The 288,358-nt window shown below is 43.4% G+C and overlaps 1 protein-coding gene and 1 long non-coding RNA gene across 2 annotated transcripts; one reads left to right on the top strand and one right to left on the bottom strand.

Annotated features, from left to right (window-relative positions):
* Positions 1–234,487: 234,487 nt before the first annotated feature.
* On the bottom strand, positions 234,488–236,247 carry LOC104097549 (condensin-2 complex subunit H2-like). The gene is made up of 5 exons (XM_009604131.2): positions 236,224–236,247; positions 236,003–236,145; positions 235,484–235,928; positions 235,238–235,402; positions 234,488–234,663 (listed from the first exon to the last, which is right to left on the bottom strand). The coding sequence occupies exons 2-5, from the start codon at positions 236,129–236,131 to the stop codon at positions 234,488–234,490; spliced, it is 915 nt and encodes a 304-aa protein (XP_009602426.2). The 5' UTR covers positions 236,132–236,145; positions 236,224–236,247.
* Positions 236,248–257,513: 21,266 nt separating this feature from the next.
* On the top strand, positions 257,514–261,099 carry LOC138906637 (uncharacterized). The gene is made up of 3 exons (XR_011414146.1): positions 257,514–258,000; positions 260,561–260,689; positions 260,761–261,099. It is a non-coding gene; the product is annotated as an uncharacterized lncRNA (long non-coding RNA).
* The last annotated feature ends 27,259 nt before the right edge of the window (positions 261,100–288,358 follow it).

The following is a 288,358-nucleotide window of genomic DNA, read 5'->3' on the forward strand; positions in this document are numbered from 1 at the left end:
AGGGGCCCCTTGAGCCAGATCGTTTAAAATTTTTCCGCGCCATCAAATACGACCTAAGGAACCATAGTCACCGCCCCGCCATGATCGTTCCTAATTTTTTTCATTTTTTGGCCAAATAGCTAGAATTCTGTCCGATTCCCATATTTTCGTGTGCTATAGCCCATGCCTTTCGAGTGGGTCCGGGGCCCCGGACTTGGATCGCATAAAATTTTTACGGGCCATTAAATACGACCTAAAGAACCATAGTCACCGTCCCGCCATGATCATTCCTCATGTTTTGCGTTTTTCGGCCAATAAACTTGAATTCCGCCCGATTCCCATATTTTTAATGGGCTATAGCCCAATCCTTCCAAGTGGTCCCGGGAACTCGATAGCCTAAAATTTTTCCGCACCATCAAATTCTACCTAAGGAACCATTGTCATCACCCCGCCATGATCGTTCCTCATTTTTTGCATTTTTCGGCAAAAGAACTAGAATTCCGCCCGATTCCCATATTTTCGTGTGCATAGCCCACGCCTTCCCAGTGGGTAGGGGCCCCTGGAGCCGGATCACCTAAAATTATTCCGGGCCATCAAATACGACCTAAGGAACCATAGTCACTGCCCCTCCATGATCGTTCCTCATGTTTTGCGTTTTTCGGCCAAAAAACTATAATTTTCCCCGATTCCCATATTTTCGTGTGCTATAGCCCACGCCTTCCAAGTGGTCCCGGGACCCCGATCACCTAAAAGTTTTTGGGCCATCAAATACGACTTAAGGAACCATAGTCATCACCCCGCCATGATCGTTCCTCATTTTTTGCATTTTTCGGCAAAAAAACTAGAATTCCGCCCGATTCCCATACTTTCCTGTGTTATAGTCCACGCCTTACGAATGGGCCGGCCCCCACGGACTCGGATCGCCTAAAATTTTTTCGGGCCTTCAAATACGACCTAAGAAACCATAGTCACCGCCCTGCCATGATCGTTCCTCATTTTTTGCATTTTTCGGCCAAAACATTAGAATTCCGCCCGCTTCACATATTTTCGTGTGCTATATAGCCCACGCCTTCCAAGTCTTCCCGGGCCCCCCGGACTCGGATCACCTAAAATTTTTCCGGGCCATCAAATACGACCTAAGGAACAATAATCACCACCCCGCCATGATCGTTCCTCATTCTTTCATTTTTCGGCCAAAGAACTAGAATTTCGCCCGATTCCCATATTTTCATGTGCTATAGACCACGCCTTCCGAATGGGCCGGGTACCCCGGACCCTGATCGCCTAAAATTTTTCCAGGCCATCAAATATGACCTAAGGAACCATAGTCACCGCCCCACCATGATCATTCCTCATGTTTTGCATTTTTTGACCAAAAAACTAGAATTCCGCCCGATTCATATATTTTCGTGTGCTATAGCCCACGCTTTCTGAGTCGGCTGGCCCCTCCCCCACTCGGAACGCCTAAAAATTTTTTGGGCCATTAAATATGACCTAAGGAACAATAATCATCGTCCCGCCATGATCGTTCCTCATTTTTTGCGATTTGCAGCCAAAACACTAGAATTCCGCCCGAATCCCATATTTTCGTGTGCTATAGCCCACGCCTTCTAAGTGGTCCCGAGACCTCCGGACCCCGATCGTCTAAAATTTTTCTAGGCCATCAAATACGACCTAAGGAACATAGTCACCACCACGCCATGAACATTCCTCATTTTTTGAATTTTTCGACCAAAAAATGAGAATTCCGCCAGATTCCCATATTTTTGTGTGCCCCCACGCCTTCCGTGTGGGCCGGGCCCCCGGACTCGAATTGCCTAAAATTCTTTTGGGCCATCAAATACGACCTAAGGAACCATAGTCACCGCCCCTCCATGATCGTTCCTCATGTTTTGCATTTTTCAGCCAAAAAACAAGAGTTCCGCCCGATTTCCATATTTTCGTGTGCTATAGCCCACGCCTTCCAAGTGGTCCCGGGACCCCGATCGCCTAAAAAATTTTCGGGCCATCAAATACGACCTAAGGAGCCATAGCCACTGCTCCGCCATGATCGTTCCTCATTGTTTACGTTTTTCTGTCAAAAAACTAGAATTCCGCCTGATTCTCATATTTTCGTGTGCTGTAGACCACGCCATCCGAATGGGCCAGGCCCACGGACTCGGATCGCCTAAAACATTTCCGGGCCATCAAATACGACCTAAGGAACCATAGTCACTGCCCCTCCATGATCGTTCCTCATGTTTTGCGTTTTTCGGCCAAAAAACTATAATTTTCCCCGATTCCCATATTTTCGTGTGCTATAGCCCACACCTTCCAAGTGGTCCCGGGACCTCGATCGCCTAAAAAATTTTTGGGCCATCAAATACGACCTAAGGATCCATAGTCACTGCCCCGCCATGACCGTTCCTCGTTATTTTGCGTTTTACAGCCAAAAAACTAGATTTCTGCCCGATTCCCATATTTTCGTGTGCTATAGCCCACACCTTCCGAGTAGGCCCGGGCCGCCAAGACCCGGATCGCCTAAAATTTTTTTGGGCCATCAAATACAACCTAAGGAACAATATACACTGCCCCGCCATGACCCCTCCTCATTGTTTTGTGTTTTACGGCCAAAAAACTAGAATTCCGCCCAATTCCCATATTTTCGTATGCTATTGCCCACGCCTTCCGAGTGGACCGGGCCCCCCGGACTCGGATCGCCTAAAATTTTTCCGTGCCATCAAATACGACCTAAGGATCAATATTCACTGCCCCGCCATGACCGTTCCTCGTTATTTTGCATTTTACGGCCAAACAATTAAATTTCCGCCCGATTCCCATATTTTCGTGTGCTATAGCCCACGCCTTCCGAGTGGGCCCGGGCCCCCCGACCCGTATAGCCTAAAAGGTTTCTTGGGCCATCAAATATGACCTAAGGAACCATATTCACCACCCCTCCTTGACCTTTCCTCGTTTGTTTGCGTTATACGGCCAAAAAACTAGAATTCTGCCTAATTCCCATATTTTCATGTGCAATAGACTACGCCTTGCGAGTGGCCCGGCCCCCCGGACCCGGATCGCATAAAAATTTTTCAAGCCATCAAATACGACCAAAGGATCCATAGTCACCGCCCCGCCATGACCGTTCCTCATTTTTTTGCATTTTAGGCCAGAAAGCTAGATTCCCATATTATCGTGTGCTATAGCCCACGCCTTTCGAGTGGTTCGGGGGCCCCGGACTCGGATCGCCTAAAATTTTTTCGAGCCATTAAATACGACCTAAGGAACCATAGTCACCGCCCCACCATGATAGTTCCTCATATTCTGCTTTTTTCGGCCAATAAACAAGAATTCCGTCTGATTCTCATATTTTCGTGTGCTATAGCCCACGCCTTCCAAGTGGTCCCAAGACCTCGATCGTCTAATATTTTTCCGGGCCATCAAATACTACCTAAGGAACCATAGTCATCACCCCGCCATGATCGTTCCTCATGTTTTACGTTTTTCGGCCAAAGAACTAGAATTTCGCCCAATTCTCATGTTTACGTGTGCTATAGCCCATGCCTTCCCAGTAGGTAGGGGCCCCCGGAGCCGGATCACCTAAAATTCTTTCGGGCCATAAAATAGGACCTAAGGAACCATAGTCACCACCCCGCCATGATCGTTCCTCATGTTTTGCATTTTTTGGCAAAAAAACTAGAATTCTGCCTGATTCCCATATTTTTGTGTGCTATAGCCCATGCTTTCCAAGTGGTCCCGGGACCCCGATCGCCTAAAAAATTTTGGGCCATCAAATACGACTTAAGGAACCATAGTCTCTGCCCCGGCATGATCGTTCCTCATTTTTTGTATTTTTCGGCCAAAAAACTTGAATTCCGCTGGATTGCCATATTTTTGTGTGCTATAATCCACGTCTTCCGAGTGGGCCGGGCCCCCGGACTTGGATCCCCTAATATTTTTCCAAGCCATCAAATACGACCTAAAGAACCATAGTCACCGCCCTGCCATGATTGTTCCTCGTTTTTTTGCGTTTTATAGCCAAAAAACTAGAATTCCAATTCCCATATTTTCGTGTGCTATAACCCACGCCTTCCAAGTGGTCCCGGGACCCCCGGACCCTGATCGCCTAAAATTTTTGAGGGCCATCAAATACTACCTAAGGAACCATAGTCAACTCCCCGCCATGATCAATACTCATTTTTTTTGCATTTTTCGGCCAAAAAACTAGAATTCCGCGCGATTCCCATATTTTCGTGTGCTATACGCCTTCCAAGTGGTCCCGGGACCGCCGGACCCCGATTGCCTAAAATTTTTCGGGCCATAAAATACGACCTAAAGAACCATAGTCACCGCCCCGCCATTAACGTTCCTCACGTTTTGCATTTTACGGCAAAAAACCTAGAATTTCGCCCGATTGCCATATTTTCGTGTGCTATGGCCCACGCCTTCCAAGTGGTCCCGGGACCCCCGAACCCCGATCTCCTAAATTTTTTTCGGGCCATCAAATAAGACCTAAGGAACCATAGTCACCGCTCCGCCATGATCGTTCCTTAGTTTTTACGTTTTTCGGCCAGAAAACTTGAATTCTTCGTGATTCCCATATTTTCGTGTGCTATATCCCACGCCTTCCGAGTGGTCCCGCTCCCCCGGACTGTGATCGCCTAAAATATTTTCCGGGCCATCAAATACGACCTAAGGAACCATAGTCACCGCCCCGTCATGATCGTTCCTCATTTTTTGCATTTTTCGGCCAAAAACCTAAAATTTTGCCTGATTTCCATATTTTCATATGCTATAGCCCACGCCTTCCAAGAGGTCCCAGGACCCCCGAACCCTGATCGCCTAAATTTTTTCGGGCCCTCAAATACGACCTAAGGAACCATAGTCACTGCCCCGCCATGATCATTCCCCATATTTTGCGTTTTTCGGCCAAAATACTAGAATTTCGCCCGATTCCAATATTTTCGTGTGATATAGCCCACGCCTTCCCAGTGGGTAGGGCCCCCTAGAGCCGGATCGCCTAAAATTTTTCCGGGCCATCAAATAAGACCTAAGGAACCATAGTCATCGCCCTGTCATGATCGTTCCTGATTCTTTGCATTTTTCGGCCAAAAAACTTGAATTCCGCCTGATTCCCATATTTTCGTGTGCTATAGCCCACGCCTTCCGAGTGGGCCTGGACCCCCGGACTGGGATTGCCTAAAAAAATTTTGGGCCATCAAATACGACCTAAGGAACCATAGTCACCGCCCCGTTATGACCGTTCCTCATATTTTATGTTTTTCGGCCAAAAACCTAGAATTCCGCCCGATTCCCATATTTTCGCGTGCAATAGCCCACACCTTCCGAGTGAACAGGCCCCCTGACTTGGATCACCTAAATTTTTTTTGGGCCATCAAATACGATCTAGGGAACCATAGTCACCGCCCCTCCATGATCGTTCCTCATTTTTTGCATTTTTCGGCCAAAAAACTAGAATTTTGCTCGATTTTTATATTTTTGTGTGCTATAGCCCACGCCTTCCAAGAGGTCCCGGGACCCCCGAACCCTGATCGCCTAAATTTTTCCGGGCCCTCAAATACGACCTAAGGAACCATATTCACCGCCCCGCCATGATCGTTCCTCATTTTTTTGTGTTTTTCGGCCAAAAAACTAGAATTCTGCCTGATTCCCATATTTTCGTGTGCGCCTACGCCTTCCGAGTGGACCGGGCCCCCCGCACTGTGATCGCCTAAAAATTTTTCGGGCCATCAAATATGACCTAAGGAACCATAGTCACCACCCCTCCATGATCGTTCCTCATTTTTTACGTTTTTTGGCCAAAAAACTAGAATTGCGCCTGATTCCCATATTTTCGTGTGCTAAGCCCACGCCTTCCGAGTGGCCTCGGGCCCCCCAGACCCCAATCACCAAAAATTTTTCTGGTCCATCAAATACGACCTAAGTAACCATAGTCACCGCCCCGCCATGATCATTCCTCATTTTTTCCGTTTTTCGGCCAAAAACCTAGAATTTCGCCTGATTCCAATATTTTCGTGTGCTATAGCCCACGCCTGCCCAATGGGTAGGGGCCCCCAGAGCTGGATCGCCTAAAATTTTTCCGGGCCATCAAATACGACCTAAGGAACCATAGTCATCGCCCCGTCATGATCGTTCCTCATTTTTTGCATTTTTCGGCCAAAAAACTAGAATTCCGCCCGATTCCCAAATTTTCGTGTGCTATAGTCCACACCTTCCGAGTGGGCCTGGCCCCGCAGACTAGGATCGCCTAAATTTTTTTTGGGCCATCAAATGCGACCTAAGGAACCATAGTCACTGCCCCGTCATGATCGTTCCTCATTTTATCCATTTTTCGGCCATAAAACTAGAATTCCTCCTGATTCCCATATTTTGGTGTGCTATAGCCCACGCCTTCCCAGTGGGTAGCGCCCCCCGGAGCCGGATCGCCTAAGATTTTTTCGGGCCATCAAATACGATCTAAGGAACCATAGTCACCGCCCCGTCATGATCGTTCCTCATTTTTTGCATTTGTCGGCCAAAACACTAGAATTTCGCCCGATTCCCATTTTTTCGTGTGCTATAGCCCATGCCTTCCGAGTGGGCCGGGCCCCCGGGATCGGATTGCCTAAAAGTTTTTTGGGCAATCAAATATGACCTAAGGAACCGTAGTCACTGCCCCGCCGTGATCGCTCCTCATTTTTTGAAATTTTCAGCCAAAAAACTAGAATTCCGCCCGATTCCCATATTTTCGTGTGCTATAGCCCAAGCCTTCCAAGTGGTCCCGGGACCCCCAAACTCGGATCGCCTAAAGTATTTCTGAGACATTTAACACGACCTAAGGAACCATAGTCACCACCCCGCCATAACGTTCCTCACGTTTTGCATTTTACGGCCAAAAACTAGAATCCCGCCTGATTCCCATATTTTCATGTGCTATACCCACGCCTTCCAAGTGGTCCCGCGACCCTCGAACCCCGATCTCCTAAAAGTTTTTCGGGCCATGAAATACAACCTAAGGAACCATAGTCACCGCCCCGCCGTGAGCGTTCCTCATTCTTTGCATTTTTCGGCCAAAAAACTTGAATCCCACGCGATTCCCATATTTTCGTGTGCTATGCCCACGCCTTCCAAGTGGTCCCGGGACCTCGGACCCCGATCGCCTAAAATTTTTCCGGTCCATCAAATACCACCTAAGGAACTATAGTCACCGCCCCGCCATGATCGTTCCTCATTTTATGCGTTTTTCGGCCAAAATACTCGAATTCTGCCCGATACCCATATTTTCGCACGCGTTCCGAGTAGGCCGGGCCACCCGTAATAGGATCGCCTAAAAATTTTTCGGGCCATAAAATACGACCTAAGGAACCATAGTCACCGCCCCACCATGATCATTTCTCATTCTTTATGATTTTCGGCCATAAAACTAGAATTCCGCCTGATTCCCATATTTTCGTGTGCAATAGCCCACGCCTTCCTAGTGGGCTGGGGCCCCTGACTCGAATCGCCTAAAAATTTCTCGGGCCATCAAATATGACCTAGGGAACCATAGTCACCACCCCTCCATAATCGTTCCTCATTTTTTGCATTTTTCAAAAAAAAACAACTAGAATTTTCCTGATTCCCATATTTTCTTGTGCTATAGCCCACGCCTTCTAAGTAGTCCCGGGACCCTCAGACCCCGATCGTCTAAAATGATTTTGGTCCATCGAATACAAGCTAAGGAACCATAGTCACCGCCCCGTCATGATCGTTCCTCATATTTTACGTTTTTTGGCCAAAAACCTAGAATTCCGCCCGATTCCCATATTTTCGCGTTCAATAGCCCACGCCTTCCGAGTGGGCCAGGCCCCCTGACTTGGATCACCTAATTTTTTTTTGGGCCATCAAATACGACCTAGGGAACCATAGTCACCGCCCCTCCATGATCGTTCCTCATTTTTTGCATTTTTCGGCCAAAAAACTAGAATTCTGCCTGATTCCCATATTTTCGTGTGCGCCTACGCCTTCCGAGTGGACCGGGCCCCCCGCACTGTGATCGCCTAAAAAATTTTCGGGCCATCAAATATGACCTAAGGAACCATAGTCACCGCCCCTCCATGATCGTTCCTCATTTTTTACGTTTTTTGGCCAAAAAACTAGAATTGCGCCTGATTCCTTTATTTTCGTGTGCTATAGCCCAGACCCCAATCACCTAAAAATTTTCCGGTCCATCAAATACGACCTAAGTAACCGTAGTCACCGCCCCGCCATGATCGTTCCTCATTTTTTTCCGTTTTTCGGCCAAAAACCTAGAATTTCGCATGATTCCAATATTTTCGTGTGCTATAGCCCACGCCTGCCCAATGGGTAGGGGCCCCAGGAGCCGGATCGCCTAAAATTTTTCTGGACCATCAAATACGACCTAAGGAACCATAGTCATTGCCCCGTCATGATCGTTCCTCATTTTTTGCATTTTTCGGCCAAAAAACTAGAATTCCGTCCGATTCCCAAATTTTCCTGTGCTATAGTCCACACCTTCCGAGTGGGCCTGGCCCCGCAGACTAGGATCGCCTAAATTTTTTTTGGGCCATCAAATACGACCTAAGGAACCATAGTCACTGCCCCGTCATGATCGTTCCTCATTTTATCCGTTTTTCGGCCATAAAACTAGAATTCCTCCCGATTCCCATATTTTGGTGTGCTATAGCCCACGCCTTCCTAGTGGGTAGCGCCCCCCGGAGCCGGATCGCCTAAGATTTTTTCGGGCCATCAAATACGACCTAAGGAACCATAGTCACCACCCCGTCATGATCGTTCCTCATTTTTTGCATTTGTCGGCCAAAACACTAGAATTTCTCCCGATTCCCATTTTTTCGTGCGCTATAGCCCATGCCTTCCGAGTGGGCCGAGCCCCCGGGATCGGATTGCCTAAAAGTTTTTTGGGCCATCAAATATGACCTAAGGAACCATAGTCACTGCCCCGCCGTGATCGCTCCTCATTTTTTGAAAATTTCAGCCAAAAAACTAGAATTCCGCCCGATTCCCATATTTTCGTGTGCTATAGCCCAAGCCTTCCAAGTGGTCCCGGGACCCCCTGACTCGGATCGCCTAAAGTATTTTCGAGACATTTAATACGACCTAAGGAACCATAGTCACCACCCCGCCATGATCGTTCCTCACATTTTGCATTTTACGGCCAAAAAACTAGAATTTCGCCTGATTCCCATATTTTCATGTGCTATACCCACGCCTTCCAAGTGGTCCCGCGACCCTCGAACCCCGATCTCCAAAAAGTTTTTCGGGCCATCAAATACAACCTAAGAAACCATAGTCACCGCCCCGCCGTGAGCGTTCCTCATTCTTTGCGTTTTTCAGCCAAAAAACTTGAATCTCGCGCGATTCCCATATTTTCGTGTGATTATGCCCACGCCTTCCAAGTGGTCCCGGGACCTCGGACCCCGATCGCCTAAAATTTTTTCGGTCCATCAAATACCACCTAAGGAACCATAGTCACCGCCCCGCCATGATCGTTCCTCATTTTATGCGTTTTTTGGCCAAAATACTAGAATTCTGCCCGATACCCATATTTTTGCGTGCGCCCACGCGTTCCGAGTAGGCCGGGCCACCCGTAATAGGATCGCCTAAAATTTTTTCGGGCCATAAAATACGACCTAAGGAACCATAGTCACCGCCCCACCATGATCATTTCTCATTCTTTATGATTTTCGGCCATAAAACTAGAATTTCGCCTGATTCCCATATTTTCGTGTGCAATAGCCCACGCCTTCCTAGTGGGCTGGGGCCCCCTGACTCGAATCGCCTAAAATTTTTTCGGGCCATCAAATACGACCTAGAGAACCATAGTCACAGCCCCGCCTTGATCGTTCCTCATTTTTTGCATTTTTCAAAAAATAAACAACTAGAATTCGCCTGATTCCCATATTTTCTTGTGCTATAGCCCACGCCTTCTAAGTTGTCCCGGGACCCTCAGACCCCGATCATCTAAAATGTTTCTGCTCCATCGAATACAAGCTAAGGAACCATAGTCACCGCCCCGCCATGATTATTCCTCATTGTTTTGCATTTTTCGGCCAAACAATTAGAATTCCGCCTGATTCCCATATTTTCGTGTACTATAGCCCACGCCTTCCCAATGGGTAGGGCCCCACGGAGCCGGATTGCCTAAAAATTTTTCGGGCCATCAAATACGACCTAAGGAACCATAGTCACCGCCCCGACATCACCTTTCCTCATTTTTTGCATTTTACGGCCAAAAAACTAGAATTCTGCCTGATTCCTATATTTTCGTGTGCTATAGCCCACGCCTTCCAAGTGGTCCCGGGTCCCCCGAACCCCGATCTCCTAAATTTTTTTCTGGCCATCAAATACGACCTAAGGAACCATAGTCACCGCCCCGCCATGATTGTTCCCCATGTTTTGTGTTTTTCGGCTTAAAAACTTGAATTCCGCGCGATTCCTATATTTTCGTGTGCTATAGCCCACGTCTTCCGAGTGGTCACGGGCCCCCCAGACCCCGATTGCCTACAATTTTTCCGGGACCTCAAATACGACCTAAGGAACCATAGTCACAGCCCCGCCATGATCATTCCTCATTTTTTGCATTTTTCGGCCAAAAAACTAGAATTCCGCTTGATTCCCATATTTTCGTGTGCGCCTACGCCTTCCGAGTGGATCGGTCCCCCCGCACTGTGATCGCCTAAAAATTTTTCGGGCCATCAAATATGACCTAAGGAACCATAGTCATCACCCCGCCACGATCGTTCCTCATTTTTTTACGTTTTTTGGCCAAAAAACTAGAATTGTGCCCGATTCCCATATTTTCGTGTGCTATAGCCCACGCCTTCCGAGTGGTCCTGGGCCCCCTGGACCCTAATCACCTAAAATACCACCTAAGGAACCATAGTCACCTCCATTCCATGATCGTTCCTCATTGTTTGCATTTTTCGGCCAAAAAACTAGAATTTCGCCCCATTCCCTTATTTTCGTGTGCTACAGCCCACGCCTTCCAAGTGGTCCCGGGACCCCCGGACTCGGATCGCCTAAAGTTTTCCGGGCCATCAAATACGATCTAAGGAACCATAGTCACCGCCCCGCCATGATCGTTCCTCATTTTTTGCATTTTTCGGCCAAAAAACTAGAATTTCGCTTGATTCCAATATTTTCGTGTGATACAGCCCACGCCTTCCCAGTGGGTAGGGCCCCCCAGAGCCGGATCACCTAAAATTTTTCCGAGCCATCAAATAAGACCTAAGGAACCATAGTCATCGCCCTGTCATGATCGTTCCTCATTCTTTGCGTTTTTCGGCCAAAAAACTAGAATTCCGCCTGATTCCCATATTTTCGTGTGCTATAGCCCACGCCTTTCGAGTGGGCCTGGACCCCCGGACTGGGATCGCCTAAAAAAATTTTGGGCAATCAAATGCGACCTAAGGAACCATAGTCACCGCCCCTTCATGATCGTTCCTCATTTTTTCCATTTTTCGGCCATAAAATTAGAATTCCGCCCGATTCCCATATTTTCGTGTGCTATAGCCCACACCTTTCGAGTGGGCTGGGCCCCCTGGACTTGGATAGCCTAAAAGTTTTTTGGGCCATCAAATAAGACCTAAGGAACCATAGTCACCGCCCCGCTATGATCGTTCCTCATTTTTTATGTTTTTTGGCCAAAAAACTAGAATTCCGCCCGATAACCATATTTTCGCGTGCAATAGCCCACGCCTTCCGAGTGGGCCAGGCCCCCTGACTCGGATCACCTAAAAAAAATTTGGGCCATCAAATATGACCTAGGGAACCATAGTCACCGCCCATCCGTGATCGCTCTTCATTTTTTGAAGTTTTCAGCCAAAAAACTAGAATTCCGCCCGATTCCCATATTTTCGTGTGCCATAGCCCAAACCTTCGAAGTGGTCCCGGGACCCCCGGACTCAGATCGCCTAAAGTATTTCCAAGACATTTAATACGACCTAAGGAACCCTAGTCACCGCCCCGCCATGATCGTTCCTCACGTTTTGCATTTTACGGCCAAAGAACTAGAATTCCGCCCGATTCTCATATTTTCATGTGCTATACCCACGCCTTCCAAGTGGTCCCGGGATCCTCGAACCCCGATCTTCTAAAAAAATTTCGGGCCATCAAATACAACCTAAGGAACCATAGTCACCGCCCCGCCGTGAGCGTTTCTCATTTTTTGCGTTTTTCGGCCAAAAAACTTGAATCCCGAGCGATTCCCATATTTTCGTGTGCTATAGCCCACGCCTTACAAGTGGTCCCGGGACCTCGGACCCCGATCGCCTAAAATTTTTCCGGTCCATCAAATACCACCTAAGGAACCATAGTCACCACCCCGTCATGATCGTTACTCATTTTATGCATTTTTCGGCCAAAATACTAGAATTTCGCCCGATACCGATATTTTCGCGTGCGCCCACGCCTTCCGAGTGGGCCGGGCCAACCAAACTGGGATCGCCTAAAAAATTTTCAGGCCATCAAATACGACCTAAGGAACCATAGTCACCGCCCCACCATGATCATTTCTCATTCTTTACGATTTTTGGCCATAAAACTAGAATTCCGCCTGATTTCCATATTTTCGTGTGCAATAGCCCACGCTTTCCTAGTGGGCCGGGCCCCCTGACTCGAATCGCCTAAAATTTTTTCGGACCATCAAATATGACCTAGGGAACCATAGTCACTGCCACGCCATGATCGTTCCTCATTTTTTGTATTTTTTGAAAAAAAAAATAGAATTCCGCCTGATTCCCATATTTTCGTGTGCTATAGCCCACGCGTTCTAAGTAGTCCCGGGACCCTCAGACCCTGATCGCCTAAAATGTTTCTGGGCCATCGAATACAAGCTAAGGAACCATAGTCACCGCCCCGCCATGATTATTCCTCATTTTTTTGCGTTTTTCGGCCAAACAATTAGAATTCCGCCTGATTCCCATATTTTTGTGTGCTATAGCCCACGCCTTCCCTATAGGTTGGGCCCCACGGAGACGGATTGCCTAAAATTTTTCCGGGCCATCAAATATGATCTAAGGAACCATAGTCACCGCCCCGACATGACCTTTCATCATTTTTTGCATTTTACGGCCAAAAAACTAGAATTCTGCCCGATTCCTATATTTTCGTGTGCTATAGCCCACGCCTTCGAAGTGCTCCTGGGACACCCGAACCCCGATCTCCTAAAAATTTTCTGGCCATCAAATATGACCTAAGGAACCATAGTCACCGCCCCGCCATGAATGTTCCCCATGTTTTGTATTTTTCGGCTTAAAAACTTGAATTCCGCGCGATTCCCATATTTTCGTGTGCTATTCCCCACGTCTTCCGAGTGGTCATGGGCCCCCCAGACCCCGATCGCCTACAATTTTTCCGGGCCCTCAAATACAACCTAAGGAACCATAGTCACTGCCCCGCCATGATCTTTCCTCATTTTTTGCATTTTTCGGCCAAAAAACTAGAATTCCGCCTAATTCCCATATTTTCGTGTGCGCCTACGGCTTCCGAGTGGACTGGTCCCCCCCCCCCCCCGATCGCCTAAAAATTTTCGGGCCATCAAATATGACCTAAGGAACCATAGTCACTGCCCCGCCATGATCGTTCCTCATTTTTTTCGTTTTTTGGCCAAAAAACTAGAATTGCGCCCGATTCCTATATTTTCGTGTGCTATAGCCCACGCCTTCCGAGTGATCCCGGGCCCCCTGGACCCCAATCACCTAAAATTTTTCCGATCCATCAAATACCACCTAAGGAACCATAGTCACCGCCATGCCATGATCGTTCCTCATTGTTTGCATTTTTCGGCCAAAAAACTAGAATTATGCCTGTTTCCCATATTTTCGTGTACGCCCACGCCTTGCGAGTGGGCCGAGCACCCTAGACTGGGATCGCCTAAAATTTTTCCGGGCCATCAAATACGACCTAGGGAATCATAGTCACCGCCCCGCCATGATCGTTCTTCATTTTTTGCGTTTTTCGTCACAAAAACAAGAATTTCACCTGATTCCTATATTTTCGTGTGCTATAGCCCACGCCTTCAAAGTGCTCCCGGGACCCTCGGACCCCGATAGCCTTAAATTTTTTCTGGCCATCAAATACGACCTAAGGAACCATAGTCACCGCCCCACCATGATCATTTCTCATTCTTTACGATTTTCGGCCATAAAACTAGAATTCCGCCTGATTCCCATATTTTCGTGTGCAATAGCCCACGCCTTCCTAGTGGGCCGGGCCCCCTGACTCGAATCGCCTAAAATATTTTCGGACCATCAAATACGACCTAGGGAACCATAGTCACCGCCCCGCCATGATCGTTCCTCATTTTTTGCATTTTTTGAAAAAAAAAATAGAATTCCGCCTGATTCCCATATTTTCGTGTGCTATAGCCCACGCCTTCTAAGTAGTCCCGGGACCCTCAGACCCCGATCGCCTAAAATGTTTCTGGGCCATCGAATACAAGCTAAGGAACCATAGTCACCGCCCCGCCATGATTATTCCTCATTTTTTTGCATTTTTCGGCCAAACAATTAGAATTCCGCCTGATTCCCATATTTTCGTGTGCTATAGCCCACGCCTTCCCAATAGGTAGGGCCCCACGGTGACGGATTGCCTAAAATTTTTTCGGGCCATCCAATATGATCTAAGGAACCATAGTCACCGCCCCGACATGACCTTTCATCATTTTTTGCATTTTACGGCCAAAAAACTAGAATTCTGCCCGATTCCTATATTTTCGTGTGCTATAGCCCACGCCTTCCAAGTGGTCCTGGGACCCCCGAACCCCGATCTCCTAAAAATTTTCTGGCCATCAAATATGACCTAAGGAACCATAGTCACCGCCCCACCATGAATGTTCCCCATGTTTTGTGTTTTTCGGCTTAAAAACTTGAATTCCGCGCAATTCCCATATTTTCGTGTGCTATTCCCCACGTCTTCCGAGTGGTCATGGGCCCCCCAGACCCCGATCGCCTACAATTTTTTCGGGCCCTCAAATATGACCTAAGGAACCATAGTCACTGCCCCGCCATGATCTTTCCTCATTTTTTGCGTTTTTCGGCCAAAAAATTAGAATTCCGCCTAATTCTCAATTTTTCGTGTGCGCCTATGCCTTCAGAGTGGACCGGTCCCACCCCCCCTACTGTGATCGCGTAAAAAATTTTCGGGCCATCAAATATGACCTAAGGAACCATAGTCACTGCCCCGCCATGATCGTTCCTCATTTTTTTTGTTTTTTGGCCAAAAAACTAGAATTGCGCCCGATTCCCATATTTTCGTGTGCTATAGCCCACGCCTTCCGAGTGATCCCGGGCCTCCTGGACCCCAATCACCTAAAAATTTTCCGATCTATCAAATACCACCTAAGGAACCATAGTCACCGCCATGCCATGATCGTTCCTCATTGTTTGTATTTTTCGCCAAAAAACTAGAATTCTGCCTGTTTCCCATATTTTTGTGTACGCCCACGCCTTCCGAGTGGGCCGAGCACCCTAGACTGGGATCGCCTAAAAATTTTTCGGGCCATCAAATACGACCTAGGGAATCATAGTCACCGCCCCGCCATGATCGTTCTTCATTTTTTGCGTTTTTCGGCCAAAAAACTAGAATTTCACCTGATTCCCATATTTTCGTGTGCTACAGCCCACGCCTTCCGAGTGGTCCCGGGCTCCCCGGACCCCGATCACCTAAAATATTTTTGGTCCATCAAATATGACCTAAGGAACCATAGTCACCGCCCCTCCATGATCATTCCTCATTTTTTGCATTTTTCGGCCAAGAAACTAGAATTCCGCCTGATTCCCTTATTTTCATGTGCGCCCAAGCCTTCCGAGTGGGCCGCCCCCCCCAGACTGGGATCGCCTAAAAAAATTTCGAGCCATCAAATACAACCTAAGGAACCATAGTCACCGCCCCGTCATGATCGTTCCTCTTTTTTTCCATTTTTCGGCCATAAAACTAGAATTCCGCGCGATTCCCATATTTTCATGTGCTATAGCCCACGTCTTCCGAGTGGGCTAGGGCCCCTGGACTCAGATCGCCTAAAATTATTCCGGGCCATTAAATACGACCTAATGAACTATAGTCACCGCCCGCCATGACCTTTCCTCATTTTTAGCATTTTATGGCAAACAAACTAGAATTCCGCCCGATTCCCATATTTTCGTGTGCACCCACGCCTTCCGAGTGGGCCGGGACCCCAGGACTGGGATCGCCTAAAATTTTTTCGGGCCATCAAATACGACCTAAGGAACCATAGTCACCGCCCTGCCATGATCGTTCCTCTTTTTTTACGTTTTTCGGCCAAAAAACTAGAATTCTGCCAGATTCCCATATTTTCGTGTGCTACAACCCACGCCTTCCGAGTGGTCCCGGGCCCCCGGATCCCGATCGCCTAGAAATTTTCCGGTCCATCAAATACGACCTAAGGAACCATAGTCACCGCACCTCCATGATCATTCCTAATTTTTTGCGTTTTTTGGCCAAAAAACTAGAATTCCACCTGAATTTCGTATTTTCGTGTGCGCCCAAGCCTTCCGAGTGGGCCGCCCCCCTAGACTGGGATAGCCTAAAAAATTTTTGGGCCGTCTAATACGACCTAAGGAACCATAGTCACCGCCCCGTCATGATCGTTCCTCATATTTTCCATTTTTCGGCCATAAAACTAGAATTCCGCGTGATTCCCATATTTTCATGTGCTATAGCCCACGTCTTCCGAGTGGGCTAGGGCCCCTGGACTCAGATCGCCTAAAATTATTCCGGGCCATCAAATACGACCTATATAACCATAGTCACTGCCCCTCCATGACCATTCCTCGGTTTTTCTGCGTTTTACGGCCAAAAACTAGATTTCCGCTTGATTCCCATATTTTTGTATGCTATAGTCCACGCCTTCTGAGTGGTCCCTGGCTCCCCGGACCCCGATCTCCTAAAATTCTTCGGGGCCATCAAATACGACTTAAGGAACCATAGTCACCGCCCTACCATGATCGTTCCTCATTTTTTGCGTTTTTGGGCCAAAAAACTAGAATTTCTCCCGATTCCCATATTTTCGTGTGCTATACCCCACGCCTTCCAAGTAGTCCCGGGAGCCCCAGATTCGGATTGGCTAAAATTTTACCGGGCCATTAAATACGACCTAAGGAACCATAGTCACCGCCCCGCCATGATAAATCCTCACTTTTTGCATTTTACGGCCAAAAAATTAGAATTCCGTCCGATTCCCATATTTTCGTGTGCTATAGCCCACGCCTTCCGAGTGGGCCGGACCCCCTGATTCGGATCGCCAAATTTTTTTTTGAGCCATCAAATAGGACCTAGGGAACCATAGTCACCGCCCCGCCATGATCGTTCCTCATTTTTTGCATTTTTCGGTCACAAAACTAGAATTCTGCCTGATTCTCATATTTTTGTGTGTTATAGCCCACGCCTTCCAAGTGGTCCCGGGACCCCCGGACCCCGATCGCCTAAAATTTTTTGGGCCATAAAATACGACATAAAGATCCATAGTCACCGCCCCGCCATGATCATTCCACATTTTTTTCATTTTTCGGCCAAAAAACTAGACTTTCGCCTAATTCTAATATTTTTGTGTGCTATAGCCCACGCCTTCCGAGTGGGCTGGGACCCCGGAGCCGGATTGCCTAAAATTTTCTAGGTCATAAAATACGACCTAAAGAACCATAGTCACCTCCATGCCATGATCGTTCCTCATTCTTTTGCATTTTTCGGCCAAAGAACTAGAATTTCGCCTGATTCCCATATTTTCGTGTGGTATAGCCCGCGCCTTCCAAGTGGTCCCGGGACCCCCGAACCCCGATGGCCTAAAATTTTTCTAGACCATCCAATACGACCTAAGGAATTATAGTCACCGCCCCGCCATGACCTTTAATCATTTTTTGCATTATATGGCCAAAAAACTAGAATTTCGCCCGATTTCTATATTTTCGTGTGCGCCCACGGTTTCCGAGTGGGCCGGGCCCCCGGACTAGGATCGCCTAAAATTTATTCGGGACATCAAATACGACCTAAGGAACCATAGTCACCGCCCCACCATGATCATTTCTCATTCTTTACGATTTTCAGCCAAAAACCAGAATTCCACCTGATTCATATATTTTCGTGTGCAATAGCCCACACCTTCTTAGTGGGCCGGGCCCCCTGACTCGAATCGCCTAAAAAAATTTTGGGCCATCAAATACGACCTAGGGAACCATAGTCACCGCTCCGCCATGATCGTTCCTCATTGTTTGCATTTTTCGAAAAAAAAACTAGAATTTCGCCTGATTCCCATATTTTCGTGTGCTATAGCCCACGCCTTCTAAGTAGTCCCGGGACCCTCAGACCCCGATCGCCTAAAATGTTTCTGGGCCATCGAATACAAGCTAATGAACCATCGAATACAAGCTAAGGAACCATAGTCACCGCCCCGCCATGATTATTCCTCATTTTTGTGCGTTTTTCGGCCAAACAATTAGAATTCCGCCTGATTCCCATATTTTCGTGTGCTATAGCCCACGCCTTCCCAATGGGTAGGGCCCCACGGAGCCGGATTGCCTAAAATTTTTCCGGGCCATCAAATACGACCTAAGGAACCGTAGTCACCGCCCCGACATGACCTTTCCTCATTTTTTGCATTTTACGTCCAAAAAACTATAATTCTGCCCGATTCCTATATTTTCGTGTGCTATTGCCCACACCATCCAAGTGGTCCCGGGATCCCCGAACCCCGATCTCCTAAAATTTTTTCAGGCCATCAAATATGACCTAAGGAACCATAGTCACCACCACGCCATGATTGTTCCCCATGTTTTGAGTTTTTCGGCTTGAAAACTTGAATTCCGCGGGTTTCCCATATTTTCGTGTGCTATAGCCCACGTCTTCCGAGTGGTCATGGGCCCCATAGACCCCGATTTCCTACAATTTTTCCGCGCCCTCAAATACAATCTAAGGAACCATAGTCACTGCCCCGCCATCATCGTTCCTCAGTTTTTGCATTTTTCGGCCAAAAAACTAGAATTCCGCCTGATTCCCATATTTTCGTGTGCGCCTACGCCTTCCGATTGGACCGGTCCCCCCGCACTGTGATCGCCTAAAAATTTTTTGGGCAATCAAATATGATCTAAGGAACCATAGTCACCGCCCCGCCATGATCGTTCTTCATTTTTTATGTTTTTTGGCCAAAGAACTAGAATTGCGCCCGATTCCCATATTTTCGTGTGCTATAGCCCACGCCTTCCGAGTGTCCCGGGCCCCCTGGACCCCAATCACCTAAAATTTTTCCGATCCATCAAATACCACCTAAGGAACCATAGTCATCGCCATGCCATGATCGTTCCTCATTGTTTGCATTTTTCGGCCAAAAAACTAGAATTCCGCCTGTTTCCCATATTTTTGTGTGCGCCCACGCCTTCCGAGTGGGCCATCAAATACGACCTAGGGAACCATAGTCACCACCCCGCCATGATCGTTCTTCATTTTTGCATTTTTCGATCAAAAACTAGAATTTCGCCTGATTCCCATATTTTCGTGTGCTACCACGCCTTCCAAGTGGTCCTGGGACCCCCGGACCCCGATAGCCTAATATTTTTCTAGGCTATCAAATACGACTTAAGAAACCTTAGTCACCGCCCCGCCATGACCTTTCCTCATTGTTTTGCATTTTTCGGCCAAAAAACTAGAATTCCGCCCGATTCCCATATTTTCGTGTGCATAGCCCACGCCTTCCAAGTGGTCCCGGGACCCTAGGACCTCGATAGCCTAAAATTTATCTAGGCCATCAAATACGACCTAATGAACTATAGTCACCGCCCGCCATGACCTTTCCTCATTTTTAGCATTTTATGGCAAAAAAACTAGAATTTCGCCCGATTCCCATATTTTCGTGTGCGCCCACGCCCTCCGAGTGAGCCTGGCCCCCCGGACTGGGATCGCCTAAAATTTATTCGGGCCATCAAATAAGACCTAAGGAACCATAGTCACTGCCCCGCCATGATCGTTCCTCTTTTTTTACATTTTTCGGCCAAAAAACTAGAATTCTGCCAGATTCCCATATTTTCGTGTGCTACAGCCCACGCCTTCCGAGTGGTCCCAGGCCCCTCGGACCCCGATCGCCTAAAAATTTTCCGGTCCATCAAATACGACCTAAGGAACCATAGTCAACGCCCCTCCATGATCATTCCTCATTTTTTGCATTTTTCGGCCAAAAAACTAGAATTTCGCCTGATTCCCGTATTTTCGTGTGCGCCCAAGCCTTCCGAGTGGGCCGGCCCCCCCAGACTGGGATCACCTAAACTTTTTTCGGGCCATCAAATATGACCTAAGGAACCAGTCACTGCCCCGTCATGATCGTTCCTCATTTTTTCCCTTTTTTCGGCCATAAAACTAGAATTCCGCGCGATTCCCATATTTTCATGTGCTATAACCCACGTCTTCCGAGTGGGCTGGGGCCCCCGGACTCAGATCGTCTAAAATTATTTCGGGCCATCAAATACGACCTATATAACCATAGTCACCACCTCGCCATGACCATTCCTCGGTTTTTCTGCGTTTTACGGCCAAAAAACTAGATTTCCACTTGATCCCCATATTTTTGTGTGCTATAGTCCACGCCTTCCGAGTGGTCCCTGGCTCCCCGGACCCTGATCGCCTAAAAATTTTTCGGGCCATCAAATACGACTTAAGGAACCATAGTCACCGCCCCGCCATGATCGTTCCTCATTTTTTGTGTTTTTCGGCCAAAAAACTAGAATTCCTCCCGATTCCCATATTTTCGTGTGCTATAGCCCACGACTTCCAAGTAGTCCCGGGACCCCCGGATTCGGATCGGCTAAAATTTTACTGGGCCATTAAATACGACCTAAGGAACCATAGTCACCGCCCCGCCATGATAAATCCTCACTTTTTGCATTTTACGGCCAACAAACTAGAATTCCGCCCGATTCCCATATTTGCATGTGCTATAGCCCACGCCTTCCGAGTGGGCCAGGCCCCCTGACTCGTATCGCCAAATTTTTTTTTGAGCCACCAAATACGACCTAGGGAATCATAGTCACCTCCCCGCCATGATCGTTCCTCATTTTTTACATTTTTCGGCCAAAAAACTAGAATTCCGCCTGATTCCCATATTTTCGTATGCTATAGCCCGCGCCTTCCAAGTGGTCCCGGGACCCCTGGACCCCGATGACCTAAAATTTTTCTAGACCATCAAATACGACCTAAGGAACTATAGTCACCGCCCTGCCATGACCTTTAATCATTTTTTGCATTATATGGCCAAAAAACTAGAATTCCGCCCGATTTCCATATTTTCGTGTGCTCCCACGATTTTCGAGTGGGCTAGGCCCCCCGGACTGGGATCGCCTAAAATTTATTCGGGCCATCAAATACAACCTAAGGAACTATAGTCACCGCCGCGCCATGATCGTTCCTTATTTTTTTACGTTTTTCGGCTAAAAAACTAAAATTCCGCCAGGTTCCCATATTTTTGTGTGCTACAGCCCACGCCTTCCGAGTGATCCCGGGCCCCTCGGACCCTGATCGCCTAAAAATTTTCCGGTCCACCAAATATGACCTAAGGAACCATAGTCACCGCCCCTCCATGATCGTTCTTCATTTTTTGCATTTTTCGGCCAAAATACTAGAATTCCACCCGATTCCCATATTTTGGTGTGCGCCCAAGCCTTCCGAGTGGGCCGGGGCCCCCGGACTCGGATCGCGTAAAAATTTTTGGGCCATCAAATACGACCTAAGGAACCATAGTCACCGCCCCGTCATGATCGTTCCTCATTTTTTCCATTTTTCGGCCATAAAACTAGAATTCCGCCCGATTCCCATATTTTTGTGTGCTATAGCCCACGTCTTCCGAGTGGACTGAGCCCCCTCCACTCAGGTAGCCTAAATATTTTTTGGGCCATCAAATACAACCTATATAACCACAGTCACTGCCCCGCCATGACCATTCCGAGTGGTCCCTGGCCCCCCATCCCCCGATCGCCTAAAATTTTTCCGGTCGATCAAATACGACCTAAGGAACCATAGTCACCGCCCCGCCATGAATGTTCCTAATTTTATGCGTTTTTCGGCCAAAAAACTAGAATTCCTCCCGATTCCCATATTTTCGTGTGCTATAGCCCATGCCTTCCAAGTAGTCTCGGGACCCTCAGATCGCCTAAAATTTTGCCGGGCCATTAAATATGACCTAAGGAACATATTCACCGCCCCGCAATGATCGTTCCTCACCTTTTGCATTTTACGGCCAAAAAACTAGAATTCTGCCTGATTCCCATATTTTTGTGTGCTATAGCCCACGCCTTCCGAGTGGGCCGGGCCCCCTAACTCGGATTGCCTAAATTTATTTTGGGCCATCAAATACGACCTAGGGAACCATAGTCACCGCCCCGCCATGATCGTTCCTCATTTTTTGCATTTTTCGGCCAAAAAACTAGAATTCCGCTTGATTCCCATATTTTCGTGTGCTATAGCCCACGCCTTCCAAGTTGTCCCGGGACCCCCGGATCCCAATCGCCTAAAATTTTCGGGCCATAAAATACAACCTAAAGAACCATAGTCACCGCCGCGCCATGATCGTTCCTCATTTTTTGCGTTTTCTGGGCCAAAAAACTAGAATTTCGCCTGATTCCAATATTTTCGTGTGCTATAGGCTATAACCCTCGCCTTCCGAGTGGGCCAAGACCCCGGAGCCGGATCGCCTTAAATTTTTTCGGTCCATCAATTACGACCTAAGTAACCATACTCACCTCCCCGCCATGACCTTTCATCATTTTTTGCATTTTACGGCCAAAAAGCTAGAATTTTGCCCGATTCCCATATTTTCGTGTGCTATAGTCCACGCCTTCCGAGTGGGACCGGGCCCCCCGGATCCTGATCGCCTAAACTTTTTCCGAGCCATCAAATACAACCTAAGGAACCATAGTCACCGCCCCGCCATGATCGTTCCTCATTTTTTACATTTTTCGGCCAAAAAGCTAGAATTCCGCTAGATTCCCATATTTTCGTGTGCTACAGCCCACGTCTTTCGAGTGGTCCCGGGCCCCCGGACCCTGATCGCCTAAAAATTTTCCGATCCATCAAATACGACCTAAGGAACCATAGTCACCGTCCCTCAATGATCATTCCTCATTTTTTGCATTTTTCGGCCAAAAAACTAGAATTCCGCCCGATTCCCACATTTTCGTGTGCATAGCCCACGGCTTCAGAGTGGGCCGGGTCCCCGGACTCAGATCGCCTAAAAATTTTTCGGGCCATCAAATATGACCTATAGAAACATAGTCACTGCCCCGCCATGACCTTTCCTCATTTTTTGCATTTTATGGACAAAAAACTAGAATTCCGCCCGATTCCCATATTTTTGTGTGCCATAGCCCACGCCTTCCAAGTGGTCTCAGAACCCCCGGACCCCGATAGCCTAAAATTTTTCTAGGCCATCAAATACGACCTAAGGAACCATAGTCACCGCTCCGCCATGATCGTTCCTCACTTTTTGCATTTTACGGCCAAAAAACTAGAATTCCGCCCGATTCCCATATTTTCGTGTGCTATAGCCCACGCCTTCCAAGTGGTCCCGGGACTCCCGAACCCCGATCTCCTAAAAATTATATGGGCCATAAGATACGACCTAAGGAAACATAGTCACATTCCCACCATGATCGTTCCTCATTTTTTGCGTTTTTCAACCAAAAAAACTTGAATTTCGCGCGATTTCCATATTTTTGTGTGCTACACAGCCCATGCCTTCCGAGTTGTCCCGAGCCCGCCCAATTTTTTTTTTCGGTCCATCAAATACGACCTAAAGAACCATAGTCACCACCCCGCCATGATCGTTCCTCATTTTTTGCGTTTTTTGGCCAAAAAACTAGAATTTTGCCTGATTCTAATATTTTCATGTGCTATAGCACACACCTTCCAGTGGGTAGGGCCCCCCGAAACCGGATCGCCTAAAATTTTTCCGGGCCATCAAATATGACTAAGGAACCATAGTCACTGCCCCGTCATGATCGTTCCTCATTTTTGCATTTTTCGGCCAAAAAACTAGAATTCCGCCCGATTCCCATATTTTCGTGTGCGCCCAAGTCTTCCAAGTGGGCCGGGCCCCCCGGACTCGGATCGCCTAAAAATTTTTCGGGCCATCAAATACGACCTAAGCAATCATAGTCACCGCCCCGTCGTGATCGTTCCTCATTTTTTCCGTTTTTTGGCCATAAAACTAGAATTCCGCACGATTCCCATATTTTTGTTTGCTATAGCCCACGTCTTCCGAGTGGGCTGAGCCCCCTGGACTCGGATAGCCTAAAATTTTTTTGGGCCATCAAATACAACCTATATAACCACAGTCACTGCCCTGCCATGACCATTCCTCGAGTTTTCTGCATTTTACGGCCTAAAAACTAGATTTCCGCGTGATTCCCATATTTTCGTGTGCTATAGACCACGCCTTCCGAGTGGTCCCTGGCCCCCGTACCCCGATCGCCTAAAATTTTTCCGTTCCATCAAATACGACCTAAGGAACCATAGTTACCGCCCCGCCATGATCGTTCCTCATTTTTTGCGTTTTTCTGCCAAAAAACTAAAATTCCTCCCGATTCCCATATTTTCTTGTGCTATAGCCCATGCCTTCCAAGTAGTCTCGGGACCCCCGGACTCGGATCGCCTAAAATATTGCCGGGCCATTAAATATGACCTAAGGAACATATTCACCGCCCCGCCATGATCGTTCCTCACCTTTTTGCATTTTACGGCTAAAAAACTAGAATTCTGCCCGATTTCCATATTTTCGTGAGCTATAGCCCATGCCTTCCGAGTGGACCGGGCCCCCTTACTCAGATCGCCTAAAAAAAATTTGGGCCATAAATTACGACCTAAGTAACCATACTCACCTCCCCGCCATGACCTTTCATCATTTTTTGCATTTTACGGCCAAAAAGCTAGAATTTTGCCTGATTCCCATATTTTCGTGTGCTATAGCCCACGCCTTCCGAGTGGGACCGGGCCCCCCGGATCCCGATCGCCTAAACTTTTTCCGATCCATCAAATACGACTTATAGAACCATAGTCACCGCCCAGCCATGATCGTTCCTCATTTTTTACATTTTTCGGCCAAAAAACTAGAATTCTGCCAGATTCCCATATTTTCGTGTGCTACAGCCCACGCCTTTCGAGTGGTCCCGGGCCCCCCGGACCCTGATCGCCTAAAAATTTTCCAGTCCATCAAATACGACCTAAGTAACCATAGTCACCGCCCCTCCATGATCATTCCTCATTTTTTGCGTTTTTCGGCAAAAAACCTAGAATTCCGCCCGATTCTCATATTTTCGTGTGCTATAGCCCACGGCTTCAGAGTGGGCCGGGCCCCCCGGACTCGGATCGCCCAAAATTTTTTCGGGCCATCAAATACGACCTAGAGAAACATAGTCACTGCCCCGCCATGACCTTTCCTCATTTTTTGCATTTTATGGACAAAAAACTAGAATTCCGCCCGATTCCCATATTTTCATGTGCCATAGCCTACGCCTTCTAAGTGGTCCCGGAACCCCCGGACCCCGATAGCCTAAAATTTTTCTAGGCCATCAAATACAACCTAAGGAACCATAGTCACCGCTCCGCCATGATCGTTCCTCACTTTTTGCATTTTACGGTCAAAAAACTAGAATTCCGTCCGATTCTCATATTTTCGTGTGCTATAATAGCCCACGCCTTCCAAGTGGTCACGGGACTCCCGAACCCCAATCTCCTAAAAATTATATGGGCCATCAGATACAACCTAAGGAAACATAGTCACATTCCCACCATGATCGTTCCTCATATTTGCGTTTTTCGACCAAAAAACTTGAATTTCGCGCGATTTCCATATTTTTGTGTGCTACAGCCCATGCCATCCGAGTGGTCCCGGGCCCGCCCAAAAAAAATTTTCGGTCCATCAAATATGACCTAAAGAACCATAGTCACTGCCCCGCCATGATCGTTCCTCATTTTTTGCATTTTTTGGCCAAAAACTAGAATTTTGCCTCATTCTAATATTTTCGTGTGCTATAGCACACACCTTCCCAGTGGGTAGGGCCCCCCGGAGCCGGATCGCCAAAATTTTTTCCCGGCCGTCAAATATGACTAAGGAACATAGTCACCGCCCCGTCATGATCGTTCCTCATTTTTGGATTTTTCGGCCAAAAAACTAGAATTCCGCCCGATTCGCATATTTTCGTGTGCTATAGCCCACGCCTTCCGAGTGGGCCGGATCCCCGGACTCGGATTGCCAAAAAGTTTTTCGGGCCATCAAATATGACCTATGGAACGATAATCACCGCCTCGCCGTGATCGCTCCTCATTTTTTGCATTTTTCGGCCAAAAAACTAGAATTTCGCTATATTCCCATATTTTCGTGTGCTATAGCCCACGCCTTCCAAGTGGTCCCGGGACACCCGGACTCGGATCGCCTAAAGGTTTTACGGGCCATTAAATACGACCTAAGGAACAATAGTCACCGCCCCGCCATGATCGTTCCTCACTTTTTGCATTTTTCGGCCAAAAAACTAGAATTGCGCCCGATTCCAATATTTTCGTATGCTATAGCCCACGCCTTCCGAGTGGTCCCGGGCCCCCCAGACCCCAACCGCCTAAAATTTTTCCGGTCCATCAAATACGACCTAAGGAACCATAGTCACCGCCCTCCATGATCGTTCCTCATTTTTTTGCGTTTTTCGGCCAAAACACTAGAATTCTGCCCGATTCCCATATTTTTGTGTGCTCCCACGCCTTCCGAGTGGGCCGGGCAACCCGGATTGGGATCGCCTAAAAATTTTTTGGGCTGTCAAATACGACCTAAGGAACCATAGTCACCGCCCCGCCATGATCGTTCCTCATTTTTTACATTTTTCGGCCAAAAAACTAGAATTCCGCCCGATTCCCATATTTTCGTGTGCTATAGCTCACGCCTTCCGAGTGGGCCGGGCCCCCTGACTCGGATCGCCTAAAATTTTTTCGGGCCATCAAATACGACCTAGGAAACCATAGTCACCGCCCCGCCATGATCGTTCCTCATTTTTTGCTTTTTTTGGCCAAAAAACTAGAATTCCGCCCGATTCCCATATTTTCGTGTGCTATACCATGCCTTCTAAGTGGTCCCTAGACCCCGGCCCCCGATAGCCTAAAATTTTACCTGGCCATCGAATACGACCTAAGGAACCATAGTCACTGCCCCGCCTTGACCTTTCCTCATTTTTTGCATTTTATGGCCAAAAAAACTAGAATTCCGCTTGATTCCCATATTTTCTTGTGCTATAGCCCACTCCTTCCAAGTGGTCCCGGGGCCCCCGAACCCCGATCAACTAAAAATTTTTGGGCCATAAAATAAGACCTAAAGAACCATAGTCACCACCCCGCCATGATCGTTCCTCATTGTTTTGCATTTTTCGGCCAAAAAACTAGAATTTCGTATGATTCCAATATTTTCGTGTGTTATAGCCCACGCCTTCCCAGTGGGTAGGGCCGCCCGGAGCCGGATCGCCTAAAATTTTTCCGCGCCATCAAATACGACCTAAGTAACCATACTCACCTCCCTGCCATGACCTTTCCTCATGTTTTGCATTTTATGGCAAAAAAACTAAAATTTCGCCCGATTCCCATATTTTCGTGTGCTATAGCCCACGTCTTTCGAGTGGACCGGGCCCCCTGGACTCGGATCACCTAAAATTCTTCCAGACCATCAAATACGACCTAGAGAACCATAGTCACCGCCCTGCCATGATTATTCCATGTTTTTTTTGCGTTTTACGGCCAAAAAACTAGAATTCCGCCAAATTCCCATAATTTCGTGAGCTATGGCCCACGCCTTCCAAGTGGTCCCGGGACCCCCGGACTCGGATTGCCTAAAATTTTTCTGGTCATTAAATACGACCTAAGGAACCATAGTCACCGCCCGCCATGATCGTTCCTCACTTTTTGGATTTTACGGCCAAAAAACTAGAATTCTTCCTGATTCCCATATTTTCGTGTGCTATAGCTCACGCCTTCCAAGTGGTCGCGGGACCCCCGAACCTCGATCTCCTAAAAAAAATTTGGGCCATCAAATACGACCTAAGGAACCATAGTCTCCGCCCCTCCATGAATGTTCCTCATGTTTTGCGTTTTTCGGCCAAAAAACTAGAATTCCACCCGATTCTCATATTTTCGTGTGCGCCCACGCCTTCCGAGTGGGCTGGGCCCCCCGGACTGAGATCCCTTAATATTTTTTCGGGGCATCAAATATGACCAAAGGAATGATAGTCACTGCCCCGCCATGATCGTTCCTCATTTTCTGCATTTTTCAGCCAAAAAACTAGAATTCCGCACGATTCCCATATTTTCGTGTACTAGCCCTTGCCTTCCAAGTGGTCCCGGGACCCCCGGACCCTGATCGCCTAAAATTTTTCTGGGCCATCAAATACGACCTAAGGAACAATAGTCACCACCCCTCCATGATCGTTCCTCAATGTTTACGTTTTTCGGACAAAAAACTAGAATTACGCCCGATTCCCATATTTTCGTGTGCTATACGCCTTCCGAGTGGTCGCGGGCCTCCCGGACCCCGATCGCTTAAAAATTTTTCGGTCCATCCAATACGACCTAAGGAACCATAGTTACCGCCCCACCATGATCGTTCCTCTTTTTTTGCATTTTTCGACCAAAAAACTAGAATTACGCCCGATTCCCATATTTTCGTGTGCCCCCGCCGGGCCCCCCTGGAGATGGATTGCCTAAAATTTTTCCGGGCCATCAAATACGACCTAAGAAACCATAGTCACTGCTCGTCATGATCGTTCATCATTTTTTCCATTTTTCGTCCATAAAACTAGAATTCCGCCCGATTCCCAAATTTTCGTGCGCTATAGCCCACGCCTTGCGAGTGGGCTGGGCCCCCTAGACTCGGATCGCCTAAATGTTTTTAGGGCCATCAAATATGTACTAAGGAACCATAGTCACCGCCCCGCCATGATCGTTCCTCATTTTTTGCATTTTTCGGCCAAAAGACTAGAATTCCCCCTGATTCCCATATTTTTGTGTGGTATAGCCCACGCCTTCCAAGTGGTCTCGGGACCCCGATTGCCTAAATTTTTTCGGGCGATAAAATATGACCTAAAGAACCATAGTCACCGCCCCGCCATGAGCATTCCTCATTTTTTTGCATTTATCGGCCAAAAAACTAGAATTTCGCCTCATTCCAATATTTTCGTGTGCTATAGGCCACGCCTTCCCAGTGGGTAGGGCCCCCGGAGCCGGATCGCCTCAAAATTTTCCGGGCCATCAAGTACGACCTAAGGAACCATAGTCACCGCCCCGTCATAATGGTTCCTCCTTTTTTGCGTTTTTCGGCCAAAAAACTAGAATTCCGCCCGATTCCCATATTTTCGTGTACTATAACCCACGCCTTCCTAGTGGGCCGGGCCCCTCGGACTCGGCTCGCCTAAAAGTTATTTGGGCCATCAAATACGACCTAAGGAACCATAGTCCCCGCCCCACCGTGATCGTTCCTCTTTTTTTGCATTTTCGGCCAAAAAACTAGAATTCCGCCCGATTCCCATATTTTCGTGTGCGCCTACGCCTTCCAAGTGGACCCGGGACCCCCGGACTCGTATCGCCTAATAATATTCCGGGCCATTAAATACGACCTAAGTAACCATTGTCACCGCCCTGCCATGATTGTTCCTCACTTTTTGTATTTTACGGCCAAAAAATAAGAATTCCACGTGATTCCCATATTTTCGTGTGCTATAGCCCACGCCTTCCAAGTGGTCCCGAGACCACCGAACCCCGATCTCCTAAAAAGTTTTCGTGCAATCAAATATGACCTAAGTATCCATCATCACCGCCCCGCCATGATCGTTCCTCCTTTTTTGCATTTTTCGGCCAAAAAAATAGAATTTCGCCCGATTCCCATATTTTCGTGTGCTATAGCCCACGCCTTCCAAGTAGTCCCGGGACCCTCGAACCCCGATCTCCTTAATTTTTCCGGGCCATAAAATATGACCTAAATGACCATAGTCACCGCCCCGCCATGACCGTTCCTCATTTTTCGCGTTTTTCGGCTAAAAAACTAGAATTTCGCCTGATTCCAATATTTTCGTGTGCTATAGCCCACGCCTTCCTAGTGGGTTGGGCCCCCGAAGCCGGATAGCCTAAAAATTTTCCGGGCCATCAAATACAACCTAAGGAACCATAGTCATCGCCCCGTCATGATCGTTCCTCATTTTTTGTGTTTTTCGGCCAAAAAATTAGAATTTCGCCCGATTCCCATATTTTCGTGTTCTATAGCCCACGCCTTCCGAGTGGGACTGGCCGCCCGGACTGGGATCGCCTAAAAAAATTTCTGGCCATCAAATATGACCTAAGGAACCATAGTCACTGTCCCGTCATGATCGTTTTTCATTTTTTCCGTTTTTCGGCCATAATACTAGAATTCCGCCCGATTCCCATATTTTCGTGTGGGCCGGGCCCCCTGGAATCGGATAGCCTAAAATTTTATCGGGCCATCAAATAAGCCCTAAGGAACCATAGTCACTGCCCCTCTATGATCGTTCCTCGTTGTTCACGTTTTTCGGCCAAAAAACTAGAATTACGCCCGATTTGCATATTTTCGTGTGCAATATCCCACGCCTTCCGAGTGGGTCGGGCTCCCTGACTCGGATTGCCTAAAAAAATTTCGGGCCATCAAATACGACCTAGGGAACCATAGTCACCGTCCCGCCATGATCCTTCCTCATTTTTTGCATTTTTCGGCCAAAAGACTAGAATTCCGCCTGATTCCCAAATTTGCGTGTGCTATAGCCCACGCCTTCCAAGTGGACCTGGGACCCCCGAACCCCGATCGCCTAAATTTTTTCGGGCCATAAAATACGACCTAAAGAACCATAGTCACCGCCCCGCCATGAGCGTTCCTCATATGTTTGCATTTTTCTGCCAAAAAACTAGAATTTCGCCTGATTCTAATATTTTCGTGTGCTATAGCCCACGCCTTCCCAGTGGGTAGGGCCCCCGGAGCCGGATCACCTAAAATTTTTCCGGGCCATCAAATACGACTTAAGAAACCATAGTCACCGCCCCGTCATGATCGTTCCTCATTTTTTGCATTTTTCGACCAAAAACCCAGAATTCCGCCTGATTCCCATATTATCGTGTGCTATAGCCTACGCCTTCCTAGTGGGCCGGGCCCCCCGGACTCGGATCGCCTAAAAGTTTTTTGGGCCATCAAATACAACCTTAGGAACCATAGTCACCGCTCCGCCATGCTCGTTCCTCATTTTTTGCATTTTTCGGCCAAAAAACCAGAATTCCGCCCGATTCCCATATTTTCGTGTGCGCCCACGCCTTCCAAGTGGTCCCGGGACCCCTGGACTCGTATTGTCTAAAATTTTTTCGGGCCATTAAATACGACCTATGGAACCATTATCATCGCTCCGCCATGATTGTTCCTCACTTTTTGTATTTTACGGCCAAAAAACTAGAATTCCACCTGATTCCCATATTTTCGTGTGCTATAGCCCACGCCTTCCATGTGGTCCCGGGACCACCGAACCCCCGATCTCCTAAAAAGTTTTCGTGCAATCAAATATGACCTAAGTATCCATCATCACCGCCCCGCCATGATCGTTCCTCCTTTTTTGCAATTTTCGGCCAAAAAACAAGAATTTCGCCCGATTCCCATATTTTCGTGTGCTATAGCCCACGCCTTCCAACTAGTCCCGGGACCCTCGAACCCCGATCTCCTTAATTTTTCCGGGCCATAAAATACGAACTAAATGACCATAGTCACCGCCCCGCCATGATCGTTCCTCATTTTTTGCGTTTTTCGGCCAAAAAACTAGAATTTCGCCTGATTCCAATATTTTCATGTGCTATAGCCCACGCCTTCCTAGTGGGTTGGGCCCCCGAAGCCGGATAGCCTAAAAATTTTTCGGGCCATCAAATACGACCTGAGGAACCATAGTCATCGCCCCGTCATGATCGTTCCTCATTTTTTGTGTTTTTCGGCCAAAAAACTAGAATTCCGCCCGATTCCCATATTTTCGTGTTCTATAGCCCACGCCGTCCGAGTGGGACTGGCCGCCCGGACTGGGATCGCCTAAAATTTTTTCTGGCCATCAAATACGACCTAAGGAACCATAGTCACCGTCCCGTCATGATCGTTCCTCATTTTTTCCGTTTTTCGGCCATAAAACTAGAATTCCGCCCGATTCCCATATTTTCATGTGCTATAGCCCACGCCTTCCGAGTGGGCCGGGCCCCCTGGAATCGGATAGCCTAAAAGTTTATCGGGCCATCAAATAAGCCCTAAGGAACCATAGTCACCGCCCCGCCAGGATCGTTCCTCGTTGTTTACGTTTTTCGGCCATAAAACTAGAATTCCGCCCGATTCCCATATTTTCGTGTGCAATATCCCATGCCTTCCGAGTTGGTCGGGCCCCCTGACTCGGATCGCCTAAAAATTTTTTGGGCCATCAAATACGACCTAGGGAACCATAGTCACCATCCCGCCATGATCTTTCCTCATTTTTTGCATTTTTCGGCCAAAAGACTAGAATTCCGCCTAATTCTCATATTTTCGTGTGCTACAGACCACGCCTTCCAAGTGGTACCGGGACCCCCTGACCCCGATCGCCTAAATTTTTCCGGGTCATAAAATACGACCTAAAGAACCATAGTCACTGCCCCGTCATGATCGTTCCTCATTTTTTGCATTTTTCGGCCAAAACACTAGAATTCCGCCCGATTCCCATATTTTCGTGTGCTATAGCCTACGCCTTCCTAGTGGGCCGGGCCTCCCGGACTCGGATGGCCTAAAAGTTTTTTGGGCCATCAAATACGATATTAGGAACCATAGTCATCGCCCCGCCCTGATCGTTCCTCATTTTTTGCATTTTTCGGCCAAAAAACTAGAATTCCGCCCGATTCCCATATTTTCGTGTGCACCCACGTCTTCCAAGTGGTCCCGGGACCCCCGGACTCGTATCGCCTAAAATTTTTCTAGGCCATTAAATACGACCTAAGGAACCATTGTCACCGCCCGACCATGATTGTTCCTCACTTTTTGTATTTTTCGGCCAAAAAACTAGAATTCCACCCGATTCCCATATTTTCGTGTGCTATAGCCCACGCCTTCCAAGTTGTCCCAGGACCCCCGAACCCCGATCTCCTCAAAAAAATTTGGCAATCAAATACAACCTAAGTAACCATAGTCACTGCCCCGCCATGATCATTCCTCATTTTTTGCGTTTTTCGGCCAAAAACACTAGAATTCCGCCCGATTCCCATATTTTCGTGTGCGCCCACGCCTTCCGAGTGGGCCAGGCCCCCAGACTGGGATCGCCAAAAAAGATTTCGGGCCATCAAATACGACCTAAGGAACCATAGTCACCGCCCCTCCATGATCGTTCCTCATTCTTTCTACGTTTTTCGGCCAAAAAACAAGAATTCTGCCCGTTTCCCATATTTTCGTGTGCTATAGCCCACGCCTTCCAAGTGGTCCCAGGACCCTCGAACCCCGATCTCCTAAATTTTTTCGGGCCATATAATATGACCTAAATGACCATAGTCACTGCCCCGCCATGATCGTTCCTCATTTTTTGCATTTTTCGGCAAAAAAACTAGAATTTTGCCTGATTCCAATATATTCATGTGCTATAGCCCACGCTTTCCCAGTGGGTTGGGCCCCCCAGAGCCGGATCACCTAAAACTTTTCCGGGCCATCAAATACGACCTAAGGAACCATAGTCATCGCCCCGTCATGATCGTTCCTCATTTTTTGTGTTTTTCGGCCAAAAAACTAGAATTCCACCCGATTCCCATATTTTTGTGTTCTATAGCCCACGCCTTCCGAGTAGGCCTGGCCGCCAAGACTGGGATTGCCTAAAAACTTTCCTGGCCATCAAATACGACCTAAGGAATCATAGTCACCGCCCCGTCAAGATCGTTCCCCATTTTTTCCGTTTTTCGGCTATATAACTAGAATTCCGCCCGGTTCTAATATTTTCGTGTGCTATAGCCCACGCCTTCCGAGTGGGCCGTACCCCCTGGACTCGGATAGCCTAAAAGTTTATCGGGCCATCAAATAAGCCCTAAGGAACCATAGTCACCGCCCCGCCGTGATCGTTCCTCATTGTTTATGTTTTTCGGCCAAAAAAACTAGAATGCCGCCCGATTCCCATATTTTCACGTGCAATAGCCCATGCCTTAGGAGTAGGCCGGGCCCCCTGACTCGGATAGCCTAAAATTTTTTCAGGCCATACAATACGACCTAGGGAACCATAGTCATTGCCCCGCCATGATCGTTCCTCATTTTTTGCATTTTTCGGCCAAAAAACTAGAATTTCGCCCGATTCTCATATTTTTGTGTGCTATAGCTCACGCTTTCCAAGTGGTCCCGGGAACCCCGAACCCCGATCGCCTAAATTTTTTCGGGCCCTAAAATACAACCTAAAGAACCATAGTCACCGCCCTGCCATGATCATTCCTCATTTTTTGCATTTTTCGCCCAAAAAACTAAAATTCCGCCCAATTCCCATATTTTCGTGTGCTATAGCCCACGCCTTCCGAGTGGGCCGGGCCCCCCAGAGCCGGATTGTCGAAAAGTTTTTTGGGCAATCAAATATGACCTAATGAACCATAGTCACCACCCTGCTGTGATCGCTCCTCATATTTTGCATTTTTCGGCCAAAAAACTAGAATTCCGCCCGATTCCCATATTTTCGTGTGCTACAGCCCACGCCTTCCAAGTGGTCCCGGGACCCCCGTACACGGATCGCCTAAAGTTTTTCCGGGCAATCAAATACGACCTAAGGAACCATAGTAACCACCCCATCATGATCGTTCCTCATTTTTTGCATTTTTCGGCCAAAAAACTAGAATTCCGCCCGATTCCCATATTTTCGTGTGCTATAGCCTACGCCTTCCTAGTGGGTCGGGCCCCCCGGACTCGGATCGCCTAAAACTTTTTTGGGCCTTCAAATACGACCTTAGGAACCATAGTCATCGCCCCGCCGTGATCGTTCCTCATATTTTGCATTTTTCGGCCAAAAAACTAGAATTCCGCCCGATTCCCATATTTTCGTGTGCACCCACGCCTTCCAAGTGGTCCTGGGACCCCCAGACTCGTATCGCCTAAAATTTTTCCGGGCCATTAAATACGACCTAAGGAACCATTTTCACCGCCCCACCATGATTGTTCCTCACTTTTTGTATTTTACGGCCAAAAAACTAGAATTCCACTCGATTCCCATATTTTCGTGTGCTATAGCCCATGCCTTCCAAGTGGTCCCAGGACCCCCGAACCCCGATCTCTTAAAAAAATTTTGGGCAATCAAATACGACCTAAGTAACCATAGTCACCGCCCCGCCATGATCATTCCTCATTTTTTGCGTTTTTCGGCCAAAAACACTAGAATTTCGCCCGATTCCCATATTTTCGTGTGCGCCCACGCCTTCCGAGTTGGCCGGGCCCTCGGACTGGGATCGCCAAAAAATATTTCGGGCCATCAAATACGACCTAAGGAACCATAGTCACCGCCCCTCCATGATCGTTCCTCATTCTTTATACGTTTTTCGGCCAAAAAACAAGAATTCTGCCCGATTCCCATATTTTCGTGTGCTATAGCCCACGCCTTCCAAGTGGTCCCGGGACCCTCGAACCCCGATCTCCTAAATTTTTCCGGGCCATATAATATGACCTAAATGACCAAAGTCACCGTCCCACCATGATCGTTCCTCATTTTTTGCGTTTTTCGCCAAAAAAACTAGAATTTCGCCTGATTCCAATATATTCGTATGCTATAGCCCACGCTTTCCCAGTGGGTTGGGCCCCCCGGAGCCGGATCGCCTAAAACTTTTTCGGGCCATCAAATACGACCTAAGGAACTATAGTCATCGCCCAGTCACGATCGTTCCTCTTTTTTTGTGTTTTTCGACCAAAAAACTAGAATTCCACCCGATTCCCATATTTTCGTGTTCTATAGCCCACGCCTTCCGAGTGGGCCTGGCCGCCCGGACTGGGATCGCCTAAAAACTTTTCTAGCCATCAAACACGACCTAAGGAATCATAGTCACCGCCCCGTCAAGATCGTTCCCCATTTTTTCCGTTTTTCGGCCATATAACTAGAATTCCGCCCGGTTCCCAAATTTTCGTGTTCTATAGCCCACGCCTTCCGAGTGGGCCGTGCCCCCTGGACTCGGATAGCCTAAAAGTTTATCGGGCCATCAAATAAGCCCTAAGGAACCATAGTCACCGCCCTGCCGTGATCGTTCCTCATTGTTTACGTTTTTCAGCCAAAAAACTAGAATTCCGCCCAATTCCCATATTTTCACGTGCAATAGCACATGCCTTCCGAGTAGGCCGGGCCCCCTGACTCGGATCGCCTAAAATTTTTTCGGGCCATCCAATATGACCTAGGGAACCATAGTCACTGCCCCGCTAAGATCGTTCCTCATTTTTTGCATTTTTCGGCCAAAAAACTAGAATTTCGCCCGATTCCCATATTTTTGTGTGCTATAGCCCACGCCTTCCAAGTGGTCCCGGGAACCCCGGACCTCGATCGCCTAAATTTTTCCGGGCCATAAAATACAACCTAAAGAACCATAGTCACCGCCCCGCCATGATCATTCCTCATTTTTTTGCATTTTTCGCCCAAAAAACTAGAATTTCGCCCGATTCCCATATTTTCGTGTGCTATAGCCCACGCCTTCCGAGTGGGCCGGGCCCCCCGGAGCCGGATTGTCTAAAAGTTTTTTGGGCAATCAAATATGACCTAATGAACCATAGTCTCCACCCTTCTGTGATCACTCCTCATTTTTTGCATTATTCGGCCAAAAAACTAGAATTCCGCCCGATTCCCATATTTTCGTGTGCTATAGCCCACGCCTTCCAAGTGGTCCCGGGACCCCCGGACTCGGATCGCCTAAAGTTTTTCTGGGCCATCAAATACGACCTAAGGAACCATAGTCACCGCCCCGCCATGATCGTTCTTCATGTTTTGCATTTTTCGGCAAAAAAACTTGAATTCCGCGCGATTCCCATATTTTCATGTGCTATAGCCCACGCTTTCCACGTGGTCCCGGGACCCCGGACCCCGATCGCCTAAATATATTTCGGTCCATCAAATACGACCTAAGGAACCAAAGTCCCCGCCCCGCCATGATCGTTCCTCATTTTATGCATTTTTCGGCCAAAATACTAGAATTCCGCCCGATTCCCATATTTTCGCGTGCGCCCACGCCTTTTGAGTGGGCCGGGCCACCCGTACTGGGATAGCCTAAAAAAATTTCGGGCCATCAAATACAACCTAAGGAACCATAGTCACCGCCCGCTATGATAATTCCTCATTTTTTACGATTTTCGGTCATAAAAATAGAAATTCGCCCGATTCACTTATTTCACGTGCAATAGCCCACGCCTTCCGAGTGGGCCGGGCCCCCTGACTCGGATCGCCTAAAAACTTTTCAGGCCATCAAATACGACATAGGGAACCATAGTCACCTCCCCGCCATGATCGTTCCTCAGTTTTTGCATTTTTCGAGAAAAAAAACTAGAATTCCGCCTGATTCCCATATTTTCATGTGCTATAGCCCATGCCTTCCCAATGGGTACGGCCCCACGGAGCCGGATTACCTAAGATTTTTCCAGGCCATCAAATACGACCTATAGAACCATAGTCACCGCCCCGCCATGACCATTCCTTGGTTTTTCTGCGTTTTACGGCCAAAAAACTAGATTTCCGCCTGATTCCCATATTTTCGTGTGCTATAGACCACACCTTCCGAGTTGTCCCTGGCCCCCCGGACCCCGATTGCCTAAAATTTTTTCGGGCCATCAAATACGACCTAAGGAACCATAGTCACTGCCCTGCCATGATCGTTCCTCATTCTTTCTACGTTTTTTGGCCAAAAAACAAGAATTCCGCCCGATTTCCATATTTTCGTGTGCGCCCACGCCTTCCAAGTATTCCCGGTACCCCCGGACTCGGATCGCCTAAAATTTTACCGGGCCATTAAATACGACCTAAGGAACCATAGTCACCACCCCGCCATGATCGTTCCTCACTTTTTGCATTTTACGGCTAAAAAACTAGAATTCCGCCCGATTCTCATATTTTTGTGAGCTATAGCCCATGCCTTCCGAGTGGACCGGGCCCCCTTACTCAGATCGCCTAAAAAAATTTTGGGCCATCAAATACGACCTAGGGAACCATAGTCACCGCCCCGCCATGATCATTCCTCAGTTTTTGCATTTTTCGGCCAAAAGACTAGAATTCCGCCTGATTCCCATATTTTCGTGTGTTATAGCCCAAGCCTTCCAAGTTGTCCCAGGACCCCCGGACCCCGATCGCCTAAAATTTTCCAGGCCATAAAAAACGACCTAAAGAACCATTGTCACCGCCCCGCCATGATCGTTCCTCATATTTTGCATTTTTCGGCCAAAAAACAAGAATTTCGCTAGATTCCAATATTTTTGTGTGCTGTAGCCCACGCCTTCCGAATGGGCCGGGAACCCGGAGCCGGATCACCTAAAATTTTCCGGGCCATAAAATACGACCTAAAGAACCATAGTCACCGCCCCGCCATGATCGTTCCTCATTCTTTGCATTTTTCGGCAAAAAAACTAGAATTTCGCCCCATTCCCATATTTTCGTGTGCTATAGCCCACGCCTTCCAAGTGGTCCCGGAACCCCCGGACCCCGATAGCCTACCATTTTTCTAGGCCATCAAATATGACTTAAGGAACTATAGTCACCATCCCGCCATGACCTTTCCTCATTTTTTGCATTTTATGGCCAAAAAACTAGAATTTCGCCCGATTCCCATATTTTCGTGTGCGCACACGCCTTCCGAGTGGGCCGGGCCCCCGGACTCGGATCGCCTAAAATTTATTCGGGCCATCAAATACGACATAAGGAACCATAGTCACTGCCCCTTAATGATCGTTCCTTATTTTTTACGTTTTTCGGCAAAAAAACTAGAATACCGCCAGATTCCCATATTTTCGTGTGCTACAGCCCACGCCTTCAGAGTGGTCCCGGGCCCCCCATACCCCGATCGCCTAAAATTTTTTCGGTACATCAAATACGACCTAAGGAACTATAGTAACCGCCCCTCCGTGATCGTTCCTCATTTTTTGCGTTTTTCGGCCAAAAAACTAGAATTCCGCCCGATTCCCATATTTTCGTGTGCACCCAAGCCTTCCGAGTGGCCCGGGCCCCCTGGACTCGGATCGCCTAAAAAAATTTCGGGCCATCAAATAAGACCTATAGAACCATAGTCACCGCCCCGCCATGTCCATTCCTCGGTATTTTTGCTTTTTACGGCCAAAAAACTAGATTTCCGCCTAATTCCCATATTTTCGTATGCTATAGACCACGCCTCTGAGTGGTCCCTGGCTCCCCAGACCTCGATCGCCAAAATTTTTTTCGGGCCATCAAATACGACCTAATGAACCATAGTCACTGCCCCACCATGATCGTTCCTCCTTTTTGCATTTTATGGCTAAAAATCTAAAATTCCGCCCGATTTCCATATTTTCGTGAGCTATAGCCCATGCCTTCCGAGTGGACCAGGCCCCCTGACTCGGATTGCCTAAAAACTTTTCGGGCCATCAAATACGACCTAGGGAACCATAGTCACCGCCCCGCCATGATCGTTTCTCAGTTTTTGCATTTTTCGGCCAAAAGACTACAATTCCGCGTGATTCCCATATTTTCGTGTGCTATAGCCCAAGCCTTCCAAGTGGTCCCGGGACCCCCGGACCCCGATCGCCTAAAATTTTCCGGGCCATAAAATACTACCTAAAGAACCATAGTCACTGCCCCTCCATGTTCGTTCCTCATTTTTTGCATTTTTCGGCCAAAAAACTAGAATTTCGCCAGATTCCAATATTTTTGTGTGCTATAGCCCACGCCTTCCGAGTGGGCCGGGAACCCGGAGCCGGATCGCCTAAAATTTTTTGGGGCATAAAATACGACCTAAAGAACCATAGTCACCGCCCCGCCATGATCGTTCCTCATTCTTTGCATTTTTCGGCCAAAAATCTAGAATTTCGCCCCATTCCCATATTTTCGTGTGCTATAGCCCACGCCTTCCAAGGGGTCCCGGAACCCCCGGACCCCGATAGCCTACAATTTTTCTAGGCCATCAAATATGACTTAAGGAACTATAGTCACCGTCCCGCCATGACCTTTCCTCATTTTTTGCATTTTATGGCCAAAAAACTAGAATTTCGCCCGATTCCCATATTTTCGTGTCCGCCCACGCCTTCCGAGTGGGCCGGCCCCCCTGGACTCGGATCGCCTAAAATTTATTCGGGCCATCAAATACGACCTAAGGAACCATAGTCACTGCCCCTTAATGATCGTTCCTTATTTGTTACGTTTTTTGGGCAAAAAACTATAATACCGCCAGATTCCCATATTTTCGTGTGCACCCAAGCCTTCCGAGTGGGCTGGGCCCCCTGGACTCGGATCGCCTAAAAAATTGTCGGGCCATCAAATACGACCTATATAACCATAGTCACCGCCCCGCCAGGTCCATTCCTCGGTATTTTTGCTTTTTACGGCCAAAAAACTAGATTTCCGCCTAATTCCCATATTTTCGTGTGCTATAGACCACGCCTCCGAGTGGTCCCTGGCGCCCCAGACCCCGATCGCCGAAATTTTTTTCGGGCCATCAAATACGACCTAATGAACCATAGTCACCGCCCGCCATGATCGTTCCTCCGTTTTTGCATTTTTCGGCCAAAAACCTAAAATTCCGCTTGATTCCCATATTTTTGTGTGCTATATAGCCCACGCCTTCAGAGTGGGCCGAGCCCCTCGGACTCGGATCGCCTAAAAATTTTTCGGGCCATCAAATACGACCTAGGGAACCATAGCCACTGCCCTGCCATTGCCATTCCTCATTTTTACTGTGTTGTTTGGCCAAAAAACTAGAATTCCGCCCCATTCCCATATTTTCGTGTGCTATAGCCCACGCATTCCAAGTAGTCCCGGAACCCGCGGACTCGGATTGCCTAAAATTTACCGGGCCATTAAATACGACCTAAGGAACCATAGTCACCGCCCCTCCATGATCGTTCCTCATATTTTTCCGTTTTTGGGCCAAAAAACTAGAATTCCGCGCGATTCCCATTTTTTCGTATGCTATAGCCCACGCCTTCCAAGTGGTCCCGGGAACCCCGGACCCCGATAGCCTAAAATTTTTCTTGGCCATCAAATACGACCTAAGGAACTATTGTCACCGCCCCGCCATGACCTTTCCTCATTTTTTGCATTTTCGGCCAAAAAACTAGAATTCCGCCTGATTCCATATTTTCGTGCGCTATACCCCACGCCTTCCAAATGGTCCCGGGACCCCCTGACCCAGATAGCCTAAAATTTTTCTAGGCCATCAAATACGACCTAAGTAACCATACTCACCTCCCCGCCATGACCTTTCATCATTTTTTGCATTTTATGGCCAAAAAACTAATATTCCTCCTGATTCCCATATTTTCGTGTGCTATAGCCCATGTCTTCCAAGTGGGCTGGGGCCCCTGGACTCGAATCGCCTAAAAAAATTTTGGGCCATCAAATACGACCTATAGAACCATAGTCACCTCCCCACCATGACCATTCCTCGAGTTTTCTGCTTTTTACGGCCAAAAAACTAGATTTCCTTCTAATTCCCATATTTTCGTGTGCTATAGACCATGCCTTCCGAGTGGTCCCTGGCCCCCCGGACCCCGATCGCCTAAAATTTTTTCGGACCATCGAATACGACCTAAAGAACCATAGTCACCGCCCCGTCATGATCGTTCCTCATATTTTGCGTTTTTCGGCCAACAAACTAAAATTTTGCCTAATTCCCATATTTTTGTGTGCTATATCTAACGTCTTCCTAGTGGGCTGGGCCCCCTAGACTCGGATCGCCTAAAATTTTTCCGGGCCATCAAATACGACCTACAGAACCATAGTCACCGCCCTGCCATGACCATTCCTCATTTTTACTGCGTTGTTTGGCCAAAAAACTAGAATTCTGCCCGATTTCCATATTTTCGTGTGCTATAGCCCACGCCTTCCAAGTAATCCCTGGACCCCCGGACAAATTTTTTCAGTCCATCAAATACGACCTAAGGAACCATAGTCACCGCCCCTCCATGATCGTTCCTCATTTTTTGCGTTTTTCGGCCAAAAAACTAGAATTTCGCCCGATTCCCATATTTTTGTGTGCACCCACGCCTTCCGAGTGGGCCGAGCCCCCCGGACTGGGATCGCCTAAAATTTTTTCGGGCCATCAAATACGACCTAAGGAACCATAGTCACCGCCCCGCCATGATCGTTCCTCATTTTTACATTTTTTCGGCCCAAAACTAGAATTTCGCCCGATTTCCATATTTTCGTGTGCTATAGCCCACACCTTTCGAGTGGGCCGGCCCCCTGACTAAGATTGCCTAAAAAATTTTCGGGCCATCAAATATGAACTAGGGAACCATAGTCACCACCCCGCCATGATCGTTCCTTATTTTTTATATTTTTCGGCCAAAAAACTAGAATTTCGCCTGATTCCCATATATTCGTGTGCTATAGCCCATGCCTTCCAAGTGGTCCCGGGACCCCCGGACCCCGATCATAGTAACCGCCCCACCATGTTCATTCCTCATTTTTTGCATTTTTCGGCCAAAAATTTAGAATTCCGCATGATTATCATATTTTCGTGTGCTATAGCCCACGCCTTCCCAATGGGTAGGGCCCCACGGAGCCGATTGCCTAAAATTTTTCCGGGCCATCAAATACGACCTAAGGAACCATAGTCACCGTCCCGACATGACCTTTCCTCATTTTTTGTGTTTCACGGCAAAAAAATGAGAATTCTACCCGATTCCCATATTTTCGTGTGCTATAGCCCACACTTTCGAAGTGGTCCCGAGACCCTCGAACCCTGATCTCCTAAAACAATTTTGGGCCATCAAATACGACCTAAGGAAACATAGTCACCGCCCCGCCATGATCGTTTCTCATTTTTTGCGTTTTTCGGCCCAAAAACTAGAATCCGCCTGATTCCCATAATTTCGTGTGCTCCCACGCCTACCGAGTGGACCGGGCCACCCGGACTTTGATCGCCTAAAAAATTTTCGAGCCATCAAATATGACCTAAGGAAGCATAGTCACCGCCCCGCCATGATCGTTCCTCATTTTTTATATTTTTTGGCCCAAAAAACTAGAATTCCGCCTGATTCCAATATTTTCGTGTGCTATAGCCCATGCCTTCCGAGTGGTCCCTGGCCCCCCGGACCCCGATCGCCTAAAATTTTTTCGGGCCATCAAATAAGACCTAAGGAACGATAGTCACTGCCCCGTCATGATCGTTCCTCATATTTTGCGTTTTTCGGCCAACAAACTAAAATTTCGCCTAATTCCCATATTTTCGTGTGCGCCCACGCTTTCCCAGTGGGCCGGGCCCCCCGGACTGGGATTGCCTAAAAAAATTTCGGGCCATCAAATACGACCTAAGAAACCATAGTCACCACCCCGCCATGATCATTCGTGTCCTATAGCCCAAGCCTTTCGAGTGGGACGGGCACCCAGACTCGGATCACCTAATATTTTTTTGGGCCATTAAATATGACCTAGGGAACCATAGTCACCGCCCACCATGATCGTTCCTCATTTTTTGTATTTTTCGGCCAAAAAACTAGAATTCCGCCCGATTCCCATATTTTCATGTGTTATAACCCACGCCTTCTAAGTGGTCCCGAGAAACCCCCGGACCCCGATCGCCTAAAATTTTTCTAGGCCATCAAATACAACCTAAGGAACATTATTCACCGCCCCACCATGATCGTTTCTAATTTTTTACATTTTGCGGCCCAAAAAACTAGAATTCCGCCTGATTCCAATGTTTTCGTGTGCTATAGCCCATGCCTTCCGAGTGGTCCCTGGCCCCCCGGACCCCGATCGCCTAAAATTTTTTCGGGCCATCAAATAAGACCTAAGGAACGATAGTCACTGCCCCGTCATGATCGTTCCTCATATTTTGCGTTTTTCGGCCAACAAACTAAAATTTCGCCTAATTCCCATATTTTCGTGTGCGCCCACGCTTTCCCAGTGGGCTGGGCCCCCCGGACTGGGATTGCCTAAAAACTTTTCGGGCCATCAAATATGACCTAAGGAACCATAGTCACCACCCCGCCATGATCATTCGTGTCCTATAGCCCAAGCCTTCCGAGTGGGACGGGCACCCAGACTCGGATCACCTAATATTTTTTTGGGCCATTAAATATGACCTAGGGAACCATAGTCACTGCCCACCATGATCGTTCCTCATTTTTTGTATTTTTCGGCCAAAAAACTAGAATTCCGCCCGATTCCCATATTTTCATGTGTTATAACCCACGCCTTCCAAGTGGTCCCGAGAAACCCCCGGACCCCGATCGCCTAAAATATTTTTAGGCCATCGAATACAACCTAAGGAACATTATTCACCGCCCCACCATGATCGTTTCTAATTTTTTATGTTTTTCGGCAAAAAAATTAGAATTCTGCCCGATTCCCATATTTTCGTGTGCTATAGCCCACGCCTTCCGAATGGGCTGGTCCTCCCAGACTGTGATCGCCTAAAAAATTTTCGAGCCATAAAATACAACCTAAGCAACCATAGTCACAGCCCCTCCATGATCGTTCCTCATTTTTTACATATTTCGGCCAAAAAACCAGAATTCCGCCCGATTTCCATGTTTTTGTGTGCTATAACTTACACCTTCAGAGTGGTCACGGGCCCCCCGGACCCCGATCGTCTAAAATTTTTCCGGGCCATCAAATACGACCTAAGGAACCATAGTCACCACCCCGCCATGATCGTTCCTTATTTTTTTGCGTTTGTTAGCCAACAAACTAAAATATCGCCCGATTCCCATATTTTCGTGTGCGCCCACGCCTTCTGAGTGGGCCGGGCCTCCATGGACTGTGATCGCCTAAAAAATTTTTAGGCCATCAAATACAACCTGAGGAACCATAGTCACCGCCCTGCCATGATCGTTCCTCATGTTTTATGTTTTTCGGCCAAAAAACTAGAATTGCGCCCGATTCCCTTATTTTCGTGTGCTATAGCCTACGCCTTCCGTGTGGGCTGGGCCCCCCTGACTCGGATCGCCTAAAATTTTTTCGGGAAATCAAATACGAACTAAGGAACCATAGTCACTGCCCCGCCATGATCGTTCCTCATTTTTTGTGTTTTCGGCCAAAAAACAAGAATTCCGCGTGATTCCCATATTTTCGTATGCTATAGCCCACGCCTTCCCAATGGGTAGGGCCCCACGGAGCCGGATCGCCTAAAATTTTTCCGGGCCATCAAATACGATCTAAAGAACCATAGTCACCGCACTGCTATGATTGTTCCTCATTTTTTGCATTTTTTGGCCAAAAAGCTAGAATTCTGCCCGATTTCCATATTTTCGTGTGCTATAGCCCATGCCTTCCAAGTGGTTCCGGGACCCTCGCACCCTGATCGCCTAAAAATTTTCCGGGCCATCAAATACGACCTAAGGAACCATAGTCATCGCCCCGCCATGATCGTTCCTCATTTTTTGCATTTTTCGGCTAAAAAACTAGAATTCTGCTTAGATTCCCATATTTTCGTGTGCGCCCACGCCTTCCGAGTGGGCTGGGACCCCCGGACTGTGATCGCCTAAAATTTTTTTGGGCCATCAAATACAACCTAAGGAACCATAGTCACTGCCCTGCCATGATCGTTCCTCATTTTGTTTGTTTTTTTGCCAAAAACCTAGAATTGCGCCGGATTCTCTTATGTTTCGTGTGTTGTAAACCACGCCTTCCGAGTGGGCCGGGCCCCCTGACTCGGATGGCCTAAAATTTTTTCGAGCCATCCAATACAACCTAAGGAACCATAGTCACCACCCTGCCATGACCGTTCCTCGTTCTTTTGCATTTTACGGCCAAAAACCTAGAATTCCGCCCGATTCCCATATTTTCGTGTGCTATAGCCCATGCCTTCCAAGTTGCCCAGGGACCCCCGGACTCCGATCTCCTAAAATATTTCCGGACCATTAAATACGACCTAAGGAACCATAGTCACCACCCTGCCATGATCGTTCCTCATTTTTTGCATTTTTCGGCTAAAAAACTAGAATTCCGGACAGATTCCCATATTTTCGTGTGCGCCCACGCCTTCCGAGTGGGCTGGGCTCCCCGGACTGTGATCACCTAAAAAATTTTCAGGCCATCAAATACAACCTAAGGAACCATAGTCACCGCCCTGCCATGATCGTTCCTCATTTTGTATTTGTTTTTGCGAAAAAACATAGAATTGCGCCCGATTCTCTTATGTTTCGTGTGCTGTAACCCACGCCTTCCGAGTGGGCCGGGCCCCCTAACTCGGATGGCCTAAAATTTATTCGGGCCATCCAATACAACCTAAGGAACCATAGTCACCACCCTGCTATGACCGTTCCTCGTTCTTTTGCATTTTTCGGCCAAAAACCTAGAATTCCGCCCGATTCCCATATTTTCGTGTGCTATAGCCCATGCCTTCCAAGTTGTCCAGGGACCCCCGGACTCCGATCTCCTAAAAAATTTCCGGACCATTAAATACGACCTAAGGAACCATAGTCACTACCACGCCATGATCTTTCCTCATTTTTTGGGTTTTTCGGCCAAAAACCTAGAATTGCGCTCGATTCCCATAATTTCGTGTGCAATAGCCCACGCCTTCCGAGTGGGCCGCTCCCCAGTGAATCGGATCGCCAAATAAGTTTTCTGGGCCATCCAATATGACCTAAGGAACCATAGTCACCGCCCCGCCATGATCATTCCTCAGGTTTTGCGTTTTTCGGCCAAAAAACTAGAATTTCGCGCGATTCCCATATTTTTGTGTTTTATAGCCTACGCCTTCCAAGTGGTCCCAGGCCCCCGGACCCCGATCGCCTAAAATTTTTACGGGCCCTCAAATACGACCTAAGGAACCATAGTCACCACACCGCCATGATTGTTCCTCATTCTTTTGCGTTTTTTGGCAAAAAAACTAGAATTCCGCTCGATTCCCATATTTTCGTGTGCAATAGCCCACCCCTTCCGAGTGGGCCGGGCCCCCGGACTCGGATCGCCTAAAATTTTTCCGGGCCATTAAATACTACCTTAGGGACCATAGTTACCGCCCCGCCATGACCTTTCCTCATTTTTTGCATTTTACGGCCAAAAGACTAGAATTCCGCTCGATTCCAGTATTTTCGTGTGCTATATCCCACGCCTTCCAAGTGGGCCGTGCCCCAGGGACTCGGATCGCCTAAACTTTTTCCGGGCCATAAAATACGACCTAAAGAACCATAGTCACCGCCCTTCCATGACTGTTCCTCGATGTTTTGCACTTTAAGGCCAGAAACCTAGAATTCCGTCCTATTCCCATATTTTCGTGTGCTATAGCCCACACCTTCCAAGTGGTCCCCGGACCCCAGGACCCCGATCACCTAAAATTTTTTCGGGCCATCAAATACGATCTAAGGAACCATAGTCACCGCCCTGCCATGACCGTTCCTCAATTTTTTTGTGTTTTACGGCCAAAAACCTAGAATTCCGCCCGATTCCCATATTTTCGTGTGCTATTGCTCACGCCTTCCGAGTGGTACCGGCCCCCCGGACCCCGATCGCCTAAAATTTTTACGGGACATCAAATATGACCGAAGGAACCATAGTCACCGCCCCACCATGATTGCTCCTCATTTTTTGCGTTTTCGGCCAAAAAACTAGAATTCTGCGCGATTCCCATATTTTCGTGTGTTATAGCCCACGCTTTCCGAGTGGTCCCAGGCCCCCCGGACCCCGATTGCCTAAAATTTTTATAGGCCATCAATTATGACCTAAGGAACCATAGTCACCGTCCCTCCATGATCGTTCCTCATTTTTTGCGTTTTTCGGCCAAAAAACTAGAACTCCGCGCGATTCCTATATTTTCGTGTGCTATAGCCCACTCCTTCCGAGTGGGCCTGACCCCCCGAACTCGGGTCGCCTAAAATATTTTCGGGCCATCATATACGACCTAAGGAACCATAGTCACCGCCCCTCCATGATTGTTCCTCATTTTTTGAATTTTTCGGCCAAAAACTAGAATTTTGCCCGATTCCCATATTTTCATGTTCTATAGTCCACGCCTTCCAACTGGTCCCGGGACCCCCAGACCCAGATCGCCTAAAAATTTTCTGTTAAATCAAATACGACCTAAGGAACCATAGTCACCGCCCCCATGATTTTTCCTCATTTTTTGCATTTTTCGGCCAAAAAACTAAAATTCCGCCCGATTCCCATATTTTCGTATGCTATAGCCCATGCATTCCAACTGGTCCCGGAACCCACAGACCCCGATCGCCTAAAAATTTTCCGGGGCATTAAATACGACCTAAGGAACCATAGTCACCGCCCTGCCATGATCGTTCCTCGTTTTTGGCGTTTTACGGCGAAAAAACTAGAATTCTGCCCGATTTCCATATTTTCATGTGCTATAGCCCACGCCTTCCAAGTGATCCCGGAACCCCCGGACTCGGATCGCCTAAAATTTTACGCACCATTAAATACGACCTAAGGAACCATAGTCACCGCCCCGCCATGATTGTTCCTCATTTTTTTGGTTTTTTCGGCCAAAATTCTAGAATTCCGCCAGATTCCCATATTTTCGTGTGCAATAGCCCACGCCTTCCGAGTGGGTGGGGCCTCCCAGACTCGGATTGCCTAAAATTTTTCTGAGCCATCAAATATGACCTAAATAACCATAGTCACCGCCATGCCATGACTGTTCCTCGTTTTTTTGCGTTTTACGGCCTAAAACCTAGAATTCCGCCCAATTCCCATATTTTCGTGTGCTATAGCCCAAGCCTTTCAAGTGGTCCCGGGACCCCCAGACCCAGAGCGCCTAAAATATTTCCGGGCCATCAAATACAACCTAAGGAACCATAGTCACTGCCCTACCATTATCGTTCCTCCTTTTTTGCGTTTTTCGGCCAAAAAACTAGTATTCCGCGTGATTCCCATATTTTTGTGTGTTATAGCCCACGCCTTCCGAGTGGTGCCAGGCTTCCCGGACCCCGATCGCCTAAAATTTTTACGAGCCATCAAATATGACCTAAGGAACCATAGTCACCGACCCACCACGATTGTTCCTCATTTTTTGCGTTTTCGGCCAAAAAACTAGAATTTCGCGCGATTCCCATATTTTTGTGTGTTATAGCCCACGCCTTCCGAGTGGTGCTGGGCCCCCCGGACCCCGATCGCCTAAAATTTTTACGGGCCATCAAATATGACCCAAGGAACCATAGTCACCGCCCCACCATGATTGTTCCTCATTTTTTGCGTTTTCGGCCAAAAAACTAGAATTCCGCGCGATTCCCATATTTTCGTGTGTTATAGCCCACGCTTTTCGAGTGGTCCCAGGCCCCCCAGAACCCGATTGCCTAAAATTTTTACGGGCCATCAAATATGACCTAAGGAACCATAGTCACCGCCCCTCCATGATAGTTCCTCATTTTTTGCGTTTTTCGGCCAAAAAACTAGAACTTCGCGCGATTCCTATATTTTCGTGTGCTATAGCCCACTCCTTCTGAGTGGGCCTGGCCCCCCGAACTCGGATCGCCTAAAATATTTTCGGGCCATCAGATACGACCTAAGAAACCATAGTCACCACCCCCCCATGATCGTTCCTCATTTTTTGAATTTTTCTGCCAAAAAACTAGAATTTTGCCCGATTCCCATATTTTCATGTTCTATAGCCCACGCCTTCCAACTGGTCCCGGGACCCCCAGACCCAGATCGCCTAAAAATTTTCCGTTAAATCAAATATGACCTAAGGAACCATAGTCACCGCCCCCCCATGATTGTTCCTCATTTTTTGCTTTTTTTCGGCCAAAAAACTAAAATTCCGCCCGATTCCTCCCATATTTTCGTGTGCTATAGCCCATGCATTCCAACTAGTCCCGGAACCCACGGACCCTGATCGCCTAAAAATTTTCTGAGCCATCAAATACGACCTAAGGAACCATAGTCACCCTCCCGCCATGATCGTTCCTCATTTTTGGCGTTTTACGGCCAAAAAAATAGAATTCCGCCTGATTCCCATATTTTCGTGTGCTATAGCCCACGTCTTCCCAATGGGTATTGCCCCACGCACCAGGATCACCTAATATTTTTGTGGGCCATCAAATACGACCTAAGGAACTTTAGTCACTGCCCCGCCATGACCTATCCTCATGTTTTGCATTTTACGGCCAAAAACTAGAATTCCGCCCGATTCCCATATTTTCATGTGCTATAGCCGACGCCTTCCAAATGATCCCGAGACTCCCGGACTCTGATCGCGTAAAAAATTTTCGGGCCACCAAATACGACCTGAGGAACCAAAGTCACCGCCCCGCCATGATCGTTCCTCATTTTTAGCATTTTACGGCCAAAAAACTAGAATTCCGCCCGATTCCCATATTTTCGTGTGCTATAGCCTACGCCTTCCTAGTGGGCCGGGCCCCTCGAACTCGGATGGCCTAAAAGTTTTTTGGTCCATCAAATACGACCTTAGGAACCATAGTCATCGCCCCGCCGTGATCGTTCCTCATTTTTTGCATTTTTCGGCCAAAAAACTAGAATTCCGCCCGATTCTCATATTTTCGTATGCACCCACGCCTTCTAAGTGGTCCCGGGACCCCCGGACTCATATCGCCTAAAATTTTTCTGGGCCATTAAATACGACCTAAGGAACCATAGTCACCGCCCCCCATGATTGTTCCTCATTTTTTGCGTTTTTCAGCCAAAAAACTAAAATTCCGCACGATTCCCATATTTTCGTGTGCTATAGCCCATGCATTCCAACTGGTCCCGGAACCCACAGACCCCGATCGCCTAAAAATTTTCCGGGCCATCAAATACGACCTAAGGAACCATAGTCACCGCCCCGCCATGATCGTTCCTCATTTTTGGCATTTTACGTCCAAAAAAACTAGAATTCTGCCCGATTCCCATATTTTCATGTGCTATAGCCCACGCCTTCCAAGTGGTCCCGGAACCCCCGGACTCGGATCGCCTAAAATTTTACGCGCCATTAAATACGACCTAAGGAACCATAGTCACCGCCCCGCCATGATCGTTCCTCATTGTTTGCATTTTTCGGCCAAAAAACTAGTATTCCCGATTCCCATATTTTTGTGTGCTAGCCCACTCCTTCCCAATGGGTAGGGCCCCACGGAGCCGGATCTCCTAAAAGTTTTTCGGGCCATCAAATACGACTTAAGGAACCATAGTCACCGCTCCGTTATGATTGTTCCTCATATTTTTATGTTTTTCGGCCAAAAATCTAGAATTTCGCCGATTCCCATATTTTCGTGTGCAATAGCCCACGCCTTCTGAGTTGGCGGGGCCTCCCAGACTCGGATTGCCTAAATTTTTTCCGGCCCATCAAATACGACCTAAAGAACCATAGTCACCGCCATGCCATGACCGTTCCTCGTTTTTTTTGCGTTTTACGGCCAAAAACCTAGAATTTCGCCCAATTCCCATATTTTCATGTGCTATAGCCCACGCCTTTCAAGTGGTCCCGGGACCCCCAAACCCCGATCGCCTAAAATATTTCCGGACAATCAAATACGACCTAAGGATCCATAGTCACCGCCCTACCATTATCGTTCCTCCTTTTTGCGTTTTTCGGCCAAAAAACTAGAATTCCGCGCGATTCCCATATTTTTGTGTGTTATAGCCCACGCCTTCCGAGTGGTGCCGGGCCCCCGGACCCCAATCGCCTAAAAGTTTTACGGGCCATCAAATATGACCTAAGGAACCATAGTCACCGCCCCACCATGATTGTTCCTCATTTTTTGCGTTTTCGGCCAAAAAATTAGAATTCCGCGCGATTCCCATATTTTTGTGTGTTATAGCCCACGCCTTCCGAGTGGTGCCGGGGCTCCCGGACCCCAATCGCCTAAAATTTTTACGGGCCATCAAATATGACCCAAGGAACCATAGTCACCACCCCACCACGATTGTTCCTCACTTTTTGCATTTTCGGCCAAAAAACTAGAATTTCGTGCGATTCCCATATTTTCGTGTGTTGTAGCCCACGCTTTCCGAGTGGTCCTAGGCCCCCCGGAACTCGATTGCCTAAAATTTTTACGGGCCATCAAATATGATCTAAGGAACCATAGTCACCACCCCGCCATGATCGTTAATCATTTTTTGCGTTTTTCGGCCAAAAAACTAGAACTTCGCGCGATTCCTATATTTTCGTGTGCTTTAGCCCACTCCTTCCGAGTGGTCCCGGGACCCCCAGACCCAGATCGCCTAAAAAATTTCCGTTAAATCAAATACGAACTAAGGAACCATAGTCACCGCCCCCCATGATTGTTCCTCATTTTTTGCGTTTTTCGGCAAAAAAACTAAAATTCCGCCCGATTCCTATATTTTCGTGTGCTATAGCCCATGCCTTCCAACTGGTCCCGGAACCCACGGACCCCGTTCGCCTAAAAATTTTTCGGGCCATCAAATACGACCTAGGGAACCATAGTCACCGCCCCTCCTTGATCCTTCCTCATTTTTGGCATTTTACGGGGAAAAAACTAGAATTCTGCCCGATTCCCATATTTTCGTGTGCCAAAGCCCACGCCTTCCAAGTGGTCCCGGAACCCCCGGACTTGGATCGCCTAAAATTTTATGTGCCATTAAATACGACCTAAGGAACCATAGTCACCGCCCCGCCATGATCGTTCCTCATTGTTTGCATTTTTCGGCCAAAAAACTAGTATTCCCGATTCCCATATTTTTGTGTGCTAGCCCACTCCTTCCCAATGGGTAGGGCCCCACGGAGCCGGATCTCCTAAAAGTTTTCCGGGCCATCAAATACGACTTAAGGAACCATAGTCACCGCCCCGCCATGATCGTTCCTCATTGTTTGCATTTTTCGGCGTAAAAACTAGAATTCTGCCCGATTCCCATATTTTTGTGTGTAATAGCCCACGCCTTCCGAGTGGTCCCGGACCCCCCGGACCCCGATCGCCTAAAATTTTTCCGGGGCATCAAATATGACCTAAGGAACCATAATCACCACCCCGCCATGATCGTTCCTCATTTTTTGCATTTTACAGCAAAAAAACAAGAATTCCGCCCGATTCCCATATTTTCGCGTGCTATAGCCCACGCCTTCCACGTGATCCCGAGACCACCGAACCCCGACCGCCTCAAATTTTTTCTGGCCATCAAATACGACCTAAGGAACCATAATAACTGCCCCGTCATGATCATTTCTCATTTTTTGCATTTTACGGTAAAAATACTAGAATTCCACCCGATTCTCATATTTTCGTGTGCTATAGCCCACGCCTTCCAAGTGGTCCCGAGACCCCCGGACCCCGATAGCCTAATATTTTTTCGGACCATCAAATACGACCTAAGGAATCATAGTCACCGCCCTGCCATGAACGTTCCTCATTATTTGCCTTTTTCGGCCAAAATAATAGAATTCTGCCCTATTCCCGTATTTTCATTTGCAATAGCCCATGCCTTCCGAGTGGGCCGGGCCCCCGGACTCGGATTGCCTAAAATTATTTTGGGCCATCAAATACGACCTAAGGAACCATAGTCACCACCTCGTTATGATCGTTCCTCATTCTTTTGAATTTTTCGGTTTAAAAACTAGAACTCCGCCCGATTCCCATATTTTCGTGTGCTATAACCCATGCCTTCCGAGTGGGCCGGGGCCCCGTACTCGGATCGCCTAAAATTATATCGGGCCATCAAATACGACCTAAGGAACCATAGTCACCGCCCCGCCATAATCGTTCCTCATTTTTTGCATTTTTCGGCCTAAAAACTAGAATTCCGCTCGATTTCCATATTTTCGTGTGCTAGAGCCCTCGCCTTCCAAGTGGTCCCGGGACCCCCGAACCCCGATCTACAAAAAATTTTCCGGGACATAAAATACAACATAAGGAACCATAGTCACCGCCCTGCCATGATCGTTCCTCATTTTTTGTGTTTTTCGGGAAAAAAACTAGAATTTCGCCCGATTCCCATATTTTCATGCGCTATAGCCCACGCCTTCCAAGTAGTCCCGGAACCCGCAGACTCGGATTGCCTAAAATTTACCGGGCCATTAAATACGACCTAAGGAACCATAGTCACCGCCCCGCCATGATCGTTACTCATTTTTTTGCATTTTTCGGCCAAAATACTAGAATTTCGCGCGATTCCCATATTTTCGTGTGTTATAGCCCACGCCTTCCGAGTGGTCCCGGGCCCCTCGGACCCCGATCGCCTAAATTTTTTACGGGCCATCAAATACGACCTAAGAAACCATAATCACCGCCCCTCCATGATCGTTCCTCATTTTTTGCGTTTTTCGGCCAAAAAACTAGAATTTCGCCCGATTCCCATATTTCGTGTGCTAATAGCCTACGCCTTCCAAGTGGTCCACGGACCCCGATCGCCTAAACAATTTTCCAGGCCATCAAATATGACCTAAGGATCCATAGTCACTGCCCCGCCATGATAGTTCCTCAGTTTTTGCATTTTTCAGCCAAAAATTTAGAAATCCGCCCGATTACCATATTTTCGTATACTATAGAGTGTGTCGGGCCCCTCGGACTGGGAACGCCTAAAAATTTTTCCGAGCCATCAAATATGACCTAAGGAACAATAGTCACCGCCCCGCCATGATCTTTTCTCATTTTTTGCATTTTAGGTCAAAAAAACTAGAATTCTCCCCGATTCCCATATTTTCGTGTGCAATAGCCCACGCCTTCCGAGTGGGCTAGGGCCCCTAGACTCGGATCGCCTAAAATTATTTCGGGCCACCAAATACGACCTAAGGAATCATAGTCACCGCACCGCCATGATCATTCCTCATTCTTTTGCATTTTTCGGTGTAAAAACTAGAATTCTGCCCGATGCCCATATTTTCGTGTGCTTTATAGCCCATGCCTTCCGAGTGGGCCCGGACCCCCGGACCCCGATCGCCTAAAATTTTTCCAGGGCATCAAATATGGCCTAAGGAACCATAGTCACCACCCCGCCATGATCGTTCCTCATTTTTTGCATTTTAAAGCCAAAAAACTAGAATTCCGCCCGATTCCCATATTTTCGTGTGCTATAGCCCACGCCTTCCACGTGATCCCGAGACCCCCGAAACCCGATCGCCTAAAATTTTTCCGGGCCATCAAATACGACATAAGGAACCATAATCACTGCCCCTCCATGATCATTTCTCATTTTTTGCATTTTACGGCAAAAATACTAGAATTCCACCCGATTCTCATATTTTCGTGTGCTATAGCCCACGCCTTCCAAGTGGTCCCGAGACCCCCGGACCACGAGAGCCTAATATTTTTCCGGACCATCAAATACGACCTAAGGAATCATAGTCATCGCCCCGCCATGAACGTTCCTCATTATTTGCCTTTTTCGGCCAAAATACTAGAATTCTGCCCTATTCCCGTATTTTCGTTTGCAATAGCCCACGCCTTCCGAGTGGGCCGGGCCCCCGGACTCGGATCGCCTAAAATTATTTTGGGCCATCAAATACGACCTAAGGAACCATAGTCACCACCTCGCTATGATCGTTCCTCATTCTTTTGAATTTTTCGGTTTAAAAACTAGAACTCCGACGATTCCCATATTTTCATGTGCTATAGCCCATGCCTTCCGAGTGGGCCGGGGCCCCGGACTCTGATCGCCTAAAATTATTTTGGGCCATCAAATACGATCTAAGGAACCATAGTCACCGCCCCGCCATAATCGTTCCTCATTTTTTGCATTTTTCGGCCTAAAAACTAGAATTCCGCCCGATTCCCATATTTTCGTGTGCTAGAGCCCTCGCCTTCCAAGTGGTCCCGGGACCCCCGAACCCCGATCTACAAAAAATTTTCCGGGACATAAAATACAACCTAAGGAACCATAGTCACCGCCCTGCCATGATCGTTCCTCATTTTTTGTGTTTTTCGGGAAAAAAACTAGAATTTTGCCCGATTCCCATATTTTCATGCGCTATAGCCCACGCCTTCCAAGTAGTCCCGGAACCCGCGGACTCGGATTGCCTAAAATTTACCGGGCCATTAAATACGACCTAAGGAACCATAGTCACCACCGCGCCATGATCGTTCCTCATTTTTTTGCTTTTTGCGGCCAAAAAACTAGAATTCCGCGCGATTCCCATATTTTCGTGTGTTATAGCCCACGCCTTCCGAGTTGTCCCGGGCCCCTCGGACCCCGATTGCCTAAATTTTTTACGGGCCATCAAATACGACCTAAGGAACCATAATCACCGCCCCTCCATGATCGTTCCTTATTTTTTGTGTTTTTCGGCCAAAAAACTAGAATTTCGCCCGATTCCCATATTTCGTATGTTAATAGCCCACGCCTTCCAAGTGGTCCCCGAACCCCGATCGCCTAAAATTTTTCCGGGGCATCAAATATGACCTAAGGAACCATAGTCACCACCCCGCTATGATCGTTCCTCATTTTTTGCATTTTACAGCAAAAAAACTAGAATTCCGCCCGATTCCCATATTTTCGTGTGCTATAGAGTGGGTCGGGCCCCTCGAACTGGGAATGCCTAAAAAATTTTCGGGCCATCAAATATGTCCTAAGGAACAATAGTCACTGCCCCGCCATGATCCTTTCTCATTTTTTGCATTTTACGGCAAAAAAACTAGAATTCTACCCGATTCCCATATTTTCGTGTGCAATAGCCCACGCCTTCCGAGTGGGCCAGTGCCCCCAGACTCGGATCACCTAAAATTATTTCGGGCCATCAAATACGACCTAAGGAACCATAGTCACCGCACCGCCATGATCGTTCTTCATTCTTTTGCATTTTTCGGCGTAAAAACTAGAATTCTGCCCGATTCCCATATTTTCGTGTGCTTTATAGCCCACGCCTTCCGAGTGGTCCCGGACCCCGATCGCCTAAAATTTTTCCAGGGCATCAAATATGACCTAAGGATCCATAGTCACCACCCCGCCATGATCGTTCCTCATGTTTTGCAGTTTACAGCCAAAAAACTAGAATTCCGCCCGATTCCCATATTTTCGTGTGCTATAGCCCACGCCTTCCACGTGATCCCGAGACCCCCGAACCCTGATCGCCTAAAATTTTTCTGGGCCATCAAATACGACCTAAGGAACCATAATCACTGCCCGCCATGATCTTTTCTCTTTTTTTGCATTTTACTGCAAAAATACTAGAATTCCACCCGATTCTCATATTTTCGTGTGCTATAGCCCACGCCTTCCAAGTGGTCCCAAGACCCCCGAACCCCGATAGCCTAATATTTTTCCGGACCATCAAATACGACCTAAGGAATCATAGTCACTGTCCCGCCATGAACGTTCCTCATTATTTGCCTTTTTCGGCAAAAATACTAGAATTCTGCCCTATTCCCGTATTTTCGTTTGCAATAGCCCACGCCTTCCGAGTCGGCCGGGCCCCCAGACTCGTATCGCCTAAAATTATTTCGGGCCATCAAATACGACCTAAGGAACCATAGTCACCACCTCGCTATGATCGTTCCTCATTCTTTTGAATTTTTCGGTTTAAAAACTAGAACTCCGCCCGATTCCCATATTTTCGTGTGCTATAGCCCATGCCTTCCGAGTGGGTCGGGGCCCCGGACTCGGATCGCCTAAACATTTTACGGTCCATCAAATGCTACCTAAGGAACCATAGTCACTGCCCCGCCATAATCGTTCCTCATTTTTTGCATTTTTCGGCCTAAAAACTAGAATTCCGCCCGATTCCCATATTTTCGTGTGCTAGAGCCCTCGCCTTCCAAGTGGTCCCGGGACCCCCGAACCCCGATCTACAACAATTTTTCCGGGACATAAAATACAACCTATGGAACCATAGTCACCGCCCTGCCATGATCGTTCCTCATTTTTTGTGTTTTTCGAGAAAAAAACTAGAATTTCGCCTGATTCCCATATTGACATGCGCTATAGCCCACGCCTTCCAAGTAGTCCCGGAACCCGCGGACTCGGATTGCCTAAAATTTACCGGGCCATTAAATACGACCTAAGGAACTATAGTCACCACCCCGCCAGGATCGTTCCTCATTTGTTTTGCATTTTTCGGCCAAATAACTAGAATTCCGCGCGATTCCCATATTTTCGTGTGTTATAGCCAACGCATTCCGAGTGGTCCCGGGCCCCTCGGACCCCGATCGCCTAAATTTTTTACGGGCCATCAAATATGACCTAAGGAACCATAATCACCACCCCTCCATGATCGTTCCTTATTTTTTGCGTTTTTCGGCCAAAAAACTAGAATTTCGCCCGATTCCCATATTTCGTGTGCTAATAGCCCACGCCTTCCAAGTGGTCCCCGAACCCCGATCGCCTAAAATTTTTTCCAGGCCATCAAATATGACCTAAGGATCCATAGTCACTGCCCCGCCATGACAGTTCCTCAGTTTTTGCGTTTTTCGGCCAAAAATCTAAAATTCCGCCCGATTACCATATTTTCGTGTGCTATAGAGTGGGTCGTGCCCCTCGGTCTGGGAATGCCTAAAAATTTTTTCGGGCCATCAAATATTACCTAAGGAACAATAGTCACCGCCCCGTCATGATCTTTTCTCATTTTTTGCATTTTACGGCAAAAAATAGAATTCTACCCGATTCCCATATTTTCATGTGCAATAGCCCACGCCTTCCGAGTGGGCCGGGGCCCCCAGACTCGGATCGCCTAAAATTATTTCGGGCCATCAAATATGACCTAAGGAACCATAGTCACCGCACCGCCATGATCGTTCCTCATTCTTTTGCATTTTTCGGCGTAAAAACTAGAATTATGCCCGATTCCCATATTTTCGTGTGCTTTATAGCCCACGCCTTCCGAGTGGTCCCGGACCCCTGGACCCCGATCACCTAAAATTTTTCCGGGGCATCAAATATGGCCTAAGGAACCATAGTCACCACCCCGCCATGATCGTTCCTCATTTTTTGCATTTTACAGCCAAAAAACTAGAATTCCGCCCAATTCCCATATTTTCGTGTGCTATAGCCCACGCCTTCCACGTGATCCCGAGACCCCCGAACCCCGATCGCCTAAAATTTTTCCGGGCCATCAAATACGACCTAAGGAACCATAATCACTGCCCCGCCATGGTCATTTCTCATTTTTTGCATTTTACGGCAAAAATACTAGAATTCCACCCGATTCCCATATTTTCGTGTGCTAGATCCCTCGCCTTCCAAGTAGTCCCGGGACCCCCGGACCCCGATAGCATAATATTTTTCCGGACCATCAAATACGACCTAAGGAATCATAGTCACCGCCCCACCATGAACGTTCCTTATTATTTGCCTTTTTCGGCCAAAATACTAGAATTCTACCCTATTCCCGTATTTTCGTTTGCAATAGCCCACGCCTTCCGAGTGGGCCGGGCCCCCGAACTCGGATCGCCTAAAATTATTTCGGGCCATCAAATACGACCTAAGGAACCATAGTCACCACCTCGCTATGATCGTTCCTCATTCTTTTGAATTTTTCGGTTTAAAAACTAGAACTCCGCCCGATTCCCATATTTTCGTTTGCTATAGCCCATGCCTTCCGAGTGGGTCTGGCCTCCAGACTCGGATCGCCTAAAATTATTTCGGGCCATCAAATACGACCTAAGGAACCATAGTCACCGCCCCGCCATAATCGTTCCTCATTTTTTGCATTTTTCGGCCTAAAAACTAGAATTCCGCCCGATTCCCATATTTTCGTGTGCTAGAGCCCTCGCCTTCGAAGTGGTCCCGGGACCCCCGAACCCCGATAGCATAATATTTTTCCGGACCATCAAATACGACCTAAGGAACCATAGTCACCACCCCGCCATGATCGTTCCTCATTTTTTGCAGTATACAGCCAAAAAACTAGAATTCCGCCCGATTCCCATATTTTCGTGTGCTATAGCCCACGCCTTCCACGTGATCCCGAGACCCCCGAACCCCGATCGCCTAAAATTTTTCCGGGCCATCAAATACGACCTAAGGAACCATAATCACTGCCCGCCATGATCATTTCTCATTTTTTGCATTTTACGGCAAAAATACTAGAATTCCACCTGATTCTCATATTTTCGTGTGCTATAGCCCACGCCTTCCATGTGGTCCCGAGACCCCCGGACCTCGATAGCCTAATATTTTTACGGACCATCAAATACGACCTAAGGAATCATAGTCACTGCCCCTCCACGAACGTTTCTCATTATTTGCCTTTTTCGGCCAAACTACTAGAATTCTGCCCTATTCCCGTATTTTCGTTTGCAATAGCCCACGCCTTCCGAGTCGGCCAGGCCCCCAGACTCGTATCACCTAAAATTATTTCGGGCCATCAAATACGACCTAAGGAACCATAGTCACCACCTCGCTATGAACCTTCCTCATTCTTTTGAATTTTTCGGTTTAAAAACTAGAACTCCGCCCGATTCCCATATTTTCGTGTGCAATAGCCCATGCCTTCCGAGTGGGTCGGGGCCCCGGACTCGGATCGCCTAAACATTTTACGGGCCATCAAATGCGACCTAAGGAACCATAGTCACTGCCCCGCCATAATCGTTCCTCATTTTATGCATTTTTCGGCCTAAAAACTAGAATTCCGCTCGATTCCCATATTTTCGTGTGCTAGAGCCCTCGCCTTCCAAGTGGTTCCGGGACCCACGAACCCCGATCTACAAAAAATTTTCCGGGACATAAAATACAACCTAAGGAACCATAGTCACCACCCTGCCATGATCGTTCCTCATTTTTTGTGTTTTACGGGAAAAAAAAAAGAATTTCGCCCGATTCCCATATTGACATGCGCTATAGCCCACGCCTTCCAAGTAGTCCCGGAACCCGCGGACTCGGATTGCCTAAAATTTACCGGGCCATTAAATACGACCTAAGGAACCATAGTCACCGCCCTGCCATGATCGTTCCTGAAGTTTCGCATTTTTCGGACAAAAAACTAGAATTTCGCGCGATTCCCATATTTTCGTGTGTTATAGCCCACGCCTTGCGAGTGGTCCCGGGCCCCTCGGACCCCGATCGCCTAAATTTTTTACGGGCCATCAAATACGACCTAAGGAACCATAATCACCGCCCCTCCATGATCGTTCCTTATTTTTTGCGTTTTTCGGCCAAAAAACTAGAATTTCGCCCGATTCCCATATTTCGTGTGCTAATAGCCCACGCCTTCCAAGTGGTCCCAAAACCCCGATCGCCTAAAAATTTTTCCAGGCCATCAAATATGACCTAAGGATCCATAGTCACTTCCCCGCCATGACAGTTCCTCAGTTTTTGCGTTTTTCGGCCAAAAATCTAGAATTCCGCCCGATTACCATATTTTCGTGTGCTATAGAGTGGGTCGTGCCCCTCGGACTGGGAACGCCTAAAACTTTTTCCGGGCCATCAAATATTACCTAAGGAACAATAATCATCGCCCCGTCATGATCTTTTCTCATTTTTTGCATTTAACGGCAAAAAAACTAGAATTCTACCCGATTCCCATATTTTCGTATGCAATAGCCCACGCCTTCCGAGTGGGCCGGGGCCCCCAGACTCGGATCGCCTAAAATTATTTCGGGCCATCAAATACGACCTAAGGAACCATAGTCACCGCACCGCCATGATCGTTCCTCATTCTTTTGCATTTTTCGGCGTAAAAACTAGAATTCTGCCCGATTCCCATATTTTCGTGTGCTTTATAGCCCACGCCTTCCGAGTGGTCCCGGACCCCGATCGCCTAAAAATTTTCCGGGGCATCAAATAAGACCTAAGGAACCATAGTCACCACCCCACCATGATCGTTCCTCATTTTTTGCATTTTACAACCAAAAAACTAGTATTCCGCCCGATTCCCATATTTTCGTGTGCTATAGCCCACGCCTTCCACGTGATCCCGAGACCCCCGAACCCCGATCGCCTAAAAATTTTCCGGGGAATCAAATACGACCTAAGAAACCATAATCACTGCCCGCCATGATCATTTCTCATTTTTTGCATTTACGGCAAAAATACTAGAATTCCACCCGATTCTCATATTTCCGTGTGCTATAGCCCATGCCTTCCAAGTGGTCCCGAGACCCCCGGACCCCGATAGCCTAATATTTTTCCGGACCATCAAATACGACCTAAGGAATCATAGTCACTGCCTCGCCATGAACGTTCCTCATTATTTGCCTTTTTCGGCCAAAATACTAGAATTCTGCCCTATTCCCGTATTTTCGTTTGCAATAGCCCACGCCTTCCGAGTGGGCCGGGCCCCCAGACTCGGATCACCTAAAATTATTTCGGGCCATCAAATACGACCTAAGGAACCATAGTCACCACCCCGCTATGATCATTCCTCATTCTTTTCAATTTTTGGGCTTAAAAACTAGAACTCCGTCCGATTCCCATATTTTCGTGTGCTATAGCCCATGCCTTCCTAGTGGGCCGAGCCCTCGGAATTGGATAGCCTAAACATTTTACGGGCCATCAAATACGACCTAAGGAACCATAGTCACTGCCCCGCCATGATCGTTCCTCCGTTTTTGCATTTTTTGGCCAAAAAACTAGAATACCGCCTGATTCCCATATTTTCGTGTGCCATAGAGTGGGCCGGGCCCCCCGGAGTGGGAATGCCTAAAATTTTTCTGGGCAATCAAATACGACCTAAAGAACCATAGTCACCACCCCACAATAATTGTTCCTTATTTTTTGCATTTTTCGGCCAATAAACTAGAATTCCTCCTCATTCCCATATTTTCGTGTGCTAGAGCTCACGCCTTCCAAGTGGTCCAGGGACCCCCGAACCCCGATCTCCAAAAAATTTTCTGGGACATCAAATACGACTTAAGGAACCATAGTCACCGTCCCACCATGATCGTTCCTCATTTTTTGTGTTTTTCGTTAAAAAATCTTGAATTCCGTGCGATTCCCATAGTTTCGTGTGCTATAGCCCACGCCTTCCGAGTGGGCCTGGCCCCCGAACTCGGATCGCCTAAAATTTGTTCAGGCCATCAGATACGACCTAAGAAACCATAGTCACCGCCCCGCCAATATCGTTGCTCATTTATTGCTTTTTTCGGCCAAAAAATCAGAATTCTGCTCGATTCCCCTATTTTCATATGCTATAGCCCACGACTTCCGAGTGGGCTGAGCCCCCAGGACTTGGATCGCCTAAAAAATTTTTGGGACATCAAATATGACCTAAGGAACCATAGTCACTGCCCCGCCATGATCGTTCCTCAATTTTTGCAATTATCGGCCAAAAAACTAAAACTCCGCCCGATTACCATATTTTCGTATGCTATAGAGTGGGTCGGGCCCCCAGGGCTGGGAACACCTAAAAATTTTCCGGGCCATCAAATACGACCTAAAGAACCATAGTCACCACCCCTCCATAAACGTTCCTCATGTTTTGCATTTTTCGTCCTAAAAACTAGAATTCCGCCCGATTCCCATATTTTCGTGTGCTAGTGCCCACGCCTTCCAAGTGGCCTCGGGACCCCAGAACCCTGATCTCCTAAAATTTTTCCGGGACATCAAATACGACCTAAGCAACCATAGTCATCGCCCCGCCATGATCGTTCCTCATTTTTTATGTTTTTTGGCCACAAAACTAGAATTCTGCGCGATTCCCATATTTTCGTGTGCTATAGCCCACGCCTTCCCAATGGGTAGGGCCCCACGGAGCCGGATCGCCTAAAATTTTTCCGAGCCATCAAATACGACCTAAGGAACCTTAGTCACCACCCAGTCATGACCATTCCTAATGTTTTGCACTTTACGGCCAAAAATCTAGAATTCCGCCCGATTACCATATTTTCGTGTGCTATAGAGTAGGCCGGGCCCCCCGGACTAGGAACGCCTAAAATTTTACCGGGCCAACAAATACGACCTAAAGAACCATAGTCACCGCTCCTCCATAATCGTTCCTCATTTTTTGCATTTTTAGGCCGAAAAACTAGAATTGCGTCTGATTCCCATATTTTCGTGTGCTAGAGCCCACGCCTTCCAAGTGGTCTCGGGACCCCCGAACCCCGATCTCCTAAAAATTTTCCGGGACATCAAATACGACCTAAGGAACCATAGTCACCACCCCGCCTTGATCGTTCCTCTTTTTTTTTTGTTCGGCCAAAAAACAGGAATTCCGCCCGATTCCCATATTTTCGAGTGCAATAGCCCACGCCTTCCCAATGGGTAGGGCCCCACGGAGCCGGATCGCCTAAAATTTTTCTGGGCCATCAAATATGACCTAAGGAACCGCAGTCACCGCCCCGCTATGATCGGTCTCACTTATTTCATTTTTCGGCCAAAAAACTAGAATTCCGCCCGATTCCCATATTTTCGTGTGCTATAGCCCACGCCTTCCAAGTGGTCCCGGGACCCCGAACCCCGATCTACTAAAATTTTTCCGGGACATCAAATAAGACCTAAGGAACCACAGTCACCGCCCCGCCATGATCGTTCCTCATTTTTTGTGTTTTTCGGCCAAAAAATGAGAATTTCGTGCGATTCCAATATTTTCGTGTGCTATAGCCCACGCCTTCCGATTGGTCCCAGGACCCCCGGACCCCAATCGCCTAAAATTTTTCTGTGTCATCAAATACGACCTAAGGAACCATAGTCACCACCCTGCCAAGACCGTTCCTCGTTGTTTTGCGTTTTACGGCTAAAAACCTAGAATTCCACCCGATTCCCATATTTTCTTGTGCTATAGCCTACGCCTTCCGAGTGGTCCCGGGACCAACGTACCCCGATCGCCCAAAATTTTCCCGGACCATCAAATACGACCTAAGGAACCATAGCCAATGCCCCACCATGATAGTTCCTCATTTTTTGCATTTTTTAGCCAAAAAACTAGAATTTCGCCCGATTACCATATTTTTGTGTGCTATAGAGTAGGCCGGGCCCCCCGGACTAGGAACGCCTAAAATTTTTCTGGGACAACAAATACAACCTAAAGAACCATAGTCACTGCCCCGCCATAATCGTTCCTCAGTGTTTGCATTTTTCGGACTAAAAACTAAAATTTCGCCCGATTCCCATATTTTCGTGTGCTAGAGCCCACGCCTTCCAAGTGGTCCCGGGACCACCGAACCCCGATCTCCTAAAATTTTTCCGGGACATCAAATACGACCTAAACAACCATAGTCATCGCCCCGCCATGATCGTTCCTCATTTTTTGTGTTTTTCGGCCAAAAAACTAGAATTCCGCGCGATTCCCATATTTTCGTGTGCTATAGCCCACGCCTTCCCAATGGGTAGGGCCCCACGGAGCCGGATCGCCTAAAATTTTTCCGGGCCATTAAATACGACTTAAGGAACCATAGTCACCGCCCCTCCATGATCATTCTCACTTATTGCATTTTTCGGCCAAAAAACTAGAATTCCGTTCGATTCCCATATTTTCGTGTGCTATAGCCCACGCCTTCCAAGTGGTCCCGGGACCCCCGAACCCCGATCTCCTAAAATTTTTTCGGGACATAAAATAAGACCTAAGGAACCATAGTCACCGCCCTGCCATGATCGTTCCTCATGTTTTGTGTTTTTCGGCCAAAAAATGAGAATTTCGCGCGATTCCCATATTTTCATGTGCTATAGCCCATGCCTTCCGATTGGTCCCGGGAGCCCCGGACCCCAATCGCCTAAAAATTTTCCGGGTCATCAAATACGACCTAAGGAACCATAGTCACCGCCCTGCCATGACCGTTCCTCGTTGTTTTGCATTTTACAGCTAAAAACCTAGAATTTCGCCCGATTCCCATACTTTCGTGTGCTATAGCCCACGCCTTCCGAGTGGTCCCGGGACCCCCGTACCCCGATTGCCTAAAATTTTCCCGGACCATCAAATACGACCTAAGGAACCATAGTCACTGCCCCACCATGATAGTTCCTCATTTTTTGTGTTTTTTAGCCAAAAAACTAGAATTCCGCCCGATTACCATATTTTCGTGTGCTAGGCCGGGCCCCCCGGACTAGGAAGGCCTAAAATTTTTCCGGGACAACAAATACAACCTAAAGAACCATAGTCACCGCCCCTCCATAATCGTTCCACAGATTTTGCATTTTTTGGCCTAAAAAATAGAATTCCACCCGATTCTCATATTTTCGTGTGCTAGAGCCCACGCCTTCCAAGTGGTCCAGGGACCCCCGAACTCCGATCTCCTAAAAATTTTCCGTGACATCAAATACGACCTAAGGAACCATAATCACCGCCCCGCCATGATCGTTCCTCACTTATTGTGTTTTTCGGCCAAAAAACTAGAATTCCGCCCGATTCCCATATGTTCGTGTGCTATAGCCCAAGCCTTCCAAGTGGTCCCGGGACCCCCGATCTCCTAGATTTTTTCGGGACATCAAATAAGACCTGAGGAACCATAGTCACCGCACTACCATGATCGTTCCTCATTGTTTGTGTTTTTCGGCCAGAAAATGAGAATTCCGTGCGATTCCCATATTTTCGTGTGCTATAGCCCACGCCTTCCGATTGGTCCCGGAACCCCTGGACCCCAATCGCCTAAAAATTTTCCGGGTCATCAAATACGACCTAAGGAAACATAGTCACCGCCCTGCCATGACCGTTCCTCATTGTTTTGCGTTTTACGGCTAAAAACCTAGAATTTCGCCGGATTCCCATATTTTCGTGTGCTATAGCCCACGCCTTCCAAGTGGTCCCGGGACCCTCGGACCCCGATCGCCTAAAATATTTCCTGGCCATCAAATATGACCTAAGGAACCATAGTCACCGCCCCGCCATGATCGTTCCTTATTTATTGCTTTTTTCGGCCAAAAATTTAGAATTCTGCCCGATTCCCATATTTTTGTATGCTATAGCACACGCCTTCCGAGTGGGATGAGTCCCCCAGACTTAGATCGTCTAAAAAATTTTCGAGCATTAAAATACGACCTAAGGAATCATAGTCACCGCCCCGCCATGATCGTTCCTCACTTATTGCATTTTTCGGCCAAAAAACTAGAATTCCGCCCGATTCCCATATTTTCGTGTGCTATAGCCCACGCCTTCCAAGTGGTCTCGGGACCCTCGAACCCCGATCTCCTAAAAATTTTCCGGGACATCAAATAAGACCTAAGGAACCATAGTCACCGCCCCGCCATGATCGTTCCTCATTGTTTGTGTTTTTCGACAAAAAAATGAGAATTCCGCACGATTCCCATATTTTCGTGTGCTATAGCCTACGCCTTCCGATTGGTCCCGGGACACCCGGACCCCAATCGCCTAAAAAATTTTCGGGTTATCAAATACGACCTGAGGAACCATAGTTACCGCCCTGCGATGATCGTTCCTCGTTGTTTTGCGTTTTAAGGCCAAAAACCTAGAATTCCACTCGATTCTCATATTTTCGTGTGCTATAGCCCACGCCTTCCGAGTGGTCCCGGGACCAACGTACCCCGATCGCCTAAAATTTTTCCTGGCCATCAAATACGACCTAAGGAACCATAGTCACCGCCCCGCCATGAACGTTCCTAGTTTTTTGCATTTCTCGACCAAAAAACTAGAATTCCACGTGATTCCCATATTTTCGTGTGCTATTGCCCAAGCCTTCCGAGTGGTCCCGGGACCCCCGGACCCCGATCGCCTAAAAATTTCCCGGACCATCAAATACGACCTAAGGAACCATAGTCACTGCCCCACCATGATAGTTCCTCATTTTTTGCGTTTTTAGCCAAAAAAATAGAATTCCGCCCGATTACCATATTTTCGTGTGCTAGGCCGGGCCCCCCGGACTAGGAAGGCCTAAAATTTTTCTGGGCCAACAAATACAACCTAAAGAACCATAGTCACCGCCCCGCCATAATAGTTCCACAGATTTTGCATTTTTAGGCCTAAAAAATAGAATTCCACCCGATTCTCATATTTTCGTGTGCTAGAGCCCACGCCTTCCAAGTGGTCCAGGGACCCCCGAACCCCGATCTCCTAAAAATTTTCCATGACATCAAATACGACCTAAGGAACCATAGTCACCGCCCCGCCATGATCGTTCCTCACTTATTGTGTTTTTCGGCCAAAAAACTAGAATTCCGCCCGATTCCCATATGTTCGTGTGCTATAGCCCAAGCCTTCCAAGTGGTCCCGGGACCCCCGATCTCCTAGATTTTTCCGGGACATCAAATAAGACCTGAGGAACCATAGTCACCGCCCTACCATGATCGTTCCTCATTGTTTGTGTTTTTCGGCCAGAAAATGAGAATTCCGCGCGATTCCCATATTTTCGTGTGCTATAGCCCACGCCTTCCGATTGGTCCCGGGGCCCCCGGACCCCAATCGCCTAAAAAATTTCGGGTCATCAAATATGACCTAAGGAAACATAGTCACCGCCCTGCCATGACCGTTCCTCATTGTTTTGCGTTTTACGGCTAAAAACCTAGAATTCCGCCCGATTCCCATTTTTTCATGTGCTATAGCCCACGCCTTCCAAGTGGTCCCGGGACCCTCGGACCCCGATCGCCTAAAATATTTCCTGGCCATCAAATACGACCTAAGGATCCACAGTCACCGCCCCGCCATGATCGTTCCTTATTTATTGCTTTTTTCGGCCAAAAATTTAGAATTCTGCCCGATTCCCATATTTTTGTATGCTATAGCACACGCCTTCCGAGTGGGATGAGTCCCCCAGACTTAGATCGTCTAAAATATTTTCGAGCATTAAAATACGACCTAAGGAATCATAGTCACCGCCCCGCCATGATCGTTCCTCACTTATTGCGTTTTTCGGCCAAAAAACTAGAATTCCGCCCGATTCCCATATTTTCGTGTGCTATAGCCCACGCCTTCCAAGTGGTCTCGGGACCCTCGAACCCCGATCTCCTAAAAATTTTCCGGGACATCAAATAAGACCTAAGGAACCATAGTCACCGCCCCGCCATGATCGTTCCTCATTGTTTGTGTTTTTCGACAAAAAAATGAGAATTCCGCACGATTCCCATATTTTCGTGTGCTATAGCCTACGCCTTCCGATTGGTCCCGGGACACCCGGACCCCAATCGCCTAAAAAATTTTCGGGTTATCAAATACGACCTGAGGAACCATAGTTACCGCCCTGCGATGACCGTTCCTCGTTGTTTTGCGTTTTAAGGCCAAAAACCTAGAATTCCACTCGATTCTCATATTTTCGTGTGCTATAGCCCACGCCTTCCGAGTGGTCCCGGGACCAACATACCCCGATCGCCTAAAATTTTTCCTGGCCATCAAATACGACCTAAGGAACCATAGTCACCGCCCCGCCATGAACGTTCCTAGTTTTTTGCATTTCTCGACCAAAAAACTAGAATTCCACGTGATTCCCATATTTTCGTGTGCTATTGCCCAAGCCTTCCGAGTGGTCCCGGGACCCCCGGACCCCGATCGCCTAAAAATTTCCCGGACCATCAAATACGACCTAAGGAACCATAGTCACTGCCCCACCATGATAGTTCCTCATTTTTTGCGTTTTTTAGCCAAAAAAATAGAATTCCGCCCGATTACCATATTTTCGTGTGCTAGGCCGGGCCCCCCGGACTAGGAAGGCCTAAAATTTTTCTGGGCCAACAAATACAACCTAAAGAACCATAGTCACCGCCCCGCCATAATAGTTCCACAGATTTTACATTTTTAGGCCTAAAAAATAGAATTCCACCCGATTCTCATATTTTCGTGTGCTAGAGCCCACGCCTTCCAAGTGGTCCAGGGACCCCCGAACCCCGATCTCCTAAAAATTTTCCATGACATCAAATACGACCTAAGGAACCATAGTCACCGCCCCACCATGATCGTTCCTCACTTATTGTGTTTTTCGGCCAAAAAACTAGAATTCCGCCCGATTCCCATATGTTCGTGTGCTATAGCCCAAGCCTTCCAAGTGGTCCCGGGACCCCCGATCTCCTAGATTTTTCCGGGACATCAAATAAGATCTGAGGAACCATAGTCACCGCCCTACCATGATCGTTCCTCATTGTTTGTGTTTTTCGGCCAGAAAATGAGAATTCCGCGCGATTCCCATATTTTCGTGTGCTATAGCCCACGCCTTCCGATTGGTCCCGGGGCCCCCGGACCCCAATCGCCTAAAAAATTTTCGGGTCATCAAATATGACCTAAGGAAACATAGTCACCGCCCTGCCATGACCGTTCCTCATTGTTTTGCGTTTTACGGCTAAAAACCTAGAATTCCGCCTGATTCCCATTTTTTCATGTGCTATAGCCCACGCCTTCCAAGTGGTCCCGGGACCCTCGGACCCCGATCGCCTAAAATATTTCCTGGCCGTCAAATACGACCTAAGGATCCACAGTCACCGCCCCGCCATGATCGTTCCTTATTTATTGCTTTTTTCGGCCAAAAATTTAGAATTCTGCCCGATTCCCATATTTTTGTATGCTATAGCACACGCCTTCCGAGTGGGATGAGTCCCCCAGACTTAGATCGTCTAAAATATTTTCGAGCATTAAAATACGACCTAAGGAATCATAGTCACCGCCCCGCCATGATCGTTCCTCACTTATTGCGTTTTTCGGCCAAAAAACTAGAATTCCGCCCGATTCCCATATTTTCGTGTGCTATAGCCCACGCCTTCCAAGTGGTCTCGGGACCCTCGAACCCCAATCTCCTAAAATTTTTCCGGGACATCAAATAAGACCTAAGGAACCATAGTCACCACCCCGCCATGATCGTTCCTCATTGTTTGTGTTTTTCGACCAAAAAATGAGAATTTCGCGCGATTCTCATATTTTCGTATGCTATAGCCCACGCCTTCCGATTGGTCCGGGGACACCCGGACCCCAATCGCCTAAAAATTTTTCGGGTTATCAAATACGACCTGAGGAACCATAGTTACCGCCCTGCAATGACCGTTCCTCGTTGTTTTGCGTTTTAAGGCTAAAACCCTAGAATTCCGCCCTATTCTCATATTTTCATGTGCTATAGCCCACGCCTTCCGAGTGGTCCCCGGGACCAACGTACCCCGATCGCCTAAAATTTTTCCTGGCCATCAAATACGACCTAAGGAACCATAGTCACTGCCCCGCCATGAACGTTCCTAGTTTTTTGCATTTCTCGGCCAAAAAACTAGAATTCAACGTGATTCCCATATTTTCGTGTGCTATAGCCCAAGCCTTCCGAGTGGTCCCAGGAACCCCGGACCCCGATCGCCTAAAATATTTCCGGACCATATAATATGACCTAAGGAACCATAGTCACCGCCCCGCCATGACCTTTCCTCATTTTTTGCATTTTACGGCCAAAAACCTAGAATTCCGCCCGATTACCATCTTTTCATGTGCTATAGCCCATGCCTTCCAAGTGTACGCGGGACTCCCGAACCCCGATTGCCTAAAATTTTTTCGGCCCATCTAATACGACCTAAGGAACCAGAGTCACCGTCCCGCCATGATAGTTCCTCATGTTTTGCATTTTACTACAAAAAAACTAGAATTCCGCGTGATTCCCATATTTTCGTGTGCTATAGCCCACGCCTTCCAAGTGGGCCGGGGCCCCCGGACTCGGATTGCCTAAAATTTTTCCGGGCCATAAAATACGACCTACAGAACAATAGTCACCGCCTTGACATGACCGTTCTGTGTTTGTTTGCGTTTTACGGCAAAAAACCTAGAATTCCGCCCGATTCCCATATTTTTGTGTGCTATAGTCCACGCCTTCCAAGTGGTCTTGGGACCCCCAGACCTCGATTTCCTAAAAGGTTTCGGGGCCATCAAATAAGACCTATGGAACCATAGTCACCTCCCCACCATGATCGTTCCTCATTTTTTACATTTTTCGGCAAAAACTAGAATTCCGCCCGATTCCCATATTTTCGTGTGCTATACCCACGCCTTCCAAGTGGTCCGGGGAGCCCCGGACCCCGATCGCCTAAAATTTTTCCGGGCCATCAAATATGACCTAAGGAACCATAGTCACTGCCTCGCCATGATCGTTCCTCATTTTTGGCATTTTTCGGCAAAAAAACTAGAATTCCGCGCGATTCCCATATTTTCGTGTGCTATAGACCACGCCTTCCGATTGGGCCAAGCCCCCCGGACACCGATCGCCTAAAATTTTTCCGGGCCATCAAATACGACCTAAGGAACCATAGTCACCACCCCGCCCTGATCGGTCCTCATTTTTTGCATTTTACAGCCAAAAAATAAGAATTTTGCATTTTACAGCCAAAAAACAAGAATTCCGCCTGATTGCCATATTTTCATGTGCTATTGCCCAAGCCTTACGAGTGGGCCGGGACTCCTAGACCTCGATCGCCTAAAATTATTTTGGGTCATCAAATACGATCTAAGGAACCATAGTCACCTCCCCGCCATGATCGTTCCTCATTTTTAGCATTTTTCGGCAAAAAAACTAGAATTCCGCGCGATTCCCATATTTTCGTGTGCTATAGCCCATGCCTTCCGAGTGGTCCCAGGCCCCCCGGACCCCGATCGCCTAAAATTTTTCCGGGCCATCAAATAGGACCTAAGGAACAATAGTCACCGCCCCACCATGATCGTTCCTCACTTTTTGGGTTTTTTGGCCAAAAACCTAGAATTTCGCCCGATTCCCATAGTTTCGTGTGCTATCCACGATTTCCGAGTGGGCCGGGCCCCCCGAACTCGGATCACCTAAAATTGTTCCGGACCATCAAATACGACCTAAGGAACCATAGTTACCGCCTCGCCATGAACGTTCCTAGGTTTTTGCGTTTTTCTTCCAAAAAACTAGAATTCCGCCCGATTCCCATATTTTTGTGTGCTATTGCCCACGCCTTCCGAGTGGGCCGGGCCTCCCAGACCCCGATCACCTAAAATTATTTCGGGCCATCAAATGCGATCTAAGGAACCATAGTCACCTCCCCGCCATGATCGTTCCTCATTTTTATCGTTTTTCGGCAAAAAAACTAGAATTTCGCGTGATTCCCATATTTTCATGTGCTATAGCCCACGCCTTCCGAGTGGTCCCAGGCCACCCGGACCCCGATCGCCTAAATTTTTTTCCGGGCCATCAAATATGACCTAAGGAACCATAGTCACCTCCCTGCCATGATCGTTCCTCAGTTTTTGAATTTTTCGGCCAAAAAACTAGAATTCCGCCTGATTCCCATATTTTCTTGTGCTATATCCACGCCTTCCAAGTGGTCCCGGGAACCCGGACCCCAATCGCTTAAAATTTTTCCGGGCCATCAAATACGACCTAAAGAATCATAGTCACTGCCCCGCCATGATTGTTCCTCATTTTTTGCATTTTTCGGCCAAAAAACTAGAATTCCGCGCGATTCCCATATTTTCATTTGCTATAGCCCACGCCTTCCGAGTGGTCCCAGCCCCCCGGACCCCGATCGCCTGAAATTTTTTTGGGCCGTCAAATACGACCTAAGGAACCATAGTCACCGCCCTGCCATGATCGTTCCTAATTTTTTGCATTTTTCGGACAAAAACCTAGAATTTCGCCCGATTCCCATATTTTCGTGTGCTAGCCCACGCCTTTCGAGTGGGCCGGGCTCCCCGGACTCGGATCACCTAAACAAATTTCGGGCCATCAAATAATACCTAAGGAATCATAGTCACCTCCCCGCCATGATCGTTCCTCATTTTTTGCATTTTTCGGCCAAAAAAATAAAATTCCGCCCGATTCCCATATTTTCGTGTGCTATAGCCCACGCCTTTCGAGTGGTCCCAGGCCCCCCGGACCCCGATCGTTTAAAATTTTTCCGGGCCATCAAATACGACCTAAGGAATCATCGTCACCGCCCCACCATGATGGTTCCTCCTTTTTTGCATTTTTCGGCCAAAAACCTAGAATTCCGCCCGATTTCCATATTTTCGTGTGCTATAGCCCACGCCTTCCGAGTGGGCCGAGCCCCCCGAACTCGGATCACCTAAAAATTTTCCGGGCCATCAAATAAGACCTAAGGAACCATAATCACCTTCCTTCCATGATCGTTCCTTAGTTTTTGCATTTTTTGTCCAAAAAACTAGAATTCCGCCCGATTCCCATATTTTCGTGTGCTATACCCACGCCTTCCAAGTGGTCCCGGGAACCCCGGACCCCGATCGCCTAAAAATTTTCCAGGCCATCAAATACGACCTAAGGAACCATAGTCACCGCCTCGCCATGATCGTTCCTCATTTTTTGCATTTTTTGGCCAAAAGACTAGATTTCCTCCCGATTTTCATATTTTTGTGTGCTATAGCCCACGCCTTCCGAGTGGGTCGGGCCCCCCGGACTCGGATCACCTAAAATTTTTTTGGGCCATCAAATAAGACCTAAGGAACCATAGTCACCTTCCCGCCATGATCGTTCCTCATTGTTTCTATTTTTTGACCAAAACACTAGAATTCCACCCGATTCCCATATTTTCGTGTGCTATATCAACGCCTTCCAAGTGGTCCCGGTATCCCCGGACCCTGATCGCCTAACATTTTTCTGGGCCATCAAATATGACCTAAAGAACCATAGTCACTGCCCCGCCATGATTGTTCCTCATGTTTTGCATTTTTCGGCCAAAAAACTACTATTCCGCGCGATTCCCATATTTTCATGTGCTATAGCCCACGCCTTCTGAATGGTCCCAGGCTCCCCGGACCCCGATCGCCTAAAATTTATTCGGGCCATCAAATACGACCTAAGGAACCATAGTCACCGCCCTGCCATGATCGTTGCTCATTTTTTGCATTTTTCGGCCAAAACCTAGAATTTCGCCCGATTCCCATATTTTCGTGTGCTAGCCCACGCCTTTCGAGTGGGCCGGGCTCCCCGGACTCGGATCACCTAAACAAATTTCGGGTCATCAAATAATACCTAAGGAATCATAGTCACCTCCCCGCCATGATCGTTCCTCATTTTTTGCATTTTTTGGCCAAAAAAATAAAATTCCGCCCGATTCCCATATTTTCGTGTGCTATAGCCCACGCCTTTCGAGTGGTCCCAGGCCCACCGGACCCTGATCGTTTAAAATTTTTCCGGGCCATCAAATACGACCTGAGGAATCATCATCACCGCCCCACCATGATGGTTCCTCCTTTTTTGCGTTTTTCGGCCAAAAACCTAGAATTCTGCCCGATTTCCATATTTTCGTGTGCTATAGCCCACGCCTTCCGAGTGGGCCGAGCCCCCCGAACTCGGATCACCTAAAAATTTTCCGGGCCATCAAATAAGACCTAAGGAACCATAATCACCTTCCTTCCATGATCGTGTGCTATACCCACGCCTTCCAAGTGGTCCCGGGAACCCCGGACCCCGATCGCCTAAAATTTTTCCAGGCCATCAAATACGACCTAAGGAACCATAGTCACCGCCTCGCCATGATCGTTCCTCATTTTTTGCATTCTTTGGCCAAAAGACTAGAATTCCGCCCGATTTCCATATTTTCATTTGCTATAGCCCACGCCTTCCGAGTGGTCCCAGCCCCCCCGGACCCCGATCGCCTGAAATTTTTTTGGGCCGTCAAATACGACCTAAGGAACCATAGTCACCGCCCTGCCATGATCGTTCCTAATTTTTTGCATTTTTCGGACAAAAACCTAGAATTTCGCCCGATTCCCATATTTTCGTGTGCTAGCCCACGCCTTTCGAGTGGGCCGGGCTCCCCGGACTCGGATCACCTAAACAAATTTCGGGTCATCAAATAATACCTAAGGAATCATAGTCACCTCCCCGCCATGATCATTCCTCATTTTTTGCATTTTTCGGCCAAAAAAATAAAATTCCGCCCGATTCCCATATTTTCTTGTGCTATATCCACGCCTTCCAAGTGGTCCCGGGAACCCGAACCCCAATCGCTTAAAATTTTTCCGGGCCATCAAATACGACCTAAAGAATCATAGTCACTGCCCCGCCATGATTGTTCCTCATTTTTTGCATTTTTCGGCCAAAAAACTAGAATTCCGCGCGATTCCCATATTTTCATTTGCTATAGCCCACGCCTTCCGAGTAGTCCCAGCCCCCCCGGACCCCGATCGCCTGAAATTTTTTTGGGCCGTCAAATACGACCTAAGGAACCATAGTCACCGCCCTGCCATGATCGTTCCTAATTTTTTGCATTTTTCGGACAAAAACATAGAATTTCGCCCGATTCCCATATTTTCGTGTGCTAGCCCACGCCTTTCGAGTGGGCCGGGCTCCCCGGACTCGGATCACCTAAACAAATTTCGGGTCATCAAATAATACCTAAGGAATCATAGTCACCTCCCCGCCATGATCGTTCCTCATTTTTTGCATTTTTCGGCCAAAAAAATAAAATTCCGCCCGATTCCCATATTTTCGTGTGCTATAACCCACGCCTTTCGAGTGGTCCCAGGCCCCCCGGACCCCGATTGTTTAAAATTTTTCCGGGCCATCAAATACGACCTAAGGAATCATCGTCACCGCCCCACCATGATGGTTCCTCCTTTTTTGCGTTTTTCGGCCAAAAACCTAGAATTCCGCCCGATTTCCATATTTTCGTGTGCTATAGCCCACGCCTTCCGAGTGGGCCGAGCCCCCCGAACTCGGATCACCTAAAAATTTTCCGGGCCATCAAATAAGACCTAAGGAACCATAATCACCTTCCTTCCATGATCGTTCCTTAGTTTTTGCATTTTTTGTCCAAAAAACTAGAATTCCGCCCGATTCCCATATTTTCGTGTGCTATACCCACGCCTTCCAAGTGGTCCCGGGAACCCCGGACCCCGATCGCCTAAAAATTTTCCAGGCCATCAAATACGACCTAAGGAACCATAGTCACCGCCTCGCCATGATCGTTCCTCATTTTTTGCATTTTTTGGCCAAAAGACTAGAATTCCGCCCGATTTCCATATTTTCGTGTGCTATAGCCCACGCCTTCCGAGTGGGTCGGGCCCCCCGGACTCGGATCACCTAAAATTTTTTTGGGCCATCAAATAAGACCTAAGGAACCATAGTCACCTTCCCGCCATGATCGTTCCTCATTGTTTCTATTTTTTGACCAAAACACTAGAATTCCACCCGATTCCCATATTTTCGTGTGCTATATCAACGCCTTCCAAGTGGTCCCGGTATCCCCGGACCCTGATCGCCTAACATTTTTCTGGGCCATCAAATATGACCTAAAGAACCATAGTCACTGCCCCGCCATGATTGTTCCTCATGTTTTGCATTTTTCGGCCAAAAAACTACTATTCCGCCTGATTCCCATATTTTCATGTGCTATAGCCCACGCCTTCTGAGTGGTCCCAGGCTCCCCGGACCCCGATCGCCTAAAATTTATTCGGGCCATCAAATACGACCTAAGGAACCATAGTCACCGCCCTGCCATGATCGTTGCTCATTTTTTGCATTTTTCGGCCAAAACCTAGAATTCCGCCCGATTCCCATATTTTCGTGTGGTATACCCATGCCTTCCATGTGGTCTCGGGAACCCCGGACCCCGATCGCCTAAACATTTTCCGGGCAATCAAATATGACCTAAGGAACCATAGTCACCATCCTACCATGATCGTTCCTAAGTTTTTGCATTTTTCGGCCAAAAACCTAGAATTCCGCCCGATTCCCATATTTTCGTGTGCAATAGCCCACGCCTTCCGAGTGGGCCGGGCCCCCCGGACTCGGATCACCTAAAACTTTTTCGGGCCATCAAATAAGACTTAAGGAACCATAGTAACCTCCTCGCCATGATCGTTCCTCATTTTTTGCATTTTTCGGCCAAAAAACTAGAATTTCGCCCGATTCCCATATTTTCGTGTGCTATACCCACCCCTTCCAAGTGGTCTCGGGAACCCCGGATCTCGATCGCCTAAAATTTTTCTGGGCCATCAAATACAACCTAAGGAACTATAGTAACCGCCCCGCCATGAACGTTCCACATGTTTTGCGTTTTTCGGCCAAACAACTAGAATTCCGCGCGATTCCCATATTTTCTTGTGCATAGCCCACGTCTTTCGAGTGGTCCCAGGACCCCCCAACCCCAATCGCCTAAAAATTTTACGGGCCATCAAATACGACCTAAGGAACTATAGTCACCGCCCAGCCATGACAATTTCTCATGTTTTGCGTTTTTTGGCCAAAAACATAGAATTCCGCCCGATTCCCATATTTTCGTGTGCTATCCAAGATTTTCGAGTGGGCCGGGCCCCCCGGACTCGTATCACCTAAAATTTTTCCGGGCCATCAAATATGACCTAAGGAATCATAGTCACCACCCTGCCATTATCGTTCCTAATTTTTTGCGTTTTTCGGCCAAAAACCTAGAATTCCGCCCGATTCCCATATTTTCGTGTGCTATAGCCCACAGCTTCCGAGTGGGCCGGGCCCCCCGGACTCGGATCACCTAAAAAAATTTTGGGCCATCAAATAATACCTAAGGAACCATTGTCACCTCCCCTCCATGATCGTTCCTCATTTTTTGCATTTTTCGGAAAAAAAACTAGAATTCCGCCCGATTCCCATATTTTCGTGTGCTATACCCACGCCTGCCAAGTGGTCCCGGGAACCCTGGACCCCGATCGCCTAAAAATTTTACGGGCTATCAAATAAGACCTAAGGAACCATAGTCACCTTCCCGCCATGATCGTTCCTCATTTTTTGCATTTTTCGTCAAAAACACTAGAATTGTGCCCGATTCCCATATTTTCGTGTGTTATACCCACGCCTTCCATGTGGTCCCGGGAACCCCGGACCCCGATCGTCTAATATTTTTCTGGGCCATCAAATAAGACCTAAGGAACCATAGTCACTGCCCCGCCAAGATCGTTCCTCATTTTTTGCATTTTTCGGCCAAAAAACTAGAATTCTGCGCGATTCCCATATTTTCGTGTGCTATAGCCCACGCCTTCAGAGTGGTCCCAGGCCCCCCGGACCCCGATCACCTAAAATTTTTCCGGGCCATAAAATACGACCTAAGAAACCATTGTCACCACCCCGCCATGATGGTTCCTCCTTTTTTGCATTTTTGGGCCAAAAATCTAGAACTTCGCCCGATTCCCATATTTTCGTGTGCTATAGCCCACGCCTTCCGAGTGGGCCGCCCCCCCGGACTCGGATCACCTAAAATTTTTTCGGGCCATGAAATAAGACCTAAGGAACCATAGTCACCTCCCCGACATGATTGTTCCTAATGTTTTTGCATTTTTCGGCCAAAAAACTAGAATTCCGCGCGATTCCCATATTTTCGTGTGCTATAAGCCCACGCCTTCCGAGTGGTCCCAGGCCCCCCGGAGCCCGATCGCCTAAAATTTTTCCGGGTCATAAAATATGACCTAAGGAACCATAGTTACCGCCCTGCCATGATCGTTCCTAATTCTTTTGCGTTTTTTGGCCGAAAACCTAGAATTCCACCCGATTCCCATATTTTCGTATGCTATAGCCCACGCCTTCTGAGTGGGCCGCCCCCCCGGATTCGGATCACCTAAAAAATTTTCGAGCCTTCAAATAAGACCTAAGGAACCATAGTCACCTCCCTGCCATGATTGTTCCTAATTTTTTACATTTTTCGGCCAAAAAACTAGAATTCCGCGCGATTCCCATATTTTCGTGTGCTATAAGCCCACGCCTTCCGAGTGGTCCCAGGGCCCCCGGACCCCGATCGCCTAAAATTTTTCCGGGCCATCAAATACGACCTAAGGAATCATAGCCACTCCCCTGCCATGATCGTTCCTAATTCTTTTGCGTTTTTCGGCCGAAAACCCAAAATTCTGCCCGATTCCCATATTTTCGTGTGCTATAGCCCACACCTTCCGAGTGGGCCGGGTCCCCCGGACTCGAATCACCTAAAAAATTTTAGGCCATCAAATAATACCTAAGGAACCATAGTTACCTCCCCGCCATGATCGTTCCTCATTGTTTGCATTTTTCGGCCAAAAACCTAGAACTCCGCCCGATTCCCATACTTTCGTGTGCTATAGCCCACGCCTTCCGAGTGGGCCGGCCCCCCCGGATACGGATCACCTAAAATTTTTTTGGGCCATCAAATAAGACCTAAGGAACCATAGTCACCTCCCCGCCATGATCGTTCCTCATTTTTTGCATTTTTCAGCCAAAAAATAGAATTCCGCCCGAATCCCATATTTTCGTGTGCTATATCCACGCCTTCCAAGTGGTCCCGGGAACCCCGGACCCCGATCGGCTAAAAATTTTATGGGCCATCAAATACGACCTAAAGAACCATAGTCACTGCCCCGCCATGATTTTTCCTCATTTTTGGCATTTTTCGGGCAAAAAACTAGAATTCCGCGCTATTTCCATATTTTCGTGTGCCATAGCCCACGCCTTCCGAGTGGTCCAAGGCCCCCCGGACCCCGATCGCCTAAAATTTTTCCGGGCCATCAAATATGACCTAAGGAACCATAGTTACCGCCCCACCATAATTGTTCCTCATTTTTTGCATTTTTCGGCCGAAAACCTAGAATTCCGCCCGATTCCCATAATTTCGTATGCTATACCCACGCCTTCCGAGTAGGCCAGGCCCCTCGGACTCGGATCACCTAAAATTTTTTTGGGCCATCAAATAAGACCTAAGGAACCAAAGTCACTTTCCCTCCATGATCTTTCCTCGTTTTATTAATTTTTCGGCCAAAAAACTAGAACTCTACCCGATTCCCATATTTCGTGTGCTATACCCATGCCTTCCAAGTGATCCCGGGAACCCCGGACCCTGATCGCCTAAATTTTATTCCGGGTCATCGAATACGACCTAAGGAATCATAGTCACTGCCCCGCCATGATTATTCCTCATTTTTTGTATTTTTCGGCGAAAACACTAGAATTCCGCTCGATTACCATACTTTTGTGTGCTATTGCCCACGCCTTCCGAGTGGTCCCGAGACCCCAGGACCCTGTTTGCCTAAAAATTTTCCGGGCCATCAAATACGACCTAAGGAACCATTGTAACCGCCCCACCATGATCGTTCCTCATTTTTTGCATCTTTCGGCCAAAAAAATCGAATTCCGCATGATTCCCATATTTTCGTGTGCTATAGCCCATGCCTTCCGAGTGGTCCCGGGACCCCCAGAGCCGGATCGCCTAAAATTTTTCCGGGCCATCAAATATGACCTAATAGTCGCCGCCCTTTCCATGACCTTTCCTCAATTTTTGCATTTTACGGCCAAAAAACTAGAATTCCACCTGATTCCCATATTTTCGTGTGTTATAGCCCACGCCTTCCAAGTGGACCCGGGACTCCCGGACCCCGATCGCATAAAATTTTTCCGGTCCATCAAATACGACCTAAGGAACCAGAGTCACCGCCCCCATGATCGTTCCTCATTTTTGGAATTTTACTACAAAAACCTAGAATTCAGCATGATTCTCATATTTTCGTGTGCTATAGCACACGCCTTCCAAGTGGGCTGGGCCCCCCGGACTCAGATCGCATAAAATTTTTTCAGGCCATCAAATACGACCTAAAGAACCATAGTCACCGCCCTAACATGACCGTTCCTCATTTTTTTGCGTTTTAAGGCAAAAACATAAAATTCCGCCCGATTCCCATATTTTTGTGTGCTGCCTTCCAAGTGGTCCCAGGACCCCAAGACCCTGATCGCGTAAAAAATTTTCGGGCCATCAAATACGACCTAAGGAACCGTAGTCACTGCCCCGCCATGATCGGTCCTCATTGTTTGCATTTTACGGCCAAAAAACTAGAATTCCGCCCGATTCCCATATTTTCGTGTGCTATAGCCCACGCCTTCAGAGTGGGTCGGGCCTCCTGGACTCGGGTCGCCTAAAAATTTTCAGGGCCATCAAATACGACCTAAGGAACCATAGTCACCGCCCCGTCATAACCGTTCCTCATTTATTGCATTTTATGGCCAAAAAACAAGAATTTCGCGCGATTCCCATATTTTCGTGTGCTATAGTAGCCCACGGCTTGCCAATGGGTAGGGCCCCCCGGAGCCGGATCGTCTAAAATATTTTTGGGCCATCAAATATGACCTAAGGAACCATAGTCACCGCCCCGCCATGACCTTTCCTCATTTTTTGCATTTTACGGCCAAAAAACTAGAATTCTGCCCGATTCCCCTATTTTGGTGTGCTAGAGCCCACGCCTTCCAAGTGGACCCAGGACTCCCGGACCCCGATCGTCTAAAATTTGTCCGGCCCATAAAATACGACCTAAGGAATCAGAGTCACCACCCCGCCATGATCGTTCCTCATTTTTTGCATTTTACTACAAATACGACCTAAAGAACCATAGTCACCACCCTAACATGACCATTCCTCTTTTTTTACGTTTTGCGGCAAAAAACCAAGATTTCCGCCCGATTCCCATATTTTTGTGTGCTATAGCCCACGCCTTCCAAGTGGTCCAGGGATCCCCAGACCCCGATCGCCTAAAATTATTCCGGTCGATCAAATACGACCTAAGGAACCATAGTTACCGCCCCGCTATGATCGGTCCTCATTTTTTGCATTTTAGGGCCATAAAACTAGAATTCCGCCCGATTCCCATATTTTCGTGTGCTACTGCCCACGCCTTCCGAGTGGGCCGGGCCTCCCGGACTCGGATCGCCTATAATTTTTTCGGGCCATCCAATACGACCTAAGGAACAATAGTCACCGTCCCGCCATGATTGTTCCTCATTTTTTGTATTTTTTGGCCAAAAAACTAGAATTATGTCCGATTCCCATATTTTCGTGTGCTACTGCCCACGCCTTCCGAGTGGGCCGAGCCTCCTGGACTCGGATCGCCTAAAATTTTTCCGGGCCATCAAATACGACCCAAGGAACCATAGTAACCGCCCGCCATGATCGTTCCTCAGTTTTTGCATTTTTGGGCCAAAAAACAAGAATTTCGCGTGATTCCCATATTTTCGTGTGCTATAGCCCACGCCTTCCGAGTGGACCCAGGCCCCCCGGACCCCTATCGCCTAAAATATTTCCCGGCCATCAAATACAACCTAAGCAACCATAGTCACCACCCCGCCAGGATCATTTGTCATTTTTTGCATTTTTCGGCCAAAAACCTAGAATTTCGCCCGATTCCCATATTTTCGTGTGTTAAAGCCCACGCCTTCCAAGTGGTCCCGGGACATCGAATACGACCTAAGGAACCATAGTCACCTTCCCGCCATGATCGTTTCTCATTTTTGCATTTTTCGGCCAAAAAACTAGAATTTCGCCTGATTCCCATATTTTCGTGTGCTATACCCACGCCTTCCAAGTGGTCCCGGAAACCCCGGACCCCGATCGCCTAATATTTTTTCGGGCCATCAAATACAACCTAAGGAACCATAGTCACTGCCCCGCCATGATCGTTCCTCTTTTTTTGCGTTTGCGGCCAAAAAACTAGAATTCCGCCCGATTATCATATATTTGTGTGCTATTGCCCACGCCTTCCGAGTGGGCCGGGCCCCCCGGACTCGGATCGCCTAAAAACTTTTCGGGCCATCAAAATAGAACCTAAGGAACCATAGTCACCGCCACGCCATGATCGTTCCTCATCTTTTGCATTTTTCGACAAAAAACTAGAATTCCGCCCGATTCCCATATTTTCGTGTGTTAAAGCCCACGCCTTCCAAGTGGTCCCGGGACATCGAATACGACCTAAGGAACCATAGTAACCACCCCGCCATGATCGTTCCTCATTTTTTGCATTTTTCGGCCAAACAACTAGAATTCTGCGCGATTCCCATATTTTCGTGTCCTTCCGAGTGCTCCCGGGACCCCCGGACCCCTATCGCCTAAAATTTTTTCGGACCATACAATATGACCTAAGGAACCATAGTCACCTCCCCGCCCAGATAGTTCCTAGTTTTTTGCGTTTTTCGGCCAAAAGACTAGATTTCCGCGCGATTCCCATATTTTCGAGTGCTATAGCCCACGCCTTCCGAGTGGTCCCGCGAACCCCAGACCCCGATCGCCTAAAAATTTTCCGAGCCATAAAATACGACCTAAGCAACCATAGTCACTGCCCTGCCAAGATCGTACCTCATGTTTTGCATTTTTCAGCCAAAAAACTAGAATTCCACCCGATTACCATATATTTGTGTGCTATTGCCCACGCCTTCCGAGTGGGCCGGGCCCCCTGGACTCGGATCGCCTAAAAAATTTTCGGGCCATCAAATAGGACCTAAGGAACCATAGTCACCGCCTCGCCATGATCGTTCCTCATTATTTGCATTTTTTGACCAAAAAACTAGAATTTCGCACGATTCCCATATTTTTGTGTGTTATAGCCCACGCCTTCCAAGTGGTCCCGGGCCCCCCGGACCCTGATCGCTTAACATTTTTCCGGGCCATCAAATACGACCCAAGAAACCATAGTAACGGCCCCGCCATGATCGTTCCTCATTTTTTGCATTTCGTGGCAAAAAAACTAGAATCTCGTGTGATTCCCATATTTCCGTGTGCAATAGCCCACGCCTTCCGAGTGGGCCAGGCTCCCCAGACTCGGATCGAGACTCGGATCGCCTCAATTTTTTCCGGGTAATTAAATACGACCTAAGGAACCATAGACACTGCCCCACCATGATCGTTCCTCACTTATTGTGATTTTCGGCCAAAGAACTAGAATTCCGCCCGATTCCCATATTTTCGTGCGCTATACCCACGCCTTCCAGGTGGTCCCGGGAACCCCGGACCCCGATCGCCTAAAATTGTTCCGGGCCATCAAATACGACCTAAGGAACCAAAGTCACTGCCCCGCCATGATCGTTCCTCATTTTTTGTGTTTTCGGCCAAAAAACTAGAATTTCGCCCGATTACCATATTTTTGTGTGCTATTGCCCACGCCTTCCGAGTGGGCCGGGCACCCCGGACTCGGATCGCCTTAAAAATTTTCGGGCCATCAAATAGGACCTAAGGAACCATAGTCACCACCTCGCCATGATCGTTCCTCATTTTTTGCATTTTTCGGCCAAAAAACTATAATTCCGCCTGATTCCCATATTTTTGTGTGCTATGCCTGCGCCTTCCAAGTGGTCCCGGGACCCCCGGACTCCGATCGCCTAAAATTTTTCCGGGCCATCGAATACGACCTAAGGAACCATAGTAACCACCCCGCCATGATCGTTCCTCATGTTTTGCGTTTTTCGGCCAAACAACTAGAATTCCGCGCGATTCCCATATTTTCGTGTCCTTCCGAGTGCTCCCTGGACCCCCGGACCCCTATCGCCTAAAATTTTTCCGGACCATCAAATACGACCTAAGGAACCATAGTCACCGCCTCGCCATGATAGTTCCTAGTATTTTGCATTTTTCGGCCAAAAAACTAGATTTCCGCGCGATTGCCATATTTTCGAGTGCTATAGCCCTCGCCTTCTGAGTGGTCCCGGGAACCCCGGACCCCGATCGCCTAAAATTTTTCTGGGCCATCAAATATGACCTAAGCAACTATAGTCACCGCCCCGCCAAGATCGTTCCTCATGTTTTGCGTTTTTAAGCCAAAAAACTAGAATTCCGCCCGATTACCATATTTTTGTGTGCTATTGCCCACGCCTTCCAAGTCGGCCGGGCCCTCAGACTCGGATCGCCTAAAAAATTTTCGGGCCATCAAATAGGACCTATTGAACCATATTCACTGCCTCGCCATGATCGCTCCTCATGTTTTGCCTTTTTCGGCCAAAAAACTAGAATTTCGCCAGATTCCCATATTTTCGTGTGCTATAGCCCACACCTTACAAGTGGACCTGGGACTCCCGGACCCTGATCGCCTATAATTTTTCCAGCCCATCAAATACGACCTAAGGAACTAGAGTCACCGCCCCACCATGATCGTTCCTCATTTTTTGAATTTTACTACAAAAAACTAGAATTCCGCCTAATTCCCATATTTTCGTGTGCTATAGCCCACACCTTCCAAGTGGGCTGGACCCCCCGGACTCGGATCGCCTAAATTTTTTTCGGGCCATCAAATACGACATAAAAACCATAGTCACCGCCCTGACATGACCGTTCCTCATTGTTTTGCGTTTTACGGCAAAAACATAGAATTTTGCCCGAATCCCATATTTTTGTGTCCTATAGCCCACGCCTTCCAAGTGGTCCCGGGACCCCAAGACCCCAATCGCCTAAGATTTTTCCGGGCCATCAAATACGACCTAAGGAACCATAGTCACCACCCCTCCATGATCGGTCCTCATTTCTTGCATTTTACGGCCAAAAAACTAGAATTCCGCATGATTCCCATATTTTCGTGTGCTATAGCCCATGCTTTCCAAGTGGTCTCGGGAACCCCGAACCCCGATCTCTTAAAACTTTTCTGGCCATCAAATACAACCTAAAGAACCATTGTCACCGCCCCGCCATGATCGTTCCTCATTTTTAGCGCTTTTCAGCCAAAAAACTAGAATTTCACTGATTTTTATATTTTCGTTTGCTATAGCCCAGGCCTCCCCAGTGGGTAGGGACCCCCGGAACCGGATCACCTAAAAATTTTCCGGGCCATCAAATACGATCTAAGGAACCATAGTCACCACCCCGCCATGACCTTTCCTTATATTTTTCATATTACGGCCAAAAAACTAGAATTCCACCCGATTCCCATATTTTCGTGTGCTATAGCCCACGCCTTCCGAGTGGGTCAGGCTCCCCGATCTCGGATTGCCTAAATATTTTCCGGGGCATCAAATATGACCTTAAGAACCATAGTCACCTCCCTTCCAGGGAAAAAACATAGAATTCCGCTCGATTCCCATATTTTTATGTGTTATAGCCCACGCCTTCCAAGTGGTCCCGGGACCCGCGAACCCCGATCACCTAAGATTTTTTCGGGCCATCAAATACAACTTAAGGAACCATAGTAACCGCCCGCCATGATCGGACCTCATTTCTTGCATTTTACGGCCAAAAAACTAGAATTCCTCCCGATTCCCATATTTTCGTGTGCTATAGCCCACGCCTTCCAACTGGTCGCGGGACCCCCGAACCCCGATCTCTTAAAATTTTTCGGGGCCATCAAATACAACCTAAGGAACCATTATCACCGCCCCGCCATGATAGTTCCTAATTTATTGCATTTTTCGGCCTAAAAACTAGAATTTCGCCCGATTACCATATTTTTTTGTGCTACTGCCCACGCCTTCCGAGTGGGCCGGGCCCCCGGACTCTGATCGCCTAAAAATTTTTCGGGCGATCAAATTGGAGCTAAGGAACCATAGTCACCGCCTCGCCATGATCGTTCCTCATTTTTTGCATTTTCCGGCTTAAAAATAAGAATTCCGCCCGATTACCATATTTTTGTGCCCACGCCTTCCGAGTGGGCCGGGCCCCCGGACTCGGATCGCCTAAAAGTTTTTCGGGGCATCAAATACGACCTTAAACCATATTCACCACCTTGCCATGATTGTTCCTCATTTTTTGCATTTTATGGCCAAAAAAACTAGAATTCCGCCTCATTCCCATATTTTAGTGTGTTATAGCCCACGCCTTCCAAGTGGTCCCGGGACCCCTGGACCCCGATCGCCTAAAAGTTTTTCGGGCCATCAAATACTACCTAAGGAACCATAGTAACCGCCCTGCCATGATCGTTCCTCATATTTTGCGTTTTTTGGCAAAAAAAACTAGAATTCCGCATGATTCCCATATTTTCGTGTGCTATAGCCCACGCACTCCGAGTGGGCCGGGCCCCCAGGACTCGGATCACCTAAATTTTTTTTGGGCCATCAAATAAGACGTAAGGAACCATGGTCATCTCCCCTCCATGATCGTTCCTCATGTTTTGCATTTTTCGGCCAAAAAACTAGAATTCTGCCTGATTGCCATATTTTTGTGTGCTATAATAGCCTACGCCTTCCCAATGGGAAGTGACCCCAGGACCCCGATTGCCTAAAATTTTTCCGGACCATCAAATACGATCTAAGGAACCATAGTCACCGCCCCACCATGAATGGTCGTCATTTATTGCATTTTTCGGCCAAAAAATTAGAATTCCGCCCGTTTTTCATACTTTCGTGTGCTATAACAAACGCCTTCAAAGTGGTCCCGGGACCCCCGGACCCCGATAGTCTAAAATTTTTCCGGGCCATCAAATATGACCTAAGAAACCATAGTCACCGCCCCGCCCTGATCGTTCCTTATATTTTGTGTTTTTCGGCCAAAAAACTAGAATTTCGCCTGATTACCATATTTTTGTGTGCTATAATAGCCTACGCCTTCCCAATGGGAAGGGACCCCGATCGCCTAAAGTTTTTCCGGGCCATAAAGTACGATTTAAGGAACCATAATCACCGCTCCTCCATGATTGTTCCTCACTTTTTGCGTTTCCGTCCAAAGAATTAGAATTCCGCCCGATTCCCATATTTTCGGGTTTTATAGCCCACGCCTTCAAATTGGTCTCGGGACCCCCGGACCCCAATCGCCTAAAATTTTTCCCGGCCATCAAATATTACCTAAGAAACCATAGTCACAGCGCCGCCTTGATCGTTCCTCATATTTTGCATTTTTCGGCCAAAAAACTAGAATTCCGGCTGATTACCATATTTTCGTGTGCTATAATAGCCTACGCCCTCCCAATGGGAAGGGACCCCCGGACCCCGATCGCCTAAAATTTTTCCGGACCATCAAATACGACCTAAGGAACCATAGTCACCGCCCCGCCATGAATGGTCGTCATTTATTGCGTTTTTCGGCCAAAAAATTAGAATTTCGCCCGTTTTCCATACTTTCGTGTGCGATAGCCCACGCCTTCAAAGTGGTCCCGGGACCCCCGGACCCCGATCGCCTAAATTTTTCCGGACCATCGAATACGACCTAAGGAACCATAGTCACCGCCCCGCCCTGATCGTTCCTCATATTTTGCATTTTTCGGCCAAAAAACTAGAATTCCTCCCGTTTTCCATACTTTCGTGTGCGATAGCCCACGCCTTCAAAGTGGTCCCGGGACCCCCGGACCCCGATCGCCTAAAATTTTTTCGGGCCATCAAATATGACCTAAGAAACCATAGTCACCGCCCCGCCTTGATCGTTCCTCATATTTTGCATTTTTCGGCCAAAAAACTAGAATTCCGCCCGATTACCATATTTTCGTGTGCTATAATAGCCCACGCCTTCCGGATAGGTAGGGACCCCCGGACCCCGATCGCCTAAAATTTGTCCGGGCCATCAAATACGACCTAAGGAACCATAGTCACTGCCCTGCCATGATAGTTCCTCATTTATTGCGTTTTTCGGCCAAAAAAATAGAATTCCGCCCGATTACCATATTTTTGTGTGTTATTGCCCACGTCTTCCGAGTGGGCCGAGCCCCCGGACTCGGATCGCCTAAAAAAATTTTGGGCCATCAAATAAGACCTAAAGAACCATAGTCACTGCTTCGCCATGATCGTTCCTCATTTTTTGCATTTTTCGGCCAAAAAACTAGAATTACGCCCGATTCCCATATTTTCGTGTGCTATAATACCCCATGCCTTCCCAATGCGTAGGGACCCCCGGACCCCGATCGCCTAAAATTTTTTTGGGACCATCAAATACTACCTAAGGAACCATAGTCACAACCACGCCATGATCGTTCCTCATATTTTGCGTTTTTCAGCCAAACAACTAGAATTCCGCGCGATTCCCATATTTTTGTGTGCTATAGCCCACGCCTTCCGAGTGGGCCGGGCCCCCAGACTCGAATCATCTAATTTTTTTCGGGCCATCAAATAAGACCTAAGGAACTATATTCATCTCCCAGCCATGATCGTTCCTTATTTTTTGCATTTTTCGGCCAAAAAACTAGAATTCCGCCTGATTCCCATATTTTCGTGTGCTATAATAGCCCACGCCTTCCCAATGGGTAGGGACCCCGAACCCCGATCGCCTAAAAAATTTTCGGACCATCAAAGACGACATAAGGAACCATAGTCACTGCCCCGCCATGAACGTTCCTAGTTGTTTGTGTTTTTCAGCGAAAAAACTAGAATTCCGCCTGATTCCCATATTTCCATGTGCTATAGCCCACACCTTCCGAGTCGGCGGGCACCAGCGGAATTGGAACGTCTAAAATTTTTCCGGGCCATTAAATACGACCTAAGGAACCATAATCACCGCTCCGCCATGATCGTTCCTCACTTTTTGCGTTTTTCGGCCAAAAAATTAGAATTCCACCCGATTCCCATATTTTCATGTGCTATAGCTTACGCCTTCAAAGTGGTCCCGGGACCCCCGGACACCGATCGCCAAAAAATTTTTCGGGCCATCAAATATGACCTAAGAAACCATAGTCACCGCCCCGCCCTGATCGTTCCTCGTATTTTTCATTTTTCAGCCAAAAAACTAGAATTCCGCCCGATTATCATATTTTCGTGTGCTATAATAGCCCATGCCTTCCCAATGGGTAGGGCCCCCCGGACCCCGATCGCCTAAAATTTTTCCAGACCATCAAATACGACCTAAGGAACCATATTTATAGCCCTGCCATGAACATTCCTAGTTGTTTGCGTTTTTCAGCGAAAAAACTAGAATTTCGCCCGATTCCCATATTTTCGTGTGCTATAGCCCACACCTTCCGAGTCGGCTGGCACCAACGGAATCGGAACGTCTAAAATTTTTCCGGGCCATTAAATACGACCTAAGGAACCATAATCACCGCTCCGCCATGATCGTTCCTCACTTTTTGCATTTTTCGGCCAAAAAATTAGAATTCCACCCGATTCCCATATTTTCGTGTGCTATAGCTCACGCCTTCAAAGTGGTCCCGGGACCCCCGGACACCGATCGCCTAAAATTTTTTCGGGCCATCAAATATGACCTAAGAAACCATAGTCACCGCCCCGCCCTGATCGTTCCTCGTATTTTTCATTTTTCGGCCAAAAAACTAGAATTCCGCCCGATTACCATATTTTTGTGTGCTATAATAGCCCATGCCTTCCCAATGGGTAGGGCCCCCCGGACCCCGATCACCTAAAATGTTTCCGGACCATCAAATACGACCTAAGGAACCATATTTAATGCCCTGCCATGAACATTCCTAGTTGTTTGCGTTTTTCAGTGAAAAAACTAGAATTCCGCCCGATTCCCATATTTTCGTGTGCTATAATAGCCTACACCTTCCGAGTGGGCCGGGCCCCCCGGACTCGGAACGTCTAAAATTTTTTCGGGCTATTAAATACGACCTAAGGAACCATAATCACCGCTCCTCCATGATCGTTCCTCACTTTTTGCATTTTTCGTCCAAAGAATTAGAATTCCGCCCGATTCCCATATTTTCGTGTGTTATAGCCCATGCCTTCAAATTGGTCTCGGGACTCCCGGACCCCGATCGCCTAAAATTTTTCAGGGCCATCAAATATGACTTAAGAAACCATAGTCACCGCCCCGCCCTGATCATTCCTCATAATTTGCATTTTTCGGACAAAAACTAGAATTCCGCCCGATTCCCATATTTTCGTATGCTATAGCTCACACCTTCCGAGTGGGCCGGGCCCCCCAGACTCGGAACGTCTAAAAATTTTTCTGGCCATTAAATACGACCTAAGGAATCATAATCACCGCTCCGCCATGATCGTTCCTCACTTTTTACGTTTTTCGGCCAAAACATTAGAATTCCGCCCGATTCCCATATTTTCGTGTGCTACACCTTCAAAGTGGTCCAGGGAACCCCGGACCCCGATCGCCTAAAATTTTTCCGGGCCATCAAATATGACCTAAGAAACCATAGTCACCGCCCCGCCTTGATCGTTCCTCGTATTTTTCGTTTTTCGGCCAAAAAACTAGAATTTCGCCCGATTACTATTTTCGTGTGCTATAATAGCCCATGCCTTCCCAATGGGTAGGGCCCCCCGGACCTCGATCGCCTAAAATGTTTCCGGACCATCAAATACGACCTAAGGAACCATAGTTAACGCCCTGCCATGAACGTTCCTAGTTGTTTGCGTTTTTCAGCGAAAAAACTAGAATTCCACCCGATTCCCATATTTTCGTGTGCTATAGCCTACACCTTCCGAGTGGGCCGGGCCCCCCGGACTCGGAACATCTAAAATTTTTTCGGGCCATTAAATACGACTTAAGGAACCATAATCACCGCTCCTCCATGATCGTTCCTCACTTTTTGCATTTTTCGTCCAAAGAATTAGAATTCTGCCCGATTCTCATATTTTCGTGTGTTATAGCCCACGCCTTCAAATTGGTCTCGGGACCCCCGGACCCCGATCGCCTAAAATTTTTCAGGGCCATCAAATACGACCTAAGGAACCATAGTCACCGCCCCGCCCTCATCGTTCCTCATATTTTGCATTTTCGCCCAAAAAACTAGAATTCCGCCCGATTACCATATATTCGTATGCTATAGCCCACACCTTCCGAGTGGGCCGGGCCCCCCAGACTCGGAACGTCTAAAATTTTTCCGGGCCATTAAATACGACCTAAGGAACCATAATCACCGCTCCGCCATGATCGTTCCTCACTTTTTACATTTTTCGGCCAAAACATTAGAATTCCGCCCGATTCCCATATTTTCGTGTGCTATGCCTTCAAAGTGGTCCAGGGACCCCCGGACCCCGATCGCCTAAAATTTTTTCGGGCCATCAAATATGACCTAAGAAACCATAGTCACCCTTCCGCCCTGATCGTTCCTCATATTTTGCGTTTTTCGGCCAAAAAACTAGAATTCCGCCCGATTACCATATTTTCGTGTGCTATAATAGCCCACGCCTTCCCAATGGGTAGGGCCCCCCGGACCCCGATCACCTAAAATTTTTCTGGACCATGAAATACGACCTATGGAACCATAGTCACCGCCCCGCCATGAACGTTCCTAGTTGTTTGCATTTTTCAGCAAAAAAACTAGAATTCCGCCCGATTCCTATATTTTCGTGTGCTATAGCTCACGCCTTCAAAGTGGTCCCGGGAACCCGATCGCCTAAAATTTTTCCGGGCCATTTAATATGACCTAAGAAACCATAGTCACCGCCCTGCCCTGATCGTTCCTCATATTTTGCATTTTTCAGCCAAAAAACTAGAATTCCGCCCGATTACCATATTTTAGTGTTCTATAATATCCCACGCCTTCTCAATAGGTATGGCCCCCCGGATCCCGATCGCCTAAAATTTTTTCGGACCATCAAATACGACCTAAAGAACCATAGTCACCGCCCCGCCATGAACGTTCCTACTTGTTTGCGTTTTTCAGTGAAAAAACTTAAATTTCGTTCGATTCCCATATTTTCGGGTGCTATAGCCCACACCTTCCGAGTGGGCCGGGCCCCCCGGACTCGGAACGTCTAAAATTTTTCCGGGCCATTAAATACGATTTAAGGAACCATAATCACTTCTCCTCCATGATCGTTCCTCACTTTTTGCATTTTTCGTCCAAAGAATTAGAATTTCGCCCGATTCCCATATTTTCGTGTGTTATAGCCCACGCCTTCAAATAGGTCTCGGGACTCCCGGACCCCGATCGCCTAAAATTTTTCAGGGCCATCAAATATGACCTAAGAAACCAGAGTCACCGCCCCGCCCTGATCATTCCTCATATTTTGCGTTTTTCGACCAAAAAACTAGAATCCCGCCCGATTACCATATTTTCGTGTGCTATAATATCCCACGCCTTCCCAATGGGTAGGGCCCCCCGGACCCCGATCGCCTAAAATTTTTTCGGACCATCAAATACGACCTAAGGAACCATAGTCACCTCCCCGCCATGAACGTTCCTAGTTGTTTGCGTTTTTCAGCGAAAAAACTAGAATTCCGCCCGATTCCCATATTTTCGTGCGCTATAGCCCACACCTTCCGAGTGGGCCGGGCCCCCGGACTCGGAACGTCTAAAATTTTTCTAGGCCATTAAATACGACCTAAGGAACCATAATCACCGCTCCGCCATGATCGTTCCTCACTTTTTGCATTTTTCGGCCAAAGAATTAGAATTCCGCCCGATTCCCGGTCCCGGGAACCCCGGACCCCGATCGCCTAAAATTATTCCGGGCCATCAAATATGACCTAGGAAACCATAGTAACCGCCCTGCCCTGATCGTTCCTCATATTTTGCGTTTTTCGGCAAAAAAACTAGAATTCCGCCTGATTCTCATATTTTCATGTGCTATAGCCCACGCATTCCGAGTGGGCCGGGCCCCCCGTAATCGGATCATCTAAAAATTTTTCGAGCACTCAAATAATACCTAAGGAACTATAGTCACCTCCCCGCCATGATCGTTCCTCATGTTTTGCATTTTTCGGCCAAAAAACTAGAATTCCCCCCGATTACCATATGTTCGTGTGCTATAATAGCCCACGCCTTCCCAATGGGTAGGGACCCCCGGACCCCGATCGCCTAAAATTTGTCAGGGCCATCAAATATGACCTAAGGAACCATAGTCACCGCCCCGCCATGAAACGTTCCTAGTTGTTTGCATTTTTCAGCAAAAAAACTAGAATTCCGCCCGATTCTCATATTTTCGGGGCTATAGCCCAAACCTTCCGAGTGGGCCAGGCCCTTTGGACTCGGAACGTCTAAAATTTTTTCGGGCCATTAAATACGATTTAAGGAACCATAATCACCGCTCCTCCATGATCGTTCCTCACCTTTTGCATTTTTCGTCCAAAGAATTAGAATTCCGCCCGATTCCCATATTTTCGTGTGTTATAGCCCACGCCTTCAAATTGGTCTCGGGACTCCCGGACCCCGATCGCCTAAAATTTTTCAGGGCCATCAAATATGACTTAAGAAACCATAGTCACCGCCCCGCCCTGATCAATCCTCATATTTTGCGTTTTTCGGCCAAAAAACGAGAATCCCGCCCGATTACCATATTTTCGTGTGCTATAATATCCCACGCCTTCCCAATGGGTAGGGCCCCCCGAACCCCGATCGCCTAAAATTTTTCCGGACCATCAAATACGACCTAAGGAACCATAGTCACCTCCCCGCCATGAACGTTCCTAGTTGTTTGCGTTTTTCAGCGAAAAAACTAGAATTCCGCCCGATTCCCATATTTTCGTGCGCTATAGCCCACACATTCCGAGTGGGCCGGGCCCCCCAGACTCGGAACGTCTAAAATTTTTCTAGGCCATTAAATATGACCTAAGGAACCATAATCACCGCTCCACCATGATCGTTCCTCACTTTTTGCATTTTTCGGCCAAAAACCTAGAATTCCGCCCGATTACCATATTTTCGTATGCTATAGCCCACACCTTCCGAGTGGGCCGGGCCCCCCAGACTCGGAATGTCTAAAAAATTTTCGGGCCATAAAATACGACCTAAGGAACCATAATCACCGCTCCGCCATGATCGTTCCTCACTTTTTACGTTTTTCTGCCAAAACATTAGAATTCCGCCCGATTCCCATATTTTCGCGTGCTATGCCTTCAAAGTGGTCCAGGGACCCCCAGACCCCGATCGCCTAAAATTTTTCCGGGCCATCAAATATGACCTAAGAAACCATAGTCACCCTTCCGCCCTGATCGTTCCTCATATTTTGCGTTTTTCGGCCAAACAACTAGAATTCTGCCCGATTACCATATTTTCGTGTGCTATAATAGCCCACGCCTTCCCAATGGGTAGGGCCCCCCCGACCCCGATCACCTAAAAATTTTCCGGACCATGAAATACGACCTATGGAACCATAGTCACCGCCCCGCCATGAACGTTCCTAGTTGTTTGCGTTTTTCAGCAAAAAAACTAGAATTCCGCCCGATTCCCATATTTTCGTGTGCTATAGCTCACGCCTTCAAAGTGGTCCCGGGACCCCGATCGCCTAAAATATTTCCGGGCCATTTAATATGACCTAAGAAACCATAGTCACCGCCCTGCCCTGATCGTTCCTCATATTTTGCATTTTTCAGCCAAAAAACTAGAATTCCGCCCGATTACCATATTTTTGTGTTCTATAATATCCCACGCCTTCTCAATGGGTATGGCCCCCCGGATCCCGATCGCCTAAAATTTTTCCGGACCATCAAATACGACCTAAAGAACAATAGTCACCGCCCCGCCATGAACGTTCCTAGTTGTTTGCATTTTTCAGTGAAAAAACTTGAATTTCGTTCGATTCCCATATTTTCGGGTGCTATAGCCCACACCTTCCGAGTGGGCCGGGACCCCCGGACTCGGAACGTCTAAAATTTTTCCGGGCCATTAAATACGATTTAAGGAACCATAATCACTGCTCCTCCATGATCGTTCCTCACTTTTTGCATTTTTCGTCCAAAGAATTAGAATTCCGCCCGATTCCCATATTTTCGTGTGTTATAGCCCACGCCTTCAAATTGGTCTCGGAACCCCCGGACCCCGATCGCCTAAAATTATTTCGGGCCATCAAATATGACCTAGGAAACCATAGTAACCGCCCTGCCCTGATCGTTCCTCATATTTTGCATTTTTCGGCAAAAAAACTAGAATTCCGCCTGATTCCCATATTTTCATGTGCTATAATATCCCACGCCTTCCCAATGGGTAGGGCCCCCCGGACCCCGATCGCCTAAAATTTTTCCGGACCATCAAATACGACCTAAGGAACCATAGTCACCTCCCTGCCATGAACGTTCCTAGTTGTTTGCGTTTTTCAGCGAAAAAACTAGAATTCCGCCCGATTCCCATATTTTCGTGCGCTATAGCCCACACCTTCCGAGTGGGCCGGGCCCCCGGACTCGGAACGTCTAAAATTTTTCTAGGCCATTAAATACGACCTAAGGAACCATAATCACCGCTCCGCCATGATCGTTCCTCACTTTTTGCATTTTTCGGCCAAAGAATTAGAATTCCGCCCGATTCCCATATTTTCGGGTGCTATAGCCCACGCCTTCAAAGTGGTCCCGGGACCCCCGATCGCCTAAAATTTTTTCGGGACATCAAGTATGACCTAAGAAACCATAGTCACTGCCCCGCAATTATCGTTCCTCATATTTTGCATTTTTCGACCAAAACACTAGAATTCCGCCTTATTCCCATATTTTCATGTGCTATAGCCCACGCCTTCCGAGTGGGCCGGGCCCCGCGGACTCGGATCACCTAAATTTATTTCGGGTCATCAAATAAGACCTAAGGAACCATAGTCACCTCCCTGCCATGATCGTTCCTCATTATTTCCATTTTTCGGCCAAAAACCTTAATTTCCGCCCGATTCCCATATTTTCGTGTGCTATAATAACTCACACCTTCCCAATGGGTAGGGCCCCCCGGAACCGGATCGCCTAAAATTTTTTCGGCCATCAAATACGACCTAAGGAACCGTAGTCACTGCCCCGCCATGATCGTTCCTCATGTTTTGCGTTTCTCGGCCAAAAACCTAGAATTCCTCCCGATTCCCATATTTTCGTATGATATAGCCCACGCCTTCCGAGTGGGCCGGGCCCCTCGGACTTGGATCACCTAAAAAATTTTCGGGACATCAAATAAGACCTAAGGAACCATAGTCACCTTCCTGCCATGATCGTTTCTCATGTTTTGCATTTTTCGGCCAAAACATTAGAATTCCACCCGATTCCCATATTTTCGTGTGCTATACCCATGCCTTTCAAGTGGTCCCGGGTACCCCGGACCCCGATCGCCTAAAAATTTTCCGGGCCATCAAATACAACCTAAGGAACCATAGTCACTGCCCTGCCATGATCGTTCCTCATATTTTGCATTTTTCGGCCAAACAACTAGAATTCTGCGCGATTCCCATATTTTCGTGTGCTATAGCCCACGCCTTCTGAGTGGGCCGGGCCCCCACGGACTCGGATCACCTAAATTTATTTCAGGCCATCAAATAAGACCTAAGGAACCATAGTCACCTCCCAGCCATGATCGTTCCTCATTTTTTGCATTTTTCAGTGAAAAAACTAGAATTCCGCCCTATTCCCATATTTTCGTGTGCTATAGCCCACACCTTCCGAGTGGGCCGGGCCCCCCGAACTCGGAACGTCTAAAAATTTTCCGGGCCATTAAATAAGACCTAAGGAACCATAATCACCGCTCCGCCATGATCATTCCTCATTTTTGCATTTTTCGGCAAAACAATTAGAATTCCGCCCGATTTTCATATTTTTGTGTGCTATTGCCCACGCCTTCAAAGTGATCGCGAGACCCTCGGACCCCGATCACCAAAAATTTTTCCGGGCCATCAAATATGACTTAAGAAACCATAGTCACCGCCCCAACCTGATCGTTTCTCATATTTTTCGTTTTTCGGCCAAAAAACTATAATTTCGCCCGATTACCATATTTTCGTGTGCTATAATAGCCCACGTCTTCCCAATGGATAGCGCCCCCTGGACTCCGAAGGAACCATAGTCACCGCCCCGCCATGAACATTCCTTACTTTTTGCGTTTTTCGGCCAAAGAATTAGAATTCCGCCCGATTCCCATATTTTCGTGTGCAGTCCACAACTTTTGAGTGGGCCGGGCACCCCAGACTCGGAACGTCTAAAATTTTTCCGTGCCCTTAAATACGACCTAAGGAACCATAATCACCGCTCCTCCATGATCGTTCCTCACTTTTTGCGTTTTTCGGCCAAAGAATTAGAATTCCGCCCGATTTCCATATTTTCGTGTGCTATAGCCCACGCCTTCAAAGTGGTCTCGGGACCCCCGATCGCCTAAAATTTTTCCCGGGCCATCAAATATGACCTAAGAAACCATAGTCACTGCTCCGCCATTATCGTTCCTCATATTTTGCATTTTTCGACCAAAATACTAGAATTCCGCCTGATTCCCATATTTTCGTGTGCTATAGCCCACGCCTTCCGAGTGGGCCGGGCCCCGCGGACTCGGATCACCTAAATTTATTTCGGGTCATCAAATAAGACCTAAGGAACCATAGTCACCTCCCTGCCATGATCGTTCTTCATTATTTCCATTTTTCGGTCAAAAAACTTGAATTCCGCCCGATTCCCATATTTTCGTGTGCTATAATAACTCACACCTTCCCAATGGGTAGGGCCCCCCGGAACCGGATCGCCTAAAATTTTTCCGGCCATCAAATACGACCTAAGGAACCATAGTCACTGCCCCGCCATGATCGTTCCTCATGTTTTGCGTTTTTCGGCCAAAAACCTAGAATTCCTCCCGATTCCCATATTTTCGTATGATATAGCCCACGCCTTCCGAGTGGGCCGGGCCCCCCGGACTCGAATCACCTAAAAATTATCCGGGACATCAAAAAAGACCTAAGGAACCATAGTCACCTTCCTGCCATGATCGTTTCTCATGTTTTGCACTTTTCGGCCAAAACATTAGAATTCCACCCGATTCCCATATTTTCGTGTGCTATATCCATGCCTTTCAAGTGGTCCCGAGTACCCCGGACCCCGATCGCCTAAAAATTTTCCGGGCCATCAAATATAACCTAAGGAATCATAGTCACTGCCTCGCCATGATCGTTCCTCATTTTTTGCATTTTTCGGCCTAAAGACTAGAATTCCGTCCGATTACCATATTTTTGTGTGCTATTGCCCACGCCTTCCGAGTGGGCCGGGCCCCCCGGACTCGGAGCTACTAAAATTTTTTTGGGCAATAAAATAGGACCTAAGGAACCATAGTCACCGCCTCGCCATGTTCGTTCCTCATGATTTGCATTTTTCGGCCAAAAAACTAGAATTTCGCCCGATTACCATACTTTTGTGTGCTATAGCCCACGCCTTCCAAGTGGTCCTGGGACCCCCGGACCCTGATCGCCTAAAATTTTTCCGGGCCATCAAATACGACCTAAGGAACCATAGTAACCGCCCTGCCATGATCGTTCCTTATTTTTTGCATTTTTCGGCCAATCAACTAGAATTCCGCGCGATTCCCATATTTTCGTGTCCTTCCGATTGGTCCCGGGACCCTTAGACCCCTATCGCCTAAAATTTTTCCGGACCATCAAATACCCCCTAAGGAACCATAGTCACCGCCCCGCCATGATAGTTCCTACGCTTTTGCATTTTTTGGCCAAAAACTAGATTTCCGCGCGATTCCCATATTTTCGTGTGTTATAGCCCACGCCTTCCGAGTGGTCCCGGGAACCCCGGACCCCGATCGCATAAAATTTTTCCGGGCCATCAAATACGACCTAAGGAACCATAGTCACCGCCCCGCCATGATCGTTCCTCATTTATTGCATTTTTCGGCCTAAAAATTAGAATTCCGCCTGATTACCATATTTGTTTGTGCTATAGCCCACGCCTTCCGAGTGGGCCGGGACCCCGGGCTCGGATCGCCTAAAAAAATTTTGGTCAATAAAATAGGACCTAAGTAACCATATTCACCAACTCGCCATGATCGTTCCTCATTTTTTGCATTTTTCGGCCAAAAAAGTATATTTCCGTCTGATTTCCATATTTTTGTGTGCTACCACGCCTTCCAAGTGGTCCCGCGAACACCGGACCCTGATTGCCTAAAACTTTTTTTGGGCCATCAAATAGGACCTGAGGAACCATAGTAACCGCCCTGCCATGATCGTTCCTCATATTTTGCGTTTTTCGGCCAAAAAAATAGAATTCCGCGCGATTCCCATATTTTCGTGTGCTATAGCCCACGCCTTCTGAGTGGGCCGGGCTCCCCGGACTCGGATCACCTAAAATTTTTTCGACCCATCAAATAAGTTCTAAGGAACCATAGTCACCTCCGCACCATGATCGTTCATTTCTCAATTTTTGCATTTTTCGTCCAAAAAACTAGAATTCCGCCCGATTACCATATTTTCTTGTGCTATAACAACCCACGCCTTCCCAATGGGTAGGGACCCCGGGACCCCGATCGCCTAAATTTTTCCGGACCATCAAATACGACCTAAGGAACCATAGTCACCTCCCCGCCATGATTGTTCCTCATATTTTGCGTTTTTCGGTTAAACAACTAGAATTCCGCGCGATTCCCATATTTTTGTGTGCTATAGCCCACGCCTTCCGAGTGGTCCGGGCCCCCCGGACTCGGATCACCTAAATTTATTTCGGTCCATCAAATAAGACCTAAGGAACCATAGTCACTGCCTCGCCATTATCGTTCCTCATATTTTGCATTTTTCGGCCAAAACACTAGAATTCCGCCTGATTCCCATATTTTCGTGTGCCATAGCCCACGCCTTCCGAGTGGGATGGGCCCCGCGGACTCGGATCGCCTAAATTTATTTTGGGTCATCAAATAAGACCTAAGGAACCATAGTAACCTCTCTGCCATGATCGTTCATCATTTTTGCCATTTTTCGGCCAAAAAACTAGAATTCCGCCCGATTCCCATATTTTCGTGTGCTATAATAGCTCACGCCTTCCCAATGGGTAGGGCCCCCCGGAACCGGATCGTCTAAAAATTTTTCGGGCCATCAAATACGACCTAAGGAACCATATTCACCGCCCCGCCATGACCTTTCCTCATTTTTTGCATTTTACGGCCAAAACAATTGAATTTCGCCTGATTCCCATATTTTCGTGTGCTATAATAGCCCACGCCTTCCAAGTGGACCCGCGGAGCCGGATCGCCTAAAAAATTTTCAGGCCATCAAATATGACCTAAAGAACCATAGTCACTGCCTCGCCATGATCATTCCTCATGTTTTGCGATTTTTGGCCAAAAACCTAGAATTTCTCCCGATTCACATATTTTCGTATGATATAGCCCACGCCTTCCGAGTGGGCCGGGCCCCCGGGACTCGGATCACCTAAAAAAATTTTGGGATATCAAATAAGACCTAAGGAACCATAGTCACCTTCCCGCCATGATCGTTTCTCATGTTTTGCATTTTTCGGCCAATAAATTAGAATTCCGCCCGATTCCCATATGTTCGTGTGCTATACCCATGCCTTCCAAGTGGTCCCGGGTACCCCGGACTACCATCTCCTAAAAATTTTCCGGGCCATCAAATACAACCTAAGGAACCATAGTCACTGCCCCGCTATGATCGTTACTCATGTTTTGCGTTTTTCGGCCAAAAGACTAGAATTCCGCCCGATTACCATATTTTTGTGTGCTATTGCCCACGCCTTCCGAGTGGGCCGGGCCCCCCGGACTCGGAGCTACTAAAATTTTTTTGGGCAATAAAATAGGACCTAAGGAACCATAGTCACCGCCTCGCCATGTTCGTTCCTCATGATTTGCATTTTTCGGCCAAAAAACTAGAATTTCGCCCGATTACCATACTTTTGTGTGCTATAGCCCACGCCTTCCAAGTGGTCCTGGGACCCCCGGACCCTGATCGCCTAAAATTTTTCCGGGCCATCAAATACGACCTAAGGAACCATAGTAACCGCCCCACCATGATCGTTCCTTATTCTTTGCATTTTTCGGCCAATCAACTAGAATTCCGCGTGATTCCCATATTTTCGTGTCCTTCCGATTGGTCCCGGGACCCTTAGACCCCTATCGCCTAAAATTTTTCCGGACCATCAAATACCCCCTAAGGAACCATAGTCACCGCCCCGCCATGATAGTTCCTACGCTTTTGCATTTTTTGGCCAAAAACTAGATTTCCGCGCGATTCCCATATTTTCGTGTGTTATAGCCCACGCCTTCCGAGTGGTCCCGGGAACCCCGGACCCCGATCGCATAAAATTTTTCCGGGCCATCAAATACGACCTAAGGAACCATAGTCACCGCCCCGCCATGATCGTTCCTCATTTATTGCATTTTTCGGCCTAAAAATTAGAATTCCGCCTGATTACCATATTTGTTTGTGCTATAGCCCACGCCTTCCGAGTGGGCCGGGACCCCGGGCTCGGATCGCCTAAAAAAATTTTGGTCAATAAAATAGGACCTAAGTAACCATATTCACCAACTCGCCATGATCGTTCCTCATTTTTTGCATTTTTCGGCCAAAAAAGTATATTTCCGTCTGATTCCCATATTTTTGTGTGCTACCACGCCTTCCAAGTGGTCCCGCGAACACCGGACCCTGATTGCCTAAAACTTTTTTTGGGCCATCAAATAGGACCTGAGGAACCATAGTAACCGCCCTGCCATGATCGTTCCTCATATTTTGCGTTTTTCGGCCAAAAAAATAGAATTCCGCGCGATTCCCATATTTTCGTGTGCTATAGCCCACGCCTTCTGAGTGGGCCGGGCTCCCCGGACTCGGATCACCTAAAATTTTTTCGACCCATCAAATAAGTTCTAAGGAACCATAGTCACCTCCGCACCATGATCGTTCATTTCTCAATTTTTGCATTTTTCGTCCAAAAAACTAGAATTCCGCCCGATTACCATATTTTCTTGTGCTATAACAACCCACGCCTTCCCAATGGGTAGGGACCCCGGGACCCCGATCGCCTAAATTTTTCCGGACCATCAAATACGACCTAAGGAACCATAGTCACCTCCCCGCCATGATTGTTCCTCATATTTTGCGTTTTTCGGTTAAACAACTAGAATTCCGCGCGATTCCCATATTTTTGTGTGCTATAGCCCACGCCTTCCGAGTGGTCCGGGCCCCCCGGACTCGGATCACCTAAATTTATTTCGGTCCATCAAATAAGACCTAAGGAACCATAGTCACTGCCTCGCCATTATCGTTCCTCATATTTTGCATTTTTCGGCCAAAACACTAGAATTCCGCCTGATTCCCATATTTTCGTGTGCCATAGCCCACGCCTTCCGAGTGGGATGGGCCCCGCGGACTCGGATCGCCTAAATTTATTTTGGGTCATCAAATAAGACCTAAGGAACCATAGTAACCTCTCTGCCATGATCGTTCATCATTTTTGCCATTTTTCGGCCAAAAAACTAGAATTCCGCCCGATTCCCATATTTTCGTGTGCTATAATAGCTCACGCCTTCCCAATGGGTAGGGCCCCCCGGAACCGGATTGTCTAAAAATTTTTCGGGCCATCAAATACGACCTAAGGAACCATATTCACCGCCCCGCCATGACCTTTCCTCATTTTTGGCATTTTACGGCCAAAACAATTGAATTTCGCCTGATTCCCATATTTTCGTGTGCTATAATAGCCCACGCCTTCCAAGTGGACCCGCGGAGCCGGATCGCCTAAAAAATTTTCAGGCCATCAAATATGACCTAAAGAACCATAGTCACTGCCTCGCCATGATCATTCCTCATGTTTTGCGATTTTTGGCCAAAAACCTAGAATTTCTCCCGATTCACATATTTTCGTATGATATAGCCCACGCCTTCCGAGTGGGCCGGGCCCCCGGGACTCGGATCACCTAAAAAAATTTTGGGATATCAAATAAGACCTAAGGAACCATAGTCACCTTCCCGCCATGATCGTTTCTCATGTTTTGCATTTTTCGGCCAATAAATTAGAATTCCGCCTGATTCCCATATGTTCGTGTGCTATACCCATGCCTTCCAAGTGGTCCCGGGTACCCCGGACTCCGATCTCCTAAAAATTTTCCGGGCCATCAAATACAACCTAAGGAACCATAGTCACTGCCCCTCTATGATCGTTACTCATGTTTTGCGTTTTTCGGCCAAAAGACTAGAATTCCGCCCGATTACCATATTTTTGTGTGCTATTGCCCACGCCTTCCGAGTGGGCCGGGCCCCCCGGACTCGGAGCTCCGAAAATTTTTTTGGGCAATAAAATAGGACCTAAGGAACCATAGTCACCGCCTCTACATGTTCGTTCCTCATGATTTGCATTTTTCGGCCAAAAAACTAGAATTCCGCCCGATTACCATATTTTTGTGTGCTATAGCCCACGCCTTCCAAGTGGTCCTGGGACCCCCGGACCCCGATCGCCTAAAATTTTTCTGGGCCATCAAATATGACCTAAGGAACCATAGTAACCGCCCCGCCATGATCGTTCCTCATGTTTTGCGTTTTTCGGCCAAACAACTAGAATTCCATGCGATTCCCATATTTTCGTGTCCTTCCGAGTGGTCCCGGGACCCCCAGACCCGTATCGCCTAAAATATTTCCGGACCATCAAATACGCCCTAAGGAACCATAGTCACCGCCCCGCCATGATAGTTCCTAGTTTATTGCATTTTTCGGCCAAAAACTAGATTTTCGCGCGATTCCCATATTTTCGTGTGCTATAGCCCACGCCTTCCGAGTGGTGCCGGGAACCCCGGACCCCGATCGCTTAAAATTTTTCTGGGCCATCAAATACGACCTAAGGAACCATATTCACCGCCCCGCCATGATCGTTCCTCATTTATTGCATTTTTCGGCCAAAAAAATAGAATTCCGCCCGATTACCATATTTTTGTGTGCTATTGCCCACGCCTTCCGAGTGGTCCGGGCCCCCAGGCTCGGATCGCCTAAAATTTTTTCAGTCAATCAAATAGGACCTAAGTAACCATATTCACCGCCTCGCCATGATCGTTCCTCATTTTCTGCATTTTTCGGCCAAAAAACTAGATTTCCATCCGATTCCCATATTTTTGTGTGCTACCACGCCTTCCAAGTGGTCCCGCGACCCCCGGACCCTGATTGCCTAAAATTTTTCCGGGCCATAAAATAGGACCTAAGAAACCATAGTAACCGCCCTGCCATGATCGTTCCTCATATTTTGTGTTTTTCGGCCAAACAACTAGAATTCCACGCGATTCCCATATTTTCGTGTGCTATAGCCCACGCCTTTCGAGTGGGCCGGGCCCCCCGGACTCGGATCACCTAAAGTTTTTTCGGCCCATCAAATAAGACCTAAGGAACCATAGTCACCTCCGCTCCATGATCGTTCATTCCCCAATTTTTGCATTTTTTGTCCAAAAAACTAGAATTCTGCCCGATTACCATATTTTCGTGTACTATAATAGCCCGCGCCTTCCCAATGGGTAGGGACCCTGGGACCCCGATCGCCTAAATATTTCCGGACCATCAAATACGACATAAGGAACCATAGTCACCTCCCCGCCATGATCGTTCCTCATATTTTGCGTTTTTCGGCCAAACAACTAGAATTCCGCGCGATTCCCATATTTTCGAGTGCTAGCCCACGCCTTCCGAGTGGGTCGGGCCCCCCGAACTCGGATCACCTAAATTTATTTCGGGCTATCAAATAAGACCTAAGGAACCATAGTCACCTCCCAGCCATGATCATTCCTCGTTTTTTGCATTTTTCAGCGAAAAAACTAGAATTTCGCCCGATTCCCATATTTTCGTGTACTATAGCACACCCCTTTCGAGTGGGCCGGGCCCCCCGAACTCGAAACGTCTAAAATTTTTTCGGGCCATTAAATTCGACCTAAGGAACCATAATCACCGCTCCGCTATGATCGTTCCTCACTTTTTGCATTTTTCGGCAAAAAAATTAGAATTCCGCCCGATTCCCATATTTTTGGGTGCTATTGCCCACGCCTTCAAAGTGGTCCCGAGACCCCCGGACCCCGATCGCCTAAAATTTTTTCGGGCCATCAAATATGACTTAAGAAACCATAGTCACCGCCCCGCCCAGATCGTTCCTCATATTATTCGTTTTTCGGCCAAAAAACTATAATTCCACCCAATTACCATATTTTCGTGTGCTATAATTGCCCACGTCTTCCCAATGGGTAGCGCCCCCGGACCCCAATCGCCTAAATTTTTTCCGGACCATTAAATATGACCTAAGGAACCATAGTCACCGCCCCGCCATGAACATTCCTTACTTTTTGCGTTTTTCGGCCAAAGAATTAGAATCCGCCCGATTCCCATATTTTCGTGTGCTATAGCCCACGCCTTCAAAGTGGTCTCGGGACCCTCGGACCCCTATCGCCTAAAAATTTTCCGGGCCATCAAATATGACCTAAAAAACCATAGTCACTGCCCCGCCATTATCGTTCCTCATATTTTGCATTTTTCGGCCAAAACACTAGAATTCTGCCTGATTCCCATATTTTCGTGTGCCATAGCCCACGCCTTCCGAGTGGGCCGTGCCCCGCGGACTCGGATAACCTAAATTTATTTCGGGTCATCAAATAAGACCTAAGGAACCATAGTAACCTCCCTGCCATGATCGTTCCTCATTTTTTCCATTTTTCGGCCAAAAAACTAGAATTCCGCCCGATTCCCATATTTTCGTGTGCTATAATAGCTCACGCCTTCCCAATGGGAAGGGCCCCCCGGAACCGGATCGCCTAACATTTTTCCGGGCCATCAAATACGACCTAAGGAACCATATTCACCGCCCCGCCATGACCTTTCCTCATTTTTTGCATTTTACGGCCAAAAAAATTGAATTTCGCCTGATTCCCATATTTTCGTATGCTATAATAGCCCACACCTTCCAAGTGGACCCGCGGAGCCGGATCGCCTAAAAAATTTTTGGGCCATCAAATACGACCTAAGGAACCATAGTCAGTGCCCGCCATGATCGTTCCTCATTTTTTGCGTTTTTCGGCCAAAAACTTAGAATTCCTTCCGATTCCCATATTTTCGTATGATATAGCCCACGCCTTCCGAGTGGGCCGGGCCCCCCGGACTCGGAGCTCCTAAATTTTTTTTGGGAAATAAAATAGGACCTAAGGAACCATAGTCACCGCCTCGCCATGTTCGTTACTCATGATTTGAATTTTTCGGCCAAACAATTAGAATTCCGCCCGATTACCATATATTTGTGTGCTATAGCCCACGCCTTCCAAGTGGTCCTGGGACCCCCGGACCCCGATCGCCTAAAAAATTTTCGGGGCATGAAATACGACCTAAGGAACCATAGTAACCGCCCCGCCATGATCGTTCCTCATTCTTTGCATTTTTCGGCCAAACAACTAGAATTCTGTGCGATTCCCATATTTTCGTGTCCTTTCGAGTGGTCCCGGGACCCCCAGACCCCTATCGCCTAAAATTTTTCCGGACCATCAAATACACCCTAAGGAACCATAGTCACCGCCCCGCCATGATATTTCCTAGTTTTGTGCATTTTTCGGCCAAAAACTAGATTTCCGCGCGATTCCCATATTTTCGTGTGCTATAGCCCACGCCTTCCGAGTGGTCCCGGGAACCCCGGACCCGGATCGCCTAAAAAATTTTCCGGGCCATCAAATACAACCTAGAGAACCATAGTCACTGCCCTGCCATGTCCGTTCCTCGTTTTCTCCATTTTACGGCCAAAAAACTAGAATTTTGCCTGATTCCCCTGTTTTCGTGTGCTACAGCCCACTCCTTCCAAGTGGTGCCGGAACTCCCGGACCCCGATCGCCTAAAATTTGTCCAGGCCATCAAATACGACCTAAGGAACCATAGTCACCGCCCCGCCATGATCGTTCCTCATTTTTTGCATTTTACGGCCAAAAACCTAGATTTCCGCCTGATTCCCATATTTTCGTGTGCTATAGCCACGCCTTCCTAGTCGGTAGGGCCCCCTGGAACCGGATCGCATAAAATTTTTCGGGCCATCAAATACGACCTAAAGAACCATAGTCACCGCCCTGCCATGTCCGTTCCTTGTTTTTTGAGTTTTACGGCCAAAAAACTAGAATTTCGCCTGATTCCCATGTTTTCATGTGCTATAGCCCACGCCTTCCAAATGGTCCCGGGACCCACGGACCCCGATCGCCTAAAATTTGTCCGGGCCATCAAATACGACCTAAGGAACCATAGTCACCGCCCCGCCATGATTATTCCTCATTTTTGCATTTTTCGGCCAAAAAAATAGAATTCCGCCCGATACCCATATTTTCGTGTGCTATAGCCCACGCCTTCCTAGTCGGTAGGGCCCCCCGGAACCGGATCGCCTAAAATTTTTTCGGGCTATCAAATAAAATCTAGAGAACCATAGTCACCGCCCTGCCAAGTCCGTTCCTCATTTTTTGAGTTTTACGGCCAAAAAACTAGAATTTCTCCCGATTCCCATATTTTCGTGTGCAGCCCACGCCTTCCAAGTGGTCCTGGGACCCCCGGACCCCGATCGCCTAAAAATATTCCGGGGTATCCAATACGACATAACGAACCATAGTCACTGCTCTGCCATGATCGTTCGTCATTTTTCCGTTTTTCGGCCAAAATAATAGAATTTCGCCTGATTCCCATGTTTTCGTGTGCTATAGCCCACGCCTTCCAAGTGGTGCCGGAACCCCCGGACCCCGATCGCCTAAAATTTTCTGGGCCATCAAATACATCCTAGAGAACCATAGTCACCGCCCTGCCATGTCTGTTCCTCGTTTTTTGAATTTTATGGCCAAAAAACTAGAATTTCGCTTGATTCCCATGTTTTCATGTGCTATAGCCCACGCCTTCCAAGTGGTTCCGGGACCCCCAGACCCCGATCGCCTAAAATTTGTCCAGGCCATCAAATACGACCTAAGGAATCATAGTCACCGCCCTGCCATGTCTGTTCCTTGTTTTTTGAGTTTTACGGCCAAAAAGCTAGAATTTCGCCTGATTCCCATGTTTTTGTGTGCTATAGCCCACGCCTTCCAAATGGTCCCGGGACCCCCGGACCCCGATTGCCTAAAATTTGTCCGGGCCATCAAATACAACCTAAGGAACCATAGTCACCGCCCCGCCATGATCATTCCTCATTTTTGCATTTTTCGGCCAAAAAAATAGAATTCGGCCCGATACCCATATTTTCGTGTGCTATAGCCCACGCCTTCCTAGTCGGTAGGGCCCCCCGGAACCGGATCGCCTAAAATTTTTTCGGGCTATCAAATAAAATCTAGAGAACCATAGTCACCGCCCTGCCAAGTTCATTCCTCGGTTTTTGAGTTTTACGGCCAAAAAACTAGAATTTCTCCCGATTCCCATATTTTCGTGTGCAGCCCACGCCTTCCAAGTGGTCCTGGGACCCCGGACCCTGATCGCCTAAAAATATTCCGGGGCATCCAATACGACATAACAAACCATAGTCACTGCTCTACCATGATCGTTCCTCATTTTTCTGTTTTTCAGCCAAAACAATAGAATTTCGCCTGATTCCCATGTTTTCGTGTGCTATAGCCCACGCCTTCCAAGTGGTGCCGGAACCCCCGGACCCCGATCGCCTAAAATTTTCTGGGCCATCAAATACAACCTAGAGAACCATAGTCACCGCCCTGCCATGTCCGTTCCTCATTTTTTGAATTTTATGGCCAAAAAACTAGAATTTCGCCTGATTCCCGTGTTTTCGTGTGCTATAGCCCACGCCTTCCAAGTGGTTCCGGGACCGCCGGACCCCGATCGCCTAAAATTTGTCCAGGCCATCAAATACGACCTAAGGAACCATAGTCACCGCCCCGCCATGATCGTTCCTCATTTTTGCATTTTTCGGCCAAAAAAATAGAATTTCGCCTGATTCCCATATTTTCATGTGCTATAGCCCACGCCTTCCTAGTCGGTAGGGCCCCCCGGAACCGGATCGCCTAAAAAATTTTTCGGGCCATCAAATACAACCTAGAGAACCATAGTCACTGCCTTGCCATGTTCGTTCCTCATTTTCTCCGTTTTATGGCCAAAAAACTAGAATTTCGCCAGATTTCCCTGTTTTCGTGTGCTATAGCCCACGCCTTCCAAGTGGTGCCGGAACTCCCGGACCCCGATCGCCTAAGATTTGTCCGGGCCATCAAATGCGACCTAATGAACCATAGTCACTACCCCGCCATGATCGTTCCTCATTTTTTGCATTTTACGGCCTAAAACCTAGATTTCCGCCTGATTCCCATATTTTTGCGTGCTATAGACACGCCTTCCTAGTCGGTAGGGCTCCCCGGAACCGGATCGCATAAAATTTTTCGGTCCATCAAATACAACCTAGAGAACTATAGTCACCGCCCTGCCATGTCCGTTCCTCGTTTTTTGAGTTTTACGGCCAAAAAACTAGAATTTCACCTGATTCCCATATTTTTCGTGTGCTATAGCCCACGCCTTCCAAATGGTCCCGGGACCCCCGGACCCCGATCGCCTAAAATTTGTCCGGGCCATCAAATACGACCTAAGGAACCATAATCACCGCCCCGCCATGATCGTTCCTCATTTTTGCATTTTTCGGCCAAAAAAATTGAATTCCGCCCGATACCCATATTTTCGTGTGCTATAGCCCACGCCTTCCTAGTCAGTAGGGCTCCCCGGAACCGGATCGCCTAAAATTTTTCCAGGTCATCAAATAAAACCTAGAGAACCATAGTCACCGCCCTGCCATGTCCGTTCCTCATTTTTTGAGTTTTACAGCCAAAAAACTAGAATTTCGCCTGATTCCCATATTTTCGTGTGCAACCCACGCATTCCAAGTGGTCCCGGGACCCCCGGACCCCTATCGCCTAAAATTTGTCCAGGCCATCAAATACGACCTAAGGAACCATAGTCACCGCCCCACCATGATCGTTCCTCATTTTTGCGTTTTTCGGCCAAAAAAATAGAATTCCGCCCGATTCCCATATTTTCCTATGGTATAGCCCACGCCTTCCTAGTCGGTAGGGCCCCCCGGAACCGGATCGCCTAAAAAATTTTTCGGGCCATCAAATACAACCTAGAGAACCATAGTCACTGCCCTGCCATGTCCGTTCCTCGTTTTCTCCATTTTACGGCCAAAAAACTAGAAATTTGCCTGATTCCCCTATTTTCGTGTGCTACAGCCCACTCCTTCCAAGTGGTGCCGGAACTCCCGGACCCCGATCGCCTAAAATTTGTCCAGGCCATCAAATACAACCTAAGGAACCATAGTCACCGCCCCGCCATGATCGTTCCTCATTTTTTGCATTTTACGGCCAAAAACCTAGATTTCCGCCTGATTCCCATATTTTCGTGTGCTATAGCCACGCCTTCCTAGTCGGTAGGGCCCCCTGGAACCGGATCGCATAAAATTTTTCGGGCCATCAAATACGACCTAGAGAACCATAGTCACCGCCCTGCCATGTCCGTTCCTTGTTTTTTGAGTTTTACGGCCAAAAAACTAGAATTTCGCCTGATTCCCATGTTTTCATGTGCTGTAGCCCACGCCTTCCAAATGGTCCCGGGACTCACGGACCCCGATCGCCTAAAATTTGTCCGGGCCATCAAATACGACCTAAGGAACCATAGTCACCGCCCCGCCATGATTATTCCTCATTTTTGCATTTTTCGGCCAAAAAAATAGAATTTCGCCCGATACCCATATTTTCGTGTGCTATAGCCCACGCCTTCCTAGTCGGTAGGGCCCCCCGGAACCGGATCGCCTAAAATTTTTTCGGGCTATCAAATAAAATCTAGAGAACCATAGTCACCGCCCTGCCAAGTCCGTTCCTCGTTTTTTGAGTTTTACGGCCAAAAAACTAGAATTTCTCCCGATTCCCATATTTTCGTGTGCAGCCCACGCCTTCCAAGTGGTCCTGGGACCCCCGGACCCCGATCGCCTAAAAATATTCCGGGGTATCCAATACGACATAACGAACCATAGTCACTGCTCTGCCATGATCGTTCGTCATTTTTCCGTTTTTCGGCCAAAATAATAGAATTTCGCCTGATTCCCATGTTTTCGTGTGCTATAGCCCACGCCTTCCAAGTGGTGCCGGAACCGCCGGACCCCGATCGCCTAAAATTTTCTGGGCCATCAAATACATCCTAGAGAACCATAGTCACCGCCCTGCCATGTCCGTTCCTCGTTTTTTGAATTTTATGGCCAAAAAACTAGAATTTCGCCTGATTCCCGTGTTTTCATGTGCTATAGCCCACGCCTTCCAAGTGGTTCCGGGACCCCCAGACCCCGATCGCCTAAAATTTGTCCAGGCCATCAAATACGACCTAAGGAACCATAGTCACCGCCCTGCCATGTCTGTTCCTTGTTTTTTGAGTTTTACGGCCAAAAAGCTAGAATTTCGCCTGATTCCCATGTTTTTGTGTGCTATAGCCCACGCCTTCCAAATGGTCCCGGGACCCCCGGACCCGGATCGCCTAAAATTTGTCCGGGCCATCAAATACAACCTAAGGAACCATAGTCACCGCCCCGCCATGATCATTCCTCATTTTTGCATTTTTCGGCCAAAAAAATAGAATTCTGCCCTATACCCATATTTTCGTGTGCTATAGCCCACGCCTTCCTAGTCGGTAGGGCCCCCCAGAACCGGATCGCCTAAAATTTTTTCGGGCTATCAAATAAAATCTAGAGAACCATAGTCACCGCCCTGCCAAGTTCATTCCTCGTTTTTTGAGTTTTACGGCCAAAAAACTAGAATTTCTCCCGATTTCCATATTTTCGTGTGCAGCCCACGCCTTCCAAGTGGTCCTGGGACCCCGGACCCCGATCGCCTAAAAATATTCCGGGGCATCCAATACGACATAACAAACCATAGTCACTGCTCTGCCATGATCGTTCCTCATTTTTCTGTTTTTCAGCCAAAACAATAGAATTTCGCCTGATTCCCATGTTTTCGTGTGCTATAGCCCACACCTTCCAAGTGGTGCCGGAACCCCCGGACCCCGATCGCCTAAAATTTTCTGGGCCATCAAATACAACCTAGAGAACCATAGTCACCGCCCTGCCATGTCCGTTCCTCATTTTTTGAATTTTATGGCCAAAAAACTAGAATTTCGCCTGATTCCCGTGTTTTCGTGTGCTACAGCCCACGCCTTCCAAGTGGTTCCGGGACCGCCGGACCCCGATCGCCTAAAATTTGTCCAGGCCATCAAATACGACCTAAGGAACCATAGTCACCGCCCCGCCATGATCGTTCCTCATTTTTGCATTTTTCGGCCAAAAAAATAGAATTCCGCCTGATTCCCATATTTTCATGTGCTATAGCCCACGCCTTCCTAGTCGGTAGGGCCCCCCGGAACCGGATCGCCTAAAAAATTTTTCGGGCCATCAAATACAACCTAGAGAACCATAGTCACTGCCTTGCCATGTTCGTTCCTCATTTTCTCCGTTTTATGGCCAAAAAACTAGAATTTCGCCAGATTCCCCTGTTTTCGTGTGCTATAGCCCACGCCTTCCAAGTGGTGCCGGAACTCCCGGACCCCGATCGCCTAAGATTTGTCCGGGCCATCAAATGCGACCTAATGAACCATAGTCACTACCCCGCCATGATCGTTCCTCATTTTTTGCATTTTACGGCCTAAAACCTAGATTTCCGCCTGATTCCCATATTTTCGCGTGCTATAGACACGCCTTCCTAGTCGGTAGGGCTCCCCGGAACCGGATCGCATAAAATTTTTTGGTCCATCAAATACAACCTAGAGAACTATAGTCACCGCCCTGCCATGTCCGTTCCTCGTTTTTTAAGTTTTACGGCCAAAAAACTAGAATTTCACCTGATTCCCATATTTTTCGTGTGCTATAGCCCACGCCTTCCAAATGGTCCCGGGACCCCCGGACCCCGATCGCCTAAAATTTGTCCGGGCCATCAAATACGACCTAAGGAACCATAATCACCGCCCCGCCATGATCGTTCCTCATTTTTGCATTTTTCGGCCAAAAAAATAGAATTCCGCCCGATACCCATATTTTCGTGTGCTATAGCCCACGCCTTCCTAGTCAGTAGGGCTCCCCGGAACCGGATCGCCTAAAATTTTTCCAGGTCATCAAATAAAACCTAGAGAACCATAGTCACCGCCCTGCCATATCCGTTCCTTATTTTTTGAGTTTTACAGCCAAAAAACTAGAATTTCGCCTGATTCCCATATTTTCGTGTGCAGCCCACGCATTCCAAGTGGTCCCAGGACCCCCGGACCCCGATCGCCTAAAAATATTCTAGGGCATCCAATACGACATAACGAACCATAGTCACCGCTCAGCCATGATCGTTCCTCATTTTTGTGTTTTTCGGCCAAAAAAAATAGAATTCCGCCCGATTCCCATATTTTCGTGTGCTATAGCCCACGCCTTCATAGTCGGTACGGCCCCCCGGAACCGGATCGCCTAAAATTTTTTGGGCCATCAAATACAACCTAGAGAACTATAGTCACCGCCCTGCCATGTCCGTTCCTCATTATTTGAGTTTTACGGCCAAAAAACTAAAATTTCGCCTGATTCCCTTGTTTTCGTGTGCTATAGCCCACGCCTTCCAAGTGGTCCGGGAACCCCCATACCACGATCTCCAAAAATTTGTCCGGGCTATCAAATACGACCTAAGGAACCATAGTCACCGCCCCGCCATGATCGTTCCTCATTTTTTGCTTTTTACGGCCAAAAAACTAGAATTCCGCCTGATTCCCATATTTTCGTGTGCTATAGCCCGCTCCTTCCAAGTGGTCCCGGGACCCCCGGACCCCGATGTCCTAAATCATTTTCAGGCCATCAAATACGTCCTAAGGAACCATAGTTACCGCCCCGCCGTGATCGTTCCTCATTTTTTGCGTTTTTGGGCCAAAAAACTAGAATTTTGCCTGTTTCCCATATTTTTGTGTGCTATATAGCCCACGTCTTCCCAATGGGTAGGCACCCTGGAGCCGGATCGCCTAAAATTTTTCTGGGCCATCAAATACGACCTAAGGAACCATAGTAACCGCCCCGCCATGACCTTTCCTCATTTTTTGCATTTTATGGCCAAAAAGCTAGAATTCCACCCGATTCCCATATTTTCGTGTGTTATAGCCGACGCCTTCCGAGTGGGTCGAGCCCTCCGGGCTCGGATCGCCTAAAATTTTTTCAGGCCATCAAATACGACCTAAAGAACCATATTCACCTCCCTGCCATGACTGTTCCTCGTTGTTTTGGGTTTTACGGCCAAAAAATAAGAATTCCACCAAATTCCCATATTTTCGTGTGCTATAGCCCATGCCTTCCAAGTGGTGCCGCAACCCCCGGACCCCAATCATCTAAAATTTCTCCGGGCCATCAAATACGACCTAAGGAACCATAGTCACCGCCCTGCCATGAATGTTCCTTATTTTTTGCATTTTACGGCCAAAATCCTAGAATTCTGCCCGATTCCCATATTTTCATGTGTTATAGCCCACGCCTTCCTAGTCGGTAGGGCCCCCCGGAACCGGATCGCCTAAAATTTTTTCGGACCATCAAATACGACCTAAGGAACCATAGTCACCACCCCGCCATGATCGTTCCTCATATATTGCATTTTACGGCCAAAAAACTAGAATTTTGCCTGATTCCCATATTTTCGTGTGCTATTGCCCGCGTCTTCCAAGTGGTCCCGGGACCCCTGGACCCCGATCTCCTAAAAATTTTTCGGGCCATCAAATATGACCTAATGAACCATAGTCACCGCCCTGCCAAGTCCGTTCCTCGTTTTTTGAGTTTTACGGCTAAAAAACTAGAATTTCGCATGATTCCCATGTTTTCGTGTGCTATAGCCCACGCCTTCCAAATGGTCCCGGGACCCCCGGACCCCAATCGCCTAAAATTTGTCCGGGCCATCAAATACGACCTAAGGAGCCATATTCACCGCCCCGACAAGACCTTTCCACATTGTTTGCTTTTTACGGCCAAAAAAATAGAATTCCGCCCGATTCCCATATTTTCGTATGCTATATCCCGCGCCTTCATAGTCGGTAGGGCCCCCCGGAACCGGATCGCCTAAAATTTTCCGGGCCATCAAATACAACCAAGAGAACCATAGTCACCGCCCTGCCATGTCCGTTCCTCGTTATTTGAGTTTTACGGCAAAAAAACTAGAATTTCGCCTGATTCACATGTTTTCGTTTGCTATAACCCATGCCTTCCAAGTGGTCCGGGGACCCCTGGACCCCGATCTCCAAAAATTTGTCCGGGCTATCAAATACGACCTAAGGAACCATAGTCACTGCGCCGCCATGATCAATCCTCATTTTTTGCTTTTTACGGCCAAAAAAACTAGAATTCTGCCCGATTCCCATATTTTCGTGTGCTATAGTCCGCGCCTTCCAAGTGGTCTCGGGACCACCGGACCCCGATGTCCTAAAAAGGTTTCGGGCCATCAAATACGTCCTAAGGAACCATAGTTACCGCCCCGCCGTGATCGTTCCTCAATTTTTTGCATTTTTCGGCCAAAAAACTAGAATTTCGCCTGTTTCCCATATTTTCGTGTGCTATATAGCCCACGCCTTCCCAATGGGTAGGCACCCTGGAGCCGGATCGTCTAAAATTTTTCTGGGCCATCAAATACGACCTAAGGAACCATAGTCACCGCCCCGCCATGACCTTTCCTCATTTTTTGCATTTTACGGCCAAAAACCTAGAATTCCACCCGATTCCCATATTTTCGTGGGCTATAGCCCACGCCTTCCGAGTGGGCCTGGCCCTCCAGGCTCAGATCGCCTAAAATTTTTCCAAGCCATCAAATACGACCTAAAGAACCATAGTCACCTCCCTTCCATGACTGTTCCTCGTTGTTTTGTGTTTTACGGCCAAAAGACTAGAATTCCACCAAATTCCTATATTTTCATGTGCTATAGCCCATGCCTTCCAAGTGGTGACGGAACCCCCGGACCCCGATCGCCTAAAATTTTTCCGGGCCATCAAATACGACCTAAGGAACCATAGTCATCGCCCCGCCATGATCGTTCCTCCTATATTGTATTTTACGGCCAAAAAACTAGAATTTCGCCTGATTCCCATATTTTCGTGTGCTATTGCCCGCGTCTTCCAAGTGGTCCCGGGACCCCTGGACCCCTATCTCCTAAAATTTTTTCGGGCCATCAAATACGACCTAAGGAACCATAGTCACCTCCCTACCATGTCGGTTCCTCATTTTTTGAGTTTTACGGCTAAAAAACTAGAATTTCGCCGGATTCCCATGTTTTCGTGTGCTATATCCCACGCCTTCCAAATGGTCACGGGACCCCTGGACCCCGATCGCCTAAAATTTGTCCGGGCCATCAAATACGACCTAAGGAACCATAGTCACCGCCCCGCCAAGACCTTTCCACATTGTTTGCTTTTTACGGCCAAAAAAAATAGAATTCCGCCCGATTCCCATATTTTCGTGTGCTATATCCCGCGCCTTCATAGTCGGTAGGGCTCCCCGGAACCGGATCGCCTAAAATTTTTCAGGGCCATCAAATAAAGCCTAGAGAACCATAGTCACCGCCATGCCATGTCCGTTGCTCATTTTTTGAGTTTTACGGCCAAAAAACTAGAATTTTGCCCGATTCCCATATTTTTATGTGCAGCCCACGCCTTCCAAGTTGTCCAGGGACTCCCGGACCCTGATCGCTTAAAAATATTCTGGGGCATCCAATACGACATAACGAACCATAGTCACCGCTCTGCCATGATCGTTCCTCATTTTTTCGTTTTTCGGCAAAAAAAATAGAATTCCGCCCGATTCCCATATTTTTGTGTACTATAGCCCACGCCTTCCTAGTCGGTAGGGCCCCCCGGAACCGGATCGCCTAAAAATTTTTGGGCCATCAAATACAACCAAGAGAACCATAGTCACCGCCCTGCCATGTCTGTTCCTCGTTATTTGAGTTTTACGGCCAAAAAACTAGAATTTCTCCTGATTCCCATGTTTTCGTTCGCTATAGCCCACGCCTTCCAAGTGGTCCGGGGACCCCCGGACCCTGATCTCCAAAAATTTTTCCGGGCTATCAAATACGACCTAAGGAACCATAGTCACCGCGCCGCCATGATCGTTCCTCATTTTTTGATTTTTACGGCCAAAAAACTAGAATTCTACCCGATTCCCATATTTTCGGGTGCTATAGCCCGCGCCTTCCAACTGGTCCCGGGACCACCTGACCCCGATGTCCTAAAAAATTTTCGGGCCATCAAATACGTCCTAAGGAACCATAGTTACCGCCCCGCCGTGATCGTTCCTCATTTTTTGCATTTTTCGGCCAAAAAACTAGAATTTCGCCTGTTTCCCATATTTTCGTGTGCTATATAGCCCACGCCTTCCCAATGGGTAGGCACCCTGGAGCCGGATCGTCTAAAATTTTTCTGGGCCATCAAATACGACCTAAGGAACCATAGTCACCGCCCCGCCATGACCTTTCCTTATTTTTTGCATTTTACGGCCAAAAAGCTAGAATTCTACCCGATTCCCATATTTTCGTGTGCTATAGCCCACGCCTTCCGAGTGGGCCTGCCCCTCCAGGCTCGGATCGCCTAAAATTTTTCCAAGCCATCAAATACGACCTAAAGAACCACAGTCACCTCCCTGCCATGACTGTTCCTCGTTGTTTTGTGTTTTACGGCCAAAAGACTAGAATTCCACAAAATTCCCATATTTTCATGTGCTATAGCCCATGCCTTCCAAGTGGTGCGGGAACCCCCGGAACCCGATCGCCTAAAATTTGTCCGGGCCATCAAATACGACCTAAGGAACCATAGTCACCTCCCCGCCATGATCGTTCCTCAATTTTTGCATTTTACAGCCAAAATCCTAGAATTCCGACCGATTCCCATATTTTCGTGTGTTATAGCCCACGCCTTCCTAGTCGGTAGGGCCCCCCAGAACCAGATCGCCTAAGATTTTCCGGGCCATCATATACAACCTAGAGAACCATAGTCACAGCCCCGCCATGATCGTTCCTCATTGTTTGCATTTTACGGCCAAAATCCTAGAATTCCGACCGATTCCCATATTTTCGTGTGCTATAGCCCACGCCTTCCTAGTCGGTAGGGCCCCCCGGAACCGGATCGCCTAAAATTTTTCTGGGCCATCAAATATGACCTAAGGAACCATAGTCATCGCCCTGCCATGATCGATCCTCATATATTGCATTTTACGGCAAAAAAACTAGAATTTCGCCTGATTCCCATATTTTCGTGCGCTATTGCCCGCGTGTTCCAAGTGGTCCCGGGACCCCTGGACCCCTATCTCCTAAAATTTTTCCGGGCCATCAAATACGACCTAAGGAACCATAGTCACCTCCCTACCATGTCTGTTCCTCGTTTTTTGAGTTTTACGGCTAAAAAACTAGAATTTCGCCTGATTCCCATGTTTTCGTGTGCTATATCCAACGCCTTCCAAATGGTCCCGGAACCCCCGGACCCCGATCGTCTAAAATTTGTCCGGGCCATCAAATACGACCTAAGGAACCATAGTCACCGCCCCGCCAAGACCTTTCCACATTGTTTGCTTTTTACGGCCAAAAAACTAGAATTCCGCCCGATTCCCATATTTTCGAGTGCTATATCCCGCGACTTACTAGTCGGTAGGGCTCACCGGAACCGGATCGCCTAAAAATTTTTCGGGCCATCAAATAAAACCTAGAGAACCATAGTCATCGCCCTGCCATGTCCGTTCCTCGTTTTTTGAGTTTTACGGCCACAAAACTAGAATTTTTCCCGATTCCTATATTTTCGTGTGCAGCCCACGCCTTCCAAGTGGTCTCGGGACCCCTAGACCCCGATCGCCTAAAAATATTCCGGGGCATCCAATAAGACATAACGAACCATAGTCAGCGCTCTGCCATGATCGTTCCTCATTTTTGCGTTTTTCGGCCAAAAAATAAAATTCCCCCCGATTCCTATATTTTCGTGTGCTATAGCCCACGCCTTCCTAGTCGGTAGGGCCCCCCGGAACCGGATCGCCTAAAATTTTTCGGGCTATCAAATACAACCTAGAGAACCATAGTCACCGCCCTGCCATGTCCGTTCCTCATTATTTGAGTTTTACGGCCAAAAAACTAGAATTTTGCCTGATTCCCATATTTTGGTGCGCTATGGCCCACGCCTTCCAAGTGGTCCGATGACCCCCGGACCCCGATCTCCAAAAATTTGTCCGGGCTATCAAATACGACCTAAGGAACCATAGTCACCGCCCCACCATGATCGTTCCTCATTGTTTGCTTTTTACAGCTAAAAAACTAGAATTCTGCCAGATTCCCATATTTTCGTGTACTATAGCCCGCGCCTTCCAAGTGGTCCCAGGACCCCGATGTCCTAAAAAAATTTCGGGCCATCAAATACGTCCAAAGGAACCAAAGTTACCACCCTGCCGTGATCGTTCCTCATTTTTTGCGTTTTTCGGCCAAAAAACTAGAATTTCGCCTGTTTCCCATATTTTCGTGTGCTATATAGCCCACGCCTACCCAATGGGTAGGCACCCTGGAGCCGGATCGCCTAAAATTTTTCTGGGCCATCAAATACGACCTAAGAAACCATAGTCACCGCCCCGCCATGACCTTTCCTCATTTTTTGCATTTACGGCCAAAAAGCTAGAAATCCACCTGATTCCCATATTTTCGTGTGCTATAGCCCACGCCTTCCGAGTGGGCTGGGCCCTCCGGACTCTGATCGCCTAAAAATTTTTCAGGCCATCAAATACGACCTAAAGAACCATATTCAACTCCCTGCCATGACTGTTCCTCGTTGTTTTGGGTTTTACGGCCAAAAAACTAGAATTCCACCAAATTCCCATATTTTCGTGTGCTATAGCCCATGCCTTCCGAGTGGTGCCGGAACCCCCGGACCCCGATCGCTTAAAATTTGTCCGGGCCATCAAATATGACCTAAGGAACCATAGTCACCGCCCCGCCATGATCGTTCCTCATTTTTTGCATTTTACAGCAAAAATCCTAGAATTCCGCCCGATTCCCGTATTTTCGTGTGCTATAGCACACGCCTTCCTAGTCGGTAGGGCACCCCGGAACCGGATCGCCTAAAATTTTTTGGGTCATCAAATACAACCTAGAGAACCATAGTCACCGCCCTGCCATGTCCGTTCCTCATTTTTTGAATTTTATGGCCAAAAAACTAGAATTTCGCCTGATTCCCATGTTTTCGTGTGCTATAGCCCACGCCTTCCAAGTGGTCCAGGGACTCCCGGACCCCGATCGGCTAAATTTTGTCCAGGCCATCAAATACGACCTAAGGAACCATAGTCACCGCCCCGCCATGATCGTTCCTCATTTTCGCGTTTTTCGACCAAAAAAATAGAATTCCGCCCGATTCCCATATTTTTGTGTGCTATAGCCCACGCCTTCCTAGTCGGTAGGGCCCCCCGGAACCGGATCGCCTAAAATTTTTTCTGGGCCATCAAATACAACCTAGAGAACCATAGTCACTGCCCTGCCATGTCCGTTCCTCGTTTTTTCCGTTTTACGACCAAAAAACTATAATTTTGACTCATTCCCCTGTTTTCGTGTGCTATAGCCCACGCCTTCCAAGTGGTGCCGGAACTCCCGGATCCCGATCGCCTAAAATTTTTGCGGGCCATCAAATACGACCTAAGGAACCAAAGTCACCGCCCCGCCATAATCGTTCCTCATTTTTTGCAATTTACGGCCAAAAACCTAGATTTCTGCCTGATTCCCATATTTTCGTGTGCTATAGCCAAGCCTTCCTAGTCGGTAGCCCCCCCCCCCCGAAACCAGATCGCATAAAAATTTTCAGGCCATCAATTTCAACCTAGAGAACCATAGTCACCGCCCTGCCATGTCCGTTCCTCATTTTTTGGGTTTTACGGCCAAAAAACTAGAATTTCGCCTAATTCCCATGTTTTTGTGTGCTATAGCCCACCCCTTCCAAATGGTCCCGGGACCCCCGGACCCCGATCGCCTAAAATTTGTCCGGGCTATCAAATATGACCTAAGGAACCATAGTCATCGCCCCGCCATGATCGTTGCTCATTTTTGCATTTTTTGGCCAAAAAAATAGAATTCCGCCCGATACCCATATTTTCGTGTGCTATAGCCCACGCCTTCCTAGTCGGTAAGGCCCCCCGGAACCGGATCGCCTAAAAATTTTTCGGGCCATCAAATAAAACCTAGAGAACCATAGTCACCTCCCTGCCATGTCCATTCCTCGTTTTTTGAATTTTACCGCCAAAAAACTAGAATTTCGCCCGATTCCCATATTTTCGTGTGCAGCCCACGCCTTCCAAGTGGTCCTAGGACCCCCGGACCCCGATCGCCTAAAATTTTTCGGGGCATCCAATACGACATAACGAACCATAGTCACCGCTCTGCCATGATCGTTCCTCATTTTTTCGTTTTTCGGCCAAAAAAATAGAATTCCGCCCGATTCCCATATTTCGTGTGCTATAGTCCACGCCTTCCTAGTCGGTAGGGCCCCCCGGAACTGGATCGCCTAAAATTTTCCGGGCCATCAAATACAACCTAGAGAACCATAGTCACCGCCCTGCCATGTCCATTACTCGTTATTTGAGTTTTATGGCCAAAAAACTAAAATTTCTCCTGATTCCCATGTTTTCGTGTGCTATAGCCCACGCCATCCAAGTGGTCCGGGGACCCCCGGACCCCAATCTTCAAAAATTTGTCCGGGCCATCAAATATGACCTAAGGAACCATAGTCACCGCCCCGCCAAGATCGTTCCTCATTTTTTGCTTTTTACGACCAAAAAACTAGAATTTCGCCCGATTCCCATATTTTCGTGTGCTATAGCCCGCGACTTCCAAGTGGTCCCAGGACCCCCAGACCCCGATGTCCTAAAAAATTTTCGGGCCATCAAATACGTCCTAAAGATCCATAGTCACCGCCCCGCCGTGATCGTTCCTCATTTTTTGTGTTTTTCGGCAAAAAACTAGAATTTCGCCTGTTTCCCATATTTTCGTGCGCTATATAGCCCACGCCTTCCCAATGGGTAGGCCCCCTGGAGCCGGATCGCCTAAAATTTTTCTGGGCCATCAAATACGACCTAAGGAACCATAGTCACCGCCCCGCCATGACCTTTCCTCATTTTTTGCATTTTACGGCCAAAAAGCTAGAATTCCACCTGATTCCCATATTTTCGTGTGTTATACCCACACCTTCCGAGTGGGCCGGGCCCTCCGTGCTCGGATCGCCTAAAATTTTTCCAGGCCATCAAATACGACCTAAAAAACTACAGTCACCTCCCTGCCATGACCTTTCCTCATTGTTTCGGGTTTTACGGCCAAAAAACTAGAATTCTACCAAATTCCCATATTTTCGTGTGCTATAGCCCATGCCTTCCAAGTGGACCCGGGACCCCGACCACCTAAAAATTTTCCGGGCAATCAAATATGACCTAAGGAACCATAGTCACCTCCCCGCATGATCGTTCCTCATATATTGCATTTTACGGCCAAAAACTAGAATTTCGCCAGATTCCCATATTTTCGTGTGCTATTGCCCGCGTCTTCCAAGTGGTCCCCGGACCCCTGGACCTCGATCTCCTATAAATTTTCCGGGCCATCAAATACGACCTAAGGAACCATAGTCACTACCCTGCCATGATCGTTCCTAATTTTTTGCGTTTTTCGACAAACAACTAGAATTCCGCCCGATTTCCATATTTTCGTGTGCTATAGCCCACGCCTTCCGAGTGGGCCAGGCCCCCCGGACTCGGTACACCTAAATTTTTTCGGCCCATCAAATAAGACCTAAGGTACCATAGTCATCACCCCGCCAAGACCTTTCCACATTGTTTGCATTTTACGGCCAGAAAACTAGAATTTTGCACGATTCTCATATTTTCGTGCGCTATAGCCCACGCCTTCCAAGTGGTCCCGGGACCCCCGGACCCCGATCGCCTAATAATTTTCCGGGGCATCCAATACGACATAACGAACCATAGTCACCACCCCTACAAGATCGTTCCTCATTTTTTGTGTTTTTCAGCCAAAAAAATAGAATTTCGCCCGATTCCCATATTATCGTGTGCTATAGCCCACGCCTTCCTACTGGGTAGGGCCCCCCGAAACCGGATCGCCTGAAAATTTTTCCGGGCCATTAAATACAACCTAGAGAACCATAGTCACTGCCCTGCCATGTTCGTTCCTTGTTTTTTTCCATTTTACGGCCAAAAAACTAGAATTTCGCCTGATTCCCATGTTTTCGTGTGCTATAGCCACGCCTTCCAAGTTCTGCCGGAACCCCCGGACCCCGATCGCCTAAAATTTTTTCGGGCCATCAAATTCGACCTAAGGAACCATAGTCACCACCCCGCCAAGATCGTTCCTCATTTTTTACATTTTACGGCCAAAAACCTAGAATTCTGCCTGTTTCCCATATTTTTATGTGCTATAGCCCACGCCTTCCTAGTCGGAAGAGCCCCCCGGAACCGGATCGCCTAAAATTTTTCGGGCCATCAAATACAACCTAAAGAACCATAGTCACCGCCCTGCCATGTTCGTTCCTCATTTTTTGAGTTTGATGGCCAAAAAACTAGAATTTTGCCTGATTCCCATGTTTTTGTGTGCTATAGCCCACGCCTTCCAAGTGGTCCCGGGACCCCCGGACCCCGGTCGCCTAAAATTTGTCCGGGCCATCAAATATGACCTAAAGAACCATAGTCACCACCCCACCAAGATCGTTATTCATTTTTGCATTTTTCGTCAAAAAAAAATAGAATTCCGCCCGATTCCCATATTTTCGTGTGCTATAGCCCACGCCTTCCTAGTCGGTAGGGCCCCCCGGAACCGGATCGCCTAAAATTTTTTCGGGCCATCAAATACAACCTACAGAACCATAGTCACCGCCCTGCCATGTCCGTTCCTCATTTTTTGAATTTTATGGCCAAAAAACTAGAATTTCGCCTGATTCCCATGTTTTCGTGTGCTATAGCCCACGCCTTCCAAGTGGTCCAGGGACTCCCGGACCCCGATCGCCTAAATTTTGTCCAGGCCATCAAATACGACCTAAGGAATCATAGTCACCGCCCCGCCATGATCGTTCCTCATTTTTGCGTTTTTCGACCAAAAAAATAGAATTCCGCCCGATTCCCATATTTTTGTGTGCTATAGCCCACGCCTTCCTAGTCGGTAGGGCCCCCCGGAACCGGATCGCCTAAAATTTTTTCTGGGCCATCAAATACAACCTAGAGAACCATAGTCACTGCCCTGCCATGTCCGTTCCTCGTTTTTTCCGTTTTACGACCAAAAAACTATAATTTTGACTCATTCCCCTGTTTTCGTGTGCTATAGCCCACGCCTTCCAAGTGGTGCCGGAACTCCCGGATCCCGATCGCCTAAAATTTTTGCGGGCCATCAAATACGACCTAAGGAACCAAAGTCACCGCCCCGCCATAATCGTTCCTCATTTTTTGCAATTTACGGCCAAAAACCTAGATTTCTGCCTGATTCCCATATTTTCGTGTGCTATAGCCAAGCCTTCCTAGTCGGTAGCCCCCCCCCCCCCGAAACCAGATCGCATAAAATTTTTCAGGCCATCAATTTCAACCTAGAGAACCATAGTCACCGCCCTGCCATGTCCGTTCCTCATTTTTTGGGTTTTACGGCCAAAAAAACTAGAATTTCGCCTAATTCCCATGTTTTCGTGTGCTATAGCCCACCCCTTCCAAATGGTCCCGGGACCCCCGGACCCCGATCGCCTAAAATTTGTCCGGGCCATCAAATACGACCTAAGGAACCATAGTCATCGCCCCGCCATGATCGTTGCTCATTTTTGCATTTTTTGGCCAAAAAAATAGAATTCCGCCCGATACCCATATTTTCGTGTGCTATAGCCCACGCCTTCCTAGTCGGTAAGGCCCCCCGGAACCGGATCGCCTAAAAATTTTCCGGGCCATCAAATAAAACCTAGAGAACCATAGTCACCTCCCTGCCATGTCCATTCCTCATTTTTTGAATTTTACCGCCAAAAAACTAGAATTTCGCCCGATTCCCATATTTTCGTGTGCAGCCCACGCCTTCCAAGTGGTCCTAGGACCCCCGGACCCCGATCGCCTAAAATTTTTCGGGGCATCCAATACGACATAACGAACCATAGTCACCGCTCTGCCATGATCGTTCCTCATTTTTTCGTTTTTCGGCCAAAAAAATAGAATTCCGCCCGATTCCCATATTTCGTGTGCTATAGTCCACGCCTTCCTAGTCGGTAGGGCCCCCCGGAACTGGATCGCCTAAAATTTTCCGGGCCATCAAATACAACCTAGAGAACCATAGTCACCGCCCTGCCATGTCCATTACTCGTTATTTGAGTTTTATGGCCAAAAAACTAAAATTTCTCCTGATTCCCATGTTTTCGTGTGCTATAGCCCACGCCATCCAAGTGGTCCGGGGACCCCCGGACCCCAATCTTCAAAAATTTGTCCGGGCCATCAAATATGACCTAAGGAACCATAGTCACCGCCCCGCCAAGATCGTTCCTCATTTTTTGCTTTTTACGACCAAAAAACTAGAATTTCGCCCGATTCCCATATTTTCGTGTGCTATAGCCCGCGACTTCCAAGTGGTCCCAGGACCCCCAGACCCCGATGTCCTAAAAAATTTTCGGGCCATCAAATACGTCCTAAAGATCCATAGTCACCGCCCCGCCGTGATCGTTCCTCATTTTTTGTGTTTTTCGGCAAAAAACTAGAATTTCGCCTGTTTCCCATATTTTCGTGCGCTATATAGCCCACGCCTTCCCAATGGGTAGGCCCCCTGGAGCCGGATCGCCTAAAATTTTTCTGGGCCATCAAATACGACCTAAGGAACCATAGTCACCGCCCCGCCATGACCTTTCCTCATTTTTTGCATTTTACGGCCAAAAAGCTAGAATTCCACCCGATTCCCATATTTTCGTGTGTTATACCCACACCTTCCGAGTGGGCCGGGCCCTCCGTGCTCGGATCGCCTAAAATTTTTTCAGGCCATCAAATACGACCTAAAAAACTACAGTCACCTCCCTGCCATGAACTTTCCTCATTGTTTCGGGTTTTACGGCCAAAAAACTAGAATTCTACCAAATTCCCATATTTTCGTGTGCTATAGCCCATGCCTTCCAAGTGGACCCGGGACCCCGATCACCTAAAAATTTTCCGGGCAATCAAATATGACCTAAGGAACCATAGTCACCTCCCCGCATGATCGTTCCTCATATATTGCATTTTACGGCCAAAAACTAGAATTTCGCCAGATTCTCATATTTTCGTGTGCTATTGCCCGCGTCTTCCAAGTGGTCCCCGGACCCCTGGACCTCGATCTCCTATAAATTTTCCGGGCCATCAAATACGACCTAAGGAACCATAGTCACTACCCTGCCATGATCGTTCCTAATTTTTTGCGTTTTTTGACAAACAACTAGAATTCCGCCCGATTTCCATATTTTCGTGTGCTATAGCCCACGCCTTCCGAGTGGGCCAGGCCCCCCGGACTCGGTACACCTAAATTTTTTCGGCCCATCAAATAAGACCTAAGGTACCATAGTCATCGCCCCGCCAAGACCTTTCCACATTGTTTGCATTTTACGGCCAGAAAACTAGAATTTTGCACGATTCCCATATTTTCGTGCGCTATAGCCCACGCCTTCCAAGTGGTCCCGGGACCCCCGGACCCCGATCGCCTAATAATTTTCCGGGGCATCCAATACGACATAACGAACCATAGTCACCACCCCTCCATGATCGTTCCTCATTTTTTGTGTTTTTCAGCCAAAAAAATAGAATTCCGCCCGATTCCCATATTATCGTGTGCTATAGCCCACGCCTTCCTACTGGGTAGGGCCCCCCGAAACCGGATCGCCTAAAAATTTTTTCGGGCCATTAAATACAACCTAGAGAACCATAGTCACTGCCCTGCCATGTTCGTTCCTTGTTTTTTTCCATTTTACGGCCAAAAAACTAGAATTTCGCCTGATTCCCATGTTTTCGTGTGCTATAGCCACGCCTTCCAAGTTCTGCCGGAACCCCCGGACCCCGATCGCCTAAAATTTTTTCGGGCCATCAAATTCGACCTAAGGAACCATAGTCACCACCCCGCCAAGATCGTTCCTCATTTTTTGCATTTTACGGCCAAAAACCTAGAATTCCGCCTGTTTCCCATATTTTTATGTGCTATAGCCCACGCCTTCCTAGTCGGAAGAGCCCCCCGGAACCGGATCGCCTAAAATTTTTCGGGCCATCAAATACAACCTAAAGAACCATAGTCACCGCCCTGCCATGTTCGTTCCTCATTTTTTGAGTTTGATGGCCAAAAAACTAGAATTTTGCCTGATTCCCATGTTTTTGTGTGCTATAGCCCACGCCTTCCAAGTGGTCCCGGGACCCCCGGACCCCGGTCGCCTAAAATTTGTCCGGGCCATCAAATATGACCTAAAGAACCATAGTCACCGCCCCACCAAGATCGTTATTCATTTTTGCATTTTTCGTCAAAAAAAAATAGAATTCCGCCCGATTCCCATATTTTCGTGTGCTATAGCCCACGCCTTCCTAGTCGGTAGGGCCCCCCGGAACCGGATCGCCTAAAATTTTTTCGGGCCATCAAATACAACCTACAGAACCATAGTCACCGCCCTGCCATGTCCGTTCCTCGTCTTTTGAGTTTTACGGCCAAAAAACTAGAATTTCGCCCGATTCCTATATTTTCGTGTGCTATAGCCCACGCCTTCCAAGTGGTCCCGGGACACCCGGACCCCGATCGCCTAAAAGTTTTTCGGGGCATCCAATACGACATAACGAACTATAGTCACTGTTCCGCCATGATCGTTCCTCATTTTTGCATTTTTCGGCCAAAAAACTAGAATTCCGCCCAATTCCCATATTTTCGTGTGCTATAGCCCACGCCTTCCTAGTCGGTAGGGCCCACCGGAATCGGATCGCCTAAAATTTTTTGGGCCATAAAATATAACCTAGAGAACCATAGTCACCGCCCTGCCATGTCCGTTCCTCGTTTTTTGTGTTTTACGGCCAAAAAACTAGAATTTCACCTGATTCCCATATTTTCGTGTGCTATAGCCCACGCCTTCCAAGTGGTCCGGGGACCCCCGAACCCCGATCTCCAAAAATTTGTCCGGGCTATCAAATACGACCTAAGGAACCATAGTCACCGCCCCGCCATGATCGTTCCTTATTTTTTGCTTTTTACGGCCAAAAAACTAGAATTCCACCCCATTCCCATATTTTCGTGTGCTATAGCCCGCGCCTTCCAAGTGGTCCCGGGACCCCGATGCCCTAAAAATTTTTCGGGCCATCAAATACGTCCTAAGGAACCATAGTCACCGCCCCGCCGTGATCGTTCCTCATTTTTTGCGTTTTTCGGCCAAAAAACTAGAATTTCGCATGTTTCCCATATTTTCGTGTGCTATAGCCCATGCCTTCCCAATGGCTAGGGCCCCCTGGAGCCGGATCGCCTTAAATTTTTCTAGGCCATCAAATACGACATAAGTAACCATAGTCACCGCCCCGCCATGATCGTTCCTCAATTTTGCGTTTTTTGGCCAAAAGAATAGAATTCCGCCTAATTCCCATATTTTTGTGTGCTATAGCCCTCGCCTTCCGAGTGGGCCAGGCCCCTAGGACTCGGATCGCCTAAAAATTTTCCGGGCCATCAAATACGACCTAAGGAACCAAAGTCACCGCCTCGCCATGATCGTTCCTCATTTTTTGCATTTTACGGCCAAAAAACTAGAATTTTGCTCGATTCCCATATTTTTGTGTGCTATAGCCCGCGCCTTCCAAGTGGTCCCGGAACCCCCGGACCCCGATCGCCTAAAAAGTTTCAGGGCCATCAAATACGACCTAAGGAACCATAGTCACCACCCCGCCATGATCGTTCCTCATTTTTTGTATTTTACGGCCAAAAAACTAGAACTCCGCCTAATTCACATATTTTCGTGTGCTATTGCCCACGCCTTCCTAGTCGGTAGGGCCCACCGGAACCGGATCGCCTAAAAATTTTTGGGCCATAAAATATAACCTAGAGAGCCATAGTCACCGCCCTGCCATGTCCATTCCTCGTTTTTGAGTTTTACGGCCAAAAAACTAGAATTTCGCCTGATTCCCATATTTTCGTGTGCTATAGCCCACGCCTTCCAAGTGGTCCGGGGACCCCCGAACCCCGATCTCCAAAAATTTGTCCGGGCTATCAAATACGACCTAAGGAACCATAGTCACCACCCCGCCATGATCGTTCCTTATTTTTTGCTTTTTACGGCCAAAAAACTAGAATTCCACCCCATTCCCATATTTTCGTGTGCTATAGCCCGCGCCTTCCAAGTGGTCCCGGGACCCCGATGCCCTAAAAAATTTTCGGGCCATCAAATATGTCCTAAGGAACCATAGTCACCGCCCCGCCGTGATCGTTCCTCATTTTTTGCGTTTTTCGGCCAAAAAACTAGAATTTCGCATGTTTCCCATATTTTCGTGTGCTATAGCCCATGCCTTCCCAATGGGTAGGGCCCCCTGGAGCCGGATCGCCTAAAATTTTTCTAGGCCATCAAATACGACCTAAGTAACCATAGTCACCGCCCCGCCATGATCGTTCCTCATTTTTGCGTTTTTCGGCAAAAAGAATAGAATTTCGCCTAATTCCCATATTTTCGTGTGCTATAGCCCTCGCCTTCCCAGTGGGTAGAGCCCCCCAAAGCCGGATCGTCTAAATTTTTTTCAGGCCATCAAATATGACCTAAGGACCATAGTCACCACCCCGCCATGAACTTAACTCATTTTTTGCATTTTACAACCAAAAAGCTAGAATTCCGCCCGATTCCTATATTTGCATGTGCTATAGACCACGCCTTCCGAGTGGGCCGACCCCCCCGGACTCGGATCGCCTAAAATTTTTCGAGGCCGTTCAAATACGACCTAAAGAACCATAGTCACTGCCCCGCCATGATCGTTCCTCATTTTTTGCATTTTTTGGCCAAAAAACTAAAATTTCGCCCGATTCCCATTTTTCTGTAGCGCATGCCTTCCAAGTGCGTCGGGTCCCCGGACTCGGATCGCCTAAAAATTTTTCGGGCCATAAAATACAACCTAAGGAACCATAGTAACCTCCCAGCCATGATCGTTCCTCATTCTTTGCGTTTTAATGGCCAAACAACTAGAATTCCAATCGATTCCCATATTTTCATATGCTATAGCCCACGCCTTCCGAGTGGGACGCCCCCCCGGACTCGGATCACCTAAAATTTATCCAGGTCATCATATACGACCTAAAGAGCCATAGTCACCATCCCTCCATGATCGTTCCTCATTTTTTTGCATTTTTTGGCCAAAAAATAGAATTCTGCCCGATTCCCTTATTTTCGTGTGCTATAGCCCACGCCTTTCGAGTGGGCCAGGCTCCCCGAACTCGGATCGCCTAAAATTTTTTCGGGCCATCAAATACGACCAAAGGAACCATAGTCACCGCCCATCCATGATCGTTCCTCTTCATGTGCGTTTTAATGGCCAAAAAACTAAAATACCACCCGATTCCCATATTTTCGTGTACTATAGCCCACGCCTTCCCAGTTGGTAGGGCCCCCCGGAGCCGGATCGCCTAAAATTTTTCCAAGCCATCAAATACGACCTAAGGAACCATACTCACCGCACCGCCATGACCTTTCCTCATTTTTTGTATTTTACGGCCAAAAAACATGAATTCTGCCCGATTCTCATATTTTCGTGTGCTATAGCCCACGCCTTCCGAGTTCTCCCCCCCCCCTAGGATTGGATATAATTTTTCCAGCAATTAAGTACGACCTAAGGAACCAAATTCACCATCCCGCCATGATCGTTCCTCATGTTTTGCGTTTTTCGGCCAAAAAACTTGAATTCCGCCCAATTCCCATATTTTCATGTGCTATAGCCCACTCCTTCCAAGTGGTACCGGGACACCAGGATCCCGATTTCCTAAAAATTTTCTGGGCCATCAAATACGACCTAAGGAACCATAGTCACCGCCCCGCCATGATCATTGCTCATATTTTGCGTTTTGCGGCCAATAATCTAGACTTTCGCCTGATTCCTATATTTTCATGTGCTATAGCCCACGCCTTCCGAGTGGACCCGGGCCCCCCAGACCCGAATCTCCTAAAAATTTTCCGGGCCATCAAATACGACCTAAGGAACCATAGTAACCGCCCCGCCATGACCTTTGCTCATGTTTTATATTTTACGGCCAAAAAACTAGAATTCCGCCCGACTCGGATCGCCTAAAATTTTTCCGGCCCATCATATTCGACCTAAAGAACTATAGTCACCTCCCTGCCATGACCGTTCCTCATTTTTTGCCTGTTACGGACATGAAAACTAGAATTCTGCCTGATTCGCATATTTTCGTGTGCCATATAGCCCAAGCCTTCCTAGGGGTCTCGGGACCCCCGGACCCCGATCGCCTAAAATTGTTCCAGGTAATCAAATACGACCTAACGAACCATAGTCACCGCACGGCCATGATCGTTCCTCATTTTTTGTATTTTACGGCCAAAAAATTAGAATTCCGCACGATTCCCATATTTTCGTGTGCTATAGCCCACGCCTTCCAAGTGGTCCCTGGACCCCCGGACCGCGATCTCCTAAAATTTTCCGGGCCATCAAATACGACCTAAGGATCCATAGTCACCGCCCCGCCATGATCGTTCCTCAATTTTTGCATTTTTCGGCCAAAAAACTAGAATTTCGCCGTATTCCCATATTTTCGTGTGCTATAGCCTTCCCATTGGATTAGGCGCCCCGGAGCCGGATCGCCTAAAAAGTTTTCGAGCCATCAAATACGACCTAAGGAACCATAGTCACCGCCCTGCCACAACCTTTCCTCATTTTTTGCATTTTACGGCCAAAAAACTAGAATTTCGCTTGATTCCCATATTTGCGTGTGCTATAGCCCACGCCTTCCAAATGGGCATGGGCCCCCCATACCCGGATCGCCTAAAAATTTTCAAGGCCATCATATACGACCTAAGGAACCATAGTCACTGCCACTCCATAATCGTTCCTCATATTTTGCGTTTTACGGCCAAAAATCTAGAATTCCGCCCGATTCCCATATTTTTGTGTGCTATAGCCCACGCCTTCCGATTAGGTCGGGCCCACCGGACTCGGATCGCCTTAAATTTTTCTGGGCCATTAAATACGACCTAAAAACCATAGTCACCTCCTCGCCATGAACGTTCCTCATTTGTTTGTGTTTTATGGCCAAAAAACTAGAATTCCACCCTATTCCCATATTTTCGTGTGCTAAAGCCCACACCTTCCTAGTGGGTAGGGCCGCCCGGACTCGGATAGTTGAAAGTTTTTCTGGGGCAATCGAATACGATCTAAGGAACCATAGTCTCCGCTCGCCATGATCGTTCCTCATTTTTCTGCATTTTACAGCCAAAAAAATAGAATTTCTCCCGATTCCCATTTTTTCGTGTGCTAGCCCACGCCTTTCGAGTAAGCCCGGACCCCCTCCCCCCCCTCGAAATCGAATCGCCTAAAAATTTTCCAGGTCATCATGTATGACCTAAAGAACCATATTCACCGCCCCGCCATGACCGTTCCTCATTATTTTGCGTTTTAAAGTTAAAAAACTAGAATTTCGCCAAATTCCCATATTTTTGTGTACTATAACCCATGCCTTCCAAGTGGGCCCAGGCCCCCCGGAACCGGATTGCCTAAAATTTTTCCCGGTAATCAAATATGACCTAAGGAACCATAGTCACCGCCCCGCCATGACCGTTCCTCAATTTTTGCATTTTGTGGCAAAAAAACTAGAATTTCTCATGATTCCCATATTTTCGTGTACTATAGTCCACGTCTTCCCAGTAAGTAGGGCCCCTAGGAGCCAGATCGCCTAAAATTTTTCCGGGTCATCAAATACGACCTAAGGAACCATAGTCACGGCCCCGCCATGACCGTTCCTCGTGTTTTTGCCTTTTACGGCCAAAAAACTAGCATTTCGCCCGATTCTCATTTTTTTGTGTGCTACCACACCTTCCGAGTGGGCCTGGGCCCCCTGGAACCGGATCGCCTAAAATTATTTCAGGCCATTAAATACGACCTAAAGAACCATAGTCACCGCCCCGCTATGATTGTTCCTCAATTTTTGCGTTTTTCGGCCAAAAAAGTAGAATTCTGCCCGATTCTCATATTTTCGTGTGCTATAGCCCACGCCTTCCAAGTGGGCCAGGCCCCCGGACTCGGATCGCATAAAAGTTTTCCGAGCCATCAAATACGACCTAAGGAACCATAGTCACCGCCCAGACATGAGCGTTCCACATGTTTTGCGTTTTAATGGCCAAAAAACTAGAATTCCACCCGATTCCCATATTTGCGTGTGCGCCCACGCCTTCCAAATGCTCCCGGGACCCCCGGACCCCGATCGCCTAAAAATTTTCCGGGCCATCAAATACGACCTAAGGAACCATAGTCACCGCCCTGCCATTATCGTTCCTCATTTTTTGCATTTTACGGCCAAAAAACTAGAATTTCGCCCGATTCCCATATTTTAGTGTGCCCACGCCTTCCGAGTGGGCCCAGGCCCCCCGGAACCGGATCGCCTAAAAATTTTCCGGGTCATCCAATATGACCTAAGGAACCATAGTCACCACCCCGCCATGACCGTTCCTCAATTTTTGCATTTTTTGGCCAAAAAACTAGAATTTTTCCTGATTCTCATATTTTCGTGTGTTATAGCCCACGCCTTCCTAGTAAGTAGGCCCCTCGAAGTCGGATCGCCTAAAAACTTTCTGGGCCATCAAATACGACATAAGGAACCATTTTCACTGCCCTTCCATGATCATTCCTCATTGTTTGTGTTTTTTGGCCAAACAAACTAGAATTTCGCCCCATTCCAATATTTTCGTGTGCTATAGCCCACGCCGTCCAAGTGGGCCCGGGCCCCTCAGAACCGTATCGCCTAACATGTTTTCGGGCCATCAAATATGACCTAAGAAACCATAGTCACCGCCCCGCCTTGACCGTTCCTCGTTTCTTTGCGTTTTACGGAAAAAAAACTAGAATTCCGCTCGATTCCCATATTTTCGGGTGCTATAGCCCACGCCTTCCGAGTGGGACCGTGCCCCCCGGACCCCGATCACCTAAACTTTTTTCTGGGATATCAAATATTACCTAAGGAACCATAGTCACTGCCCCACCATGACCGTTTCTCTTTTTTTTTTGGCGTTTTATGGACAAAAAACTAGAATTTCGCCCGATTCCCATATTTTCGTGTGCTATAGTCCACGCCTTCCGAGTGTCCCCCTCCCCCGGGACTCAGATCGCCTTAAATTATTCCGGGCCATTAAATACTACCTAAAGAACCATAGTCACCTCCCCACCATGATCGTTCCTCATTTTTTGCATTTTCGGCCAAAAAACTAGAATTCCGCCCGATTCCCATATATTCGTGTGTTATAGCCCACGCCTTCCGAGTGGGTCCGTGCCCCCCGGACCCCGATAGCCTAAAATTTTTTTCGGGATATCAAATATGACCTAAGAAACCATAGTCACCGCCCCGCCATAGCGTTTCTCGTTTGTTTTGTGTTTTACGGCCAAAAAACTAGAATTTTGCCCCGATTTCCATATTTTCGTGTGCTATAGTCCACGCCTTACAAGTGCCCCCCCCCGGCCCCCCGGACCCCGATCGCCTAAAATTATTCCGGGCCATTAAATACGACCTAAGGAACCATAGTCACCGCCCCGCCATGAACGTTCCTCAATTTTTTCATTTTTCGGACAAAACTAAAATTCCGCCTGATTCCCATATTTTTGTGTGCTATATATAGCCCACGCCTTCCAATTAGGTCAGACCCACCGGACTCGAATCGCCTAATATTTTTCCAGGCCATCAAATATGACCTAAGAAACCATAGTCACCGCCCCGTCATGACCGTTCCTCGTTTCTTTGCATTTTATGGGAAAAAAACTAGAATTCCACTCGATTCCCATATTTTCGTGTGCTATAGCCCACGCCTTCCGAGTGGGTCCGTGCCCCTTGGACCCCGATCGCCTAAACTTGTTTTCAGGATATCAAATATGACCTAAGGAACCATAGTCACTGCCCCGCCATGACCGTTTCTCGTTTATTTTGCGTTTTATGGCCAAAACACTAGAATTTCGCCCGATTCCCATATTTTCGTGTGCTATAGTCCACGCCTTCTGAGTGGGCCCGGGACCCCCAGAACCGGATCGCCTAAAAATTTTCCGGGTTAAAAATTCGACCCAAGGAAATATAGTCACTGCCCCTCCATGACTGTTTCTCGTATTTTTGCGTTTTACGGCCAAAAAACTATAATTATGCCCAATTCTCATATTTTCATGTGCTATAGCCCACGCCTTCCGAGTGGGTCCAGGCATCCCAGACCCCGATCGCTTAAAATTTTTGCGGTCTTTCAAATACGACCTAAGAAACCATATTCGCCGCCCCTTCATGACCGTTCCTCATTTTTTTGCGTTTTACGGCCAAAAAACTAGAATTTCACATAATTCCCATATTTTCGTGTGCTATAGCCCACACCTTCTGAGTGAGCCCGAACCCCGCCATGATTGTTCCTCATTTTTTGTGTTTTTTGGCCAAAATAGTAGAATTCTGCCCGATTCCCATATTTTCGTGTGCTATAGCCCACGCCTTCCGAGTGGGCCAGGCCCCCCGAACTCGGATCGCCTAAAATTTTTCCGGGCCATCAAATACGACCTAAGGAACCATAGTCTCCATCTGCCATGACTGTTCCTCATTTTGTTTGCGTTTTATAGCTAAACAACTAGAAATTCGCTCCATTCCCATATTTTCGTGAGTGATAGCCCACGCCTTCCGAGTGGGCCCGGGCCCCTCAGAACCGTATCACCTAAAATGTTTTTGGGCCATCAAATACGACCTAAGAAACCATAGTCACCGCCCCGCCATGACCGTTCCTCGTTGCTTTGCGTTTTATGGAAAAAAAACTAGAATTTCACTCGATTCCCATATTTTTGTGTGCTATAGCCCACGCCTTCCGAGTTGGTCCGTGCCCATTGGACCCCGATCGCCTAAACCTTTTTTCGGTATATCAAATATGACCTAAGGAACCATAGTCACTGCCCCGCCATGACCGTTTCTCGTTTATTTTGCATTTTACGGCCGAAAAACTAGAATTTTACCCGATTCCCATATTTTCGTGTGCTATATTTCACGCCTTCCGATCTCCCCCCCCCCCTCGAGACTCGGATCGCCTTAAATTATTCTGGGACATTAAATAAGAACTAACGAACCATAGTCACTGCCCCGCCATGATCGTTCCTCATATTTTGCATTTTTCGGCCAAATAACTAGAATTCCGCCCGATTCCCATATTTTCGTGTGCTATAGCCCACGCCTTCCGAGTGGGTCCGTGCCCACCGGACCCCGATCGCCTAAAAATTTTTGCGGGATATCAAATATGACCTAAGGAACCATAGTCACCGCCCCGCCATAACCGTTTCTCATTTTTTTTTTGCATTTTACGGCAAAAAACTAGAATTTCGCATGATTCCCATATTTTCGTGTGCTATTGTCCACGTCTTACAAGTGCCCCCCCCCCCGGGACTCGGATCGCCTAAAATTATTCCGCACCATTAAATACAACCTAAGGAACCATAGTCACCGCCCCGCCATGATCGTTCCTCATTATTTGCATTTTTTGGCCAAAAAATTAGAATTCCGCACGATTCCCATATTTTCATGCGCTATAGCCCACGCCTTCCGAGTGTGCCCGGGCCCATCGGAACCGAATCGCCTAAACGTTTTTCGGGCCATCAAATACGACCTAATGTACAATATTCACCTCCCTGTCATGACGATTCCTCTTTTTTTTTGCGTTTTACCGCCAAAAAACTAGAATTTCACACGATTCTCATATTTTCGTGTGCTATAGCCCACACCTTCGGAGTGACCCCGGACCCCCCCCCCCCCGGAATCAGATTGCCTAAAATTTTTCCAGGTCATCAAGTACGACCTAAAGAACCATAGTCACCACCTCGCCATGACCGTTCCTCGTTTTTTTGCGTTTTACAGCCAAAAAACTAGAATTTCGCCCGATTCCCATATTTTCGTGTGCTATAATCCACGCCTTCCCAGTGGGCCCGGGCCCCTCAGAACCGAATTGCCTAAAAGTTTTCGGGTCATCAAATACGACCTAAGGAACCATAGTCATGGCCCAGCCATGACCGTTCCTCGTGTTTTTGCCTTTTACGGCAAAAAAAACTAGCATTTTGCCCGATTCCCATTCTTTCGTGTGCTATCGCCCACGCCTTCCTAGTATGTAGGGCCCCCGGAACCGGATCGCCTTAAATATTTTTTTGGGTCATCAAATACGACCTAAGGAACCATAGTTACGGCCCCGCCATGACCGTTCCTCATGTTTTTGCCTTTTACGGCCAAAAAACTAGCATTTCACCCGATTCTAATTTTTTAGTATGCCCACGCCTTCCGAGTGGGCCCGGGCCCCTCGGAACCGGATCGCCTAAAATTATATACGTAGTGATGTAATTGGAAGGCCCTATACTTCAGTACCCAAGGAGTTAGAGAAACAACTTTAAATTTACAGAAGGTCTACTCAGCGTGGACGCCATAGTTGCGGATTTTGGGGTGCTTCAGAGGAAGTACAGTGGTTGACGAGATTCTGGACTATGTGGTTCGTGCCAAGATTTGTCTGTATGGAGCTCTACTTTTGTGATCATTGTGTATAAATAGGGGTAAGGGTTACCCCTGAAAAGAATTGAAGAGTATGTTAAGAAATGGATTAGCTCAACAGTGTTAAGTCAGCATAACAAAAGAAGAAATTGTCCTTGGGAGAGATAATTCTGCACATGTGTCCGTGGCAAGCCTATGAAGAGGGCAGACCAACCAATGCAACACCTCCCACTTGGCTCAGTTCTCAGAAACACTTTTGAAAAATTTTGTTCTCGGACTCTCCATAATAAGTGGCGCATAGTGTTTGAACGGTTGCGTCAGGTCACCATGATGGTGTCATAATATGCCATCAGGTTCAATAAGTTAGCCCATCATATTCCTACTTTGCTTCCTATAGCCAGGGAGCGAGTCAACAAACTCATTGAAAGACCCAATTATTATCGTAAAATTTTGTACGACTCGGGAGCTACAGGCTAATACTTCATTTCCACTAGTGGTAGAAATTGCCAAGATAAGGAGGCCAAGACGTCTCGAAGTTCTGGGGGATTCAGTAGATTTTACTCTGCAGGTAAAAATCATTATGGAAGGGGCTCGGGCAGTCGGCCAGCCCAGTCCGCACATCGGATTACCCAGGGTGCTTTAGTAAGTTCTTTTAATGCTCCACCGACATGAGTTCCTACAAATGGTTATTTCAGTTATCTGGCACAGACTAAATATGAGCAGCCAAACCCGCAAAGGGGTTGTTATGAATACCGCGATACCAGGCACATCATGAGAAACAAATTGTCCCAAACTTGGGAGAGATATATTTTGTCAAAACACTCAGGGGCACGTGTCTCAGCCCATTTTTATTGATTTCTACATTGATTTGGCTCTGAGCACTCAGCCTATTTCCATTCCTCCATACCGCATGGCCCCACTAGAGTCGAAAGAATTAAAGGAGCAGTTGCAAGATTTGCTTGATAAGGCTTCATTAGACCTAGTGTCTCACCCTGGGGTGCACCTGTGTGGTTTGTGAAGAAGAAAGATGGATCGATGAGGATGTGTATAGATTATTGGCAGTTGAACAAAGTCACTATCAAAAACAAGTATCCAATGGAATTCCAAATGAAATTGGTTGCATCACTACTGTTGAAAACATGTTGCACTGTCTCCACCTGCGCTGAAGAACAACAGGAACATCTAGAAATGATATTAGTGCCAAATCTGTATGTAACATCATCAAACGACAATCTATTTTTAAAAAGTCTCCAAGTGATAAAAGCAATTTTAAAGGGGATAGAGTTATGCCATATTTTGTTTATAAAATCATTCTTTTACTTTTTAAATCTAATAGATTGCCATGCTAAATTAGAAGAGAAATGCCTGTTATTAGAAATAAACCAAACAGAAAAGTCATCTTCATTCGGAAGACCAATGTCCAACTGAACAATGCAGTCAGTAAGATGAACAGGGAAAACGAAGTTTGTCAATATTTCATCCTCCATTATTCAAGAACTGCTTCACTTGTACTTTAGCAAACCTATCATCACCTTGTGAGAGATTGGCAGTTGTCCCACCAGAAGCTGCATTTACCTTTTTGAACTCCCCATCTAATGTTATGATTCGCTTTGTTTCTAATCTTTAACATATTTCTCCATATATGAGAATCGACTGGACTTAATCCTTTGTTCACCGGATGAGCTCTTTGCAGTATTTATTCTTGAGAAAGGTAGGGGGCCGACGATGTCCATTTCCCATTTCATGAATGGCCATGGGGATAGGACCGAGTGAAGTTGTTCTCCGGGTTGATGGATCACTGGAGCAAACCTTTGACATTTATCGCATTTACGAACAAATTCTTTTGCGTCTTTGCCCATATTGATCCAATAATACCCTGCTCTGATCACTTTTCGAACTAACATGTTGGCACCGGAGTGATTGCCACAAGTGCCCTCCAATGGATCCTCGTTAAGGGATTTAGATTGTACTCATTCCAATTACCAGACTCATAGAGCCTGGTATTGTTATTTATTGTCACTACCTCCCCGTGTCAGGATTGGGTAATTTGCGCGCCTACTGCCTTCCTTGGATGGGAGTAGGTTTTCTCAAATCCTTTGTTTGAAGGGTTTTGAGAAGTTTGACCGGAAGTGGACTTTTGATATCGGGGGCGGAATCTGATTCCGGAAGTTGGAGTATGTCCATAATGTCAAATGGACTTGTGTGCAAAATTTGAGGTCAATCGGACGTGATTTGATAGGTTTCGGCATCGAATGTAGAAGTTTGAAATTCTAAAGTTCATTAAGCTTGGAATGGGGTGCGATTCATGAATTCAAAACCTTCAATACAACAAAAAAACCCAAATATACCATAACATACCCAATCAACAAGTTATCAATTAGCCTGAAACTGCAACGACGAGCGACCAATCTACAACCCTACCACATGTGGCGTTTCTCCATGCCCTTTTATCCTTCAAAACTCCATAAATCAGTAGCACAATAGGCCAACACGAGTGGACTACAAAACAGTCCACTAAAAGTGAAAAACAATCGAGCTCACGGCTTTCGATCACCGTCCCGTGAGTTCTAACTATTAGGAAACCAATTTATCAACCTTCCTTGATATTTAAACACTTAAATTCAGAAATTAGACGTTTCTTAACTATGAAGTACCTTACAAAACTCGAACTACAAAGAAAAAAGAGAGGCAGTATAGTGATACTTACGTCTTAGGGATCGTTCTGATGTTATCGCTTCTTGATTTCGTACCCGGGATGTTAGTATTCTTTGAAACCCTATTATAGAGCTCAAGGATAGGTTTCATGGGTTTCTATGGTCGTGTTATATGTAAAAATGAAGATAGATAGATGAGTTAAGACCTATATATCCACTTTTGAAAAGACAAGGAGGTGCTAGCTTGGCATCCTCGCATTGGTCCATCTTCCAACGCTTATATCATTTTATTCGGATGTCATATGAATGAACGGTTAAGTGCGTTTGAAACTAAATTCCAAGATCTTCAATTTAGTATATTATATGTCCCAAAAAGACCTCATATAGCAAACCGAATTTATTTCTCAAAAAGCTCTGTTACAAGCCTTAGTCGGTTTTTCCGCAACTTAAATCTGATTTTTCCCAAACTTTATATTTTTTTGTCCAAACATCATATATAGTCATATAATGACTGTAAACGCATTTAAATCATTATTAACAAGTCTTATATTCATTATACGTCACCTTGGGATGCACAGAGTGTAACCGTCTCCCCCTCTTAGAAACATTCGTCCTCGAATGTTAAACTCCCAGAGATTTATAAAACTTTTGGCAGAGTCTCCTCTGTAATGGTACCACTACCAACCTGTCAGATAGAAAACCCAACGATACAAAGCCACACAGGGCCACAATCATCAATAACACCAATGGCCTCACACGACCAATGACAATAACTAACATAAGAATCAAGTACCATATACACACCTAAGGCTGTGATGTCTCAGTCTGATCCACCTCCGGAAGCGGAAACAAGTGAGGATACCTAGACTTCATATCTTCTTCAGCTTCCCAAGTCATCTCCTCCACATTATTGTTCCTCAAAAGTACATTAACCGAAGATACGTCTTTAGTTCTCAATCACTGAACCTGCTTTAGTCATATCATTTTTGGCGAATTCTTTGACCATTATCCGGTACCGTTCCCAAATCTCATGTAACGGTTCATTTGGCTCTTGTTTAAAAGCAAGGATTTCATCTCTCAATGTTGCCATATGTCCCGGAGAAAAGAACTTTGCTATGAACTTCTCGGCTAACTCATCCCAAGTGGAGATGGAATGGTTGGGTAGCCTCTCAAGCCAATCTAAAGCCTTAACCTCAAAGCGTCCTCAGATACATTCATCTGCTTGCTCCCCCAACATGTGTCTACAAAACCTTTGAGATGCTTATATGCGTTCTGATGTGGAGCTCCGGTGAAGAAACCCCTTTGTTCCAAGAGAGTAAGCATGACATTGGCTATTTGAAAATTGCCCGCCTGAATCCGGGGCGGGACAATTACACTTGCATAGCCTTCATTGGGCAACACCCGGTGTGCTGCCCTTGGAGGATGTGGGGGAGGGTTTGGAACGTTATCATAAGGCGGTCGGCCTCTTCTTTGTACTTGAGGTTCAAGATGAACCTCATCCACTTCATTTTCATATACCTCCCTCCCCTTCCCCCCTCCCCCCCCTCAAGGAATATGTCCGAGGACCTCGTTAAGAGCCATTTGGTACCGAAAAGCAATTGACATACAAAAATTAGAAATACAGAAGGAAAGAAAAACAAAATACACAAATAGTTAGATATATAGCCACGTAAACGAAAAGAAGGCAAGGTGCCTTTCCCTTTTCCCTTTTTCTGCCTTACCTCTTACTGAAGTGAAACAACTGACTGTTGTCTACCTTTGATTCTGTCTTCCGGGTGAAGGTCCTGCGGAGGTCTTTTTTAGTGATCAAAATTGATTAGGGAAAGTGACCCATGATGAAAGGAGCTATTGACCTGAGTGGTTTTCTATTTATATTTGAAAAGCAAGGTAGGTTAGTTAACGAAAGGGTAAGGTGAGGCTGGAATGGGATATAGTAAGTGTGCCACGAGTGCTCCCTTCTAAGGCTTCTGCTTCTCTCTAATAACGAGAAAATGACTCTTTCAGAAAGCAAAGCTACAACTCTTCAGTCTAAGCTATCTAAGCTAGAACTTAAGGCCGACCTCTTTTCCAGGTATACCCCACTTCCCGGTCTAGCTTCACTAACTGTATTCACAGCTTTCCAGATCTCGGAACCAGATCTACTTTCTCATCGACATTCTCTAAATGAATTACGTTATGGTCTTGAACTCTCGATATATCATATGTAATAAATGATCGAGGTTGTCTTTTCGGAAGAGGTGGGTGGGAGTGGGGCAAGGCAAGAAAGTAACAATCATACCCGATATTCAGAGCGCCGGAGATAGAAGCGGCGGCAGCCATAAAGTGGAGAATTTCCATCCATTTGCTGTCTCCTTCGCTACCGCTCCGTGGGGTCAACATTACGAAATTATCCAGGTTCAGTTCTGACTATAGCTGCAACTTATCTCATATTTGGCCGCCCTCGATCACAAACTAGAAATTTGATAAGATAAAGTAAAGAAAGAATTTCGGGCTAGGTTCAAGGTATGCCAGTTGATTGAAAAAGAAACTCTACTTTCAAGATTCAAGATTAGGTAAGTGTTCAGTGTACTAAGGTACAAGATCAAAAAAAAAAGCGCGGATAGCAAATTCCTTAGGCTAGATAGAGTGGTGGTTGTAAATTACTAGGTAGCCATACAACACTCGGCCCAAGTAAGGCCCAAAAGCCCCATGCCTTTCTTGGTCGGACCAACCCAACCGGTGATTTCCGACAAGGAAGGAATAAAGAAAATAAGACTAGTCGTACGAAGGCGGAAAGGAGGGGAAGGTCACCCGAGAGGTTCGGTTCGTCACATGAACTGAACAGTAATAGTCTATTACCCCTCTCACTTCGTTCGAGCTGAATTACATCCACCTTCTCCTTTTCGGAATCCATAACCACCAGTTGTAGCGGAGGAAGCAGCAGTCAGTCCTTTCTCCCGAGGTCCCGAACTGGATCTTTTCTTTCTCGGGCGCAGTAAAAAGAGATAGGGGGTTCTAGATAAATAGAGAAAGAAAGGAGTGCTACAACGCTGGCTAAACGATACCCGAATGGTGATAGACCCGCAACCCCCGCTACTTAACCAATGCTTAGGGAATCGACTACTTCAAAGACTAGAAAGCTAGCACAGAATAGCTACTTTACAGAATACGGATGTAGTACTGAACAGCTAATGGAAAGTTACGAGAGTAGATGGAAAGCATACGAGATCTACGGGCTAAGAGATTTTTTCCACCTCAAGCCAAAGGAAATTAAACCTTTGCCAATAGACCAATCAATGGTGAAACAAGACCTGTAAGTACATAAACTTGATAGCCCTTGCTTTTGGAGGGAGTTTAGCAATACAAGGAAAATTCTTGCGTTAATTTTACAAGGGAGAACTTTAACGCAAGAATTTTCCTCACAAGGATTTCGTCCTTATATAACTTCCACCGCAGCTCGTAGCCCAATTTAAACATATCAATTTATATTAAAATGTGAGGATCTCATCCTTAGTTCTGAATCACAAGTAATATGCACATCGTGATAATTAAAATTTTCCATTTTCTCCTTTTAAATAATTTCAGTTATACCAAATCACAACACATAATGAACCCCACACTGGTAGGGCATATAATTCATAATTTGTAATTAATTATCCGTAAATTACATCAAAACTTACCGAAATGAGTAACAGAAAGCCACATTTAGCCTCACAGGTCTTATTAGTGACCAACATGGAATGATAGGCGTAGTTATCTCCATGGAATCTCCCAACAGGAGTAAACACATAAGTAAATTATAGAATTATGAAACTCACTCATAAGTGGAGCACAATAGGAGGACTCGTCTCGATACTCAAGGTAGATATCGTAAAAGACAATCACCGAAAATGGATAGCTCTGTAGGACCAAGAGACCTAAAATTAGGAGTATACATTGCATTTTAGAAAAGAAAACGTGAAATATGGGATGGGAGGAATAATGTGATTGTGATCGTACCAAATTTAGTAAATTGGCTCTTACAGTATTGTATGGATTAACATATGACACTTCTTATTTAGTAAAATAATATGTGGCTTTTGATTGAGAGAAAAGACCAAGCAGCCTGCCATTATTCGTCAGGAAACAATGGAGGTCGAGACCAAAATAATGGATATTCCAAGGAGGATTGCCATTTAGTAGGAAAATTTTTAACCTAAGTTTTGGGCATAAAAAATCCAAAGTGATTCCATATCATATGTGCTTTGTGTATTGGATATAAAATTTTCTATATGATACAAAATAAAAAAATACTCTGTTTAAACCCTTCTAGCGATGTCGTTGGGTGAGATGTTATAATTTTGGCTGCAGGATTGTTGGAGCTACATAAGGTGATGAATATGGCATTTGACTATTAAGCATCATGTTATGAGACATCATTGTCTCATATTTCATTAATGCACACCTCATATTATTGCTGCCAATGCCATTGGAGGAAGAAGATGATGATGCACCATTATATTGCCAATCATTCTCATTCATCATTAACATCATCATTTCTTGATGATTAATGATGGAATTACAATAAGGATAAATTGCAACTTGTTCTTGATTATTATTTATGAAATTACCTCCATATTCCATTCCTCCTTGTACCAATAGAGGATTAACATTATCATTGTAATTAGTCAATTGGCTTAATCCTTCGCTGGAAAAACTCCCTTTGAGCAAATCAATTCTAGACTTCACCTTTTCAACTTTGTCATCCAATAAAGTTAAGAATTCCCTTAACTTAACTTCAGATAACTGGTTCATGAACTCTAGCCAACATGGGTATTTTTTCTGCATGTTCATCTTTCTCAACTTGATCAACTCTTCCTCAACTTTCTTGTTTCGATTGAGGAAATAATCAGACAATCCAAAGGTTTTTGTACTACTCTCCTTCTTGTATTCGTCATAAAATTTGGGACAAACGTAATATTCCTAGCACACTACTAGGCCGTACCACCTCGACATAACTCGTGCATGTTGTCGCTAGGAGTCCGATTATACTTGATATATTCTTCATGACTCTAGAAGTTGTAGTTACTTATTGAAAATAGCATGTGATATTTGAGGACTTTTAACTTGTTATTTAATTAAGCATCACTTGTTTATTGTCTTTTATTCCAATATTACTGTTGTATTTCATGGCTATTTATAATTCTTGCACTTTATGTATATTGACCACAAGTATGTGTCGATGTCGACCCCTCGTCACTACTTCTTCGAGGTTAGACTAGATAATTACTGGGCACAAGTTGTTTACGTACTCACACTACACTTCTGCACAAATTGTGCAGGTTCTGAGGCAGGTACATCTGGTGTTCGTCCAGGCGTGCATCCGCCTTACTCGAAGGCCTAGTGGTGAGCTGCTTCTCATGCACCGTTCTGTATCACTCAGATCCTCCTCTTGTTTTAATTATTATTTTTATCTATTCTATTTCAGACAATAGTTTAGGGAGTTTTGTATATTCTACTAGATGCTCGTGCACTTGTGACACCGAGTTTTGGGAAATTTTAGTAGATATTCATGGTTTTTGATTATTAAATTCACTATTTTACTCTCATGGTCAATTTATGTATTATATTACTATGATCTCCTATAATTTGTTTCGTTAATGAGTAAAATTAATGAATTTAAAAATATTAAAATGAATAATTAAATAGATAATTCACCGTTGGTTTGCCTAGCGGCGATGTTGGGAGAGTCGTGATAGCTTGGTATCAGAGCACTAGGTTCACATAGGTCTCACAAGTCATGAGCGGGCCTAATAGTCTTATGGAGCGGTGCGGAGACGTGCGTACTTATCTTTGAGAGGCTATAGGGTGTTAGGAAACTTCTCTTTCTTCATCTCCTATCATGCATTTGATGTTGTGATAAGTATCTTTCTCTTATTCTCTCATAGATGGTGAGAACGTGCGCGGCAAATGTACCCGACGGAGGAGGAGCTGCTCCCCCGGTTGCTAGAGGTCGAGGTAGGGCTCCAGCTACTGCTAGAGGAGGAGGGCATCCTAGATATACTCTCGTTGTACCATCAACGGATCCAATAGAGGATCCTATCACTGAGGAGCAGGATGAGGTGCCTGCAGTTGAGCCTTTGGAGGATCCTATCATTGTACTTAATATCATGCTGGATATGTTTTTAAATTAATTAATGAATGATTTTGGGGTTAAAGGGTGCAAAAGGGATTCAATCCAAGCTTGTTGTTCGTCATGTTAAATAGTAGTTTCGTTGGTGATGTTTTATGTACTTATTGTTTTGTAGCTTGATTTGTGTTGTGGTGCTCAAAGTATACATATGAAGGTTGTCTGGATTCCTATTGGTTTATGGACTTGGGAAAGCAAGGAAAACAGGGGAGATGTTGCCCGTTTTAATATAAAATAAGTTTATCATTTGTTGTACAATAGTTATATCTTTCGTCGCTTAACAATAGCATTATTATAGTTGATGTAGATTGAAGTGCGACGAGACGAGTTCAACATGGTTACTGGACAGATTGTGTTAAACTATGTTAAGGCTAAACCTTTCCTTCATTTTGGCATGATCCTGTAACTACTTGCGTTTGATAACAAGACATAAAGAGAAGTTCGTATTCATGAATTTATATACATTATCCTAGTCTCATAAGTTATCGTATTCTCCCTTATCGGGACTTCATATTCAATTAAGCATTGTCTTCTTCCAGTCAAGAGAGAAAAGGGCTTCTCTCTCTCTCTCTCTCTCTCTCTCTCTCTCTCTCTATATATATATATATATATATATATATATATATATATATATATATATATATATATATATATATACAAGTATTGCAGTATTTTCACCACCATGGAGCTATAATCGGTGGGCAGGCCCCTATTGGACAATATTACAGTAGATTCACCACCATCGAGCTATAATCAGTGGGCAGGACCCTATTGGGAAACCTCTGATCAGATGGTAAGTTATATACCGAGCCTACTATGGCTGAGCACCTATGAGCGAGCCCAGAATGGCTAAGATACAGAGCTTAGTTTATTGATATATGAACTAAGCTCTGAATAATAAATATCAAGGGAAGAATAGGCTACCAAGTTGGGCTAAAAAGAATCTGATTGATCCTTTTGCCTATAGAAAGAGACCCGAACTAGTTTGGGTTCCTAAGACTAACCCCTGATTTCCTTTTGCAGGTCCTATTGGGAAGCAGCCAAATATGGTACATGGATAATGGCTGCTCAAAGCACAAGACAGGAAGCAAGAATCAGTTCCTTTCACTTAAGGACCTCAAAAGAGGTAATGTCTCCTTTGGAAATGGAAAGAAATGTGAGATCATTGGGGTTGAAAAGGTAGGTAATACTGATTCTCACTCTATTGAGAATGTCTACTTGATAGATGGCTTAAAATACAGTCTAATCAGTGTATCACAACTGTGTGATAGAGGTAACTTGGTAGCATTCACCTCTACCAAATGTTTTGTGATTAATCTTACCACTGACAAGATTGTTTTGCAGGAAAAAAGAGTGAACAATATATATATTGCAGATCTGTCCACACTTTCAGAAAATGAACTCACTTGCTTAAGTGTATTGGACAATGATCCACTCCTTTGGCATAAGAGATTTGGATATGCAAGTCTGAGTCAACTCAACAAATTAGTTTCCAAGGACCTGGTAATAGGGTTGCCTAACATCAAGTTCAAGGAAAACAAAGTTTGTGAGGCTTGTGCAAGGGGGGAGTAGGTAAGATCCTTTTTTAAATGCAAGAAAGTGGTAAGCACCACCAGGACGATGGAAGTGGTCCATATGGATCTCTGTGGTCCAATGAGAACATTAAGCAGAGGTGGTAAAAGATATGTGATGGTGCTTATTGATGATTACTCTAGGTTTACTTGGACATTATTTTTAACATCTAAAGATGAAGCATTTGACATGTTCACTTCTTTTGTTAGAAAAACTCAGAAACAACTAGGTAATCAACTTACATCAATTAGGTCTGATCATGGTACTGAATTTGAAAATGCTAAATTTACTGAATTTTGTGATGAGCATGGCATAGATAATAATTTTTCTGCTCCTAGGACTCCACAACAAAATGGAGTAGTTGAAAGAAAGAATATGATACTTGAAGATATGGCTAGGACTATGCTTTTTTCTAGTAAACTGCCCCAATGCTTCTGAGAAGAAGTTGTAAATACTGCATGCTACATCATAAATAGGTGCATGACTAGACATCTTGTAGAGAAGACTCCCTATGAGTTACCTAAAGAGAGAAAACCAAACATATACCATCTTAGGGCATTTGGATGCAAGTGCTTTGTGCACAATAATGGTAAAGACTCCCTAGGTAAGTTTGATCCCAGAAGTGATGAGGGAGTATTCTTGGGATATTCTTCATATAGTAAAGCTTATAATGTCTATAATAAAAGAACTATGTGTGTTGAAGAAAGTGTTCATGTGGTTTTTAATGAAACTAATATTCTTTCTGAGAGACAAGAACATGATGGACATGAATATGATGATGAAGCAATTGGGCTGGTGAGAAACTTAAATGAAACCACAACCCAGACTAAAGCTGCACTGAAAGAAGGAACAGGTGATGGAACATGTCCTTCTACCCAGGGAAACCTGACAGGGGGAATAGAACAAAGAGAAAATGATCCTCAAACCTCAATGGAACCTGTCCATGAACCTGTTCCACAACAACAAAGCATTGAAGGAACATCAAAGGGAAACCAGTTGGTTGTAAAATCTTACAAGTATCAAAGTTCTCATCCCATTGAGAACATAATCACTGATCCAACCTTTGGAATCAAAACCAGATCTTCATTAAAACATCTTTGTGCTTTTGATGCCTTCTTATATCTTATTGAACCTAAAAATGTTGGTGAGGCTTTGCAGGATGCAGACTGGGTAAATGCAATGCAAAATGAACTCAACCAATTTGAAAGGAGTCAAGTTTGGCATCTGGTATTAAGACCCAAGGACAGATCAGTAATTGGCACAAAATGGGTCTTCAGAAACAAACTTGATGAAGATGGAACAGTTACAAGGAACAAGGCAAGATTGGTTGTTCAAGGATATAGCCAAGAGGAGGGCATAGACTATGATGAAACCTTTGCTCCAGTTGCAAGGTTAGAAGCAATAAGGCTCCTCATAGCCTTTGCTGCTTACATGAAATTCACCCTTCACAAGATGGATATCAAGAGTGCCTTCCTCAATGGCTATCTAAAGGAAGAAGTGTTTGTCAAACAACCTCCGGGGTTTGAAATCAAGGAGAGTTTGATCATGTGTACAAACTTGACAAAGCACTTTATGGGCTCAAGCAGGATCCAAGAGCATGGTATGAAATATTATCAAAGTTTTTGCTTGAGCATGACTACAAGAAAGGTAAAATTGGCAATACTTTGTTCTTGAAAGAAAAAGGTAAAGATCTCTTGATAGTTCAGATATATGTTGATGATATAATCTTTGGAGCAACTACTGATAAGTTGAGTAAAGAATTTGCTAAACTAATGGGGAGTGAATTTGAAATGAGCATGATGGGTGAGCTTAATTTCTTTTTAGGCTTACAAATTAAACAAAATTCAAATGGAACTATGATCCATCAGCAGAAGTATGTAAAAGAGTTACTTAAAAGGTTTTAAATTGAAGGTTTCAAAGAAATTGACACTCCTATTGCAACAGCTACAAAGTTGGATATAGATGAACTTGGTTCATCTGTTGATCAGAAGGTGTATAGGGGAATGATTGGCTCATTGTTGTATCTCACTGCTAGTAGACCTGACATTATTTTTAGTGTAGGTCTTTGTGCAAGATTTCAGGCAAATCCAAAGGAGTCTCACTTTACTGCTGTCAAGAGAATTTTGAGATATCTAAAAGGCACCACTGATCTCTGTCTATGGTATCCAAAAGGTAGTAATTTCAATCTAGTGGGATATGGTGATGTTGATTATGCAGGTTTTCTAGTGGATAGAAAGAGCACCTTAGGTATGGCACACTTTCTTGGCCTGATTCATTATATGAACCGTGTTATAGCCTTACGTTTGAGAGTGTGCATACACCCAAGCCCGAGAGGATCATGAACAACACCTGATGACTATGCTTCAAATCTTGAGAGAAAAGAAGTTGTATGCATAATTTTCAAAGTGTAAGTTTTGGCTTGACTCAATAGAATTCTTGGGTCATGTAGTATCGAGTGATGGGATCCAAGTGGATCCGAAGAAGGTTGAAGCGGTGCAGAGTTGGCCCAGACCATCCTCTGCTACAGAGATCCGAAGTTTTATTGGTTTGGCGAGGTATTACCGTCGATTTGTAGAGGGTTTCTCATCTATTGCAGCACCTATGACCAGGTGACCCATAAGGGTGATCCGTTCAGGTGGATAGAGGAGTGTGAGGAGAGCTTTCAGAAGCTCAAGACACCTTTGACTACAGCCCCAATATTGGTATTGCCTATAGGTTCGGGGTCTTATACTGTATATTGTGATGCTTCGCATATTGGTCTCGGCGCAGTGTTGATGCAGGATGGTAGGGTGATTGCCTATGCGTCCAGACACCTGAAGGTGCATGAAAAGAACTATCTTGTCCACGACCTCGAGTTAGCAGCTATTGCTCATGCCTTAAAGATTTGGCGGCACTATTTGTACGGTGTCCCTTGTGAGATTTACACTGATCACCGGAGTTTGTAGTATCTGTTCAAATAGAAGGATCTTAACTTGCGCCAACGGAGGTGGTTGGAGTTGGTTAAGGATTATGATATCACCATTTTGTACCATCCCGGGAAGGCCAATGTTGTGGCCGATTCTTTGAGTCAATGGGCGGATAGTTAGGGGAGCTTATCATATCTACCAGCAGCAGGGAGGCCATTGGCGTTGGATGTTCATGCCTTAGCCAGCCAGTTTGTTATATTGGATATTTCTAAGCCGAGTCGAGTATTGGCTTGCGTGGTTTCTCGGTCGTCTCTTTATGATCATATCAGGGAGCGTCAGTATGATGTCCCCCATCTACTTGTCCTTAAGGACACGGTCCAACACGGTGATGCTAAGGAGGTCACTATTGGGGATGAAGGTGCATTGAGGATGTAGGGCAGGCTATGTGTGCCCAATATGGATGGGTTGCATGAGTTGATTCTCCAGGAGGCTCACAGTTCGCGGTATTCCATTCATCCGGATGCCGCAAAGATGTATCAGGACTTGAGGCAGCATTATAGTTGGAGAAGAATGAAGAAGGACATAGTGGAATATGTAGCTCGGTGCCTAAATTGCTAGCATGTGAAGTATGAGCATCAGCGGCCAGGTGGGTTGCTTCAAAAGTTAGAGATTCCAGAGTGGAAATGGGAGCAGATCACTATGAATTTCGTTGTTGGGCTTCCACGGACTCAGCGGAAGTTAGATGCAGTTTAGATGATTGTGGATAAGCTGACCAAATCAGCTAATTTCATTCATATGATGACTACCTATTCTTCCGAGCAGTTGGCTCAAATTTATATCCGCGAGATTATCAGGCTTCATGGTGTACCAGTATCTATTATCTCTGACTGGGGTACGCAGTTTACATCATGGTTCTGGAGGGCTGTAAAGCAATGGATTGTGTTTTGCTATGGGGCACTCGATTTAATATTCGATTAGCCATAAGAATGGCTTCCCCCCACAAGTTCTGTGGCAAACCAGAACTTATCAACAACGCATTCATCATCTCCTTTAATGTGCGATTCTTTCTTTCCGCAATCCCATTAGATTGGGGCATGTAGGGGGCTGTTGTTTGATGAATAATTCCATATTCTAAACATATTTCTTCAAAAGGAGATTCATATTCACCACCCCTATCACTTCTTATCATTTTTACTTTCTTGTTAAATTGCGTTTCAACTTTATTTTTGTATTGCCTGAATGCGTCTATTGCTTCATCTTTACTATTCAGTAAGTAAACATAGCAATATCGAGTACCATCGTCAATAAAAGTTATGAAATACTTCTTTCCACCGCGAGATGGTATTGACTTCATGTCACAAATATCTGTGTGAATTAAGTCTAAAGGATTTGAATTCCTTTCAACTGACTTATAAGGATGTTTAACATACTTAGATTCCACACATGTTTGACATTTTGATTTTTCGCATTCAAACTTAGGTAGTACTTCCAAGTTAATCATTTTCCACAAGGTTTTATTATTGACATGACCCAAACGTACATGCCATAAATCATTTGACTCAAGTAAGTAAGAAGAAGCTGAAATATTATTATTATTTTCCACAACCATTACATTCAGATTGAAAAGGCCCTCAGTGAGGTAACCTTTTCCTACAAATATTTCATTCTTACTAATGACAACCTTGTTGGACACAAAAACGCACTTAAAACCGTGCTTAACAAGAAGTCCAGTAGAGACTAAATTCTTTCTCATTTCGGGAACATGAAGGACATTGTTCAAAGTCATGACCTTGCCAGAAGTCATTTTCAGAAATATCTTCCCATATCCTTCAACTTTTGCTGTTGAAGCATTTCCCATATAAACTGTCTCTCCGGGTCCAGCAGGAGCATAAGTAGCAAAAGCTTCTCTAACTGCACAAACATGGCGAGTGGCTCCTGAATCAAACCACCACAGTTTAGGATTTCCCACCAAGTTACATTCAGAAAGCATGGCACACAAGTTATCAACATCATCATGCTTTACTACCATGTTTGCTTGACCCCTTTTCTTGTCTTTCTTCGGAGCACGACACTCCGTAGATTTGTGTCCGGTTTTCCCACAGTTGTAGCCGTTTCTACTGAACCACTTCTTGCTTGGGTTGTATTTCGGACCAGAAGCCTTCTTCCTCTTTTTGTTATCTTCAACAATATTTGCTCCTATTATTGTTGAATTTCCACGGCCTCTCCTTTCAGCAACTTTATTGTCCTCTTCGATTCTCAACCGAACAATGAGATCTTCAAGGGACATTTCCTTTCGTTTGTGTTTCAAATAATTTTTGAAGTCCTTCCACAATGGAGGCAACTTCTCAATCATTGCTGCTACTTGGAATGCTTCGTTGATGATAAGACCTTCAGCAAGTAGATCATGAATAATCACTTGCAATTCCTGGACTTGGGTAATAACAGACTTGCTATCTACCATTTTGTTGTCCAAAAATTTTGCGGCAACGAATTTCTTCATCCCGGCATCTTTAGTTTTATATTTCTTTTCAAGCGCATTCCACAATTCTTTTGACGTCTCCACGCTACTGTAAACATTATACAGATTATCATCCAGTCCTCTAAGAATATAATTCTTGCATAAAAAATCAGAATGCTTTCACGCTTCAATCACGAGAAAGCGTTCATTCTCTGGAGTTTTATCTGGCAGATCAGGAACATCTTCCTTGATGAACTTCTGTAGACATAACGTAGTTAAGTAGAAGAACATCTTCTGCTGCCAGCGCTTGAAATCAATCCCGAAAAATTTTCCGGGTTTTTCTGCCGGTGCCAATGCCGGTGTTCGGCTTGTCGATGCGTTGGTAGTCACCATCGGAATAGCTTGGTTTTCGCTTTTAGTCGTCATTTTTTCTGTAAAAGAATGACACAAACAAAAGTTTAATACACGTTTTCAAACTGGAGTAAAAAATCACGTAGATTTTAATCTCCAACAAAACGCCACGAAGGCTTTACTCTCCAAAACGGGAGTACACAAAACCACAAAGGTTTTAGTTTGCAGAATAATAAGAATAACACAAATACAGAAATAAATATTAAATTCCTTAAGATTGTTATTCCCGCCAATATTGCTATATTTGTAAATAACAATTCTGCAAAATATAAGTTATCGTAATGAAACAGTAATTAATTCGAGCCCACTGAATTCACAGTGCTTCCTTAAGGAATTTACTAGTACCTAAGGTAATGGATTATTTCCTCCCAAGATAGAACGAATCACACACTGGTGTAGCGGTACTTCAAACCCCAGTGTTTCAGCGAACACAAAGTTCGGTAGCAAATCACACTTACAGTTACTTTGTTTGAAGTTAAAACAATGCAGGACAAGGGAGTAGAAACTCAGATAAATGTATGGAAATGCTGAGAGGAAGGAGTGCAATGTATAGCCAAATCTGTTGAGCGATTTTCAATTTGTTGGTCTTGTGTATTGTGTGTGTCTTTCTTCAACAGCTGCTGCACATATATATAACAGCCAGTGTTGAAGAAGACCAATCGTCCACCCTCCATAATATTTACTATTAATAAATAAATTTGGTCCAAAAAATTAATCAATCAATCGATCAAGCCGAAGCCGAAGCCGTAGCCGTAGCCGTAGCCGAAGCCGAGCCGAGCGACGACGACGACGACGACGACGGCACGAGGCTTGCTTTCTTCTTAACTCTTTATCACACAACATATCCATTTCACACCCTAAAATCTAGCCTAATAACTCCTAGACCAATACCATGGCCCGTTACACCAGACCCATGTCATCTAAATCTCAACTGTTGATAAACAATGATCAACGACTCACAATACTTCCCCCTTTCTCCTTATATCCCTCACCCCAAACCCTAAAGACCATTCCTCCTGCCCAGCCGCCTTTACATTCCCTCATCGCCTCACTCTCACACAAAACCCTAGCCGCCTCCTCCCAAATACCCTCAAAACCCGGCTAAATCATGAAATTCTTTCACGATATGCTTACCTTATTTGCACTATCTCGTTGTCATTCATACGCTAGTGGAATTAATTTGTACTTGCCTGATTTTGGCAAGTATTACCTCTCCAAATCGAATGCAATCATCCTCAACCTACACGATTCAGACAAAAATCCGTCTGTATACACTCTCAACAAGGTTGTTTGGGCCTAATTCATCGAGATTATTGGCTAATATTTTACTACTTGTCAAACTAGGGTTTGTCCGATTTTCACCTATTCTGATTTGGAATAGGCTATGCATGTGATTTTTCTTTTCCCTGCTTGAATTTGATTAATTTTCTTTCCTTGTTTGTCTGCTTAATCGACTACTATATAAGCCCACCTTTCCCTATGTAGTGTTATGACGGGGTATTATGGAGTACTAAATATGAATCACAGAGAATAGGGAAAGACAAGAGGAGAGAAAATAGGGAAAAGATGTAACTAAATCCCCTAATTTAAGGCACTAATAATAGATTGTATATAATTTATAAGTAATCCTTTTTATGTCATGACCCCAATTTCCCTCCATAGGATGTCGTGATGGCACCTAGTCTCTAAGACTAGGTAAGCCTATCAATTATGCGGAATACAAAACTGAAACTCAAATCTCAACATAAAAAATAAATTAAACCGCGATTCAAATAGTCACAACTCCCAAAACCCAGTAGAAATTTTAAGGACTTGGTGCACCCCTTCTGCTCAACGGCTTTTCTGCACCTGTGGAAGAATCTCCGCTTCTGCGGGACCGCTTCTGCGGGACCGCTTCTGAGGAACACGCACAACCCATGACCAGCCGCACTTGCGGCTAAGTCTCGCTCACATTAAACATAATATATACACGAGTAGTATGTACTCATTGGAATAGTCGAAGTGCCCAAGTTGATATACTCCAATAGTATTTAAAAAAATGAGAAGAAATTGTCTAAAAGTATCAAGGTATGGCCTAGTGGTTAGTGAATTTCAGGTTCAAATTTTAGCCGAGGCAAAGTGATTTTTTAATTCCAGAATCCGGGCATACTAACGAGCGCAAAACCGGTGTAGAAAATTTAGGCTCGCTAATCAAAGATAGTATAGCATTAAATCGTCTCAATAAGGATTGATTTAAATAATGTTCTAATAAATATTTAGCTCAACACTATCCGAGATAATAAACCTTTGATTGATGTTATTATCGACTACAAATAAAACTAAGATTGTCTACTGTAAGAAACTAATGGCACTTTAATGATTAAGGAACAACAATTTAATATCAGGGTGAGAAGTAAGGGTTGTGACAAGATATATGATCAACTATTATTCCGGGTAACTCTGAGTTAAGTTCATTCTTAACTTCTATTGACTCCTTCGATTTCAACAGATGATTAGGTTACCTTAGGGATTCAAACTCTTCTTCCGAATGAATGAGTGTTCCCTTAATCCACCTAATAAGAGGTCCTATGAACATATACATAAACACAGTGAATGAATGATCCTTCGAAGAATACCGGATGAATATAAGTGATTTGGGACACTTGGTCCCCAAAACAGAAGCTTAAGTCTTAGAATTTTTACCGTAGTCGAAACTGTACGAAGACGACTCCGGAATAAAATTTTGATGATGTCAATAGCTCCGTATGGTGATTATGGACTTAGGAGCGTGTCCGAAAAATTATTTGCCGGTCTGTAGAGGAATTTGGCTTGAAATGGCAAAAGATGATTTTTTGGAAAGTTTGACCGGGGGGTTGACTTTTTGATATCGGGGCCGGAATCCGATTTTGGAAATTGGAATAGCTTCGTTATGTCAATTATGACTTGTGTGCAAAATTTAAAGTCATGGGCTTATTCCCCTGTTATACTTCGAACTTGTTCGAAGTATCCGTCCCCGAGTGGGGTGGCCATGGCCAATAAAATTGAGGGTTGCCTTTTTAAGTTCTTACGATCTCGAGGTTTTAATAATTCGATCATGTCGATTTTTCTGATGGTGGTCCCCGAGTGCGGGGTCAATTGTTCGAACTTTAGTTGTGACAAGCCCTTAAGCCAGTTTCCACAATAGATTGCAAGCACGACATTGTAAAGTAAAAATTTCTCTAAGGCATGAACTATCTGATAAGGAAAAATACTTTTTTCAATAGATTAACATGTGTACATGCTTACCATTAGGGCTCGAGTAATCTACATGGGCATGGTTCGTTCGACTATTTGACCCTTACAAAATTTACCTATCGAGACCCTATTGGCACGAAGTATTTTCCTATCCGAGGGTGATGCAAGCACAAGATGGAACTAACTTGATGTGTATTTAATTTTTCTTTGTCTTATTGTTTCAAATGACAATTGGGTCGAAACTGGTTCACTTTGATTCATTTTTAACCTTTTTTTTTATGGTTTATAGTATTTACTTTTTTAAATATTAAGAAAAAATTAATTATTTTTTAAAAGTTGCTCTTGGAGTAAAGAGTATTGAAGTATTTGTTATATTTTTAATGAATAAATTAAATAGATAACAAAGGTTAATACATGAATGCATTTTAAAAACTATATACATGTTCTACTTCATCACAATTAAGTTTAAGTCAAAGGAAAACATAAAACATCCAAACCCTTATCTTGAGTGAGGATGAATGGTGAAATCCTTGTGCTCTTGCTTCTCCCTATTATCCTTAGTTTCCTTAGGTCTACATTATGTCAAAAGTCCTCAAAAAACCATTTTTCCATGTATATATACCAAGTAGGGTCAGAACCAAAATTCTCGATTCAATGCCGAAAAATCCGAAAGTATCCAAAAGTTATATAAAATAATTAATATATGTTCAATAATTCGAACATATATTAAATGTATTCAGATAAGTATCCTTGTTTAGAGGTGCTACTAATGAAGGTTTTGAGAATGTCTATTTGATAGACGGCTTAAAATACAGTCTAATTAGTGTATCATAACTGTGTGATAGAGGTAACTTGGTAGCATTCACCTCTACTAAATACTTTGTGATTAATCTTACCACTCAAAATATTGTATATGTGGTAATTGTACCTAGACTTGTACATAGCTTAAACCGGTCAATTACCACATATAGCCCGTGTACTCACTCGTCACCTTGTGTACACGGCTTTCACGTACCACAAATAACACACAACAACTCCAATACTAAGGGGTAATTCCCCCATACAAAGATAGGCCAGATACTTACCTCAAACAAGCTAACTCAATCCACTAGTAAGCCTTTTCCGCAAATATCAGACTCTGAATGGTTCAAATCTAGAAAAAATAACTTTATACCATAAATACAAACCATAGAAAACTATTCTGAAAAATAAAGTTGCAATCTTAAGGAAAATCAAAACGTTAACTCAAAAAGTCAACCCCCATCTAGCATCTCGGAACCCGACCAAACTTACAAAAATCTGAATACTCATTCAATAACAAGTCCGACCATACTAAAAGAATTCAATTCCGACCTCAAATCAACCTTCAAATCCTCAAAATATAGCTTATAAAGTTTTCACAAATGTTTCCAATTTTTTCAACTCAAAACACTAATTAAATAATAAAAACAATGATGAATTCATGTATAATTGTCAAATCCGAGTTGAAATCACTTATCCCGATCAACTCCTTGAAAATCTCTCTCAAAACCGCCCAAAACCGAGGTCTATAACACAAAAGATGATGCATGGGAAAAAAACCTCGATCTGCCCCTTTTCCGCCTAGTGGTCCCGCTTTTGTGCACCAATAGCCGCATCCGCGACCCCTCACCTACAGAAATTCCATCGCAAGTGCGACTTTCACTTAAGCCAGAACCTTCCGCTTATGCGGTCACAAACCGCTTATGCGGACCATGTCTCGCTTCTGCGAGCCCTCTTCTACAAAGGAATTAACAATGAGGCCGAGTACGAGGCCATGATTGCACGTCTCGAGCTAGCTAAAAGCCTGGGAGCAGAAGTCATCGAAGCCAAATGTGACTCTTTACTAGTGGTGAACCGGGTAAACAAAACTTTCGAGGTTCGAGAAGATAGGATGCAAAGGTATCTGGATAAATTACAGGTAATTCTGCACCATTTCAAAGAATGGACCCTACAACATGTGCCTCGAGAACAAAACTGTGAGGCTGACGTACTCGCAAATTTGGGGTCGTCGGTCGAGGAAGATAAGATCAACTCGGGGAATGTCGTTCAACTCTCGAGATCTGTAATCGAGGAGGGACATGCCAAAATAAATTCCGCGAGCTTAACCTGGGATTGGAGGAATAAGTATATTGAATACTTAAAGAACAGAAAACTCCCATCGAACCCGGAAAAATATGATGATTTAATTATGGGCACGAAGTGCTATGAAAATATGAAAAGGGCTGAGACCCGTATATTTATGATTATGAAATGAGGTGTCACATGGTGACTTTTAATTGAAAGAATTATATTCAAAATATTTATTTGGAAGGACTTTTATTCAAAAAGTAGTATTTGAAGGAATTGTATTTGAAAGATGAATTTTCTGTTAGTAATAAGGGTAATGTTGAGCCAAAAAAATAACGGTATGGGCATTTTTATTCAAATAGGTGGACGGAGGGCAATTTTGAACCAATTCCAATACTTCAGGGGTAGTTCTGGCCCTTTTCCGTATAATAAATATACTCTTATTTTGGACGGAGTGCCACGTAACTGCACCGGATTAAATCGAACCATCCCTTTATTTTAACCCGATTCAGTTAAAATAACCCACTACCCAACCCAAAGTCCGCCCCACTTTGAAAAAGACCCTATAATGAATTAAATCATCATTTCAACTCTCACTCTTTATTGTTAAAACTAGTAAATATGTACGCGCTTCGCGCGGTTAAATTAATGACATATTTAACCGTATCATGAGAATAAGCAGTATAAACCCATTGACTGATGTACCAAGACAAGGCGTCTCCGGTGAGGCTCCTCATGAACAGCTTCATACGGATTCGTTCATCCTTGCCAGCCCCTACAAGTTTGTCACAATACATTCTCAAATGTAACTTTGGATCACCAGTTTCGTCGAACATTTCGAAATTAGGAGGTTCGTAACCCTCTAGCAGTTCTACATCTGGCTGAATACACAAATCCTCATAATTCAAACCCTCAATGCCTTTTCCACCTTCGACACTTTGAACTGTGCCAGTAAGCTTCTTGAGTTCTTCCGCCATGTTATTGATGAGCAGGTCCTTCTCGGTGGATTCGGGTATATATAGGGTTTGTGGTGGGGTATGGGGTAAATTTTCCACATATATGGGATTGCTTTGATGGACTCCAAGAATTTGGGCGTAATGGTGGTCATTGGTTGAGTTTTGTGGATCAGGAGTAAGTTGTGGTGCATTCTGAGGGGTGTGGTATGTGGTTGTTTGTGGATATTGAGTTGGATGGTGATGGTGTTGTTGAGGAGTAGGTACCGGTGGAGGGTTGTGGTTCTGAGGAGGTGTGGCGTATTGATGTGGTGCGGGAGGATTCAGTGGTGGGTTTTGATTCTGCATATTTTGGGGAGGTGTCGGGTGCTCACCATGTGCCCTTCATGAAATAGGAAATGGATATAGTAGGTTTACTACTGCAGGCCCTGGGATAGGTAAAGTTTCTACTTATTTTAACTGACTACTTTTCCAAGTGAGTAGAAGCAGGTGCATTCTCACAAGTTCGGGAAAAGGAAGTCATAGATTTTATTTGGAGAAAAATCATATGTAGATTCAATGTCGTACGAGAAACCGCATGCAATAATGGATCATAATTTATTGAGGCTAAAAAACTAAATTCCTTGAAGAATGGCAGATCAGAAGAATCACTTTTATTCAATGTCATCCAAGGGAAAATGGACAAGTTGAATCCTCAAATAAGGTCTTACTCAACAACTTAAAGAAGAGGCTTGAAGCAACCAATGAGAAATGGCCAGAAGAGTTTCCTGGAGTCTTGTGGGCTTATGATACAACGACAATTTCGAGAACAGGGGAAACCCATTTCTCCCTAGTGTATGGGTCCGAGGCCTTTATCCGGTTGAAATAGGAGAACCAAACTTAAGGTTTTCCCATGCCTCTGAAGAGTCAAATAGCAAAGATGTAGTCGACGCCTTGTATCTACTAGAAGGGCGAAGAGAATTAGCCATGATTCGAATGGTAGCATAAAAGCAAAAAATCAAGAAGTACTACAATAAGAAGTCAAATCTTTGATGTTTCAAAGCAGGGACCATGTGCTGTAGAATGTATTCTCAGCATCCCAAGAATCGAATATAGGAAAACTAGGGCCTAATTGGAGAAGGCCCTACTAGATTATCAAGATAACAGGCAAGGGGTCATATAAGCTTAAAGAAACGGATGGCAAACCGCGAAGGCGAACTGGTATGTGGCACACCTCAAAAGCTTCTACTTCTGAGGAAAACAATTATTCTACTTCCTTCCCTATGCATGCATTACGAATTTATTTTATTTTATTTTTACTAACATTTTTAGATGATATGCATTAAGCTAACTCGATTTGAGTGATGACTACACCAACCCTTATCAAAATTCAAGAACCACTATAGTTTATAGCCAAGGTCGAAACGTCTGACTAAAAGAGCTCCGGTACAGTCTTCATCTAAAACTCCTTCCCTGCCACTTTACTTTCCTTACAGGAAAAATGACCATTGGAGAGCAAGTCATGACAGGATTGAGTGCTTGACCATGTGCTAAAAAGGTTCAATACTAGTGCTCGAGTCTTCATTCTTCAAACTCGAATACTAGGGGACTGACACCAATTAGATCTATAAAATACAAAAGTAACTGGAAGGTCAGAGCGCAAATTGGAAGATCGAAAGATTCCGAAAAACTCACAAGATCTTTAGATAAAGCCACCCCAAAGAAAGACATAATTTTACATTCAGTCCTATAGAGTCCATCCAAACTATGTACTCAGATTTCATCTGATATGACAAATGTATTCATTTCATCTGATATGTCAAATGTATTCAGGTTCCTTACCTCATTGGAATGAATAAAATTTCATTTCTTTCCGGAACTTATATCTCATTCCTAACTTATGAACATATTTGTAGCACTTTATTTTAAGACAAGCTCTCCCACTCTTTTGCGCCTAAGTGAAGGTGAGACGTCAACTTCACCTGCTAACAAACATAAAATAGTGGCAACTTTTATGAAAAATATTCTATGTTATGACTAGCAATGACTATTTCCAAAGCAACAACTCTTAGAATTTCTAAGTCTACAAAGACCAAATGCAAAAACTTCTATGAGAGTATAAAAGACATAACGAGGTTCACAAAAAATAATTAATTCACATATCGAAAGGGGAAGAAGTTAGGAAATATTGAAGAGTGCTTTGGGTCCAGGATTAAGGTCTAAGGACGGACCTTGAGAGGCAGAAGTTGAAGGAGCATCCAGGTCAACATCAATCACAGTATGAGGAGCCAAAGATTCGGGGAGAGAAGTAACCTCTTCTTCATCCTCGTCCTCATTCTCGAGGTAATCCTCATCTATGTCGGTGATGAGTCCTTGCCTATCGGGAGAAGGAAGATAGAGCCGCCCCGAAGTTCCATTGCCTTTGCTTTAAGTTGGAAAATTTTGCGGGGTATGTTCAATTCGCTAATATGTGCTTCGTGGAGACAATGAGGCGGGTTTCCAAAATTGTCATGCTCGGTCCAACACCATACTCCTCTGTGAAGCTTCAAAGGCCTCTTGAGCAGTCACCCCAACTCGGATCTTAGCCCCCTGAATTTCGGCCTTTAACTGAGAGAAATCTTCCTTCAACCATACCTCTATGCTTGTTTTCGAGGCCAACTCTTCTTGAAGAGCCATCTGCTCCAGTTAACTCTAAGAGTTGCCTCACTAGTGAGAAACTCATGCATCTTCTGTTCAACACTCATTTTTACTGCTTTAGTCTACAATAAGATCGATTCCTTCTTGGAATTGAGGCTCTTAATCTCCTTTTAAAGGTTATCATTTTCAGTCTTTAACACTCGATCATACCTTACTACCTCCTTGGCCAAAGCCATGTCCCCTCAGACTCTCTTCAAGGCCCCCGAGAAAAGTGCAGCAAGCTAACAAAAACAAGAAGGTAGGATGAATTGGTACGACAATAAACTAAGCAAATGAAAGAAAAATATATCAATGAAACTTAATTTAATAGTTGTGTAGGCTATTTGAGTCACCAACACTCATGCACTCATAGGCTTCATTTGAGCCAATTCTTGTGGATTCACCAATTTGGGGAGTTGGATGGATATAGGCATGAGATCCTTGAAAACATCAACCCCGCTAGGCATCGAGAAACTAACAACCTATTGTTCATTTACAACATGACTAGTAGAGCTTTCCAAAGCTTGAACGGCTACTCCGCCAATATCCCATGATGGGATTCTTTCTTCAGCAAATGGCCGAACTCGAGATATTTGAACCTCTGGATCTTGGAGAAGCATTACAGCTTCCCCCTTAGACTGGGTGCACTACCCAAGAACCAATATTTTTTTCGGGATCATTCCTATCACTTCCTCCGCGATTACAACTACTGGGTTGGGACTTTCTTCATCAGAGTCAACTGTAATAGGGTCAGGATACACCAACCCCTCAATAGCACCATCTTGAGTAGCCTAGGGATTGCCTTGGGAAGAATTTCTATCATCCCTAGGGTGCGCAGTTTTCTTTCGGGAAGTCCGATCTCTTGGGATCTCCTAAAGAAGGTGGTACTATTGGGAACTCGGCGGCACCCTCCCGTGGTGCTTCGACAAGAAGTTCTCGGATTATCCAGGAAGCATTTACCACAAACGGAAGGCTTGCATGAACTTAAACTCTAAACAAAGGTCTTTTGTCAAGGCCCACGCCATTAAGAATTTATCCTTATTAGAAGAAATAAAAAAATGAAATAAAGGGAGGAATACTTGAGGTATTGAAAAGATTACCATGATATAGTGCTCGGATATAGTCGAAGTATTCTTTGCGTTCTATTCGTTACCAATTTCCTCTTGTGCAGGAGTAACCAGGGATGCCGCTTTGAGGCCTTCGAGCGGCGAAGAAGGAAACAAGTCCCTGGTCCCTAAACAGGGGGAAGATAAGAAGCGAAAAGCTTCCTCTCGGTCAAAGGACCCCAAGCCCAAAACTCGCTGGGTGAAGAGAAAAATAATTGCCCTTTCGATTGACTCGGTCCAACGACTAAGAGAAGAAGAAGAAAATAGCTCCTCGGCTTTGGTAGTCCGGTCTACGGAGGCCATCGAGGTTGCCAGAATAGAAAATTCGTAACCATGATAAAGACGATCAATTTAACAACACTAGTATAAACATGTAGCAATTAGGCATAAGAAAGAAACAATATAAGAAAACGGAAGAAACATGGAATACAGGTAAATTGGCGGTGCATAAGTACTCGACACCTCACATATACGTCGCTCACATGAATTTCACTTAGCAAATAATCTAAGGTTCCTAATTCCCTCAAGTCAGGGTTAGACACAACACTTACCTTGCTTCAAAGGCCACTTAATTCTCAATCACAGCTTTTCCTTTGGAATTCACCTCCAAACCACTCGTATCTATTCAAAAATGACTCAATAATATCAAATATTGCTAAAGAAATCAATTATATTGCATAAATTAAATTCCCAAATTTTCCTCCAAAAAGTCAAAAAATTGACACCGGGCCCGCTTGGTCAAAACCCGAGGTTCGAACCAAAATCCATTTACCCATTCACCCCCGAGCCTGAATATGTAATTTGTTTTGGAATCCGACCTCAAATTGAGGTCTAAATTCCCAAATTTTCGAAATCCCTAGTTTTCTACCCTAACCACTAATTCTACCATGAAAACTCTAGATTTTAGGTTGATAATTCAAGAAATGTAATGGGTAATTGAAAGTAAATGGTTTAGAATCACTTACCAACAATTTGGGGAATAAATGGCCACCCGTTAAGATTTGTAAGTCAACTTTCTTGCTTCCAAAGGCCTCCTAAAGTTGATTTGGGGAGAGGAAGAACTTACCTCCACACGGGATCAGCTTCTGGCCGAGCGGGACCAAACTGACATTCGCCTCTCACAATTGGAAGCCAAAGATGTTGAGGCCGTTGTATTGGAGACTCGTTTGCAGTAAAGCGAGCAAGAAGTGGTAACACTTAGCTAAGAGATTGGCCCGCTGAGGGTTAAATTTGACAAAGCTAGAGCTGAAGTACATAATGTCGTTCTTGCTACAACCGACTGTGAAGCTGCCTCCGCTGAAAGATTGACCAACTTGGAGGCAGGCTTGAACTCCAAAACTGAAGAGCTTGTTGCTCCGGGGGTGAAACATGCTCAGCTGGAAGAGAGGTATAAGAAGACTATTGAGCATAATAGGCACTTTAGTTCAACTGTCTGTGACCCAGATGTTAGCCTCGGATCTGTTAGATCCACCCGAGAAAACCTTTCTACCGAGGTAACCCAACTCAAAGAAGAACTTAAGCGCCGAGCAGCTTCCCTCAGTGTTGAGAAAACTTATGTTATGTACAGCCTGAGGAAGAGGCCAAAGCTGGTATCATTGACATTGATGCTGAAATTGCTAAGGCCCATGAGCTTGAGTTAGCTACTAAAAATGGTCTCCTGACAGAGCCTGATGCTTCCGGTTCTGAAACTTCAGGAACTGGAGAGGAAATGGAAGGTAAAGATGTTGAAGGCCAAAATGTTGAGCCATCGGCGGATCTACCCACTTCCCCTAGGGCGCGAACACTTCTCTTCCTCCGAGTTCCAGAGATGCAGCAGTTTAGCTTTTCTTTTTCTCCAATTTTTGTATTCGTGCCACTTTGGCACGTTATTGTAAATAAAGACATCTTTTTGTTCAAGTATTGTTTAAGTCTTCTTTCGTTTGAAAGTTTATGCAAGTTTTGCACTCTCTTTCTTTTTTTGACTAAGTATTTATCGCAAGTTTTACTGTTTGCGTCTTATTAACTATTTCGGTCTAACTTTAATTCTAGCCTTTAAGAAATTGCATCACCCAGCACTCTGTGCTCTTTAGTACATTAAACCCCATTTATTTGTATAGCATTTGAAATTTCTAGTTTCTACAACTTGCGCCGAAATACATCAAATCACGTCTGATCTTTATTATGATAAATATAAACTTACATTGCCAAATAAATTGTTCCTTAATACCTCATTTCTCACACTAGTACTTTCTTTTGCTCTAGCCCTTACTCTTTCTTCCAACTTTCGTATGCAACGCCGGTCCACGAGCACCGCATGCGATCCCGATTTAATTTTTTGGGCTTTTACTCAGATTTCAAAGCTCCAAATTATCCGATTTAGCTCTAGAACATCTTTTTAACTCGGCATCATCTCCTACAAAGTATAAAACACACAATCAGTGTAAAACACTACCAATTAAAGCTCAAACACAAGTAAAGTATAGTGAATTAGTGTGCAAAATACGGCTAAAACACGTGTTCCTAGCCTACCATCAATTACCATATACCTATTTTACCTTCTAAATTATCAACGTTTGTCTTCTTTTTATTTTTATTTTAAAAAAAATTAATATTATAATTTTTTTTCTCTTTTAATTAATATTATAGTTTTACTTATAGAATAAATAAATTTTATTTATAAATTAAAAAGATAAAAATAGTATTTAAGCATGTATAATGTTGGAATAATAAAATGTTGACAATAGTAAAAAAATTAGTTAGAACAATTTGTTAGTAATGATACTTTTTATGTTAATAATGAAAACTCAAAATTTATTTACATAATTGAGAATGAAAGAAAATAAGGCCCTCTACCTCTGCTTACGCTCCTCTACACCCTGAGTGTATGGCTGATTACAAGAAATATCAATGCCTCGCTGAAGTGAGACTGGCATACAGTCATTAAGCAGGTGCAGCTCCAACCCCATCACGAACTGGTGAACCCAATCCTCCATCTTAGCTAAAATAGTGGGAACATACCTAGCCAAAGAATCAAACTGAAGGTTGTACTCCCAAACACTCATATTACCCTGTCGAAGGGTCAAGAACCTATAAACTCTAGCTCGTCTAAGTTCTGGTGGCAAATAATGATGAAGAAAAGCCTCTGTAAACTCTTGCCATACTGCTAAAGGGGCATCCTCGCCTCTGGACAACTCCCAAGACTCGTACAAATTAACTGCAACATCCCGAAGTCTATAGGAAGCTAGCTCAACTAACACAGTCGCATTGTAAGGGGGTGTGATGTAGTCAGCTTACCGGTCCTACACTGATGCAAGCACATAACTTATAGGGCATCACATGCATGGGGATAATTTTACCATTGCTCCAAGGCTCCCTTCAACTAAAATCTTTACACTATTAATATAAATATTTTTATACTATCTGTACATATAACTCAAATGAGAAGAAAATTTTGTAGTATATGAAAAAAGAGAACTTACTCTCGGCCAACAAAAGACCAAGCAGCCAAACCCTGAGGAACGATAATATTTGTCATGGTGATGTTATAGAAAAGAACCCTAGTACCATCAAGGAGTATGGTGAAGAATGGTAAAAGTTTATCTACTCTTAACTAGAGATAGAGTAGTGCTATATCTATCAAATTATACACTACATAATAAATAATAAATCCGCCCGATTATTTTCATAAAGTTGGATAAAAGCTGACAGTTGCGCTGTTGAATCTTCATAAACTGGTCTGAGAAATAAAAAAGAAAAAAATAAGAGTAAAAATTAAGCGAACACTGAAACTTAAGGAAATGAATTTTGAGGATTTGAAGGTCGATTTGGACTTGGTTTGGAATCTAATCACATATTTGGATTTCGAGCTCGTGGTTAGGATAAATATATACCTAATTGCCTTGCTTGGTTGATTTACAAGAATTATAAATGCGTTCTTGTTGATTCTAACTCCATAGATATATAGGTGTTAGGTTAGCTTGAATAGGCGAGCAAGAACTCGACATATTCTTAGGAGCAATACTACTTTTAAAAGTTGCGCGGGTCAAAAATTACGTGCTTACAGCTGCCTCTCTTTGCTCGGAAACTCGAAGAGTTTTTTTAGCAAAGAACAATAAGCAACGTAATTGATTTATGACCCGATGCTTATTCAAAACGAAACAAAGATGGACAAGAGATTGCGACCGAGCCCTGGTATTTGAGCTGCCTACATATCCTTGGTTATAAAGGAATCAGGCCACGTGTAGTTCAAAAGTGAGAAGAGTGATGGAGTATACGAGGTGGAGAGCCGATTGAGGCGCCGTCGAGGTTCCGGTCCGCGGTTCCTGCCATTACATCAAAAATAAAAGGAAAAATTACATCAAAAATAAAGAAAAATACAAGATCCTATCTACTTCTTGTCTCGAATCTTCCTTGAATATCCACTTGATCGTTCAATCATGAAACTGAAAATTCAACCTCATTCTTTAGGTGGGCATCCTGCTGACTTGAGTCTGAAGAAAACTGGAAGTTGACCCTATTCTTTAGGCGGGCACCCTGCTGCTTGCACTTGAAATAAACTTGAACATGCGGTATAATCGAGCTTTCAAACCTTGTCCTTCATGCGGCTTGTGCTACTTCTGATTTGACTTGAAAAAAACTGGAGGTTAACCCTATTCTTCAGGCGGGATCCTGCTGCCTCTAACTTGAACTTGAAAACTGAAAGTTGACCCTGTTCTTCAGGCGGGATCCTGATGCCTCTTTGACTTGAACTTGTAAACTGAAAATTGATGTTGTTCTTCAGGCAGGCTCCTGATGCTTCTATACCTTGAACTTGAAAATTGAAAGTTGACCTTGTTCTTCAGGGAATGCTTGTGCATTCCTCCCTTTTTCTGTTTGTTCTGCTTCAAACTTGGTGATAAAAAACATCCAGAAGCTTATTGGATTTCTTTTCCTATTTGTTTTTACTGGATTGTTGTAAAAAATAAAAGTTCCCTTTTACTGAATTCTGGCGGATCATCTTTATGATGAAGATGAAGATCATCCTATTACTTTCTTAATATTGCTCCAAGCGCATTTAGAAGTACACGGTTTATTAATATAATTAGATCATTGATCACTGATTCATTGGAGAATTACACTGATCTAATGGCTTTCAATTATGACAAAAGATATAAGAACCCAAGAGCTTTGTTCTCAGAAGATAGAATACCAATATCTGCTTCCGATTATGTTGGTTGTGTTGCGTTTTAGGCATGTGTGCAATATTTGTTGGGTGGTGAAAATATTTTAAGTAAAAGTGATGAGAGTTATTTTAATTATGAATTTAACTTTTAAAGGAGTGTAATTAGTACGCTAATTTTTATAAATATGTTAAACTTAACACAACATTGCTCCCTTTCTAGGGAAACATGCTTCACAAACATTTAGTGAGTTGCTTTTCCATTCATTTTCAGTTAGATCATGTGGTTGATAGCGAACAATCTTAGTTGAAGATTAGAATCTTTCTTTGCTACGAAGATAGGTATACTATAGAAACCTATGATGGCCGACTAAGGGCATATTGGACTTTTCTACTCTTTACTTAAGTTAGTATGCGTTTCTTTTACCCTATGAAGAATTGTCACATACCCCTCCTCTTTTTTGCTTTCTTTGTGGCTCTAAAATCCTCTAGAGCTTTTCCATTCATCGCCTTCCCCTTTGCCTAAGTTTTAGCATCTCTCTGCGCCTTTTTTTCCTCCAGTTATAGTAGGAGCTATGGAGATACACGCTTTTTTATTATCCTTTACATACACGCTTCTCCCTCTATGGCAATATAGTTGCTCTTGGGACTGGGTTGGAGAAAGAATATTGCTTCGGGTATCGCCCATGAAGGGTGTTATGAGATTTGGGAAGAAGGGCAAGTTGAGCCCTAGGTATATCGGTCCATTTGAGATCCTCGAGAGAGTGGGGGAGGTAGCTTATAGACTTGCTTTGCCTCCAGGGTTATCCTCAGTTCATCCGGTATTCCATGTGTCTATACTCCGAAAATATCATGGTGACCCGTCCCACGTGTTAGATTTCAGTTCTGTCTAGTTGGATAAGGATTTGACTTACGAGAAGGAGCCGGTGGCCATTCTAGACCGGCAGGTTCGTCAGTTGAGGTTAAAGAGTTACCCTTCAGTTCGAGTGCAGTGGAGAGGTCAGCCTATTGAGGCAGCTACTTGGGAGTCCGAGTCCGTTATGCGGAGTAGATATCCCCATCTTTTTACCAGCCCAGGTATTTTTCTATGTTCGTTCGAGGACGCACGGTTGTTTTAGAGGTGGAGAATGTGATGACCCAAAAGGTCATCTTATATTTTAGAACTCGAATCTGTGCTCTTAAACCTTAAAAATCTCATTTTTACCCTTCTCGATTTGCGTGCACAGTCCGGACAGATTTTCGGAAAGCTTTTATGTTAAAAACTAATGAAAATAAGAATTTTTGCCTTAAAAGTTAATTTTAGTTGACTTCGGTCAATATTTTTGGTAAACGGCCCCGGATCCATGCTTTGACGGTCCCGGTAGGTCCGTATCGAATTATGGGACTTGGGCGTATGCCCGGAATCGAATTTGGAGGTCCCTAGCTTGAGTTATGAATTTTTGATGAAAATTAAAAGTTTGAAAATTATTTATTTTTAAGAATTGATTGATATTTGGCATTGTTAGTATCGGGTCCGTATTTTGGTTTCGGAGTTCGGTACAGGTTCATTATGATATTTAAGACATGTCTGTGAAATTTGGTGAGAAATAGAGTTGATTTGACGTGATTCGGACGTCCAGTTGAGAAATTAGAAGTTTTAAAGTGTTCTTGAGAATTTCATTTGATTTGGTGCTAAATTTAGAGTTCTAGGTGTTATTTTGGCGATTTGATCGCGCAAGCATGTTTGTATGATGTTTTTGGACTTGTGTGCATGTTTGGTTTGGAGCCCCGAGGGGTCGGGTGAGTTTCGGATAGGCCACGGGATGTTTGGACTTGGGAAAAATCTGGTTTTCTGCAGATTCTAGTGTCTGTCATATCCTTCTTCGCGTTAGCGACAGTCCTCTCGCGAACGCGAAGAGTAATCTGATGAGGCTGAGACTTCTTTTTTGCGAACGCGAAGGCCTGGTCGCGAAGTGATGGGGGATTTACCCTTCGCGAATGCGACCGGCTCAACGCGAACGCGAAGCATGTGGGGACCTGGGGGGGAGAGGGGAGGGGGGTTGGTCGTTCCTTCAGCGCGAACGCAAAAGGCCAGAGGGGAGAGATCATCGCGAACGCGAGCTGGGTCTCGCGAACGCGAAGGCTTGGCTGCCAGTACCCTTCGCGAACGCGACAGTGCTCTCGCGAACGCGATGAACACTGTCGCCCAGCACTTAACAGAATCCAAAACGGGATTTTTGCCAAAAAACTCATTTTTCTCAAAAACTATACGGTGAGGGGCAATTTTTCAAGAGTCATTCCTTTCCCAAATTGTTGGTAAGTGATTCGAAACTATTTTCTTTCAATTACCCATTACATTTCTTGAATTTTCAACCTAAAACTAGAGTTTTCATGGTAGAATTAGGGGTTATGGTAGAAAAAAGGAATTTCGGGAATTTGGGGATTTAGACCTCAATTTGAGATTGGATTCCAAAACTAATTACATATTCGGGCTCGGGGGTGAATGGGTAAAAAGATTTTGGTCCGAACCTCGGGTTTTGACCAAACGGGCCCGGGGTTGATTTTTTGACTTTTTGGAGGAAAAAATGGAAAATTGAATTTATGCAATATAATTGATTCCTTTAGCAATATTTGATATTATTGAGTCATTTTTGAATAGATACGGGTGATTTGGAGGTGAATTCCAAACGAAAAGCTGTGATTGAGAATTAAGTGGCCTTCGGAGCGAGGTAAGTGTTGTGTCTAACCTTGACTTGAGAGAATTAGGAACCTTAAATTACTTGCTAAGTGAAATCCATGTGAGCGGCGTATAGGTGACGAGTACTTATATGCCGCCAAATTTACCTGTTTTTCTATGTTTCTCTATTTTTCTTATATTATCTTTTCCTATGTTAACTGCTACGTGTTATGCTAGTATTGTTCAATTTATCGTCCTTATCATGTTTACGGATTTTTTTGTGATAATTGAGTTTTTATTTAAAAGTTGAGATTGACATTATGGAACCAAATATTGAAGTAAAGTTTGTACTCTTCATTCTGTCTCCTTGTTGTGTTTTATGCATTGTATTATGGTAAGGGAGAGTGTTAATGCACGAAGGGTGATGCCGTGCCATATTGTGAGTGTTAATACACAAAGGGTTATGTCGTGCCATATTGTGAGTGTTAATGCACGAAGGGTGATGTCGTGCCATATTGTGAGTGTTAATGCACGAAGGGTGATGCCGTTCTATATTGTGAGTGTTAATGCACGAAGGGTGATGCCGTGCCATGATATGAGAGTAAAAGCACGAAGGGTGATGCCGTGTCGTTTCTATTAATTTTATGGTGAGATTGAGAGTAAAAGCACAAAGGGTGATGCCGTGCATTTTTCCTTACTGTATTCACTATTCCTGTTGATTCATGGTATATTGACTGCTCCGGTGTTCATTCTGTTGTAGTCCTTTATCTTGTATTCCCTTCAGTGTGTTTCCCCTCCCGACATTTCATGTTTAGTTCTTCATTCCTCTCCTCCCTAAGGTTTCGAAGATGATGATTATGCATTATTAGTCTCATCTTTTCCTGGCCGCATATACCACCATACATCAGTACAAATGACCTCCTTAACTCTTTCCCATAGCATGTAAATCACAATTGGGCACTGTCTTTCCTTTGTGTTATGATTTCCACGCAGTTGTCCTTCAATATTAATTTCCTGGCCGCATATACCACCATACATCAGTACAAATGACCTCCTTAACTCTTTCCATATGTCTCTTTTGTATCTGTCATGTTCAGCCCATAGCATGTAAATCACAATTGGGCACTGTCTTTCCTTTGTGTTATGATTTCCACGCAGTTGTCCTTCAATATTAATATCTCAGATAGTCCCTAAGGTAATCGAATTACTCCATATTTCCATGCATATGCCTACCATTAATATTCGTTCATGGGAATGAGCAACCAGTGCTAATACCACCCAATGAATTTGTATTAAATGGTTAGACATGAGTATAGTAGTTTGTCATGCAAAAAAGAACACAATGTTAGTAAAACAAATTCCCACCATGTTCTCCTCCTCACAGATTTGAACAAGGTGAGTATATGTGGACTCTTCCCCCTTCATTGAGCTCATCACATTTCTCCCTTTCATTGTCTTGCAACTCTTATCCTCAAATATGGGCATTGTAGTTTATCATCGTTCATATGCCTTCTCCATGTATAGTCCAGTTGAGCAAAGGAATGTCACTCAATAGGTCCTACATCGAGTGAGTAATTGGCTAGGTGATCTGCCAATTTGTATTGTACTTCCAAGAGCATGGAGTTGCCTTAATTATTTATATTTAGAATGGACTTCCTAGGATATGAAGTTGCCTTATTTATTTATAATTTACCTGGGCATGGATTTTGCCTGAATCATTTATTATATTTGGGATGGAGTTTCATGGGCTGGATTGGCCCTGTACGATATTGAGTGACTGAATGACAATTATTATGTATATATATATATATATATATATATATATATATATATATATATATATATATATGGGATGGATCTTCCCTCGGCTGGATTGGCCATATACAGTATTGAGTAATTGGGTACTCTGAGAATGTGAGTACATGAGTTCATACTGTGCTACATTGCATTAGACATGCATACTTGATATGTAGGTGTTAGTTTGAGGCTAAGCAGGTGGGTTACAACCTGCGAGGTAATCTACGGATGTGTGATTTTTATGATGTTGTGTGGAGGATTTCTTATCTACTAGTGGGTTATATTTGTGCGATTTGAGTTTGGATTGGTTGTAATAGTTGACCTGACCATCACGAGGATGAATGCAAGAGTTGCAGATGACTTGAGGTATTAGATGGTTTGTATTACAAGAGCTTATGAAGGATTTAGTTGAACCTCACAGCGGTGTTATGGCAGTAATAGGGTATGGTTATTGTAAGTTATCAGATGTTTTATTCCAAGGCTTTGAGCTAAGTAGGAGAGTCTGCTATCGACGAGTTGATTGCATGGTTATGTGTTATATTGGTTTCGGTTTGAGGTATACTGGTGAATCAGTTATGACTCGAGTAAAGGAATTTCTGGGTATGGGTTGTATTACACTTTATGGGTATATGAGAATCATGGAATGATTTGAATTGTTATTCGTGAAAGATGTAGTGCACATGAAGTAGGAATTTACTCGGTTGCTTAGAGGTGTGGATTACTTCTTTGGGCGCTATTGTGCACATCATAGCCTAAGCAACCGAGTAACTATTTCATTCAACACCACATCATATAGCTTGTGTGGTACACTAACTACGACTAGGATAGTTCATGTGCACAATAACCCATACCATTTCATTCAACACCACAAAACCATCGCATTGACTTCAGCACCGATGTTATTGTTGCCTTCTGGTTCTGGGATGTATACAGTGTATTGCAATGCTTCACGCATTGGCATGGGTTCTGTATTGATGCATGAGGAGCGAGTTATTGCATATGTTTCACGTCAATTGAAGCCCCACGAGAAGAATTACCATGTACATGATTTGGAGTTGGCCGCGATAGTTCATGCTCTCAAGATCTGGAGGCATTATCTTTATGAGGTGTCCTGTAAGGTTTACACCGATCATCGCAGCTTGCAGCATTTATTCAAGCAGAGGGATCTTAACTTGAGGCAGAACATGTGGCTTGAGTTACTAAAGGATTATGATATCACCATCATTTATCATCTGGACAAGGCGAATGTGGTTGTAGATGCCTTGAGCAGAAAGACTGAGAGTATGGGTAGGTTGGCATTCATTTCAGCAAAGGAGAGGCCATTGGCTTGGGACATTCAATCCTTGGCTAACAGACTTCTGAGGTTGGATATTTTAGAGCCCAGCTGAGTTCTTACATGCACCATCGCCCAGTCTTCATTATTCGAGTAGATCAAGGCTCGTCAGTATGACGATACACACTTGTTGGTTCTCAGAGAGATGGTACTATAGGATGGTGCCAAGGAGGTTGTTATCGGTGAGGATGGTGTTCTGCATCTCCAGGTTCGCCTATGTGTTCCTAATGTTGATGGCTTGAGAAGAATATTCTAGAGGAGGCACACAGTTCTCAGTATTCTATTCATCCAGAGGCTACGAAGATGTATCGCGACCTAAGACAATATTATTTGTGGTGGCGGATGAAGAAGGACATAGTTGAGTATGTGGCGAGATGTCTTAATTGCTAGTAGGTCAAGTGTGAGCATCAGAGGCCAGGTGGCCTACTTCAGCAGATGGTTATACCTGAGTGAAAATGGGAGCACATCACTATGGACTTCGTAGTTGGGTTGCCGTGGACCTTGAGGAAGTTTGATGCAGTTTGGGTCATTGTCGACAGGTTGACAAAGTCGGCACACTTTATTCCGGTTGTGACTACGTATTCTTCAGAGAGATTGACCCAGATTTACATTTATGAGATTTTTTAGTTGCATGGTGTGCCTCTTTCTATCATATCAGAAAGAGGCCCTCGGTTTACTTTGCATTTCTGGAGGGCAGTACATAGTGAGTTAAGGACTCGGGTAGAGCTCAGCATAGTCTTTCATCCGCAGACCGACGGGCAGTCGGAGCGGACGGTTCAAATCTTGGAGGATATGCTCAGAACATATGTGATTGCCTTTGGAGGGCAGCGGGATTGATTCTTGCTTTTGGCCAAGTTTACTTATAACAACAGTTATGAGTCCAGCATTGAGATGGCTCCATTTGAGGCTTTGTATGATCGGTGTGCCGACCAATTTTTCAAAAACAACATGTAGCAACTCTTTTTCAGAGAGAAAAGTAATAGAAACAGAAACCACATAGTAAGAAAAAAGAAAGAGATCGGGAAATAGAAGAGAAGTGCATGCCAGATGTCCCAAATAAGTAGACATGTGTCGTCCCAAGGAAGAGAAATATATGATTGCAAAAATTAGAATCGCTTGTCCACCCCCGAGGATAAATAAATTCAATCACCAATGACAAAGGTCCAAATCCACAGTACAATCTCGATTACTATGTGTACAATAATTTAATGTAGTGTTCGTACACCCTGCTCTCACTTATATATATGCCAAGTATTTCATCAATCTCAATTTTTTATTTATCAAAGTCAAACCCAATTAATCTAAATGTGTGCATTTAACCAAACAAATATGAACATGTATGATTGGAATTATGTGTTTCTCTCCAAGCTACGCTTTTGTTCCTCCTGTAACTTATTGCTTCGTTGCTGAAAAGAGAAACTCAAACATGGGGTTGATGCACTTTAATGCTTCCAAGCCTTGTTGGTATATGAAAATTGTTAACATGGAAAAGGTAAGAATCATTCTTATACTTAAATTTCACTATGGATTTATGATATATAAAGTATCATTACGTCTTTACATTTGTATTCATAAGATACCTAATACTTTATGGTCCACGACAATACTCATGTTTATTTGTTCACGATGAGGAGGAATGCATGCACTTAGCAAGTCAAGAGTCAGAATGGGTGGTTGATACAGCAACACCCTACCATGCCACACCGATCAGAGAATACCAAGAGAAGGGCTTCTTTTCTTGAACCTTCGTGTCAAAATCCCTGGGCTCTACCCGTGCATCTGTAAGGTACTCAATGAGAGTGTTGGGATACGGATAGGAAGTATCATCCTGCCTGGTGATTACTGACCTGTTGGCTGACATCACGGCACCCACATTGATCGGGTACCCGGCCATAATAGATGCAACTAGAACACCCCGTGGAATAGGTAAGTTTGTCTCGTTCTGGAACGGGTCTAGTCTGCTACATACGAAGGTCTGCCATCCCTTCACCTCAAAATTTAGGGTGTTCTGTTGAATAGGAACCCCAGCAGTGATCGATGGTGGTGGTGGCCCCGGGGCAGCAAGAATCTCAGCTAGCCATGGGCGAGCTGCATCACCCATCGATGTCGGGATATTTTCCGCACTTATGTTTTTATTTGGGCTTTACCCCGTATTTATATATATAAAAAAACTCCGAATATTTTAAATATCTTAAATTCATTTTTGTTAAATTTTGAAAGAGTCTTGGAAAGGTCGGCTTGACTAATACGACGATAGGCGCCATCACGGCAGGGTTAGTTTGGATCGTGACAGATTGGTATCAGAGCCTAGGTTACATAGGTCTCACGAATCATGAACGGATTTAGTAGAGTCTTGTGACTATGGGTAATGTTTGATCTTATTAACGCAAATTGCCTAGTTAATATGAAGTGTCTAAATTGTCAACAAGTGAAATATGAGCATCAATAACAGAGTGGATTGCTTCAGAAGTTAGTGATTCCAGAATGGAAATGGGAGAGGATCACTATGGATTTCGTTATTGGGCTCTCACGGACTCGGAGGAAGTTCAATGCAGTTTGGGTGATTGTGGATAGATTGACCAAGTCAGCTCATTGCAATCCTATGGTGACTACCTACTCTTCCGAGCAGTTGGCTTGAATCTATATTCTCGAGATTGTCAGATTTCACGGCATACCGATATCTATCATCTCTGACTGGGGTACGCAGTTTACATCACGGTTCAAGAGGGCAGTACAACGTGAGTAGTCATCCACAATAACAAAAACATACCCTTTTCCTCCTATACTAGCAGTTCTAGTTGGTCCAAACAAGTTCATATGCAGTAGTTGAAGTGGCTTGCTAGTGGAAACAATATCCTTGGGTTTGAAAGAGTTTATAGTTTGCTTACCAAGCTGACATACATCACATACATGGTTTCTAGAATAGTTTAGCTTAGGAAGACCAATGACCAAATCATATTTAGAGAGTTTTTCAATCAAATGCATGCTAGCATGACTAAGCTTTTTGTGCCAAAGCCAGGGATCATCAGTAATGGATGCAAGATATAACCTTGACACCAGAAGAATGCTTTATTGCTGGGACCAAGGATGGAAGTCTTCTTGTTTATTCGATAGAAAATCCTCAACTTCGTAAGACTAGCTTTCCGAGGAATTCAAAATCCAAAGCTTCTGTGACATAGCGAATTTGCAGTTCTGGGCTGCAGTGTAAATTTAACAATATCATCACTGAAGGTGATGCCGAGTTGAGGTATGCTTCTAGGTCTTTCATGGAAAAAAAGTTCATATGGTTTGAGCCTATTGTTAGTTTCCTGGCAGTGAACTATTAGGTATGAGTTAATTTTCCTGTTTCTTTCCCTTTTATTGTTGCTGCCCCTCTAAGGGTATTTACTGTACTGATCTTTATTTCATGTACTCCATGCTCTGCCCTCAAGAAGCTGCACTAGATGCAAGCTTGAGCAAATATCTCAACCTAGAAGCCATAACAGATGCTTCACCAGGGGAACCTAGTGATTACGTATCAACCCAAAATCCCTCTACAGATGAACATTAAAATGTTAAATTTGGAATTGTTTTGCGAAACAACTTAACAACATGTTAAATTGTTAATTCCCCAATTGAACAGTGTTGGTCATTCTTTCAAATGTTAATGAATAGTAAGTCATGTAAAATAAATTCATCCTTCCACTTTAATCATATCTAACGGTTTGTAATACTTACCACCCTTCTCTTTTTTATTAACCTTTTGATCAGGAAAAGATAAATCGTTAGATATTGTTATCAATTCTCTTTCTAATAAAAATTCAACCAACAATACACCTATATTCTTACTTATACAACCAGGAATTACATTAACGGAAGGTTGCTTTTGATCTTCTTCGCCTGGGACCACGTTGTAAAGGAAGATACGTTCCTTTAGCATCCCTTACCAAGAGGCTGGGCGCAAGGACACTTTTAAGTATGAGACCAGATCTGTTGTTTGAAACGACAAAGGCATACATTGATGATGACGTGTGCTGTGCTTCAACAACATTCCTCAAGTGTTTCCTTGAGTGTTTGCGTGATGAGTATTGGAGTAGTTATGGTGTTGAAAGTGGGTACAACAAATATAGAGGTCATTGCCTGCCTCCACTTTTGTCTGGCCTAGTTTCTGGACATTCGAAACTCCGCTCAAATCTTAACACCTATGCACTGCCAGTAGTTCTTGAACTGGATGTTGATGCTATATTTCCCATGCTTGCTTTTATTGGCATTGGATGTGGTGGGGACAATGGTGAAGTATTTCTTACTGAGCTGGATTTTAGGGGTATGACTCCTGCGCTTGAAGAGCGCGTGGCTGTTTTAGTTTCATTGTTTAAGGTTTCTCGTTTACTTGCTTTGCTGGAAGGGGATATTGATTGGTCTAATAATTCTTTGTCATCAACGGAAGACATGGAGCAGAACTTGGAAAATAGAGATGCTGTTGCCTGCATTAAGGGGATTGAGATTAAAGTCCCAGTGAAATATCTGGTTTTGGCACTTACCCATATTGATGAGTCGCTTCGGATTGATGCAGCAGAATCTCTGTTCATAAATCCAAAGACCGCAAGTTTACCATCGTCATTGGAACTCAGTCTGATGAAGGTAGCAGTTCCTTTGAACATGAGATGTTGCTCAACTGCTTTCCAGATGAAGTGGACAAGCTTATTTAGGAAGTTCTTTTCCCGGGTTCGAACAGCATTGGAGAGGCAAGTTAAGCAGGGAGGTTGGCAACCCCTTGCACATAATGACACAAGGAGAAATTCTGTTGCCAAAAGAACAGGGGATACGTTTGAAGACAGGGCAGATGAACTTTTTAACTTTATGATGTGGTTGAGTTGCTTTCTGTTCTTTTCGTGCTACCCATCTGCTCCATATGAGAGAAAGATAATGGCCATGGAGCTTTTATTGATAATGCTAAATGTTTGGTCTATTGTGCTTTCTACAGAAGGAAACATTGATGCTGTTTCTCCTCAATTCTGTCTTTATCCCTACAATAAGGGTCTTCTTTTACCTGAATCAACTCTATTGCTGGTTGGATCAATTGTTGATAGTTGGGACCGACTTAGAGAGAGTTCTTTTCGTATTCTGCTGCATTTTCCTACCCCTCTTCCTGGAATTGATAGCCAGGACAGGGTTAGTGAAGCAATTGTTTGGGCTAAGAAGCTAGTCTGTAGTCCACGTGTCAGAGAGAGTGATGCTGGAGCTTTGACCTTACGGCTTATATTCAGAAAGTATGTTTTGGATCTTGGTTGGGTTGTTAATGCCTCATCTAACGATGTCTCTCCGCAACCACTGTTGAAGCTGCCAAATGGGGAGAATAAGGCTTGTAAGTTTGCACCTCCAGCAATAGAGTATTTAAGATCACTGATTGATTGGTTGGATGCGGTTGTTCAGGTTGGAGAGAAGGATCTCTCAGAAGCATGTAGGGGCAGCTTTGTTCATGGTGCTTTGCTTGCTCTTCGATATACTTTTGAGGAACTGGACTGGGATTCGGATGCAGTAGTCTGCAGTATATCCGAAATGAAAGTGGTATTGGAGAAGATTATGGAGTTGGTCATGCGGATAACTTCATTGGCCCTTTGGGTGGTATCTGCTGATGCTTGGTACTTACCTGAGGATATGGAGGAAATGGATGATGATGCTCTTTTGTTAGAGGTTCCTCATGAGATGGATGAGTCCCTATCTACCTCAGACAAGGTAGAAAATACAAAAGTGGTGCGGGATGGCAGGCAAACTGAGCAAATTTCTCAACTCCTACATATCAAATACCAATTATAAATAAATGATGCAATGTGATTGGTGAATTTTTAGCAACAAGGCCACATATTTAACCAGCTTTCTTTCAATTTTTCTGTAATTTCATATACTTCCCTTAATTCAAGAGCCCTTCAAGGGGTACAAGATAATAGAGGTAAGAAAATAATAAGTCGCAAAGTATTTAGTGAACATCGGTTATGACCCAATATATGATTGTAGCACCGCATCAATGTTTGCTGACACAACGTTTGTGCAGCAAAAGCATATTGCAGCGATACGTCATGGGGAATCTAACATATTTGTTTAACTAGCAAAGAAAAAACATGCTATGTCATCAACTACTAGTCTTCCTGTCATGTGGATGATCTAATATGCAATAGATGAAATAATATTCAAGATATAGATAGTTACCGGCTCCAACTAAATAATTATACTATAGCAAAATCCATAGAAGATCTTATCATACTTCTTTTTTCCACAGTTGCTTTCACCCAGTCTTAGAGCTGAAGTTGTGTTCTGCCTTTCTTTGAAGTTAGATGGCTTTAAAATATAACTTAAGCCAAATTGTGCTGAAATTTTAACTGATTTTTTTAATAATGTTCTGAAGTTATTTTTCCTATATTTTATTTTTCAGTTCTGCAGCCCTTTTCTGTCGTTTTTCCTGCAAATGATATCATAAAGCAAGGGGTAAGCTAATTCCAAGAGATCACGAGAGCAACTATTGTGTATAATAAATTTAACATGCATGTGCCATTCTTGTGGTAGGTAACTTGGAAGAGAGGACATGTAGTAGTCAGTTGCTGTTGTATATTTAAGAAGGATGGATCAGGGAAAGACACAAATCACACCTACTTTAACCAACTTGTGGAGTTTTATTTACTCGTCCTTCAACATAGAATATGGTAGTTGATAAGATTTAATAAAAACTTTACAGATCCAATCAATAATACTTATACAAAGTCTCATGCGTTTGAGAGAGAAAATAAGAAGAGAAAAAGAAGAGGAGGAAGAAAGGAGCGCATGGGTCAGGAGGAAGAAGATGAGGCGTCTGAAGTTGTCAAAATTAGGGTATAGGTTAAAAAATTTTAAAAATATAGGTATAGGTTAAATGGGGACGACCAAATAAGACGCCCGTGCAATTTTTACATTTTTATTTTCTTTCCTCTTTCTTAAATTATTAAACACATTCAAGCTGGCAGTTCAAAAAGGGTTTGAAAGGACTTTGAGCTGTCACATAATATGAAAAATCTTGATTTTATTAGGTCTACTAAGTCACTTAACCAAATGCACTAACTCATCTCTCAAGCACAATCATCTTACGAGAAATACTTTCTTACTTCTTCTGTTTCACACAGCAAAATCTGAACATCAACTATCGGTCAACCAAGATATTACCGTAATACCAGTCAAGCATCCACAAGTCAAAACACAATACGACTTTCTAAAATGCACACCCATCTCAGGTGATACCGAAAAGTACTAGAACTCTTCTAGACATCTGAAACCGTATGTGTTGTCTAAAACTCATGATCTTCCTTTTGAAACTGAACCGTAACTTTGCACATGTATATATCAATCCTACATGATGCACCGCCCCCATCATACCATCATATAGAAGCACGAGAATCCCATTATCGATTCTGAATCGCAAGCAAAATACTTTCTCAATCAGCCAAAAACCTTCCACTTGATCCCATCCAGGAGGAAATCACAACGCGCAACAAACTCCCCATGCCTGTAGAAAATATCCATCTCAAGCCGTGATAGAAATCATCGAGAATTCTTCGAAACCCATTAGCACAAGATCACGCCATCAGAACTGAATCCCTCTAACTCAACCAACTCATATAGGTCGCCAAAACCAAGAGTATTACCACAAAATACCGGCATAGCCTAACCACATTGTAAGGCCCCGTAACATTTTGCCAAAGAATTTAAGGTTTTGTGGTGCCGAGGAGTTGGTGGAAATTTTTGGCGGAAGAAGGAAATTATGCGGTCAATTTCGTGACCGCAGATCCGTTCCGCGAGCCGCATATCCATCGCGGAGTTGAGCAGAAAATTTATTGAATTTTGAGGGTCATTTTGCGGTCCTTTATGCGATCACATATCCGTTTCGCGGTCCGCACTTCCATCGCATATTTAGCATGAAAAATTTTGAAGGGTGATTCTGCGGTTTATTTTGCGGCCGCATAACTGGTCTGCGGACCGCAAACCTGTCCAGACCAACCCAGTTTTGTTAGGTGTTTGGTTGGCTGTTTTATTTGGCATGTGGTTTAATTAAAAATACAACAGAATTCTGCTAAAAATTTTCAGATTTGTGACTGAATTAGTTGCAAATTTATTCAGAAATTACCCAGATTTGTGACTGATTTGGTCGCAAATTGAGAATTTCTGAATTTTTTAAATTAAAATTCAAATGCGTCCTTTATTTTTCAGTTTGCGATGGAATCCGTCGGAAATTTTCGACTGGTTTGGTCGCAAATATTTTGCGACCACGTGTTTTCCGACCGACCTTTTTCGGTCGAAAATCCGTCATATAAACACGATTTCTAACCGATTTCCGACTGATTTGACGGTCAGAAATTGGCTTTTTTCTAATAGTGTATGGATATTATATAGCCCATCTTCCCTTATGAGCGCATTTTCAAGGATCTAACACGAGTACGATAATATTTTAAAGAGTCCACACAATACACGGTGAAATTCAAAAATAGACAGATTTACAAGTGGCAATTGAAAAATAGGCACAGTTTCAAAAGCAATCGAAATTTAGCAACTTCTCATGTAAAGATAAATCTTAATAAAAACATTATTCAAAATCCAGAAAATATTCAAGCATAATATACTAGAGTTTGAATTTTTTACATGTGAACTTCCAGCATAATATACTGGAGTTCCAGTATAATATGTTGGAAGTTCATACACAGATGCTCCAATCTCTAATATATTATGCTGGAACTTTCCATGTGCTGGATTCCAGCATAATATGCTGGAAGTTCAAACACATGTGCTCCAATCTCCAGTATATTATGCTGAAACTTTCCGTGTGCTGGAATTCCAGCATAATATGCTGGAAGTTCATACACAAGTGAATCACGAGGTCCATCTTGCCCATATAGCCATAAGGCCTAAACGGGATTACAACATGTGTGCGAATAATCATGTAACCTCACAACCAAAGTCTGACCATTAGAGAGTCGCCTAATAGTTCTCTTTTGATCCCTATTAGCATGTTCTAGATATTCTCTTATTTTCAGAAACTGTTTAATATCACGGTACCATGGTTCACCATTTGGTTCTGCTTCAATTGTATTGCAATAACCATGTTGATCCCGAATTTTAATTTCTAATAGGTCAATGTGAGTATTACCCGAATATGGAAGCATTGAGGCTAGGGTGGCCAAGGCATCAGCTAATTCTAGAATAGGGATAAATGTACGATTTGGAGTGTTAATGAATTTTAATTTAAAAGAATATAATGCTTTAAAAAAATTGAACCTTCGAATTGGCGTAACCTATTAATTACTTTAAATAAACTAAATAATTTTAAATATCTTATAAATTTCAATTTTTTTTTGTTAGCGTAGATGGCATTTGCGCATCGTAGGTGGATGTATAATAGAAATCATTCTAATCGTGTCGAGTTAAGGGATGAATTTAAAGAAAGGGTTGCTGGATTTATTGCTATGGCAAGGACACTTGATGTTTTTCGTATTGAAGGAATGATTAGATGCCCTTGTGTGAAATGCAATTGTGTTAAGTTATTGGGAGAAGATGTTGTTACATGTCATCTTTTTAAAAAGGGATTTATGAAAAATTATTATGTATGGATTGCTCATGGGGAGAATCTTGATAGCGTAAATGATGGTGATTTTCATAATTCTTTTGGTAGTGAGGAGGGTAGTTCCGTAGTGGATAATAATGTCAAAAATTTTAGATTCAATGACATGATGAGGGATGCCTTTGAGATGTTCCCGGGAGCTCAATCTAAACCAAATGATAAGGCTAAGAAGTTTTTCAAAGAGTTAGAGGAAGCTAGTTGTCCGTTGTATGAAGGCTCAATGCATTCCAAGTTGTCTGTTGCTGTTTGATTACTTCAGATTAAGTCGGACAGTTCTATTTATCAATCGGGCATGAATTCTATCATTGGGCTTATGAATGAACTTAATCAGTGTAATATTGACCTACCCAAAGATTTCTACACGGCAAAAAAATTAGTTTCCAAGTTGGGTCTTTCATCAGAGAGGATTCATTATTGTGAGAATGGTTGCATGTTATTCTATAACGATGATGCATCTCTAGATAACTGCAAATTTTGTAACAAGCCTCGTTACAAGGATGCCACAAATGATAAAAAGAAGAAGACCCAGGTGAAGACGATGCACTACTTACCTTTTATACCAAGGTTAAAGAGGTTGTATGCATCAATGAGCTACGCTCCTCATATGAGATGGCATTATGAGCATAGAAGACCAGATAGTGTTCTTTGTCATCCTTCAGATGGAGAAGCATGGAAGCATTTCGATAGGGTGTTCTCGGACTTTTCTAATGAACCAAGAAATATTAGGTTGGGATTATGCGTTGATGGATTCACTCCATTTGCAGTCTCTGTTGCACCATTTTCATGTTGGCCGGTGTTTGTTACGTCGTATAATCTTCCACCTGAGTTATGTTTGACAAGTCCATATGTGTTTCTAACTTGTATTGTTCCAGGTCCACGAAATCCAAAAACGTTGATTGGTGTTTACATGCAGCCTTTGATTGATGAGTTGAAGTTATTGTGGCATCAAGGCGTGGAAACATATGATGTATCAACTAAGTAAAACTTCAGATTGTGTGCTGTCACACCTCTCTTTTTTCCCACATAACCCTATTATGAGGTTGAGTTAGAAGAGTTTTTCCAATTAAAGTGACGTTTTGAAAAGAGATTATTTATTATTTAGAGTCGCCACTTGGAATTGAGTTTTGGTATTCCAAGTCACCTTTTATTGAATCCCTTATCAAAAGGAAGATTTGACTCCTAATTTATGGTCTATGAAAATAGAAGATTGATTAAGGAATTCTGTTGACCGAGGGGAAGGTGTAAGGCACCCCTCGAGTCCCGTGGTTCTAGCACGGTCGCTTTATTGACTAATGTAAGGCTTAAATCAATTTTTAGTTATTCTTGTATTTTATTGATTATGGCTTATAATGGGTATAGAGGAAAATAGAGAAGAAAAGATGATAAAACTCATATTGCAAGATTAAAAGATAAAAATCCAATGTTAAATCACCAAAGTAAGCTAAAGTTGCCTAAAGGGAAAAAGAAAAACGGCTACAAGACTTTCAATATTCAAAAACTTGACCTAATTTCGTGAAAGTAGTGTATTTATACAAAGCTAGAATTTTCGGACAAAATTGCCCTTTCGGAGGTTCTGCGGCTGCACAATTATATGTGCAGTCCTCACTTCTCTTTAGATCTTAACAGGAGTTGATTCTGCGGCCGCACAATTCTGGATTGCGGCTGCTGCCACTGGCTGGGCTCCACCCACGGGTAGTGCACCCTGGGTATGATATACAGCAGCTGCCTGTCCACGAGCCTGCGCGGTAGGGGTCTGTGCTCCCCCGCCCGCCTGAGATGTGGCTGGGTCTGCCGGAAATAAACCGGCCTGAGTCTTATATGGGATAGGGATATCCTAAACTAGTCAAATAATGTACAACTCAATCAAAATACACTCCAATGCGTATAAGTTAACGACTTATAATGATTCTTAACTCCGTTTGAAAACTCAATAAAGTCAACTCTCGGGCCCACGTGCCCGGATTTTGAACGTTTTTGAAGATAAACTTTACCCATAACACCACGAACTCAAATATATAATTCATTTCGAATTCCATGTCCAATTTCGTGATAAAAATCCAAAAATACTAATTTTGAGGTTTCCTACCAAAATTCCACAATTTCCATAAATTTTCTTCTTTAAATCAACATATAAACCATATATTTAGCTTACAACAAGTGGGAAATTACTTACCTTGTATTGCATGATGAACCCCCCCCCTCAAAATGGCTCGCCAATTTCGGCCACCCAAGAGAAAAATGAGAGAAATGAGAGCTAGTCCTCGATTTAAAAGCACCACTGCCCAACGACTTTCGCACCAACGGACCATGAGCCGCACCTGTTGCTCCGCACCTGCGGACAAATCCATCATAGGTGTGGTTCTCCCTAAGCCCAGGCAAATATGCTTCTACAAACCCAAGTCCGCTCCTATGCGAATGCTTCTGGGGTCCTACCTTGGCTCATCCGCGCTCGCACATGCGGTGCCTTTCGACTTCTGCGACTCCAGTCTTGCCCAACTCCTTTCGATTCTGCGATTACTCCTCCGCATCTGCGACTTCGCAGGTGCGGAATTTTCCTCGCACCTGCGCTCCCTTCCACCAAAATCGCACCTGCGATGGCCCCTACACACCTGCGTGACCGCACCTGTAGCCATTCCTTCCGTAGGTGCGATGACACCAGACTTCAGCAGGAATAACATGTCCTCAATTCCAAGTTTCAATCTGTTTCAAACCTGAGCCCCCCCTCCCCGGTATCCCATCCAAACGTACCATCACAACCCAAAATACAATACGGACTTAGTCGAAGACTTAAATCATGCCAAACAACATCAAAACTACGAATCGACGATCGAAACCTCCTTTCAACTTTCCAACATTCAAACTTTGACGAACGCGTCAGATTCATACTTAAACATTCCAGAATGACGCCAAACTTTACGCACAAGTCTTAAATCACGATACAAATCTATTCCAAGGCTCAGAATCCCAATCGGATATCGACAACATCAAAACTCACTTCAATCAAACTTAAGAAATCCTTGAACTTTTAAAAATGCCAACCTTCCATAATAAGCGCTGAAATGCTCTCGAGCCACCCGATACTCGACCCGAACATACGTCCAAGTCTAAAATTATCATACAAACCTATTGAAATCTTCAAATCCTGATTCTGAGGTCGTTTACTCAAAAGTCAAACCTTAGTCAACTCTTCCAACTTAAAGCTTCCGAAATGAGAAATTTCCATCCAAATCAACTCCCAACTTCCTGAAATTCAATTCCGACCACACGTACAAGTCATAATACCTGAAGTGAAGCTACTCAAGGACTCAAACCGTCAAACGACGCGCTAGAGCTCAAAACGACCAGCCGGGTCGTTACATTCTCCCCCACTTAAATATACGTTCGTCCTCGAACGTGCTAAGAATAGCTCCGGAGTTGCCCCAAAATCACTGTTCAACACCTTGTGCACCTACCCATGCCACCACTACCCAGCTGAGTACATTAGCTCGAGCCAGACTGAAGATCCTCCATTTTATTTAGTCAATAAGCCTTAGAACCAAATTCTCACCTCCGAATTTCTCTACAAGACCTGATTCTAACATACGAACATCGTATCAATTACTACACACTGTACCAAAACATGATCATACACCTTTGCTGAATTCGGCCGGGACCCATAGTTGTGGACCTCGAAGAGTGCCTAACACCTTCTCTTTGAGGTAATTTAAGCCCTTACCCGATCTTTGGTGGCGTTGACTAGTCAAACAAAGTTATCTGCACTATAGGTGCCCTAACTCACCTTAAAAATCGTTAGGTGGCGACTCTTCTCTTCTTTAACACTCTATATCCCATCCAAAAGAGTTGTCACGACGTTGAAACCTGCTTTCGCGAGAAAACGGGGCACGACAGCATGGCGATTCTGCTGGGGAAATACTTAGGCCCTTACCATAATGAACTTGGTTTATGTGGATTATTTTCTTTGTTATAACATGCACATCCTTTCCCTTATCCACCTTTATTTGTTTAACTTTGTTTTAACATGCACATCCCTTCCCTATTAATTGCTATGATTGCTCTTCCTTTGGCTGCTATATCATGCCACTCCCATCCCCACTCCCTTACTTGCTTTATTACATTCTCGCATATATTCCATGAACTAACTTCTTCCTTTGTCTTTATTTCTTATGCTTTTCATGTTTTAACTTATTACCGTATTTTTTGCTTTACATATTTATCATGCAAATACTTGGCAACACGTTATTATCTCTGCATAAAGCATACTCCACATCATACTTCACTCGTGCCAATTATCAACATAGCGGTACTTGATGCGTGTCCGCGCTCTTCCAGAATTACCCTTTTTAAATCGGAAAGGCTTATTTACGGTAGACTAGTCGATCAGCGGTGCAATCGACGGTCCCGTGCATTTTCCTCTCAAGTTGAGCACTTGAGAGTACCAGTCTAGACCATTCTAGAAACCTTACTCCACCATCAAATGTACTTGCATCATGTTAAACCTAGTACGGGTTATGACATTATTAACATAATAGCCCGCTAAGATAAGCCTTGTCCAAAGTCCGACGGGATTTCCACAATCCCAATGGACACTACCATGTTATGTGCATTACTTGGAGAAAATATGTCAATATGTTGATCATTATTGTGTAAATAGTCGAATTTGGAGGGGGAAAGGGCTAAGTATATTTGCTTGCAGAAAATGAAGCATGAAGTCCCCAGGTTTGGCATGGTCCAAAATATCCCACCTCTGCTATTTGATTGGTGGAAAACTCTCATGCCTTGCGACAAGAATCATGTGAGAAGGGTCATTGGTAATATTTCGTCCTTGCTAGACATCTGACCAAATAGACCATAGACTTGTATTCATATTAGATGCTCATGTACTCAGTGACACCAGATTTTGGGAAGTGTTTGTATTGTATTTAAATATTATATTTTCAATCTTGAGAGAAATTGTGGTTTATTGAGATTTTCGGATTGCCTAGTATTGAGATAGGCGCCATCACGACGGGTGAGATTTTGTGTCGTGACATTTATTGATTCCTTGTGCCCTACTTGTTAATTTAATTGCTTAAATCATATTGAGACTTGATTAAGGAACTGTAAAAGGTTCAACTTCATTTTCTTAACCGTTAATGAGAATTTGGTATTCCCTTGAATAATTTTCCCTTAATAAATCGTGAATTGGTTATTGTAAATGTATTTTTCTCTTTTGTGGAGCGGTTTGAACGCCTCGGTAGCAGATAGATGCATCTATGGTTCGCGTCGTTCGACCCTCGACTGTGCACAATTTAAATATTTATGTTGGATCGAGCCGTACGACCTCGACATGATTTGCGCATGATAAATCTTTAGAACTAATTGGGTTGTTACTATCTCTAGGTTGAACCCTTTAATTGGGTTAACCAATCTCTTGATTGACCCAGTTTCTTGTTAGCCAAGTTTTTCTAGACTAAGCCTCTCTTTCTCAAGTAGAGACTAAGTCAAATAGGCATGAACTAATGTTTGCAACCATTAATTCCACAAATTAAAGCATAAACAAGGCTAAATAATAAACACTCAATTTCAAAATAGTCTTCTTGCTTGAATTGACCTCCGGACCGCTCAAATCTATCCAAATTAATTGTAGAACTTTATTTAAATTCATCGGAAATAATTCCGGATAATAATACGTCGACTTAAAAATTTATTTCAAAGAAAGTCAACAAAAGTCAATGCGGGACCCGCCCCTCGGAATCCGGCATAATTTTCATGAAATCCGAACACCCATTCCGATACGAGCTCAGCCATACCAATTTTATCGAATTCCAATAACAACTCAACCTCCAAATCTTCAATGTTTTTTGTTTTTGAAAAATTTTACAAAAATCTTGATTTTCCTCCATTATATCCGAATTAAATGATGGATTCAAAAACATAATCAAGAAAATTAATCAAAATTGGATAAGAATCACTTACCCCAAGAACCCACGCAAGAATATCTCCAAAAATCGCCTTCTACTAAGAAATTGATTTTGAGTTATGAACTCAAACCCCCGTTTTTGGGACTTTTAATCTGCCTAGATAGGCCTTCTTCACGTTCCCGACTATTGCTTCGCGTTCGCGAAGTCCAAAACCCAACTGCCTCAAATCCTTCATCGCGTTCGCGACCTCCTCATCGCGTTCGCGGAGGCCAACTGTCTCTGCCCCATATCCTCATTTTAGGTAAATAAAGACATTATCTTATACTTAATAGGACCATAAAGTGCGTAACAATTGTTAGTAAGGTTACCTTAACAAAGGGTGATATATACTTCAGGACTAAATAAATATATAGTATAATGTCTACGATATTTGTCATAAAGACAGAACTCATAGGCAACAAGGTGCACGCCTTAGTGTCTTGCCTCATATTGAAGTGCAACTTAAGCAAGGTGAAGTGGCCTCCTTGAGCTTTTCTCAGCTTCAGGGCTTAAGCGGCCTTAAATGAGCCTTTGACAACACAGAGTCAACTTACATTAACTCTGTACTATTTAAGACTTTAGCAATGAATCTGGAAATTTATCATGTTATATGTCTTGCTATTCTGACCAATGTGTTTCTGAGTGACAATTGAAATGTCCAGATCTTAGCTTTGAGTGGAGGAGTTTTGAGATACGTGAATTATTACATCAAGTTATATCGTAGGAGGACGCATGAAACTTTTATTGAAGGTCAACCATGTATGGAATATAGCCTAGCAAATAGTAAAAGTAAAGTATTAATATTCTGTATTCAAAAATATATTCAAAAATTAAAAATTTTATATAAAACCAGAATGTAGAAGAACATAATTATTCCGAACCTACTAAATTCACAGTGTTTTTTTAAGAAACTTAATCCCCTCCTAGTACCCGAGGTACACCAACTCATGAAGCAAAAAAAGGAATACCCCTTCAAATTAATGGAGTAATAAGTAACATTAACTAGTAGTCATACCCGCGCGATGCACGGTCAATATTAAAAAATATTAATTAAATTAAATTGTGATCGGGCTTATTTGAATATTAGATCGTATTAATTTAATTAGTTTCAATTGTCATCTTATTTGTCAATATGACATACCCAATAATAAAATCTCTATTAAATTAAAGGGACTTATATAGTTATTGAATAACTTTTTGTTCTGTATTTTTCAATCCTATATCTTGTAGTGTTACCTTATAAATCCCACCAATGTGATTAAAAATCTTTAGCATATTTTTTTCAAGTGATCCTCATGTTCTTTCTGGCAAGGAGAATATACCAAAACATCATAATAAAGAGTATGATTCCCTTTTTTTTTTAAAACAACTTAAACACCATATGTATTCTATCTATGAATGTTGTCGAAGCGTTGACCAGTGCAAAAGGCATCACAAGCAGTTTTCAGAATATCTGAATCCCGAATCTTTAGTTGGTGATAACTTGACCGCAAATCAATCTTTGAAAACACTCTGGCATAATGTAGCTGATCAAATAAGTCTTCAATTCACGGCATTGGATACTTGTTCTTCAATGTAACATTGTTCAACTTCTTCACAAACAAGACCGGAGCACCCCAAGGTGACACACTAGGCCAAATGCAACCCTTTATCAAGCAACTATTGCAACTACTCCTTTAACTCCTTCATTTTCGATGGGGTCATACGATATGGTGGAATAGAAATGGCCTGAGTGCCCGAAAACAAGTCAATACCAAAATTTATATTCCTATCGGGTGACAAGCCCGGAAGATTTGCTGGAAATACATCTGAGAAGTTTCTTACTATCGGAACTGACTCAACAGTAGGAGTATCAACACTGACATCTCTCACAAAGGCTAGATAAGCATCACACCCCTTCTCAACCATTCACTGAGCCTTTAGAAATGACACAATTTTGCTAGGAATATGGGCTCTAACTGCAGCGCGGGCTTCACCCCTACCTCGACCACAACCTCTCACGGCCCTAGCCTGAGGGGCTGGTGCCTCTCCAACTGCTCCCGTTGAACATGTTCCCACCATCTACGATAGAATAGAAAGACAAGGATTAAACTTTTGGATCTATAAAGCTGGACAATAAAGAATGAAAGAAGGGAAGTTTCCTAACATTCTGTAGCCTCTCGGAGATAAGTACAGACGTCTCTGTATCAATCCACTAGACTCTACTAGATCTGTCCTTGACTCGTGAGACCTATACAACCTAGAGCTCTAATTTCCAACTTGTCACAACCCCAAATTCCCACCTAAGGCCGTGATGGCGCTAAGCCGAACTTGCTAAGCAAGCCACATCACGATACACAAAATAAAATCCATTTCCTTTAATTAACAAAGTTATATAATAAGTAAAGATATAAATAGCCACAAATAGTAAAGATATAACCAAGCCACGACCTAAACATGACCAATATAGTATGACCCCAAGACTAGGTGGCACAAGTACACGAGAAAACTATGAAAATAAGAGCAAGTCTGTATACATAGATAGGACTAATAAAGGAACATGGACTCGGGAACTGCAATGTAGATCCATGAAGTGCAGCAACGAGCTGATATTTAGTCATTGCATTTCATCTTTACTTGAAATTTCCTTGACTGTTAACCTTATTTAGTTGCATATCTTCTTTTTATGCAGGATTGTCTACTAAGCGGATCTGATGACCAGGCACCCGCACCCCCTGCTAGAGCCGCGAGAGGTCGGGGCTGGGGTAGAGGCCGAGGATGTCCACGCGGTGCAACTAGAGCACCCGCATGAGCTGCTACAGAGGAGCCCCGAGTAGCTCCAGCTGGAGGGCAGGCACCTGAGATACCTGTTGCTGCACCAGCTCTCCAGGAGACTCTAGCCCAGTTTCTGAGCATGTTCAGCACCTTAGCTCAGGCTGGATTGATTCCACTTGCTCCTGCCATATCTCAGGCCGGGGGAGGAGCACAGACTCCCGTTGTCGATACTCTAGATCAGTGGGTTTAGGCCGACCAGGTTCCAGAGATTATACCGATGCAGCCGGTAGCTCCGGTTCAGCGCGAGACTAGGACAACCGCTTCTGAGGCGGAGCAGCTCAGACATGAGAGGTACAAAAAGTACAACCCACCTACCTTTAGCGGATTGGCTACAGATGATCCTCAGGGTTTTCTGGAGGAGTGTCATCGTATTCTCCGTACTATGGGCATAGCGGAGACGAGTGGGGTTTCTTTTACCACCTTCCAGCTTAGAGGAGCAGCCTATCAGTGGTGGCATGCTTATGAGTTGAGTAGTCCGGATGAGGCGGCTTCACTTACATGGATTCAGTTCTCGGATATGTTTTTGAGAGAGTATGTCCCTCAGAGCCTCAGGGACTCATGGCACATGGAGTTTGAGCAGCTGCGCCAGGGGTGCTATGACTGTGTCAAAGTATGCAGTCTGTTTTAGTTATTTGGTCCGACATGCACTGGCCTTGGTTGCCACAGTTCGAGAGAGGGTTCGACGGTTTATTGAGGGACTCCACCCCAGTATCCGGATTAGTATGGCCAGGGAGTTGGAGATGGATATTTCTTATCAGCAGGTTATGAGTATTGCCAGGAGATTGGAGGGCATCCTTGCTTGGGATAGAGAGAAGAGAGAGGTCAAGAGGTCTCGAGAGACTGGTTCATATTCTGGTACTCATTCCCCAATACCTCGCCATGGTAGGGGTTATGTGAGTCACCCCATTCATTCAGCACTTCCAGCCGCCAGTGGTATTCCGGTCCCTTCTAGGCCCTAGGAGCCTTATTATGCACTGCCAGTATCTAGTGCACCTCCTGCATGGGGTGCTTTTAGCGGTCAGTCCAGTAGACCTGGCCCGAGCCAGTCACAATAGTCACGCCCTCCGAGAACTTATTTTGAGTGTGGCGACACCCGTCATATGGTGAGCAATTTCCCCAGATTTAGGAGGGGTTCACCTCTACAGACTTCTCAGACACCGCGTGCTCCACCGGGTCCTCAGGCTATGATTCCAGCACCAGCTACCGCCCCACCTATTCAGCCAGCTCGAGGTGGAGGTCGAGGTCGCCCTAGAAGAGGAGGACATGCCAGATATTATGCTCTTTCGGCTCGTACATAGGCAGTTGCTTCCGACTCTGTCATTACAGGTATTGTTCTGGTTTGTCATAGAGACGCGTCGGTCTTATTTGATCCAGGCTCTACATATTCCTATGTGTCCTCTTATTTTTCCCCGTATTTGGGCGTATCTCGGGATTCCTTTAGTTCCCATGTTTATGTGTCTACTCCTAACATATGCTATTTATTTCAATTCTCTTTGTTGTTCAAAGTTCTTATTCTTATTCTTAAGTTATTCACAAGTATAAGCTTGGAATCGAGGACAGGTTCTTCATCGAGCCATCAACTGAGCTCGGAATCACCCTTATCATTGGTTTGGTTATCTGTTACATTTTTCTTTTGTTTAATCTAACTTCATTAATCGCTCGTATTGAATTAATCCACATATTCTTAAACCACATATAAATTCAATTTTTATTCATTTTTAGGGTAAATTGATCGGTGCCTTCCATGGGGCTAGGGATAATAGTAGACGGCTATATGGGCTACAACATTATTCTTGGAATATCATAGCTACACGGGATGAAGTTTGTACCGTCAACATACCATCAACTTATGAAATTCCCAACTCCAGAGGGAATTAAAGAAATTAGAGGATATCAACCGACAGCAAGAGAGATGAACATAATATCAGTTTCTAGTAGCAAAGAGAAGGAACGTGCAGCATCACAATTATAGGAACCGACGCCTGCTCCCGAGCCAAATGAAGTTGACAAAGAGGGGGGAGTCATCGGAATCCTATCAGGTACCAAGGTATTTCCATGTTCCAGAAGAAACGGACGCAACCAAATCCACAGCGGAATAACTCGAACAAGTCGCATTGTTTGAAAAGTTCTTAGAGAGGAAATTCCACTCGGGGCAAGGCTAAACCTCGAGCTAATGTTAGGTTTTATAGAATTTCTCAAAATTAATGTTGATTGTTTTGCATGATTTTTACCATAAATTGTCCCGAAGAGGTAAGTCCCCATATTATTTGGTCGAAAGATTGTAGGTTAATTAGGGGTGGTACATATATTTGACGAATTAAGGTGATAGTTTTTATAGGTAGGTCGAATGGTAAATTTGTAATGTTGATCATATTGTTGGTTGTATGTTGACTTACCTTGGAGCCATCTTCATGATTTGGTAGTGGACCTTCGATAATATTTCTAAGTGTGATGTTTGGTCCTAGCCAAAGTTCATTCCAAAAGTTAATATGATAACCCGTAGCAATGTGCCAAACAATGCCTTTTTGGAAAAAAAAATCCAACCTAATTGGATGGCTTTCCAGATTAGTGAAGATTGATTTGGGTTGACAAAGTGGGTGTATTTAGCGATTAGTAGTGAAGCCCAAAGTGAGTTTGGGGATTTAAACGTAGCAACAGGTTTACCTTGAGTCTCCACAGCAACGACCCGCACAACTATTAACGAACAAATACCTTGGATCTGCACAAAAAATGTGCAGAAGTGTAGAATGAGCACACCACGACGGTGCCCAGCAAGTATCAAGACTAACCTCGGTGGAGTAGTGACGAGGAACAGTCAAGACACCCACTGGTCTAAAACAAACTGAACAAGTATGAGTAAGGGAACAGGAGAAATATGATATATACATAAAGACTATGCAATATGGCTCACAATACAGTAATGGCAATAAGAAAGGAAAAAACAAGTATCAGCAGAATATCAAGAAAATGACACAAAAAAGTTAATGGAACACAACCTAAATCCGGAATCACAAATACAGCAAGGACAAGTAATAACTCAGCAACTACAACCGCTTTTACATCAGGTTTTAGTCAACAACTCTACAAAGTACCGAACCTCGGACAAATCAAAACTCACGGGTCTCAATACCTGAACCCTAACACTTGGCATCCTGTGCCCTCATAACATCTCATAACCGCACTGACGACTCATGTGCCAATAGAGTCGTTATCACATAGAAGGCAAGTAAACAAGGGTGAGCATCTATGCTCAACAATATCAAGAACACCTCTTTTCCAATAAGAGTGCTTAACTACGTATATGTTTGTGCAAGTGTCCTAACATAGTCCATACCAGCAAATAAGCATAAGGAAGAAGAAGAACGGACAGCACGTATAATATTTTCTCACAGTTTTCACAAGATAAAGCTCACACGGGTACGTATACCACTACACAAATATCAACAAAAAGAATTCCCACAGGCCATAAATCTTCACAAATAAATCCCTGACACAGCCCACCTTGTCTCGCCACATGTGCAATAGTAAAGTAAATGCCCGCCTTGTCTCGCCACACGTGCATAATAATGTTCCCACCTTGTCTCACCACATGCGCAACCCACACCCCCCACACACACACACACACACACATATATATATATATATATATATATATATATATATATATATATATATATATATGCATCCCGCCTTGTCACGCCGCATTTGCAAATATCAATAGTAACAATAGCACGGCAGAAACCTCGTGCATCACAATAACCACAACCACATGGCAGAAACCTCATGCATCACAATAATAACAACCGCACGGCAGAAACCTCGTACATCACCACAACAAGTACAACAACAACAATGACAATAATACAAAGTACGACAAGTAAATCAGCTCAAGAACTTTAAATCACAAAGAATCGGTAGAACCAATTCACAAGGAATAACCACAGTAAAGGATGTTAGGCGTAACGAGAACAGCTCAACAAGGGAAAAACTAATATGTAGCAACGATCCCACAATATACATTTCAACAACAGGGAAGCTAACACGAGTCAAATAATTTCAAATAAAACAAGTCGACTAAGATGTAGGATATCTAACTTATTTTAAGGTTGAGAAATTACGAAGGATATTCAACAATTCCATTAAGGATAAGCGGCGGAAAGATAATCATAACCTCAATTAAGACTGAACAATTATAGGATGAGATAATAATAATTTCAATTAAAGATAAGCAGTTATGAAAAGATAGCATGACAATAGAGGAGGTAAAATCGTCAGTTAAGTCAAATAAGAGTCAAATAGGCAATAAGAGTGAATCCTGAAGCAATTAATTCAACTTAAAGCATGTAGAGGTGAAACTAGTAAATAGGAACTTAATCATATCAAGAACGACTTCATACTCAGTGAATATAAGGACCTAAGAGACCTAAAAGGCCAACGTTCCACAAATAAGTCAGAGTACGCACTCGTCACCTCGCGTACATGGACTACAATCAACATAAAAGACTCAAATCCTAAGGGGTAAATCCCCCACACAAGGTTAGGCAAGATACTTACCTCAAAAAAGACAGACCGATACTCAAAAATGAACTTCTCGAGTGAAATGACCTCCGGACGGCTCAAATCTAATCAAAATAACTTCAAAGCACAAATAAAACTCATAAAAGACTATTCCGGATCTTTATTGAGGCTGCCAAGAAAGACCCTTCGTGATCACGAATGACGGGACGCGAACGCGATGAACAATGGGCAGGAACTTGCACGAACGTGGGGCAATTGATGCGAATGCGAAGAAGAAATAGCCAACAGTCCCCAGCTCCTAATTTATACTATGCGAACGCAAAGTAGAAGAAAGCAGTCCTTCGCGATCGCGTGAGGTACTATGTGAACACGATGAAGAAAAAAAGGGGCAGATAAATAGAATACTAGGCAATCGCGACTGGAGCTATGCGATCGCAAAAGAGAGTACCAGACACCAGAAACCAGCAATCCAAAAATAGAAGAAATTGGCCTGAGGCCCATCCGAAACGCACCCGAGGCCCCCGGGACCCTGTCTAAACACACAAACAAGTTCCATAACCTAACACGGACTCGCTTGAGGTCTCAAATCACATTGAACAACGTCAAAAATATGAATCGCACCATGAATCGAAATTAAGAAATTTCAAATCTTCCAACTTCAAAAACTCGAGCCGGAACCTATCAAATGAACCTGGAATGACATCAGATTTTGCAGGCAAGTCCCAAATAACATAACGGAGCTGTTCCAACTCTCGGAATCGCATTTCAACCCCGATATCAAAAATTCCACTTCCGATCCAAATCTCTAAAAATTCGACTTTCGCCATTTCAAGCCTAAATGAGCTACAGACCTTCAAAACACAATTCGGACACGTTCCTAAGCCCAAGATCACCTAACAGAGCTAACGGAACCGACGAAACTCCATTCCGAAGTCGTCTTCACACAGTTCCAACTACGGTCAAAATCCTAAGACTTAAGCTTTCATTTTGGGGACTAAGTGTCCCAAATCACTCTGAATCATCCAGTAACTGAATTCAACAATGCACGCAAGTCAATGGATATGACAGGTATCCCGATGGAGGTAGCCGTATACAAGTTAAGCTTGGATCCTAACATACATTCGGTAAGACAAAAGAAACGCCTGATCGCCGAAGCCAGGAGTAAATTCATCAAAGAAGAGGTAACCCGCTTACCTAATATCGGTTAAATCCGAGAGGTAAGATATCCAGACTAGCTAGCTAATGTAGTAGTAGTTTCTAAAAAGAACAATAAGTTTCGCATGTGCGTAGACTATAAAGATCTTAATAAGGTGTGCCAGAAAGACTCGTTCACACTCCCAAACATCGATCAAATGATTGAAGGCCAATGTGGTGGCCGATGCTTTGAGTCACCGGGCAGAGAGTTTGGAGAGTTTAGCCTATCTTCCAGCAGCAGAGAGACCTTTGGCATTAGATGTTCAGACCTTGGCAGGATAGCTTGTCATATTGGATATTTCGGAGCCTAGTCGGGTATTGGCTTGTGTGGTCTCCAGGTCTTCCCTTTATGACTGTATCAGGGAGCGTCAGTATGATGACCCTCACTTTCTCGTTCTTCAGGACTGGGTTCGGAGAGGTGATGCTAGGGATGTGACTATTGGTGATGACGGGGTGCTGAGAATTCAGGGCCGGATATGTGTGCCTAATGTAGATGGGCTTCGAGAGCTGATTCTTGAAGAGGCCCACAACTCGCGGTATTCCATCCATCCGGGTGTCGCGAAGATGTACCAGGATTTGAGGCAGCACTATTGGTAGAGGTAATTCCTCTAAATCATCAATGCATGAACAATGGCTTCCAACTCCAAGTCATGAACATGGTAATTATTCTCGTCAACCTTCAACTGTCGCGATGTGTATGCAATCGCCCTGCCATCCTGCATCAGTACTGCATCAATCTCAATACGCGATGCATCGCAATACACCGTATAAGATCCCAAACCCGTGGGTAATACCAACACCGGAGCTGTAGTCAAGGCAGTCTTGAGCTTCTGAAAGATCAACTCACACTCATCCGACCACCTGAATGGGGCACACTTCTGGGTCAATCTAGTCAATAGGGCTGCGATGGAAGAAAATCCCTCCACGAACCGGTGATAATATCCTGCCAAACCCAGATAGGGTTGTGACATGTTGTGGAAACATTGATTTTTTTTATTGTTGGCAAGTTGTGATATATGGGCACTTATGGTGCGAGTTGTTATTGTGATGTGATTTACGCACTCAAAGTGTAGTAGATGACAAAGAGCACTTGGTCTGGGAATTTTATGCCAATGTGGCACACATCAAGAAGGGGACGAAAGTGACGAAAGTGAGGAACTTGAAAGTGAGGTTTGACCAAACCACCCTGAACACATACCTAAGGTTGGAGGATGTGGAGCCGGTGCAATACTTGGAAAAGCTGGATATGGGAGATGCAACTCACCCATGGCTAGCTGAGCTTCTGGCAGCTCCGGGACCACCACCACCATGGATCACAACAGGGGTTCCCATTCAGCGGAACACCCTCAACTTTGAAGCAAAAGGTTGGCAGACATTTGTGTGCAGTCGAATAGATCCAAGCCAGAATGAAAACAATCTCCCAGCCCCACGGGTAGTCCTAGTTGCCTCCATCATGGCCGGGTACCCAATCAATATGGGTTCCATCATGTCGGCCAACATATCTCTGGTCATTAGGTAGGGTGACAACTCCTATCCGTATCCCAACACCATCACGGAGTATCTTACCGATGCAGGGGTGGAGTCCAAGAGCTTTGATACGAAGGTTAGGGCTAAGAAGCCTTTCTCCCGGTACTCTCTGAAGGACCCAAGGAACCCGAAGAACAAGGGTAAGTCGACTACTACCGTAGGCTAGTCTGATGAGCCGTCGGTAGTAGTTGCAGATTTAGCTGCCATGCCTTCTACAGTAGCCATGCCTTCCACAACAGCCTGGCCTTCCACCGATACAGCTTCCATACCTCCACCTCCATCTTCAGGGCCATTAGTATCAATGCCTTCCTCCTCTACTTTTCCACTCTCTGCGCTGCGAGTCTCCCAGACACTGGCGAGTCTCAACAACTAGATGCAGACAACTATTGCAAAGCTGTCGGACCTATCCAGTGCTGTTGCAGCTCAGACTTCTACCCCAGCACCCCAGATTCCTCCGTCAGTGGAGGAAACTTTGAAGAAAATATTAGAGAATCAGAAGACCATCATGGACACCTTGGTGGCACATGGAGGAACAATTGAGGAGCTTGGGAAGCAAGTGAAGAAGATGAGGAAATCTCAGGCTTCGAGGAAATCAGTTGACAGGTTAAGGTATATCATGAGAATAAGCAGTACAAGAGAATTCTTGAAGAATCTTTTATTTCTTCAATATACGTGAATTCTCAATTAATTTTCGCATCATAATTGAACCAGGATGGCCAACTGATCATGCCAACTAATATTTGTTTCAGTAAACCTCTAGTTTACTTGTGACTTGTGATTGCATCATCATGCTTATACTTGTGTAGTACAAATAGAAGAAAAGTTAGGTAACCTTTCATATTTACCCAGAATGATTATAGTAATATAAAGATATTCAATCTTCTTTTCATTTATTGTCTCAATATGCCAACTACATTGGCTAATACATTTGAAAATCAGATATTTTCAACCTATAAATTTACTTCATATATTAGACTTTTATGAGAAATCATTCAATACCATTCTTATTTTATACGTAGTACTAACAAATTCACATTCTTGAATTCTTTTCGTGCGGTATTGATTCAGCTTGAAGTGTAACTCTTTGAATTCCTTCCACACATTCGTATACGCACATGGGCGCTCGGTATCAGTTGTACATCGACGGCTTGTGATTCCCTGGATGAGGTGCGAGATGTGATTTCTGTGTATTGATGTCGGGCCAGTCTGGAGGACATGAGGCTGGGTTTTGACTGTAGCTTGAGCACGCCCTACACGTTATGAAGTTGTAGTTCATAAATCTTGTTATACCTTAAAACAGATCTATCAGGTTATATTTAAGTTATTACTTAATCCACTACTCCAAACTCTTAAGATATATATATATATATATATACACACACTATACTATATATACATAGTATATAAGTCATATTCGATAGTATACATCTTAAGATAGTATAGTATAGTACATACTATATATACAACTTAAGATATATAAGCTATATTCGATATACATATATATATATATTCGATATACAATATATATATAAGCTTATATAGCAACCTTTGATCAGATGGTAAGTTATATACCGAGCCTACTGTGGCCGAGCGCATATGATAGAGCCAAGAATGGCCGAGATACCTTGCCTAGCACGGCCGAGTGCCTATGAGCAAGCCTACTACGGCCGAGCAGTTACAGGTACCGAGCCTTATAGGGCCGGACATTTATTTTACTTATTATATTGAGAGAGTTGAGTCAGTATCAGCAGGTAAGTATATCTCCAGATAATCTTTAACTCCCAGTTACTTTCAGTTATTATATTATCAGTTCAATTTTAGCTTTTGGTTATTTTATTGCCTTACATACTTTGTACATTATTTCGTACTAACGTCCCTTTAAGTAACTGGGAGTCAAAGATCCACCTTACGTATGGATCTATGGGTTGGTAATCTTCCCAGGTTGGAAATATCATTTGGAATTTGCCTTGTCCAAGTATATATTTCAACACCACATACGGAGTTAAGTTTTAAGACCAAAATAGGATCAAATGCGTGATTTGAGGCCTCAAGTAGGTCCGTGTCATGTTATAGGACTTGTTGGAATGTTCGGACATGGTCCCGAGGGGCTCGAGCGTGTTTCACACCATTTTTCTTCCTGTTTTCATTGCTAGTTCCTGCTGATGTCTAGTGCACCAAGTGTTCTTCGCGATCGCGTAGAGGAAAAATCTGGAGCTGAGTATTTCTTCTTCGCGTTCGCGAGTAATTGTCTATGTTTGCATTGGTTGCTGGAGATTGGGCATCGCATTCACATCGGAAATATCGCGTTCGCATAGAGCTGAGCAGAGAGCTGGGAGCTAGAAGCTTCTTCAACGCATTCGCGTAAGAGGGGGTGCGTTCGCGAAGGTTGGGCGCCTATGTGCTTCGCGTTTGCATTGCTAGTGTCACAAACGTGTAGAGCTTTTTTTGGTGGCTGTGGCTTTTGTGCTTCGCGATCGCGATGTTTGTTCCATGATCGCATATAGTATTTCTGAGGTAGTGCTTTTTTCTTCTTCGCGATCGCAATGGTATTTCCGCGATCGCGATTCATTGACTCGTCAAATGATTATAAAGTACTATATTTCGGAGATTTCGGCCATTTTTTCATATTTGGAGCTATGGAGCTCAAATTGAGACGATGTTTGAAGCGATATTCACCATATGGATTGGGGTAAATGTTCTCTACTCGGTTTTGATTATATTTCATGAATCTATTCTCGTTTTTGGCATTTGGAGGATGAATTCAAAAGATAAATTGGGGGTTTTTGTCTAAAGTTTCATAGAGTGAGCGGCTATTTAAGTTACGTGTAACACTTGCAAAATGAAGTAATAAGTTGGGTTGGGCTGTTAATTTTTCCATTTCGTAAGGGTTGGATTGGGCTAGACTGGAGTAGTTCGTTTTGACGGCTTTACTTAATTTTTTTTTTTTTATTTAATGTTAATATTTGAGTGTGGATAAATATTTATTCTTTTACTGCTTCCTTCATGGTATGATTCGAGAGCTAAATAAAGTGATATTTGACTCACTCTATATTCTGATTCGACTTTTCTCTAGCATTTTGGTCAATTATTTTTTTACCGTCAAATCTCTCTATAACAACCTTATTTGTTCTGAATTTTTTTGGCTGTTATAGCGAAGTGCTGATATAAAGAATATAACATTGCATAAAAAATGGTTCAATAAACTTGACTTTTATAGTGAATGACTGTTATATAATAATGCTATTATAGAAAGGTCTTACTGTACTTTTCATTTTCAAGACGTTAGCGAAGGTGGCTACGCGATGATCCAAATAAGCAGAAACCACCATTTTGATCAAAATTTAGTCAAAGTTGCGGCATTTTTTATGATATTAAGTCATCATTGCCAAAAGGATAAATTATTTAGTTCTCATAGCAAAACAATGGCGACAATGGACATTGATTTAATCCAAAGTAAATCTATTTTAGTGCTAGAATTTCTCTCATCAAAGCAACAACCGTCATGTTGTTCCAATATTATTTTATCATTCCAACATGATAAATTGATCATATTCTAACGTGTCAAGTCAAAAATTTAGTAGTATTCGATTTCCACCTACTCTCTACATGGCAAGAAAAGACAATACTATACTATTTTAGGACTCCCCATCAATGAAATTTAAGAGAAGATGATATGACAAAACAAACACTGGATTCTCTTTGCGTATGACGTGAAACTCGTCAAAGTATGACTACAAACAAAAGGACAACATAATAAATCTAAGATAACAACGTTCTGACTTGGTAATTACATTTTCAAAATCTATGAAATGTGGTTATGGACCTTTTACTATTTAAATATATACTCGATTATTTGGGAATTCCTCGTACGTCTTTATAAGATTAAGATTCAAAAGTATTACATAACAATAAATTAATAAATACATCGTTATCTTCTTTCTTTTCCTTTGCATTTTCAGTATCGTAATAAATTTAATTTTTTCCACAATTAACCAAATATGCACATAATTAAGAATTATTTTAAATTACTTAAAATACTACACACTTTTGTCATAGTTTATACATCTTACTATCATGGTCATGTGGTACCTTCTATGACACTAGTCCATAAATACCGGGTATTTTAGCTCAGGCCGTATTTTATTCCAAAATGTCAAACTTCGACGAAATTCATTTGCTTCGATTCACTTACCCTCTCGCCTTCACGAATTTACTTATCCCTTGTTTGAAATAACATAATACTTATAGTCTCAAAAGAATCTCATTTTCGAGCTTTCATCAATTTATTTATGGCGAACTTCCACATACGAAAATATGGGGTGTAACATTATTCCCCCCTTTGGACCATTCGTCCTCGAATGTTGACTGATGTTGGGGCGATCATTGGATCAAGTTGTATTTTGAAAACTTAACTATGGCATAATGCATATAATGAAAAATGAACTAGCAACGTTTATATATTTATATAACTGATCTCTCCCCTATTTTACAAATGGTGACGCATTCCCTTTTTGGATCATGAATGAGTCGGGTAGGAAAGGTTTACTGGGGTTGCTCGACCGGGTTGACTCGGTTGAGCGCCGGTCGGAGCTTCTAATGATACAAAAGACCAACATGACCATGCCGGCAATAAAGCCCCGGCTATACCTCAAAATGTGAAAACTTCTACAAAAGAAGGACTACATGACCCCAGGAGGAGATGGGGCTCACCAAGACTGTTGTGATGAGTGTAAGGGAGAGCACCACTATCTGCGATTAGTGTTATCTGCGATGGAACTACCTACATCCATTCAAAAATGTAGCGCCCCCGATAAAAGGGACGTTCGTACTGTCGAATAGTACATTGGCTGAGTGACAATATGCGGTACGCATAGTGATTATACGGTCGCATAATCGACCGCAAAACTAACCTCAAATTGGCCAAACTTTCTGCTTCACTCTGCGGCCATTATGCGGTCCGCAGAGTGATTATGCGGCTGCATAATGGGCCGCATAAATGTGTTCTTCTACTAAATATTTTTCTCTTAGTCTGTAGGGTACTGTTCAATCCAAAAAGTCCGAACCGCGGCGAGCTTTTTCTACTACAATAATGCAGGAATCTATCTTGGCACCACGAAACCCCGAGTTTTTGGTTAAAATTTGTACGGGGCCTTACAGCTTGGTAGGTATTTCCAATATGTTTTGAGTTCTTACATATTCATGAGTTGAAATTGTGTATTGCCCTTTTTGGGGAAAGGTATTTCAAGAGTATTCTATATGATGATGTTTATGATGATAATCCTTGAAAGTAAGGAAATGAAAGTGCAGAATATGATATACGGTCACAGTACCACGAATGAAGAATAATATGTATGGCTGAGGGAGCCAATGAAATAATGATGTTGTAACTAGTTGAAAGTAATTGTGAAGTGATATATGGTGGGAAAGGTTATGAGACGAATGTATTTGTACTTATGTTTCCAATGTGTTATAAGCTCTTACGCCCTCATGAGAAGAGGCTATAGTGTTTTAGTTACTTGTCCAAATCTACCCCTAATAATTAAGGCCGCTTATGAATTCCTATTGGGATATGATCGATGAAATACTTGTCTGGATGTTGTATCATGGAAGACAAGGTGGCTAATGTGTCTGCAAATTCATTCTAAATCCTTGGAACATGCTTGTATCTCTATCTTCGTGAATATCTTGATCAGCTCTTGTACACAATGCAAGTATAGCAATATTTTGGTATTCTTAGTAGCCCATTCTCCTAGAACCTAGTTCACCAATAGAGATAAATCTCCAATTACCAGCAACTCCTGAATATTCATGTCGACGGCCAACCTGAGTCACGAGATGCAGGCCTCGTATTCTTCCATATTATTGGTGCACGAGAACTTGAGTTTTGCAGATATCGGGTAATGTTGACCGATTTTTCTGATACTAAGATAGCTATGATTCCACTCTCTTGAAGTTTGCTACTTCGTCGAAGAACATCCTCCAACCGTCGTATGCTTCGGTAATATCTTCACCTACAAATGATACCTCATCGTCAAGAAAATACGTCTTTAGTGGTTTGTATTCTCCATCTACGGGATCGTTCGCCAAGTGATCAGCCAATGCTTTCCCTTTGACTGCCTTCTGAGTTACATATATGATGTCGAACTCACTCAACAATATCTGCCACTTTGCTATCTTACCCGTAGGCATGGGTTTCTTAAAGATGCATTTTAGCAGATCCATCCTTGATATGAGATATTTAGTGTACGCATAGAAATAATGTTTCAACTTCTGGGCTATCCATGTCAAAGCACAATAGGTGCGTTCTAACAAAGAGTACCGGGCTTCGTAACGCGTGAACTTCTTGCTCAGATAATATATCGCATGCTCCTTCCTTCCAATTTCATCATGTTGTCCTAGAACACAACCAGAGGACCCATCAAGCACAGGCAAATAAAGCAACAGAGGTTTTTCTGGTTCTGGTGGGACAACATGGGCGGTTTAGATAAATACACCTTGATTTTGTCGAAGGCTTTCTAGCATTCTTCCGTCCAGCTTGTTGTGGCATCTTTCCTCAATATTTTTAAGATTGGCTCACATATCACCATTGATTTTGCTACAAAACAGCTGATATAATTGAGGCACCCTAGATAACTCATCACATCTTTCTTATTGTTTGGTGGTGGCAAGTCGTAGATAGCTTTGATTTTTTACGGGTGTAGCTCAATACCTCGGTGGCTGACATTAAAACCTAACAATTTTCTAGCGGGGACTCCGAAGGTACATTTTGTAGGGTTCAACTTCAAGTTGTATTTTAGAAGCCGATCAAAAAACTTCTTCAGGTCTGCTATGTGATCCGAAATCTTTTTAGATTTGATGATAACATCATCCACGTACACTTCTATTTCTTTGTGTATCATGTCATGGAAGATAGTCGTCATGGCCCTCATGTAGGTGGCCCCAGCTTTTTTCAAAACAAACGGCATCATTTTGTAACAATATATTCCCCATGGTGTGATAAAGGCGGTCTTTTCGGCATTCTTTATCCATCCAAATCTGATGGTATCCTGCGAAGCAATCCACAAAGGATTGGAGTACATGCTTGGTGCAGTTGTCAATCAGTATGTGTATGTTAGGGAGCGGGAAATCATCCTTAGGACTTACTCTGTTCAGATCTCTATAATCGACACATACTCTAACTTTCCCATCTTTATTTGGAACCAACGCAATGTTGGCTAACCAGGTCGGGTATTCGACCACTCGGAGAACCTTGGCTTTGATTTGCTTGGTGAGCTCCTCTTTTATCTTCAACTTCATATCTGGTTTGAACTTTCTGAGCTTCTAAAAAGAATGTAGAAAGATAATAATAAATACGAAAAGCAATAATGCATTAATAAAATTTTAAAATGTCAACAAATAGGACTAGATGGATTGAGTAATTATTTCAAAACAAAATATTAAAAATTTCTTAAATGCTCAAAACAATTTGAAAATAAGTCATGCTAATTTGCCAGGCTACCCAGAAAATAAAACTTACGACATATGATGTACCACCGGACAACTGATGTACGGACAAACCTTGGTAGAGTAATGACGAGGTCAGGTCACGACCCTACTGGAAATAATAAGAAACATGATAAAAATTTTAACAATATAATAATAATGACAAGGTACACAAGAGTCTCAACAATAACAACCAGAATGAAAAGCTTAACAGAATGGTATACCACAACTTAACACTTTGCCTCAAGTGAATCGCGACCTTTATCTCTCAATACCAATTTCAACAACAAGATACTCCACGATTTAACAACTTCAAGTAAAGAGTTCAATGATTAAATAATGAATACGGAATGAAGGAATTAAGAACTTCAATTAAACATGTAGGACAATTAGCATGTAAGAGAATAAGATAAGTAGACATGTGAAAATAGACTAAAACTAATGACTATAACATGTTAAGGTAACTTAATTACGGCATGAAAGGAATCTACATAGCTAAAACCGATAATTTTCACATTTAGCACGTGTAAACACTCGTTACCTTACGTACATGACTTTCACATACCACAATTTTCACAACCAACACAAATCCTAAGGGGTAATTCCCCCACACAAGGTTAGGCAAGTCACTTACCTCAAATCACGCTATCTCAATCAACTAGTAGGCATTTCCCTCTCGATTATCCAACTCCGAACGACTCGAATCTAGTCAAAACAACTTCTTATTATAAGTATAAACTATAGGAAACAATTTCGAACAATAAAATTATGATCTTTACGAAGAAATAAAAAGTCAACTCAAAAAGTTAACCCCGGGTTCGCGTCTCGGAACCCGACCAAAATTATAAAATTCGAGCACCTATTCGATAACGAGTCCAACTATATAATAATTACTCAAATCTGACCTCAGATCGCCTTTCAAATTCTTAAATTTTAGCCTAAGAAGTTTCTACCATGTTTTCCCAATTTTCTAACTCCAAACACTAATTAAATGATGAAATTATCAATAGATTTATGTAAATTAACCAAAACCGAGTTAGGATTCCTTACCCTAAAGTTTTCCTTGAGAAACCCTTGAAATATCGCCTCCCACCGAGCTCTCTAAGTCAAAAAATGGATTATGAATCAAACCCTCGAATTTTCTTATTTCTGCCCAGCGACTTCTGCTTTTGCGGGATTTTTGTCATTTCTGCGAGGTTGCACCTGCGGAAAAACCATCGCAGGTGTGGATTCCACTTAAACTCAGGGGATTCCGCTTCTGCATCTAAAATCACCATCGCAGGGCACACTCCAAAGTCTAAAATCACCATACAGAGTTATTTGAACCATCAAAACTCTATTCCGGAGTCGTCTACAGAAAAGTCAAACTACGGTCAACTCTTTCAACTTAAGACTCCAACTTAGGGACTATGTCTCCCATTCCACTCCGAAACTCATCCAAAATCAAAACCAAACACCCCGGAAAGTCTCATAATCACAATATAACATAAATGAAGCATAAATTAGGGGATCGTGGCTAAAATACTCAAAATGGTCGGCTGAGTCATTACATAAGTGGGCAAATGTTGTATCAACGAACTATCGTACTCAAAACATGAATACACACGGGCCGTCAAGGCCTCTGACATACTGTACATAATGAACCTGTGTCTACAAAGCCTCTAAGAGTTTTGACATTTAAAGATGGTCGGGAAAGGGCCTCACCCTACCCATAATTTCATAGCAAAACTCTAACACGATGACTTGTAGACACGACTGTTGATGGCCAATCTTGACCCTCCCTTTTAAAATTAATTTACTTATACTTAATAATTTGTAATAAATATTTAAAATTATTTTCTAGTAATAAATACCTATTTTTATAAATTAATTAAGTATTAGTTTTAAAGTTAATCATGTAGTATTAATATTATGTAATTACAAATATACTTACTGTTTTAAAATTACTTAAATAACTTTTAAATACATCACATAGGCCTATATAGTTAACTTAATGAATTACTCTTTAATTTCTAGTTAATTAGACTACTATGTTAATAATTCGAAATTAGTGTTACAATTTAGAAAACAAAGTATTTTTACGAATAATTAATTAAAATAATTAGTAGTTATAATTTTAACACATTTTATTGAAAATGTAAGGTTTAATTAAATTAATTTCAAAAGGAGATTAAAAGACAAAAGGCTACAATTGCAATTCTCAATTAAAATCAAAGTGGCCATCTCCTAAATTATTTTCAGCCCAAATGCCAAGCTCAAACGATTCTGACCCAGTCCAAACACCCCATCTCATTCCACTTTGGCAATCCTTTCCATCACCTTTACACCAATCACCACGTGCCACGTCATCCGTCTCCAGCACACACACAACAAGCAGAAACTATCTGAGTCGTCCAGCTCTTAAACCAATGACCCACGTTTTAACCCTATTTCCTCTTTAATTCTTAAGCATCCAGAGATTTATTTTCAACCGTATTATCAAAGTAATCCAACGACCACCGATATTTTCCATTTAAATCATTCCTAAATTCCCAATTATCAAAATGATCGGAGCTGTTGATCAACAGATCCAACGACTCTTGTTCTATCTCCCAACTTAAACCCAGATACAACCCTAAACCTACCCAAACCCTAATCATTTCTCACTTCACTCTGCCGCCCTCATTTCCCTTTCCTCTCTTTTTTCTCTCATCTCCATTAGCCATCAATCTCTAGAACCTTGTACAAATTTGTGCAAGGTCACTCGAAACCACTCTAAATCATCCCTTCTATCCCTGCTATACCGCGAATCCCTCCTGAACATTCCAATTTCATCACTCAAAATTTAAAATACCCAAATCTGAACCCTAGACTCAAAGATGCAACTTCAAATCTTCGAATTTCCTTCGTGTTCTGTCGGAGCATGCATTAAGTCGTTCTTAGAGTTCATCATGAGGCTTCGATGTCCAAAGGTCAAACTCAGTGACCTTTGGTCATTAGGGTTTAACCGCTGGTCCAAAAGCTTCAACGGTCGATCTCCCCGTGCCCAGGTAAACTCGACCCTATTTTTCCCCTCTATTTCTTTCAATTTCACTCAATCGTGCTTGCATCATCTACCATTCATTATTTTTCACTCATGATTTTGAATCTGTGAAACCCTAGATCCTTAAATTGCACTATAAATAGGGCCTTTAATGTTCTCATCTACAATCACCTAACAACAAACAACCTAACAGAGAAAACGACCAACAACCATCTAAGAGTGATTCTGAGATTTCCAAAATCTAGGGTTTCTTACTGATTTCTTTTTTTCCATTTCTGAGTGCTTTCACTTCTTTGAATTTGAAGCTTTGGGTCTTAAGAATTTAAGAGAAGTCCTTGTTTGGTCTGCTGCCCTCGAGAAGGTTAGTATACCTCTAAGGCTCTAACCCTTCTCTTTTGATCATCTTATTAGAATGTTATGAATATTCTTGTTGTCTTCTGTTAACCGTAGTCGTCTATGATGTTATCATTAATATAAAAAATGTTATCTCCATGTTCATGTTAAGAGGCATGATCAATGGATGCATCCTTCTCGCTCAGCCCACTGAAATATAGGGCTCGTTACCTGGACATCACCTGAAAACCATCTGAATAATACCATCGATTAGCCATTGTTTTCCACCACGTGAAAGCAAATAGAGCACAGAAAATGTGTTGCTTATTGAACATTTCTGGCAGAGTGAAACCTTTAGTTGCACCAAAACTTCATCAGGTTGATACTACCATTACTTGAGTTGCTAAAGACTCCCAAGTAGCTGCGCAAATTATACTGTACTCCAACCAACTTCTTTCCTCACTTTCCTGTCCTTCATTATTTTCCTCACCATTTCAACCTCTTCCTACATTCCTACAGAACTATATAGGTCTGAGATTGCTACATAGTACCCATCATTTTCTGGATCGGATTCAATAGCATGTTTAGCAACAATTATTTAATTTAATCATCTATGGGGTAAATTTCCCCCTCACAAGATTAGACAAGAGACTTACCTCGTCTTGCTCCAATTTAATCCACTAATAGGCCTTTTCCTCGATTATCCAACTTTGATTGGCTCGAATCTAACCAACAATAATTCGATAGAATCGCTAAAATTTATAGGAATCACTTCTATAAGAAAATACTATATTTTCATTAATAATTATTTAAAATTCGCCCTTGGGGCCCACATCTCGGAATCTGGCGAAAGTTACGAAATCCGATAACCCATTCAATTACGAGTCCAACCATACCAATTTTACTCAAATCCGACTCCGAATCGATACCGAAATCTCAAAAATGCGTTTCTAGGAGATTTCTAAAACTTTCCCAAATTGCAATCTCAAAACGCGAATTAAATGGTGAAAATAATGATATATTTGTGCATATAAACCAAATCCGAATTGGAATCACTTACCCCAATGTCTTTTCTTGAAAATCTGTCAAAAGTCGCCTCTGCTCAAGCTCAAGTTTGTCAAAAAATGGTAAATGGGTCGAATGCCCCAGGTTTTTTAACTTACAGAACTGTCCAGTCCGATCAGGGAGCTAGATCAGGGAGTCCGATCAAGGAGCTCGATCATGGGAGCTCGATCAGGAAGTCCGATCATGGGAGCTCGATTTACTAGATATTATTTAGTGAGTTACTCAATAATTTATACTTATTATAATATGATAAATCTCTGCCCCGTATACCTTGAAGTCTCCAAAGTTGTCCCGACTCACTGATAGTGCGGCCGATAAGGTGCACCTGTATCTACACACGAAAAGCATATGCAGAGAGTAGCATGAGTACACCACAATCGGTACCCAATAAGTGCCAAGCTTAACCTCGGTCGAGTAGTGACGAGTTCAAGTCATGGCCCTACTCGTAAATATATAATAAAAATAATATAGAGTGTAATACCGCAATAAAATAAAGGCTGAAATTTAACAACAATGAAATCGTTGAAGGTAACAGCTCAGTACACAGAAACACAACAAGGGATCTCCCGAGATACCGTCTCGTAGTCCCAAACATAAATGTGCAGGGGGATTTCCCGAAATACCATTCCGTAGTCCCAAAGTAAATATGCAAGACAGGGGGATCTCCCGGAATACCGTTTCGTAGTCCCAAAGTAAATATGCAGTACAGGGGAATCTCTCGGAATATGTCTGTAGTCCCAATTTAAATATACAGTGCAAGGGGATCTCCCGGAATACGTCCGTAGTCCCAAAGGAAATATGCAAGATAGGGGGATCTCCCGGAATACGTCTGTAGTCCCAATTTAAATATGCAAGACATGGGAATCTCCCGGAATACGTCCGTAGTCCCAATTTAAATATGCAGTGCTGGGGGATCTCCCGAAATACGTCCGTAGTCCCAATTTAAATATGCAGTGCAGGGGAATCTCCCGGAATATGTCTGTAGTCCCAAAGTAAATATGCCTTACCTTTTGTGTGTTATCTCATTATTTTCTACAAAACTATGGTATCACCTAGTACTTGCCTAAATATGGCAAGTACTATCTCTCAGAATCCGGCCATTCAACTTCAATCGCTTGAATCTGGACAGTATTTAGTCCATATATATCATGACCAGGCATTATGGGTCCGATTAGCCAAGATTTTCGGCCAATTTCCGATTTCTGTCAACTAGGGTTTACCTATTTTTTTTCCTAATCGGATTTTTATTGATTCTGCATGTTATTACTTCCTTATTTATGTTTTATTTTATAGTGTTTCCTTGTTTACTTGTTCGATTTCTATCACTATATAAACCGAATTTGTTAGAATTCATTGGGTACAGTTGTGGCTTGTGTTATATTGATGTGGCGTATCTGTGGGATAGTTGTGTTTAATAATATAAGGTCATTGGACGTAGAATGACCTTATATTTCGTGTAACTTGTGACATAGACTCAATAATCATGAAATCATACAATAACGTGCATGTGGCAGTATAAGGCTTGGGATATAATTTTCTAGGTGACAGTGGCAAATGTCCAGACGTACCATTGATCTGATTTAGATGGAGTCCTGTCTAAATAGATCATGTTTTGGACTACTGACTTCTGAGGTCTAATTTCATACTTTGCGATCACGACAAGGCTGTTGCATTCACGGAAGGTTGGAGTGGCCTGGGCAGTCGCGCTTCTACATGTTCTCAGTGGGGCTCCGCGTTCGTGAAGCAGTTGGGAACTGGGAGGAGTTTGGCCTATGTGTTCGCGAGGTCCAGGACGTGTTCGCGTAGGCTTAGGTGTGTTCTCCATCGCGTTCGCGATGGTGTGAAGGAGAACGCGAACATGAACACAAAGGGTTTTTCTAGACAGATGATTTTTGTCCTTCGCGATAGCGATGAGGATCCGTGATCGCGATGCATATGCCTGGGCAGATTATTAAAGTACTATATTTCGAAGGTTTTAGTTATTTTAACATATTTTGAGTTATAGAGCACGGATTTGGGTGATTTTTTAGGGGAATTTTCACGATTTGGATTGGGGTAAGTATTTTTTTTTACTCAGATTTGTTAATTATTTATTATTCCAACCTTGATTTTAGTGATTGATTGATGAATCTAAGTGAAGAAATTGGGGATTTTAGTAAAAGCTTTTCTAAAGTAAAATCTGATGATTTGAGGGTCGGTTTGAGGTCAGATTTGGTTAAAACATATGTATTTGGGCTCGTATTGGAATGAGTGTTTGAAATATATGACTTTGGTCGGGTTTCGGGGTGCGGACCCGGGGTTGAATTTTCATAATTGATTCAAGATCTTAGCTTTATCATTTGGAATCGTTTCCTATGGCTTTTATTGATTATAGTAAGTTATTTTTGCTAGATTCGAGCAGTCCGGAAGCTGATTCATGCAGGAAGGGCTTCTTAGAGTACTGATTTGGCTTGCTTGATGTAAGTATCTTACCTAAACTTGGTTGAGGCACTGGTTGACAGAGTTATTTGTGATAGCTACGTGCTATGGGTGGCGCACATATATGCGGTTGAGCTCATGTGCATGCACCGGGGTATTATTCATGCTCGGGGTAGTGCTTAGGCTATGATATGCTTTGATTTGTTTGCTAAGCTTAATGCTATGATGTTTCTTATATTTTTACCCATGTTGTGAGTTACGTGGACCATGTTTGAGGTCACATAGAGATTAATCTCTTGATTAAACCTAATAATTTCTACTTTCGTGATAAAATTTCCTTATTTGAGCTATGAGAGCGCACTTTGCACATGCATACACCTCAGCATGTCACTTATACCAGTCCAGGAGTATGAAATTTTATGTTCATTGATCATGCACATGTATTCTTGTATATCTGCTTTCTCTTTGATATGGATTGGACTGGTAGCATGTGACAACACCGGGCGAATTTTGATATTGAGCATCTGACCACGTCGGGCGAATTATGATAATGAGCCTGTGACCACGTCGGACAGCTTATGATATTGAGCTTGTGACCACACCGGGTAGATGATGATATTGGGCCTATGGCCATGTCGAGCGAATTGTGATATTGAGCATGTGAACCAGCTAGGCGAATTGTGATATTGAGCATGTGACACTCCGAGCGAATAGTGATATTGAGAACGTGAGTTGTCCGTGCGGATTCGAGATATTATTAATATTGGCACATGAGTTGTCCGTGCAACACGTGAGTTGTCTGTGTGATTGATATTATTAGCACCTGAGTTGTCTGTACTGCGTGAGTGTATAGATCCATCTTCCTAGGGTCACCCTCTCATGTTACTTCTTAATGGTCTACACGCGGTTTGAACATCCGTAAGTCAAAACACAATGTGCCTTTTGAAATGCGCACCCTTCTTGGGGATTACCGAGCAATTATAACATTCATCTAATTATCTGAAATTGAACATTCTGTCCAAAATTCACGATCTTCCTTTCAAGAATGAACTGCCACCTTGTACATGTAAATCTTAATCCCGTGCCACACACCACATCTATCATGTCATCATGTGACAAGCACGAGAAACTTATTTCCATTGCGGCGCGCAACCCGATTCCCAAATTTATACTTTTAAATAAATTTATTGCGGTGCGCAACCCGATCCCCCAATATAAACTTTTAAATAAATTTGTTGTGGCGTGTAACGCGTTCCCCTTATATATTTAACAACTCTTAAATGTAATAAAAATACTCCAATAAATACCACGTTCAATGAGAAACTATTAAGCATCAAGGCATACAATAATTATAATTTATTAATGAAACAAACAATGACAAGTAGCAATTAATTATGAAAATCAGGGAGAAAATAGGCAGTTTAATATTTAATATGTTAAATGTCAAGTAGCATTTAAGACACATAAATCAAATAAGTATGTAACAATTATTATAGGAATTCAAAAATTAATATTTGACAAGGAATATGAGAGAAACAATTATTATAACGATTAATTCGTGTCTTAAAACAATTTAAGGTTTTTAAATAATTAAGCAAACAATTAATTTGACAAAGTATAGGCACTAGTTGAGCACATACTCGAGTGTATTACTCCACCTCAATGTCATGATATGGAGGAGAAGCCAGGGTGGAAATTAGAGTCTAGGTGCCAATTTTCTATGAAGTCTGGTTGGTAGTACTTTAGGAAGAGAAAACAGGAGAGCAAACTTTACAAGTTCATTAAAGTGAAGGGGATACCATTCAAGATATCTTTTTTCATGTGGAGGTTATGAAAAGCTAAACTGCCACTTAATAAATTTCTAGGAAGAATGTGGTACTTAATGCCATCTAAGTGTTGGTGTTGTAGAAACCCTAAAGAAGAAACAATATCCTATGTTTTCTTTAGAGCTCATTTAGCTATGTTCTTGTGGAAGTAATTTAGGTCACTTGTAGGGATCAATATAGAAGGGCGGTAAAAAGGTCCAACGATGAATCTAACATGTAAGATGGTTATTGTGCCTTACTCGATGAGATATAGGCTTTAAAGAGGGTTTTCAGCAACTGATTCAAGTGACCAATGAGTGGTGGAGAAGGCCCGTAAACACAAGCTTAAAATTAGTATATCATGTTATACCATCCCTGATAGTTTGGCACTTGTGGAAGAGGAGGAATTTTTATATGCATGGGAAGAGTGTGTCCATCAACGGGTTGATCTTCCAAGTTTTTTCTTTTATTCATGTGTTGTTGAAGGAGATAAGGCCATAATTCTCAAGTGTCACTGCCAACTGGCCTGACTTACATGATAAATTGAAGAAATAATATCCCAAGATTGAGCTTCACTAGGGTTTTGTGCCAACTGCGTCCTATAGGATGGATCAAATGCAATATGGATGGTGCATGTAGAGGCAGTAATGGAAGAGCTTCATATGTTTTTTGTATTAGGGATGGGGTTGGTGACCTGCTATATGCTCAGGCAAATGAGATTCATGATGCCACAAACAACATAGCTGAATCCAAAGCCATCCTAGAAGTACTCAGGTACATTGTACATTCCCAACTCCCTCCTTGTTTGATTCAAACAGATTTTCTTTTGATGAAAAGAGTATTGGATGATGTATGGGAACCTCCTTGAAATATTGTTATATAAGTGGAGGAGATCAGAAAGCTAACGGCTTGTTGTGTTATTGAGATAGATGATCACCTTACGAATTTGAGTTTGGAGCAGAATTCAGTTGTACAGGCTGCTTCGTTTGATGAACTTGACATTTAAGGAAGAAAGATATTGAACTATGATAAGCTACGATTGCCATACATTAGGGTAAGGAAGGCTATACCAAATTATATATGATGAGGAAAGTAAATGGCATGATGGGGCTTCTAGGTGTTGTAGTAACATGGTTGATGGTGGCAATGTTTGTAAGACAAGGTTGGGTCTAGGGTCTGTTTGATGGGAGGGTAGATATGTTTAAATGGGTAACAATGACTATAAAAATTATCGAATAGTATAACAGAGCTATATATGACTAATATGTCATAGTACAAGGGCAAATAACTAGGATAATGTATATAAATTCATGAATACGAACTTCCATTTATGTCTCGTTGTCAAACATATACAGTTACGGGATCATGCCAAAATGAAGGAAAGGTTTAGCCTTAACATACCTTATCACAATCTTTCCAATCACCAAGTTGAACTCGCCCCTTCTCACCTTAATCTACAACAACTCGTCATTTTGACTAAGTCCTTCCCTTTCATAGGTTCGCCCAAGACCACCGAGTTCGAGTAATTACCGAGGCAGTGGCCTTGTCCTCATCTGAAAAACCCTCTGCTTCAGTTCAACCTACTACCGAGGTTGCTACAAAGAGGGAGGAGAAAATAAGAAAGAAGAAAAGGTCCTCTAACTCCTCGGATGCTCCCACCGAGGCCAAGAGGAAGAGGATCGTTGTCAAGGTAAAAACGAGTACCAAGAAAAGTACTCGTGCCAAGTTCCTGGACCTTGATTCTATCTACTATCTCAGGGACTACCCCGAGGATGACGACATGGAGTTTATCATCCATGAGCCGGCTGACGCTCTGCAAGAGCTACCAACACCGGAGGGGGTGACTGTAAGGCTGAACCCTCCTCAGTTCGAGAGACCGAGAGCAGTCAAAACCTCATCATGCCCTTCATAGGAGAAACACTAAGAAGAACCCTCTCACCATCCATGAAAGCTAGATCGTGAACCTTCCTATTAGCATAACTCTTCTGCCAGAACTATGTCGTACGAAGCTACTCCTAAATCAACTTCACCTTCTCCAAAGCATCATGAACCAGATCAGTGCCCAATAACCTGATCACCAATCCTCTCGGGCAAAACAGATGTCGAGGTGATACGAGTAGAGTCACAAAGCTTCATGAACTTGATGAGTTTCGTTACCATTCTTTTGAAAGCACCAGGATGTACAAGGAAAGGATGAATATCATGCACGATAAGCACATTCTAGATAGGAACTTCAAACCCGGAGATCTGGTGTTGTTATACAACTCAAGATTGAGATTATTTTCGGGTAAGCTGAAATCTAAATGGTCGGAACCATTTAGATTTATGCAAGTATTCCCAAGTGGAGCTGTAGAAATTGAGTCCGAAGGTGAAACTAACAGGTTTAAAGTAAATGGGCAAAGGTTGAAACACTACCTTGGAATGAATGAAGAAAAAAGGGAGAAAGATGTGATGTACTTGAAAGAGCCCCAAGATGTGAGCGAAACGGAATCCTGATAGCCTGCGTCATGCCACGACGTTAAATAAGGCGTTGCGTGGGAGACAACCCACGACTTTAAGTCATTATTAGTATTTTTTTATTTGTGTTAGGGTAAATTAATTTTATTTGGTTAGTTTGTTTGTTTTGTAGGATTAATACACAGCTGCGAAGTCCATAGAGCAAATAAGGTCACCCAAGAAAGGATTAGCTCAAAAGCTTCACGAATTGTTGTAACTGTTAAAAAAAAAAGAAAAAAAAACAAATCTGTGTAACAGTGTGCTAAGAGAGTATAGAACAGTGATAGCACAACAAGGTAAAATATTTTCTTCCCTTAACAGTGTGCTAAGAGAGTATAGCACAGGGATAGCACAACAAGGCAAATATTGTTTCCCTTAACAGTGTGCTAAGAGAGTATGGCGCAGGCATAGCATAATACAGCGAAAATGTTTCTTCCCTTAATAGTGTGCTAAGAGATTATAGCACAGGGATAGCACAGCAGGTGATACAGATGTAGAGGACGTCGGTGACTCTGATGCTGGCTACTCCGACTACACTACTTAGAGGGAGTATTTCTTCACCCTGGTTCTTTATTTTGCTGCACTGGGAACATTGCAGATTCTTAAGTGTGGGGTGGGGGAATATATTATGTGTATTGTAGTTTAAGTTTTTTTTTAGCATAGTAATCTCATTGGTTTTTCTTGGACTTGGTTCTTTCCCAATGAGTTTTTCTTTTGAACCAAGCATTTTTCTTTCTTTCCTTCTGTTTGTGTATATATATATATATATATATATATATATATATATATATATATATAAAGATATAGAGAACTTGAAGCAAAGAGAATTCACTCCTTAGAAAGTTGTATTTTGTGAGAGTCACCTAAGTTGTTCTTGAACCTCCTTTCTGAGCTTATGTTTGTACATTGACGGTGAAACTGAGTGACTTGTAAATCCCATGTATATTGTGTGAGGATTTTTTGTTGTGAATTTCCGTGTATGCATGTCAGTCTAGAACTTGCCCTGCCTGTTGTTTGAGGAAAAATCTTAGGAAGTTTTGATCCTTAGAGTGATAGTAGGCCTTCTTTGATATAAACCACTTGTGCCTAAATTAGCCTACCAATTGAATGAATATCCCTAGCGTCCCAATTTGCGCCTATTAACCTTTTCTTTGGCAACCCATGTTACAAGCCATGTCCATTTTGCATTAATCTCTCTTGTTAACCCATCTTCCCCTTAGCTACTTTAGGTTGTGTGATTGGGCAGAAGTTGTGGATATGAGAAAATATTATGTACTTGAAAACTCAAAGTTGCACCAAAGAATAAAAGTTAAGTCCCTTGATACTCCCTTTTTGAAGATCCATTATTAAAAAAAATGTAGTTGGGAAAAATAAGAGGGAGACAAAAGAAAATAATAAGTTGGGACTTCGGTATTCGAGCTGCAGAAAAAAAATATGGAAAGTGTCTACTGAGAAAAGAGTGGGAAACATAGAAGTTAGTGGTGCTTAAAGTATTTAGGGGAAGATTTAGTCACTATATAACCAAAAGTGCCCATACCTTACCCCAAGCCAACATTACAAGCTTTGAATAGTCCTACTTGACTGTGGATTGAGACTCCTACATTAGTGGATAATGACAGAATGGGCAAGCTTATGGTACTCTATGTGTTGCATCTGAAATTCCTTGATGAGTGTGAGTGTTTTGTTTTATATGCCCTAGTGCTTGTGATTTATTATCATAGATGTGTGTTTTGGGGGAATTTCTTTGTTTGTGAGGTACAATGGGATTTGTGAGGAGCAAAAGTATCAAGTTTCAATAGATGAATCTGAGCAAAAGAAAGGTGTCCTAGCCTTATTTGGGGATCCATCTTTGTGCACTGTAGTGGAACAATTAAATCATATAGCACATTCATATTTCTAGATGGAAATTATTTAGTTCCTGACCCTGAACCGATTGTGATAGGGAGAACATACATATACATTCCGGTAGCTCCGTATCGTGATTTGGGACTTGGGCGTATGCCCGAAATTTAATTTGGAGGTCACTAGCTCAAGTTATGACCATTTAACGGAACTAGCAATTTAAAAGCTAAATATTCCAAGTTTGACCACGGGGTTGACTTTTTGATATCGGAGACGAAATCCGATTCTGAAAATTTGAACAGCTCCATTATGTCATTATGACTTGTATGCCTAATTTGAAGTCATTCCAAATTCATTTAATATGTTTTGGCACGAGATTTGTAAATTGAAAGTTTAAAACTCAAATTTCGAATCGGGCTGTGAATTATAATTTCAGTGTTGTTTGACGTAATTTTAGACCCCGAGTCAGTCCGTATTATGTATTTTATCAAATCCATAATGAAATTATTTAAAAGAAATATCAAATCAACAACACACGAAATTCACATAAAAATTAAAGTGACAATAACACCAAATTATCATATAAAATACAAATTCGACAAACAACGAATGAGGCATGACAAATCAAGGATTTACTTAGTTCCAGCAATTTTCCAATTTAATACATAAGGGCGTCTACGAATTTCGACTAACATAATTTGCACATATAAACCAAGTACGTACTTGTCACCTCATGTACAAAGTTTTTAATTACACAATTTTCACATAAGACTCAATGCCTAAGGGGTAATTTCCCCACTCAAGGTTAGGCAAGATACTTACCTTATTTTGCAACCAAATTTTAAGATTCCAATAAACCTTTGTCTCGTGAATTCGTGAGGTATATCATCTTAGCCTTCCTCGATTTGCATGCGCAGTCCGAGCGTTCTTCTGGAAGGCTTATATGTTAAAGCTTATAAAAAGAGATTTTTTTTGCCTTAAAAATCAATTTAAGTTGACTTCGGTCAATATTTTTAGCAAACGGACCCGGATCCCTTTTTGACAGTCCCGGTAGGTCCGTATTATAATTTGGGACTTGAGCGAAAGAGATTTGGTTTATGTTTGGCCTTGTGGATATCAGGTCCGTATTTTGGTTCTGGAGCTCGGTATAGGTTCATTATAATATTTAAGACTTGTCTGTGAAATTTGGTGAGAAACGGAGTTGGTTTGACGTGATTCGGACATCCGGTTGTGAAAATAGAAATTTTAAAGCTTTCTTGAAAATTTCATTCGATTTGGTATTCAATTCATAGTTTTAGGTGTTATATTGGCGATTTGATCGTGCGAACAAGTTCGTATGATATTTTAGGACTTATGTGCATTCTTGGTTTGAAGCCCCGAGGGCTCGGGTGAGTTTCGGATAGGCTACGGGATGTTTGGACTTAGAAAATCTGGTATTTTTGCTGCAGCAGCTATTCTGGTGTGTTCTTCTTCGCGTTCGCGAAGATACTCTCGCAAATGCGAAGGGTAAGCTGGTCAGGGTGAGGTTTTCCTCTTCACGAATACGAAGGCCTGTTCGTGAATGTGGAGTGATGGGGGCTTTACCCTTCGCGAACGCGACCGACTCATCGCGAACGCGTAGTATTTGGGATATGGGGGAGGGGTCAGACTTTCCTTCTATGCGAGCATGAGCTCGCGAATGCGAAGGCCAGGGGGCATAGCCTTCGTGAACGCGGTGATGGTTTTGCGATCGCATAAGCCTGGCATGGCAGCTCTTCGCGAACGCGACAGTGTCCTCGCGAACGCGATGAACACTGTCGTCCAGTTCATAAAACAGTCCCAAAACGGGACGTAAGCTATTCTTTCACATTTTCAAAAGCTAGACGGCCTAGAGGCGATTTTCAAAAGACATTTTCTTCCCCAAAGTTTTGGTAAGTGATTCTAAACCATATTCTTTCAATCCCACATTTTCCCCTTAATTTCATGCTAAATCTACTCATAATCCGTGTATTTAACTCAAGAATTGATAGAGATCACTTATCTCTTTAAGTTGATGAGAATCCTCCACAAACGTGCTCTCAAATCCTCCCAAGACCAAGTAGAAGTGTGTGAAAAAATGGGCTAAGTCTTGAAATTAATGCACATCTGCCCAGCGATTTATGCACCTGTGGTCACTTAACCGCATCTACGGAACCGTTGCTGCGGTCAAAATGCTGCATCTGCGATCCCCCATAGCCTCCCATCTCCCAGCTATTTGATCAGTTGCAGATGCCACAATTGCGACATGGGATCGCAAATGCAAATCCTCGCAATTGCAAATAAAGCCTCGCAATTGCGGCACTGAAGGCTTGAGGGAGGCAAATGGGAGTCAATTTGTTCAAAAGGTAGAATATGTATGGAAACCGGAATATTGTGGAACCTGTTTGATGATTGGGCACTGGTGCAAAGAACCAAAACAACTAAAAAAGCCAAAAAATGCGATAATCAATGTGTAGAAAAAGGTGTGGCAGGCTAAAGGAACAATTACAGAAGTACAGGAAAAAGAGGATGATCAATTGAAAGCAAGCATTAAGTCAGGGAAGCAAGTAGATTCAGAGATAACTGAAGGATGGAAGGAAGTTAGGGGGAAATCAGATGCTAAAACAGCTCATGTTACTGGTGATGGGCATATGAGTATAATAAATGGCTTCATTGTTTTGAATAAACAGAGTGAGAAATTACCAATACCAGAACAAGAAGATTGTGCTGAAAGAGGCCAATATAGCAGAAGTGGGAACACAGGGGTAGTACAAAATCTCTTTAATCCAGCATGAAAATAATAGCTTGGAAAATTAGGGGTCTCAATTAACTGTTTAAGCATAAGGACTTACGTAGTTTCATTAGGGTAAATAAAATTAGCCTACTGGCTATAGTAGAACATAGAGTTACTGGAAAAAAAAATGTCAATCAAATAATCAAGAAGGTTGCAATAGGTTGGAGTTAGTCTACTAACTATGAGGCCAATGGTAAAGAAAGGATATGGGTATTATGGGATTCACATGTTTTGCAATTCAACGAGATGGTGAAGAGCAATCAGATGATACATGGAATTGTGTCTATTTGTGCCCTAAGTTACAGTTATATATTACTACAATATATGGCATACATACTATTGATAATAGGAAAATATTATTGAATGAATTAGAAGTGATTCATAGTGGAACTGATGGAGCATGAGTAGCAATGGGGGACTATAATACAATACTGGGAGCAAGAGTGGGTCCGAGAGCAGGGAGGAGCCCGATACAGAAGAGACCGCCCCCGGAGATAACCAAGAAACTTAGCCCTTAGTTTCCATTTTGGTTATTTGTGTAGGGTCCTGTTCGGATGTTGTAAACACTCTTGTATATATATATATATATATATATAAAGATCTTTTATTTTCCCGACTTTCCTCTGTTTTATTCTCTGCCTTGTGAAGATTTTATTTCATTCATGCCTTATGAAGGTTTTCATAAGGCTTTAGGCAATTTGATCGAATTCGGACCTTGTAGCCTTTATAACCGAGTGAGTGCTTGCTCAAACTCGAAATAAGGTAGCCCGTAGGCTTAGTAGTCGAGTGAGTGATTGATTGAACTCGAAGTAATATAGCCCGTAGGCTTAGAGGTCGAGTAAGTGATTGCTCGAACTCGAAGTAATATATCCCGTAGGCTTAGTGGTCGAGTGAGTGATTACTCGAACTCAAAGTAATATAGCCCGTAGGCTTAGAGGTCGAGTGAGTGCTTTGCTCGAACTCGAAGAAATATAGCCTGTAGGCTTGATAGTCGAGTGAGTGATTGCTTGAACTCGAAGAAAGGTAAATCGTAGGCTTAACAATCGAGTGAGTGATTGCTCTAACTCGAAGTAAGGTAGTCTGTAGGCTTAATAGTCGAGTGAGTGATTGCTCGAACTTGAGGTAAGGTAGCCCGCAGGCTTAATAGTCGAGTGAGTGCTTTGTTCAACTGGCGAACCTGTTTATCAACAATGGCAATTGGCTCCTCTTCATAACCCAAGCTATTATCTAGCTGAACTGTGCTAAAGACTAACACATATGATAGGTCGGCATGATACTTTCGGAGCATAGATACGTGGAAAATCGGATGAACTCCCGATAGGCTGGGAGGCAATGCAAGCTCATAAGCAACCTCCCCAACTCGTTTCAACACCTAAAATGGGCCTATAAACCTTGGGCTAAACTTGCCCTCCTTCCCGAATCTCATAATTCCCTTCATCGGCGAAACCTTCAAGAGAACTTTTTCACCTACCATAAATGATATATCACGCGCTTTCTGAACCACGTAACTCTTTTCTCTGGATTGTGCTGTACGAAGTCGCTCCTGAATCAACTTTACCTTTTCCAAGACATCCCTTACCAAATTAGTACCATATAATTTAGCCTCACCTGGCTCAAACCATTCGATAGGTGAATGACATCGCTGACCATATAAAGGCTCAAATGGTGCCATCTCGATGCTGGATTGGTAACTGTTATTATAAGCAAACTCGGTCAAAAGCACGAAATGATCCCACTGACCTCCAAAGTCGATCACACATGCCCTGAGCATATCCTCTAAAATCTGAATTGTCCTCTCTGACTGTCCATCGGTCTGCGGATGAAAGGTGGTGTATTGTGTATGTAAATCCTATGAGCGATCTATGAGACACATAGGTGTATTTTTCATGTAAGTCCTATGAACGGTTTATGAAACGCATATGTGTATTGTGTATGTAAATCCTATGAATTTTCTATGAAATTCATAGGTGTATCGTGTATGTAAATCTTATGAACGGTCTATGAAATGCATAGGTGTATTGTGTATGTAAATCCTATGAACGGTCTATGAAACACATAGGTGTATGGTACATGTAAATCCTATGAACGGCCTATGAAACGTATAGGTGTATTGTGTAATTAAACACTGTGAACAGTCTACGAAATGCACAGGTGTATTGTGTAAGTAAACACTGTGAACGGTCTATGAAACGCACAGGTGTATTGTGTAGGTAAACACTGTTAACGGTCTATGAAACGCACAGGTGTATTGTGTAAGCAAACACTGGGAACGGTCTATAAAACGCACAAGTGTATTTTGTAAGTAAACACCGTGAACGGTCTATGAAACGCACAAGTGTATTGTATAGGTGATTCTATGGACGGGTTATAAAACACACAAGTGTATTGTATAGGTGATACTGTGGATGGTTTATGAGACGCATAGGTGTGTAATATGATATGTAAACATTGAGGACTGTCTATTAAATGTATAGGTGTAAGATAAGAGAGGTCTATGGACGGTATGGTGAGATGCTTTGTTAACACAGACAATATGTGCCACTTTCATTGGCCTTGTTTGTACATGTTGTTTCAATTACCTTATATTATATATTCCATGCATTGTTCATATGGAACAGTTAATCCTAAAAGAAGTTTAAAATTATGTAAGCATAACGAGACTTGAAATATGAATCTATGGGATGTTTTGTAGTTTTTGATGTACTTCATATTCCTCTTATTTGAGTTATCATAATTTCATATATTGTTCTATTTTCCTTACATGTGAGAACTATTCCACATGTACTCACGTCCCTTTTGCCGGGGGCGCTGCATCTTTTAATGGATGCATGTATACTTCTACAGGATGATATGGATCTTTGATATGGATCTTCTTCACAGCAGATTATGGTGAGCCGGCTACCGTCCCAGTGGGTATTAGAGTCTAATTGGTTTTATGTACTTAGGTATCTATTGTCATAGAAGCTCTATGTACATTGTGGGTAATGTACTTAAGTTTTGACTTTCCTCATGTATTTATATTCACAAATATTTATGAAGCTATGTACCCATCATAAGAGAAAAAGAAAAAAACATTTATGGTAAATCATGCATTAGTTATGATGAGAAGTTGAGGTAACGTAGGCTTGCTCGAGTGGGTTCACTCGGTTGAGCCCCGGTCATGCTCTCCAAGTTCGGGGTGTGACAATAATACTCAAAATTACCCACCATGGCATTACAATACCACAGTTGGTACCCAGTAAGCATCAAGACTAACCTCGATGGAGTAGTGATGAGGTTCAAGTCATGATACTCACTAGTCGCACAGTCCGGGCATGTTTCCGGAAAGCTTTTATGTTAAACATTGATAAAAATAAGAATTTATGCCTTAAAAGTTGATTTTAGTTGACTTCGGTCAATATTTTTTGGAAAATGGGCCCGAATCCGTATTTTGATTATCCCGGTGAAACCGTATCGAATTATGGATCCTGGGCGTATGCCCGGATGGCCAAGGAGACTTGCCAGTCGCGAATAATCAAAGAAGCAAATAAGAAAAACAATCCCAATAGTGCTTCAATGGAAAATAGAGTAGTAGAACCCCAAAGTTCTCAGCGTGTCAGAGTTTTCAAGGGTCTCAGATGAACCCAAGGCAGTGCTCACACTGAGAGAGGTTGAAATAGTCGGATTCCGGTGGCCTTGGCTTTCAGCTGGCCAAAATCGAAGTCTCAGAATAATATACAATCAAGGAGAGAATAGTGGTAGTAACAGTAGTCAAAACAATAGTTTTTCAGACCTTCTAAGGGGAACGGGGTTTATATAGTAGTCGATTAAGAAGACAAACAAGGAAAGAAAATCAATCAAGTTCAAGAAGGGAGAGGAAAAATCACATGCATAACCTATTCCAAATCGGAATAGGTAAAAATCGGACAAACCCTAGTCTGACAAGTAGTCAAAATTTAGCTAAGAATCTCGGTGAATTGGACCCATATGACCTTGTTGTGGGTGTATACAGACGGATTTTTGTCTGAATCTTGTAGATTGAGGATGATTACACTTGATTTGGAGAGGCGGTACTTGCCAAATTTAGATAAGTACTAAGTAATACCACGAGCGTATGAGTAATAACGGGGTAGTGCAAATAAGGTAAGCAGATTGTGAAAGAATTCCATAACTTAGTCGGATTTAGAGGGGATTTGGGACGAGGTGGCTATGGCTTCTTCAAGGGAGAAGAAGAGGATGAGGGTATATAAGGGCGGCCGGTTGGGAAATATGGGTTAGGGTTTGGGGTTATGTGGTTATAAGGAGAGATGAGAGAGGTATTGTGAGCCGTTGATCTCGACTGTGATTTTAAAGAAAGAGATGGGGCGGGTCAGTAGGGTCCCGACCTGGTTGGAATAAAAATGGTATTTTGGTTTGGTTGGGGGATTGGGCCAAGGGCTTTGAGGTCTAGGCTGGTAATTTGGGTCCGAAAATTGGCCTAATTTGGGCTAGATTTTAAATAAAAGAAATTAAGGAAGAAATAAATTAATAAAATAGCTAAATAAATATAAAAACACAACAAATCTCACCAACTGTCGCAGATTGTATTGCCATGGAAACAAAGAAAAGAGGGCCTGAGAAGGTGGAAAATAATCAAAAGCAAATTGTTCATAGGAAATCCATTGATACATTTGGCCAAAGAACCTCACAGTATCGAGGTGTCACTAGGTTAGATCTTCTCTTTAATCCTTCTGATGACCTTTATTCTGTAGTACTTAACTGCTTACATGTTTTTTCTATTAAAAAAGTAGATGTTTGAGGAAAAAATAGGAAAATCGATAGAGGTTTATATTGACGACATGTTGGTTAAGTCCCTACGAGCAGAGGACCATTTAAAACATTTGTAAGAAACTTTTCGCATTTTGAAGAAGTACAATATGAAGCTGAACCCGAAGAAGTGTGCGTTTCAGAGTCGGATTAGGTAAGTTCCTTGGGTTTTTAGAGGTCCGTATGTCGTTTTGGCTTGAATTGGTGAAAGTTAGAAAGTTAAAGTTTTGAAAAATTGATAGGTTTGACCGAGAGTTGACTTTGTTGATATCGGGCTCGAATTTTTGATCTGGGGGTCAGGATAGGTCCATTGTGTCATTTATGACTTGTGTGCAAAGTTTCAGGTCAATTGGAGTTGGTTTGATATGTTTCGACATTGGTTTTAGAAGTTGGAAGTTTATTGATTACAATAGGCTTGAATTGGGTTGCAATTCGTGAATTTGATGTTGTTTGATGTGATTTGAGGCTTCGACTAAGTTCGTATTGTGTTTTAGGATGTGTTGGTATGTTTGGATGGGGTCCTGGTGGCCTCAAGGGTGATTCGGATTGAAATCGGATTGGAAATTGGACTTATGGAATTGATGTTCGCTACAACCCTGGTGTAATTGCACCTGCAAGGTTTTGGTTACAGGTGCGGAGCCGCAGAAGCGGCCATATAGGCGCAGATGCTAGGAATGGGAAGGTAGCCTGGGAGCGCAGGTGCGGAGGTGAATCCGTAGGTGCGGTAGCGTAGAAGCGATGGAGCGACCGCATGAACAGTCCCACAGGTACGAAGAGGAGACCGTAGGTGCGTTAGGTCGGGAGCTTTAGTTAATTTTGTAGATGCGGAATTTGACCGTAGAAGCGGTTCTGCAGAAGTGAAGAATTTGATCGCACATGCAAAAAGCCTAGGCAGAAGGATTTAAACGAGAGTTTTGATGATTTCTCGCATTTTGGAGTTTGGGAGCTTGGCAAGGGGCGATTTTTGAGAGGGTTTTGGCTACCATTGAAGAGGTAAATGGAGATTCATCACTTTTATTGATAATTATTGTTTACCCATTAGTTTTTGCATCTACATTTTGTGTGTTTGAGGTGAAATTTGAGAAATTTTGGACTATGTATTGGAGAGTGAGATTTGGGGATTCGAGGGTCGATTTGTTATTGGAATTAGATGATTTTGGTATTGTTGGACTCATAATTGAACATGCATAATAAAATATATATATATATATATATATAACACTCCCCCTTGAATATTCATTAAAAAATAATGTGTCTCATTAAAACCTTACTTAGAAAAAACCCAGTGGGAAAAAGTTAAAAACTAATTCTTCTTAAAAAGTTTATGATCTAGCATTTGGAATACGGGCTACTTTTATAGAAGTGTTCACTCCTCATTATTCAGAATTAGATTAAATTGTGAATTTGTTTCAAATAAAAAAAGGAAAGGAGATCAAAGTTATATAAACCAATATGGTTATTCTCAATCTTATTCATATCTAAAAAGTTGAAATATACCAACTACTTGAAACTTATTGGTAACCCCAACTACTTGGGATTTGCAGCGTGCAATTATATTTGTTTCTTTTAGGTTTTTGGGTTTAATATTTACTTGAACTCCAAAAATTAAGAAGTACGATACAAAAAATAACTAAAAATAAGAAGTTAACATAGTCATTCTTTTACTTTTACTTTTTATAGCAAAATAGCTCAAGTCGCTATATACACGTTAATGCCTAGTATACGTAAGAATTGTGTTTACTGTAAGTCTGCTTTTGGTGCTTTTATTTTTTATTCTATTATACTCAATTTTGTAGAGATTTAATCTTTTCCAGATTAAATGTGTACTTTTCATTTTCAAAATTTGGAAGCAAATTATTAAAACTTATTTTATGTTGATTTTTTGTTTCAACTATCTGTTTATTCCTAATTCCAACAAAGAAATTAGCAATGTATTTTAAGTCAAATATATAGATAACTGACAACGTGTTTCTCTACAATTACAAGCAAGAGATATTATTTTAAATATTTTCCTTAGTATTTTTTTCTTTTAATTTTGCATTGTCAATTTTAGTCTCACAAAATGAAACTTCTCAACAATTTTAATAATAATTGTCAAGCTAAAACTATTCATGGTAAATCAATTAAAATAAGATCATTTAAATTTTTAGAAGTAGGCATCCGAAGTACAAAGTCAATTTGAATCCAGGAATCAAATTTGAGTAATGTCTGTATAGCAAGAAAACGTAGAGATGGTACAACGGTATTATATTTTAGCCGAGAACATATTACCGTAATACTTGATAAAATAGAGTTTGATATAACATAGATATTAGAATTCACATAAAATATAAATATTTTCTGAAATCAAAGAACACCTGAATTTTGAGATGTCACGACCCGAAATTCACTAGTCGTGATGGCACCTAACCCAACCCGCTAGGTAAGCCAATTAACGATTATCCATTTTCAATTAACTTAATAAAATAATTAAACAAAGGAATTATCTGAGTCTTATACATCCCTAAGGACTGGTAGTACAAATCATGAGCTTCTAAGAATAGAATTTACAAGCGGATATGAAGTAAATAAATCTTCTGTTTGAAAAGTACATAAACAGAGTTTTTTTTTATATTTTTTTTATTTTTTTATTATTTTTTTTTTATCTAAGGCTACCATGAACAAGAGACAGCTACAACAGGAACGTAGGTATATCTTCAATCCCGGCAACCATTGAGCACATCAACAACAACAGCCAACATCTGCATGAACTTGATGTCAAATAACGGGTATTCAGTATTGGTGAATGGGCAGTCCTCAGGGTTCTTATAGAATCAAACTTTTGCAAGTGTAATTAGATTCAAAACCCACATCTAGCTTAGATATAAACCTAATTCCAAACATTAACTCCCTGTGGATTTTATCCCGACCTAGTTGGGTTAAAATTGCATCGACCATCCTCGCTACTCAATAGTAGTGTAGACTTGGACCCGATCAATTTTTGGTGCCGTTGCCGGGGAGTTAAACGGATTTATCATATCTAGGTATTTGTATGTAAGAGGTGACGTGTTCGTTAGGATCGGTTGTAATGTTATATTTGGAAATTTCGGGCATACGAAATTGTTTGGGGATTGGTTTTGGGGCCGCACTCGAGGAAAAAGGCTTTTGTATGAATTTTTTCGAATCAAGCCCTTTTATCATTGGTGGAGCCCCCGGGATTTGATCGACCCGGGCATTGTACGTTTCCACTCTCTTGTCGTTGGCTACGATTCGTTTTGTGAGTTCCTCGAGCAATTTAATAATTTCGGGAGTGATCCCCGATTCTTGCTCGTTTGATTTCACTATGGCGGGCTCCGTTCTGGGGTGATTTCTCGAAGCGGATTGGGATCCGTCCTGCTTTGTATATGAGTTTGGCTCTGTAACTGGGCTATCACTACTTGTTGGGCTTGTAGCATCTCGAAGATCATACGTAAGCTGGCTCTGATTTCCCCCGCGTTATGGGTATCTCGGGCTACGGATCGAGCACCGCCCTGAATATTTTTTTCCGGTTCGGAACGCTAATTCGCCTCCAGAGCTATTCGTGAATTGACATCCAATGGTACTTCAGCTCAAATTTTGGGTACTTCAATTCGAGCCTCAGTGCCATCGTCAAGTGGCCTTCCGCCCCCTCCGGGTGCCAAGTTGTTGGTTTTATCTTAAAGGCCAGCTTCGTGGTTGATAGGTAAAGCCATTGCTGATTTGAAGTTGTAAATTGGTGTGTACTACAGATTTATGTCAAACAATCATTGTTATCCTTAGCCCCACGGTGGGCGCCAAACTGTTTACCCGAAAAATCGGATAACGTTAAATTTATGTATGGTTCTAAGGATTACGTGATACCCTTTGATATAAATCGTATAGAGACATATCAATACGAATATTCTTGACTACAAAAATAGGAATAATGAATCAGAAAGAATGAATAAAATGAAGTAAAACAAGCACAAGGAGATATCTTTTGTTCTAGTGTATTTAGTATGTCCATAACTTACAAGGATCCCCCTTTTATAGTAGAGGGCCATTACTTTATTTATAACAAAAAATAATAAAATAAAACATATAGTGGAGGACCCATGATGATTTGTCTCTTCCTCGATTCCCGCCAAGATTCTCTCTCTTGGTGCGGTTGCAACAGCTCGTGTGTGAGCTCGATACTGGCACGAACTCGTTACTGGGTCGAGCCTTTCGGTCTTGGCTCGAGTTCGACCTTCGGGATGGGCGTCGCGCATTTCCGACCTCGAAGCAATGTCTTGTGGATCGATTTGGTCACGGGCTCGATAAGGTTATCGAGCCGACTCCTCGAGCAGCCTTCGGACTTGAGGCTCGTTAGTACTGTCTTCGGAGCTCACTCCCAAAATTCCACTCCGATTTCTTACCACTTGAACTCGATCGAACGTAGGAAGGCCAAAATCTATTTCGACCATATACAATATGAATAATCTACCAACAAGATTGATAGAATAACCCTGTAAAATCATCAAGACCACTAGAGCTCTCACTACTCAATCCAAACACTGCTATTTTAATGCTCATTGACTTATAGTGATCAAAGTAGAGATACGTTGTAGAAGATCAAAATTATCTCGAATCCTCTTTTTTGAAAATTGTACCTGAAAAATATCTGTCTACCTCATTAATCATATCAGTGTTAGATGTTACCCAACCACCTTCTACATTTTGTAGTCGGCTAGGCTAAGTTTCCTTTTCCTTACCTTAACATAGGCATGAAAGAAATTTGTATTTCTTTACCCCCTCCTGAAACCACTGCATTCCTGCTTTTTGCTTCCAATATTTTTCTTCCAAATGCAGGTATCTACTTGATCAGCTTGTATCTTACGTAATTTCTTTCTATTTTGTCGGGTATTATTATTTTTATTATTGTATATATATATATATATATATATATATATATATATATATATATATATATTTATTTTATTTTAATTTTTAACTTATTTGGTATGATAATGATTTGAATTAAACTTGAAGATATAATGATTCATATTGCCGATGATAATTTGTTTTTGACGAAAACAGAGTTATTTTAATTGTTGTTGTTGGGAATAGTGAAATATTATTTAACTATTGAAACTCGCGTGAAGATAGCGATAGGCCCTAGCTATTTCATTACATTTCATCACATTTAAGTGTAAGGTTCAACTTCTACTAAACTTGTATAATATGCTGGAAGTTCATACATATGTGCTCCAATCTCCAGTATATTATGCTGAAACTTTCTGTGTAATGGAGTTTCAACATAATATGTTGGAAGTTCATACACAGGTGCACCAATCTCCGGTATATTATGCTGGAACTTTCCTTGTTATAGCAAAATAGTGGTTATTTTTCAATGACTTTGCAAATACTGACTATTTTTCATACACCAGTCCGAAAACTGGCAGGCCATGCTATTTTTACAGTCTTCAGGAGATCTCAACTGAGAGAGGCCCAAATAAGCCCACGGTAATATATATATGCGTCAGTCCAATTTATCTTTTATGGGCTGAAGTTTCAATCCAATCAAATCAAAGCTCATTCGTCCGGCAACTTTTCCAGAGTAAATCACAAATATGATATACAGACTTTTTGCCAAAATCTGATTAGGTCCTCAATTCAATGTTTAAACCAAATGGAGGAGATGACCAAAATGGTCCCTTATGTTTAAGGTAAATATAAAATTGTCCCTTTGAATATTTTTGTAGCACTGTTGGTCCTTTTAGTTTGATAAAAGTATGCACTTTTGGTCTAGTCATCTATTTAACAATACCTGACTTTCAGATTTAAGAAGAAAGGAAAATTTTAACTAGAAACGCCAGAAAGATACCCGTCAGATTCTAGAAGATGCAACACCAAAAACTATACTAGATATGATGTATTCTTATTTTAATTTTACTCATATATTCACAACTTTCCACCCCAACAATATATAATTCTTTTATTGTCACAAGAATGTCGTTGAGGTCTGCGCTAGTGGTACCATGTAATCTCGCAACTGGAAATTCTGTAGCCAAAGATGCACCTTTTTTGGACACCGCACCCTGCCTTCTATTAAATTTAACTGCTTGAAAGCATGAAACCTACATTAGATAATAAAACTGCTAGCATACAGAAAGAATAAAGGGAAGGAAGCTTAAGAAACCTTTTTTGTATGGTTTTACTTTCAAAGTGCCAGGTTCATGCGGGTTCAACGGATTCCATGGGTCTTCATCATCCGATTCGTCTGAGTCTCTAGGTTCTGAATATCCATCTTCACATCTATGTGCATCATCGATGTAATCAGGCATATCAGATGCGAACTGATCATTGTTAAAATTGCCTGGACCAAACTCATGAAACCCTGGAGACTGATATAAATTAGCATCCTGATTCTTTTGAGCTGAAGACTTATTGCCAGTTCCCTCAAAACGTCTTGTGGGAGAGTAAAAGCTCTTGTGGCACTTGGAGTCCAAAGAAAGGCCCTCTGCATTGCAGCTATTGTTCAGCACCTTTCCAGCTATATTCTCATTATTCAGAAACTCATCCACTGTTACGGCATCACATGCGTCCAACAGAATAAAATCTCGGTAAAGATCACACGTGGCTAGCTGCAAGTATTAACAGAACAAATCAAAATAACTGCAAACATACTGAAATTCAACACAAAAAGACATTAACATACCAGGTAAGACTCTAGTTCTCCAGCATCTCCAGTAACATCCAAGCAGTCAGCCTCGCGCACAACCAGATTTGCAGGGGCCTTCACAAACTGGGTAAATGAAGAATCCCTGCACGTCGTATTATCCAACATGTTCTTTGCTTCCACTGCAAAAGGAATGATATAAATCAGGTTATTTGAAGTCTAGGAAACTTACTAAATTAACAGACACGTGAAGATGCTACCTGAGGTTTCTTCTGAAGCCCAGTATGGATTCCGGGATGGTTTCGGATCATTTCTCCTTGTTTTGCAACTGCTGGATATCTGGTATTATTCATCGCGAACGCGAAGGGTCTCACGCGTTCGCGAAGAAGGATTTTGGACAGCTGGGATTTGCCCATCGCGAACGCGATGAAGAAGCCGTGAACGCGAAGAAGGAGATGAGGAAAGCCTACGCGAACGCGAGTGGGCAGACGCGAACGCGAAGAGGAAGGGGAGTTGGGGGCCTGCCTGGCGTTAAGCCTTCGCGAACGCGACTCGTGTCTCGCGAACGCGAAGGACAGAGGTCGGAAGGTATCGCGAACGCGAACAAGGAATCTGGGCAGCACATTTCGCGAACGCGATGAAGGCACTCCTGGGCAGAATTAAAAGTCCCAAAAACGGGTGTTTGAGTTCATAACTCAAAAATCAAATTTGAAGCTCGGTAGAAGGCAATTTTTGGAGATATTCTTGCGTGGGTGTTTGGGGTAAGTGATTCTTATCCAGTTTTGATTAATTTCCAAGATTATGTCTTTGAATCCATCATTTAATTTGGATTTAATGGAGGAAAAATCAAGATTTTTGTAAAATCTTCAAAAACGAAAATTTAAGATTTGGAAGTCGAGTTATTATTGGAATTCGATAAAATTGGTATGGTTGAACTCATATCGGAATGGGTGTTTGGATTTCATAAAAATTTTGCCGTTTTCGAGGGGTGGGTCCCGCGTTGACTTTTTTTGACTTTTTGGAATAAAATTTTAAGTCGACGTATTATTATCCGGAATTATTTCCGATGAATTTTAATGAAGTTATACAATTAATTTGGATAGATTTGAGCTGTCCGGAGGTCAATTCAAGTAAGAAGGCTATCTTGGAATATCGGCCTAACTTCAAAAAGGTAAGTGTCTTGCTTAACCCCGAGTGGGGAAAATTACCCCTTAGGTATTGAGTCTTATGTGCCAAATTGTGTAATTGAAAACCATGTACGCGAGGTGACGAGTACGTACTTGGTTTATATGTGTAAATTTCATGGATTAAAAAAATACTTAGACGCCCTTATGTATTAAATTGGAAATTATTAGCAATTATTAAATCTTCTATTTGTCATGCCTAGATTCTTGTTTGTTGAAATTGTTTTTACATGATGATTTGGTGTGATTGCCACCTTGATTTTTTTGTGAAATATTATCTTGTTGAGTTATTCACTTCCGGATATTTTGTTAAGATTTTTGTGCACATTATGGTCGAACCATGGACTCCTTATTGTAGAAAATAATGTATTGTTGATTTCTGTGGCAAGTTGTAAGATTTGAGCACTTGATGTGCAATCTGTGATAAGTTGTAAGATTTGAGCACTTGATGTGCAATCTGTGATATGCTGTAAGATTTGAGCACTTGATGTGCAATATGTGAAATGCTGTAATATTTGGGCACTTGAGGTGCAAGTTATATTATGCTGTGATATTTGGGCACTTGAGGTGCGAATTGTGAAATATTGTGATATTGACACGCATGCGGTGAGATAAGGGTGGCTTGAAACGCGTGGCTAGTAGGGGAACTACTAGAAGTCATGCGGTGATATAAGGCCAGGGTGTTGAAACGCATGCGGTGAGATAAGGGTGGCTTGAAATACGTGGCTAGTAGGGGAACTACTAGAAGCCATGCGGTGTGATAAGGGTGGCTAAAACGCAGGATGCTATTTCGGAAAAAATAATTTCTTTAAAATTTAATGTGAAGGATCCTGCAGTGATATAAGTAAATGAGATATTGTGAATTTATTTATGGTTTGGGACTACGAGGCGGTACCTCGGGAGTACCATGTTGATATTTCTTTATTCATGTTCTTGCCTTAGGTGATTTTGTTTCATTTAATATGTAAATTCTTGTCTTCTTCCGTGATGCACTAGTTGACTTTATTATTATATGTTTTGTGCTCCTAGTTATATTGTGTTGACTTTGGCTTTTTAGCACGAGATTCTGAAAAAGTATATTTCTGGTTTTTCTTACTGATTTTCGATGATTGAGTTGATTTAAGTAAAAGAAATTATTATTATGTTTTAAATTAAACAGTTTTACAACCAAACCAATAATGCCTATATATTTGGTTGCAATACACATTATATACGGGTATTGGATAAATGATAAATGGCGATAAGATTTATCTTTTAGGATTCTTTCAATAATTACATGTGTAACATAAGCCAGTTGAACATGATCAAAAGTATGTCGAAATTTATTGAACGGTTAATGTATTTCCAATCGCCATCATACCACACAAATAAAGTTGGTTATGTATTCAAGACCAGGACAGAGTGCATGACTCTTGAGAAGGCTCTAAGGATTCAAGATTCAATGTGTGGTATCTAAGGAATTCTGTATTTGTGTGTTACTGGAGATTTGAGATTTGTGTTGGTTTGTGAAAGAGACTTGGAGCATTTCTGCATTATTATCGGTCATACGAGGCAGTGTTTGAGAGATGAAGGGAATAAATTTAGATTCATAGGAGGCTTCTTTAGAACGGGTGCTTAGGTTAGAGGTCTACCAGATGGATAAGAGGGAATAAGTAGCTCACAAGTCTTGGGATGACAAAATTTCATGTTAGGATCACCTGGGATGAGTTTCTGTAATGACCCAATAGATCGTTTTGTCTAATTGCGCCCCGTTACCCTTTTTATGCTTCACACATATGTGTTTATGACTTTATGACTCGCGAGGTTGATTAGTTTCGTTCCGGGAAGCTTTTGGGTTAATTTGAACCCTTTGATTCTTGACTTAGAAGTTTAAATTAGAGATATTGACAAAACTTTGACTTTTGAGAAAACGACCCCGAAACTGTATTTTGATGCCTCCGATAGCTTCGTATCGTGATTTCGGGCTTCGGTGTATGACCGAATTTGTATAATTTACCCTACTTTCATATAGAAGGGTATAGTTATTTGTGTACATTACTAAATCATACCTAACTTCTAAACGTAAGGCAGGAATGTTGAGTCCTCAGGGGGTGACCGATATCCACGACTTCTTGGATGGGGTTGAGTCCGTTGCTTTGGAAGACGTCACCGGGCTCGATGACCTTCCGGTATCAAGGAAGGAATCGTCGTCGAGTGCCACTGGTCTATTCAATGGAGCCCGACAAGCATTAAATCGGGTAAATTTGGCGTGCCTTTTCTTTATCATATATTCTAACTTTTAAAGTTATAAATAACCACAACATCTCCAGACACAAGGTATGTGGTATAACTTGATACAAATCGTAAGAGTAAAATAAAAATATCGAATATTGATTGCAAAGAATGAAAAATAAGCAAAGTTGAAAAGAAGATGATTTATGGATTAAGCAAGATAAATCAATCTATCAAACTAGAAAAGGATAATTCTTCAATATAAGAGTGTATGATATCTCAATTACCATGTATGTAGCCACATGGTCTCTACAGAAATAATAACCACCCCCTTTATAGTGGAGGGATCCTACTTTAGATACAATTAAAAATACATAGTGGGAGACCCATGATAAATCGACTTTTCCATAATTCCTGTCAGGATTCTCTTCCCTAGTGCGGTTGCAACGGCTCTTGTCTATGAGCTAGATATTGACTCGAGCAAATACCGACTCGAGCTCTCGATCTTGACTCGAGCTCGATTCTGATTCGGAGCCTTGTATTGATTTGGGGACAGTGTTGGTCGGTCTCTGCCTCGTAAGCTCGATAACTTCATCATAGTTCAATTGGGATTCGAGCTCGATAATGATATCGAGCTCGACATTGATCGGTCCCTAGGGCTCGAAACTTGATGACATGACTTCGCACCTCAACCTAATCTTCGATCCAATGCATTACCATTTCGACCAGTTCGTACGAAGGACTAATTGATTTTGACCGTATACAATATCCATTGACACCCATACTTATTATATAAGCACAAAATAGGTTAATACAACTATAGTATTCAAGCTGGGAAAAAAGTTCTAGTTCCTATGACATATAAAAAAAACACGTTATACAGGCTTGGGATTAGACACTCATTATTGAGTAATTCTAATATAGACATGAGTGTCCAGAAGAACCCTCCATAATGTAATATTCTGGATCCATAAATATTAAATCATTTAATTATTCAAATCTACTATCTTCGTTAACTTTTACTTGTCTACTTTAGACTTTCACGCCATTTAAAAATAATAATTATAATATGTATTTTACTATATATCCCCTAATAATGATAGCATTTTAGAAAGTCTTGGGAAATACTTTTGGAAATGAGTAACTAATGATAAGGGTAAAACAAGAAAAAAAGAATTGTCTTTCTCTTAATTTGTTAAAATGGACAAATAAAAATAAAAATATATTTTTAGTATAATTGACAAGTAAAAGTGAATGGGGAGTATTCATACGAGAATGAATCACCTTTCCAACATAAAGAGATTCTAATAACACAATTTCCAGCAAAGTCATAAATAATTTGCACGAGAGTAAGGGATATTCAATAATCGTGTAAAAGGTACCTAATACAAAACTTTCATTCTTTCGCCCAATACTCCCTCCGTTCACTTTTACTTGACATGTATACCAAAAATATATTTTTATTTTTACTTGTCACTCTACACATATCAAGAGAAGATAATTTTTTTCCCTGTTATACTCACAATATTTATTACTCATTTCAAATTATTTTTTCAAATCCAATAAAATATGCATCAATTAATACGGGTATCATGGTAAATTATGCATTTCATTTATTATTTCTTAAGGGGCGTGAAAAGTCAAAATGTGCCAAGTAAAAATGAATGGAAGAGTATTCTTCAATTGTTTTGGGCATCGATCATAAAAAATACATAGGTATAACCGTTTCTTGAAAGAAGAAAAAGGATAACTCTGTGCAAAATGAGATTTGTCGAACCAAAACATTTTCTAAGTTTAATTCCAGTCATCTTAATGGAAACATTTTGAGTCCCAGAGTCACCGAGATACAAGGATGATAATGGTTAACATCATCTATCTTTTATGGGTAAATGTTGATACTGAACGAGATTCACGCCGTAATATTCAGTTGATGGCGAATATTATGGCCTCCTTGCTCGTCATGTGTAATCGTTCATTGCGTCCCCCCGAGGTCCAGAAGCTATATTTGGCCCAGGTCTACCATTTCACCATGTCCGATCTCAGATATATCGTTTATTCCTATAGCGTTTCGATACGAGGGCCTCCTCGGCCTCGATTATACTCACTTCAAGCCATATTTGTGCTACTTTTTTACTCATATAAATTGTCATATTGCTATTACAACTGATATTGATATGGTTTCTAAGCATATAACTCTAATTTTGGGACAGTTGTTTGGCTTAATTGTAGTCATATCCTCATAACTACTCGACCGAGGTTAGGCTTGGCACTTATTGGGTACCGATTGTGGTGTACTCATGCTACTCTCTGCACATATTGAAAAATTTATCTTAATACTCCAAAACCTGGATGTCTCGTGACAAATCCGTGTTATATATTGGGATGAAACTTCTTTCAAACACAATGTTAAAAATTTAGACTGTAATTATATACAACCTAATTACAAGGCTATTAGCAGCTCAAACACATATATGGAATTTAATTTATAAATTTCTCCAATAAATTAAAAAAGAATAAATTACTATTGCAAGAGTAAAATCCAACAATTACATTTTGAACATAAGTTTAGTTGATTTCATAATCCTAAATATTAAAAAATAATTAAAGGACATTTGTTTATGTGAAAGTAATTTTTACCTTCCTATACTACATATGAAACTTATTTACGCTTTCTTATCAAGTTTTAACTTAATTACATGGGTGTATATAATTTACCAATTATATACAAATTAGTATTAATGAGTATCGCTTTATATCAGAAATTGAATATGTAATTAGTTATTTTCATCTCTCTCTCTCTCTCTCTCTCTCTCTCTCTCTGTTCTTTTCCCAATTTTTCTTCATTCGTTTTATCTGCTTTTTATCCTCTTATTTTATCAATGAATTTTAATTATTTTAATATAGAGTTTTAACTTAGCAATCTCCTTTTCATGTTACACAATTGATGTTCGAATTGAAATTGTTAATCAATAAATTATGAAGGTGTTTGATTCTCCACCATTGACAACAATTAAAAAGCTTTAAAGCTTTGAATTCGAATTTGGATTTTCAAAAATTATTGTTTGTTTGAATTGGGTGTTGTTGTAAACAATTGAAAATATCCTTCATAATTGGAAATACCACATACAAAATATATACAAATCACATACAAAAGATATATTTATATAAAATTTGTATTTAAGTTGTATGGTATTGTAGTTATTTTTAACTAGGTAAAAATGATGTATAAAAATTATAGATAAGTTATAAACAAGTTGTATACTATATAATTAGTTGTATAAAAAAAAATTGTCAATGAGAATATATATATAAATATTTTGTCAATGAGAATTTTATATATATAAAACTAGAAATTACAGTGCAGATTACTGTCTAAGTGGGGGTACTGCAGTTCCCCTAAAACAACCATATTTTGTTCAATTGTATCAATATTACATGCCAAACAATTCCTAACTAATTCAGTTCCTAGGATGTTTGCCCAAACTACATCATTTGCAAACATCGGAGGAACTGCTAGCATGGTAGCTCTACCCAAAAATTTTGAATTTGCTGCCTCCTTTGTCAGTGCATCAGCCACTCTATTTTGCTCCCTGTAGATGTGTCTCACCACCACCTTGTCCATTCTTTGCATCAATAACCTGCATTCACAAATCATAGGATCATAAGTTATATTGCTTGTGAGTAGCATTTTTATTACTTCAGCTTTATCTGTAGCTATGTCCAGAGGAACCCAACCATTTTGTTCTTCTATTTGAAGGCCCTTTTAGCAGTGATTTTAGTTCTGATATGGTGTTGGTGGTATGTGGTATATTTTCCATATACCCATAATCCAATCCCCATTATGATTCCGGAATACACCACCATCCTCCCCCTCCCCCCCCCCCAAATGCCCGGGTTGCCCTTGGCAATCTCATCCGTGTTTAGTTTATAGTGCCCCATAATGGGGAACTCTTATTTAACTCTGGTATGGAATGACTTCCTGATAACACCTTTTTTGTGCTAACATATAGTACTCTCTTGATTTGGAGATGGTATTTTTTGCTGAGATGTTATCTTTCTTATTATTGAAAAGGTTGTGGTTTCTTGCTAGCCAGATGTGCCAGAAGCAAAAAGGAAGAATGTTTTCCCAGGAGATAATATTGTTAAAAGATAGCTTCTTTAGCTTGTTCCAGGTTGTTGGCCAAAGCTGTGCTGAGACCAGCAATATTTCTCCTTCTTTAGGCTTCGAGAGTAAAGGATGGATCGATAAGTATTTCTGCATTTCCTTCAAGGCATGTCGACATTTTGGCGTCCACTCGAAGTTATTATTATTCTTGAGCAATGAGAAGAAGCGGTGACACTTTTCCAATGATCGGGAAATGAATCTGCTCAGAGCCGCCAATCTGCCTATGAGTTTCTCACTTCCTTTACGTTGAATAGTTGATCCGGGATATCCTCTATGGCTTTGAGTTTATTGGGATTCACCTCGATTCCTCTTTGTGAGACTAGGAATCCTAAGAATTTTCCTGGGCTGACCTCGAACGCACACTTCATGGGGTTAAGCTTCATATTATGCTCCCTCAGTGTGTCAAACGTTTCTTGCATGTGTTTCAAGTGGCTACCTGCATCCAGAGACATAACGAGCATATATATATATATATATATATATATATATATACACTTCCATAGTTTTTCCTATTTATTTTACGAACATATTATTTACTAGCCCATGATAAGTAGCTCCGACGTTTTTTACTCCGAAGGGCATTATGTTGTAACAGTAAGTACTAAAATTTGTAATAATTTGGGCGGATTACTTCAGAGACTTGAAAGCCCGGAGTGGAAGTGGGAGCGTATCACCATGGACTTCGTAGTTGGACTCCCACTGACTTCGAGAAAGTTTGATGCTATTTGGGTGATTATGGATTGGTTGACCAAGTCCTCACATTTTATTCCAGTTGGTACTACTTACTCTTCAGAGCGGTTGGCTGAGATTTATATTCCCGATATTGTTCGCCTTCACGGTGTGCCAGTGTCCATCATTTCAAAACGGGGCACGCAGTTTACATCACAGCTTTGGAGAGCAGTGCATCGAGAGTTAGGCACACAGGTACAGTTAAGTACAACATTTCACCCTCAGACGGACGGGCAGTCCGAGTGCACTATTCAGATATTAAAAGATATGCTACGCGTTTGTGTTATGGATTTTGGGGGTTCTTGTGATCAATTTCTGCCACTTGCAGAGTTTGCCTACAATAGCAACTACCAATCGAGCATTAAGATGGCTCCGTATGAGGTTTTATATGAAAGAAGTTGTCAGTCTATGGAGGGTTGGTTTGAGCCGGGTGAGGATAGGCTATTGGGTACTGATTTAGTTCAGGATGCTTTGGAAATGGTTAAATTGATTCTAGAACGACTTCGCACGGCGCAATCTAGAAAGAAGAGTTATGCCGACCGGAAGGTTCGCGATGTTGCTTACATGGTAGGAGAGAAGGTGATACTCCGAGTTTCACCTATGAACGGTTTTAGGAGGTTCGGGAAGAAGGAAAAGTTGAGTCCTAGGTATATTGGACCTTTTAAAATACTTAAAAGGATTGGAGAGGTGGCGTACGAACTTGCATTTCCACCTAGTCTATCGGGTGTTCATCTAGTGCTTCACGTATCTATGCTACGGAAGTATGTCGGATATCCGTCTGATGTTTTAGATTTCAGTATGGTTCAGTTGGATGGTAATTTGACTTGTGACGTGGAGCTAGTGTCCATTTTGGACCGGCAGGTTCGAAAGTTGATGTCACGACCTAAAATTCACTATAGGTAGTGATGACGCCTAACACCGCCGTCAGGCAAGCTAACGGTGATTTACCAATTTAATTACTCATTTTAGTATTTTAAAATCATAATTTTCCTTGATTTAACAGTATAAAAAAGAATTTATAGAGTAAATAAAAATATTTGCACGAACAACAATAATGAATAACCTAAAGGAATCCCCAAAACCCGGTGTCACAAGTGCATGATCATTTTCTAAGAAGCACAAGAACAATACAGCATCTGCCCATAATATAAATAAGATAGGATAAAACAATCAGTACGATGAAGATTCGGTGGGCTGCGATGCGCAGCCTCGGTTGCAGCTCACGTAAGCTCTCCTCAACAAATGCGCCTACGCGCCAAGATGATCATCCAATAAACCTCTCAGATCCTGCACATTTAGTGCAGAAGTGCAACATGAGTACGTAAATTAATGCATACCCAGTAAGTATCTAGCCTAATCCCAGAGAAGTAGTGACGAAGGGCCGTCATCGACACTTACTAGAGGTCCAAATAAATAATATGATAAATCATAACAGGTGAAGCGCACAACAATAGTGGAGTATGTCTGTACTTTCATAATTCTTTACCAATTATATCCTTTAAAGTATAAATTTTCTCAAACTTGTATTCTTCCTTAATATCCCAGAACATGCCAAGTGTCAATACCCAATAAATAGGAATTACTATAAAAATGTCGGGCATCCGTGGTAACTCTAGGATTTGTGTTAGGTAACTCTAGGATTTTCTTTCTCTTAGGCCAAATTCATCGCATCTTTTAAAATATTCTCTAAGTCTACTTCTACAGTTTGAATAAAAAGCTAGTTAAGAGCCATTTTAACCTTTTCAATTTCAATATTTAAAATCTGTATACCATCACCCACAATTAAATGGTAAATATGACAAATACATCTAACATGAAAAATGTCACTAAATGCAGGATTTAGCATAGTGGTAAGCAAGGCTATAGCATTTGTGTTACTAGTAGCATTATCCATTGAAATTGACATTATTTTATCACTAATGCAAAAATATCTATAAATATCTGTAACGGTGCTAGCAATAAACTACCCTGTGTGACGTGAATTAATTATTCCATAAGAAATAATGCGCTTTTGCATTATTCAATCCTCATCAATCCAATGACTGGTAACAGTAAGGTAATCACAGTCGTTACCACTTCTACCAATATCAGTTGTAATAGCAACACGATAATTTATATGAGTAAATAAATAGCGCAAATATTGTTCATATTCATGTTTATATTTATAAATATCGCTCTTTACGGTTGTGCGACAAAAACCTTTATAAGTAGGATTAAAGATTTTTCTAATATAATGCACAAACTTAGGGTCATAAGAAAAACTATAGGGTAAGCACATAACAGTTACCGTTTTTGGCAATTCTTCCCGATCATTTTTTGGATCATAATATAAATACCACCGGTAACAGTTTTAATTTCCGGTTGAAATTGATTTGAACCGGTACTAGGGTCAACCTGACTAGGAGTAGGTAGACTTTTCCCCTCGGCCAAAGCTTTCAGACGAAGATATTTCACTCTATCTTGAGGGTGTTTCAATATGTGTCTAGCCAAAGTTCCCGTCCTCCCCCTCCCTCCCACCCCCCACCCCGGGATCCAAAATATTTAAAAACTAACTTCGTACCATAAGTTTTACACTTAGCCTTATTTTCTGAAATTAGTTGAATAAAATATGGCCAAATGGGAGATGTTCCCGTCCGTTTTCTAGGTTGTCTAGAAAAAGTAGGGGTAGTAATAGGAGTATCAGATGGGGCATCATTTGGATTAGCAGGGTTATCACTAGTTGGGTTAACATCAGGAGCAGGACTAGTTGGTGTATCATCATCCGGTTGAGTTTCATCAAAATCTATTTCCTCGTCATCATTTTCATCAATAGTTGGATTAGAATAAAGAGCATTCATTAATTCATAGTCTAATTGTTCACCAGCTCTAATATTATGGGACTTTCAGTAAATTGTAATAAACTATTATCGCTATCAAGAATAGCAGGTGTAGGACAGATATGCGGTTTGGTTCGGGGAGCCCGGGGCAGTGGAAGAGGAACAGATTGAGCACTAGATTCGTCAGTCTTGGATTTTTCCTTATTTTTACCAATTTTTTTTTTAAGGAAGCCATCTTAATTAATAAAGTAATAGAAAATAAATAAAACAAACAAAACTATAATATTAAAACTTAAGAGTTAGAACGAGTTTACCGAATTGACGAACAACTTGTTAAAAATTGATTATCATTGAAGACTTCAATTCACCAACTTCACAATTTTTTCATAAATTGTAACAATAATGTAAGCAATACTAGCAATTATAGAAGAAAATTAGAGAGAGATTGTGATAGATTGATGATTTTGTAAGGAAAAAATGAAAGAATGAGGGGGTATTTATAGTTAAAAATAGGAAAAAAGTGTAATTATAAAAAGTTTGGGGTTAAAACAAAGTTGGGGGGTTAAATGAATATTTTATAAATAGCCAACGACTATTTTTGACTGTCCAACGACTATTTTTGACAACCCAACAGCTATATTTTTAATTTTTAATTTTTTTTTTTAAAAAAATTGACCGTTGGGACCGTTTGGCCCGCTAAGGGACCGGTCCGGTCCCAGGCCCTAGCGGCCTAAATGATCCCGGTTCTGGCAGGCCCAAAGCATAGGACCGGCCCACGAGACCGGCCCAGGCCCACTAAAACTGGTCCTAACGGTCCTGGCCCATTTGGCCCGCGGTCCCGGGCCTGGACCGGCCCACTTGCCAGCCTTAACCCACTTAGAGGCTTTGTTACAGATTTTCCAGCACTTTAAGATGCATTGCCAGGTTCTGGAAGCAGGTTTCCTCCAATTTCTACTCTGGGTACAGTGCTTGGTGTCACGACCCATTTTCTGAACAAGCCGTGACCGACACCCGATCACTAAACTTGACCGAGCGAACCATCTGCGCTTATCAAATCTATCATAACTTCAAATTTTATATGCAACAAGGCAATACTTTAACCAAATACTTTTAATTAACCTATGTTAGTGTACCCTATGCCGTTGCATATAAAATTTGACAAGTTTTTGTAACATTTACCTATTTTGAGTTGTATGGGTTACCTTAACAAAGGGTTTAACATATTGAGTAATAATAATTTCACTTCATAAGAGGACCTTCAACTGTGTTGTTTAGCGTCCTCCTGCCAGAGGGTGTCAACCCATCCCATAAATCATGGAATTGCATCCACAAGTGTACTTCATGATGCTCTTGCACTTGATAAGCCAAACAACCATTCTCCATAAATATGATCAAAATGGTCTTTATGAGTCTTCTTTTGTGGGATGTGTTTTATACCAGAGATAAGGTCTTCCTCATGCCAAACAACCACTCAACGGACTGTTACTCAGTATGAGTCTCATTTTGTGGATTTGGCCCGTCATGCTCTCCTTTTACTACCTACGGAGGGAGAGAGAGTTAGGAGGTATATTGAGGGACTCACTCACCCTATCAGACTTCAGATGGCCAAGGAAACCGGAAGTGAGATTTCCTTTCAGGCGACTGCTAATGTCGTCAGGAGGATTGAGATGGTTCTTGCACAAGAGAGAGGGCAGAGGTATGATAAGAGGCCTCATCAGTTCGGAGGTTTCAATAGTGCCTCGTCTGGAGGCAGGGGTAATTTTGGTAGGGGTCATCCTCCCAAATCGTTTCATTCAGCACTTCATGCATCTCCTGGTGCTTTAGGGAGTCACGGTCCTATTATGCCTTACTATGGACAGCCAGCGTTTAGTGCACATTCAGCTCCTATCAGTGCACCACCACTCCAGAGTTACTACAGCGGTTATCCAGCCCATCTGGGTCATCTTCAGCTTCAGCAGCCACAACATCAGGATGGGTGTTATGAGTGTGGTAACATTGGTCACATCATGAGGAATTGCCCTAGATTGGCAAGTAACAGATCTCGGCAGGATTCTCGTGCCATCATACCGACACCGATTGCTTCACCGCCTGCTCATCCAGCTAGAGGTAGGGGTCAGGCAGCTAGTGGTGGAGGTTAGGCTATTAGAGGTGGAGGTTAGGCCGTTAGAGGTGGAGGTTAGGCTATTAGAGGTGGAGGTTAGGCCGTTATAGGTGGAGGTCAGGCCGTTAGAGGTGGAGGCCAGCCAGTTAGAGGCCATCCCAGAGATGCAGTTCAGAGTAGTGGGCCCCAGTCCCGATTTTATGCTTTTCCAGCTTGGCCTGAGGCCGAGTCATCGGATATTGTGATCACAGGTATTATTCCAGTTTGCCATAAAGATGCTTCAGTCCTATTTGATCCAGGATCTACTTATTCCTATGTGTCCTCCTATTTTGCTTCGTATTTGGTTGTGCCTTGTGGTTCTCTGAGTGCTTCTGTGTGTGTATCTACACCGGTAGGAGACTATGTTGTAGTAGATCATGTCTATCGTTCGTGTGTGGTTACTATTGGTAATCTTGAGACTAGTATGGATCTTCTACTTCTTGATATGGTAGATTTTGATGTCATCGTGGGTATGGATTGGCTATCTCCTTATCATGCTATATTGGACTGTCATGCCAAGACAGTGACCCTAGCTATGCCGGGGTTACCTCGGTTAGAGTGGAAAGGAACTCCTGGCTATTCTGCCACCAGTGTTATTTCTTATAAAAAAACTCGGCGTATGGTAAAGAAAGGGTGTCTAGCCTATTTGGCTTATATTCGCGATCCCAGTGCAGATGTCCCTTCTATGTACTCAGTACCAGTTGTTCGTGAATTCATAGAAGTATTTCCTGCAGATCTGCCGGGGATGCCACCCGACAGAGATATTGACTTCTGTATTGATTTGGCTCCGGGCACCCAGCCCATTTCTATTCCACCATACCGTATGGCCCCGCCAGAGTTGAAAGAATTAAAAGAATTGAAAGAGCAGTTACAAGACTTTCTTGATCAGGGATTCATTAGACCCAGTGTTCCGCCCTGGGGTGCACCAGTATTATTTGTAAAGAAGAAAGATGGCTCTATGTGGATGTGTATAGATTATCGGCAGTTGAACAAAGCCACTATCAAAAATAAATATCTGCTGCCAAGAATTGATGATTTATTTGATCAGCTTCAGGGTGTCAAGGTATTTTCGAAGATTGATTTGAGATCTGGTTACCATCAGTTAAAGATTAGGGCATCTGATGTCCCTAAGACAGCTTTTCAGACTCGGTATGGGCATTACGAGTTCCTAGTGATGTCATTTGGGTTGACAAATGCTCCAGCAGCATTTATGGATTTGATGAATCAGGTGTTCAAGCCTTATTTGGACTCTTTTATGGTTGTATTCATTGATGATATCTTAATTTACTCCCGCAGTCGAGAGGAGCATGAGCAACATCTTTGAAGCGTGCTTCACACTTTGAAGAATAATCAGTTATATGCCATGTTTTCAAAATGTGAGTTTTGGTTAGACTCAGTTGCCTTTTTGGGGCATGTTGTACCTGCAGAAGGCATAAAGATGGATCCTAAGATGATTGAGGCTGTTCAGAATTGGCCTAGACCTACTTCAGTTATAAAGATCAGGAGTTTCCTGGGTTTAGCAGGTTATTATCGTCGGTTCGTGGAAGGGTTTTCTTCTATAGCAAGCACATTGACCAGATTGACCCAGAAAGGTGTCCCATTCAGATGGTTAGACGAGTGTGAGATGAGCTTTTAGAAGCTCAAGACCTCTTTGACTACAACGTCAATGTTGGTATTACCCACAGGTTCAAGATCGTATACGGTATATTGTGACGCATCTCATATTGGGCTTGGTGCAGTATTAATGCAAGATGGCAAGGTAATTGCATATGCGTCGCGGCAGTTGAAAGTTCACGAGAAGAATTATCCTGTTTATGACTTAGAGTTGGCAGCCATTGTTCATGCGCTGAAAATTTGGAGACATTACCTGTACGGTGTCTCGTGTGAGGTATTTACTGATCATCGTAGCCTCCAGTATCTGTTCAAACAAAAGGATCTTAATTTGAGGCAGAGAAGATGGATGGAGTTGTTGAAAGACTATGATATCACCATTTTGTATCACCTTGGAAAGGCTAATATTGTGGCCGATGCCTTGAGTAGAAAGGTTGTAAGTATGGGCAGTCTTGCGTATATTCCGGTTGGTGAGAGGCCATTAGCTGCAGATGTTCAGACTTTGGCTAATCAGTTTATGAGGTTAGATGTTTTAGAACCTAGTCGGGTTCTAGCTTGCACAGTTGCTCGGTCTTCTTTATATGAGCGCATCAGAGAGAGGTAGTATGATGATTCTCACTTACTTATCCTTAAGGACATGGTGTGGCACGGTGATGCCAAACCGGTTGCTGTGGGGGAAGATGGGGTTCTGCGAATGCAGGGTCGTACTTGTGTGCCTAATGTGGATGGGCTTCGTGAATTAATTCTTGAAGAAGCACACAGTTCCAGGTATTCTATTCATCCAGGTACCGCCAAAATGTATCAAGATTTGCGGCAACATTATTGGTGGAGGAGAATGAAAAAGGATATAGTTGCACATGTAGCTCGGTGTCTGAATTGTCAGCAAGTTAAGTACGAGCATCAGAGACCTGGTGGTATGCTTCAGAAGTTAGAAATTCCTGAGTGGAAGTGGGAGCGTATCACTATGGATTTTGTTGTTGGGCTCCCACGGACTCAGAGAAAATTTGATGCAGTTTAGGTTATTGTGGACAGGTTGACCAAGTCAACCCATTTCATTCTAGTGGCAGTTACCTATTCTTCAGAGAGTTTAGCTAAAATTTACATTCGTGAGATTGTCCGCCTTCACAGTGTGCCTGTGTCTATTATTTCAGATCGAGGTACGCAGTTTACCTCACATTTCTGGAGGGATGTACAGCGTGAGTTAAGCACGCGGGTGGAGTTGAGTACAACATTTCATCCACAGACAGACGGACAGTCAGAGCGCACTATTCAGATATTGGAACATATGCTTCGCGCTTGTCTTATAGACTTTGGAGTTTCTTGGGATCATTTCTTACCACTTGCAGAGTTTTCTTATAATAATAGCTACCAGTAGAGCATTCAGATGGCTCCATATGAGGCATTATATGGAAGGCGATGCCGATCGCTAGTTGGTTAGTTTGAATCGGGAGAGGCTCGGTTGTTGGGTACCGATGTGGTACAGGATGCCTTGGATAAGGTCAAGATTATTCAGGATCGACTTCGCACAGCTCAGTCTAGGCAAAAAAGTTATGCCGACCGTAAAGTTTGTGATATTGCATTCATGGTTGGAGAACGAATATTGCTCCGGGTTTCACCTATGAAAGGTGTAATAAGGTTCGGAAAAAAGGGCAAGTTGAGCCCTAGGTATATCAGATCCTTTCAAGAATTTCACCAATGACGTCCATTCCCCAAGAGGTAAAAGGCCAAGGTGCACTCGTTGCATTGAGTTCATTTGGAGGCACCCGTATGATATCTGCGTGTATTTGGCACTGATGACATTTCTGGACATACCTGATGCAGTCTGTTTCCATAGTCATCCAAAAATAACCTGCCCTCAGTATCTTCTTAGGTAAAATGAAACCATTCATGTGTGGTCCGCAAGTTCGAGAGTGTATCTCTTCGAGCAGTTTGGAAGCTTCCTTGGCGTCAACACATCGTAATAAACCTAGGTTTGGAGTCCTGTACAGAATTCCTCGGGGACCCCGAAGGCACATTTTTGCGGGATTTAATTTCAAATTGTACCTCCAAAGCCGATCAAAGAATTTCCTCAAGTCTGCTATGTGATATGTACTCTTCTTGGATTTGATGATGACATCATCCACATATATCCCTATCTTCTTGTGTATCATGTGGTGGAAAATAGTTGTCATGGCCCTCATATAAGTGGCCCCAGCATTCTTTAGACCAAACAACATCATTTTATAGCAGTACACCCCCCCCCACGGTGTAATAAAAGCTATCTTTTCGGCATCCTCTTCATCCATCGAGATCTGATGATATCCGGTGAAGCAATCCACAAAGGATTGGAGTTCATGCTTGGCGCAGTTGTCGATCAGTATGTGTATGTTGGGTAACAGGAAATTATCTTTGGGACTTGCTCTGTTTAGGTACCGATAATCGACGCATACGCTGACTTTCCCATCCTTGCGTCAATGCTGTTTGGGAATACATGTTTTTCCTTTACTGCGGCAACCAGAAGCCTTTACTCCATAAAAACAACAAAAGTAAAAAGTGAGTTCGCTAGCTCACTGAGTTCATAATGCTTATCCACAACCGTTTTCTCATGGAGACAAGCAAGAAAAATGCCAACATACATTATTCTGAAACAAAGTAGAGATCTCCATTTTCAGTAAAGGTAAACAGTCATAGATCATATCACAAATATATCATGTATGTTGTATTTGAATAACAATGCGATGATATAGGAGCTCCATGGTTGAGAAGGGTTGTTTATCTTATCTAGCCTATGTTCGGGATACTACTGCAGAGACTCCGACTATTGATTCAGTGCCTGTAGTTCGGGAGTTCTCTGATGTATTTCCTTCATATCTTCTAGGCATGCCACCTGATCGTGATATTGATTTCTGTATTAATTTGGCTCCAGATACCCAGCCTATATCTATCCCACCGTATCGCATGGCTCCAAAAGAATTGAAGGAGTTGAAAGAACAGCTTGAGGAGTTACTAGCCAAAGGGTTCATCAGACCGAGTGTATCGCCTTGGGTGCACCAGTATTATTTGTGAAGAAGAAGGATGGAACGATGCGAATGTGTATTGATTATCATCAATTGAACAAAGTCAGTATTAATCGGGTTATTTCTTTTATGAAGGCTCAACACATGGTTGAGAAGGGTTGTTTATCTTATCTAGCCTATGTTCGGGATACTACTGTAGAGACTCCGACTATTGATTCAGTGCCTGTAGTTCGGGAGTTCTCTGATGATTCACATAAGTCATAATACATCATACGAAACTACTCATGCCTGTAAACTACTGAGCGAAGTGCAAATGCTCAAAACGACCGGTTTGGTCATTGCAGATGTCGAGAGTACAGATATCGGGACCACCTCATCGACCGCAAATATTTTTTTTGTGGCTAGTTGCTCTCCGTAAACCATTTTGATTCCTCCTGGCATAGGGAATTTCAACGCCTTATGTAGTGTCATGGGTACTGCCCTCATGTTATGAAGCCATGGCCTACCAAATTGAGTGGTGTATCTCATATCTCCTTCGATTATGTAGAACTTTGTTTCCTGAACGGTTCCGGCAATGTTTACCGGCAGGGTTATCTCCCCTTAGGGCACGTGGTGTCCAGTGAGGGTATTCATGTGGATTCGAAGAAGATCCAAGCAGTGCAGAGTTGGCCTAAACCATCCTCAGCCACGGAGATTAGGAGCTTCCTTGGTTTTGCGGGCTATTACCGTCACTTTGTGGAGGGATTTTCATCTATTGCATCGCCCTTGACCAAATTGACCCAAAAGGGTGCTCCATTCAGGTGGTCGGATGAGTATGAGGAGAGCTTCCAGAAGCTCAAGACTTCTTTGACCACAACTCCAGTTCTAGTTCTGCCGTCAGCTTCAAGTTCTTACACCGTGTATTGTGATGCTTCGAGGATAGGTATTGGATATGTTCTAATGCAGGAGAGTAGGATGATTGCCTATGCCTCGCACCAGTTGAAGACTCATGAGAAGAACTATCATGTCCATGACCTTGAGTTAGCAGCTATTGTGCATGCCTTAAAGATTTGGCGGCACTATTTGTACGGGGTTCATAAAAGGGTAGGCATCCTCTCAAGTTCAATACACATGTGAGCAATTAAGAGTCTTAGGCACATAGAGAATTTTCACAAAATTTGGCATAATAGCCTTCGTTTGTACTTGACTTGAAGTCGAAATATTTTTAATGCACAACCCATACTTTGAGCACATTCTCAAGTAATAACATAACACGATAAAAACATTTGGGATACATATTGAACATATATCTTTCAACACAAGCTTATTCGGAATAACCAATTTTATAATGAATAATTCGAGACTTACATAAATTACATGAATACCGTGGGATTCAATTCTAAGAGAGGAGTTTAGTCAACATACCTTGCTTTGAGCTTTCCTTAAATTACTACAATGTTTCGAAATCCTAGCAGTCCCAATCTATTTAGAAACATAACAAAATTGAATCATAATTAGGAAAAATTTTATGGGTTCACCTCATTTAGGCATTTCATCAAACACTAGGTGTGCAAATTTGACTACAAAGTTCTTCTACAAGATTTCTTTCACTTCACAACCCAATCTTTACCCATTTGGGCTCATACTTAACCATACTACGGACTCGAAATCCTTAGGCACCACACTTTATTTTATTTTTTTATTTTTTTGAATCCACTAGGACTGTTGTTGAGAGTCATCCACTCTGACTTATTCCCAAATATGATCAAACTCCAAGGCTCTGCTAGCACACAAACGCCCTCTCGAAGAAGCACCCGGCTGAATCACCTTTCTTGTACATCACATCTACACGAAGCGTAAATCCTGAGTTTTCCCAAAGCCTGAACATGAATCGATAAGGAAAACTATAGCACACATTCCTCATATCCTTTGCTCAAATCACCACTGATGATCTCTTTCCTTAGTCTTAATAACCTACCAATATGCCGATATCCAATCGTAGGCGGTGGGGCTCTCCCGCTTAGCTTGAAGCTACCCTTATATAACCTTGGAACCTACCAAGATTCCTTCTTCCTCACTTACATGACCTCGCGCAATCGACCCACTAATTTTCTCAAAGTTTTCATATTAACCATTTCATGAACGCTCTGAATCCCTAGCCACATTCATATGTTCGACCTCATACCGGGTAGCCAGTAGAATTATCCGTAGAAGCTTCATCTGGTAGGTAATATCCATCATCACGAATTGGAATTTAATATAGGATCATTTGGCCGAGAAGGGGTGTCTGGCATATTTAGCCTATATTCGTGATCCTAGTGTGGAAGTTCCTTCTATGTATGTGGTACCAGTTGTGCACAATTTTTCAGAGGTGTTTCTTATAGATTTGTCGAGGATGCCACCCGATAGAGATATTGACTTTTGCATTGATTTGGTTCCAGGCACTCAACCCTATTTATACCGCACCATATCATATGGCACTAGTTGAGTTAAAAGAAATGAAGGAGTAATTGCAGGATTTTCTTGATAAGGGATTCATTAGACCTAGTGTCTCACCTTGGGGTGCACCAGTGTTGTTTGTGAAGATATATTGAGAAGTTCACCCATCAGCATTCATGCACTTGATGAACAGTGTATTTCAGCCATATCTTGACTTGTTCATCGTTTTGTTTATTGACGACATTCTGGTGTACTCCTGGAGCTGGGAGGATCATGAACATCACCTGAGGACTGTGCTTCAGACCTTGAGAGAAAAGAAATTATATGCAAAATTTTTAAAGTGGGAATTCTGGCTAGATTCAGTGGCATTTTTAGGTCATGTAGTATCGAGTGAGGGGATCAAGGTAGATTCGAAGAAGTTTAAAGCAGTGCAGAGTTGTCCCAGACCATCCTCAACTATAGAGATCCAGAGTTTTCTTGGCTTGGCGGGATATTACCGTCTATTTGTAGAGGGTTTCTTGTCTATTGCAGCACCTATGACCAGGCTGACCCAGAAGGGCGCTTTGTTCAGGTGGACCGATGAGTGTGAGGAGAGCTTTCAAAAGCTCAAGACTGCTATGATTACATCCCTAAGGTCGGTATTGCCTACTGATTCGGGGTCCTATACGGTGTATTGTGATGCATCGTACATTGGTCTCGGCGTGGTGTTGATGCAGGATGGTAGGGTGATTGCCTACGCGTCTAGACAGCTGAAGGTGCATGAGAAGAACTATCCTATCCACAGCCTCAAGTTAGCAGCTATTGTTTATGCCTTGAAGATCTGGCGGTACTATTTGTACGGTGTCCCTTTGTGAGGTCTACACCGATCACCGGGGTCTTCAGTATCTATTTAAACAGAAGGATATTAACTTGCGACAATGGAGATGGTTGGAGTTGCTTAAGGACTATGATATCACCATTCTATATCATCCCAGGAAGGCCAATATACCCAGGGTACACCTAAAATAAATGAATTAAATTATCTGCTAGATATTTCCAGTTCATTGGGTTGCTTCCCGCCATAAAAAAAAAGGAAAAAAGAAAGAAAGAGAGAGAGTAGAAAATAGAAAGAAAAAAAAAGCCAACTCTTTTTGACAAGATCAAGAAAACAAATGAAAAAACGCAAAATATAATTAAAGAGCCAGATTGGATAGGTAACTGTGTAGCTGGTCCCACCTACCATTTGACAATAGCTCATAATTCTGTAATGAACCAACATTGGTTTGGTTTTCCCGTAGCCTAAAAAATCTGTATAAAAAGCACAAACCCCGGCCAATTCTCAACCTCTCAACCTTCTCTTTCTCCACACACACACACACCTCTCAACTCTCAAAAATCTTACATATTTATCAATCTCTACAGGTTTTAATCCTGTCATTGCTTTTCTCATGTGGGGTTTTTGAGATTTTCTTTTTATTTTTGGTCTTATATAGCTAAGATCATACTTTTTGTAGATTTTCTTGGTTTAGGAAGACAGATTTTTGTTGGGCGGTGTTTGTAGATTTTTTTTTTTTTGGTTATAGGAAGACAAAGAAAGATGACAGTGGGAGCAGGAATTTGTGTAGCTGAAAGGAAGCTGAATGTGTTGGGACAGAGCATTCTCGCAGATGTTAATGAAAACATAATTGTAACACAGCTAACAGGTGAAGCTTTCACTAATGGGGCATTCCTTGGTGTTCATTCCGATAAAATTGGTATTCGCAGAGTTTTCCCGGTTGGCAAACTCCAGTATGTTCTTCTTCTTCTTCTTCTTAGTTTTTTCCTCTGCTTGTTTTAAGTTTTCCCCTCTTTTTTCGTTGTTGGGGCCGCAGATTGAAATTTTGAATTTTCATTAATAAATCAAAGTGGTTTCTTTTTTATTTATGATGACGGCTTTTATGTTTTAGCTTCATTCCCTCTGTTTTATTTTAAGTGTTGAGATTTTTTGGGGGTTTTAAAAACCCCAAAATGGAGCTTCGGAACAGATATCGGTCGCATAATTGGTGTCCAAAATGACGAAAAAATCTGTCTGAGTTTGCGATCACTATGCGATCCGCATAACTGTTATGCGGTCGCATAATACACCGCAGAACAGTTATGCGGTCGCATAGTCGACCGCATAATGTGTTCCTATTTGTTCTTCAAACATCCGATTTACTCGTCCTTAGGTATCAAGTTATTGGTTTCATCTTGAAGGTCGGCTTCGTGGTCGATAGGTAAAGCCATCAATCGAGGGTCGAGGGTTTGCCATTACTGATTCGAAGTTGTAAACTGGTGTGTATTGCAGATTTGTATCAAACAACCATTGTTACCCTTAGCCCCACGGTGGGCGCCAAACTGTTTACCCGGAAAGCCGGATATAGTTAAATTTATAAGTAGTTCTAAGGATATGTGATATAGCTTGACATAAATCGTACGTAGAAGTGGAAATGTTAGATTCTTGGCTATAAAAATGGGATATAAATTAATTAACAAGAAAAGTGTGTATGCTGAGTAAAACAAGGAATAAAAGAAGTAACTCAAAGATAACATGCTCAGCTTAATCATGATTTCTGAAAATAGTTCTGCCTTTCAAGTGTATCAGTGAAAACTCAAGTCGTTTACCGAAGTTACCAAAAATATGAGTAAGTTTGAAAATAATAATTTTCCCAAAAATTCTTTCAACAATAAATAAGATGTTTTATTTTCTTTCCAGATAGCTAGTGAAAAATGCATCACTATGCCCATATGCCAATATATGTGAGAAGTCATGAATGATGTGATACCGTACAGCATGAGAAAAATACATCTCTATGCTTGTATGTCAAGTGTGCATGTCAATGCAACGTATCTCAGTGATAAAACCATATGCATACTCTCAGAGTATCAATTCACTCAGTCCTCACAGTCACTCAATCCTCCTAGTCACTCAATCCTTACAGTCACCTGCAAACTAGCTAGCTGGCATAGATATTTGGTCATCCTGACCTTATCAGCTTCAACATGGCTTAGACTGCCCATGGACTTCCGGCTAAGGGCATCAACAACAATATTAGCTTTGCCGGGATGATATAAAATATTAACATCATAGTTCTTTAGTAATTCTAGCCATCTTCTTTGTCGTGGGTTCAACTCCCTCTGTTTAAATAAATATTGAAGGCTCTGGTGGTCGGTGAAAACATTAATATGAACCCCATATAGATAATGCCGCCAAATCTTTAGGGCAAATACAACTGCGGCTAACTCAAGATCGTGCGTAGGATCGTTCTGTTCATGTTTTCGCAACTGTATGGAGGCGTACGCGATAACCTTACCATGCTGCATAAGAACACAACCTAGGCCAATTCTCGAGGCATCACAATATACAACATAACCCTCGGTGCCATTCGAAAGAGTCAAGACAGGTGTCGTAGTAAGCCTTTTCTTTAGTTCCTGAAAACTTTGTTCACATGCCTCAGTCTACTGAAACTTAGCTCCCTTATGTGTCAGTTTTGTCAATGGTGTAGGGATAGAGGAAAATCCCTCCACAAACCTTCGGTAATACCCTGCCAAGCCTAAAAAGCTACGAACCTCTGTCGGATTCAAGGGCCTCGGCCAAGTCATCACAGCTTCAATCTTTTGGCCATCAACCTTGATACCATCGTTGGTAATAAGATGACCAAGAAAAGCTACCGAGGCGTTCGACCCGCTCTACAAGAAAGGAAGAAAATTACCGAATTACGAGATACGTGTTTACAATACAGTAGATGAGCACAGAACGAATATAATCTTTACCGTTTCTCAAATAACTCGCCCACAACTCAAAGTGTTAAGGCTCGGCCTATTATACATATATTTATTTCCAACTTCAGAGATTTGGCATTTTTCTCTTTTTCAAGTATGCGTCCGCGGGCAAAAATATGCTGCCGCGAAATGCTCACGCGGACCGTGAAATTTTGGGCGCGGTCCGCAAACTTCCAACACTTAGCCAAATTTTTTCTTATCAAAATCCTGCACTGCACAACCAATTCCTACATACACTTCACAACAAGTTAGTCCAAAACAATGTCTAATCTAGGAAGAGAATCAAAAGCAAGAAAGAAAACACACATGGGTTGCCTCCCAAGAAGCGCCTGATTTTACGTCGCGGCACGACGCATGTTACCATCATCATTTGAAATGGATCAATGCCACATTGTGGCTATCATCAATCTTGCCAAGGTAGTGCTTCATTAGGTGTCCATGAAAGATGTCGTTCCCTGAGGAGTGGAACTTCGACCGTAGGTAATCTTTTAAACTTTGTTCTTCGTACATTCTTCGACTTCTCCTGATATCCCCTTTCGACATGCAGCTATTCCTTGGATCCTTCAAGCGGTACCTGACCTCGAAGATTGGGTTCGGAAGTTAACCTCAACTTCCACTTATGCCGAATTTGCATGGCATGATTTAGCAAAGGGAAGATGGGAGGCCAAGAACTACGGTAAGAATCTCCTTTTTCATGTTGTGAAACACTTTTTATACTTCATTCGTCACTAATTTTCTTTCATGCAGGCTTGACCAAGGATGCCATTTTGAGGCCTTCAAGTGGAGAGGAAGAAACCAAGTCCCCGGTTCCGAAGTCGGGGGAAGACAAGAAGAGGAAAACTGCCTCGCAGTCCGAGGACCCCAAGCCCAAACCTCGAAGGGTGAGGAGGAAAGTAATCGCTCTCACGATGGACTCGCTCCAAAAACTGAGAGACGAAGAAGAGGAAGAAGAGAAAATTACAGACATGTTAAGGCTATCCCGTCTTTCTTTTGGCATGATCCAAATGATACAAATGAAACGAGCAAAATACGCAACTTTCATAAATGACTCTATTCATAGAAATACTAGGGGTGTCTATATTCTTAATTCCCCATGTGTCTTATTATTCTATCATCTGTTCATGAGTCTCAGAAAATACGTAAGTTGATAAGTTTATTTTATGACATTAATCAAAGGCATAATGGTCCTATGACGTTCCGAGAGATTTTATTGACGTATTTCATATGCATTTCATTCATTTATACATGTACATTGACCCATGACCATATGGCGTTATATACGCATATATTATATATATATGGGATATGGGAAAAGGTTACGACGTTATCTACGCACCACCACCAGATCAGCTGGTATACGTTGATAATTTGCCCACAGTAGCCGAGAAGGCTTGATGATGTTATGTACGCATATACCTATGCATGGTATGACATTTATACGCATTTGCATGGCATTGTAAATATTAATGATTCACAGAGTTATTCAGACTTACATGTTGAGTCTTTTACTCTATGTTTCTCTCATGTCTATTATTTACTGATTTTTATTCCTTACATACTCGGTACATTATTTGTACTGACGTCTCTTTTGCCTGGGGACGCTGCGTTTCATGCCCGCATGTCCCGATAGCCAGATCGAGAGTCCTCCAAGTAAGCTATCAGCTCAGCGGAAGGTGTTGGTGAGCTCCAATTGCTCCGGAATTGCTATTTGGTCAGTATAATAAAGATATGTATTAATTGGTATGACGGGGCTCTGTCCCGACCTTTATGACAATTATGTATTCTTAGAGGTTTGTAGATAGATGTCATGTATATGAAAGATTGTATGGCCTTGTCGGCCTATATTCAGTGTACGAGTGCTCATTATGGCCTTATAGGCCCCGTATGTCAAATGTATACGTTTTTATATCAGATTGGGCCGTCTTATATTGAGTATTCCCTTATGTTTATTCTGGTTAGCCCATGACGGCCTGTTTGGCCCATTTGCCAATGACAGTAAGATAATAAGGATATGTAATATTGGTACTCGGTTGAGTAAGGCACCGGGTGCCCATCATGGCCCATCGGTTTGGGTCGTGACAAAAGTGGTATCAGAGCAGTTCTGTCCTAGGGAGTCTACAAGCCGTATCTAGTAGAGTCTTGTTTATGGGTGTGTTGTGCACCACACTTATAAGCAGGAGGCTATAGGGCATTTAGGATTGTCACTCTTTCTTCTTACTCTAGATCGTGTGGTAGAGCTCAGTTATAAGAACTTAATTTTCTAAACTCCATCTTATTCATAATACGGCAATACCTATATCCAGAAAGACGGTTGGTAAGAGATATAGATGTGGAAGAGTTGAGTCAGAGGAACTCAATTTTGCATCATGCTTATGATGAGTAAATGTAAGGTCTCCGGCAGATCATGCGTGTACTAAGACGTGTAAGCTTCTTGATAAGGAGCCTTAAGGCAAGAATATCTATCCACCCCTATGGTGAAAGGCAACGAGAGATTCAGAAGATAGATACAAATTTTAACAAGTAAAAGAAGCAAGATGAAAAAGGGTATGAGGTACCCAGCTAATGAAGTTATCAATATTTATAATTCAGGTAGAGGAATATAAGCCTTTTGAGTTACCTTCAACAGTAACAGAGGTATATATAATTGGCCACACCCATCTCATTTATGCCCTATGGGGGGCTAACAGAAGTAGTATAAGAGAAGGCAGAATAGTATGTGACAATATACTGGACTGTACCTACTGAGCTCATCACTACTTACAGTCCAAAGGTTAGCCTTGTTACTTATTGAGTTGGTTGTACTCATACTACACTCTGCACCTCGTGTGCAAATCCAGGTGCTTCCGGACATGGCGACTGTTAGATTTTAGAGCGTTATCAGTTGGAGACTATCAAGGTAGCTGCCTGGCGTCCGCTGACCTTGACTCTCTTCCTTTCAGTTATTGCACTATTCTATATTTTCGGACAATACTTTTATCAGTCAGACTTTGTTATTATTTAGATGCTCATGTACTCAGTGACACCGGGTTTTCGGAGTGTTTTTTATCATTATTTGCGAGATTTTTATATTGAATGTAAATATTATATTTTCAAACTTAAAAGAAAGTGTAATTTATTGAGGTTGTCGGCTTGCCTAGTGTTGAGATAGGCGCCATCACGACATGCAGATTTTTGGTCGTGAAAAAAACCTAGCATGCTTAATTGAATTTTTGAAAATAACATGCTTAATTATTAAAAGCTTGATTATAAACGTCTAAGTTCAATTTCCATTTTAGTTATCCGATGTGTGTCTTTTGTGTCATCATATAATGATCATTAGTTATAGTTCATGTTACTCAGAATTCAAAGAGTTCAAACAATAGCTATATAAGTGATCAGTCGAGTGTGTTGTCGTAAGGGTGGAGTTATTTATAAGGTGGAGTTATTTATAATATTATCAGTATGTTTTATGTTTGTCCTGCTATTCCATCCTTTTGTGCCTTATAAGTTTTCTATTTTTAAATGGCGTTACTCATTTCTTTAACTTACCATAAAGTGGTAGAGCGCCCTAGTTTAAATTCCAACAAGAATCAACCATATAGAGACATGGTGTTGTCAGGATCCAAAATCCACCTAGTCGTGATGACACCTAACCCAACCCATCCGGTAAGCCAATTAACAACTATCCAATTTAGATGAGATTTATCAAGAAAAGAAATGATAATAAAACTACTTTTATACAAGAATTCTCAAGGACTGATAGTACAAATCATGAGCTTCAAAGATTAAAATTTATAAAGCTGGTATGAAATAAATACATCGTCTGTTCAAAATGTACATAAACTGAATTTTTATAAATTTAAGGCTACCATGAACAAGATGTAGCTACAACCGGAATATAGGTACGTCTTCAAATCCCGCTCCCGTCGATTACAACAACATCAACATCCTATATCTGCACGCAAGGTGAAGAAGTGTAGTATGAGTACAACCGACCCCATGTAGTCAATAAGTAACAAACCTAACATTAGGTTGAAAGTAGTGACGAGCTGGAACACATGTCAAAGTCCAACACCAATAGCCAACAACTGCTCATAACAATATAATAAAAGTGGTACAAGAAATAACTCAAAAATAAGATATTCAGCTCGTTTACAATTCCAGAAAATATACATGCTTTTCAAGTATAACAGTAAAAGCCAAAATCTATTACCGAAAACATCAAAATATGAGTAAGTTTGTAAAATCGTGATTTTCCTTTCCAAAACATTTCAATAAGTAAATGTTTCATTATCAAATAGCATGAGGAAAAGTACATCTCTATGCTTACATGTCAATGTGTATGAGAAGTCATGAACGACGTGATACCGTACAACATGAGGATTTTGGCTTTAGACCGTAAATCATTTCCGTTAATGCAAGAACAACATTATCACGAAAATATAGTGATATACCCTGCCCAATAGTTCTAAAGTAGAGAAAATGGAGGAGATACAAAATATTGATCAAGATGATAATGTTGATGCACCTGTGCAACATCATCTATATGGCATTGCAACAGGCAGAGAGAAGAGAGTGATCAACCAACCACAAAAGTTTGCAAACATAGTTGATGGGAATCTTCTTGGATATACGAATCCTGCGGGATTTGCTTTGGCAGTTGTAGAGATCGTTGATGTGTTTGAGTGTTATAGTTATCCAGAAGTTATTCCGAGTACACAACCAAATCGATAGATTACTGCTATGACTGAAAAGATTGAATCTCTTAACAAATATGCGATCAAAGTGCGGCCCATGAAACGGTTGTGTGGCCGCATAACTGGCCGCGAAATTGACATAAAAAATGGCCCAAATAGTTGCTTCACTCTACGGCCATTCTGCGGCCCGCAGAGTGATTATGCGGCCGCATAATGGGCCGTAGAAATGCCCAACCCTACAAAATATTTTCCTTCAACTCCCTAGTGCACTGTTCAATCCAAAAAGTCTGAACCGCGGCGAGCAAGCTTGCCGCAAAGAATTTCTACTATTATTAACCTCTACGCCTACTCCGGCATCACGGAACCCCGGTTTTTAGGAAACATTTCACGTAATGTAATATAGGTCTAGAAATGATTTCTCCAATACTTTCCATAAGATTTTTAAGCGTATAGTGACAAATGAATCCCATCTCCAGAATGATTATCAAAGGTGCCAGACGTATAGTGACTAGGTCTACAGACTTAATTTAGAATATTGGCTGCTATATTGAGGAAGATTGGATACAACAGGAGGGAGTTGCTTGATATGAAGAAGGATACAACATGACTTTGGATTGGAATGTATTGTCGCACCTTTAGTTGACGTCCATGAGGAGTGAACGGACTCAGGATGATCTACTGATTTCGTAGTAATTGCACCCAGTGCAGTGACGTTGGAATATGTCGGCATGTAATTTCCACAGATGGGTTATCTCCTGTGAGCAGGTTAGCGGTCGTGTGGTGTTGACGAAGCTTCTGCGAAGAATTCTACTGCCTACCCGGTAAGAGATTTAATATGTAAATGTATCTTCTCCGCAACTTCCCTATTTTATATACATATTAGCCTTATCTTAGCTAGGGTCCCAAACGTCATTTGACAGGTTCTTTGGCGGATATTTGGGCCTACTTCTCTTTCTAATGGATCCATTTTCACCACCTTTGTTATCTTGGGCCGCATTCATAACAAAGAATTTTCTGAAACCATTGGAGAAGAATTATTTGTAGCTCTGATACCAAGATGTTAGGCAGGTATTGAAGGGTTAATGTGAGTACTCCTCGTTGTTGTAGCTTTAACAATTTAGTAAATAAAAGCTTGGTATTAGAATTAAGTATGACAAGGCCAACTTTTATGTCAGTCAATGTATATATTAGTTCATGCCAGAAGGATTTTGTAATGCTAAAGTCCGGGTAGTTTAGGACTCAAAGCATGAATTACTTGTATAAATTGTATTCTTTATTAATTAAAATATTTGATGTATATATTGTGAATTGTTATGAAAGGTAGAAAAATATAAAAATTTTATATGCTTAATTTTTGTTTAGATTAATTAATTGTTGCAATAAATTGTTATCCTCTCGAATAAATTTTACAATAAATACACTTATTCCGGAGGTACATAAGAAAATGTCCTCCTTTCTTGTGGATCGGGCCGAACGACTCGGCAGGATAGATGCATATATTCCTTTAGCGTTATTTTAACTTTCCCATCTTACGAAATCCGGGAATTGGGGTGCTACCCATAGTTATGAGGATATAGAGCTGGTATGAACAAATGGATCTCATTGATGGTAAGAGGATGAATGCAGTGTGTCACGGTCAACTCTACCAGAATAGAATGGCAAGGGCTTTAAACAAAAAGGTTAGATCGAGGCAATTCACACCGGAGCAATTGGTGCTGAAAAGGATCATCTCGCATTAGGATGAAGCAAAGGGGAAATTCTCACCCAACTGGCAAGGCTCTTACATCGTTCACCGAGTATTGACAGGAGGAGCAATTATACTTGTAGAGATGGATGGAGAGATATGGCCAAAACCTATCAACTCAAACACAATCAAGAGATATTATGTTTAAGATTATGTTTGCACTTTCTATTTGATGTAACCTGAACTACGGTTGACCTGATTCCTATTTAAGAGGGGATACATAGGCAACCCGGTGAGTTCGGTCATATCATAATAAAATCTTCATTCCCCCCTATGGTCAGAAACTTGGGCAAGATTTCGAGTCCTTCAATCTCATTATGTCAAGGATCACCAAGAAGCGTATCGTTAGAAATACACATTTATATTGGGGCAAAATTTAGAGGAGGGTCCTCAAAATTCCAAGCTGAGGAGGTTTTTATAAGTATTTGCGCAAGTTTACCTTTTGCGTCTTTTTCTTATGTGGCTTCGGGTGTATTTTTCCCTGAAGTAATTTTTGATTTCGGGCATAGATTCTTCCGGAACCAACCCTTTAACATGAGGGTTTTTATAAGAGAGAGCCCTCTTATGTTTACGGTGCTCTTGAAGAGGATGTCTCTTGTTTATTACGACACTAACATTTGAAGTACTTGTTTAACTTTCAAATGAAAAAGTTTATTCATCGTTCAGACAAAAAACAAGATAAAAACAAAAGGATTTTATTTTATTCCTTCTATTTTCAAAAAAAAAAAACATAAGCATTTGTTATGCTGAAAAGAAATTGCCATTACTTGTGGCTATCTTGTACAACTTGTTTCTACGGGGCTGGCTGCGCAGTCCCAAGTCCCGATGATGCATTTAGTTTTCGGATTTTCGTTCCCCGGTTGACGTGGCAGTCATTATTGCTGTATCCTCATATCATTCCCCCCAGTGTTTGAATGCGAGTGCGAATTGGAACATTGGAAGTCTTGTATCTTCGAAGATTCCACTAATGAATTGCTAGATAATCCTCAACTTGGTAACACACTTTACTTCCCCTCAGGAATTTATGCTATCGAGCGAAGGAATATCTAACAACCCTCTAGTGGTTTGTGCTCGTGAACGGTTGGGTAACCTTTGTTCGGTAGCAAACTTAACTTCCCAGTGGGAATTTGCTATCGAACCAAAGATTATCTAACCGTCCCCGAGTGTAAGCCTTATTGTTCTCCTTGCTATCAAAGGTCTTATTGTTGGTGTCTTCGTAGTATGATTTCTGTTGCTGCCTCATTAAAAACCTTGCCCAAAAAAACTAATTGGGACAAAAATTGAAGTTGATGACATTCCATCGTGCAATTAATGTAGTACTAAATATCCTTCACTTATTCTCTTACAGATGGTGAGAACGCATTCTAATGAGGTTTTGTATTGGGGCAAAATTTAGAGGAGGGTCCTCAAAATTCCAAGCTGAGGAGGTTTTTATAAGTATTTGCGCAAGTTTACCTTTTGCGTCCTTTTCTTATGTGGCTTCGGGTGTATTTTTCCCTGAAGTAATTTTTGATTTCGGGCATAGATTCTTCCGGAACCAACCCTTTAACATGAGGGTTTTTATAAGAGAGAGCCCTCTTATGTTTACGGTGCTCTTGAAGAGGATGTCTCTTGTTCATTACGACACTAACATTTGAAGTACTTGTTTAACTTTCAAATGAAAAAGTTTATTCATCGTTCAGACAAAAAACAAGATAAAAACAAAAGGATTTTATTTTATTCCTTCTATTTTCAAAAAAAAAAAAAATAAGCATTTGTTATGCTGAAAAGAAATTGCCATTACTTGTGGCTATCTTGTACAACTTGTTTCTACGGGGCTGGCTGCGCAGTCCCAAGTCCCGATGATGCATTTAGTTTTCGGATTTTCGTTCCCCGGTTGACGTGGCAGTCATTATTGCTGTATCCTCATATCATTCCCCCCAGTGTTTGAATGCGAGTGCGAATTGGAACATTGGAAGTCTTGTATCTTCGAAGATTCCACTAATGAATTGCTAGATAATCCTCAACTTGGTAACACACTTTACTTCCCCTCAGGAATTTATGCTATCGAGCGAAGGAATATCTAACAACCCTCTAGTGGTTTGTGCTCGTGAACGGTTGGGTAACCTTTGTTCGGTAGCAAACTTAACTTCCCAGTGGGAATTTGCTATCGAACCAAAGATTATCTAACCGTCCCCGAGTGTAAGCCTTATTGTTCTCCTTGCTATCAAAGGTCTTATTGTTGGTGTCTTCGTAGTATGATTTCTGTTGCTGCCTCATTAAAAACCTTGCCCAAAAAACCTAATTGGGACAAAAATTGAAGTTGATGACATTCCATCGTGCAATTAATGTGGTACTAAGTATCCTTCTCTTATTCTCTTACCGATGGTGAGAACGCATTCTAATGAGGTTTTGTATTGGGGCAAAATTTAGAGGAGGGTCCTCAAAATTCCAAGCTGAGGAGGTTTTTATAAGTATTTTCGCAAGTTTACCTTTTGCGTCCTTTTCTTATGTGGCTTCGGGTGTATTTTTCCCTGAAGTAATTTTTGATTTCGGGCATAGATTCTTCCGGAACCAACCCTTTAACATGAGGGTTTTTATAAGAGAGAGCCCTCTTATGTTTACGGTGCTCTTGAAGAGGATGTCTCTTGTTCATTACGACACTAACATTTGAAGTACTTGTTTAACTTTCAAATGAAAAAGTTTATTCATCGTTCAGACAAAAAACAAGATAAAAACAAAAGGATTTTATTTTATTCCTTCTATTTTCAAAAAAAAAAAACATAAGCATTTGTTATGCTGAAAAGAAATTGCCATTACTTGTGGCTATCTTGTACAACTTGTTTCTACGGGGCTGGCTGCGCAGTCCCAAGTCCCGATGATGCATTTAGTTTTCGGATTTTCGTTCCCCGGTTGATGTGGCAGTCATTATTGTTGTATCCTCATATCATTCCCCCCAGTGTTTGAATGCGAGTGCGAATTGGAACATTGGAAGTCTTGTATCTTCAAAGATTCCACTAATGAATTGCTAGATAATCCTCAACTTGGTAACACACTTTACTTCCCCTCAGGAATTTATGCGATCGAGTGAAGGAATATCTAACAACCCTCTAGTGGTTTTTGCTCGTGAACGGTTGGGTAACCTTTGTTCGGTAGCAAACTTAACTTCCCAGTGGGAATTTGCTATCGAACCAAAGATTATCTAACCGTCCCCGAGTGTAAGCCTTATTGTTCTCCTTGCTATCAAAGGTCTTATTGTTGGTGTCTTCGTAGTATGATTTCTGTTGCTGCCTCATTAAAAACCTTGCCTAAAAAACCTAATTGGGACAAAAATTGAAGTTGATGACATTCCATCGTGCAATTAATGTAGTACTAAATATCCTTCTCTTATTCTCTTACAGATGGTGAGAACGCATTCTAATGAGGTTTTGTATTGGGGCAAAATTTAGAGGAGGGTCCTCAAAATTCCAAGCTGAGGAGGTTTTTATAAGTATTTGCACAAGTTTACCTTTTGCGTCCTTTTCTTATGTGGCTTCGGGTGTATTTTTCCCTGAAGTAATTTTTGATTTCGGGCATAGATTCTTCCGGAACCAACCCTTTAACATGAGGGTTTTTATAAGAGAGAGCCCTCTTATGTTTACGGTGCTCTTGAAGAGGATGTCTCTTGTTCATTACGACACTAACATTTGAAGTACTTGTTTAACTTTCAAATGAAAAAGTTTATTCATCGTTCAGACAAAAAACAAGATAAAAACAAAAGGATTTTATTTTATTCCTTCTATTTTCAAAAAAAAAAAACATAAGCATTTGTTATGCTGAAAAGAAATTGCCATTACTTGTGGCTATCTTGTACAACTTGTTTCTACGGGGCTGGCTGCGCAGTCCCAAGTCCCGATGATGCATTTAGTTTTCGGATTTTCGTTCCCCGGTTGACGTGGCAGTCATTATTGCTGTATCCTCATATCATTCCCCCCAGTGTTTGAATGCGAGTGCGAATTGGAACATTGGAAGTCTTGTATCTTCGAAGATTCCACTAATGAATTGCTAGATAATCCTCAACTTGGTAACACACTTTACTTCCCCTCAGGAATTTATGCTATCGAGCGAAGAAATATCTAACAACCCTCTAGTGGTTTGTGCTCGTGAACGGTTGGGTAACCTTTGTTCGGTAGCAAACTTAACTTCCCAGTGGGAATTTGCTATCGAACCAAAGATTATCTAACCGTCCCCGAGTGTAAGCCTTATTGTTCTCCTTGCTATCAAAGGTCTTATTGTTGGTGTCTTCGTAGTATGATTTCTGTTGCTGCCTCATTAAAAACCTTGCCCAAAAAACCTAATTGGGACAAAAATTGAAGTTGATGACATTCCATCGTGCAATTAATGTAGTACTAAATATCCTTCTCTTATTCTCTTACAGATGGTGAGAACGCATTCTAATGAGGTTCCAGACCAGGGAAGAGCTACTCCCCCAATTGCTAGAGGTCGAGGCAGAGGCCGAGGGAGGGCTCCAGCCCATGATAGAGGGTGAGGACGTCCCAGGGCTGTTCCAATTATGCCGCCAGTGGGTCCAGCAGAGAACCGCATTGTTGAGGAACAGGGTGAGGTGCCTATGGCAGAGCCAGCTCTAGTGGATTTCACATCTGCGCCGGGATTCCAGGATGTCATGGGTCGTATGCTGCGGTTCATGGACAATATGACTCAGGCCGGTTTATTTTCGGCAAACCCAGCCACATCCCAGGAGGGCGGGGGAGTATAGACCCCTACCGCAGCCAAGGCCGCGAGAGGTCGAGGGCGCAGTAGGGGCAGAGGTGCAGCCCGCACAGCAGCTGGGGCAGTACCTGCAGATCCACCAGTTGCCCCAGACCAGGACCTCTCGATACCTAGAAATCATTGACTGGAAGATATGTCACTGATGACGCCGCTACCATTCTTGGATATTAAATCCTAGCACTTCTAACCTTCTATCTGTAGTATGGATTATTCGCAACCTTCTGCATTTGTGTATCTCGTACGTTGTTCACATTTACTTTACTAACCTTAAAATCTCGCAACATGTCTTCTATCTCTTTCATGACTTCCCTTTTGCATAGGTATGATTTACATCCACAACTTGAAGCTCTATTATAATACTTACACCTCTTTACATGATTCGGTGAGGGCTTTATACTGACTTCTTATGAGGTTGGTACTCTTCTAACTGGCTTTATCGTAGAGCCATCATAAAATATGGCTACTGTACTATCTCTCTTGCACCTTTGATATTAAGAGTGATTCTGCAATGTTCTCAATCACGATGTCTATAATTTCCTGGGTCCAATAATCGAACTCCTTATTTACTTAGTTGATGTAACTCTTTAGTTTCCTCTTTCCTCTAATCAACCTTTATATAGGCATAAGCTATCTTTCGATCTGTGGCTCATGGTGTTAGTTATTACTTTAGTCCTTCAAGGACGCTGTGGAATATCCATGATTCAATCTTCTAAGAATTCGATCCTTTGTCTATGACCTGGGCTCAATTCTTTCTTTTAACTTATACCGGAATCTTCTACGGCTATATGATTATCAACATATATGCTGCATGGATAATACTCTAAAATCTTAAGTGCGTTCATAACTTAACTAACTCTGGATCATTGGTCAAATAATTCATTTCGTTCCTTCTCAGCTTCTTTTAACTGTAAGCAATTACTTTTCCTGGTTGTTCTGCCACTTGTTGCATGAATGCTTGGCTTATCTTAGTGCCCACACATATTGGAATTCCGTACAACCCGTATGATCTTGAATATTACTTTTGGTTTCATTTCCCGCTCATTAGCCACGCTAGGTGCCACTTCCTTATGGAGTGCATACAATGTTGTTGTGATACTATTGTTACAAGACCATTCCTCTTTTGGTCACTATGCTTAGGTTGAAGCCTTCTTCCTTATTTCCTCATCTAGTCTTTCATTGTAGTATTTAGGGAGACCTTCTGGCTCTTGTAACGTTACAAGCTTATCACATTGTATACTTGACAGAACTTTTGATGTTCTTCCCTGCCTATAATTATCCGTAGTTACTTATTTTCACGCCCTTGTGCTTGTAGGGTTGCTTCTGAACTAATATTTTAACTGTCTTGCTAGTGGTATTCTCTTTTATTTAACTTTAACTACCCCAACTCATATCTGAATATATCTCAAGGATCACGGTGTCGTATCTGCGAGACTAAATTTCCCATGTTGGGGTTCACTATGTCTAGCTCGCACGATCTGTTGATTCGTCTGTATCCTCTTGTCTAGCCATAACTAGGCTCTTCCTGAATCAACTAATCATTGGCCCATTCTCATATCAATATTCTACGTAATCTTTCTTGTTTTATTTCCTTTGTCTTAACTTACGTCTCGCACTGGCTCCTTATTTATCAATAATATCTCGGACAGGAACCCTTACTTCCTCTCCTTGATGTTGGGTTTGCATAATGTTCTGGAATCATAGCATATCTGTAGGATTTGAATGAGTGCAATCTCATCCCCTTCTCATTTTTATCGCATTCTTCCTTTGTCATTCCATAGTTAGTAGAACCACTTAATTCTGACTTAATGCCACATCACACCATATTCCCCCTTTAGGGGAGTACTTAAAATTTAGTGCTACAATGATCTACGTATAAATATTTTACCTTTTCATCTTTGACGTCTTTTCATATCATCGATGACCCTTACTTGCCTCGCGAGTAAGGAAATTTGCTATCCTTGGTACAGAAGGATTACCGCGAGGCAAGTACAGGAATACCTAGGAATATGTATTCCTGCCACTGATGTGTATTCATAAGTTACAAAAGTATCAGTTTCATTCGTAAAAGCACACGTCGGGGCTATCAAGTTCGAGACCAGAAAGTCAGACCTTTTCAAAGTGAAGCAGAGGGATAATGAGATGCTCAGGGAATTCGTGTCCCGGTTTCAAATGGAACGGATGGACTTGCCTCCGGTCGCAGACGATTGGGTCATCCAAGCCTTCACCCAGGGACTCAATGTTCGAAGCCCGTTGGCTTCATGACAGTTGAAGCAAACTCTGGTGGAGTACCCTACTGTCACCTAGGCCTACATGCATAATCAGTATCAATCAAAAATAAGGGTCGAAGATGATCAACTCGAGGCCCCTTATGGGTCCGTTTATCCCGTCAGATCAGTTGACAGAGTCAGGAGAGACATAGATCGTAAGCCAAGGTCGAACATGGATCGGTATCAGCCATATAATAGAGACTGAAGAGGTAGTGGATCTGGGAAAAACACCGTGAAAAGTGAAAGAAGAAGTGATCGAGGTCAAAACAACCGGGGACGAATGATCTTAAGTGGAAGAAGATGTAAGGCCCCGTAAAATTTTTCCTAAAAACCTGGATATATCAAATACTCTCATCTATTGGCGGATAAAAGTTTCAAAGTATGAGATGAGATTAGGCCATCATTCTTAAGATGAACAGTAATGAGGAAGAACTAAAGGACTTAGATTTATACATATAGGATAAGTAGGGAGAGAGTAACCTGAAGTTGGGTAGCAAACCTCAGTAATAATAAACTGAAGTAAGTGTTATGGTATAGTATAACCTACCTAGATGTAGTAAAGCCATAAGGATAGTTATACAAGGCTGCCAAACAAGATATAGAAACAGTCATAAGTTCGACAAAGTACAGAGCGAAGAACTTCAGTACACCTATACATACCTGGAGGAACAACTTGTCATAGTTCTGTATATGTTCCCAAAGTGAGGCCTAGAGATTGGCTAAAAGATGGAGGAAAAAGGACAGAATAGTCATATAGGTGCACTTACAAGGACAAAGTCGTACAGGCTTCATGACAGAAGGTCGCAACAGTTACGATATTGGAAGAATTCCGACAACAAGTTGTGGTGTGAGAAAGAGGCCTAAAGGGGGGAATGCCCTGGCCTTCAGATTTATTCATAGACTAGTTGCCTAGATGGCAAGAATAATATTAAGTATTCGTAACAGCTATGGGTTATGAGACTAATAAGCGTCTAAGTCAATATTCCCCCCTATCAGAAATTGACAATGGATAGGATTTTTGATATTTGATATATATATATATATTCTCACCAAATTTCACAGACAAGTCTTAAATATCATAGTGAACCTGTACCGGGCACCGGAACCAAAATACGGACCCGATACTTACAATGCCAAACATCAATCAATTCTTAAAAACAAATAATTTTTCGGCCTTTTAATTTTCTTCAAAAATTCATAACTTGAGCTAGGGACCTCCAAATTCGATTCCGGGCATACGCTCAGATCCCATAATTCGATACAGACCCACCGAGACTGTCAAAACACGGATCCAGGCCCGTTTACAAAAAATGTTGACCGAAGTCAACTAAAATCAACTTTTAAGGCATAAATTCTTATTTTCATCAATTTTTAACATAAAAACTTTCCGGAAACCTGTCCGGAATGCGCATGCAAATCGAGGAGGGTAAAAATGAGATTTTTAAGGCTTAAGAGCGTAGATTCGAGTTCTAAAACATAAGATGCCCCTTTTGGGTCGTCACATTCTCCACCTCTAAAATAACCGTTTGTCCTCGAACGGACATAGAAAAGTACCCGGGCTGGTGAAAAGGTGGGGATATCTACTCAGCATATCGGACTCGGACTACCAAGTAGCTGCCTCAATAGGCTGACCTCCCCACTGCACTCGAACTGAAGGGTAACTCTTTGATCTCAACTGGCGAACTTGCCGGGCTAGAATTGCCACCGGCTCCTCCTCGTAAGTCAAATCCTCATCCAATTGGACCGAGCTGAAATCTAACACATGGGACGTATCGCCTTGATACTTTCGAAGCATGGACACATGGAATACCGGATGAACAGCTGCTAAACTAGGTGGCAACGCAAGTCTGTAAGCCACCTCTCCCACTCTCTCCAGAATCTCAAAAGGTCCGATATACCTAGGGCTCAACTTTCCCTTTTTTACGAACCTCATTACACCTATCATGGGTGATACTCGAAGTAACACTCTCTCTCCAACCATGAATGCAACATCACGAACTCTACGGTTGGCATAACTCTTCTGCTTGGATTGAGCTGTGCGGAGTCGATCCTGAATAATCTTGACCTTATCCAAGGCATCCTGTACTAAGTCTGTGCCCAACAACCGAGCCTCTCCCGGCTCAAACCACCCAACTGAAGACCGACATCGCCTACCATATAATGCCTCATAGGGAGCCATCTGAGTGCTTGACTGGTAACTGTTGTTGTAGGCGAACCCTGCAAGGGGCAAGAACTGATCCCAAGAACCTCCAAAGTCTATGACACAAGCGTGGAGCATATCCTCCAAGATCTGAATAGTGCGCTCGGACTGCCCGTCCGTCTGAGGATGTTATGCTGTGCTCAACTCAACCCGTGTACCTCACCCGTTACTTAGTAGATGTAAAACATCTCCCTTCTATTTTGTGACCTAAAGAGAGGTCTTTTAATAAAATTCTTCAACAAGAATTAGATAAGGTGCACATATCTTTAAATTCTTGCCACCACCTCCTTAAGCACCTAATTAGATGGAAATTTGCTGCCACAATTCTATAATCCCACGTGCATGTGTTGTTCCCTAATGATTATTCAAAATCTCACTTAATAATTATCCACAAACTTATAATTTAATATCATAATTATCCCCCACAATTAATCAATTATCCACATAATAAAGAATTATCTCAAATTACTTAAAATACTACTCACTTTTAACACACTTTATATACCTTACTATCATGGTCATGTAGTACCTTGTATAGCACTAGTCCACAAATATCGGATATTATAGCTTAGACCATATTTTATCCCAAAATGTCAAACTTCGACGAAACTCATTTTCTTCGATTCGCTCACCTCTCACCTTCACGAATTTACTTATCACTTGTGTGAAATAGTAAAATACTTATAATCTCAAAATAATCTCATTCCGAACTTAAGTCGATTAACTTACAACGAAACTTTAACGTACGAAAATGCGGGATGCAACATCGCATTTACCAAAACATGGGGTGTAACATCATTCCCCCCTTGAAACATTCGTCCTCGAATGTTGACTGATGCACTTATCATAATCATAACCTATATCTCTTGCGAATACTTTAGTACTCTCCTTGCCATCTAGGCAACTGTTCTGTGAATAAATCCAAAGGCCAGGACATTTCCCCCTTTAGGTCTCTTTCTCACACCACGAATAGTATTAGGGGTAAAGACAACAGTTGATGCTTTGAAATAAGTAAACCTTGGCACTGATGAAGAACTGAGGCCCACTTATCTAAGTGCTTTACCAGCAGTCGATGAAGAAAGTACTTATATTGAGTTACTCAAGGAGCATAGGGATGTATTTGCTTGGAGTTATAAAGAGATGCCTGTCTTGAGCTTCTTTCTGATTTAATAGATTCTTTTTGTGTTTTAGTAGATAATAAGACATTGATTTTCTTAATGCCACGGTTCTTTCGAAAGGTAGTTTTGGTGTGAACCGGGCGACTCTTCCCAACGATGGATGGCGTGACAACCTTCTTAAGGGATTGAGTATGTTTTTGGTATTTAGGTAATAATAGTAGTAGTAATGAATGAAAAGACCTAATTGAGTCTAGACAGAAGAGTTATGCGGATCGGAAGGTTCGTGATGTTGCATACATGGTTGGTGAGCGGGTCTTGCTCCAGGTTTCTCCTATGAAGGGTGTGATGAGGTTTGGGAAGAAGGGCAAGTTGAGCCCTAGGTATATTGGGCCTTTTGAGATTCTTGAGAGAGTTGGAGAGGTGGCTTATAGACTTGCACTACCACCTAGTCTCTCTGCAGTTCATCCGATATTCCATGTTTCAATGCTCCGGAAGTAAGTATTAGGGTTTCCAATATGAGGGGTCAACCGTGAAATTGAAGTTGTTACCCGAAGTTCTATGGGCATACCGAACTACGGCCAAGTCGAGCACAGGGGAAACCCCTTTTTCCCTCGTGTACGGTGTAGAAGCTTTAATCCCGATGGAAGTATGGGTTGGCCTCGGTGTTTTGATCCCGAGGTACTTGTTGTAAAGTCCATTCCCTGAACCGATATAGCGTTACATGTAGATTATCCAGGTATCTTCGCATTCGTTCCTCTTTGACTTCGAACGTTCCATTGACTTGATTCACCACGAGGAGATAATCACACTTAGCTTCGATGACCTAAGTCCCCAGGCTTTTAGCCAGTTCAAAACTTGCAATCATGGCCTCATATTTGGCCTCACTTGAAGGCATATCAAAGGTTGTTGGACAAGGAGTTTCATCGGTTGGCTAGTTTGGGATTTCGTCTTGCGGGCTCTAGTGAAGGAGGGGTGAATGTGCAAAATAGGGTTGAATCGTCGCTTTTGGTGGAAGTCAAGAAGAAGCAATATGACGATCCGTTTTTTGTACAGTTGAAAGAGGTGATTCCTAAACATAAGACCATGGCTTTTTCTCTTGGTATGGATGATGGTACACTAAGGTACCAAGGGCGATTATGTGTTCCAAATGTAGATGGTCTCTGAGAAAGAATCATGACTGAGGCTCACAAATCCAAGTATTACTGCACCCAGAATCTACAAAGATGTATCATGATCTTAAGGAGGTCTACTGGTAGAATGATATGAAGAGGAATGTAGCGGACTTTGTGGAAAGATGTCCGAATTGTCAGCAAGTGAAGGCAGATCACCAAAGACCTGATGGGTTGGCACAAAACATAGAAATTCTAATGTGGAAGAGGTAGATGGTCAATATGGACTTTATGGTAGGACTCCCTCGCACTACTGGCAAGTTCAACTCGATTTGGATGATTGTGGATCGACTTATGAAATCAGCACAAGTATGCGTACAGGTTCAGACAGATTATATATTTGATAACATAATATGTTAGCTTTAAAGGCTAAAATACCATGTTCATCAAGTGCATGAATGTTGTTGGGGCGTTGGTCAGCCCAAATGACATCACAAGGAACTCGTAATGATCATACCGAGTCCTGAAGGCAGCCTTCGGGATATCTAGCTCCTGAATCTTCAACTGATAATATCCTGAATGTAAGTCAATCTTGGAGAACACTCTGGCACATTATAGTCGATCAAATAGGTCATCAATGCATGGCAATGGATACCTGTTCTTCACTGTAAACCTCGTTCAACTGGCAGTAATCAATATACATGCGTATAGAACCATCTTTCTTCTTGCGATCGCGGACAGAGACTCGCGATCACGTAGAACAATTCTCCACAGCTCAATAATACACTATCCGCGATCGCGTGAAGCCAGTCGCGAACGAGTTGAAAAGCTTCCTCCACCCATGCGACCGCGTCCCGGGCCACACAAATACGGTGCACAATCTTGCCTCAGCCCCAACATCACCTTCCTTATATGCGAACGCGATATACCTAACATGTTCGCGATTAATAAGCACAACAAACTTTGCGATCGCACCCTTACCTTAGCAAACACGAAGAGAAAAATCCCAGTAAGTCGCTAATGACTCTGCGCGATCGCGAGAGAACATTCGAGAACACGTAGAATATATTATTTGAAATCCATAATATATATTTAGACAATGCTTAGTATCATGCAAAGAAAGCCTACTCTTAGGGACTATGTGTTATCAATAAAAAATCAAGCTATTCATATAAATCATTTTGTATACATTTAACTTTGATAAGGTGTAAAGTGGAGCCAGAAATTTTTAAAAAGGCAATTTATAAAATGTAAATATTATATTGTAATACTTTGCAAAAATTTTGTCATTATACTAGAAGTATATATTTTTTAGTTTACGGAGACTTAGAAATTTAAATGTATACAAAATGATTTGACTTTTTCCCTATTACGGTGTGTAATTTTCGGATGCAAATTGCAATAGAGAAAGAATTCTAAATGGGCGGCTGAGGACTGACGGGAGAAACAGTAACGGCTGTAATCCTTTTTCACACTGTGGGTATTTAGGTCACCAATCGCCATTTTGCAGGGAGGTGGTCCAAAGTTCAACGCGGCTAGCAGTTGGGGGACATGGGTGTATGCCCAGAATCGAATTTGGAGGTCCCTAGCTCAAATTATCGCTATTTAACGGAAACTAGAAATTTAAAGGCTAAAGATTTCCTCGGGCCGTTAGAGGTGGAGGCCAGGAAGTTAGAGGTCGTCCCGGGGACGCGGTTCAGAGGTGGAGCCCCAATTTTATTCTTTTCCAGCTAGGCCTGAGGCCGAGTCATCCGATGCAGCAATCACAGGTATGGTTCCAGTTTGCCATAGAGATGCTTCAGTTCTATTTGATCCAGGATCTACTTATTTCTATGTGTCCTCCTATTTTGCTTCATATCTGGTTGTACCTCGTGATTGTCTGAGTTCTTCTGTGTGTGTGTCCACACCGGTGGGAGATTCTGTTATGGTAGATCATGTCTATCATTCGTGTGTGGTAACTATTGGGAGTCTTGAGACTAGCGTGGATCTTCTACTACTTGACATGGTAGATTTTGATGTCATCTTGGGTTTAGATTGGTTGTCACCTTATCACGCTATATTGCATTGTCACGACAAAACGGTGACCTTAGACATGTCGGGGTTACCTCGACTAGAGTGGAAAGGGACTCTTGGCCATTCTCCCAGCAAGGTTATCTCTTATGTGAAAGCTCGGCGTATGGTCGAAAAGGGGTGTCTAGCTTATTTGGCTTATATTTGGGATCCCAACGCTGAAGTTCCTTCTATGGATTCAGTTCCAGTTGTCCGTGAATTTCCAGATGTATTTCCTGTAGATCTACGGGGAATGCCGCCCGATAGAGATATTGACTTCTGTATTGATTTAGCTCCGGGCACTAAGCCTATTTCTATCCCACCATACCATATGGCCCAGCCGGAGTTGAAAGAATTGAAGGAGTAGTTATAAGACTTGCTTGATCAGGGATTCATTAGGCCCAGTGTCTCGTCCTGGGGTGCACCAGTACTATTTGTAAATAAGAAAGATGGTTCTATGCGGATGTGTAAAGATTATCGGCAATTGAACAAGGCCACTATTAAAAACAAATATATGTTGCCAAGAATTGATGACTTATTCGATCAGCTTCAAGGTGCTAGGGTGTTTTCAAAGATTGATTTGAGGTCCGGTTACCATCAGTTAAAGATTAGGGCATCCGATGTCCCTAAGACAGCTTTTCAGACTCGCTATGGACATTACAAATTCCTAGTGATGTCATTTGGGCTGACAAATGCCCCAACAACATTTATCGATTTGATGAACTGGGTGTTCAAACCTTATTTAAATTCTTTTATGGTTGTATTTATTGATGATATCTTGATTTACTCTAGCAGTCGAGAGGAGCATGAGCAACATCATTGAATTGTGCTTCGGATTTTGAAGAATAATCAGTTATATGTCAAATTTTCAAAATGCGAATTTTGGTTAGACTCAGTTGCCTCTTTGGGTCAAGTTGTATCAATGAAGGCATAAAAGTGGATCCTAAGAAGATTGAGGCAGTTCAGAATTGGCCTAGACCTAATTCAGCTACAGAGATGCGGAGTTTCCTGGGTTTGGCAGGTTATTATCGCCGGTTTGTGGAGGGGTATTCATCCATTGCATCCCCACTGCTCTTCACAAATTCGTGAAGTAGTACGCGAACGCGAAAAGTGAAATGGCACAGCTACACGAATGCATAAGAGACACACGAAAGCGAAGAGGAAAATGATCACCAACTCCCAGCTCCTAGTTTCTATTACGCGAACGCGAAGAACAGAAGGGCAGACTTACGTGATCACAGATAGAAGCTCACAAACGCGAAGAAGAAATATTCCCTCCTCCAAAATTACTCTACACGAACGCGAAGGAAGGGACGCGAACGCGATTAAGGAAACCAGATCACAGAAAACAACAGTTCAAAAATAGAAGGAAGTGGCCCATAGCCCATCCAAAACACACCCGAGGCCCTCGGGACCCCGTCCAATCATACTAACAAGTTCCATAACCTAACACGGACTCGCTCGAGATCTCAAATCACATCAAACAATGCCGAAAATACAAATCACACCACGAATCGAACTTATAAACTTCCAAAACTTCCAACTTCTAAAACTCGTGCCAAAACCTATCAAACCAACCCTGAATGACGTCAAATTTTGTAGGCAAGTCCCAAATAACATAACAAAACTGTTCCAACTCTGGGAATTGCATTCCGACACAGATACCAAAATGTCCACTTCCGGTCAAAATCTCCAAAAATTTGACTTTCGCCATTTCAAGCCTAAATCGGCTACAGACCTCAAATTCGCAGTCCGGACATGCTCCTAAGCCCAAAATCACCCAATGGAGCTAACAGAACCGAGGAACTTCATTCCAGAGTCGTCTTCACACAGTTTCGACTACGGTCAAAATCCTAAGAATTAAGCTTCTGTTTTAGGGACTAAGTATCCCAAATCACTCTGAATCCTCCGGTAACTAAAATTCAAACACGCATGCAAGTCAATACACATAATACGAAGCTTCTCAGGACCTTATGCCACCGAATGGGACTTAAATTCTCAAACGACCGGCCGGGTCGTTATAGCTAAGTTTGGTGGAAGAAAAGAAGAAACCCGGCCTCCACGATGGCTCTTTGCTCTTCCTTGGTCAAAAGTTCCTCTCAAAAACATCCAACCCCCTTCTTATACATATTTAGGGAGTTTTTATAGGCTAGGGTCGAAATCTGCAAGTCCAAAACTGACTAGAAAATAATTTATTTGCGGACCAGGCCTTAAGCTAGGCGAGGCCTAGTCTGTAGCCAGGTGGACCAGACTTTAGACCAAGCGAGACCTGGTCTGGGGCGAGGTACCCTTGCGTTGCTCCAATTTTCTCCTTTTCGTGCTCTTTTCTTGTGTCTTCAACATCTTTGTGCAACTTTGAATCCTTTATGTATTCCAATTATCCTACACATAAAAATAACTCAATTAAGCTCAAATTTCATGGTCTTGGAGTTGCAAGGTATCGTGGCTCACGTGGGATATAATTGGAGTTAGAAGAGTTCCTCTACTAGTAGAATTGTATGCAGAGCACATACTTTATTCCGAGTTCAAGCAAGCACTCGCTCGACCATTACGCCTATGGGCTATATTACTTCGAGTTTGAATCATTCACTCGACTACCAAGCCTATGGGCTACTTTCGTTTCGAGTTTGAGAAAGCACTCACTCGACCATTACGCCTACGAGCAACATTACTTCTAGTTCAAATCATTCACTCGACTACTAAGCCTACGGGCTACTTTCGTTTCGAGTTCGAGTAAGCACTCACTCGACCATTATGCCTACGGGCTGCATTACTTCGAGTTCGAATTATTCACTCGACTACTAAGCCTATGAGCTGCTTTCATTTCTAGTTCGAGTAAGCACTCACTCGACCATTACACCTATGGGCCACTTTATCCCAAGTTCGAATAATTCACTCGACTACTAAGCCCACAGGCTACTTTATTCCGAGTTCAAGCAAGCACTCACTCGATCATTACGCCTACGGGCTACTTTACTTCGAGTTCAAATCATTCACTCGACTACTAAGCCTACAGGCTACTTTCATTTCGAGTTCGAGTAAGAACTCACTCGACCATTACACTTACAGGCTACATTACTTCGAGTTCAAATCATTCACTCGACTACTAAGCCTGCGGGCGACTTTCATTTCGAGTTCGAGTAAGCACTCACTCTACCATTATGCCTACGGGCCACTTTATCTCGAGTCGAATCATTCACTCGACTACTAAGCCCACGGGCTACTTTATTTCGAGTTCGAGCAAGCACTCATTCGACCATTACACCTACGGGCTACATTACTTCGAGTTCGAATCATTGACTCGACTAATAAGCCTAAGGGTTACATCACTTCAAATTCGAATAAGCACTCGCTTGATTATAGAGGCTACGAAATCCAGAATTTGATTAAGCTGTTTATTTATGAAAACAATTACTCCTTTCGAATTATAATTAGCTTATAGCAACTTACTTTAAAATATTAAAAGCAAAAAATGAAACTACTATGCGCTAATGTTTAAATAAGATTAACACATCATTAAACGAAAAAAGAGCATAAAGAAACAGCTTTTATTACTCCTATCATTATTATTGACACAAATTACAACAACAAAAAAGCTCTTGTTTTCAGTGTTTACAAATAGTACTAAAATTGATGATCCCACTCTTCATTTACCCACCTCCCTCGCCCCTCACCTTCCCCACCCCAATTCCCCCCCAATTTCCGGCGTCGGCGTGGAATTTCTTTATGGGATCTCCAATTTTCTGAAGTATCTCAAAAGGCCCAATATACCGAGGGCTCAACTTGCCCTTCTACCCGAACCACAACACACCCTTCACTGGTGAAATTTTGAGCAGAACTCTCTCTAACCATGTAAGCAACATCACAGACCTTCCTGTTGGCATAACTCTTCTGTCTAGACTACGCCGTGCGAAACCACTCCTGAATCACTTTAACCTTCTCCAAAGCATCCTGAACCAAGTCAGTACCCAATAGCGTAGACTCACCCGGCTCAAACCAACCAACCGGAGATCGACACCCTCTCCCATATAATGCCTCATACGGAATTTCGTATAAATGTTGTTTTGGGCTGTTTGGGGAGAAATATCTGCTGGAGTAGAGGAGAGTGTATAGGAATGGTTTTGATATTATCATAGAGATTGTGACTTCTATTACGTCAGATTTTGGGCTATTGTATATGCTTTGAGCTGTAGAGATTTCCCTTTTTATATATGTTGTTTAGCTTTTGAGATTTTAGATTATTGTTTTCATTCACTTCAGCATGTTTGTTAGGCTTTCCTAGTCTTAGAGACTAGGTTCCTACACGACATCCTACTGAGGGAAATTGGGGTTGTGACAAGTTGGTATCAGAGCTCTAGGTTCATAGGTGTAATGTGTCACAAGCAGCTTTAGTTGCCGGCATAGGTTAGGGAAACGAGGACGTTTGTACTTATCTTCGGGAGACTATGGAACTGTTAGGAAAAGCTTCACGTCTTTGATTATTTATCGTGCGGAATTGTTGACTTCGGGATTCTAAATTTATCTCTTTCCATTCTCTCACAGATAGTGAGGACAAATACAGCTGGATCGGATGACCAGACATTCGCACTCCCTGCTAGAGGCGGGAGAGTCCGGCATCGGGGTAGAGGCCAAGGATGTCCACGTGGTGCAGCTAGAGCACCTGCACGGGCTACCGGTAGCTCCAGTTGGAGAGCAGGAACCTGAGACGCCTGTTACTTCCCCAGCACTTGAAGAGACCCTCACCCTGTTTCTAAGCTTGTTTGGCACTATGGCTCTGGGAGGGTTGATCCTAGTTGCTCTTGCCACATCTCAGGCCGGGAGGAGCACATAATACCGCCGCCTGTACCTCAAAGCAGTGTGTCAAGGATGATCAGGTCCCAGAGGTCATACCAGTACAGCCGGTCGCCCTAATTCAGCCCGAGGTAAGGGCAGCAGCTTCTAAGGGAAAGCAGCTCAGGATCGGGTGGTATTAAGTAAATTTAAATGCCAAGAGGTATCGAGATAATATGTTATTGTTATTGTGCCCAAAACTTAATGCCAATTCCTCGGCCGCACTTCATTTAATTTAGGACCTAACTACGTGGAAAGTAAATGTTAGATTAGTAAGACACACCTCATTATAAATGCGCCAAATCCACTACAAAAAAGTAAATGGACACGGTCGCATGCAATATAATTTACCCAACTATGAGTCGAGGTCGAATCCCAAAGAGAACAATATGTAGGCGATTAGGAATGTAAGAGAATTATCACTTATTATGCACTATACTTTTTCCATTCATAATTATAAGTATATTTTTGTTTCATACATATTGGTAAATAGAATTTAGCAATGTTAAGGTTTAGGTATCATTACGTCAGTTGGGGTTGTATTTATATTTTGATTTAATTCATTTAGTGAGTTCATTTTCTGACAGTGTGGACAGATCTACAATATATATATTGTTTACTTTTTTTCCCTGCAAAACAATCTTGTCAGTGGTAAGATTAATCACAAAGCATTTAGTAGAGGTGAATGCTACCAAGTTACCTCTATCACACAATTGTGATACACTAATTAGACTGTATTTTAGGCCATCTATCAAATAGACATTCTCAATCGAGTGAGATTTAGTCTTACCAACCTTACCAACCCCAATGATCTCACCTTTCTTACAATATATTCCTTAAGACGTGGTGCAGGATATTTTTATTCAGCATGTTCAAAATGTGTTACGGAATATTCCTATCATGTTATGTTGTTCTTCGAGGACGTGTTCAAGGTATAAGATTTTATTTAAATGTTGTGACTTCAAGTCAAGCCCAAATGGAAGTGATCATGTCAAATTGCCTAAGAAATCACATGCGACTAAGACCCTAAATTGCTCAAATGTGTGCTTAAAGTCTTGAAAATAAATGTTTGTTGCTGGCAATCCGTGTTAATATTTGAAAGTAGAATAGTGAGCATGAATTATGAAGTACAGCCAATGTGCCAAGAATGATTTTGCATTATGGACACTGATGCAGTAATCCGCACGGCCTTCTCAACTAAGCTAAAACAGAAATCACCGTTTGACCGGGAACTGGAATTGTTTCGCACCTCTACTGACTTTTATATGTCCACCGAGGTTTCCACCAGTTAAAGATTTCTATTTTAATAGGATCAAGTGGTGGGCGATAATCCGCACGGTCTTCTCAACTAAGCTAAAACAGAAGGAGAGTCGAGGTTTGCAGACGCCAAAGCAGCTACCTCAAAAATCTCCAAGCAGATGAAGCTCCAAACCTTGCAACCATCGTGCCTAGAAGTACCTGGATCTGCACACGAAGTGCAGAGTGTAGTATGAGTACAACCAAACCAGTGTACTCAATAAGTAACAGTTTGAGCTCAATAAGGATAAAATATGCCAAGTATGACTAATATGAGGTATGTTACATTTCGATATCTACATGTCAAATATGCATGTCAATTGTAATGCAACACAGTGATAAAGCCATATACTCATACTCTCAGAGTATTCATCCTTATTCACCACGGTCAACCACTCAGTGCTCCCAATCACTCAGCATTCCCAATCACTCCACACTCTCAATCACTCGGTACTCGCACTCACACTCAATAGGTACCTGTGCCCACTGCTGGTATCTCAGGCTCCGGAGGGGCGGATCTTGCCTAAGTGCTAATATTAGACAATCATGGCATGAATCAATAAAGCCTGATGCGGCTTGCAGCTCGATCACATAAATATCACTCCCAATCAGGCCCTCGGTCTCACTCAGTCATCAATCTCTCCAGTCTCTCGGCTCACAAATCTCATGACAATCAACCCAAACAATGATAATATGATGTAGCAATAAATGGAAATAGAGACTGAGATATGACATGCAATTGATAGATGTGAGTGAGTACATAATTGCAATTTAAGCAAATAAATCAAGAGGGACTACACGTGAGATTTGTCATCGAAGTCTTTAAGCAATATATTGTCAAAATCACAATACCCTTTAAGCCCATCGAAGTCTGCTTGTCTGTGTCATTATCATCCTTTGATTTTCCCTATTCTTTTCTCGTTCTTTGTTCGATGACGAAAAACCAACCTAATCATCTTCGATCCTTATTTTTGATTCGTACCGGTTGTGGACATCCGCCTAGGAAACTGTTCTGTGAATAAATCAAAGGCTAGGACATTCCCTTCTTTAGGCCTCTTTCTCACACCACGACTTGTGGTCGGAATCCTTCCAATCTCGTAACTGTTGCTACCTTCTATCATGCAGCCTGTATGACTTTGACCTTGTAAGTGCACCTATGCGACTTTTCTCTCCTTTTTCCCTCCAGCTTTTAGCCAATCTTTAGGCCTTACTTTGTAAACATATACAAAGCTTGATAAGATGTCCCTCTGGAATCTATAGGTATACTGAAGTTCTTTGCTCGGTACTTTGTCGAACTTACGAACATTGCTATATCTTATTTCATAGACCCGGTTATCCATTCTTATGACTTTACTGCATCTAGGTAGGTCATATTATACCATAACTCTTACTTCGATTTATCGTTACTGAGGTCTGCTACCAAACTCCAGGTTACTCTTCCGCTTTTTATCATATATGTATAAGTCTAAGTCTTTTAATGCTTCCTCATTATTGTTCATCTTAGGAATGATGGCCTAATCTCATCTCATATTTTATAACTTTTATCCATCCATTGCTGATTCACCTCAATATTGATCTATAATCTACCACTAATAACTTAACTTTTTATGTAACACTGTCGCTAGGGTTCACGACGCATCAAGGAACATTAGAAGTGATTTTCATGATCCACCCGAGGGCGATACTATACTTCCATAACCGTATTTCATAGAATCCCAATGTGATTCATATTTTGTGGGTATTTTAATCCTGTACCATTCATGAAATCCCCTATTTATTTTCAAATCATTACTCAATCGAAGGCCCAAACGCCATCCGTTATCTATCACAATTACACCATTTATTCTACTACCAGGGCATCATTCCATTTCTTCTAAATGCTATTAGTCTTAGACTCCTTTGAGTTCATTCAGGCAATACTGAGCTTTCTATAACTTAGAGAAACCATTAGATCTCTTGTTTTCATGGGCTTAATCCTGAGGACTTATCTATTCTCGTCACCTTCTCACTCGCCCTTTCTTATCGTTACTCATGTCTTCCTAAAACTTTTTCGCTTTCCCATACTTTAACTTACGACCTATACATATCTATTTATATTACTCGCAACATTCCTTTTACTTGCTTGCACCATAGATTTTCTTGTGTTATTCTGAAATATCAAGCGCGACATCACATCTTCTATCTCTTTCATGACCTCCCTTCCACATAGGTATAATTCACATCCATAACTTGATGCTCTATTATAACCATTACCAAATATGGAAGCTTCATACTGACTTCTTATGAGGCTGGTATCGTAGAACCATT

This window comes from Nicotiana tomentosiformis, chromosome 2, assembly GCF_000390325.3.
Source record: "Nicotiana tomentosiformis chromosome 2, ASM39032v3, whole genome shotgun sequence".
Lineage (NCBI taxonomy): Eukaryota > Viridiplantae > Streptophyta > Magnoliopsida > Solanales > Solanaceae > Nicotiana > Nicotiana tomentosiformis.

What these genes read in the sequence shown, in the direction of transcription:
- LOC104097549 (XM_009604131.2), bottom strand. Translation starts at nt 236,131, where the DNA reads ATGTTGGATAATACGACGTGCAGGGATTCTTCATTTACCCAGTTTGTG. An exon ending in GAGAACTAGAGTCTTACCTG is followed by an intron (nt 235,929 to 236,002) that starts GTATGTTAATGT and finishes TAATACTTGCAG; the next exon opens with CTAGCCACGTGTGATCTTTA. An exon ending in AGTAAAACCATACAAAAAAG is followed by an intron (nt 235,403 to 235,483) that starts GTTTCTTAAGCT and finishes GCTTTCAAGCAG; the next exon opens with TTAAATTTAATAGAAGGCAG.